This window comes from Oncorhynchus kisutch, linkage group LG22 (genome assembly GCF_002021735.2).
Source record: "Oncorhynchus kisutch isolate 150728-3 linkage group LG22, Okis_V2, whole genome shotgun sequence".
Classification (NCBI taxonomy): domain Eukaryota; kingdom Metazoa; phylum Chordata; class Actinopteri; order Salmoniformes; family Salmonidae; genus Oncorhynchus; species Oncorhynchus kisutch.
In genome coordinates this window covers 867,817-1,156,174 of record NC_034195.2, presented here as the reverse complement: position 1 = coordinate 1,156,174, position 288,358 = coordinate 867,817, and the positions used below count along the sequence as shown (strand labels likewise).

General features: G+C 42.0%; 9 protein-coding genes, 1 long non-coding RNA gene and 1 pseudogene across 22 annotated transcripts in view; 9 read left to right on the top strand and 2 right to left on the bottom strand.

Annotated features, from left to right (window-relative positions):
* The window catches only part of LOC109867529 (troponin I, fast skeletal muscle), a 12,405-nt gene extending 8,226 nt beyond the window's left edge, over positions 1 to 4,179 (top strand). Inside the window, exons 2-7 of the mRNA XM_020456728.2 lie at positions 769 to 801; positions 922 to 958; positions 1,809 to 1,937; positions 2,364 to 2,453; positions 2,558 to 2,734; positions 3,494 to 4,179. Coding sequence (XP_020312317.2) covers positions 794 to 801; positions 922 to 958; positions 1,809 to 1,937; positions 2,364 to 2,453; positions 2,558 to 2,734; positions 3,494 to 3,589 — 537 coding nt within the window. The 5' untranslated portion in view covers positions 769 to 793 and the 3' untranslated portion in view covers positions 3,590 to 4,179. The remainder of the gene's footprint in view (positions 1 to 768; positions 802 to 921; positions 959 to 1,808; positions 1,938 to 2,363; positions 2,454 to 2,557; positions 2,735 to 3,493) is intronic.
* A 17,239-nt stretch (positions 4,180 to 21,418) lies between these two features.
* Positions 21,419 to 36,155, top strand: LOC109867533 (troponin I, fast skeletal muscle-like). 4 transcript variants are annotated; one of them, XM_031801124.1, is made up of 7 exons: positions 21,419 to 21,508; positions 27,994 to 28,020; positions 28,459 to 28,501; positions 30,842 to 30,970; positions 31,138 to 31,227; positions 35,506 to 35,682; positions 35,816 to 36,155. In XM_031801124.1, the coding sequence occupies exons 2-7, from the start codon at positions 28,013 to 28,015 to the stop codon at positions 35,909 to 35,911; spliced, it is 543 nt and encodes a 180-aa protein (XP_031656984.1). In that variant the 5' UTR covers positions 21,419 to 21,508; positions 27,994 to 28,012; the 3' UTR covers positions 35,912 to 36,155. The 4 variants fall into 4 exon arrangements, with proteins under 4 accessions (XP_031656984.1, XP_020312320.2, XP_031656985.1 ...); XM_020456731.2 differs by having other exon boundaries at positions 21,445 to 21,508; positions 27,997 to 28,020; XM_031801125.1 differs by lacking the exons at positions 21,419 to 21,508; positions 27,994 to 28,020; positions 28,459 to 28,501 and adding an exon at positions 30,448 to 30,453.
* A 718-nt stretch (positions 36,156 to 36,873) lies between these two features.
* LOC109867528 (troponin I, fast skeletal muscle) lies at positions 36,874 to 58,281 on the top strand. 4 transcript variants are annotated; one of them, XM_031801123.1, is made up of 7 exons: positions 36,874 to 36,909; positions 52,795 to 52,831; positions 54,710 to 54,746; positions 54,906 to 55,034; positions 56,361 to 56,450; positions 56,566 to 56,739; positions 57,938 to 58,281. In XM_031801123.1, the coding sequence occupies exons 2-7, from the start codon at positions 52,824 to 52,826 to the stop codon at positions 58,022 to 58,024; spliced, it is 525 nt and encodes a 174-aa protein (XP_031656983.1). In that variant the 5' UTR covers positions 36,874 to 36,909; positions 52,795 to 52,823; the 3' UTR covers positions 58,025 to 58,281. The 4 variants fall into 4 exon arrangements, with proteins under 4 accessions (XP_031656983.1, XP_020312316.1, XP_020312315.1 ...); XM_020456727.2 differs by lacking the exon at positions 36,874 to 36,909 and adding an exon at positions 38,256 to 38,334; XM_020456726.2 differs by lacking the exon at positions 36,874 to 36,909 and adding an exon at positions 38,348 to 38,484.
* Positions 58,282 to 59,555: 1,274 nt separating this feature from the next.
* LOC109867534 (uncharacterized) lies at positions 59,556 to 66,362 on the top strand. Its single transcript, XR_002251821.2, has 3 exons — positions 59,556 to 59,769; positions 65,642 to 65,678; positions 66,019 to 66,362. It is a non-coding gene; the product is annotated as an uncharacterized LOC109867534 (long non-coding RNA).
* A 17,363-nt stretch (positions 66,363 to 83,725) lies between these two features.
* Positions 83,726 to 91,415, top strand: LOC109867532 (troponin I, fast skeletal muscle-like). The gene is made up of 7 exons (XM_020456730.2): positions 83,726 to 83,823; positions 85,416 to 85,448; positions 86,158 to 86,194; positions 87,424 to 87,549; positions 90,579 to 90,668; positions 90,758 to 90,931; positions 91,093 to 91,415. Exons 2-7 carry the CDS (start codon positions 85,441 to 85,443, stop codon positions 91,171 to 91,173), a joined length of 516 nt encoding a protein of 171 aa, XP_020312319.1. The 5' UTR covers positions 83,726 to 83,823; positions 85,416 to 85,440; the 3' UTR covers positions 91,174 to 91,415.
* A 1,146-nt stretch (positions 91,416 to 92,561) lies between these two features.
* LOC109867530 (troponin I, fast skeletal muscle) lies at positions 92,562 to 97,028 on the top strand. The gene is made up of 7 exons (XM_020456729.2): positions 92,562 to 92,677; positions 94,075 to 94,107; positions 94,261 to 94,297; positions 95,747 to 95,872; positions 96,103 to 96,192; positions 96,279 to 96,452; positions 96,746 to 97,028. The coding sequence occupies exons 2-7, from the start codon at positions 94,100 to 94,102 to the stop codon at positions 96,827 to 96,829; spliced, it is 519 nt and encodes a 172-aa protein (XP_020312318.1). The 5' UTR covers positions 92,562 to 92,677; positions 94,075 to 94,099; the 3' UTR covers positions 96,830 to 97,028.
* Positions 97,029 to 129,521: 32,493 nt separating this feature from the next.
* Positions 129,522 to 197,305, top strand: LOC109867390 (non-muscle caldesmon). 3 transcript variants are annotated; one of them, XM_031801262.1, is made up of 13 exons: positions 129,522 to 129,854; positions 147,531 to 147,683; positions 157,329 to 157,608; positions 157,911 to 158,062; positions 162,666 to 162,918; positions 165,012 to 165,149; positions 169,147 to 169,190; positions 171,499 to 171,580; positions 175,474 to 175,611; positions 183,077 to 183,175; positions 185,195 to 185,278; positions 185,398 to 185,509; positions 195,898 to 197,305. In XM_031801262.1, the coding sequence occupies exons 1-13, from the start codon at positions 129,796 to 129,798 to the stop codon at positions 195,918 to 195,920; spliced, it is 1,617 nt and encodes a 538-aa protein (XP_031657122.1). In that variant the 5' UTR covers positions 129,522 to 129,795; the 3' UTR covers positions 195,921 to 197,305. The 3 variants fall into 3 exon arrangements, with proteins under 3 accessions (XP_031657122.1, XP_020312125.2, XP_031657121.1); XM_020456536.2 differs by having other exon boundaries at positions 129,523 to 129,854; positions 157,329 to 157,776; XM_031801261.1 differs by lacking the exon at positions 183,077 to 183,175 and having other exon boundaries at positions 129,523 to 129,854; positions 157,329 to 157,776.
* LOC116356288 (uncharacterized) lies at positions 187,095 to 188,105 on the top strand (annotated as a pseudogene).
* A 4,604-nt stretch (positions 197,306 to 201,909) lies between the features above and the next one.
* On the top strand, positions 201,910 to 217,420 carry LOC109867296 (troponin T, fast skeletal muscle isoforms). 4 transcript variants are annotated; one of them, XM_020456379.2, is made up of 14 exons: positions 201,910 to 202,008; positions 204,108 to 204,147; positions 204,276 to 204,280; positions 205,693 to 205,851; positions 209,434 to 209,451; positions 210,357 to 210,375; positions 210,906 to 210,945; positions 211,063 to 211,179; positions 212,405 to 212,482; positions 212,582 to 212,695; positions 212,878 to 212,990; positions 213,260 to 213,350; positions 214,014 to 214,054; positions 217,116 to 217,420. In XM_020456379.2, the coding sequence occupies exons 2-14, from the start codon at positions 204,128 to 204,130 to the stop codon at positions 217,147 to 217,149; spliced, it is 849 nt and encodes a 282-aa protein (XP_020311968.1). In that variant the 5' UTR covers positions 201,910 to 202,008; positions 204,108 to 204,127; the 3' UTR covers positions 217,150 to 217,420. The 4 variants fall into 4 exon arrangements, with proteins under 4 accessions (XP_020311968.1, XP_020311969.1, XP_020311971.1 ...); XM_020456380.2 differs by lacking the exon at positions 209,434 to 209,451; XM_020456382.2 differs by lacking the exons at positions 205,693 to 205,851; positions 209,434 to 209,451 and adding an exon at positions 205,078 to 205,089 and having other exon boundaries at positions 201,913 to 202,008.
* A 15,427-nt stretch (positions 217,421 to 232,847) lies between these two features.
* Positions 232,848 to 234,802, bottom strand: myod1 (myogenic differentiation 1). The gene is made up of 3 exons (XM_020456309.1): positions 234,101 to 234,802; positions 233,761 to 233,839; positions 232,848 to 233,556 (listed from the first exon to the last, which is right to left on the bottom strand). Exons 1-3 carry the CDS (start codon positions 234,611 to 234,613, stop codon positions 233,330 to 233,332), a joined length of 819 nt encoding a protein of 272 aa, XP_020311898.1. The 5' UTR covers positions 234,614 to 234,802; the 3' UTR covers positions 232,848 to 233,329.
* A 3,774-nt stretch (positions 234,803 to 238,576) lies between these two features.
* On the bottom strand, positions 238,577 to 254,438 carry LOC109867337 (ferritin, heavy subunit-like). 2 transcript variants are annotated; one of them, XM_020456450.2, is made up of 4 exons: positions 254,181 to 254,438; positions 253,853 to 254,073; positions 252,122 to 252,268; positions 238,577 to 241,595 (listed from the first exon to the last, which is right to left on the bottom strand). In XM_020456450.2, exons 2-4 carry the CDS (start codon positions 254,018 to 254,020, stop codon positions 241,293 to 241,295), a joined length of 618 nt encoding a protein of 205 aa, XP_020312039.1. In that variant the 5' UTR covers positions 254,021 to 254,073; positions 254,181 to 254,438; the 3' UTR covers positions 238,577 to 241,292. The 2 variants fall into 2 exon arrangements, with proteins under 2 accessions (XP_020312039.1, XP_020312038.1); XM_020456449.2 differs by having other exon boundaries at positions 253,853 to 254,401.
* Positions 254,439 to 288,358: the final 33,920 nt, after the last annotated feature.

The following is a 288,358-nucleotide window of genomic DNA, read 5'->3' as shown; positions in this document are numbered from 1 at the left end:
AGAGAGATCCTTGATGAAAACTTGCTCCATAGTGCTCCGGACCTCAGACTGGGGCGAAGGTTCACCTTCCAACAGGACAACAACCAGGACTATGCAGAAGTGGCTTAGGGAGTGGCCCAGCCCGGACTTGAACCCGTTTGAACATCTCTGGAGAGATCTAAAAATAGTTGCGCAGTGACGCTCCCCAGCTGACCTGACAGAGCTTGAGAGGCTCTGCAGAGATGAATGGGAGGAAGTCCCCAAATACAAGTGTGCCAAGCTTGTAGAATCATACCCAAGAAGACTTAAAGGTTGTAATCGCTGCCAAAGGTGCTTCAACAAAGTACTGAGTAAAGGGTATGAATACTTATGTAAATGTGATATTTCTTTTTTTATATATATAAACTAGCAAAAATGTATTTCTCTCAAATTCTGTGCACGAATTTGGTTACATCCCTGTTACTGAGCATTTCTCCTTTGCCAGACTCTTCTATAATCGCTGCCAAAGGTGCTTGAACAAAGTACTGAGTAAAGGGTCTGGATACTTATGTAAATGTGATATTTCAGTTTACATTTCTTATGAATTTGCATAATATTCTTAAAACCTGTTTTTGCTTTGTCATTATGAGATATGTGTAGATTGAAAAAAACTATATAATCAATTTTAAAATAAGGAAGTAACCTAACAAAATGTGGAAAATTAAGGGGTCTGAATACTTTCCAAAGGCACTGTAAATCAATACAAATTTTCCATATCACTATAAATGATTGACCTCTCTTTTTTCACAGGTTGTGAAATTAAAGAAACACCAAGATGTCAGAGTGAGTAACTTAGAACGAACATTGATTATGATCAAACATTTATTATGACGTAAATGACCCAGTCCAAGTTTTCCCTTAACCTTTTTTTAAAAAATCAAACAATATATTATACCTCCACAGGAAAAAGATGTCTTCGAGTCGGAGGCATTACCTGAAGGTAAACATTCTGATGTTATCTGATGTTAATCGTTGTTTCATTATTATTATTATTTTAGTAGAACATGGGAACATGCTTTGAGTTGGGGGTGCTGGTGGGAGGAGAGTGAAAAAAACTCCTTTATCAATAAATTACATTTGCAATTTATAATAAATTGCAAATACAGTTGAGGCGTTTTTTGGGTCTGAAAAAAAGGCATTTTATAAACTAATTCCATGCGATTCTACGTCATTTACATTTTACCAGAATATTTGTTAATTTTTTTTATTTAAAAAAATACTCTGACCGTGACCACGCTCGTGCCTATAGCCTGACAGTGGCAACCAACCATAGAAATATAATCCGTAGATAGCAGTTCCCATTCAAGTCAGGACTGAAAGCCATTGCTAGCTCACCCATGAGTTTAACAGTCAAATTTCCAGGGTTAGAGGTTCCAAAACCCTTCTATGGATTATATGTTTATGGCCACAACGTAATAATCTGTTCCATATTAGGTGTGCATGCTGCCCAAATTGCGGTCTTCTCGACTGTAAATGCTCGTGATTAAACTTAATCCACAGTTATTTTTTGAAGCTTTTGATCTTCTGTGGCTAAATTATGCCCTCTGGTGTAGTATTTTATGTCTGTACAGACAAAGAGTAATACAAATTTAAATAAAAAAACTATACAATTTTGCCCAAATTATTTCAATGTATCAGGGAGTGATGCAGCACCTCCAGCACCCCTGCTTCCTTAAATACAAGGGTTATGCTGGAGAACACATGAAAGCCTGTTTACAAAGAAGTCTACTTGATTCCGGTCGGGCTAGGCTTTTCATAAGTGTAACCTGCATGCTTTTCATTGTCTCCAGAGCTTGATGCTCTCCATTGCTAAAGGCTTACTGGAAGAAGAGGCAAAGGAGAATGAGCAGGAGAGAATAAGATGGATGGAAGAGAACTGCCCTCCCCTGTCCCTACCAGGGGGTACTCAACAGTTAATGGTAAACCAAACAACTCATCTAATAATTACATTATATTCCTCAAGCAGCGGGGGTGGCCGATGCCATCACATCAGACAAACTCCTTGAATGCCCTACTCATTGAAGTTTGCAGATGTGTCAAGAAAATACACTTGGGTTATTGTTTTCAACAGGAAAGATTCAAAAATATCTGGAGTGCATCTTTAATGTGGTATTTCACTCCACAATCAAAGTTTGGTCTAACCCTAAATATATTTGGAGTGGGGTGTGGATGGATGTGCCTTTGTATAAAGATGATTACAACATTTGTTGCTGTATTCAAACGTGTTGAATAACGTTTTCACTATTAGATAATAAAATAAAATAAATATTAGTAGTTGTATTAGTATTATCATTATGATGATGATGCTGATTATTAATGTCTGATATTTGTTGAAATCACCTCAGGAGTTCTTGAAAGAGTTACACCATAAGATTGATGTGATAGATGAGGAGAGATATGATCTGGAGAACAAAGTGAACAAATCCACCAAGGAGGTATGTCGAAATTCACTTTCCCTCACACCTCCTAAAACTTGAAATCCATTCCATCAGTAGAAACAATGTGTTGACAGTTGTTGTTCTCTTCTTCCATTGACCAGATTGAAGATTTGAACATTAAAGTTATTGACTTGAAGGGCAAGTTCAAGAAGCCAACTTTGAGGAAAGTGCGTATGTCTGCTGATGCTATGCTCCAGGCTCTGCTGGGCTCCAAGCACAAGGTGTCCATGGATCTGAGAGCCAACCTGAAACAAGTAAAGAAGGAGGTGAAAGAAGAGGTGTGTAACTGTTCAATAACACAACAGTATATTGTAGAGTTGTCTCATCTCTCAGTTGTCTCATCTCGACTAACTTTGTTCTGGTGCACTTATTCTGAGTCACTGATCATTTTGACAAATCACAATTTCCGAAGTCTTTCGAATTTCAGAAGGGGAGGGGACATTTGGACCATAGACTTGCCGAAAATTGTCTGAGCGTTTCCGTTTAGAGGGGTGGAGACTTAACTTGTCTCATTAGCACATTTTCTAACACGTCTTCCCCCAGAACTCAATCGAGCATCTGACGCAATTACACAAGATTTTAGTTCTGGGTGTCCAAGGTGACCCATTGGGAGACATTGTTATTGTCAAACCTGAGGCCTTGTTATTATGTTCTATTGTAAGAGGTTGGTCTTACTGAAATTAGTTCATAGATAAGCTCAGCAGAGGGTGCCTATGTTAATAAGGCTGATTGATTTTATATAGAGTTGCCCCAAACCACTAAGATATATTAGTGAGATATATTTTTTATCCCCTTACTGTAAGTAGGATTGGGGGAAGGGTCAAGGGTCATCTACAGTAAATCTGTGGTTAAGGGACAACTTCTACTGCAAGCCTTAAAATTGGCCATAGAACTGCTGCCAAACAACTTCTGCTGGAACGATTATGTGACGTGACAAACAAGCCGCCTTATTTGCCTTTACCACGCTATCTCAAGGTTTCATGGACACCATTTAGTGAATTCTAAACCCTGAACCTTTGACTATGTTGCTATTGCAGGATAAGGAACTGCGTAATGTTGGAGACTGGCGTCAGAACATTGAAGACAAGTCTGGCATGGATGGCAGGAAGAAGATGTTTGAGTCCGAGAGTTAAATTTGTCCACATATAGATCCCGATAAGCCAAAGTTATTTGTTAGACCGAATGGGAAACCATTTGTGTGAGCATCTTTAATGGCTGATGCTAGAAATGGCTGATAAGCAACACATAGCTCAGAGTTTGTCATATTTATCACCATGATATAATTTGCACCAGCGTATGTTTCTGTAAAAAAAAAATCAATTTTATTAGTGGAACAGAAAAGTATGACAACATTTTTTTCTGATTGCCAAAGATACACGTCAAATAACACTATTTTACACGTCAAAAAACATTTTAATTTGACACATCAAAAAACACAAGTCTATTATAGAATGTTGTGTGCACTGAATTCGCATGCGCAATCCATTGAAGTCAAGCGCCACCACTATGGTCAGTAGCACTGTCAAAGCTGTAAATAAAAAGAAAAAACTCTGCAAACAGGCACACACACCGGACACGATTGCAATTACAATACCGCGTTTGTAATAAGCCAAAGTTATTTGTTCGACCGAATGGGAAAACGTTTGTGTGATCATATTTCATGGCTGATGCTAGCAATGGAGCATTGGGACAGAAACGTATCAATAAATGCTTTTCAGTTGAATTTCTTGTCCCTGTGTGATCAAGTTTATGTTTGGTTTATGACTTGTCTATGTCTTCTCTACACTCTAAAGCATGCGGGGTTCAAAACAACCCTATTTGGTAACCCAGTGCTGGGTGAATGTAGGACAGAACACACTTTGGGTTATTTTGATCCAGCCAGTTGGGTTGCGTGTTGGGTTGTTAGGATTTCCCAAACAAGGGTTCATTTAACCATCATTTGGGTATTATTTACTTTCATGCCGGGTTTACCTAGCAGCTGGGTCTTTTTATATTAATCCTCATGTTATTTTCAGGAGGCGTGGCTTAGTAGAGGCATGGGTTTCAGACCTTATTGGCCACCCGTGAGAGTACATGTAATTCCTGTTCATCATTTGACCTAAGATCAGGATCAAACTATCAGGATAAAAAATGTTAGCTAGTTAGTCCAACATTCACTCTGACCATAAGGTTCCTGACATGCAACCATCCCAGAGGCAGAGAAGAAAGGATGGTGATCCTGTTGCTTTGAGAGTCCCTGCTGCTTCTGCCTGCCAGCCAGCCACATCCCAAGCAGTTGCACCTGATTCATCCTAGCTAGTCAAAATACAGAATAATATTGCATTGTGTCAACATTGATGACAGTTTCGAAACTGGATGTAGGCCGTCTCCCTACTACATTGACTTTGGTTTTCAATATGACAAAGTCAATCACAAATATCTTTGATGTTATTAGAAACTTCTGGGGGTAGCTAGCTAGCAAGCTTTAGCTTGGTACTTAGCTACTGTAGCTAGAACCAATGCAACCAGCCTGAAAACAATGACCAGATAAACTGCAATCATTTTCCAAATTCTTAGCAATTATTTAGAAATCCATGTCAATAAGTACTAGCTAGGCAGCCACTTTTTGTCCTACTATTGAAAATAACAAACTAAACAAGCTAGCCAGCTGGCCAGGCCTCTTGCTCCAAGCTAATATTTATAAGCAGCTACATTCAGTAGCTATCTTCATCTGGCTAGTGTGGCTTGACTGCACCGGGTCCAACCGTCATCAACCAAATACAGAAACTGTTTTATAAATTACGTTTTTTTTAGATGACGACACCTAGCTAGTGAAACAGATTATGTAATTTTGATTTGTTTTTGGGGGAGAACATTGTTTGCATTCATCAGCTAGTTAACTTTTTTTCTGACCAGCACTGTTCTACAGCCTGGGTAGGTGTGTGTCCAGGGTTGCCAGGTCTTGGAAAAAATAATAGCCTTTTTTCCATAACTTTATTGAACCAATTAAGAAGGAATATCGATGTAACTTATAATGATGTTAGAATCTAAATTTGGTTTTCATAAAAATAAGAATTATTGCAAACTATGACATGAAGTAATACACCATTTTAATATGTTGCAAGAGAAAATATAATTTGCCCTTATTCAACTCGCCAGATAATTTTCCATCAATGGATGTTGATTTAACTAATTTGACTGCTATGATTAAGCAAAAAGATATAGCACGACTTTCAGCCAATCAGCATTCTGGGCTCAAACCCAGTTTATAATCATAAATAAATCTCTTTTGAGAATTCGAATAACTATAGATTAATTCGATAGGAGAGTTTGAGTGATGAAAGTTGGACAGAGTATCTCGAAATTTCCGAGCAGGAAACACTTAGCCTAACATTTGTTTTTTAATATTTTGCCATCTTCTGTCACGTCTACCGGAGCTTGATATCGCCAGTCTACTAAACACCGATCCTGGCAACCCATCATTACACACACCTGGCATTCTTCATTACGCACACCTGCGCCTCATCATTAGACACACCTGGTCTTCATCACTTCCCTGACTACTTCCCCTTTATTTAGGCTCTGTTGTCATCAGTCCGTACAGTGGTTCCTCATTTAAAAGTTGCGAGCTTGCACCGCGAGACTTAGAGGTACCCAGTGTCACGGCTTCATTGCTCCAGACCACCAGAAGGGGGAGTTAGAGCACTCATTATGCATTTGCGTCCCAAGGATTTTATATGACCAATCATATTTATTGGTTCCAATGATGAATTTTGACGCGAGCCACCCTTGCCTTGTGGCGTTCTTCAACAAACATGGCTGACAAAACTTTATGGTGGATCCAGATGTAAGTTGTTATAACGTCATAACAAGTCAAGCAAAAAATGCAGAATTGAGAGGAATACGTTATTTAATGTAGAGAAAAAACATTTGTGCATATTTTTTTGTCAAGGTTAATTTATGAAACTTTATCTGACTAACTAGCATTAGCCAGCTAGCTAGTGTTAGGAGAATGAATGTGTATTTTGTGTTGTTTAATGGGACTCCTGATAAAACCAGGCGGTCGTCTTGTGAAACAGGATGTAATGAATCTAGCTAGCTAAAGTATTTCCTGCAAATTGAATGTACAATTGTGTAAGCTTGCCTTGCAATGCAGTTGAAGTAACATAGCTAGCTAACTATCTACTTGCTTATTGTGTAGAGGCAGGCAGAGATGGAAAAAAAGAACACAGAACAGTTGAATTACCTCTGGTTATGGACACTTTTGCCAGCATTAAAGCTTCCACAGCCTGTTCCTCGGACAGTGAACATGTGGTCATATCTACATTTTCGACCCCTTGGTCAGTTCGCTCTCTGAAATTATAGAAAACAGCTTATTTTTTATAGATATGAAAACATTAACTGAGATATGATCGTTGAATCTAAAGCAGCAGCCATTTTTACGATACGTCAATACAGCACAGTGCTGCTTACCTGAGATGACATCTTCGTAGGTGTCTGCTTTGACTTTCTTTGTGTCGGAAAAAAAGTTGCTTTCAGAACAATTATTTTTGATTGAAAATATAAAAGGTTTTGCTCTCAACAAAAAGACGCAAATGTACCTCCTTAGCATATAACAATTTGCCTGTGAATAACCACACCTTCATACAAACATGCTACTGTATGCAGAATTCTTGACGCACAACCGAAGATGCTGCTCTATCCTGCCAGCATGCCCACAAGCGAGCCACTCAGGAGTAGAATGATGACGCGAGGAAGAGGTAATGGAATGAGATGGGAACAGAAATTTGTTGCAAGTTGGGGAGGAGGGCTAATAGCTGAACAATAGTCTATTCAACCTTTACTAAAGAATAGTCTTATAGCCGAGCTAGGTGTGAAAAATACCCCTCCTATCACAGACCAGATTTGCCTTAATGACCAAGGGGTAGCTTGCTACTCAATGTAATAAAGTAATGACTTTTCAAATAAGTTACATTACACGTTATGTTGGCTGACAATTTGTTAGCTACGCTGTCCTTACGAACCACATAGCATATCATTATAGCAGTATGTACCGGTATGTTAGCCAGCTACCTAACGTTAGTAGTTATACATCAAACTTGCCAGTATATTAACTATAGGCTATCTAACTACCCAACGTTTATTGATTTGATTATTCTCATCATTCTTAGCTTAGCTAAATGATATAGTCGTTGTGCTTTCACAATGGACATTCGGGTGCTTTCGTAAATTCGCTCTGGCTATCTATATGCTGAACAATAGAATGGGTCAAAACGGCTTAAGAACGTTGGCTAAACTGGAACACTAGTGTGAGCCCATAGCAAATTAGTGGAATCGAACGTACGCAGAGCCTGTTTTGACTGGAATGATGCTTAGAATTCCATTTCAAAATGTATCCCTTTTTATTTTACCACTACAATCTGTTCGTCAGACAAAACTGGAGAAAAAAAAACTTGTGTAGAAAGTTAACATCCGCACCTCCATGGTGTTAACTGTACTTATGTCTGTGGAATGAAAAAGTTGGGAAAAAATCAAATCTTAGGACTATTTCTGGTCTAGCGATTGATGACAAACGAGCTCGCTGCCCAGACATACAAAGAGGAGATTCTCCAGTTTTTTTTTATTAGACAATTTCTTTTTTTCTATGACAGCCTAGGAAGAGTGGGTTAACTGCCTTGTTCAGGTGCAGAATGACAGAGTTTTGCCTTGTCAGCTCAGGGATTTGATCTTGCAACCTTTCAATTTCTAGTCCAATGCCCTAACCACTAGGCTACCTGCCTTGTGGTTAGATGGTGCCTGTGTAAAGGTTTTGCTTGCGTCGCTCTCCTTGCCCCAACCTTGTCTCCTCTGCACACATAGACAACTGCCACCCTCGAAGCATTGTTACCCATCGCTCCACAAAAGCCACGGCCCTTGCAGAGCAAGGGGAAAAACGACTTCCAGGTCTCAGAGCAAGTAACGTCACAGATTGAAACGCTATTAGCGCGCACCCCGCTAACTAGCTAGCCATTTCACACCCGACTTGAAAAAAATCTAAATATACACATTGCGAGATATTTTGCGAAATAGACAGACATGCCTATATTTTCCCCATAGGAAACAATGGGAAGACCACAGAGTTCCAATATTATTTTTGTTGTTTACATTTTGTTGTTTACATTTGAACTATTAAACAACATGAGCAGGTCTCATTGCCAACAATAGCGAAGCAGGCATTGTGATGTTGAACAATAAGCTGGGAATAGAACATTCAGAAGGTGAGTTGGTGCCATGGTGATCAACAGAACTAATAGGAGTTGGCAGGGTCTATGCACTAAAATAAGGCCTGGTTTTTTTCGTGATTATTTCTAAATGATGACAAGCAGCTGGGAAATATGGTTGTATTATGAAACTGGGCTCCACGGCGAATGTAGAAAGTAAACATGCGCACCTCGATGGTGTCAATTGTGCTTATGTCTGCCTAATTAAAAAGTAGGGAAAAAATAAAAACATTCAGACTATTTCTGGTCTAGCAATGACAAACGAGCTCGCTGCCCAGACTTACAGAATTACAAAGACGAGATTCTCCTGATTTAAAAGGGTGCCCGTGTAACAGTAATTTGCAAATAAATTCATAAAAAATCCTACAATGTGATTTTCTGGATTTTTTTCCTCATTTTGTCTGTCATAGTTAAAGTGTACCTATGATGGAAATTACAGGCCTCTCTCATCTTTGTAAGTGGGAGAACTTGCACAATTGGTGGCTGACTAAATACTTTTTTGCCCCACTGTATATACTGTATTCTATCCTATTCTACTGTGTCTTAGTCTATGCCGCTCTGACACTGCTCACACAAATATTTATGTATTCTTAATTCCAATCCTTTACTTTAGATTCATGCACCTCATCATTAGGCACATCTGGACTTCACCTTTACAGTTGAAGTTGGAAGTTTACCTACACTTAGGTTGGAGTCATTAAAAATCATTTTTCAACCACTCTACAAATTTCTTGCAAACAAACTATAGTTTTGGCAAGTCGGTTAGGACATCTACTTCGTGCATGACACAAGTAATTCTTCCAACAATTTTTTACAGACAGATTATTTAACTTATAATTCACTGTATCACAATTCCAGTGGGTCAGAGGTTTACATACACTAAGTTGACTGTGCCTTTAAACAGCTTGAAAAAATCCAGAAAATTACATCATGGCTTTAGAAGCTTCTGATAGGCTAATTGACATCAGTTGAGTCAATTGGAGGTGAACCTGTGGATGTATTTCAAGGACTACCTTCAAACTCAGTGCCTCTTTGCTTGATATCATGGGAAAATCAAAAGAAATCAGTCAAGACCTCAGAAAAAAACTGTAGACCTGTAGAACCTAGCAATATGTACATACATACATACATGCATACATACACGCATACACACATACATACATACATACATACATACATACATACATACATACAGGGTACATTTGTAAAAGAGACTTAGGACTTCCGTCTTAAAATAAATATCAACATTTCCCTTTTTCATATGGCATTGGTTCCACACATTGCGGTGATGCAAAATATGCCATTCTATTCTCTTGAAAATACATTTTTATAATGTTTCTTAGGACCTGCAGAAAACAAATTTAATAATAGATTTATTTGTGATTATGTATATTCAATGTATTTATTAAAATAGAAGTCCGCCCACATCAGGCCACCTCAACTCCCACTACTAAACTTGCCGGCATGTATGAATTGGGCTCTAAAAAACACGGCCTTTTTTTTTACAGGTGACATACAGTCAGGTCAGTCTGTAAAGGCTATATGTCAGCTATTATCAACCCCTGTTATTATTTTGGATGTGCGTAAAACAAAAATGTCCATGTAGGGGACAGTATATGTCATGGAAGGAGAAATGCCATAATCCGGTGACATTTGTATTTATAAACATTTAAGTTATTTTCCAACAATTGCCTGTTTTCCGTTTACTTTCATTAAAAAAACACACCCTTAGTACCTTACCCTACTATAACGAAAGCTGGTTCAACAGTAATGCTTCTCGTGTCTCTTGTATCCCGGCCATGCATTAGCCAAGTAGCTTATCCATAACATGTTTCTATTCACAATTCACATAGGCCTACCTACAGTGCTTACTCCATTCGTGTGTATCCATCCCCCATTTCCAAAGTGTGCCTCTTGTCCAGTTAACAAAGACGCGCTCCTACGAACATAGGCTATTCAAATTTGTCGGTCCTACACTCTGAAAATTAGGGGTTCAAACAAGGGTTCTTCAAAGATTCTCAAAGTTCTTTGAAAAACCTTAGGGTTCTTGGCACTGAAAATTGCCCCCAAAAGGTTATTTCGAGAACACCATAGGAGACAGGGTTCAATGAGGAACATCCTTAGTTAGTTTTTTTTTTCAGGAACCTAACTGCCCAGGAGAAACATTTGGATTTGAATTTCAAAGGACAGCAGGAGTAGTCACTTAACTGAAAAAATGTAAAGATCTCCTCAATTTAAGATAAGGTTTGTCAACTGTATGATCTAAATTGATATTGATTTATGATGATAACATCTCTTTTCATAGTTGTACAAATATTTCTAGAGCAGAAATTGGACGCAATTCAATGGTTATCAATCAACAAATATGTACCGGCTTTCATTAGGTGAAGTAGAGGTGGACCAAAAATTAACCCAGGCTACCTAAATATGGTTCCCAATCAGAGACAATGTCTAACACCTGCCTCTGATTGAGAACCATTTCAAGCCAGACATAGAAATAGACAAACAAGACATCCAACATAGAATGCCCACTCAGATCACACCCTGACCAACCAAAACATAGAAACATACAAAGCAAACTATGGTCAGGGTGTGACAAAAGAGGTAAGAATATGTAGGCTATAACAATATGTTGAAGTCTAGCTGTATTGGTGCAGATGACTGAACTGCTCACTTTTGTGTCTGTGTCTGCAGGCATACAGACGAGGAGGCAAACAAAGGTCAATGTCAATTGGTGTTGGTATGTTATGTTATGCAGATCACATTTAGCGTCCTCCTCCCTCACCTCTTCAATGAATATCGCATAGGTCTCTACATTATGGACAAGGAATGCGTATGAAAACAATTATCAAAACAGTTTTTTTCATTCACATTTACTACGAAAACCAAGGTATGAATACTGCCGTGTGCATGTTTTGTTAATCAGCTGTATAATTATTGGACCTCTGAGACTATCACAGTGCAGGTGCATTTATACGGAGACTTGATTACACACAGGTGGATTGTATTTATCATCAGTAGTCATTTAGGTCAACATTGGATCATTCAGAGATCCTCACCCAACTTCTGGAGAGAGTTTGCTGCACTGAAAGTAAAGGGGCTGAATAATTTTGCACGTCCAATTTTTCAGTTTTTGATTTGTTAAAAAAGTTTGAAATATCCAATATATGTCGTTCTACTCCATGATTGTGTCCCACTTGTTGTTGATTCTTCACAAAAAAATACAGTTTTATATCTTTATGTTTGAAGCCTGAAATGTGGCAAAAGGTCGCAAAGTTCAAGGGGGCCGAATACTTTCGCAAGGCACTGTACATGCCAAAATATATACACATGGGACCATAATAAACATTGAAAACTATAATATTGTGTTTTTGTTATGCTTATTGTTAACCCTTTTCAAGGGTTCATCGAAGAACTTATAGGGGATCCCCCACAATTTAAATTTGAAGAACCCCTAAATGAAACCTTTTTCTTTTTAGAGTGTATAACCCCATACAACGGTAGGCCGAGGCTATATCTTGCTTATTGAGAACGTGCCTCACACATACAATTCAATTTCCGGGAGCCTATTTTTTTATGTGACGAGAAGTGCGATGCGTAAAGGCCTATACTCATTGAAACCAATTACAACAATGTTGACTGTCAACACTCCAAACCAGTGCAGGCTGCTGAGGGGAGGACGGCTCGTAATAATGGATGGTATCCACTGATTCCACACCAGCCATTACCACGAGCCTGTCCTCCCTAATTAAGGTGCCACCAACCTCCGGTGCTCCAAACATATTGAGAAAGCACTGCATGTTTGTTTTCTGTTGCTATCACTTGTCACTGTAGCCTATGCTATTTAATAAACTGTATTAGCCTATCAATCCACAATGGAGTAGGACGAGAATATTTCATGCCCCCAGGTGAATTGGAGTTGATGACAACGCAAAGACTGTCAATAACACGTGTGTATCATCATGAACAACATTAGCCTCAGCAACAATAGTGTAATCGGCGGGTTGCTTTCAAAATAAAAGTCCCCACATTGAATCTGATGCAAACAGATACAAATTGTGAAAATGACACGATTGTACTAGATAATGCTAAACAAGGTTGAATTGTTGTTAGATAAATTAAACAAAATAAGATGTTTTGTTAATTGGACCAAATCTTGTTATTGCATTGTGGATGTTTTTGAATTTCGAATTGTATTGGGGGCATACAATCCATAGATTAGGCTGTACATTGCAATAGGAATGTATTTGATGGCGCCTTACTTCGTGTTCTTAGGAAACTATGCAGTATTTAGTTGTTTTAATGTATTATTGCTGTTACCCCAGAAAATCTTATTACATACAGCCGTGAGGAACTATTAGATATAAGAGCAACTTCAACTTACCAACATTACGACCAGGAATACAAATTTCCCGAAGTGGATCCTCTGTTTGGACCACCACCCAGGACAAAGGATCGGATCCCAGTAGGTGACCCTAAACAACGGCGCCACAGAAGGGGCAGACAGAGCGATCTTCTGGTCAGGCTCCGTAGACGGGCACGTCGCTCACCGCTCCCAAGTATACTACTCGCCAATGTCCAGTCTCTTGACAACGAGGTAGACGAAATTTGAGCAAGGGTTGCCTTCCAGAGAGACATCAGAGAATGTATCATTCTCTGTTTCACGGAAACATGGCTCACTCGAGATACGTTATCAGAGTCGGTACAGCCACCCGGTTTCTTCACGCATTGCGCTGATAGAAACAAACAAGGTGTATGCCTTATGATTAACAAGTTGCGGTGTGATCATAACAACATACAGGAACTTAAGCCGTTTTGATCACCTGACCTATAATTCCTTACAATCAAATGCCGACCGCATTATCTACCAAGAGAATTCTCTTCGATTATAATCACAGCCGTGTATATCCCCCCTAAGCAGACACCTCGACGGCCTTGAAAGAACTTCATTGGACTCTATGTAAACTGGAAGCCACATATCCCGAGGCTGCATTTATTGTAGCTGGGGATTTTATCAAGTCTAATCTGAAAACAAGGCTTCCTAAATTTTATCAGCATATTGAACGCGCAACTTGGGATGGCAAAATTCTGATTCATTGCTACTCTCTCTTCTGCGACGCGATGCCCTCCCTTGCCCTCCCTTCGGCAAATCTGACCACGACTCCATTTTGTTGCTCCCAGCCTATAGACAGAAATTTAAACAGGAAACGCCCGTGCTCAGGACTATTCAAGCTGGTCTGACCAATCTGATTCCATGCTTCAAGATTGCTTCGATCACGTGGACTGGGATATGTTCCAGATAGCATCGGACAACAACGTTGATGTATACGCTGATTCGGTGAGCGAGTTCATTAGCAAGTGCATCGGTGATGTTGTACCCACGGTGACTATTAACACTTTCCCCAACCAGAAACCGTGGATTGATGGCAGCATTTGCACCAAACTGAAAGCGCGAACCACTGCTTTTAATCATGGCAAGGTGACCAGAAACATGACCGAATACAAACAGTGTAGCTATTCCCTCTGCAAGGCAATCAAACAAGCTACGCGTCATTATAGAGACAAAGTAGAGTCGCAATTCAACGACTCACACACAAGACGTATGTGTCAGGGTCTACAGTCAATCACGGATTACAAAAAGATGACCAGCCCCGTCGCGAACACCAATGTCTTGCTATCAGACAAACTAAACAACTTCTTTGCTCGCTTTGAGGAAAATGCAGTGCCACTGACACAGCCCGCTACCAAAACCTGTGGGCTCTCCTTCACCACAGCCAACGTGAGTAAAATCAGCTGGCTGGTGTGTTTACAGACATATTCAACCAATCCCTATCCCAATCTGCTGTTCCCACATGCTTCAAGAGAGCCACCATTGTTCCTGTTCCCAAGAAAGCTAAGGTGACTGACTAGCCCTGTAGCACTCACTTCCATCATCATGAATTCTTTGAGAGACTAGTCAATCATCATATCACCTGGATCATATCACCTCCACCCTACCTGACACCCTAGACCCACTCCAGTTTTCTTACCGCCCCAATAGGTCCACAGACCCAGCAATCGCAATCACACTGCACTCTGCCCTAACCCATCTGGACAAGAGGAATACCTAGCATTTAACACCATAGTTCCCTCAACTTTAACCTGGGTCTCGACCCCGCCCTGTGCAACTGGGTCTTGGACTTCCTGACGGCCGCCCCCAGGTGGTGAGGGTAGGAAACAACATCTCCACCCCACTGATCCTCAACACTTGGGCCCCACAAGGGTGCGTTCTCAGCCCTCTCCTGTACTCCCTGTTCAACCATGACTGCATGGCTATGTATGCCTCCAACTCATTCATCAATGAGACGACACTATAGTGGTAGGCTTGGTTACCAACAACAATGAGACGGCCTACAGGGAGGAGGTGAGGGCTCTCGGAGTGTGGTGTCAGGAAAATAACCTCACACTCAACATCAACAAAACAAAGGAGATGATCGTGGACTTCCGGAAACAGCAGAGGGAGCACCCCCTTATCCACATCGACGAGACAGTAGTGGAGAACGTGAAAAGTTTTAAGTTCCTTGGCGTACACATCACGAACAAACTGAAATGGTCCACCCACACAGACAGCATGGTGAAGAAGGTGCATCAGCGCCACTTCAACCTCAGGAGGCTGATGAAATTTAGTTTGTCATCAAATACACTCAAACTTTTACAGATGCACAATCAAGAGCATCCTGTTGGGCTGCATCACCGCCTGGTACGGAAACTGCTCCGCCCACAACCGTAAGGCTCTCCAGAGGGTAGTGAGGTCTGCACAACGCATCAGTGGGGGCAAACAGGAAGGCCAAAAAGATCCTCAAGGACAACAACCACCCAAGCCACTGTCTGTTCACCCCACTATTATCCAGAAGGCGAGGTCAAAAAAAACAAACAGCTTCTATCTCAAGGCCATCAGACTGTTAAACAGCCATCACTAACATTGAGTAACTAACATTCTTTCCTTTACACTTGTGTGTATAAGGTAGTTGTTGTGAAATTGTTAGATAACTTTTACTGCACGGTCGGAACTAAAAGCACAAGCATTTCGCTACACTCGCATTAACATCTGCTTACCATGTCTATGTGACCAATAAAATTGATTTGATTTGACTGGTGAGCTTAATGTTGCTTATTTCACAGCGGTTTCAGTACCGCAATAAGAGCGACGATGCCAATATTTGAGTAAACTCTTCACAGCTGTGTTTTGTGAGTGTCACTGAGTAGGTTGATATACCATTTCCTGGGTGTGCAATCCATAGGTTAGGTTGTACAGTGCATATACAATGGCAAGAAAAAGTATATGAACCCTTTGGAATTACCTGGACTTCTGCATAAATTGGTCATAACTTTTTATCTGACCTTCATCTAAGTCATAACAATGGACAAACACAGTCTGCTTCAACTGTCAGGCCCTGATCTTTTTATTATTTTTATTTCACCTGTATTTAACCTGTAGGCAAGTTGAGAACAAGTTCTCATTTACAACTGCGATCTGGCCAAGATAAAGCAAAGCAGTTCGACACACAACGACACAGAGTTACACATGGAGTAAAACAAACATACAGTCGATAATACAGTATAAACAAGTCTATATACGATGTGAGTAAATGAGGTGAGATAAGGGAGGTAAAGGCAAAAAAAAGGCCATGGTGGCAAAGTAAATACAATATAGCAAGTAAAACACTGGAATGGTAGATTTGCAGTGGAAGAATGTGCTAAGTAGAAATAAAAATAATGGGGTGCAAAGGAGCAAAATAAATAAATAAATACAGTAGGGAAAGAGGTAGTTGTTTGGGCTAAATTATAGGTGGGTAATGTACAGGTGCAGTAATCTGTGAGCTGCTCTGACAGTTGGTGCTTAAAGCTAGTGAGGAAGATAAGTGTTTCCAGTTTCAGAGATTTTTGTAGTTTGTTCCAGTCATTGGCAGCAGAGAACTGGAAGGAGAGGCGGCCAAAGAAATAATTGGTTTTGGGGGTGACCAGAGAGATATACCTGCTGGAGCGCGTGCTACAGGTGGGTGATGCTATGGTGACCAGCGAGCTGAGATAAGGGGGGACTTTACCTAGCAGGGTCTTTTAGATGACATGGAGCCAGTGGGTTTGGCGACGAGTATGAAGCGAGGGCCAGCCAACGAGAGCGTACAGGTCGCAATGGTGGGTAGTATATGGGGCTTTGGTGACAAAACGGATTGCACTGTGATAGACTGCATCCAATTTGTTGAGTAGGGTATTGGAAGCTATTTTGTAAATGACATGGCCGAAGTCGAGGATTGGTAGGATGGTCAGTTTTACAAGGGTATGTTTGGCAGCATGAGTGAAGGATGCTTTGTTGCAAAATAGGAAGCCAATTCTAGATTTAACTTTGGATTGGAGATGTTTGATGTGGGTCTGGAAGGAGAGTTTACAGTCTAACCAGACACCTAGGTATTTGTAGTTGTCCACGTATTCTAAGACAGAGCCGTCCAGAGTAGTGATGTTGGACAGGCGGGCAGGTGCAGGCAGCGATCGGTTGAAGAGCATGCATTTAGCTTTACTTGTATTTAAGAGCAATTGGAGGCCACGGAAGGAGAGTTGTATGGCATTGAAGCTTGCCTGGAGGGTTGTTAACACAGTGTCCAAAGAAGGGCCAGAAGTATACAGAATGGTGTCGTCTGCGTAGAGGTGGATCAGAGACTCACCAGCAGCAATAGCGACATCATTGATGTATACAGAGAAGAGAGTCGGTCCAAGAATTGAACCCTGTGGCACCCCCATAGAGACTGCCAGAGGTCCGGACAGCAGACCCTCCGATTTGACACACTGAACTCTATCAGAGAAGTAGTTGGTGAACCAGGCGAGGCAATCATTTGAGAAACCAAGATTGTCGAGTCTGGCAATGAGGATGTGGTGATTGACATAGTCGAAAGCCTTGGCCAGATCAATGAATACGGCTGCACAGTAATGTTTCTTATCGATGGCGGTTAAGATATCGTTTTTCGGCTTTCGAAGACCTTAGAAAGGCATGGTAGGATAGATATAGGTCTGTAGCAGTTTGGGTCAAGAGTGTCCCCCCCTTTGAAGAGGCGGATGACCGCAGCTGCTTTCCAATCTTTGGGAATCTCAGACGAGACGAAAGAGAGGTTGAACAGGCTAGTAATAGGGGTGGCAACAATTTCGGCAGATAATTTTAAAAAGAAAGGGTCCAGATTGTCTAGTCCGGCTGATTTGTAGGGGTCCAGATTTTGCAGCTCTTTCAGAACATCAGCTGACTGGATTTGGGAGAAGGAGAAATGGGGAAGGCTTGGGCGAGTTGCTGTGGGGGGTGCAGTGCTGTTGACCGGGGTAGGAGTAGCCAGGTGGAAAGCATGGCTAGCCGTAGAAAAATGCTTATTGAAATTCTCAATTATAGTGGATTTATCAGTGGTGACAGTGTTTCCTATCTTCAGTGCAATGGGCAGCTGGGAGGAGGTGTTCTTATTCTCCATGGACTTTACAGTGTCCCAGAACCTTTTTGAGTTAGTGTTGCAGGAAGCAAATTTCTGCTTGAAAAAGCTAGCCTTGGCTTTTCTAACTGCCTGTGTATAATGGTTTCTAGCTTCCCTGAACAGCTGCATATCACGGGGGCTGTTCGATGCTAATGCAGAACGCCATAGGATGTTTTTGTGTTGGTTAAGGGCAGTCAGGTCTGGGGAGAACCAAGGGCTATATCTGTTCCTGGTTCTACATTTCTTGAATGGGGCATGCTTATTTAAGATGGTTAGGAAGGCATTTAAAAAAAATAACCAGGCATCCTCTACTGACGGGATGAGATCAATATCCTTCCAGGATACCCCGGCCAGGTCGATTAGAAAGGTCTGCTCGCTGAAGTGTTTCAGAGAGCGTTTGACTGTGATGAGTGGAGGTCGTTTGACCGCTGACCCATTACGGATGCAGGCAATGAGGCAGTGATCGCTGAGATCTTGGTTGAAGACAGCAGAGGTGTATTTAGAGGGCAAGTTGGTTAGGATGATATCTATGAGGGTGCCTGTGTTTAAGGCTTTGGGGAGGTACCGGGTAGGTTCTTAGCTTAGATTGTAGGATGGCTGGGGTGTTAAGCATGTTCTCCAGTTTAGGTCGCCTAGCATCACGAGCTCTGAAGATAGATGGGGGGCATACAGTTCACATATGGTGTCCAGAGCACAGCTGGGGGCAGAGGGTGGTCTATAGCAGGCGGCAACGGTGAGAGACTTGTTTTTAGAGGTGGAGACCTGGATAGTAGGACAGAACTCTGCAGGGTATCTTCTCAGTAGATTGCAACACCGCCCCCTTTGGCAGTTCTATCTTGTCTGAAAATGTTGTAGTTTGGGATGAAAATTGCAGAATTTTTGGTAGTCTTCCTAAGCCAGGATTCAGACACAGCTAGAACATCCGGGTTGGCAGAGTGTGCTAAAGCAGTGAATAAAAAAAACTTAGGGAGGAGGCTTCTAATGTTAACATGCATGAAACCAAGGCTATTACGGTTACAGAAGTCATCAAAAGAGAGCACCTGGGGAATAGGAGTGGAGCTAGGCACTGCAGGGCCTGGATTCACTTCTACATCGCCAGAGGAACAGAGGAGTAGTAGGATAAGGGTACGGCTAAAAGCAATAAGAATTGGTTGTCTAGAACGTCTGGAACAGAGAGTAAAAGGAGGTTTCTGGGGGTGATAAAATAGCTTCAAGGTATAATGTACAGAAAAAGTTATGGTAGGATGTGAATACAGTGGAGGTAAATCTAGGTATTGAGTGATGATGAGAGAGATATTGTCTCTAGAAACATCATTGAAACCAGGAGATGTCATCACATTTGTGGGTGGTGGAACTAATAGGTTGGATAAGGTATAGTGAGCAGGACTAGAGGCTCTACAGTGAAATAAGCCAATAAGCACTAACCAGAACAGCAATGGACAAGGCTTATTTACATTAAGGAGAGGCATGCTTAGTCGAGTGATCAAAAGGGTCTAGTGAGTAGTGAGGTTGGTTGGGGTCACGGCGATTTAGATAGCTAGCCGGGCCATCGATAGCAAGCTGTCATAGGATGGAAGTCTGTTATTAGCCACCTCGTGCGTTTCAGTCGGTAGGATTAGTGGGGTTCCGTGTGGTAGAGGGGATGGAGGTCTGTTATTAGTCACCTCGTGCGTTTCAGTCGGTAGGATTAGTGGGGTTCCGTGTTGTTGGTGTGCTGTGCCTTTTTTCTCCACACATTGTGTTGTGTGTTCCTTCCAAACAACTCAACTTCAGTTTAATCTGTCCACAGAATATTTTGCCAGAAGCGCTGTGTAATATCTACGTGCTCTTTTGCGAACTTCAGACATGCAGCAATGTTTTTTTTTTGGACAGCAGTTGATTCTTCCATGGTGTCCTCCGTTGAACACCATTCTTGTTTAGTGTTTTACGTATCATAGACTCGTCAACAGAGATGTTAGCATGTTCCAGAGATTTCTGTAAGTCTCTATAGCTGACACTCTAGGATTCTTCTGATCCTCATTGAGCATTCTGCACTGTACTCTTGCAGTAATCTTTGCAGGACGGTCAAGATGAAGATCAAATTTGATGACCAATTTATGCAAAACCCCAGGTAATTCCTAAGGGTTCACATACTTTTTCTTGCCACTGTAAGTATGCCCCCAATGCAATGCCCCCCGTGCAAATTCAACTAACAAATTTAATTTAATTTAATTTATATAACAACACTCCAAGCTTGTGTAGTATTATTTAGTCCATTTTTTCACAATTTCTATTGGTTTGCATGAGTTGTAATGGGGGGCTTTTATTTTGAATTCCATTATTGCTGCTTATGCAAATATTGTTCATGACACACTGGTGTCAATAACTTACAAATCTTGAGACAAATGAATGCAGTATTAAGCCATGGAATGCCATGAGTGGACAAACCCGTGACACACCTCCGACTTGTTTATTGGTCAAAACCCAGCCCTTTTGCACCACTTCCAGCTATTGCACTCATGGTAATGGCTGTGAAAATAGCCTAAATATTGTACATACACCCAGACCTATAGTGCTACTGTGATCGCATAGATTTACCATTGCATTAGGTTTGTTAAAATAGAGTGCTCAATGTGAGAACTGATTAGTATTTAGGTAGTGCTGATTAATGTTTCCAAGTAGCACTCAATATGTTTGCAAGGTTAATTCTTTCATCCATAATGAAAACTTGAGTTTGTAGTAAAATAAATATCCATAAATCATCCTTGAAATCCTTGTCTATCTTACTTTTCTTTCAGTAAGAGATCCGAAAGTGACAGAACTGTCATTAGGTCCTTTGGGCGCCTCAGGAGGCACGGACATCAATCCCAGACACATGACTCCTCCGAGGTATGACCAGTTTAATAGTTTGTCATCCTTTTACAATATACAACATGGATGCCAGACAGTTGCACGTCTGGTGTTCTGAACATACTGCATGTGTGTGAATTACAGCATTCTCTATTACTGTTGATGTGAGTGGCCTTTAAAGTTCTACCCCTCTCTGCTTCTTATGGGTGATGGCATATGCTAAATAAAATATAATGAAATAAGAACAACAATCTTGAAGGACGGGTTATTTATAATGGAGACGCTGGGGAGGGGAGCGAACAGGGAAACACTGTACTGTATTTCATGACCTTGTCAGCCCATTGGTTTGGTCTGTAATCCGCTTCCATAATGAGAATGTAGGATTATAGAGAGTGATCAGAGAATGCAATATATACCTTCTTAACACTTGAGCTGCCTGCAGTCAGTCAGTCAGTTGGACATCCCTTAACAAGCCTGTGCCGCTCTCCTCAGTTCCAAGGTGAGAACCATCCAGTCTGTCTCTGTTCTGTGCTTCTATCTAGTTAGAAACTATCCAGAGGAATAGTGTCTTAATTACTATATAGTAGCATGACGCCTTTGCGCCAACTTATTCATGAGTACTTGTAGTATTATAGTGATATGCCTGTTGGTGGAGGAAAAAAGATTTTAGCGTGTGAAATGCATTTGAATATGTGAAATGTTTGAGAATTGTATTGTGCATTTGAATTGTATTTGAATGTGATTACTCATTTTTTTTATTGGCTATTAACATTGAGTGTTAGAATGTCCAAGAGTGTTAGAATGTTTTGGAAATATTGATTTATTTCCTATAATCATAAATTAAGGTTTTTGGTCGTTGCTTCACATGGTAATGCTCTCTGTCTATTACGTTTTATTCCTATTTAGTCGGCTGAATTGCAATAAAATGATCCATGTTCAAATGACTTAAATATAAATGATCAAATATTGACATCAGTGTTTTAAAGAGGAAACATCAATTTCTTAATTACTTGGTTTATTTCAATACATTTGATATTTCAGTTGTTTTGTGCAGTATTTCTTGATTTATGTTGTTGATGGATCTTGATGTGTAACATTTCAATAGTAGTATTTGTATAAAGAAAAGTTTCTCAGGTTCCAGTAGTGTATTAAATATGTTTTAGTGAGCAGACATCAACTGTATAATTATCCATGGGGTGGTAAATGATTGATATATGGACTGATGACTTGACATGCTGAAAGGGTACACCACCACAAGCCATGAATCTGAAAGTGATCTACAAATGTTTTCCTTCCTGTCAACATATTTTGGAGATAACTAAACAGCCTGTTACAACATTGTAGACATCTCTGATACATCACCTAATTCGCCATCTGAACATACACTGAGTGTACAAAATATTAGGAACACTTTCCTAATATTGAGTTGCGCCCACTTTTGCCCTCAGAACAGCCTCAATTTGTTGGAGGATGGACTTTACAAGGTGTCGAAAGCATTCCACAGGGATGTTGGCCCAAGTTGACTCCAATGATTCCCACAGTTGTGTCAAGTTGTCTAGATGTCCTTTGGGTGGTGGAGCATTTTTGATACACACAGGAAATTGTTGAGTGTGAAAACCCAACAGTGGTGCAGTTCTTGACAAACTCAAACCGGTGCACCTGGCACCTACCACACCCCATTTCAAAGGCACTTAAATAGTTTGGCTTGCCCATTCACCCTCTGAATGGCACACATACACAATCCATGTCTCAAAAATCCTTCTTTAACCTGTCTCCACTCCCTCTACACTGATTGAAGTGGATTTAACAAGTGACATCAATAAGGGATCATAACTTTCACCTGGATTCACCTGGTCAGTCTATGTCATGGAAAGGTGTTCCTAATGTTTAGTACACCCAGTGTATAACCTAATTCACAGTATTGGCTCCACTGCATTTTCAGAGCGGCAAAAACGTCCTGCGTTTTGATTTTCGATATGACCAAAGCACTTGAGTTACTGTACTGGAGTTCATGGGCATAGTGAGGATACGTCTTTGTCAATAGATGACCTCATACCATGGCAAGTTGAACAGCTGACATGTCAGCACACAAGAGTTGCTGTATTGTAAATACCTCTATGCCCGTGTCATTGAGCTTATTGAAGCCGGAGTGATACTATTCCAATTTTAAAAGTACTGTGCAGCTCTGTGAAGTGCCCGCTCTTCTGCAGGTCTGAAATGTACTGTCTAGGACTGTAGTTTTTGAGAACTCTACTCCTTTAAATAGCATTATGAGACATTCATGGCTCTGGTTTATTACACAGTAAACTCATCTCAATTTGAGCACACCATTACCCTCGAAAGAAAAAGAGATGCTTATAAACTTATTTTGACAATACATCTATTCAGTGTATGAAATCATGAAGAGTGGAGACAGTTGAGTTAGTGCACTGAACAGACCTGATAGAGCAGAAGCAGTTATTTTTGGCCTAACGTGGCCTAACGTCTTGGTCATCTAAGGGATGTTCTAGAAGGCACCACCAGCTGTCGTGTTGGCTTACTGTGACCTCTCGGAGACAAGTCTGCCATAAAGTAGAGCCACTTAAGACAAGATCTAGGACCAATTTAGATCTCCTCCACTCAACTCAAGATAACGTTCCCATCTCCGGGGACACCCTGAGCCCAGACCAAAGATTGATTCTGCTGAGTTTAAGGGATTCAGAATGTATTCTAATTACTTGTCTCCATTACAAACCCAAGCAAAGACGTCCATTGTAATTTCTGGCTGCATGGCCCCTGTTGGAATTATGGGAGAGTGGGGACAATTATAAGAAGGGACAGACTCAATAACACAAATTAGAAACAATCTAGAGTGTTGTTATTCGATGTGCTTGAATAAAGTGAAACTGTTTTGTATTGACCTGTCTAACATTCTCAATGTATTCTATATATATACAGACAGTACCAGTCAAACTTTGGACACACCTACTCATTCCAGGGCTTTTCTTCATGCTTACTATTTTCTACATTGTAGAATAATTGTGAAGACATCAAAACTATGAAATAACACATATGGAAACAGAAAGTAACCGTAAGTATTTATCAAATTAAAATATATTTGATATTTTAGATTCTTCAAAGTAGCCACTCTTTTTCCTTGATGACATCTTTGCACACTCTTGGTAATCTCTCAACCAGCTTCATGAGATAGTCACCCGGAATTAATTTCAATTAACAGGTGTGCCTTGGAATGTCTTTCCTTCTTAATGCGTTTGAGCCAATCAGTTGTTTGTGACAAGGTAGGGGTGGTATATAGAAGACAGCCATATTTGGTAAAAGACCAAATCAATATTATGGGAAGAACAGCTAAAATAAGCAAAGAGAAACGTAGCCACCTTTTGTCTTGATGACAGCTTTGCAACCAGCTTCATGAGGAATGCTTTTCCACAGTCTCGAAGGAGTTCCCACATATGCTGAACACATGTTGGCTGCATTTCCTTCACTCTGTGGTTCAACTCATCCCAAACCTTCTCAACTGGGTTGAGATCGGGTGATTGTGGAGGCCAGGTCATCTGATGCAGCACTCGATCAGTCTCCTTCTTGGTCAAATAGCCCTTACACAGTGTGAAGGGGTGTTTTGGGTCATTGTCCTGTTGATACATAAATGATAGTCCCACTAAGCGCAAACCAGATGGGATGGTGTATCACTGCAGAATGCTGTGGTAGACATGCTGGTTAAATGTGCTTTGAATTGTAAATCAATTACTGACAGTGTCACCAGCAAAGTGACACGTTGGGAACCACACATGTGGAGATCGTCCGTTCAACGACTCCGCTGCGTCTCACAAAGACAAAGGAGGTTGGAACCAAAAATCTCAAATTTAGACCAAAGGGCAGATTTCCACCAGTCTAATCTCTATTGCTTGTGTTTCTTGGCCCAAGCAAGTCTCTTGTTCTTATTGGTTGGTGTCCTTTAGGTTGCTTTCCAGCAATTCGACCATGAAGGCCTGATTCGCACTGTCGTCTATGAACAGTTGATGTTGATGTGTCTGTTACTTGAACTCCATGAAGCATTTATTTGGGCTGCAATCTGATGTGCAATTAAGTCTAATGAACTTATCCTCTGCAGCAGAGGTAACTCTGGGTCTTCCTTTCCTGTGGCGGTCCTCATGAGAGCCAGTTTCATCATAGCGCTTGATGGTTTTTGCAACTGCACTTGAAGAAACTTTCAAAGTTCTTGAAATGTTCCGGATTGACTGACCTTCATGTCTTAAAGTAATGATGGGCGTTCGTTTCTCTTTGCTTATTTCAAATCAAATCAAACTTTATTTGTCACATGTGCCGAATGCAAGAAGTGTAGACCTTACCGTGAAATGCTTAATACAACAGGTGTAGACCTTACCGTGAAATGCTGAATACAACAGGTGTAGTAGACCTTACCGTGAAATGCTGAATACAACAGGTGTAGTAGACCTTACAGTGAAATGCTTACTACAACAGGTGTAGTAGACCTTACCGTGAAATGCTGAATACAACAGGTGTAGTAGACCTTACAGTGAAATGCTGAATACAACAGGTGTAGTAGACCTTACCGTGAAATGCTGAATACAACAGGTGTAGTGGACCTCACAGTGAAATGCTGAATACAACAGGTGTAGTAGACCTTACCGTGAAATGCTGAATACAACAGGTGTAGTAGACCTTACAGTGAAATGCTGAATACAACAGGTGTAGTAGACCTTACCGTGAAATGCTGAATACAACAGGTGTAGTAGACCTTACAGTGAAATGCTGAATACAACAGGTGTAGTAGACCTTACCGTGAAATGCTGAATACAACAGGTATAGTAGACCTTACCGTGAAATGCTGAATACAACAGGTGTAGTAGACCTTACAGTGAAATGCTGAATACAACAGGTGTAGTAGACCTTACCGTGAAATGCTGAATACAACAGGTGTAGTAGACCTTACCGTGAAATGCTGAATACAACAGGTGTAGTAGACCTTACCGTGAAATGCTGAATACAACAGGTGTAGTAGACCTCACAGTGAAATGCTGAATACAGCAGGTGTAGTAGACCTTACCGTGAAATGCTGAATACAACAGGTGTATTAGACCTCACAGTGAAATGCTGAATACAACAGGTGTAGTAGACCTTACCGTGAAATGCTGAATACAACAGGTGTAGTAGACCTTACAGTGAAATGCTGAATACAACAGGTGTAGTAGACCTCACAGTGAAATGCTGAATACAACAGGTGTAGTAGACCTTACAGTGAAATGCTGAATACAACAGGTGTAGTAGACCTTACCGTGAAATGTTTACTAACAAGCCCTTAACCAACAATGCAGTTCAAGAAGAGTTAATAAAATATTTACCAAATTAACTAAAGTAATAAAATATATAAAAAGTAACACACTAATATATCAATAAAAAGGCTATATACAGGGGGTACCGGTACCGGGTCAGTGTGAGGAGGTACAGGTTAGAGGTAATTTGTACATGTAGGAAGGGGTGAAGTGACTATGCATAGAAATAACAGCGAGTAACAACAGTGTACAAAACAAATGGAGGGGGGGTCAATGTAATAGTCCAGTCACCATTTGATTAATTGTTCAGTCGTCTTATGGCTTGGCGGTAGAAGCTGTTAAGGAGCATTTTGGTCCTAGACTTGGCGCTCCGGTACCGCTTTCCGTGCTGTAGCAGAGAAAACAGTCCGCTCGTCACGACTGGCTTGGTATGTTTGGACCATGATAGATCGTTGGTGATGTGGAGACCAAGGAACTTGAAACGTTCTACCTGCTCTACTACAGCTCTGTTGATGTTAATGGGGGCCTGTTCCTGTAGTCCACGAACAGCTCCTTTGTCTTGCTCACATTGAGGGAGAGGTTGTTGTCCTGGCACCACACTGCCAGTTCTCTGACCTCCTCCCTATAGGCTGTCTCATCGTTGTCGGTGATCAGGCCTACCAGTGTTGTGTCATCAGCAAACTTAATGATGATGTTGGATTTGTGTTTGTCTACGCAGTCATAGGTGAACAGGGTGTACAGGAGGGGACTAAGTCCACATCCCTGAGAGGCCTAAGTGTTGAGGATCAGCGTGGCAGACATGTTGTTGCCTACTCTTACCACCTGAGGGCGGCCCGTCAGGAAGTCCAGGATCCAGTTGTAGAGGGAGGTGTTTAGTCCTGTGGTCCTTAGCTTAGTGATGAGCTTCGTGGGCACTATGGTGTTGAGTGCTGAGCTGTAGTCAATGAACAGCATTCTCACATAGGTGTTCATTTTGTCCAGGTGGGAAAGGGCAGTGTGGAGTGCGATCTGTTCTTTCCATAATATGGACTTTGTCTTTTACCAAATAGGGCTATCTTCAGTATACCACCCCAGGGCAGCAGGTAGCCTTGTGGTTAGAGTGTTGGACTAGTAACCGAAAGGTTGCAAGATTGGATCCCGAGCTGGCAAGGTAAATATCTGTCCTTCTACCCCTGAACAAGGCAGTTAACCCACTGCTACTTGGCCATGATTGAAAAAAATAATTTGTTCTCAACTGACTTGACTAGCTAAATAAATTGTCACAATACAACTGATTGGCTCAAATGCATTAATAAGAAATTCCACAAATAAACTTTTAAGAAAGCACACATGCTAATTGAAATGTTTCCAGGTGCCTACCTCATGAAGCTGGTTGTGAGAATGCCAAGAGTGTGCAAGCTGTCATCAAGGCAAAGGGTGGCTACTTTGAATAATATTTTTTTGGTTACTACATGATTCCATATGTGTTATTTCCTAGTTTTGATGTATTCAGTAGTATTCTACAATATAGGAAATAGTAAATAATTAAGAACAACCCTGGAATAAGTATGTGTGTCCAAACTTTTGACAGGAACTGTATATAGTTGTATTGTATTGTATAGCTGATGGAGTATATACAAGTATTGTTGGTAAAATGTTGGCTGTTTTAAGTACACATTTCATAATAATTATTGTTTTTCATTTTTTGGAATAGAAGACACCAAACACTTAAGATGGCTGAGTAAGTATATGCCAATTAGTTTGCATGTTGTGTTTCAAAGGGGTCGCTGACTCATTTTTATTCTATCTGGGCTCGTAGTTGATCCCCCAAACCATTGTTTTATATCTTGTTTCCTTACAGAGAAAATTGGTTGTCACATTTTGCCATTGACTACAATGCATTATGAAAATGTGTCTAAAGCAAGTTGGAAAACGGTCTAAACCAACTCATATTAAATCAGAATCCCATTCGGAATAGTCTCTGCACCAAATAAATAAAACATGTGTCCACTGTGACGTAAATCCATGTTTGAATGATGTTTTTTATAGCAACAACAAAAGTATGAACGTATGGACAGTGGAACACTCAGCCCTTCCTTTAATGTGTCCTCAACACATGATTTAATATGAGTTGGTTTGGAGTGTTACTAAACCTGACTTTCTCTCCTTTGTCCAATAGCAAGAAAGGCAATGTGTCCTCAAGCCGTAAGCATACTCTGAAGGTAAGGAATCCCACTCAGCCCTTCCTTTAATGTGTCCTCAAGCCGTAAGCATACTCTGAAGGTAAGGAATCCCACTCAGCCCTTCCTTTAATGTGTCCTCAAGCCGTAAGCATACTCTGAAGGTAAGGAATCCCACTCAGCCCTTCCTTTAATGTGTCCTCAAGCCGTAAGCATACTCTGAAGGTAAGGAATCCCACTCAGCCCTTCCTTTAATGTGTCCTCAAGCCGTAAGCATACTCTGAAGTTAAGGAATCCCACTCAGCCCTTCCTTCAATGTGTCCTCAAGCCGTAAGCATACTCTGAAGGTAAGGAATCCCACTCAGCCCTTCCTTCAATGTGTCCTCAAGCCGTAAGCATACTCTGAAGGTAAGGAATCCCACTCAGCCCTTCCTTCAATGTGTCCTCAAGCCGTAAGCATACTCTGAAGGTAAGGAATCCCACTCAGCCCTTCCTTTAATGTGTCCTCAAGCCGTAAGCATACTCTGAAGGTAAGGAATCCCACTCAGCCCTTCCTTCAATGTGTCCTCAAGCCGTAAGCATACTCTGAAGGTAAGGAATCCCACTCAGCCCTTCCTTCAATGTGTCCTCAAGCCGTAAGCATACTCTGAAGGTAAGGAATCCCACTCAGCCCTTCCTTCAATGTGTCCTCAAGCCGTAAGCATACTCTGAAGGTAAGGAATCCCACTCAGCCCTTCCTTCAATGTGTCCTCAAGCCGTAAGCATACTCTGAAGGTAAGGAATCCCACTCAGCCCTTCCTTCAATGTGTCCTCAAGCCGTAAGCATACTCTGAAGGTAAGGAATCCCACTCAGCCCTTCCTTTAATGTGTCCTCAAGCCGTAAGCATACTCTGAAGGTAAGGAATCCCACTCAGCCCTTCCTTCAATGTGTCCTCAAGCCGTAAGCATACTCTGAAGGTAAGGAATCCCACTCAGCCCTTCCTTCAATGTGTCCTCAAGCCGTAAGCATACTCTGAAGGTAAGGAATCCCACTCAGCCCTTCCTTCAATGTGTCCTCAAGCCGTAAGCATACTCTGAAGGTAAGGAATCCCACTCAGCCCTTCCTTCAATGTGTCCTCAAGCCGTAAGCATACTCTGAAGGTAAGGAATCCCACTCAGCCCTTCCTTCAATGTGTCCTCAAGCCGTAAGCATACTCTGAAGGTAAGGAATCCCACTCAGCCCTTCCTTCAATGTGTCCTCAAGCCGTAAGCATACTCTGAAGGTAAGGAATCCCACTCAGCCCTTCCTTCAATGTGTCCTCAAGCCGTAAGCATACTCTGAAGGTAAGGAATCCCACTCAGCCCTTCCTTTAATGTGTCCTCAAGCCGTAAGCATACTCTGAAGGTAAGGAATCCCACTCAGCCCTTCCTTCAATGTGTCCTCAAGCCGTAAGCATACTCTGAAGGTAAGGAATCCCACTCAGCCCTTCCTTCAATGTGTCCTCAAGCCGTAAGCATACTCTGAAGGACAGGAATCCCACTCAGCCCTTCCTTCAATGTGTCCTCAAGCCGTAAGCATACTCTGAAGGACAGGAATCCCACTCAGCCCTTCCTTCAATGTGTCCTCAAGCCGTAAGCATACTCTGAAGGTAAGGAATCCCACTCAGCCCTTCCTTTAATGTGTCCTCAAGCCGTAAGCATACTCTGAGGGTAAGGAATCCCACTCAGCCCTTCCTTCAATGTGTCCTCAAGCCGTAAGCATACTCTGAAGGTAAGGAATCCCACTCAGCCCTTCCTTCAATGTGTCCTCAAGCCGTAAGCATACTCTGAAGGTAAGGAATCCCACTCAGCCCTTCCTTCAATGTGTCCTCAAGCCGTAAGCATACTCTGAAGGTAAGGAATCCCACTCAGCCCTTCCTTTAATGTGTCCTCAAGCCGTAAGCATACTCTGAAGGTAAGGAATCCCACTCAGCCCTTCCTTCAATGTGTCCTCAAGCCGTAAGCATACTCTGAAGGTAAGGAATCCCACTCAGCCCTTCCTTCAATGTGTCCTCAAGCCGTAAGCATACTCTGAAGGACAGGAATCCCACTCAGCCCTTCCTTCAATGTGTCCTCAAGCCGTAAGCATACTCTGAAGGACAGGAATCCCACTCAGCCCTTCCTTCAATGTGTCCTCAAGCCGTAAGCATACTCTGAAGGTAAGGAATCCCACTCAGCCCTTCCTTTAATGTGTCCTCAAGCCGTAAGCATACTCTGAGGGTAAGGAATCCCACTCAGCCCTTCCTTCAGTGTTTTGTTTTTTATGTAATAAAACGTTTTTATAAAGTAGTAAAACAAAAGGGAGATATTGGTCAATCGTCTTATCAACTGTCAAAATATAAGTTGTCATAAATTTGTCTCCAGAGTTGTATGCTGGCAGTTGCTAAGGATTTGCTCGAAGCTGAAGCATTAGAGAAAGTTAAAGAGCGGGAGAGATACATGGAAGAGAACTGCCCTCCTCTGGAGATGTCCCACTCCAAGGATGATTTGGTGGTATGATATTCAGATATTCACAGATACTATGAAAACATACCTGCTTGATACAGCGTGATGTATGAGCGGTGCTTCTATCAGGTTCAGCTGTACCAAGGAGGTTAATGCATAAAATGAGGTATTATATGCTGGTGGTAACATTTTTCTTTGTTGTATTCTTTCATTAGGACCTTTGCACAAAGATGTACGACAAAATTAATGTGATTGATGAGGAGAGATACAACTTAGAATACAAAGCAGTCATGGTTTGCAATGAGGTAAGCAACCCTCTTTTAATTGATTTATGGTTCAATATAAATATATTTACAGTGCCTTCAAAGTATTCACACCCCAACCAACATTTTAACAGATTAAAATGGATTTAATTGTCATGTTTTGGTCTATGATCTACACATAATACACTGTAATGTCAAAGTGGAAGAAAAATTCTAACAATTTAAAAAATAAATAAACATAAAACACACTAATATATAATTAACATAAGTATACACACATTAGAATCACCTTTGGCAGCAATTACAGCTGTGAGTCTTTCTTTGTAAGTCTCTGAGAGCTTAGCAAACCTGGATTGTACAATATTAGCACATTATTTATTTTTTAATTCTTCAATCTGTATCAAGTTGGTTGTTGATCATTGCTAGACAACCATTTTCAAGTCTTGCCATTTTAAGTCAAACTGTTACTAGGCCATTCAGGAACATTCAAAGTCTTAGTAAGGAACTCAAGTGTTAATTTGTGGTTTAGCTTATTGTCTTGCTGAAAAGTGAATTTGACTGTGTCTGTTGGAAAGGAGACTGAACCAGGTTTTCCTCTAGGGTTTTGCCTCTGGTTTATTTTTTACGTAAAAAAAACTCCTTAGTACTTGCCAATGACAATGATGCAGCCACCACCATGCTTGAAAATATGAAGAGTGGTATTCAATGAGATGTTGTGTTGGACCCCACCTTACAGTGAGGTTAAAAATGATTGACACCCTTGATAAAGATGAGCAATAATGACTGTATAAAATATATCATTAAAATATTGAGCCATATTTTATGCAAAAAAAAAACAAGGAAATGATATAGTTTTATACTAATACAATTGCTCAGAGAAAGAGATATTGTTTAACAAGTAATGTCATTTTTTCTCAAAGGTAGGGTACAAAATTATAAATTAAGTACTCAAAGGTTCAGCATTTGGTCCCATTTGGTCCCATTTTCCTAGCACGCAATGACTACATCAAGTTTGGGACCGTACAATCTTGTTGGATGCATTTTCAGTTCGTTTTCATTGTGTTTCAGATTATTTTGTGCCAAATAGAAATTAATGTTAAATAATGTATTCTGTCATTTTGGAGTCACTTTTATTGTAAATAAGAATATATGTTTCTAAACACTGCTACGATAATGTGGATGCTTCCATGGTTATGGACATTCCTGGATGAATTGTTACTGGTAATGGGGAGAGGTTAGCATGTCTTGGGAGTATGATCTTTGACCAACCTTTCTCACTCATAATTTTTCACGATTCATTGAGGATTATCTGTAATCATGGTAGCATCCACATTAATCATTGAGGATTATCTGTAATCATGGTAGCATCCACATTAATCATTGAGGATTATCTGTAATCATGGTAGCATCCACATTAATCATTGAGGATTATCTGTAATCATGGTAGCATCCACATTAATCATTGAGGATTATCTGTAATCATGGTAGCATCCACATTAATCATTGAGGATGATCTGTAATCATGGTAGCATCCACATTAATCATTGAGGATTATCTGTAATCATGGTAGCATCCACATTAATCATTGAGGATTATCTGTAATCATGGTAGCATCCACATTAATCATTGAGGATTATCTGTAATCATGGTAGCATCCACATTAATCATTGAGGATTATCTGTAATTATGGTAGCATCCACATTAATCATTGAGGATTATCTGTAATCATGGTAGCATCCACATTAATCATTGAGGATTATCTGTAATCATGGTAGCATCCACATTAATCATTGAGGATTATCTGTAATCATGGTAGCATCCACATTAATCATTGAGGATTATCTGTAATCATGGTAGCATCCACATTAATCAAAAAATGTTGAGATACATATTATATTCTAATACAATTAAGGGTTTGGATATATACTGTTATATATTACTGATATATACTGTACCAGTCAAAAGTTTGGACACACCTACTCATTCCAGGGTTTTTCTTTATTTTTACTATTTCTACATTATAGAATAATAGTGAAGACATCATCACTATGTAACAACACATATGGAATCATATAGTCACCAAAAATTCTTCAAAGTAGCCACCCTTTGCCTTGATGACAGCTTAGTGCACTCTTGGTATTCTCTCAACCAGCTTCATGAGGAAGATACCTGGAATGCATTTCAATTAACAGGTGTGCCTTGTTAAGTTAATTTGTGGAATTTCTTTCCTTCTTAATGCGTTTGACCCAATCAGTTGTGTTGTGACAATGTAGGGGTGGTATAAAAACAAGGACATTTCTAAGTGACCACAAACTTTTGAACGGTAGTGTGTGTGTGTGTGTGCGTGTGCGTGTGTGTGTGTGTATATATACAGTATATAAAGTCGGAAGTTTACATACACCTTAGCCAAATACATTTAAACTAATTTTTCACAATTCCTGACATTTAATCCTAGTAAATATTCCCTGTTTTAGGTCAGTTAAGATTGCAATTTTATTTTAAGAATGTGAAAAGTCAGAATAATAGTAGAGAGAATGATTTCAGCTTTTATTACTATCAACACATTCCCAGTGGGTCAGAAGTTTACATACACTCAATTATTATTTGGTAGCATTGCCTTCAAATTGTTTCACTTGGGTCAAACGTTTGGGTAGCCTTCCACAAGCTTCCCACAATAAGTTGGGTGAATTTTGGCCCATTCCTCCTGACAGAGCTGGTGTAACTGAGTCAGGTTTTTAGGCCTCCTTGCTCACACACTCTTTTTCAGTTCTGCCCACACATGTTCTATAGAGGTCTGCCTAAAGTTACAGGTCTGTGTAAGCAGGAATTCCTGCTTGTTTGTAGGTGATCAAATACTTATCTTCCACCATAATTTGCAAATAAATTAATAAAAAATCCTACAATGTGATTTTCTGGATTATTTTTCTCATTTTGTCTGTCATAGTTGAAGTGTACCTATGATGAAAATTACAGGCCTCTCTCATCTTTTTAAGTGGGATAACTTTCACAATTGGTGGCTGACTAAATACTTTTTTGCCCCACTGTATATATGAGTCTACAAAACATTAGGAACACCTTCCTAGTATTGCATCCCCTTTTGCCCTCAAAAAAGTCTCAATTCGTCTGGCCATGGACTCTACAAGGTGTCCTTTGGGTGTTGGACCATCCTTGATACACATAGGAAATTGTTAAGCATGAAAAACCCGCCAGCATTGCAGTTCTTTACACACTCAAACCGGAGCGCCTGGCATCAACTACCATAGCCCGTTCAAAGGCACTTACATTTTTTGTCTTGTCTCTCAAGGCTTGTCTCTCAAGGCTTAAAAATAATTTTTTTGTCCTGTCTCCTCCCCGTCATCTACACTGCTTGAATGTACTGTGTATACTGTATATACAGTAACAGTCAAAAGTTTGGACACACCTACTCATTCAAGGTTTTTTCTTTATTTTGACTATTTCCTACATTGCATAATAATATTAAAGACATCAAAACCATGAAATAACACATGGAATCATGTAGTAATATAAAAAGTGTTAAACAAATCTAATTATGTTTTAGAGTCTTCTAAGTAGCCACCCTTAGCCTAGGCAAGTCAGTTAAGAACAAATTCTTATCTTCAATGACGGCCTAGGAACAGTCGGTTAACTGCCTTGTTAAGGGGCAGAATAAGAGTTTTCCCTTGTCAGCTCAGGGATTTGATCTTGCAACCTTTCATTTACTAGTCCAACGCTCCAACCACCAGCCTTGATGACAACTTTGCACACTCTTGGCATTCTCTCAACCAGCTTCACCTGGAATGCTTTTCCAACAGTTTTGAAGTAGTTCTCACATATGCTGAGCACTTGTTGGCTGCTTTTCCTTCACTCTGTGGGCCAACTCATCCCAAACCATCTTAATTAGGTTGAGGTCGGTTGATTGTGGAGGCCAGACCATCTGATGCAGAACTCCATCTATTTCCTTCTTGGTCAAATAGCCCTTACACAGCCTGGAGGTGTGTTGGGTCATTTTCCTGTTGAAAAATAAATTATAGTTGCACTAAGCTCAAACCAGATGGGATGGTGTATCACTGCAGAAAGCAGTCATCACGACAAATGGTGGCTACTTTGAAGAATCTGAAATATAAAATATATTGGTTACTACATAATTCCATATGTGTTATTTCATAGTTTTGATGTCTGAACTATTATTCTACAATGTAGAAAATAGTGAAAATAAAGACGAACCCTGCAATGAGTAGGTGTGTCCAAACTTTGCATATGTTTCCTCCGTTGAGCCCTCCTGAATCACTGATTTTCCTGTATAAAAATTCCACCCACCAGGTTATAGACCTAAACATAAAAATCGTTGACATGAGGGGCAAGTTCAAGAAGCCAGCCCTGAAGAAAGTGCGTATGTCTGCTGATGCTATGCTCCAGGCTCTGCTGGGCTCCAAGCACAAGGTGACCATGGATCTGAGATCCAACCTAAAACAAGTGAAGAAGGACGAGAAGAAAGAGGTGAGTATCTGTCCATTAGGCTAACACAATATATTACAGATTATTTGCATCGGGAGACATTGTCAATGTTGAATGAACTTTACGCCTTAACATTCCACCCTTCAATGTCTTCTCACCCTTTCTATCATCACAGGATAAGGATTTGCGTGACGTTGGTGACTGGCGTAAGAACATTGACGACAAGGCTGGCATGGACGGCAGGAAGAAGATGTTTCAGGGAGATTCTTAGATCATTGGGATGTGTTTGTGTGATGTGGCTGACTACTGTCCTGTAATGTCTAGCTGTCAACCACATACTGATATGCATTACAACTAATATCATAACTATGTAATACATCTTTGTTTCTTTTGAAGACAGAAAGAAACAGAAGGAAACAGAAACAAGATGTGTGTAATTGTTTGACAGTTGGTTTACTGTAGTAGAGGTAAAAGTGGACAACTTTTCTAATAAATGGCCTTTAAAGGAAATCTTTCTTAATTTGTGTTATTTATATTTTGTCATGCTGATACACTAAGATAACTAAAATGTTATATCTCGGAACCACTATCATGTACTATTACAGTATAGGGTGGACCCTTGGTAATGTTCTACACTAGAGTGCTGAGCTGCCCATCTCTCTTTCAAACATGCAAACCACTGCTATAGTTGATACTCATCTCAATTGAGTCTAAATGGAGCAACATGTAACAAGTTTCTAGAGGTTTTGAAATCAATGCTTTCTGCCATGTTATACAACTGTATTTGGATTGTTTTTCATTTACTGTTGGATTAAGATCACTTCCGAAGACATGTTAAGTCAAATCATGAGGTTTGTTTTAGGCATTTTGCATGTATTTTTAAGAGCTTGAAAAGTTGGGCACAGCTTTTTTCTGTTGCATTCTGTACCCGTTTCTACTTTTTGAGGTCTTTGTAGTTTTTCCCATAGAGATCCTGCTATTCTTCATATTCTAATGCCTAATTATGTTGTTGTTTTTTACCACTAGGGCAACTGAAAATAAGGTGAGTTTCTTTCTTCCTTTTTTCTTCTTTGTTGCATCACAAAGTTATCAAGTATTATATTAGTAGTCCATTGTTGAATTGTTTTAAAAGTAACACATTGACTAAGCAATTTTATGTTTTCAAAATCAGAGTTCAATTGTTTCAAATGATCTTTCCCGTCTACGTTGCCATTTACTGTAATTTCTCAACAGAAACAGTCACTTAAACATCAGATGGAGTCTTCAGTGGTAAGTGTCTATATATTGAGGATATTTATTTATTCTCCAACCATCACGTCTCCCACCATCTCACCATCATCATTTGGGGCGGCAGGTAGCCTAGTGGTTAGAACTTTGAGCCAGTAACCAAAAGGTTGCTAGATCAAATCCCTGAGCTGACGTGGTATAAATCTGTTGTTCTGCCCCTGAACAAGGCAGTTAACACACTGTTCCTAGGCCATCATTGTAAATAAGAATGTGTTCTTAACTGACTTGCCTAGTTAAACAAAGGTTAAATCAATTTTTTAAAATCACATAAATATGTTTTACATTTAGCAGACGCTGTTATCCAGATCGATTTACAGGAGCAATTAGCGTTAACTGCTCAAGGGAAAATCTGTCATTTTTATCTCGCCTAGTCAGCTCGAGGATTCGACCCAACAACTTTGTAGTTACTGGCCCAATGCTCTTAACCGTTAGGGTGCCCGCCACTCTGTCAGTTATGTCAGTTCACATGCATATTATATTCTCAGAAAGAGTTGTTTAATATTAGGCCAATGCTGATCTCTTCATCAAGATGAACTATCCGATCTGCACTGTAATTTTGTAACTCATCAAAGCTTAAATAAATAAGCAATACAACTAGAATAACAATCTTGAAGGGTTGGTTATTTATATGCATGGAGGTTAGATTGAAGGGTTGGTTATTTATATGCATGGAGGTTAGGTTGAAGGGTTGGTTATTTATATGCATGGAGGTTAGGTTGAAGGGTTGGTTATTTATATGCATGGAGGTTAGGTTGAAGGGTTGGTTATTTATATGCATGGAGGTTAGGTTAAAGGGTTGGTTATTTATATGCATGGAGGTTAGGTTGAAGGGTTGGTTATTTATATGCATGGAGGTTAGATTGAAGGGTTGGTTATTTATATGCATGGAGGTTAGGTTGAAGGGTTGGTTATTTATATGCATGGAGGTTAGGTTGAAGGGTTGGTTATTTATATGCATGGAGGTTAGGTTGAAGGGTTGGTTATTTATATGCATGGAGGTTAGATTGAAGGGTTGGTTATTTATATGCATGGAGGTTAGGTTGAAGGGTTGGTTATTTATATGCATGGAGGTTAGATTGAAGGGTTGGTTATTTATATGCATGGAGGTTAGGTTGAAGGGTTGGTTATTTATATGCATGGAGGTTAGGTTGAAGGGTTGGTTATTTATATGCATGGAGGTTAGGTTGAAGGGTTGGTTATTTATATGCATGGAGGTTAGGTTGTGGCTAGAGTTTCAGCAGCTTGCTGAACCATTGGTCTGGAGTGCGACTCCGTTCCAATTTCATAAAGAGAAATGCAGAGTTTTGCTGACCCATCATTGAAACCCATTAAAACCCCCAGAGCATTTCAGTTGCCTGTCCCAGTCCCAAGCGTGCGTCCTGCTTGATCGCCAGCTCTCTCTAATAGGTGAGAACCTCTCACCTGTCTATCCTGACTCTGTCTGCTCTCTGTTCTCGGCTTGGTTAAGCATGACAGGATTTCAGCAACTCTACCAGCTCTCCCGTTCTGGATTAGCACTACTTTTTCTATTTGGAAACTCTTCAATCAGCTGCACACGTGAGATCAGACCATGTGTCTCTCTATGTGCAAAATGATGCTATGATGTTTTTGTTTTTTAATTGAAAGGTGGCATGACTGCAATAGCTATGTATTTTATATTGAGCATGTCCTATTAGTATTCCACATTTACCATGTGTGGAGGGCATTAAGAAGTATTGACCCTAACAAGCAAATTGCTCTTCCTAACAGATGCAGCATTATCCACTACATAAATAATTCAAATGTGTAAGTACGTTTTTGAAAACGTGTCTCCACTTTCCAGCATTTTGGATTTGAGGTACAATGTTTCCTTTGAGGGTATTTTCATAAATATATATTTTATCATTTAGAAATAAAAGCACTTGATGTATCTAGTCCCTCCCAACTGAATACGTAGGTTTTTTAACAAATTCACTTACAGTGTATTAAAGTAGTTAAAAGTTTAGTATTTGGTCCCATATTCCGAGCATGCAATGAAGCTTGTTTCTCTACAACCTTTTTGGATATATTTGCAGTTTGTTTTGGTTGTGTTTCAGATTATGTTTTGCCCAATAGCATTATTGTAAATTAGAATAGAAGATGTTTCTGAACACTTCTATATTAATGTTGATGCTACCATGAATATGGATAATCATGAATAAATAGTTAATAATGATGAGTGAGAAAGTTAAAAGGAACAAAGATTATACCCACCCAAAATACTAACCTGTAACCGTTATCAATAACCAAGAAATGTAGCATGTTTTTAACTTTCTCAATCATCATTATTCATTATTCATGTATGATTATCTGTAATCATGGTAGCATCCACACTAATGTGGAAGTGTTCAGAAACAACTTATATTGCTAAGAGTGACAATAAAAGTTACTCCAAAATGCATTTATTTTGGGCACAACAAAATCCAAAACTCTACCAAACAAGCTTCAAATGCATCCAAAAAGTTTGTAGAGTCACAGGCTTGATGTAGACATTGTGTGCTAGGAATATGACACTATAAGTGAATTTCTCCAAATACTTATGACACCTTCAAATGGGGGGACTAGACATATTCATTTCTATGAAAATAAAAGTTGATATTCTGTACTTTCACCTCAAAAACATATTATCAAAAACCAAAATGCCTGAGTATAGAGCCTAATGAAAGGTGTCATCTTCACTCGCCAAACAAATACGTAGGGGAGTGTATATTATTTACACCTGGAATACATGTAGAAAAATGAAATCAAACAGGGGAAAAAACTGCTGGGTAAAACACGGTGATCTCATTTAATAGGTTTGTTTGAGTTCCATATACTCTGGAATATAGTGTTACATGTATCATATTCTTTCCAATTTTGTGACTGACGTGAGCGGAATCAGATTCCAATTCTGGAGAACATCGCTGTCTGATGAAGTGTAGCTAATTCTTGGGGACATTGCCAGCTATTTGATATATGAACTGTTGATGTGACATTCGGAAACCAGACACAAGCAATTTGTTTAGAAAGCTACAGTGCCTTCAGAAAGTATTCATACCCCTTGACTTTTCCACGTTTTGTTGTGTTACAGCCTGCATTTAAAATGGATTAAATGTAGACTTTGTGTCACTGGCTTACCACACCCATAATGTGAAAGTGGAATTATGTTTTTCATTTTCATATTTTTATTAATTGAAAATAAAAATCTGAAATGTCTTGAGTCATTAAGGATTCAACCACATTGTTGTGGCAAGCCTATATACAGTATGTTCAGAAGTAAAAATGCGCTTATCAAGTCACATAATAAGTTGCATGGACTCACTCTGTGTGAAACCTTAGAGTTTAACATTATTTTTGATTGACTACCTCGTCTCTGTACCCCACACAAACAATTATCTGTAAGGTGCTTTTTTTTATTTTTTTTATTTCACCTTTATTTAACCAGGTAGGCTAGTTGAGAACACCTTTATTTAACCAGGTAGGCTAGTTGAGAACACCTTTATTTAACCAGGTAGGCTAGTTGAGAACACCTTTATTTAACCAGGTAGGCTAGTTGAGAACACCTTTATTTAACCAGGTAGGCTAGTTGAGAACACCTTTATTTAACCAGGTAGGCTAGTTGAGAACACCTTTATTTAACCAGGTAGGCTAGTTGAGAACACCTTTATTTAACCAGGTAGGCTAGTTGAGAACACCTTTATTTAACCAGGTAGGCTAGTTGAGAACACCTTTATTTAACCAGGTAGGCTAGTTGAGAACACCTTTATTTAACCAGGTAGGCTAGTTGAGAACACCTTTATTTAACCAGGTAGGCTAGTTGAGAACACCTTTATTTAACCAGGTAGGCTAGTTGAGAACACCTTTATTTAACCAGGTAGGCTAGTTGAGAACATGTTCTCATTTGCAACTGCGACCTGGCCAAGATAAAGCATAGCAGTGTGAGCAGACAACACAGAGTTACACATGGAGTAAACAATTAACAAGTCAGTCACTCAGTGAATTTCCAACACAGATTTAACCACAAAGACCTGGGAAATGTTCCAAAGCCTTGCAAAGAAGAGCACCTATTGGTAGATGGGTAAAAAAACAAACAGACATTGAATATCCTCTTGAGCATGGTTAAGTTTTTAATTACACTTTGGATGGTGTATCAATACACCCAGTCACTACAAAGATACAGCCGTCCTTCCTAACTCAGTTTCCAGAGGGAAGGAAAGCTCTCAGGGATTTCACCGTGAGGCCAATAGTGACTTTAAAACAGTTAAGGAGTTTAATGGCTGTGATAAGAGAAAACTGAGGATGGATCAACAACATTGAAGTTATTCCACAATACGAACCTAATTGTCAGAGTGAAAAGAAAGAAGCCTCTTCAGAATATTCCAAAACATCCTGTTTGCAATAAGGTACTAAAGTACTAAACATCTAGTCAAATAGCTACCCAGACTATTCACATTACCCTCCCCTCTCCACGCCACTGACACTCTTTGTTGTCATCTATGCATAGTCACTTTAATTAACTCTACCTACATGTACATACTACCTCAACTAACCGGTGCCCCCTCACATTGACCCTGTACGGCACCCCCCTGTATATATAATTAACTCTACCTACATGTACATACTACCTCAACTAACCGGTGCCCCCTCACATTGACTCTGTACCGGCACCCCCCTGTATATATAATTAACTCTACCTACATGTACATACTACCTCAACTAACCGGTGCCCCCTCACATTGACTCTGTACCGGCACCCCCCTGTATATATAATTAACTCTACCTACATGTACATACTACCTCAACTAACCGGTGCCCCCTCACATTGACTCTGTACCGGCACCCCCCTGTATATATAATTAACTCTACCTACATGTACATACTACCTCAACTAACCGGTGCCCCCTCACATTGACTCTGTACCGGCACCCCCCTGTATATATAATTAACTCTACCTACATGTACATACTACCTCAACTAACCGGTGCCCCCTCACATTGACTCTGTACCGGCACCCCCCTGTATATATAATTAACTCTACCTACATGTACATACTACCTCAACTAACCGGTGCCCCCTCACATTGACTCTGTACCGGCACCCCCCTGTATATATAATTAACTCTACCTACATGTACATACTACCTCAACTAACCGGTGCCCCCTCACATTGACTCTGTACGGCACCCCCCTGTATATATAATTAACTCTACCTACATGTACATACTACCTCAACTAACCGGTGCCCCCTCACATTGACTCTGTACCGGCACCCCCCTGTATATATAATTAACTCTACCTACATGTACATACTACCTCAACTAACCGGTGCCCCCTCACATTGACTCTGTACCGGCACCCCCCTGTATATAGGCCCTCGGTCTCAACCTTTAAGTCTTTACCCCCCTGTATATATAATTAACTCTACCTACATGTACATACTACCTCAACTAACCGGTGCCCCCTCACATTGACTCTGTACCGGCACCCCCCTGTATATATAATTAACTCTACCTACATGTACATACTACCTCAACTAACCGGTGCCCCCTCACATTGACTCTGTACCGGCACCCCCCTGTATATATAATTAACTCTACCTACATGTACATACTACCTCAACTAACCGGTGCCCCCTCACATTGACTCTGTACCGGCACCCCCCTGTATATATAATTAACTCTACCTACATGTACATACTACCTCAACTAACCGGTGCCCCCTCACATTGACTCTGTACCGGCACCCCCCTGTATATATAATTAACTCTACCTACATGTACATACTACCTCAACTAACCGGTGCCCCCTCACATTGACTCTATACCGGCACCCCCCTGTATATATAATTAACTCTACCTACATGTACATACTACCTCAACTAACCGGTGCCCCCTCACATTGACTCTGTACCGGCACCCCCCTGTATATATAATTAACTCTACCTACATGTACATACTACCTCAACTAACCGGTGCCCCCTCACATTGACCCTGTACGGCACCCCCCTGTATATATAATTAACTCTACCTACATGTACATACTACCTCAACTAACCGGTGCCCCCTCACATTGACTCTGTACCGGCACCCCCCTGTATATATAATTAACTCTACCTACATGTACATACTACCTCAACTAACCGGTGCCCCCTCACATTGACTCTGTACCGGCACCCCCCTGTATATATAATTAACTCTACCTACATGTACATACTACCTCAACTAACCGGTGCCCCCTCACATTGACTCTGTACCGGTACCCCCCTGTATATATAATTAACTCTACCTACATGTACATACTACCTCAACTAACCGGTGCCCCCTCACATTGACTCTGTACCGGCACCCCCCTGTATATATAATTAACTCTACCTACATGTACATACTACCTCAACTAACCGGTGCCCCCTCACATTGACTCTGTACCGGCACCCCCCTGTATATATAATTAACTCTACCTACATGTACATACTACCTCAACTAACCGGTGCCCCCTCACATTGACTCTGTACCGGCACCCCCCTGTATATATAATTAACTCTACCTACATGTACATACTACCTCAACTAACCGGTGCCCCCTCACATTGACTCTGTACCGGCACCCCCCTGTATATATAATTAACTCTACCTACATGTACATACTACCTCAACTAACCGGTGCCCCCTCACATTGACTCTGTACCGGCACCCCCCTGTATATATAATTAACTCTACCTACATGTACATACTACCTCAACTAACCGGTGCCCCCTCACATTGACTCTGTACCGGCACCCCCCTGTATATATAATTAACTCTACCTACATGTACATACTACCTCAACTAACCGGTGCCCCCTCACATTGACTCTGTACCGGCACCCCCCTGTATATATAATTAACTCTACCTACATGTACATACTACCTCAACTAACCGGTGCCCCCTCACATTGACTCTGTACCGGCACCCCCCTGTATATATAATTAACTCTACCTACATGTACATACTACCTCAACTAACCGGTGCCCCCTCACATTGACTCTGTACCGGCACCCCCCTGTATATATAATTAACTCTACCTACATGTACATACTACCTCAACTAACCGGTGCCCCCTCACATTGACTCTGTACCGGCACCCCCCTGTATATATAATTAACTCTACCTACATGTACATACTACCTCAACTAACCGGTGCCCCCTCACATTGACTCTGTACCGGCACCCCCCTGTATATATAATTAACTCTACCTACATGTACATACTACCTCAACTAACCGGTGCCCCCTCACATTGACTCTGTACCGGCACCCCCCTGTATATATAATTAACTCTACCTACATGTACATACTACCTCAACTAACCGGTGCCCCCTCACATTGACTCTGTACCGGCACCCCCCTGTATATATAATTAACTCTACCTACATGTACATACTACCTCAACTAACCGGTGCCCCCTCACATTGACTCTGTACCGGCACCCCCCTGTATATATAATTAACTCTACCTACATGTACATACTACCTCAACTAACCGGTGCCCCCTCACATTGACTCTATACCGGCACCCCCCTGTATATATAATTAACTCTACCTACATGTACATACTACCTCAACTAACCGGTGCCCCCTCACATTGACTCTGTACCGGCACCCCCCTGTATATATAATTAACTCTACCTACATGTACATACTACCTCAACTAACCGGTGCCCCCTCACATTGACTCTGTACCGGCACCCCCCTGTATATATAATTAACTCTACCTACATGTACATACTACCTCAACTAACCGGTGCCCCCTCACATTGACTCTATACCGGCACCCCCCTGTATATATAATTAACTCTACCTACATGTACATACTACCTCAACTAACCGGTGCCCCCTCACATTGACTCTGTACCGGCACCCCCCTGTATATATAATTAACTCTACCTACATGTACATACTACCTCAACTAACCGGTGCCCCCTCACATTGACTCTATACCGGCACCCCCCTGTATATATAATTAACTCTACCTACATGTACATACTACCTCAACTAACCGGTGCCCCCTCACATTGACTCTGTACCGGCACCCCCCTGTATATATAATTAACTCTACCTACATGTACATACTACCTCAACTAACCGGTGCCCCCTCACATTGACTCTGTACCGGCACCCCCCTGTATATATAATTAACTCTACCTACATGTACATACTACCTCAACTAACCGGTGCCCCCTCACATTGACTCTGTACCGGCACCCCCCTGTATATATAATTAACTCTACCTACATGTACATACTACCTCAACTAACCGGTGCCCCCTCACATTGACTCTGTACCGGCACCCCCCTGTATATATAATTAACTCTACCTACATGTACATACTACCTCAACTAACCGGTGCCCCCTCACATTGACTCTGTACCGGCACCCCCCTGTATATATAATTAACTCTACCTACATGTACATACTACCTCAACTAACCGGTGCCCCCTCACATTGACTCTGTACCGGCACCCCCCTGTATATATAATTAACTCTACCTACATGTACATACTACCTCAACTAACCGGTGCCCCCTCACATTGACTCTATACCGGCACCCCCCTGTATATATAATTAACTCTACCTACATGTACATACTACCTCAACTAACCGGTGCCCCCTCACATTGACTCTGTACCGGCACCCCCCTGTATATATAATTAACTCTACCTACATGTACATACTACCTCAACTAACCGGTGCCCCCTCACATTGACTCTGTACCGGCACCCCCCTGTATATATAATTAACTCTACCTACATGTACATACTACCTCAACTAACCGGTGCCCCCTCACATTGACTCTATACCGGCACCCCCCTGTATATATAATTAACTCTACCTACATGTACATACTACCTCAACTAACCGGTGCCCCCTCACATTGACTCTGTACCGGCACCCCCCTGTATATATAATTAACTCTACCTACATGTACATACTACCTCAACTAACCGGTGCCCCCTCACATTGACTCTATACCGGCACCCCCCTGTATATATAATTAACTCTACCTACATGTACATACTACCTCAACTAACCGGTGCCCCCTCACATTGACTCTGTACCGGCACCCCCCTGTATATATTGTTATTTGTTACTACTCCTCTTTATTTACATTACTTTTATCTCTTATTCTTATCTGTAGAAGAAGAGTGGTACTCAGTGATGTTTTGGATTTGGCCCAAACATAATGCTTTGTATTCAGATTGTATAGTTAATTATTTTCCCCGATTTTTTTTCTTTGTACTTCTATTCAAATGTTATTAGTCGCATGTGTGGAATACAACAGGTATGACCAGGTATAGCCAGAACTATGTCCTATATTTATGGCTATGATAGACAACTTTTGTAATAAGGGAATTTTGCCTGATTCTATCCATAGAGCTTGCATCACTGTCTTGCTTAAAAGTGGAAAGACCCATTAGAATGCTCTTCATTTGAAGTTTGTTGAATTTGAATTATAAAGTGATTACTAAATTGATAGCCAGACGACTAGAGTCCTTATTACACTCGCTTATTAAACCCGACCAAACGGGATTTAAAAAAAAAAGGGTATTTATTGGATACAGTCAGGACTGTTTGATGTTATCGACCACTTAAATGAGTATAAGACTCCTATACTGTTGTCATTAGATGCCGAGAAGGTGTTTGACAGAGTTGAATGCCAAAGCAGCAGCTACTCTTCCTGGTGTCCAGCAAAATTAAGGCAGTTTAAGGAATTTCCTCTTTTCTATTATGCAAAAATGTTATACATTAGCTAATTTCTTGAAATGGGTCAAATCGATGTATACCAGTCCCAGAGCTATGGTCTCCACTAACGGTTTAAGGTCACAACAACTCCCACTGAGTGGGGGCAAGGCTGTCCTCTGTCTCCCCTCCTCCTTCGATGGCTGTAGAACCATTGGCAGAGTCCATACGTTCCAATGAGAGTATCAGAGTTCCCACTATTGCTCATCAGGAACTTAAGCTACAGTATCTTTATACGCAAATAATATGATATTGCATGTTGTTAACCCAATGAACTCTATTCCACATATCTTTGATATTCTTGCCCAATTAGATAAATTCTCTGGCTACAAAGCAAATCTAATGCATGTTTTTTTTTAAATAGCCAGCTATCAGATGATGTGAGTTTAGTCTGATCTTTCTCTTGGGAACCAAATGGATTGAAATATCTGGGAATAAGTGTTACCACAGACATAAATCATCTGTTTAAAGAATATAACACTCCCCTCGTTAGCAAAATGAAAGAAGACCTGATCAGTTTCCCCACTCTCCCAGTGACAATGATTGGATGGATAAACATAACCAGGATGTTTATATGGTGCAACAAAAAAACGCAGAATTAAGTACTCTACTCTGGTCAAACCTGAGTCTATGGGGGTTCTGGGTCTGCCCAATTCAAACTTTACTATTGGTCAGCCCAAACTTGCAATTTGCTGTCCTGGACTTTGGGCAGACTGGACTCGCTATGGGTTCAGATTGAATCTCAATCTAGCTATCCTTTACCTCTGAAGATATTTGTGATAACCGTAAGACCTTCACTATGTACAACGCCTTAATGGCATGGGCAGACTGTAGATAACACTTGGGTATTTCAAACACCTGCTCCTATTTCTTCTAACCCTGAGCTGACCAATGTGTCTCTAAAAGGTCAGCCTTCATAAATGATGCTTTTGGGGTCTTATGAGGCATTTGATGCTGCTGAGGGGAGGACAGCTCATAATAATGTCTCTAACAGAGCGACTGGAATGGCATCAAACCCATGGAAATCATATGTTTGATGTATTTGATACCATTTCACTCATTCCACTCCAGCCATTACCACGAGCCCGTCCTTCCCAATTGTAAGGTGCCACCAGCTTTATACAGTGGCTTCACAATGGGTTCCGCTGGTGCACAGCAATCTTTAAGTCATACCACAGATTCTCAGTTGAACTGAGTTCTGGGCTTTGACTAGGCCATTCCAAGACATTTAAATGTTTCCCCTTAAACCACTCAAGTGTTGCTTTAGCAGTATGCCTAGGGTCATTGTCCTGCTGGAAGGTGAACCTTCGTCCCTCAAGAATTTCCCTGCTTTAGTTCCATCCATCATTCAATTCTTCAATCCTGACCAGTCCCTGCCTATGAAAAACATCCCCACAGCATGCTGCCACCACCATGCTTTACTGTGGTGATTGTGTTCTCGGGTGATGAGAGCTGTTGGGTTTGCGCCAGACACAGTGTTTTCCTTGATGGCCAAAAAGCTAAATTTTAGTCTCATCTGACCAGGGGAGTCACCCACATGCCTTTTGGTGAACACAAAACGTGTTTGTTTATATTTTTCTTTGAGCAATGGCTTTTTGTCTGGCCACTCTTCCATAAAGCCCAGCTCTGTGGAGTGTACGGCTTAAAGTAGTCCTAAGAAAAGATACTCCAATATCCGCTGTGGAGCTTTCTAGCTCCTTCAGGGTAATCTTTGGTGTCTTTGTTGCCTCTCTGATTAATGCCCTTCTTGCCTGGTCTGTGAGTTTTGGTGGGCGGCCCTCTCTTGGCAGGTTTGTTGTGGTGCCATATACTTTAAATTTCATAATAATGGATTTAATGGCTCTGTGGGATGTTCAACGTTTTGGATATTTTTTTATAACCCAACCCTGATCTATACTTGTCCACAAATGTGTCCCTGAACTGTTTGGAGAGCTCTTTGGTCTTCATGGTGCCACTTGCTTGGTGGTGCCCCTTGCATAGTGGTGTTGTAGACTCTGGGGCCTTTCAGAACAAGTGTATATATACTGTGATTGTGTGACAGATCATGTGACATTTAGAATGCACACAGGTGGCCTTTATTTTACTAATTATGTGACTTCTGAAGGTAAGTGGTTGCACCAGATCTTACTTAGGGGCTTCACCGCAAAGGGGGTGAATACATATTCAAGCACCACTTTTCCGTTTGAATTTTTTAAAATATTTTGAAACAAATTATTTTTTACATTTCACCAATTTGGACCATTTTGTATATGCCCATTACATGAAATCCAAATAAAAATCCATTCGAATTACAGGTTGTAATGCAACAACATAGGAGAAAAGCCAAGGGGGATGAATACTTTTGCAAGGCACTGTATGTTAGGAGGTTTGCAGACTTGTTCGATAGTGGGTCTAATACGAATAATTTTTACGAAATCAGTACTGAATATAACATCCCTGGTACAGGTTTTTTCATGTAACTTCAAATTAGAGCTCTTGTCTTTATGTTTGTAAAAGAAGGAAAGGTTGAGATTTCACTTGTCAGAGGTTGAAGAATGAATAGCCGCATATATATCTATCAAAGGAATATTTGCTAAGCTCTATTGTACATGATCCAAACTGGCAAGATTGTGTGGAGAGACGGACCAAGGCACAGCGTGCGCGGAGTTCCACATCTTTATTTGTGTGAAACTTACAAAACAAAAGGAAACAAAAAATGAACCGTAACGTCAGAGGTGCTACATGCACTAACTCAAAACAATAAAGAATAAACGATACGTGATTGTAGAGCTCAGAGGCATCAACACAAAAACAAGATCCCACAACAAATAGGTGGGAAAAGACTGCCTATGTCCCCAATCAGAGACAAAGATAAACAGCTGCCTCTGATTAGGAACCATACCAGGCCAACATTGAAATAAAACACCTAGATAGGAACCCCCCCCCCCTAGTCACACCCCGAACTAACCAAAATAGAGAATAAAAAGGCTCTCTATGGTCAGGGCGTGACACAAACAATGTGAATCCTCCTATGTCCCTCTTCAAAGGGTGTGGGAAAATGACCTCGGCATGGAATTTGATTAGAGGTATGGCTTGAGATCTGTAAAAAGATCCACTACCCACTTACTAGTCCCAATATTAAAGAAACTAACTACAAATTCATCTTAAAGTTGTATTTTACTCCTATTTAGTTAAATCGTATGTTCCCAGACACTTCACCAAATTGCCTGAAATGTAATGCCGAGAAAGGAACTTTTTTGGCAGTGCAATAAACAAATGGATTTCTGGCACTCTATTCATACAGCTACTCAGACAGATTATTTAAATACGGAATGGTACAATCTCCAAGCCTTTACCTTGTTAATTACATGCTTGATTCAGACAAGATAAGGTTGCTGATAACTATTTCTACTTTGCAAAGAAACATATTCTTTTGTGTTGGAAGAATTACATCCCACCAACTGAACATTGACATTTTTGTAACTTCAATGAGGCTTGCAGAAGTGTATGAGTTCCCTAAAAGCCTATGTAAATTGTTGAGATGCAATAACATGGTATACCTTATGCAATAACATGGTATACCTTATGCAATAACATGGTATACCTTATGCAATAACATGGTATACCTTATGCAATAACATGGTATACCTTATGCAATAACATGGTATACCTTATGCAATAATGTGGTATACCTTATGCAATAATGTGGTATACCTTATGCAATAACATGGTATACCTTATGCAATAACATGGTATACCTTATGCAATAACATGGTATACCTTATGCAATAACATGGTATACCTTATGCAATAACATGGTATACCTTATGCAATAACATGGTATACCTTATGCAATAACATGGTATACCTTATGCAATAACATGGTATACCTTATGCAATAACATGGTATACCTTATGCAATAATGTGGTATACCTTATGCAATAACATGGTATACCTTATGCAATAATGTGGTATACTTTATTATAATATGTAATAAATAACTGTAATATTATTGACGAATTGGTGAAAAAATTTGCAGTATGTGAACTTAACATGATGAACAGGAATGACGTTTACTCTCACGGGTGGTCAATAAGATCTATCGGAAAGCCATGCCCTTAATTAAGGACAAATAGCGGGGAACATACACTATAAAAAAAATGCTGGGTTAAAACCAACCCAATTTGGGCTATTTGGTAAACCAGCGCTGGGTAAATATTGGACAGAAATTACCCAAACACGGGTTAATTTAACCATTGGTTGGGTATTTTTTACTTTCATGCTGGGTCAACCTAGCAGCTGGTTTTTTAACGTAATCTTTAGGTTATTTTCAGAGGCGTAGCTTACTAATAGAACAAATCTCTTAAAAAGTGTCAAGCATCCTGAGACCCAGCAAGTACCCCTATATCAAAATGTATCTACATTTATAGTACTTGTTTTGATTAACTCTGAAAATATATTTGTGTTAAAAATTATATCTGCTGCTATCTACTGCTAAGTTGTAATACTAAGGCCTAGATTCAAATCAGATCCAGCATTAAACAGAGACCTAAGACGACAACATAGCAAGGCAGCCACACATGACAACACAGCATGGTAGCAACACAACATAACAACAACATGGTAGCAGCACAAAACATGGTACAAACATTATTGGGCACAGACAACAGCACAAAGGGCAAGAAGGTAGAGACAAAAATATATCACGCAAAGCAGCCACAACTGTCAGTAAGAGTGTCCATGATTGAGTCTTTGAGTGAAGAGATTGAGATAAAACTGTCCAGTTTGACTGTTTGTTGCAGCTCGTTCCAGTTGCTAGCTGTCGCAAACTGAAAAGACAAGCGACCCAGGGATGTTTGTGCTTTGGGGACCATGAACAGAATGAGACTGGCAGAACGGGTGTTGTATGTGGAGGATGAGGGCTGCAGTAGATATCTCAGATAGGGGGGAGTGAGGCCAAAGAGGGTTTTATAAATAAGCATCAACCAGTGGGTCTTGTGACGGATATACAGAGATTACCAGTTTACAGAGGAGTATAGAGTGCAGTGATGTGTCCTATAAGGAGCATTGGTGGCAAATCTGATGGCCGAATGGTAAAGAACATCGAAATGCTCGAGAGCACCCTTACCTGCCGATCTATAAATTATGTCTCTGTAATCTTGCATGGGTAGGATTGTCATCTGAATCAGGTTTAGTTTGTCAGATGGGGTGAAAGAGGAGTTGCTTACGATAGAGGAAACCAAGTCTAGATTTAACTTTAACTTGCACATTTGATATGTGCTGAGAGAAGGTCAGTGTACCATATAGCCATACTCCCAAGTACTTGTATGAGGTGACTACCTCAAGCTCTTACCCTCAGAGGTAGTAATCACACAGGTGGGGAGAGGGGCATTCTTCTTTCTTGTTCAGAACAAGGTTAAGGGTGAGAAAGTTGTTTGGACACTAAGAAAACTTTGTTGTAGAGCATTTAACACAAAATCCTGGGAGGGACCAGCTGAATATAAGACTGTATCATCTGCATATAAATGGATGAGAGAGCTTCCTACTGCCTAAGCTATGTTGTTGATGTAAATTGAGAAGAGCGTGTGGCCTGGGATTGAGTCATGGGGTACTCCCTTGGTGACAGGCAGTGGCTGAGACAGCAGATTTTCTGCAGACTTTATACACTGCACTCTTTGAGAAAGGTAGTTAGCAAAAAGGGTCAAAGACACCAATAATCCTTAGCCGGCCCACACGAATGGAATGGTCTTCAGTATCAAAAGTTTTGGCCAAGTCTATAAAAATAGCAGCACAACTTTTCTTAGAATCAAGAGCAATTGTGACATCATTGAGGACCTTTAAGGCTGGAGTGACACATCCATAACCTGAAGGGAAACCAGATTGCATACCAGAGAGAATACTATAAAACATCAAGAAAGCCAGTCAGTTGATTATTGATGAGTTTTTCCAACACTTTTGATAAACATGTCATTCATTGAAGTCAATTATTTTTGGTCAAAGATTGCTATTGGTATTCAAATGCAATTTGAATAAAGAAAAGGTTGTCAACAGTGCAAAATTATTTGCAATTGAAATGTATATTCTGTGAGTTTTTTACATTGTTGTATTGTTTGCTTCAGACCCCTTTGGAAAGAAACAAGAGTCCAAGATGTCTGAGTAAGTTCCAATGTTTTTATGATATCAGTATACAGTTGTAGTCGGAAATTTACATACACCTTAGCCAAATACATCTAAACTCAGTTTTTCTCAAGTCCTGACATTTAATCCAACTAAAAACCTAAAAATGTCATGTTTTAGGTCAGTTAGGATGGAATAGCAATAGCCTTCATTTCTCAGAACAAGAGTATACTGATACGTTTCAGAAGAAAGTTATTTGTTTCTGACCATTTTGAGCCTGTAATAACCGCTTTATTTTAAGAATGTGAAATGTCAGAAGAATTTTAGAGAATGATTTATTATTATTATTATTATTATTTCAGTTTTTATTTATTTCATCACATTCCCAGTGTGTCAGAAGTATAATACACTCAATTAGTATTTGGTAGCATTGCCTTTAAATTGTTTAACTTGGGTCAAACGGTTTGGGGAGCCTTCCACAAGCTTCCCACAATAAGTTGGGTGAAATTTGACCCATTCCTCCTGACAGAGCTGGTGTAACTGAGTCAGGTTTCTAGGCCTCCTTGCTCGCACACGCTTTTTCAGTTCTGCCCACACATTTTCTAAAGGACTGAGGTCAGGGCTTTGTGAGTCCCTCCTGCAGCAAAGCACCCCCACAAAATGATATGACCACCTCCTGGCTTCACGGTTGGGATGGTGTTCTTCGGCTTACAAGCCTCCCCCTTTTTCCTCCAAACATAATGATGGTCATTTTGGCCAAACAATTCTATTTTTGTTTCATCAGACCAGAGGACATTTCTCCAAAAAGTACAGTCTTTATCCCCATGTGCAGTTGTACACCGTAGTCTGGCTTTTTTAGGTCATTTTTGGAGCATTGGAACTTCCTTGCTGAGTGGCCTTTCAGGTTATGTCGATATAGGACTCATTTTACTGTGGATATAGATACTTTTGAACCTGTTTCCTCCAGCATCTTTACAAGGTCCTTTGCTGTTAATATGCGATTGCTTTGCACAAGGAGACAGAAGTTTCTCCTTCCTGAGCAGTATGAAGGCTGCTTGGTCCCTTGGTGTTTATACTTGTGTACTGTTGTTTGTACCGATGAATGTGGTACCTTCAGGTGTTTGTAAATTGCTCCCAAGGATGAACCAGACTTGTGGAGGTCTACAATTGTTTTTCTTAGATCTTGGCTGATTTCTTTAGATTTCTTTAGATTTTCCCATGACGTCAAGCAAAGAGGCACTGAGTTTGAAGGTAGGCCTTGAAAGACATCCACAGGTACACCTCCAATTGACTCAAATTTTTATTTTACCTTTATTTTACTAGGCAAGTCAGTTAAAAACAAATTCTTATTTTCAATGACGGCCTAGGAATTTAACCTATCAGAAGCCTATCCAAGCTGTTTAAAGGCACATTCAACTTAGTGTACGTGAACTTCTGACCCACTGAAATTGTGATACAGTGAGTTATAAGTGAAATAATATTTTTGTAAACAATTGTTGGAAAAATTACTTGTGTCATGCACAAAGTAGATGTCCTAACTGACTTGCCAAAACTATAGTTTGTTAACAAGAAATGTATGGTGTGGTTGACAAACTAGTTTTAATGACTCAAACCTAAGTGTATGTACATTTTCGACTTCAACTGTATATTTTATGCCCTGTTTGAATTATATTATCATCTTTATATTGGTGTTCATCTGTGTAATATCCTCCAATTAGAGGAGAGATGCTCAATGTGGAAATATAGTATTCACTCTATTATGATATCATCTTCAGGATCTTCAGGATGCCCCATGGAAATAAATTAATGGTTAGAAACTTATCTTGACCTCCCCAGTGCCCCATGTCAAAACATGATGTGTGTCAGAAATGTGTACCTTTCTGGAAAATTCACACATCTTTTCATGAACTATTTTAGGAAAAAAATGTCATCGAGTCGCAAGCATCATCTGAAGGTAAATGGTTACTAGTAACATTGAATTGTTATTTTTGGAATGAAACCTAATCGTGAGAAATATGTTATTTTATTATAATTATAAAAGTCTCTGTGTGTTGTGTATTCCCTGTTTACCATAATCCAGTTGTGTCACTATTCATGCTTCCCTCTCCTCCAGAGCGTGATGCTCCAGATTGCTAAGGACTTGCTGGAGGCAGAGGCCATAGAGGCAGTGGAAGAGAAAAAAAGGTACATGGATGAGAGCTGCCCCGCATTGGACCTGCCTGGGTCATTGGTGGAACTGCAGGTACAGTATCACCAATAGTTGAAATCACCCGTGTTTAACATAGCTTCACAGAGCAGTGCTTAAACAGCCATTCATAACGGTCCAATGCAGGCATAATTTATGGGTAATAATTAAGTACCTTACTGTGATTGTTTTCAAATACAATGGTCAAAAGGAAACAAAAATAGCTTCTTAGCAAAGAGCAATTTCTCAAGCAAGAAGTTTGCGAGAACTGTCTTGGAGTGGTCTGAGTGGGGAGGGGAAAACTGAAAACTAGCTTTCATTGGCAGAGAGATTTGGAACTCTCTTATCGGTCTGTTAATTAATGTAGTATATCAGGCCAAAACTCCATCCCACCAAAACAGGATGAAATGTCATACGGTCTTACACTTAATTAAGGATTAGCCTCTTTTTTTCAAATTTTCGCCTAAAATGACATGAGCTACACACATCTAACTGTGTGTAGCTCAGGCCCTGAAGCAAGGATATACATATTATTGGTACCATTTGAAAGGAAAACCTTTGAAGTTTATGGAAATGTGAAAGGAATGTAGTAGAATATAACACATTAGATCTGGTAAAAGATAATACAAAGAAAAAAACACTGTTCTTTTGTATTTCTTTACACAATCATCTTTGAAATGCAATAGAAAGGCCATAATGTACTATTCCAGCCCAGGTGCAATTTAGATTTTGGGCACTAGATGACATCAGTGTATATGCAAGGTTTTAGACTAATTCAATGAATCATTGCATTTCTGTTAAAAATGTTGTATCAAGACTGCCCAAATGTGCCTAATTTGTTTATTAATAACTTTTCATTTTCAAAATGTTGCACTCTCCTCAAACAATAGCATGGTGTTCCTTCACTGTAATAGCTACTGTAAATTGGACAGTGCAGTTAGATTAACAAGAATTTAAGCTTCCTGCCAATATCAGACATGTCTATGTCCTGGGAAATGTTCTTGTTACTTACAACCTCATGCTAATCGCATTAGCCTACATTAGCTCAACCGTCCGGAGGAGAGGACGCCGATCCCAAAGGAGTTTTAAAGGGAATTATCATAATTTTCACAGTTTTATTCCAACCTCATAGTGTGGAAATATACACTGAGTGTACAAAACATTAGGAACACTTGCTCTTTCCATGACAGACTGACCAGGTGAATGCTAGGATTCCTTATTGATGTCACTTATTAAATCCACTTCAATCAGTGTAGATGAAGTAAATCATGTTTTGACTGCACTGGGCCTTTAAACTGGATTTTCAATCTACACGGTCAGGAAATTCACTGTAACCCTACAGTACAGTTGTTGAAGGTTCCTTTTGTTGATAACCAACTGCAGGAAATGTGCAAGACAATCCATCACCAGCTTGATAAAGTGGATGAGGAGAGATACGACCTTGCAGGCAAAGTGGGCAAGTGTGACAAAGAGGTATTGTCATCCAGTTGAGATCGATTCCATTTGTTGATTTTCTCTCTTGTTTAGATTAAAGACCTGAAGATAAAAGAGCATATCTTGCATTTTTCCTGATCTTCTCTCTTTACAGATTGATGATTTGAGGATTAAAGTGGTTGAGATCCAGGGCATTAAGAAGCCAGCTCTGAAGAAAGTGCGTATGTCTGCTGATGCTATGCTCCAGGCTTTGTTGGGCTCCAAGCACAAGGTGACCATGGATCTGAGATCCAATCTGAAACAAGTGAAGAAGGAAGTCAAAGAGGATGTGAGTAACATGGAGGCATAATAATGTTCAAAAATATACATGTACTATGGATTGATATCAGTGCATAGCCGCCGGAAGATGTTTTGAGTTGGGGGGGTACGTCTATCATCTTATTTGTGTATAATGGCATAGAGTAGAGCAGAGGTGTTTCTAGAATTTTCACACATGGGGACTAAGGAATCCAGACTTTTAGTAAGGTCCATGGAAAATATGGCATTTAAAAAAAATTATTTCATGAAATTCTACATAATTTTACACGTGGAGACGGTACCAGAGTATTTTTTTAATACCACACATATGATCACATGGACATGGTTCTGACACTGACAAACTAAGATCAATTGAAACGACCTAGCCTTGAATGCAACCAATAGCCTTGGCCAGCGAAAAGAGTGGAGACACACAGACTGTACAATATGAGGAGGAATTTATAGTCCTCAAAAGCTTTGACTACCAGTGATGAAGAGACTGAATGCACGCCTCACCAGCGATGGCAGATGTGGTCGTGCCAATAGCCGATCTCTCATAGATACTTTGTAAAACAATGCTGTTCATTCAATATTGCAAAGTTGATAACATATTTAGTAGCTTAATTATAGGTAATATTGTGCAGCCTGACTTCTCTTTTCAGCAGTAGCCGTTTGATTCCCAAACTGTTTTTCCCGTGATTGTATTTCAAAATATTGCGAGAGGATATTTTATCTGCTGTTCACTCAAAAATCAGCTGCTGGATATTTGTGCTGTCCAAATTGTAGCAGGATTCCTGACCGTATGCGCTTGTGATTACACACAATCCACAGCTAAAGAAGCTATTGAGTCTCTCTGGATAAATTATGCTCTCTGGTGTAGTAATTGAATGATTTGATTATATTTCTGTACAGACAGGAGTAGTTCTATAATTTTGGTTAACTGTATTTCATTTATCAGAGGGTGCTGCAGAAACTCCAGCACCCCTACTTCCTGAGGCTATGTATCAGTGCCAATATACAGTACATTACATTTGTAGTCAATCATTTTACTCATATCCAATTATTTTGGCACAAATATCACTTCATATTGACTAATATCATCCTATGTATTTATTTTCCTTTTATAAACCCCTTAAAGCTCAAAATATATAATTTCCTTGACCTAAACAAATAGCTTATAGTCTCTCTTGGCCTGATATCTCTGCTGTAACACCCACTCTCCATTAAAGGACAAAGACACAGTTGGTGACTGGCGTAAGAACATTGACGACAAGGCCGGCATGGACGGCAGGAAGAAGATGTTTGAGGCCGCATAAACGCTATGGCAAGACCATTTCCCCCTGCTTTTCTCTGTGTCTTAATAAATCAGTTGGTAGCCATGGGCGTCTTTTGTGTTGGATATATAAGGTGGTATTGTGGTTAAGTCCCAGGTGGATTTGTATGACCTTGGTATCGATTTCACTGCTTCCTTTTTGTCTGTATACCCCAGACCCAGGTAATCACCTCACAGCAACTTGAACACATTTTGAAAGGCACTTATTGTATATGAAATAAATATTTCAATAACTTACAACTGGAATAAGCAGTTTTATTTTGCTTGCACGTCTTCATAATGTGTGAGATTAAAAAACAAAAATGACTTATGCAGTAGTCTACTTGATTTGGGTAGGATTAGTATACTATTCAATGTTATTCAATAGAAGATAATGGGCATGAAAAGCTAGGTGTAAAAAACAAACGGAATAACTAAAGGACTTTAAACCTAGGACTTGATTTATTGGAACATATCACACACACCAAAAGGCATATTCTCTGTGCATGTACTCTTTTGCTCTCATGTTATGAATATTAATTTCATGAATTAATCATTGCATAACTTTTTAAATAGTATAACAATAAACTATTTATATATATTAACCACAATATGTCAGTGGAACACCTGTTCTCCTTGCCTCCCCTCTCCCATCTCTCTCTCTCTCTCTCTCTGTCAATCTACTGACCTAGTGAACTTGAGGTAATTACGACTCCTATAACTGGTATGTCATATTTTTATTGTGTGAGCATGTTGTGCATTAAAACTGATAGAAACATATTTAAGCTTTAATCAATTGTTGATGTTTTATCAGTACTAACACTAAACTACAACACTCATTTGATATTAGTAATGAAGAATGTACATAGACTAACATGTTATAACACATTTTATGAATGTCTTAATTAACTATTTGTAAACATTTATTACAGTTCATAAGCATTTATAACATGAATGATCATATAGGCCTATACAGTTTTCTAAGCATTTATAACATGAATGATCATATAGGCCTATACAGTTTTCTAAGCATTTATAACATGAATGATCATATAGGCCTATACAGTTTTCTAAGCATTTATAACATGAATGACCATATAGGCCTATACAGTTTTGTAAGCATTTATAACATGAATGACCATATAGGCCTATACAGTTTTGTAAGCATTTATAACATGAATGATCATATAGGCCTATACAGTTTTCTAAGCATTTATAACAAGAATGATCATATAGGCCTATACAGTTTTCTAAGCATTTATAACATGAATGATCATATAGGCCTATACAGTTTTGTAAGCATTTGTAATGGCTTATTCATGAGAGTTATTTTAAAGGGGCAATCTTGGAATCCTAAATGAATTATATGTACCCATTGACTCTTGAAGAATAATACTTATAAATGCCTAATGAGCCTAGTTCAAGTGTCATGCCCCATCAGAACCCAAAATATAAGCTTGCTTTACTCCAATGTTTGTAAACAAAGTACATTTAAATACATGCTATAAAGCTTAATAAAGAGTTATAGAATTTAGGATTGTTCGTTTTTCTCACACAAAAATCAGCATGCATGTGTTGACCAGGGTAGTTGAGTATTCATGATGAAAAACACATGTTTTGTTGTGTCTTGTGACACCATAGGTTAGTGCTGTATCTTGTGACATCTCCGATGCAGTGAGAGCGGGACAGTGGTGGACTAGCATGGATATGATGCCCTCTACTGCCCCACCATAGCTCACACAACTGCAGGTAAGGAAGAAATAAGAAACCTGTTTGTTGGACGATGTAAAAACGAATCAATACATCGACCATCAGTGTAGTACACCTATCTTTACCTTTCACTTACAACAGCTTTGATGTGATTTATTGACAAGTGCCTTGGTTTTATTGTCAATTACAGTGTAGAATTCAGTCTGGGTACATGAACAATTGAGACATCTAATGGAAACAGGATATTTGAGTGAGTGATGTAAGTACTGTTTTGTTCATGGTGCTTTATGAGGTGAAAAGGAAATGGTTGTGTGATGGCATTGTTGAAGCCTACAGGATCATAATTCTGTGTAAGCAATGCGTGACAATATCTTCTATATATAAGCTGATAAACCATAGGGTGCATGATTCACCTGTCTCTACGTCTTGGTGTCTGTCTTGGTCTCTGCCTCTACTTCTTGGTTGCTGCAAGGCCCATTTGCAAAATCGTCCCTGTTACTTTCAAGGTGGCACTTTTCACTGGATATCAAATTTAACCGACTGTGTCTTTAACGGACAGATTCCCTTACAGTTTCACATTAAGCAAACGTTGCATTCCAAGTTTGCGTGTCACTAATACAGAGGAGCCCTTCTCCCCAAATTAGAGGACACCAACAATATCCAATGAAGAGCCGCAGAAATATTTGCCACCACATATTCCAATACATGTGTCGAGTAGGGACCATTACATTTTGGCAGATGATTTTGCCAGACTTTATGCCTTTAGTTGCATGGCTGGGGAATATAGGACTAGGCCTACATGGTTAGCAAGCTAATTCTGGCACCAAATTACCCACAGTAAATAAACAGTATAGATGTGGTCAAAGTATGGATCAGACCCCCTACCTATCCTACCATCAGATCCTGAAGCACCGCCGCAATACATAATAAGTTACAGCGAAGGGTGTCAGCGACTCTAAATAGTAAGATTTACTATTTCCAAGAAGTATAACATCTGTCCCTGTAACGTAAGCCTACTATGACCACATTATTTAGCATTAATTGATTAAAACTCAATCACAACAAGAAAGCTATAGAGGGATATATATATACATGTATATAGAGGGATGAAAGAGAGAGGGATGAAATTGTGACAAGCAGTTGCATCTTGTTTTTTTATTGTTTACGTTACAGAGCAAGACGTGCAAATTGTATTGATACTGTAGTTATCTGGTTGGTCGGTGTGGAGCCTATATTAAGCTTGGGGCCCAGACTGACCCTCATGACACGTGTCACCTCTCATGATGTAGAATAATGCAAGAGCCAACCTTCTCTTGCAGATGTTAGGATATGATGATATTACAGGGCATGACAGGGCAGTATATCAGGCTGACAGGGGGCCGGCAGCGTCATTTTCTGTTACCATAAAGACCGTAGGAAAAAATACCATGTAGAGGGAGGGATAGACAACTGACATCCACTATTAGCATTTAATACAGTGCCTCACTCATCTGCCAGTGGCTTGCCATCCTCTCACAGCTGCTCTTCATTTCTCATCATTGTTTCTCTCATAGGTGAGGATTATAGTGGGATCTGATAGTGCTCCAGCATCCATAATGTGCTCCTGTCTCTTGACTGTTTCGAACCGTGTCTAGTATTGCAGTTGTGTATTAACTGTTGGTTTCTGCATATTGTGAGGTATTAAGATCTCAGTTGAAGTGTGGTGCTTTATGGCTCAGTTCGTAGAGCACAGCGCTTGCAATGATAGGCTTGTGGGTTAAATTCCCAGGGCCAGCCATGCAAAAAAATCTATGCATGCATGACAGCTAAGTTGTTTTTGGTTAAAAGCATCTGTTAAATGGCATACAGTATAATTGTGGAGGTAAATATAGGTCTGTATCCACACCGTAGTTAGTTTTGGATGTAAAATATGTTATTTGTAATGATTCATTATGTGCACCTGATTGACAGATATTAAGGAATTTAAATGATTAATTTATTTTATTTCATTGCTGGACTGTTTTGCGTCACCAAATGTGAATCTAGCTATTCAGGAGGTATAGTTAGCTCAATAGTTTGAGCCATCTAGGTCACTAAGAATAGTTTACTTCGTAGGTAGAATGCATGCATGAAGATGCTCAAGGGAACCTGGATGTTTTACTTCCGCTATGTCTGTGTAATCTTATGCAAAAATGTATTTTCCTGAATACATCGTCTTCTAGATGTCAGGAATGCATAGAAATGAAGTATAAACAATGATCAGAATATGAAACCTTATTATTTCATGAAATAATAAAACAAGTTGCATTTTGTTTGAGTTTTTACATTCTTTACAAAAATAACTGATATTGAACTTTTTGGAACTATTCGCTTATTTTTTTGTGTTGTCATTTCTCCAAACTCTATGTAAATTGTATTTTCGAAACAGTTAGGAGGAAACAACAACAATTTAGGGAAGTTGAAAGAAAAGCAAAAAAATATATATACACTATAAGTAAAAAGTTTTAGAACACCTACTCATTCAAGGGTTTTTCTTTATTTTACTCTTTTCTACATTGTACATGGAATCATGTAGTAACCAAAAAAAGTGCTCAACAAATCAAAATATATTTTATATTTGAGATTCTTCAGATAGTCACCCTTTGCGTTAATGACAGCTTTACACAATCTTGGCATTCTCTTAACCAGCTTCACCTGGAATGCTTTTCCAACAGTCTTGAAGGAGTTCCCACATATGCTGAGCACTTTTTGGCTGCTTTTCCTTCACTCTGCTGTCGAACTCATCCCAAACCATCTCAACTTGGTTGGGGGATTGTGGAGGCCAGGTCATCTTATATGGGGTGGCAGGTAGCCTGGTGGTTAGAGTGTTGGACTAGTAACCGAAAGACTGCAAGATCGAATCCCCGAGCTGACAAGGTACAAATCTGTCGTTCTGCCCCTGAACAAGACAGTTAACCCACTGTTTCTAGGCCATCATTGAAAATAAGAATTTGTTCTTAACTGAACGTCCTCTCACTGTCATCTGCATTTATTGTCAGCAAACATAACATGTGTAAATATTTGTATGAACATAACAAGATTCAACAACTGAGACATAAACTGAACAAGTTCCATAGACATGTGGCTATCAGAAATTGAATAATGTGTCCCTGAACAAAGGGGGGTCAAAATCAAAAGTAACAGTCAGTGTGGCCACCAGCTGCATTAAGTACTGCAGTGCATATCCTCCTCATGGACTACACCAGATTTGCCAGATCTTTCTGTGAGATGTTACCCCACTCTTCCACCAAGGCACCTGCAAGTTCCCGGACATTTCTGGGGGAATGGGCCCTAGCCCTTCTTCTCCGGTCCAACAGGTCCCAGACGTGCTCAATGGGATTGAGATCCGGGCTCTTCGCTGGCCATGGCAGAACACTGACATCCCCCTCTTGCAGAAAATCACGCACAGAACGAACAGAATGGCTGGTGGCACTGTCATGCTGGAGTGTCATGTCAGGATGAGCCTGCAGGAAGAGTACCACATGAGGGAGGAGGATGTCTCTGTAGGATGTCCCTGTAACGGACAGCGCTGAGATTTCCTGCTATGACAACAAGCTCAGTCCGATGATGCTGTGACACACCACCCCAGACCATGATGGACCCTCCACCTCCAAATCGATCCCGCTCCCACTCCAGAGTACAGGACTCGGTGTAACGCTCATTCCTTTGACTATAAACGCTAATCTGACCATCACCTGGTGAGACAAAACCGCGACTCGTCAGTGAAGAGCACTTTTTGCCAGTCCAGGCTGTTCCAGCGACGGTGGGTTTGTGCCCATAGGCGATGTTGTTGCCGGTGATGTCTAGTGAGGACCTGCCTAACAACAGGCCTACAAGCCTTCAGTCCAGCCTCTCTCAGCCTATTGTGGACAGTCTGAGCACTGATGGGGGGATTGTGCATTCCTGGTGTAACTCGGGCAGTTGTTGTTGTCATCCTGTGCCTGTCCCGCAGGTGTGATGTTCGGATGTACCGATCCTGTGCAGGTGTTGTTACACGTGGTATGCCACTGCGAGGACGATCAGCTGTCCGTCCTGTCTCCCTGTAGCGCTGTCTTAGGCATCTCATAGTACGGACATTGCCATTTTTCCCCCTGACCATATCCGCAGTCCTCATGCCTCCTTGCAGCATGCCTAATGAGCAGGGACCCTGGGCATCTTTCGTTTGGTGTTTTTCAGAGTCAGTAGAAAGGCCTCTTTAGTGTCCTAAGTTTTCATAACTGTGACCTTAATTGCCTACTGTCTGTAAGCTGTTAGTGTCTTAACGACCGTTCCACAGGGGCATGTTCATTAATTGAACAAGCATGTTTAAACCCTTTACAATGAAGATCTGTGAAGTTATTTGGATTTTTACTAATTATCTTTGAAAGAGGGTCCTGAAAAAGGGGCGTTTCTTTTTTTGCTGAGTTTACAATGGTATTGAAACCTGGAAGGGACACAATGTTATACTATACACACACGCCTTGCTTTTTAGCATTGAATGTTTTAACCGCAAAACACCAGTCTCAATGTCAACAGTGAAGAGGCGACTCCGGGATGCTGACCTTCTTGGCAGAGTTCCTCTGTCCAGTGTCTGTGTTCTTTTGCCCATTTTAATATTTTCTTTTAAGTTGCCAGTCTGAGATATGGCTTTTTCTTTGCAACTCTTTTTCTTTGCAACTCTGGACAAAAAAAATGCTTTTCTTTAAAAACAAGGACATTTTATAAGTTACCCCAGACTTTTGAACGGTACTGTATATATATGAAGTCTTAACCTTGGTGGCTCCCAGCCAAACTGATCAATCGGGGGAGAAGGGCCTTGGTCAGGGAGGTGACCAAGAACCTGATGGTCATTCTGACAAAGCTTCAGAGTTCTTCTGTGGAGATAGGAGAAGCTTTCAGAAGGACAACCCACCCTGCAGCACTCCAAGAATCAGGCCTTTATGGTAGAGTGACTAAACGGAAGCAACTCCTCCGTAAAAAGCACATGACAGCCCGCTTGGAGTTTGCCAAAAGGTACCTAAAGGACTCTCAGTATATGACAAACAAGATTCTCTGGTCTGATGATGCCTTAATGCCAAGCGTTACTTCTGGAGGAGACCTGGCACTATACCTACGGAGAAGCATGATGCTGGCATCAGCATCATGCTGTGGAGATGTTTTTTAGTGGCAGTGACTGTGAGACTAGTCAGGATCGAGGCAAAGATGAACGGAGCAAAGGACAGAGAGATCCTTGATGAAAACCTGCTCTAGAGCTCTCAGGACCTCAGACTGGGGCGAATGTTCACCTTCCAACAGGACAACGACCCTAAGCACACAGCAAAGACTAAGCAGGTGTGGCTTCGGGTCAAGTCTCTGAATGTCCTTGAGTGGTCCAGCAAGAGACCGGACTTGAACCCGATCAAACATCTCGGCAAAGACCTGAAAATAGCTGTGAAGCAACGCTCCCCATCCAACCTGACAGAGATTGAGAGGATCTGCAGAGAAGAATGGGAGAAACTCCCCAAATAGTCATAGACTATTCTCTCGGCTACCGCATGGCAAGCTAATCAAATGGCTACCCAGACTATTTGCACCCCCCTCCCACGCTGCTGCAACTCTATTATCAATGTATAGCCACTTTAATAACCCCATCTCCATGTACATAATTACCTCAAATACCTCGACACCGGTGCCCAGTACCCCCTGTACAGTATATGACCCTGCTATTGTTATTTACTGCTGCTCCTTAATTCTTTGTTTTTCTTATCTCTTACTTTTTTGGGGGTATTTCCATAAAACTGCTTTGTTGGTTAAGGGCTTGTAAGTAAGCATTTCACTGTAAGGTCTACTCCTGTTGTATTCGGTGCATGTGACAAATTAAATTGGATTTGATTGTCAGATCTATATCATGTCACAATTTGTCTTCATCGCACAGGAAAAAGATGACATCGAGTCGCAGTGGTCATCTGATGGTAAATATACTGATCTAATCCAATTTTCCCCTCCAATATGGAAAGCTGTTTTGTTCTTGCTCTCTTTTTATTTGACTTTTATCTATACAAGTAACTCAATTATTTACAAAAATATGAATGTCAAAAGGCAAGCACAGCAGCGATCGAAGATACAAATATCTTTCCTTATCTAATCAAATAACCATAGAGTAACTATGTTTACAAATGGTAGCACAAGATGGTATCAAGAGAAATACAAACTCACTAAGCCACCTTGTTTCCATTGGTGAGTCACACATGTTTTTGCCTAGTCTTGGTCTGTGTTAGCTGCTCTAACACCCGTTCTCCCCCTGTTCTCTAGAGCTTGATGCTTTTGATTACCCATGACCTGCTGGAGGAAGAAGCAGTCAGGGAAAAGGCAGCGTATATAGAAGATAACTGCTCTGCTCCCGGATATGCCTGGGGGTCTTCATGAGCTGCAGGTGTCGTACCACTCTGACCAATGTATTCTCATTTGATCTGCTTTGAATACCTGACATGTGAAATCACCCATTACAGCCATACAAAATCCTAACTTAATTATCTTCTGTGCTACATATTGATTTTGCAGTATGTATTAAAGCTTATTTTGATTTGCATGGAAACTAAATGAATTGAATGAAAGGAATCGATCTAAAACCTCCTCCTTGGAATCTGTGCAAAAAGCTGAATCCGACCATTGAGAGACACACTGTGTAGACACTGGTGCCACATTGCTTAAAAAGTTGGCCCAGACCATCAACGAGTTTGATGACGACAATATATACACTGCTCAAAAAAATAAAGGGAACACTTAAACAACACATTGTAACTCCAAGTCAATCACACTTCTGTGAAATCAAACTGTCCACTTAGGAAGCAACACTGATTGACAATAACATTCACATGCTGTTGTGCAAATGGAATAGACAACAGGTGGAAATTATAGGCATTTAGCAAGACACCCCCAATAAAGGAGTGGTTATGCAGGTGGGGACCACAGACCACTTCTCAGTTCCTATGCTTCCTGGCTGATGTTTTGGTCACTTTTGAATGCTGGTGGTGCTTTCACTCTAGTGGTAGCATGAGACGGAGTCTACAACCCACACAAGTGGCTCAGGTAGTGCAGCTCATCCAGGATGAGGCAAGGTTTGCTGTCAGCGTAGTGTCCAGAGCATGGAGGCGCTACCAGGAGACAGGCCAGTACATCAGGAGACGTGGAGGAGGCCGTAGGAGGGCAACAACCCAGCAGCAGGACCGCTACCTCCGCCTTTTGCAAGGAGGAGTAGGAGGAGCACTGCCAGAGCCCTGCAAAATTACCTCTAGCAGGCCACAAATGTGCATGTGTCTGCTCAAACGGTCAGGAACAGACTTCATGAGGGTGGTATGAGGGCCCAACGTCCACAGGTGGGGATTGTGCTTACAGCCCAACACCGTGCAGGACGTTTGGCATTTGCCAGAGAACACCAAGATTGGCAAATTCGCCACTGGCGCCCTGTGCTCTTCAAAGATGAAAGCAGGTTCACACTGAGCACATGTGACAGAGTCTGGAGACACCTTGGAGAATGTTCTGCTGCCTGCAACATCCTCCAGCATGACCGGTTTGGTGGTGGGTCAGTCATGGTGTGGGGTGGCATTTCTTTGGGTGGCCGCACAGCCCTCCATGTGCTCGCCAGAGGTAGCCTGACTGCCATTAGGTACCGAGATGAGATCCTCAGACCCCTTGTGAGGCCATATGCTGGTGCGGTTGGCCCTGGGTTCCTCCTAATGCAAGACAATGCTAGACCTCATGTGGCTGGAGTGTGTCAGCAGTTCCTGCAAGAGGAATGCATTGATGCTATGGACAGGCCCGCCCTTTCCCCAGACCTGAATCCAATTGAGCACATCTGGGACATCATGTCTCGCTCCATCCACCAACGCCACGTTGCACCACAGACTGTCCAGGAGTTGGCAGATGCTTTAGTCCAGGTCTGGGAGGAGATCCCTCAGGAGACCATCCGCCACCTCATCAGGAGCATGCCCAGGCATTGTAGGGAAGTCATACAGGCTCGTGGAGGCCACACACACTACAGAGCCTCATTTTGACTTGTTTTAAGGACATTACATCAAAGTTGGATCAGCCTGTAGTGTGGTTTTCCACTTTAATTTTGAGTGTGACTCCAAATCCAGACCTCCATGGGATGATACATTTGATTTCCATTGATCATTTTTGTGTGATTTTGTTGTCAGCACATTCAACTATGTAAAGACAAAAGTATTTAATAAGAATATTTCATTAATTCAGATCCAGGATGTGTTATTTTAGTGTTTCCTTCATTTGTTTGAGCAGTGTATATACTGTACTCGTATATTATATTTAACATTTATTTAACCAGGCAAGTCAACACATTTTTTATTTACAATGATGGCCTACCAAAAAGGCCTCAGGCATGGACAGGGGCTCGGATTCCAATAAAAATGTAGGACAACACATACATCATAACAAGAGAGAACAACACCACATAAACGGAGACCTAATACTACAACACAGCATGGTAGCAACACAACACCACAACAACACGGTAGCAACACAACACCACAACACCACATAAACGGAGACCTAATACTACAACACAGCATGGTAGCAACACAACACGACAACAACATGGTAGCAACACAACATACATCATAACAAGAGAGACACCACAACACCACATAAACGGAGACCTAATACTACAACACAGCATGGTAGCAACACAACACCACAACAACACGGTAGCAACACAACATACATCATAACAAGAGAGACACCACAACACCACATAAACGGAGACCTAATACTACAACACAGCATGGTAGCAACACAACACAACAACAACACGGTAGCAACACAACATACATCATAACAAGAGAGACACCACAACACCACATAAACGGAGACCTAATACTACAACACAGCATGGTAGCAACACAACACGACAACAACATGGTAGCAACACAACATACATCATAACAAGAGAGACACCACAACACCACATAAACGGAGACCTAATACTACAACACAGCATGGTAGCAACACAACACGACAACAACAAGCAAATTTATTTTTATATAGCCCTTCGTACATCAGCTGATATCTCAAAGTGCTGTACAGAAACCCAGCCTAAAACCCCAAACAGCAAGCAATGCAGGTGTAGAAGCACGGTGGCTAGGAAAAACTCTCTAGAAAGGCCAAAACCTAGGAAGAAACCTAGAGAGGAACCAGGCTATGTGGGGTGGCCAGTCCTCTTCTGGCTGTGCCGGGTGGAGATTATAACAGAACATGGCCAAGATGTTGAAATGTTCATAAATGACCAGCATGGTCGTATAATAATAAGGCAGGACAGTTGAAACTGGAGCAGCAGCACGGTCAGGTGGACTGGGGACAGCAAGGAGTCATCATGTCAGGTAGTCCTGGAGCAAGGTCCTAGGGCTCAGGTCCTCCGAGAGAGAGAGAGGAAGAGAGAATTAGAGAACGCACACTTAGATTCACACAGGACACCGAATAGGACAGGAGAAGTACTCCAGATATAACAAACTGACCCTAGCCCCCCGACACATTAACTACTGCAGCATAAATACTGGAGGCTGAGACAGGAGGGGTCAGGAGACACTGTGGCCCCATCCGAGGACAGGAAGGATATAACCCCACCCACTTTGCCAAAGCACAGCCCCCACACCACTAGAGGGATATCTTCAACCACCAACTTACCATCCTGAGACAAGGCTGAGTATAGCCCACAAAGATCTCCGCCATGGCACAACCCAAGGGGGGGCGCCAACCCAGACAGGATGACCACATCAGTGAATCAACCCACTCAGGTGACGCACCCCTTCCAGGGACAGCATGAGAGAGCCCCAGTAAGCCAGTGACCCAGCCCCTGTAATAGGGTTAGAGGCAGAGAATCCCAGTGGGAAGAGGGGAACCGGCCAGGCAGAGACAGCAAGGGCGGTTCGTTGCTCCAGAGCCTTTCCGTTCACCTTCCCACTCCGGGGCCAGACTACACTCAATCATATGACCCACTGAAGAGATAAGTCTTCAGTAAGGACTTAAAGGTTGAGACCGAGTTTGCGTCTCTGACATGGGTAGGCAGACCGTTCCATAAAAATGGAGCTCTATAGGAGAAAGCCATGCCTCCAGCTGTTTGCTTAGAAATTCTAGGGACAATTAGGAGGCCTGCGTCTTGTGACCGTAGTGTACGTGTAGGTTTGTACGGCAGGACCAAATCAGAGAGATAGGTAGGAGCAAGCCCGGGTAATGCTTTGTAGGTTAGCAGTAAAACCTTGAAATCAGCCCTTGCTTTAGCAACACAACACCACAACAACACAGTAGCAACACAACATACATCATAACAAGAGAGACACCACAACACCACATAAACGGAGACCTAATACTACAACACAGCATGGTAGCATCACAACACGACAACAACACGGTAGCAACACAACATACATCATAACAAGAGAGACACCACAACACCACATAAACGGAGACCTAATACTACAACACAGCATGGTAGCAACACAACACGACAACAACACGGTAGCAACACAACATACATCATAACAAGAGAGACACCACAACACCACATAAACGGAGACCTAATACTACAACACAGCATGGTAGCAACACAACACGACAACAACATGGTAGCAGCACAACAAAACATACATCATAACAAGAGAGACACCACAACACCACATAAACAGAGACCTAATACTACAACACAGCATGGTAGCAACACAACACGACAACAACACGGTAGCAACACAACACCACAACACCACATAAACGGAGACCTAATACTACAACACAGCATGGTAGCAACACAACATACATCATAACAAGAGAGACACCACAACACCACATAAACGGAGACCTAATACTACAACACAGCATGGTAGCAACACAACACGACAACAACATGGTAGCAACACAACACGACAACAACATGGTAGCAACACAACACGACAACAACATGGTAGCAACACAACATACATCATAACAAGAGAGACACCACAACACCACATAAACGGAGACCTAATACTACAACACAGCATGGTAGCAACACAACACGACAACAACACGGTAGCAACACAACACCACAACACCACATAAACTGAGACCTAATACTACAACACAGCATGGTAGCAACACAACACGACAACAACATGGTAGCAACACACCACGACAACAACACGGTAGCAACACAACATACATCATAACAAGAGAGACACCACAACACCACATAAACGGAGACCTAATACTACAACACAGCATGGTAGCAACACAACACGACAACAACATGGTAGCAACACAACATACATCATAACAAGAGAGACACCACAACACCACATAAACGGAGACCTAATACTACAACACAGCATGGTAGCAACACAACACCACAACAACACAGTAGCAACACAACATACATCATAACAAGAGAGACACCACAACACCACATAAACGGAGACCTAATACTACAACACAGCATGGTAGCAACACAACACGACAACAACACGGTAGCAACACAACATACATCATAACAAGAGAGACACCACAACACCACATAAACGGAGACCTAATACTACAACACAGCATGATAGCAACACAACACGACAACAACACGGTAGCAACACAACATACATCATAACAAGAGAGACACCACAACACCACATAAACGGAGACCTACTACTACAACACAGCATGGTAGCAACACAACACGACAACAACATGGTAGCAGCACAACAAAACATACATCATAACAAGAGAGACACCACAACACCACATAAACGGAGACCTAATACTACAACACAGCATGGTAGCAACACAACACGACAACAACACGGTAGCAACACAACACCACAACACCACATAAATGGAGACCTAATACTACAACACAGCATGGTAGCAACACAACATACATCATAACAAGAGAGACACCACAACACCACATAAACGGAGACCTAATACTACAACACAGCATGGTAGCAACACAACACGACAACAAATGGTAGCAGCACAACAAAACATACATCATAACAAGAGAGACACCACAACACCACATAAACGGAGACCTAATACTACAACACAGCATGGTAGAAACACAACACGACAACAACATGGTAGCAACACAACACGACAACAACATGGTAGCAACACAACACGACAACAACATGGTAGCAACACAACATACATCATAACAAGAGAGACACCACAACACCACATAAACGGAGACCTAATACTACAACACAGCATGGTAGCAACACAACACGACAACAACACGGTAGCAACACAACACAACAACACCACATAAACGGAGACCTAATACTACAACACAGCATGGTAGCAACACAACACGACAACAACATGGTAGCAACACAACACGACAACAACACGGTAGCAACACAACATACATCATAACAAGAGAGACACCACAACACCACATAAACGGAGACCTAATACTACAACACAGCATGGTAGCAACACAACACGACAACAACATGGTAGCAACACAACACGACAACAACATGGTAGCAACACAACATACATCATAACAAGAGAGACACCACAACACCACATAAACGGAGACCTAATACTACAACACAGCATGGTAGCAACACAACATGACAACAGCATGGTAGCAACACAACAACAAGAGAGACACCACAACACCACATAAACGGAGACATAATACTACAACACAGCATGGTAGCAACACAACACCACAACACCACATAAACGGAGACCTAATACTACAACACAGCATGGTAGCAACACAACACCACAACACCACATAAACGGAGACCTAATACTACAACACAGCATGGTAGCAACACAACACGACAACAACATGGTAGCAACACAACATACATCATAACAAGAGAGACACCACAACACCACATAAACGGAGACCTAATACTACAACACAGCATGGTAGCAACACAACACCACAACAACACGGTAGCAACACAACATACATCATAACAAGAGAGACACCACAACACCACATAAACGGAGACCTAATACTACAACACAGCATGGTAGCAACACAACACGACAACAACATGGTAGCAACACAACATACATCATAACAAGAGAGACACCACAACACCACATAAACGGAGACCTAATACTACAACACAGCATGGTAGCAACACAACACCACAACAACACGGTAGCAACACAACATACATCATAACAAGAGAGACACCACAACACCACATAAACGGAGACCTAATACTACAACACAGCATGGTAGCAACACAACACGACAACAACACGGTAGCAACACAACATACATCATAACAAGAGAGACACCACAACACCACATAAACGGAGACCTAATACTACAACACAGCATGGTAGCAACACAACACGACAACAACATGGTAGCAGCACAACAAAACATACATCATAACAAGAGAGACACCACAACACCACATAAACGGAGACCTAATACTACAACACAGCATGGTAGCAACACAACACAACAACAACACGGTAGCAACACAACACCACAACACCACATAAACGGAGACCTAATACTACAACACAGCATGGTAGCAACACAACATACATCATAACAAGAGAGACACCACAACACCACATAAACGGAGACCTAATACTACAACACAGCATGGTAGCAACACAACACGACAACAACATGGTAGCAGCACAACAAAACATACATCATAACAAGAGAGACACCACAACACCACATAAACGGAGACCTAATACTACAACACAGCATGGTAGCAACACAACACGACAACAACATGGTAGCAACACAACACGACAACAACATGGTAGCAACACAACACGACAACAACATGGTAGCAACACAACATACATCATAACAAGAGAGACACCACAACACCACATAAACGGAGACCTAATACTACAACACAGCATGGTAGCAACACAACACGACAACAACACGGTAGCAACACAACACCACAACACCACATAAACGGAGACCTAATACTACAACACAGCATGGTAGCAACACAACACGACAACAACATGGTAGCAACACAACATACATCATAACAAGAGAGACACCACAACACCACATAAACGGAGACCTAATACTACAACACAGCATGGTAGCAACACAACACCACAACAACACGGTAGCAACACAACATACATCATAACAAGAGAGACACCACAACACCACATAAACGGAGACCTAATACTACAACACAGCATGGTAGCAACACAACACGACAACAACACGGTAGCAACACAACATACATCATAACAAGAGAGACACCACAACACCACATAAACGGAGACCTAATACTACAACACAGCATGGTAGCAACACAACACGACAACAACATGGTAGCAGCACAACAAAACATACATCATAACAAGAGAGACACCACAACACCACATAAACGGAGACCTAATACTACAACACAGCATGGTAGCAACACAACACAACAACAACACGGTAGCAACACAACACCACAACACCACATAAACGGAGACCTAATACTACAACACAGCATGGTAGCAACACAACATACATCATAACAAGAGAGACACCACAACACCACATAAACGGAGACCTAATACTACAACACAGCATGGTAGCAACACAACACGACAACAACATGGTAGCAGCACAACAAAACATACATCATAACAAGAGAGACACCACAACACCACATAAACGGAGACCTAATACTACAACACAGCATGGTAGCAACACAACACGACAACAACATGGTAGCAACACAACACGACAACAACATGGTAGCAACACAACACGACAACAACATGGTAGCAACACAACATACATCATAACAAGAGAGACACCACAACACCACATAAACGGAGACCTAATACTACAACACAGCATGGTAGCAACACAACACGACAACAACACGGTAGCAACACAACACCACAACACCACATAAACGGAGACCTAATACTACAACACAGCATGGTAGCAACACAACACGACAACAACATGGTAGCAACACAACACGACAACAACACGGTAGCAACACAACATACATCATAACAAGAGAGACACCACAACACCACATAAACGGAGACCTAATACTACAACACAGCATGGTAGCAACACAACATGACAACAACATGGTAGCAACACAACACGACAACAACATGGTAGCAACACAACATACATCATAACAAGAGAGACACCACAACACCACATAAACGGAGACCTAATACTACAACACAGCATGGTAGCAACACAACACGACAACAGCATGGTAGCAACACAACATGACAACAGCATGGTAGCAACACAACAACAAGAGAGACACCACAACACCACATAAACGGAGACCTAATACTACAACACAGCATGGTAGCAACACAACACGACAACAACACGGTAGCAACACAACACGACAACAACACGGTAGCAACACAACACCACAACACCACATAAACGGAGACCTAATACTACAACACAGCATGGTAGCAACACAACATGACAACAACATGGTAGCAGCACAACACGACAACAACACGGTAGCAACACAACACCACATAAACGGAGACCTAATACTACAACACAGCATGGTAGCAACACAACATGACAACAACATGGTAGCAACACAACACGACAACAACACGGTAGCAACACAACACCACAACACTACATAAACGGAGACCTAATACTACAACACAGCATGGTAGCAACACAACACGACAACAACATGGTAGCAACACAACATGACAGCAGTGCAACATGGTAGCAGCACAAACATGATACAAACATTATTGGGCAGACAACAGCACAAAGGGCGAAAAGGTAGAGACAACAATACATTACGCGAAGCAGCCACAGGTGTCAGTAAGACTGTTCAGTTTGAGTGGGTTTTTTTTGCAGCTCGCTCCAGTCGCTTGCTGCAGCGAACTGAAAAAAGGAGTGACCCAGGGAGGTGTTTGCTTTGGAGACGTTTAACAGAATGTGACTGGCAGAAAGGGTGTTGTATGTGTAGGATGAGGGCTGCATTAGGTATATCAGATAGGGGGTAGTGAGACCTAAGTTTTATAAATAAGCATCAACCAGTGGGTCTTGCGTTGGTTATACAGAGATGACCAGTTTACAGAGGAGTATACTGTAGAGTAATGTGATGTGTCGTATAAGGAGCATTGGTGGCAAATCTGATGGCAAATGGTAAAGAACATCTAGCTGCTCGAAAGCACCCTTTCCTGCCGATCTATAAATTGCATCTCCATAATCTAGCATGGGTAGGATGGTCATCTGAGTTCATTTAGCAGCTGGGTTGAAAGAGGAGTGATTACGATAGAGGAAAACAAGTCTAATCAAATCAAATCAAATTTATTTTTATATAGCCCTTCGTACATCAGCTGATATCTCAAAGTGCTGTACAGAAACCCAGCCTAAAACCCCAAACAGCAAGCAATGCAGGTGTAGAAGCACGGTGGCTAGGAAAAACTCTCTAGAAAGGCCAAAACCTAGGAAGAAACCTAGAGAGGAACCAGGCTATGTGGGGTGGCCAGTCCTCTTCTGGCTGTGCCGGGTGGAGATTATAACAGAACATGGCCAAGATGTTGAAATGTTCATAAATGACCAGCATGGTCGTATAATAATAAGGCAGGACAGTTGAAACTGGAGCAGCAGCACGGTCAGGTGGACTGGGGACAGCAAGGAGTCATCATGTCAGGTAGTCCTGGAGCAAGGTCCTAGGGCTCAGGTCCTCCGAGAGAGAGAGAGGAAGAGAGAATTAGAGAACGCACACTTAGATTCACACAGGACACCGAATAGGACAGGAGAAGTACTCCAGATATAACAAACTGACCCTAGCCCCCCGACACATTAACTACTGCAGCATAAATACTGGAGGCTGAGACAGGAGGGGTCAGGAGACACTGTGGCCCCATCCGAGGACAGGAAGGATATAACCCCACCCACTTTGCCAAAGCACAGCCCCCACACCACTAGAGGGATATCTTCAACCACCAACTTACCATCCTGAGACAAGGCTGAGTATAGCCCACAAAGATCTCCGCCATGGCACAACCCAAGGGGGGGCGCCAACCCAGACAGGATGACCACATCAGTGAATCAACCCACTCAGGTGACGCACCCCTTCCAGGGACAGCATGAGAGAGCCCCAGTAAGCCAGTGACCCAGCCCCTGTAATAGGGTTAGAGGCAGAGAATCCCAGTGGGAAGAGGGGAACCGGCCAGGCAGAGACAGCAAGGGCGGTTCGTTGCTCCAGAGCCTTTCCGTTCACCTTCCCACTCCGGGGCCAGACTACACTCAATCATATGACCCACTGAAGAGATAAGTCTTCAGTAAGGACTTAAAGGTTGAGACCGAGTTTGCGTCTCTGACATGGGTAGGCAGACCGTTCCATAAAAATGGAGCTCTATAGGAGAAAGCCATGCCTCCAGCTGTTTGCTTAGAAATTCTAGGGACAATTAGGAGGCCTGCGTCTTGTGACCGTAGTGTACGTGTAGGTTTGTACGGCAGGACCAAATCAGAGAGATAGGTAGGAGCAAGCCCGGGTAATGCTTTGTAGGTTAGCAGTAAAACCTTGAAATCAGCCCTTGCTTTGACAGGAAGCCAGTGTAGAGGCTAGCACTGGAGTAATATGATCAATTTTTTTGGTTCTAGTCAGGATTCTAGCAGCCGTATTTAGCACCAACTGAAGTTTATTTAGTGCTTTATCCAGGTAGCCGGAAAGTAGAGCATTGCAGTAGTCTATCCTAGAAGTGACAAAAGCATGGATTAATTTTTCTGCATCATTTTTGGACAGAAAGTTTCTGATTTTTGCAATGTTACGTAGATGGAAAAAAGCTTTCCTTGAAATGGTCTTGATATGTTCTTCAAAAGAGAGATCAGGGTCCAGAGTAACGCCGAGGTCCTTCACAGTTTTATTTGAGACGAATGTACAACCATTAAGATTAATTGTCAGATTCAACAGAAGATCTCTTTGTTTCTTGGGACCTAGAACAAGCAGTTCTAAAAGTAGAAAGTTTGCAGCCATCCACTTCCTTATGTCTGAAACGCATAGCAGTGAAAGTTAACATTATGTTTTCGAATAACATCCCCAAGAGATAAAATATATAGTGAAAACAATAGTGGTCCTAAAACGGAACCTTGAGGAACACCGAAATTTACAGTTGATTTGTCAGAGGACAAACCATTCACAGAGACAAACTGATATCTTTCCGACAGATAAGATCTAAACCAGGCCAGAACTTGTCCGTGTAGACCAATTTGGGTTTCCAATCTCTCCAAAAGAATGTGGTGATCGATGGTATCAAAAGCAGCACTAAGGTCTAGGAGCACGAGGACAGATGCAGAGCCTCGGTCCGATGCCATTCAAATGTCATTTACCACCTTCACAAGTGCCGTCTCAGTGCTATGATGGGGTCTAAAACCAGACTGAAGCATTTCGTATACATTGTTTGTCTTCAGGAAGGCAGTAAGTTGCTGCGCAACAGCCTTTTATAACATTTTTGAGAGGAATGGAAGATTCGATATAGGCCGATAGTTTTTTATATTTTCTGGGTCAAGGTTTGGCTTTTACTGCCACTTTTAGTGAGTTTGGTACACATCCGGTGGATAGAGAGCCATTTATTATGTTCAACATAGGAGGGCCAATCACAGGAAGCAGCTCTTTCAGTAGTTTAGTTGGAATAGGGTCCAGTATGCAGCTTGAAGGTTTAGAGGCCATGATTATTTTCATCATTGTGTCAAGAGATATAGTACTAAAACACTTGAGCGTCTCTCTTGATCCTAGGTCCTGGGAGAGTTGTGCAGACTCAGGACAACTGAGCTTTGAAGGAATACGCAGATTTAAAGAGGAGTCCGTAATTTGCTTTCTAATAATCATAATATTTTCCTCAAAGAAGTTCATGAATTTATCACTGCTAAAGTGAAAGTCATCCTCTCTTGGGGAATGCTGCTTTTTGGTTAGCTTTGCGACAGTATCAAAAAGGAATTTCGGATTGTGCTTATTTTCCTCAATTAAGTTAGAAAAATAGGATGATCGAGCAGCAGTAAGGGCTCTACGGTACTGTCTTTTCAAGCTAGTCGGAAGACTTCCAGTTTGATGTGGCGCCATTTCCGTTCCAATTTTCTGGAAGCTTGCTTCAGAGCTCGGGTATTTTCTGTGTACCAGGGAGCTAGTTTCTTATGAGAAATGTTTTTAGTTTTTATGGGTGCAACTGCATCTAGGGTATTGCGCAAGGTTAAATTGAGTTCCTCAGTTAGGTGGTTAACTGATTTTTGTCCTCTGGCATCCTTGGGTAGACAGAGGGAATCTGGAAGGACATCAAGGAATCTTTGTGTTGTCTGTGAATTTATAGCACGACTTTTGATGTTCCTTGCTTGGGGTTTGAGCAGATTATTTGTTGCAATTGCAAACGTAATAAAATAGTGGTCCGATAGTCCAGGATTATGAGGAAAAACATTAAGATCCACAACATTTATTCCATGGGACAAAACTAGGTCCAGCGTATGACTGTGACAGTGAGTGGGTCCAGAGACATGTTGGACAAAACCCACTGAGTCGATGATGGCTCCGAAAGCCTTTTGGAGTGGGTCTGTGGACTTTTCCATGTGAATATTAAAGTCACCAAAGATTAGAATATTATCTGCTATGACTAAAAGGTCCGATAGGAATTCAGGGAACTCAGTGAGGAACGCTGTATATGGCCCAGGAGGCCTGTAAACAGGAGCTATAAAAAGTGATTGAGTAGGCTGCATAGATTTCATGACTAGAAGCTCAAAAGACGAAAACGTCATTTATTTTTTTGTAAATTGAAATTTGCTATCGTAAATGTTAGCAACACCTCCGCCTTTGCGGGATGCACGGGGGATATGGTCACTAGTGTAGCCAGGAGGTGAGGCCTCATTTAACACAGTAAATTCATCAGGCTTAAGCCATGTTTCAGTCAGGCCAATCACATCAAGATTATGGTCAGTGATTAGTTCATTGACTATAATTGCCTTTGAAGTAAGGGATCTAACATTAAGTAGCCCTATATTGAGATGTGAGGTATCATGATCTCTTTCAATAATGACAGGAATGGAGGTGGTCTTTATCCTAGTGAGATTGCTAAAGCGAACACCGCCATGTTTAGTTTTGCCCAACCTAGGTCGAGGCACAGACACGGTCTCAATGGTGATAGTTGAGCTGACTACACTGACTGTGCTAGTGGCAGACTCCACTATGCTGGCAGGCTGCTGCCTGGCCTGCACCCTATTTCATTGTGGAGCTAGAGGAGTTAGAGCCCTGTCTATGTTGGTAGATAAGATGAGAGCACCCCTCCAGCTAGGATGGAGTCCGTCACTCCTCAGCAGGTCAGGCTTGATTGAACCTTAGCCGGCAGATTGGATATTTGTTGAGAGCAGGACAGTGTACTGTCTAGCCACACTCCCACGTACTTGTATGAGGTGACTACCTCAAGATTTAAACCCTCAGAGTGAATAATCACAATGGTGGGTAGAGGGTAATTATTTTTACTGAACCACATGACCTTTGTTTTGTGGGTGTTCAAAATAATGTTAAGGACAGAGAAAAACAACTGAACACTGCGAATGCTTTGTTGTAGAACCTTTAACACAAAATCCGGGAATAGGCCAGCTGAGTATAAGACTGTATCATTTGCATATAAATGGAAAGGAGAGCTTCCAAACACCCAGATGCTTTCTTGGGGTCAAGATTAAGGAAAGCCTTTAGCACCTCGGACTCAGTGACCGACTGCAGGGAGAAACTGTGTACCAGGGCAGGGGAAAAATAGGGAGGAGCATTGGGGCTAGTTGCATTAGAAGGGCTGAGAAATGAGGAAATATTGGACGGGCAAGGAGGCATGGCTGAGTCAAATAGGAATCCTGACTTAATGAAGTGGTGATTAAAGAGCTCAGGCATGTGCTTCTTGTCAGTAACAACCACATCATCAACATTAAGGGACACGGGCAGCTGTGAGGAGGAGGGTGTGTTTTCCAGGTCTTTCACCGTTTTCCAGAACTTCTTGGGATTAGACCCACAGGGAGAGGACTGCTCCTTAAAGTAACTAACTTTGGCCTTCCGGATCGCCTGAGTGCGATTATTTATCATTTTTCTGAACGACAGCCAGTCAGCCTGACTATTTGTGTGCCGAGCCTTTTGTCAAATGGTGTTCTTGAGGTGGAGGAACTCTGCCAGATCACGGTCACACCAGGGGCTGAACAATTTTTTTATTCTAATTTTCTTTATGGGGAGTGTTCTAGCTTCTGGTCCTGAGTAACAGGCACTTTACTTTGGGCACGTCATTCATCCGAACTTCCGAACACTGCCCCCTAGCCCTAAGAGGTTTAACAAATGTAAAAAAAGAAGGTCCAAGCGTCTTCGACAGAGGGGATCAAGCTGATTCTATACCAATTTAAAGAGGCCAGGTCATGAAGGAAGGCTTGCTCATTAAAGTGTTTTAGCAATGACAAATCAGGACAGGTTGTTTAACTGAGAAACCATTACGAGCACAGGCTGTAAAACAGTGGTCACTCAGGTCATTGCAGAAAACACCAAACTAATATCAGGATTATTTGTGAGGATAACATCAAGAAGAGTAGACTTTTCTGGGTGTTTGGAGATACAATGGGACTGTTAATACTCTGAGAAAGATTTAGGGAGTCCTATTGCTTTAGGACTTGTTCAGTTGGTTTAACCATGTCCCAGTTTAGGTCACCTAGCAGGACAAACTCAGACTTAGTGTTAGAGGAGAAGAGAGAGCTTAGGGCAGGTAGGGTATAGGCCGGTGCTGATGGTAGGGTATAGGCCGGTGCTGATGGTAGGGTATAGGCCGGTGCTGATGGTAGGGTATAGGCCGGTGCTGATGGTAGGGTATAGGCCGGTGCTGATGGTAGGGTATAGGCCGGTGCTGATGGTAGGGTATAGGCCGGTGCTGATGGTAGGGTATAGGCCGGTGCTGATGGTGGAAGATAACATCCAGCAACAGTCAACAAAGGTAGGGTATAGGCCGGTGCTGATGGTGGAAGATAACATCCAGCAACAGTCAACAAAGAGCTATTTGAATGCTTAATTATTCATGCTTAAAACCAGCAAATCAAATTGTTTGAGTGACAGACTTGGTGACAGAGCACTCAAGGTGTTGGTAAAGATGGCCACTTCACCAGCTTTGGAAGATCTGTCGAACAAGGTTATAATCAAAAAGGTTAACATCAGTATTCAAAACACTCTTTCTTAACCACGTCTCAGTAATGACCAACACATCTGGATTGTAGCTGTGAACCCACATTTTCAATTGATACATTTTAAGACAGATATAACACAGAGGCAAAAGTGAATAAGGCAGACAAAGAGGTACAGTAGATTGTATTCCATATTGTCCTCACTCTGGAAACAAATACCGCCGGTCTTGACAATATCTAAGATTTGACTGAGTTACAGTTTGTTTTTATACAATCTGTCAATTTAAATAAATTAGTGGGACAACTGATATAATATAAGTTTTGCGAGTCAGAAGGTAAAGGGTTCTTCTACATAGAATAGTGTAGGAAATCCCAAGACATAGTGTCTATAATACTGCAATAAGCTCGAATAGTTGCTATCACAAACTCCAAACCCAGCACAAGTGTCACTGACTAGTTGAATATTAATTTCCCACTCAGCAAACCATTTATGTACTTATATTTATGTACATATACAATCATTTGGCTGAACTTGTCAACTGTCTATGTCAAATTGTTTTGTGTTCTAATTGTAGCCCTGGTTCTCCTGAAAATAAAATGGTAAAACCCTTCATTGTGAGGCTAAACATAAGGGTTAGACATGCATATAAAAGGCAACTAAATGAAATGGCCATTTTTGCTGGCGTCTCAGGGTTGATAGGGTTGCACCGACGTCACTCGGTTGTGTCACGCCATCGTTAAGAATGTTTTCAAGACACTCTCAGCCATAGTGACTCCAGAAAAGGAGTGACGCACAGTCATTCATAATAGGGGCCATTGATTGTTTTAAAGCATAGTCGCCTGGAAATACGATGACATTGCTAAAAAGCAGGCAAAACATTAGTAGGAAACAACTTTGTCATCATTATGATGTCATCAAATTTACTTTAGTGATAAAGTAATTATCTATCAATTAATCTGCTATTAACAGCAGATTACATGCACCTAAGTGTTAAAAGAAACCTGCTTGCCACCGAAAACCCACAATAAAAAACCAGCAGTTGATCTCGTGTGTCAAGCGAATTTGATACCAGACAGCTGCATCGAGGTTCTTTAACTCAATCACGATTAGCATGATTTAGTTAAACATTTTAGATGTTAATTCATATTTAAAAATATTATTTACATTTTATTAAACATTTAATCATTTAATTAATGAACTAATTAATTAATTAATTAAACAAAATCCACAAGATGTCATTGAGCACCTGTTCTCCTTGCCTCTTCTCTTCTCCCTCCCTCCCTCCCTTCTCCTCTCTCTCTCTCTCTCTCTCAATCTCTCGCTCTTTCTCCCCACCTCCGATCCCATCTCACCTTTGAGCAACCTTTGAGCAACAGAGGGCTGTTTGCTTGCCCACTTCTTTCTTAGGAATTTGTCATTATTTGTAGATATTTAATTTGCAGGCATTGCAGTGAATATTAAGTTAGTGCACTGCAATGAGGAACTCTGCAATGAGGAACTCTAGCCCTGCAAAACAGTGGCAGGGTGTCCACTTTGTTATCGTTTGAACTGCAGATTGCCCCTTCAACAATTGCTTTCTGATTTTATCATCATTCAACCAAAATAGTTCGAAGAATATATCAATGTTGTCCCTTGCTTAACCGGGTTTACCTATCCATGTTGTCAGTGCTCATCTGGGATGGCTTTGTTTATCCCTTCCAACACTGTAGGAACGGAAGCCAAGTGGCAGCTCAGGTTTTGGGAGACATTTTGCATGAAGGGAAATTTATGATATGAGTTGGAGGAAAGGGTTGGTGGTATTTCAGGAGCTCGCAGTTCCATTGGCCTAAGTAGTGTCCACCACCATAAGAAGGTACTGGATTTCTGCTGATTCATCACTAGTCTACATATAAACCCTGTTTCATTTGTTCTTGGCCTGTGACTCCCCTTCTTCACCAGAGTGTGTCCTGTCCTCCTCTTCTCATAGGTGAGAACATCTCTTTTCCTCTGATCTTTATTACACGGAAAATGAAGTCTGGATGTGTCTTATTGATAAATAACGCAACACAAAGTCACACAGTGGGTCGTAGGTTTACCTGTTAATTAAGACTGTGTAGACTGTGATGATAAGGTGACTTCATGGCTACATTTACAGATAGCATCTGGAAATGATCACACTAAGTGACGTCTGTCACAAGATCACTACGTTTTACCTGACAGTACAGGTGAATACATTGAGGTAAATATATCATAATTTCCTCCTGACAGCCAGTGGATAATATGAGAGACAAATTAGCCTGTCTAGACAGAATGATGTGGCCCATGGGGGGGAAGGCTCCTGTTCACAGGCTTTACTCTTGCATGGAAGGCGGTTGAAGACGTTGACTTAGCTATACACATACCAAAGAGTTGAGTTTCTGTTTGCTTTTGGTGGTATTTAACACTTCTCTCTTTGAGTGATTTATGTTGCTCCAATATTCAATGTGAATAACTGTTATGGGTAACAACATGGGATCTGTGATGGAGATCTATAACTTAGATTATAACTAGTGTGCGATAACTAGGTTACAGCAGACAGTGTTTACTGAACGGGGCTTTGGGGCCATTGGTTCGTGGCCAGTTCCTCTTGGGTGACAGCTAAGAACTGGGTGTGGGGTTGATGCCAAGGGTCGTGGGGTTGATTGCCGTTGGGGCACCTATACCAAAAGTGTATGCATTCATGACTGTAAGTTGTTTTGGATAAAAGCTAAATGGAATATATTATTATTATATTAAAGTATCATTCTCTTGAAGTACGGAAGCTCTACAGTTATGACATGTCTATCTTGCGTTAGAAGGTAACAGCTAAAATAAACTTTTGCTCGCCGTGTATGATCCTATTTGACAGATTGGAAAAGGATGTGTTTGCAAAGAGTTTTTATTCACTATTTCTCTGTTTGCCGAAGTATAATAGTACCATGTATTTCATCAATTGATATGACTGCATCTGAGCCTATTTGAACTGAACGTGTCATTGATTAAAAACGAGGGAAAACAGAGAAGTTCTTAATAAATGAAGACAAACAAAAGTAGATCCTATTCTTAACATTGATATTCATTGTTGCAGTGTGGTTAAATAACAGTGTCTTACCACATTTGAGGCCTTCTGATGACCACACTGAATTTGATTGAAAGGACTTTTCAAAGAGATACCGATAGGGTTCGCTGAGGACGCAAGTTGCATTGATATGAGTGATACCCAAGATGTTCTCAGGGTTGAGCAGGACCATGACGCCTGCTGAGGTTTTGTCTATTAATGACATCAATAAAATGACAGCCCATGAATGTCATGGGTGACTCCAGTCTCCAGCTGTCCAAATGTAGCCTGATCATAATTGCTCCAAAAGGTCTTATCGGTAAAAAGGATCAGGTTTCCCCTCCCTTCCTTGAAGAGTCCAGATTGTTCCATTAGCAGCCAGTGTTCATTAATCAATCTTGAGCTGGATAAAATAGCCTTTGCTAACTTTAGGCAGATAGCACCCTGCAGTGCACACTATTGCTAAAAACATTTCTCTTGCCTGTTGTGTCTTTTTGTGACAGGGTCTGAAGCACACATTCCGCCATCATGTCTGAGTAAGTAACCATTACCTTGTTGTTTGCTACCATTTGGTGTTAGAAAGTGATGGAGTTGTTATACCAAAACAAAAAGGCAGACAGGCAGACAGAAAACAAACAGCAAACCCTAACCCTCAAATTGACCAATTGCTAGTATGTCTAAACCATACCCTAATATGGGCAAATATACACATGTATAATACGTGAAACTTAATATTTACTTATGTTTTGATTGCATAGCAATACGTAATTCCTGTCATGTTTTTGTATTTCTGTGTTTGGCCTGGTATGGTTCCCAATCAGAGGCAGCTGTTTATCGTTGTCTCTGATTGAGAACCATACTTAGGCAGCCTGTTTTCCCTCTATGATTTGTGGGTAGTCATTTTCTGTTTTGTGTTTTTGTTGCACCTTACAGAACTGTTCATTTGTCGGTTTGTTGTTTTTGTACAGTATTCATCTTTATTAAAATTATAATTAATATGTACCACGCTGCACTTTGGTCCTCTTCTCCTGACGACAATCGTTACAATTCCACTAATGATACCACATTGCTCCTAAACTCCCTAGAAACCTTTGGGTTTGCCTCTTTCTTTGTTCAACAACAATGTGAGAAAAGTTAAAGTAAATGAGACATTTATGACCTTTCTATTCTATGCAGCATGCCATAGAATATCATTGATACAACCCTTGGTCAGCGTATTGACCAGTTATGTCCCTAACCCTACAGGAAAAGAATGACCTCGAGCCGTAAGCATCATCTGAAGGTAAACCAACACATTTCATTGCGACAACTTTCTACTGTGCCTTCAAAGAATTCACACCACTTGACTTTTTCCACATTATGTTGTGTTAGTCTGAAATTAATCGTTTTTGTCACTGGCCTACACACAATACCCCATAATGTCAGAGAGGAATTATGTTTTTTGACATTTTTGCAAATGAATTAAACATGAAAAGCTGAAATGTTTTGAGTCATTAAGTATTCAACCCCTTTGTTATGAAAAGCTTATATAAGGTCATGAGTAAAAATTTGTTTAACAAGTCGCCAGTAAGTTGCATGGACTTTGTGTGCAATAATAGTGTTTAACGTTATTTTTGAATGACTACCTCATCGCTGTACCCCAGACATACAATTATCTGTAAGGCCCCTCAGTCGACAAGTGAATTTCAAACACAGATTCAACCACAAAGATCAGAGAGGTTTTCATCGTTAAATACTGGGGTGTTTTTCATGTTTAAAAAAAATTACGGAATGGAGCTAAGCACAGGCACATTTCTAGAGGAGAAACTGGTTGAGTCTGCTTTCCACTAGACACTGGGAGATGAATTCCCCTTTCAGCAGAACAATAACCTAAAACACAAGGCCAAATCTAAACTGGTGTTGGTTACGAAGAAGACAGTGAATGTTCCTGTGGCCAGTTGTGACTTAAATCTACTTGAAAATCTATGGCAAGACCTGAAAATGGTTGTCTGGCAATGATCAACAACCAATGTGACAGAGCTTGAAGAATTTTGAAAATAATAATATGTAAATGTTGAACAATCCAGATGTGGAAAGACTGACAGCTGTAATAGCTGTCAAACGTGCTTCTGCAAAGTACTGACTCAGGGGTGTGAATACTTATGTAAATGAGCTATTTCTGTATTTAATATTCAATCCATTTGAAAACATTTCTAAAAACATGTTTTTAATTTGTCATTGTGGGGTATTGTGTATAGATATATCAGGGAAATGTTGAATTCAGGCTGTAACACAAAAAAACTTGGAATAAGTCAAGGGGTATAAATACTTTCTGAAGGCACTGTAAGTATTCTTATGGTGTGCTCGGTGAGTTTGGTGGCAAAATTGCATTTTGTCGATGGGTATGCTTTAAAGCAGTATTTGGCTCTAGGTATGACAATGTACAGATGTATCTCTTTGTCCTCCACAATCTTTAAGCATCCAATACAAGCTACTGTGTCATAAATGTCACTATATGTCTTTGTCATCCAGAGCTTGATGCTCCAGATTGCAGCCAATTTGATTGAAGAGGAGAAAAAGGAGATTAAGGAGGAGAAAGCCAATTTCATGGCTAAGATCCCCGCCCTGGATTTGTCTGGAGATCAAGCGGCGCTGGTGGTAGGATACCAGTCATTCATTCCTTTACAAGTTCCACAAAGCTACTCTAATCTATTCAATATATCACAATGTACACTGAGTGTAAAAAAAAACATTAGGAACACCTGCTCTTTCCATGACTGAACAGATGAGTCCAGGTGAAAGCGTTGGTCCCTTATTGATGTCACTTGTTAAATCCACTTCAATCAGTGTAGATGACAGGGAGGAGACAGGTTAAAGAAGGATTTTTTAAAGCCTTGAGACAATTGAGACATGGGTTGTGTATGTGTGCCTTTTCAGAGGGTGAATGGGCAAGACAAAATATTTAAGTGCCTTTGAACTGGGTACGGTAGTAGGTGCCAGGCGCACTGGTTTGAGTGTTTTAAGAACTGGAACACTGCTGGGTTTTTAATGGTCAAAAGGTTTCCCGTGTGTATCAAGAAGGGTCCTCCACACAAAGGACATCAAAACAAATCAAATCAAATGTTATTTGTTAGATGCGCCAAATACAACAACCTTACCGTGAAATGCTTATAAGCCCTTAACCAACAATGCAGTTCAAGAAATAGAGTTAATAAAATATTTACTAAATAAACTAAAGCAACATAAAAAGTTGAAAAAAGTAACACAATAAATGTACATAACAATAACAAGGCTTTATACAGGGGGTACCAGTACCAAGTCAAAGTGCGGGGGTACAGGTTAGTCCAGGTCATTTGTAAAGTGACTATGCATAGATAATAAACAGCGAGTACCAGCAGTTGGGGGGGGGGGGGGTCAGTGTAAATAGTCTGGGTAGCCATTTGAGTAGTTGTTCAGCAGTCTTATGGCTTGGGGGTAGAAGATGTTAAGGAGCCTTTTGGTTGAAGACTCCATTAACGCTTGTCGTGCGATAGAAGAGAGAACAGTCTATGACTTGGGTGACTGAAGTCATTGACAATTTTTTAAGCCTTCCTCTGACACTGCCGAGTATATAGGTCCTGGATGGCAGGAAGCTTGGCCCCCAGTGATGTACTGGGATGTACGCACTACCCTCTGTAGCGCCTTACGGTTAGATGCCGAGCAGTTACCATACCAGGTGGTGATGCAACTGGGCAGGATGCTCTTGATGGTGCAGCTGTAGAACTTTTTGAGGCCAAATCTTGTTTATTTTGTCCAGGTGGGAAAGGGCAGCGTCCTGGTTGAGTACATGTCCTGGTAATCCATCTGGCCCCACGGGTTTGTGAATGTTGACCTGTTTAAAGGTCATGCTCACATCGGCTACGGAGAGCGGAACAGCTGGTGCTATCATGCATGCCTCAGTGTTGCTTGCCTCGAAGCGAGCTTAAAGTGTTTTTAGCTCGTCTGGTAGGCTCGCGTCACTTGGCAGTTCGCTGCTAGGTTTCCCTTTGTAGTCCGTAATAGTTTTCAAGCCCTGCCACATCCGACGAGTGTCAGAGCTGGTGTAGTAGGATTCCAGCTTAGTCCTGCATTGATGCTTTGCCTGTTTGACGGTTCGTCTGAGGGCATAGCGAGATTTCTTATAAGTGTCAGGATTAGTGTCCCACTCCTTGAAAGCGGCAGCTCTAGCCTTTAGCTCCATGCGGATGTTGCCTGTAATCCATGGCTTCTGGTTGGGATATGTACATACGGTCACTGTGGTGGTGATGTCGTCGATGCACTTATTGATGAAGCCGATGACTGAGGTGGTATACTCCTCAATGCCATTGGACATATTCCAGTCTGTGCTAGCAAAAAAAGTATTGTAGCATCTGCATCATCTGACCACATCCGTATTGAGCGAGTCACTGGTTTTTGCTTGTAAGCAGGAATCAGGAGGATATATTTATGGTCAATTTGCCAAAATGAAGGGCGAGGGAAGCTTTGTATGCATCTCTGTGTGTGGAGTAAAGGTGGCCTAGAGTTTTTCCTCTGGTTGCACATGTGACATGCTGTTAGAAATAAGGTAAAACAGATTTAAGTTTGCATTAAAGTCCCCGGCACTAGGTGTGCCGCTTCTGGATGAGCATTTTCCTGTTTGCTTATGGCCTTATACAGCTCGTTGAGTGAGGTCTTAGTGCCGGCATCGGTTTGAGGTGGTAAATAGACAGCTAAAAATAAGATAGTGTGTTCTACAGCTTATCATGAGGTATTCTACCTCAGGCAAGCAATACCTTGGGACTTCTTTAACATTAGACATCGCCAGCAGTTTTTGACAAATAGACACACACCCCCGCCCCTCGTCTCACCAGACGTAGCTGCACTGTCCTGCCGAAACACAGAGAAGTCAGCCAGCTCTATATTATCCGTGTCGTCGTTCAGCCAAGTCTCGATGAAACATAAGCTATTACAGTTTTGTCCTGTTGGTAGGATAGTCTTAATCGTAGATTGTCCCGTTTGTTTTCCAATGATTGCACGTTGGCCAATAACACAGAGGGTAGTGGTGGTTTACCTACTTGTCTGCAAATTCTTACAAGGCACCCTGTCCTCCTCACCCTTTTGATGATGGGGATTTGGGGGATTTGGGGCTTGTTTTGACAAAGCAGTATATCCTCCGCGTCGGTCTCATTAAAGACAAAATCTTCATCCAGTTCGAGTTGACTAATCTCTGTTCTTCTGTCCAGAAGCTCTTTTTGGTCATAAGAGACGGTAGCAGCAAAATTATTTACAAAATGAGTAACAAACAATGATAAAAAACAAACAAAATAGCACAGTTGGTTAGGAACCCGTAATATGGCAGCCATCCCCTCCGGCGCCCACTTGACACAACTGTGGGAAGCATTGGAGTCAACATGTACCATCATCCATCTGGAACGCTTTCTACACCTTTTGGAGTCCGTGCCCCAACGAATTGAGGCTGTTCTGAATGCAAAAAAAGGTGGTGCAACTCAATATTAGGAAGGTTCCTAATATTTTGTACACTCAGTGTAAGGCAAAGCCTTTATCAGCTCTCTCTCTAGATAGTTGTTGAATGCAGAAAGTTGTTAATTTCACAGACTTTAGATGCTGGTGCCACACTGGTGCTCTGGAGCCTTTTACAAATCATCTGTAATGTGTTTGTGTGCCAACAGGAAATGCTCAAAAAGTTGTCCCAGACCATCGACAAGGTTGATGAGGAAAGATATGACGCAGAAGCAAAAGTGAAGAAGACAGAAAAAGAGGTGCAGTACATTGCATTCCATATTGTCCTCATCCTGAAAACATATACCCCTGGAAAAGTAATATTTCTCCTGACTTTCTCACTTCCCAGATTGAGGACTTGAAGATGAAAGTTATTGAGGTTCAGGGCATTAAGAAGCCAGCCCTGAAGAAAGTGCGTATGTCTGCTGATGCTATGCTTGCAGCTCTGCTGGGCACCAAGCACAAGGCTTCCATGGATTTCAGAGCCAACTTGAAAGAAGTGAAGAAGGAGGTCAAAGAGGAGGTGGGTATTTGTGTGGAATCTTACAGAGCAGAGAATCACAGCACTGTAGGAGTTGGCAACATTTGTCCTACGTTTTCAGAGCTTTGATGAAAAGATCAGTTACATGTGTTTCATATTTTATCCTCAAACACTGAAAAAGTCATAAACTTTGTGTCATGCAGGAGGAAGTCGGTGACTGGCGTAAGAACGTTGATGAACAGGCTGGCATGGATGGCAGGAAGAAGAAGTTTGAGTCCACATAAATTATTGAATTAGTTTTGGTGTTCAAAAACACGGAGGCTACTGAGTGATTCATTTATCTTTGTCATTATTTTGAGGCACTGTTAGAGAGTTAGAGTATAGCATCTGATAAGCACATATACTAACTGTAAACTGTCATTGAATTGTAACATATTTTCCAAATGTATAGGCTTATCGGAAATATATTCAACTGCCAAACTGCAGTAATTAAATAAATGTCAGCAACATGGTGAAATGATAGACATTTCGTGGTCCTGTATTGTGTTCAATTTGGTTACCCCTTTCAGATTTGGTCCTTCAATGCTTTTGGATGTAAGATGTTCTGAAGTGTGGTTGCAAAAAAGTTGCCTTGCTTCTAATTTCAGGAATCTTCCAATCAGGATTTCTGGAACACCTAGAGATTTTGGCAAAGTTACCAGCATTTTGCAACCCTATTCTGGAGAAGCCTAGATCAGCTTGGGTCAAGGATATCCAAATACTATATAAACAAATCTGAATTATAAACCACAAGATGTCAGTATAGTAGAACATTCTTTCTCTTTCTTATGACCCTTCCTCTTTTTTTCATTCCCTCTACCCCACTCTCTCCTCTTTCTCAGACTGATTCCTCTTTGACCAACAAACAAGCATGCCATCTTTGACAAACATTCATCAAACATCCTCCCCATAACCTTTCAAATTGAAGGTATGGCAATGGATAAAGGGAGGAAAGTTAAGGAGTTTTGAACAAACAAAAGGCAAAATGCACTTGTAACCAAGTGTAATGTGTAACCAAGCAGAATAATAAGTAGAGTAGCATTTCAGTTATGTGTTATTCATTATTTTGTTTATCTACATTTGTTATATGGGGGCCTGCTTAAGCACTCAATTTATTAGATTGTGTTCTGTCTTTAAGACAATAAATTAATGTACAACTTTTGAAAATCTATTAAGATTGTAAAGTAGTTTTCTGGAATTGATAGTATGATTCCCTTGTTTAATCACATTACTATGATTCACTTGTTTAATTAGATTCCAACTTCAATTCATAGAGATTTTAGAAATAACATTTTTATACAGTATTGATTACACATTTAGGCATCCAAAAGGAACTTAAAGTCCATTTTTTCCAATACTTACATTTGTTATCCATGTTGCCCGTGAATATCATAGACATAGAATAACTTCACTCATATCTATAATTACTTTCCCAATCGCTCCCATACTGTACTGTAATTCTATATTCACAAGCCAGAGCAACATACATGGATTTTCTTGGAAGACATCTTGAAGGAAATAATATGAGGTGAACAGGGTTGAGCAGAGTGTATTTCAGGAGCTCGATGTTCCATTGGTCTGACACGGAAACCACTTCCATAAAGAGGACCCAGTGCTTCTGCTGATGTATCATCCGACACCATAAATACCGTGTTTCATGTTTCACTGCCTGTTGCTTGCCACTGTGCTAGTCTTCCCTTCTTCCTCCAGGTGTGTCCTGTCCTCTTCCTCTTCCTCTTCCTTTCATAGGTGAGAATCTCTATTTTCCTGTCTTCCTATCACACTCTTTGTGTGTAGCATCACTGGGATTAAAAGCACAAAGAAATAGAAAGAGACTAAAAAGCCTCCCGACAGATGTCAATCTTAGCTGTCAAACACACTCGTTACACATTGCTGTATTACTGTACATCACCTTATGGATCATTACAAATTGAACATATGGAACAGACGTATTCACCTGGCAATACAGGTGTTTTACACGTCTGGTTTTCCCTCTGACAGCCAGACGTGATACTGATAGAACATTTCAGTTGTCTTGACAGAATGATGTGAGCCATGGCCTCTGTGTTTTGTATTCAGATGTATAGAGGTCGATAGAAGATTGTGAAACTATTGGCTAGGTGTCTGGTTAGGGGTGATACTCTTGCATTCAAAGCTGGTAAATACATTTAACCTATATCCAGAAAGTTGCTATGTGTTTATTTGAGGAGTTGGATGGGGTAACAGCTTCGTGAAACTGAATAATAGACAGCATGCCGTGTCATGTTAATTGCTATGTATGTGTAATGTGAAACAAGAAGAGAAAGGTAAAATAGTTGTGTTTCATGAGCGATCTTTCATCAGCCTTGGCTTGCTAAATTGTATACTTGACTTAATTCGATGATTGGAAATGTAAATAATTGATTTGATTAGATTATGAATGAATGAATGGGAAAGTAAAGTGTCAGATGTTCTCAGTTGACAAACATGGTCCAATGAATTAGTTAAATCCCTTTAGCCTATCTTTCTAATTAACTTAGAGCTCAGTCATGTAGCTGGATCCAGACGATGGAATTGGATGAGGGCTCATCTCCACATCAAAACCTTTTTTGAGTATTGAAAATGTTTGAATGAACTTTTAACTGAGACTTGTTGTAATCGTAGGGAGGGAAAATAGCAAACCAATATATTAGTTGATTAAATCTGACTATCTTCATTCAACACCAACACATCTGTCTGCAGAATGAAGAAGATGCTGTTGAAGATGCTGTTGATTTATGTGATTAGGAAGGCTTTTCTGATACATGCCACCGCGGCAGGTTCATAAATCGTGTGTCTTTGAAGGCAGCAGCAGTTAAAGTCTGTTAAAGTCACTTGGCCAAACTAGGTTCGTAGTAGAAACATTATCCCTTTTCAGAGCTAGAGTCTGGAGTGATTATGAGCGAGCTAAAACTGGACCGATAGAGTCAGGTGTCATCTCTGACTTTTTTAATGGTTGATGGTTGTTAGCATGTGAAACCCTATTCAATCTTCAGCTAAATATCACAGCGTGATCTTTAGACCAGACTTGTCTCTCGCTTTTGAACTTACTGCACCCTAATGATATTATAGAAAGGTTTTTATCATAAATATTAAAACAAGTCTTCTTTCTTCTGTCTTCTACTCAGGGTGTGAAGCACAACAACAGCCAAGATGTCGGAGTAAGTCTTGGCACATTTTTTTTTATTCAATAAAAGTTGCATTCCAGACTTTCAGCCTGACACAAAACATGTCTGATCCAGCCATAAATTCTCTCAGTAATGCAAATGCCGCTTATATCCCTAACAACATGTCAAATCCACCTTTCTTCATAGAAAAAAGATGACGTCGAGTCGCAGGCATCATCTGAAGGTAAACGAATACAATGAATTGTGGTCTATTGTCTGAAAGAATCATCACAGGCACACCAATACTCAGCACTTGAGTAGATTAGTTTGGCTTTCACACGACTGGTTTAAAAACTTTTCACCTCTTTAATACTTTATATAACTTTTTTTTTTAGCCCTGTTTGGTATACAATTGGTAGTTACAGTCTTGTCCCATCGATGCAACTCCCGTACGGGAGAAGTGTAGGTCGAGAGCCGTCCTCCGAAACACAACCCAGCCAAGCCGCACTGCTTCTTGACACAATGCCCGCTTAACCCGGGAAGCCAGCCGTACCAATGTGTCGGTGGAAACACCGTACACGTGGCGACCATGTCAGCGTGCAATGTGTCCGACCCGCCACAGGAGTCGCTAGTGTGCAATGGGACAAGAGCATCCCTGCCGGCCAAGCCCTCCCCTATCCCGGATGATGCTGGGCCAATTGTGCCCCACCCCATGGGTCTCCCGGTCGCGGCCGGATGCAACAGAGCCTGGTTTCGAAACAGGATCTCTAGTGGCACAGCCAGCACCGTGATGCAGTGCCTTAGACCACTTCCCCACTTGGGAGGCCCCTCTTTAATACTTTAAAGGGGAAATCTGCACTTCAAACAATAACACAGTGAACACCTCACCACTGTTTTGGTAAAAAGCTAAGGGATGGACCCGCATGGCTTACTTAGTTGGTAGAGCATGGCGCTTGCAACTCCAGGGTTGTGAATCCCACGGGGGACCGGAACAAAAAAAGAAAAGTACAACAATTTATGCACTTACTGTAAGTCGCTCTAGGTAAGAGCATCTACTAAGTTACTAAAACGTGTGGTTTTTCCATAAATAAAACAATGTGGTTTGGGCCTGGAGATATGTAACCACTCTCAAATTCATAGACAGAGCTATGGGTTCAAGGACCATTCATGAAGCCCAGAAGAAGCGAGAGGGATAACCTGTCTTCTCTAGCAGGTGGTGTTTTATCATTTTTTTTTCCGCTCACCAAGTGATTCGTTGAGAAAGTGTTGAATTTGGTTAACAAAACTGTAATGGCTTATTTTCTATGTGTGGCTTATTTGATCGAATAGAAGTTTCACAATGATACGACTGTTAAGACTGTTAAGACTGATACGACTGTTAGGAGTGTTTTGATATATGTAGGACAACTGATCATCTCAGCAACTTTGAGATAAAAAAAAACACTTTATATCAGAGTTGTGCTTGGTCACCAATAGTTACCACAGCATATTGATGGTTTAACAAGAGACACACTGGAGATAATCTAGTGGCCAAAATGCATTGTAAAAGGCCCAATGGGTATACAGTATATTATTGATTTAAAAGTCCAAACATGTATGTAGCAATCAAAGATTTCCACTTTAAGTCACATTTTGTTCACCAATACTATGTTGTAGACTGGATTTGGCCATACTGTGTTTCTTTGTTCTCCAGAGCTTGGTGCTCCAGATAGCATTTGAGTTGATTGAAGTCGAGAAAAAGGAGGCTGAGCAGGTGAAAAAAAATTTCATGGCTGAGATCCCTGGCCTGGATTTGTCTGGAGATCAAGCGACGCTGATGGTACGATACTAGTCATTCATTCGTTTACACAAGCTTTGCACATCTAGTCCAATGTTCTAGGCCTGCAGTGTACCATTGGTGGTTCTTGTAATAAGCAATGTGTATTTGCATACAAAGTACACAGACTCCAATTCCTTCACTCTAAATAACTGTTGCCTGGAGAGACTGATTCCTTCAGGAGAAGATAGTTTGTGTTACAAATTCTATGACGTGTGTTTGTGTACCAACAGGAAATGCTCAAAAAGATGGCCCATACCATTGACAAGGTTGATGAGGACAGATATGATGCAGAAGCAAAAGTGATGAAGGCTGACAAAGAGGTAGAATGCATTGTATCTTGTATCTTTCCTCATATTGAAACATATATTGCAAATCTAATCTTTCTCCTGACTTTCTCACTTCCCAGATTGAGGACTTGAAGATGAAAGTGATTGAGATCCAGGGCATGAAGAAGCCAGCCCTGAAGAAAGTGCGTATGTCTGCTGATGCTATGCTCCAGGCTCTGCTGGGCACCAAGCACAAGGCTTCCATGGATTTCAGAGCGAACTTGAAAGAAGTGAAGAAGGAGGTCAAAGAGGAGGTGGGTATTTGTGTGGAAACCTGCAAAGCAGAAAGTACTGTGTACCGAATCTGTACTGAGCTTTGATTGTCCAATGTGGCTCAGTTGGTAGAGCATGGTACTTGCAACACCAGGGTTGTGGGTTTGATTCCCACGGGGGCCCGTATAAATCTATGCACTCATTACTGTAAGTCACTCTGGATGAGAGCGTCTGCTAAATGACTAAATCCTTTTTTTACATGAAAGGATCAGTTGATAGTATATCCTCAATATGTCTTTTACATATCATCTATCACAAACTTTCTGTCATGCAGGCAGCGGATGCAGTCGGTGACTGGCGTAAGAACGTTGATGAACAGGCTGGCATGGACGGCAGGATGAAGAAGTTTCAGGGTTAAACACAGCTGTATTTTGTCGGTACATAGATGGATTTATATGACCTTGTTGTTAGGAATCCCTGCAGGAAGAGGATCTTTGATCCGAAATGCTGTTATTTTTTTTATACTGTAGCTGTTCAACTATTCGACACTATGGTCTTTCTCTCTCTGTCTCGCTCTCTTCGCCAAATAAAACAATAAAACATGTTTAAAAAGCTTGTGAAAGTTTTTGTCATCCGTTTGCATATATTTCGATCTGGAAAATGGACCTGTACAGTGGCTAAATCCAATACAATAAATATCATTGAGATTTAGCAAAGTATTATATACAAAATATATATTGTTTGATTGATAGTCTTTTATTTAAAAATAATAATAATTGAGATACAACAACAAACACACAACCCTGGATTGAACAACCAATTATTATTCAGTAAATAGCCAACCTCATTTTTCATCCAGATTAGGAAATTGTTGTGGATGTAATCTGAAGTTCGTAATAATACTGTTCTTAACATCTATTGTGCTAACAGTTTTAGCCATATACATATACAGTATATGGAGAGTTAGGTCAATGTGTTTAAATGTTCAGATAGCACAACTTTATCATCCATAGCGGTTGCTAAGGGACACTTAACGCCTCTGTGTTGTGCTGTTTATTTCGAATCGTTTTTAAAACCTGTGAAGATGTCCAGTGAAAGCAGATATGCAATTTGTTGACACAGTAAAGACTTGGATACACCAACTTTTCAAGAATAAAGTTCAAAATTGGTGCTAACACAGACGTTCTAAAACCTGGCCTACCTCTCTATGTACAGTGCCTTGGGAAAGTTTTCAGACCTCTTGACTTTCTCCACATTTTGTTACGTTACAGCCTTATTCTAAAATTGATTAAATAAATAAGTAGAGGTTGACCGATTATGATTTTTCAACGCCGATACCGATTATTGGAGGACCAAAACAGCCGATACCGATTAATCGGCTGGTTATTAATTTGTAATTAGGACAATTACAACAATACTTAATGAACACTTATTGTAACTTAATATAATACATCAATAACATCTATTTAACCTCAAGTAAATAATGAAACGTTTTCAATTTGGTTTAAATAATGCAAAAACAAAGTGTTGGAGAAGAAAGCAAAAGTGCAATATGTGCTATGTAAGAAAGCTAACGTATAAGTTCCTTGCTCAGAACATGAGAACATATGAAAGCTGGTGGTTCCTTTTAACATGAGTCTTCAATATTCCCAGGTAAGAAGTTTTAGGTTGTAGTTATTATAGGAATTATAGGACTATTTCCCTCTATACCATTTGTATTTCATTAACCTTTGACTATTAGATGTTCTTATAGGCACTTTAGTATTGCCAGTGTAACAGTATAGCTTCCGTCCCTCTCGCTCCTCCCTGGGCTCGAACCAGCAACACAATGACAACAGCCACCATCGAAGCAGCGTTACCCATGCAGAGCAAGGGAAACAACCACCCCAAGGCTCAGAGTGAGTGACGTTTGAAACGCTATTAGTGCGTGCTAACTAGCTAGCCATTTCACTTCGGTTACACCAGCCTCATCTCGGGAGTTGATAGGCTTGAAGTCATAAACAGCGCAATGCTTGACGCACAACAAAGAGCTGCAGGCAAAACGCACAAAAGTGTTGTTTGAATGAATGTTTACGCGCCTGCTTATGCCTACCACTGTCAGATACTTAGATACTTGTATGCTTGTATGCTCAGTCAGATTATATCCAACACAGGACACGCTAGATAATATCTAGTAATATCATCAACCATGTGTAGTTAACTAGTGATTATGATTGATTGTTTTTAATAAGATAAGTTCAATGCTAGCTAGCAACTTACCTTGGCTTACTGCATTCGCGTATCAGGCAATCTCCTTGTGGAGTGCAGAGAGAGAGAGGCAGGTCGTTATTGCATTGGACTAGTTAACTGTAAGGTTGCAAGATTGGATCCCCTGAGCTGACAAGGTGAAAATCTGTCAAATCTGTCATCCCCTGAAACGAGGCAGTTAACCCACCATTCCTAGGCCGTCCTGGAAAATAAGAATGTGTTCTTAACTGACTTTCCTAGTTAGATTCTGTTTATTATTTATTTTATTTAACCAGGTAGGCTAGTTGAGAACAAGTTCTCATTTGCAACTGCGACCTGGCCAAGATAAAGCATAGCAGTGTGAACAGACAACACAGAGTTACACATGGAGTAAACAATTAACAAGTCAATAACACAGTAGAAAAAAATGGGGAGTCTATATACATCGTGTGCAAAACGCATGATTAATCGGTCAACCTCTATAAATAAGGCGTAAATAGGTTTTTAGAAACAGAAATCCATATTTACATAAGTATGCAGACCCTTTGCTATTAAACTCGAACATGAGCTCAGATGAATCCTGGGGTGGGTACTGTCACGCCCTGACCTTAGTATTCTTTGTTTTCTTTGTTATTATGGTTAGGTCAGGGTGTGACATAGGTGATGTATGTGTTTTAGGCTTGTCTAGGGGTTTTGTATGTTTATGGGGGTGTTTCCTGTCTAGGTGTTTTTGGTTGCCTAGATTGGTTCTCAATTAGAGGCAGCTGTCTATCGTTGTCTCTGATTTGGAACCATATTTAGGCAGCCATATTCTGTGGGTATTTGGTGGGTGATTGTTCCTGTTTCCAGTGTTCCAGTGTTAGTGTTCACGTTACGGGACTGTTTCGTCTTCGTTCCTTTTTGTCGGTTTGTTGTTTTGTTCGGTGTTTAGAGTATTCACATTAAATATGGATTATATTCACGCTGCATCTTGGTCCTCCTCTCTTTCACCCGAAGACAATCGTTACACATTGATCATCCTTGAGATGTTTCTACAGCGGAGTGGAGTCCGCCTGTGGTAAATTCAATTGATTGGACATGATTTAGAAAGGCACACACCTGTCTATATAAGGTCCCACAGTTGACAGTGCATGTCAGAGCAAAAACCAAACCATGACGTCGAAGGAATTGTCCGTAGATCGGGTACAGGATTGTGTCGAGGCACAGATCTGAGGAAGGGTACCAAAACATGTCCACAGCAGTGACGGTCACCAAGAACACAGTGGCCTCCATCATTCTTAAATGTAAGAAGATTGGAACCACCAAGACTCTTCCTAGAGTTGGCCACCCGGCCAAACTGAGCAATCGGGGGAGAAGGGCCTTGGTTAGGGAAGTGACCAAGAACCCGATGGTCACTCTGACAGAGTTCTAGAGTTCCTAGGTGGAGATGGGAGAACCTTCCAGAAGGACAACCATCCGTGCAGCACTACACCAATTAGGCCATTATGGTAGAGTGGCCAGACGGAAGTCACTCCTCAGTAAAAGGCACATGACTGCCCACTTGGAGTTAGCCAAAAGACACCTAAAGACTCTCAGACCATGAGAAGCAAGATTCTCTGGCCTGATGAAACCAAGATTGAACTCTTTGGCCTGAATGCTAAACATCACATCTGGAGGAAACCTGGCACCATCCCTACGGTGAAGCATGGTGGTGGCAGCATCATGCTGTGGGGATGTTTGTCAGTGGCAGGGACTGGAAGACTAGTCAGGATCGCGGCAAAGATGAACGGAGCAAAGGACAGAGAGATCCTTGATGAAAACCTGTTCCGGAGCAATCGGGAGCTCAGACTGCGGCGAAGGTTCACCTTCGAACAGGGCAACGACCCTAAGCACACAGCCAAGATAATGCAGTCTCTGAATGTTCATGAATGGCCCAGTCAGAACCCGGACTTGAACCCTATGGAACATCTCTGGAGACACCTGAATATACCATTAAGCAACGCTCCCCATTCAACCTGACAGAGCTTTAGAGGATCTGCCGAGAAGAATGGGAGAAACTCCCCAAATACAGGTGTGCCAAGCTTGTAGCGTCATACCCAGGAACACTTGAGGCTGTAATCGCTGCTAAAGGTGCTTCAACAAAGTACAGAGTCTGACTACTTATGTAAATGTTATATTTCATTTTTTCTGTATTTAATAAATTAGCAACATTTTCTAAAAACCTGTTTTTGCTTTGCCATTATGGGGTCTTTGTAGATTGACGAGGGAAAAATCTGTAACCTAACAAACTGGAAAAGTCAAGGGGTCTGAATACTTTCCAAAGTCACTGTATATGGCTATGGTTTAAGCTAATGGAAAGTGATTGGTCACAGATACCTTAAAAAAAGATAGGGGTGTGTATCTCCTTCGCATAGCGTTGATCAGGCTGTTAATTGAGGCCTGTGGAATGTTGTCCCACAACTGAGTATGCAGGCCATGGAATAACTAGTACATTTTCAGCTTCAAGGAATTGTGTACCTTTTGACAAAAAAGTGAGAAAATCAGAAAGAGGGCAAATACTTTTTCACGGCACTGTATATAAACTGATATATATACTTTTGACTTGTACTGTATATATATATATATATATATATATACTGTATATATATACTGTATACATAGTGTAAAAAAAACATTTACAAGCTATATTACACACACACACATATACACAGTACAAGTAAAAAGTTTGGACATGCCTACTCATTCAAGGGTTTTCCTTTATTTGGACTATTTTCTAATAGTGAAATAACACATACGGAATCACGTAGTAGCCAAAAAAGTGTTCTGCAATGTGAAAATAGTAAAAATAAAGAAAAATCCTTGAATGAGTAGGTGTGTCCAAACTTTTGACTGGTACTGTATTTATGTGTGTGTGTGTGTGTGTGTATGTTTAATATAGCTTGTAAATGTTTTTGTCATGTAAATATCATTGCCAGTTAGGCCCAAATTGCCATGGGGCTTCTGCCAGTGAAGCATTGCACTCAACGAGTTAATGCTTATCTTCCCAGAAGAGTACACTACAAAGCAGGATCAATGAGTTAGCCAGCTAACCAGACAAATGTTGATTTTTTTTTTGGTTCATTAAGATTGCTAAACATAGGAACTTTAATTTTGGTTGTTCTAGACCATGACCATTTCATGACCATTTCAAGCTTATCTTTTACAAAACAAAAAAGTTATTTTATATTCAGGCACCTTGATCCTGCTTTGTATTATAGTCCTCTGATGAGTCCCTAAATCACCATAACCGTGAGTCTGTAAGGTTCTGTGATAGATCCAGCAGCCCTACTGTAGGCTGTTATTTGTGTTATGCATAGCTTACACTACATATACAAAAGTATGTGGACGCCCTTTCCAATTAGGGGATTCAGCTATTTCAGCCACACCCGTCGCAGACAGGTGTATAACATCAAGCACACAGTTATACAATCTTGATAGACAAACATTGGCAGTAGAATAGCCTTACTGAAGAACTCAGTGATTTTCAATGTGGCACCATCATAGAAACACACTTAAACATCTGGCAGTCTGATGGTTGAATCTGCAAAGAAGACTTCCCAGAAGAGTGGAGGCTGTTGTAGAAGCAAAGAGGGCCGCAACTCCAGATTAATGTCCATGATTTTGGAATGAGATGTTCAACGAGCAGGTGTCCACATACTTTTGGTCATGTAGTGTATATTTAGATCTGGAAATTGGACCTGCGCAGTGTAGATATCCAATCCAATAAATATGACTTAGGCTTTGCCAAATTCCTCTATTCTCGTCTCATCTGACCATAGCACCCGGTTCCAATCCAAGTGCCAATGCAGTTTAGCAAACTCCAGGCAAAGCAAACTCCACATTTGTTTGTTTTTATGGCAACCCTTCCAAATAGCCAATTGAAATGGAGATGGTGTATAATTGTAGATTTGGAGTTCGGTAATTCACCAACTGTGGCCCATCTTCCTCACTGTGCATGGAGACAAGATACACTTAGATCCTCTATTAGACAGGTATACCACTGTTCCAGGAGTTGTAAAAGTCTAAAGTTTTCCCTAACCGTGGTAAGTGGTATATTTGGGTTTATTCTTTTTTTGTACCAATTGCCTGATTTATGAAAGTCAAAAGCCCTTTATCTCTTTTCATTTGTGAGCTCTTTGCCTTTTACCATGGTGACGACTGACAAATCAAACAAAATATTTTTCTCAGAGCAATTGCAATAGTATAAAATAATTTTCTCATTTTTTGGAGCATTCAATGAAGCTCTGTATGTATATATTTTGTACAGTATTTTTTGCTCATCTATTTCAAGGGTGCCAATAATTTGGCAGGTGTCTCTATACAAGCACATGTATTGTATAGACATTGCTAGATAAACCTTTGCAGTATAATATTTAACCACAAATATTATCTGTTGAACACACAGATTTACTCAGATGTGCCCATCTGAGCACCTAACTACCCATTCACGCTCAATATTCAGATGCTTAGCCTATTCAGTTTCGATATCAAACCTCCAGGCAGCGAGCTCCTCCCAATGGCATACCGATACCTTTGCAGTCCATCTACGGTCACGATGGCCTGTATTTAATGGCCCCCCTCAGCTCCCTGGGCCAGCAGTTAAACCTGGGCTGGGCATCTTAGGTTACCTCCAAGAAGCTCAAATGCAGTCCTGAGACTGGAGGACTGGCTAAGTATATCCCCTGACCCGGGTTCAGATTGCAAGATGATGCCATAGTGCTGTATTTGGAGCATCTGACTCCACCAAGGCACATCATTTATAAAATACACGATATTCAGGAGAGTCCTTGGTGGAGATTTACTGTCAGTGGTCTCCTGTGAATTAAACGCGTGTAAATGGTTAACTTTTGTTATTGACCAAATACTTATTTTCCACCATAATTTGCAAATAAATTCATAAAAAATCCTACAATGTGATTTTCTCTGTCATTTTCTCTGTCATTTTCTCTGTCATTTTCTCTGTCATAGTTGAAGTGTACATATAATGAAAATTACAGGCCTCTCCCATCTTTTTAAGTGGGAGAACTTGCACAATTGGTGGCTGACTAAATACTTTTTTGCCCCACTGTAATTGTGTCATTCTGTGCTTTATACGCAACGTTATATTCCATTTCGTTGCAACTCGAGTGATACAGTATCTCTGAATCCATTCTACATGTACCTGCCAAAATAAAGGAAACACTTGAGTAAATGAAGGATAGAAAGTATATATATATACGCAACATGTAAAGTGTTGGTCCCATGTTTCATGAGCTGAAATAAAAGATCCCAGAAATGTTCGATATGCACAACAAGCATATTTCTTTAAAATGTTGTGCACAAATTTGTTTACACCCCGGTTATTGTGCATTTCTCCTTTGCTAAAATATTCCATCCACCTGACGGGTGTGGCATATCAAAAGGATGATTAAAAAGCATGATCAATACACAGGTGCACCTTGTGGTGGGAACTATACAAGCGCACTGCAAAATTTGCAGGTTTGTAACACACCGTGAATTGCTCAATTTTTTTTCAAGGTATCTGTGCCCAACATATGCATATATCAATTTCCAGTCATATAAAATCCATAGGTTAGGGCCTAATGCATGTATTTCAATTGACAGACTTACTTATATGAACTGTAGCTCAGTAAAATCTTTGATATTGTTGCATGTAACTTTGTTCAATATGTTTTGAAAGCATGGGCTGCTTCCACACATGAAGACAGCTGTAGATGCTATACCAAGGCACGTTGAAGCTGTTCTGTCTGCTCGGGGTGGCCCAACGCCATATTAAGATGCTTTGTGTTGGTGTTCCCTTCATTTTGTCAGTTACATGAAGCAGCAGGCTGAAAATGGAACAGCTGGAGAGGGGAAACGGCTCTAGTCACACAAAAGGGATATAACATTCCGGATTAATTAGGAAGGACAATATTTCATGTGTACAAACCTAAAGACCTGCATCACTATACTGAGAGCTTTGCCATTTCTAAAAGGATGCATTTGTGTGTTTTTGGAGACTTTTTTTTCAGGGCCCCCATACTACATTTTTACATTTGACATATTAGTAATTTAGCAGACACTCTCATCCAGAGCATGAATGAATGTAAAGCTGCGTATCATCTGTGTAGCAGTGAAAATCAATGCTGTGCTTTCTGGTAACACTGCAAAAGGGTAACATATGTAAACTAAGCAGTACCGGACCAAAAATCTAACCTTGTGGAATGCCAAGTGTCACACCCTGATCTATTTCACCTGTCTTGTGCTTGTCTCCACCCCCTCCAGGTGTCACGCATTTTCCCCATTATCCCCTGTGTATTTATACTTGTGTTTTCTGTTTGTCTGTTGCCAGATCGCCTTGTTTCGTCAAGCCTACCAGCATTTTTTTCCCATACTCCCGTTTCTCGTTAGTTCCTGTTTTCTAGTTCTCCTGGTTTTTGTCCATTCTGCCTGCCCAGACCCTGAGCTTGCCTGACGTTCTGTACCTCTTGACACTGCCCTGCATTACTGACTCATGCCTGCCCTGACCCTGAGCCTACCTGCCGTTCTGTACCTTATGGACTCTGCCCTGGATTACTGACCTCTGCCTGCCCTTGACCTGTCGTTTGCCTGCCCCCTGATTTGTAATTAAACATTTGTTATTTCGAACTTTCTGCATCTGGGTCTTTTCCTGCGGTCTGATAACATGTGATATGTATTTTCTCTGAGTTATGTTCACCAAGGGTGACAAAAAACTCTTGACTGGTTAAATAGGTCCTACACCAATTTAGAACTAGACTGGAGAGGCCAACCCGCTGGCTGACCTTGGTCATCAATTGGTGCTGGTGATAAGAAGCGTGGTTTGGCTGGTCATGTTTTGGAGGACGCATGAGCCTGTTGGGCAGTTGCAGCGATGAGACAAGATCAAAATTGGAGGTCAAATAAAAATAAAAACATTTACAGTAGCTGCTTCAAAAACTATTTCTCTAGAAGTTTGCTTAAGAATGGAAGGTTGGAGATTGGCCGAAAATTGCTAAGAGCTGAAGAACCTAGATTACTTTTCTTCAGAAGGGGTTTCACAGTAGAGGTTTTTAGTGCAGTGTTGAAGGTTCCTGTGAATATGGAGTGATTAACAATAGCTTGCACTTCTTAAGATATACAATTAAAAACTGTTTTGAAGAAGTTGGTGGGGATAGGAGAAGGCAGGTAGAAGGCTTAAGTTGAGATATCCCTTTCCTGAGCATGTCACAGTGCCTTTGCTTGATAGGCTAGGGCACGTATCATCAAATCATCTTGCTTGACTGTTACCCAGCCTAATGTTTGTTATATTATCTCTGAAATATGCCACAAACTCATCACATTTAAATGTGGAGGAAAGTTCACATAGTTTTGAAGGAGTAGGATTTATCAATCCATCAATGGTCGAGAAGAGCACTCTCAAATGATTCTGATTGTTAGTAATCAAGTTAGAAAAATGAGCCTGTCCGGCATTTCTAATTGCCTTGTTATACAGTGCCTTCTGAAAGTATTCAGACCTCTTGACTTTTTCACATTTTGTTAGGTTACAGCCTTATTCTGGAATTGATTGAACCAATTTTTTCTCATCAACTACACACAATACCCCATAATGACAAAGCAACAGCAGGTTTGTGGACATTTTTGCAAATTTATGAGAAAAATAAACGAAAATATCCCATTTACATAAGTAGACAGACCCTTTACTCAGTACTTTGTTGAAGCACATTTGGCAGCAATTACAGCCTTGAGTCTTCTTGGGTGTGACGCTATAAGTTTGGCACACCTTCATTTGGGTAGTTTCTCCCATTCTTCTCTGCAGATCCTCTAAAGCTCTATCAGGTTGGATGGGGAGCTGCAGAGATATTTTCAAGTCTCTCCAGAGATGTTCGATCGGGTTCAAATCCGGGCTCTGGCGGGCCGCTCATGGACATTCAGAGACTTGTACCGAAGCCACTCCTGCGTAGTCTTGGCTGTGTTCTTAGGGTTATTGTCCTGTTAGAAGGTGACTGTTCGCCCCAGTCTGAGGTCCTGAGCGCTCTGGAGCTGGTCTTCATCAAGGATCTCTCTGTACTTTACTCTGTTCATCTTTGACTCAATCCTAACTAGTCTCTCAGTCCCTGCCGCTGAAAAACACCCACGCAGCGTGATGCTGCCACCTCCACGCTTCACCGTAGGGCTGGTGCCAGGTTTCCCCCAGATGTGACACATGGCATTCAGGCCAAAGAGTTCAATCTTGGTTTCATCAGACCAGAGAATATGTATATATATATATTTTAAATGTAATCCATTTGAAAATAAGGCTAATTGAGCAAATGTGGAAAAAGTCAACGGATCTGAATACTTTCTGAAGGACTGTATTTGCCAAGTTGCTCATAATGGACCTGCAACTTTCACTTTCTCCACTTCCGCTCTGCCTTTCTGCAATTTCTCTTTCATTTATTTGTTTCCTCACATACATGAAGGGAACGATTTGGCATTTCCCATATAATTTACGAGGAACTCCATGTGGAAAATGTACGGTTCCTTACTAGACGTCCGTTATTAAAATAGGCCAATGGCCCCGGGTCATGCACCAGGGTCCACTCTTCCGGGATGTCAACAAATGAAGTCTCTTGGACATTTGGTTTCCGTTTTATCATTTTTTTTGTGTGTAATTTTTACGTTGTTCAGAAAAATTCCACCAGATGGCAACTGGCTGCTTATTGCAAATGGACAAAAAACATGTGCTCAGTGTGAACCTGCTTTCATCTGTGAAGAGCACAGGGCGCCAGTGGCGAAGTTGCCAATCTTGGTGTTCTCTGGCAAATGCCAAACGTCCTGGACGGTGTTGGGCTCTAAACACAACCCCCACCTGTGGACGTCGGGCCCTCATAACCAGCCTCATGGAGTCTGTTTCTGACCGTTTGAGCAGACACATGCACATTTGTGGCCTGCTAGAGGTCATTTTTCAGGGCTCTGGCAGTGCTCCTCCTGCTCCTCCTTGCACAAAGGCGGAGGAAGCGGTCCTGCTGCTGGGTTCTTGCCCTCCTACGGCCTCCTCCACGTCTCCTGATGTACTGGCCTGTCTCCTGGTAGAGCCTCCATGCTCTGGACACTACGCTGACAGACACAGCAAACCTTGCCACATCTCGCATTGATGTGCCATCCTGGATGAGCTGCACTACCTGAGCCACTTGTGTGGGTTGTAGACTCCGTCTCATGCTACCACTAGAGTGAAAGCACCGGCAGCATTCAAAAGTGACCAAAACATCAGCCAGGAAGCATAGGAACTGAGAAGTGGTCTGTGGTCCCCACCTGCAGAACCACTCCTTTATTGGGGGTGTCTTGCTAAATGCCAATAATTTCCACCTGTTGTCTATTCCATTTGCACAACAGCATGTGAAATGTATTGTCAATCAGTGTTGCTTCCTAACTGGACAGTTTGATTTCACAGAAGTGTGATTGACTTGGAGTTACATTGTGTTGTTTAAGTGTTCCCTTTATTGTTTTGAGCAGTGTACATGTTCTAGAGCTTAAGTCGATAGTGCACAGTGAGTTATGTGGTACTAGAAGGTTCTCAGGCTGAGAAACAGCCTCGTCCATTTGCATTGACTTCAATTCATTTTGATCATTGCGAAAATGACGACATTTAGAAAAGTCCCAGAATCACAAGATGGATTGAAACCGCCTCGGCCCATAGAGACAGACCCTAAAGTTTCTGTCCGATAACTCATTCAGCAACGACTGAAAAAAGTGACGCCCGGAAAAAATGAATATTATGCACTAATTAAGGTTGCTGCTCGGGCTTCGAATGATCTATCGAGCTGAGACTCGGGATTCGGGGTCGCCTCAGCTAGGCTTACACATCATGTCAGACCTGGACCCACAACTAGAATCTAACTACGCGTTTTACATTTTTATTATGGTTAAAACAGAAGGTGCTGTGAATTTTGGGCCTGCTCTGAAATATGTGATAGTTGTCTTCTAAATGTGTTGGACAAAGTGTGTTTGGTGTCAGTATGTATCAGTTTGGTGTCAGAATGATATCTTATTGACTGATGGACGCTGACTTGATGACTGTCCATTTGCAATAAGTTTAAACAGTGATGAACCATCACCAAATTGACATGCTGAAATCAACACCAACGAGCGATGGAGAGGAATCACTATCACTGCCCGGCCATCCCGAGTTCAACAGGCCAGTCAATTGGGCATTTCTGCGGTACATTAGAGCATGTCAAATTTGTGATGGTAAATGCCCATTGTAAGACATTGCAAATGGACAGTACATTTGCAATGTTTTTAATGAGGGATTTACCATCACCAAATGGACAGGCTGAAATCAACCGCAACGAGCGATAGAGAGGAACCACTATCATTGCCCGGCATCCCGAGTTCAACCGTCCAGTCAATTGGGCATTTCTGCAGTATATTAGAACCTGTCAAATTCGTGATGGTAAATGCCTATTGTAAGACATTGCAAATGGACAGTTGTGCACCTGGCAATCTGAACTGGTTACCAGTAACACATTTTTTTTAATGTTTTTTTTATAAATGTCTTTAGGGGAGTGCAAAGGGTCCATGGTCATTGCACCAAATTGCACCAAATTCTTACTTCCTATGACTTCCTATGATCAAACATGACAACTATACCTTCTAGGTTGATTCAGGGCTTAATATAGTGATATATCATTTGGTCAGTATAAATGCCATTTGGACATTTCTTAAAACTTTTGGACATGGTTTACTGACTTTTGGGTTCGGAAGCCGACTTCCTATGATCATATATGGCAAATGGACATAACATACTGATTTGGTACTTTCAATGTTTATGAATGGCATTTGGACATTTATTACAGTATGTATTATTGACGGAAAAAAATCTAAAGAATTTCGAAAAACAGACCAAAAAGCACTTTTTTTTGTTTTTAAAATGTAGATTTTTTTTTTGATTTTCAAAATTTCACACTTAGGTCTTCACTTCGTGACCATTTGTCATATGACAGTCTACCATGGAGCGCGCTCGCCATCTTTGGGATTTTTGGGGTGTGACACTTGGCATTTGCCATGTTCCACATGCCATATGGTTTGGATGAACTGCCGTCCATTTGAGTGGTATTTGCGATTGTGTATATGGTTCGGCAAGAAGTTGCCATTCAATTTTGTCCATTTCATGGGGTCTTCCCTCACTTATCCAAGGGGCTCTCCATTTGAATGTGGCCTTTTGCTACTTTACTGGAGCTATGCCATGTGGTTTCACTTAATTTGCTATTAACATTATCAATTAAATCATCACAAAGGGATGGCAGAATAGGTAATGGAGTATTGTTCAATCAAATCTGTAGCAACTTCAGAGGTAAGATAGCGTTTCTTAATAATGTGTTCAATATTACCCTGCACTATTGGCAACCAGGTAATAAAATATACACAGTGGTGATTAAATAAAGCAACATCAACAAAAGAGGATATGTCTATAGAAATCCCCTTGGCAATAACCAGGTCCAGAATTTGGCCGCGGTTATGGTAGACCAAGAACATTTTGGATAAAGTCCATAGAGCTCAAAAGATTCAGAAATGTAATGGCCTTGGAGTCAGTCTCTTCGTCAACATGTCTGGTCTAGCGATGGTGGGTTTGTGCCCATAGGCGACGTCACCTATCTGGTGAGGACCTGCCTTATAACAGGCAGGCCTACAAGCCCTCAGTCCAGCCTCTCTCAGCCGATTGCAAACAGTCTGAGCACTGATGGAGGGATTGTGCATTCCTGGTGTAACTTGGGCAGTTGTTGGTGCCATCCTGTACCTATCCCGTAGGTGTGATGTTCGGAAGTACCGATCCTGTGCAGGTGTTGTTACACGTTGTATGCCACTGCGAGGATGATCAGCTGTCTGTCCTGTCTCCATGTAGCGCTGTCTAAGGCGTCTCACAGTATGGACATTGTAATTTATTGCCCTGGCCACATCTGCAGTCCTCATGCCTCATTGCAGCACGCCTAAGGCACGTTCACACAGATGATCAGGGACCCTGAGTATCTTAGTTCCTGTGTTTTTCAGTCAGTAGAAAGGCCTCTTTAGTGTCCTAAGTTTTCATAACTGTGACCTTAATTGCCTACAGTCTGTAAGCTGTTAGTGTCTTAATGACTGTTCCACAGGTGCATGTTCATTAATTGTTTATGGTTCATTGAACAAGCATGGGAAACTGTGTTTAAACCCTTTACAGTGAAGATCTGTGAAGTTGTTTGGATTTGTAAAAAAATTCTTTGAAAGACAGGGTCCTGAAAAGGGCCGTTTCATTTTTTGCTGAGTTTCGTTTTTCCCTTTGCTGTCACAAAGGCGGTCGCTAAAATATTTTGCTTGCAATGTTTGTCACCCCATCAAAATTTCCCATGTCCTAGTGAGTCTTTTGAGAACATTTGAAATGAAAGGTACACCACATTTAAAGGCTTTAGATAAATGCACCGAAAACCGTATTGAAAATTATTTTGGGATTGTTATCAGCGGTTGAAATAGTCATGTTTTCATTTGGCCTTGGTTCAACTCTAGTAGGGATATTCCTTAACATAGTTAAGTTGATCATCATTTGGCTGCTGATCCTCTGTCTCCACCCCTAAATGAAGGATGTTTTTGTTCTTATTTGAGAGGGGCAAAAGGAGAAATTGAGTGGAGGGCTGTTTATTTAAGCTTTATCAGTTAAGAACTAATCTTTATTTTCAATGCCGGCCTAGTTGTTATTCAGAGTGTTAAGACCCTTTTAATGTTACAACTTGGATGTATGACAGATTGCATCCATAAATAAGAAATTACATTTATAGATGAAAAATATTGCCCTTACTGGCATATCCAGTCTGCAGCCAAGCATGTGTTGATATTCTGTCAGTGATGTCATGACTCTGTGTTCTGGCTTATTTCAAACGCAGGTCAGTCAGCCGTAGAAACAGAGCGAGCATTCACAAGATTGCATTTATTACTGTATGTGCAATGGCAGCCTTTAAAATAATCGCTGTTTTTTGGTCCCATGTGTTTCAGTTGGTAGAGCATGGCACTTACAACACCAGGGTTGTGGGTTCAATTCCCCCGGGGGACCAGTACAGAAATGCATGTACTCACTACTGTAAGTTGCTCTGCTTAATGACTAAAATGTAACACAAGAAAATGCATGAGGGGAATCTAGACCAATCCTTTCTTCATCAACACACATGTAGACCAGATATACAGAATCAAGTGAACATATGGAAACAAGTCCTCTTTGTTTTCCTCATCATGATCGTAATTTCACTGATCTGAATATGCTTCTGACAGAAGCAAAGACAAAAACAGACACTATTGCCAACTTGTACAGTAAAGTTGGCAGAGATTTGGGGTTGAACGTGTGTCCGTTTTCTTGACCTTTATTCAGAGAGAACTGAAATGTCTTTATGATACCAATGGTCGACATGGCGCAATAGGGCCTTTTATTTTATTTTTGATCATCCAATGATACCCTCTGACACTCAGTCACTGTTTTAACCCCTCTACTGCTGTACCAAGCTCACAGTACAGTTACAGTATATGAATGGTTACTCTATACCCCCAACCAGAGTCTCTATCAGAGCCCTTTACGGGTCAGCCATTACCACCAATGATGAATGTTAACTACAACTGTATTAGCAATTGAGTCATTTTCTGGTTGTGCGGAAAGTAGGCAAATGATGCAGATCACAATGCCCCCAGGACCCAGGCCTGCCATAGCAGGGATATGAGGTCATACTGCAGGCAGACTGCTCTAATGGCCCAGAGTAACCCAGCTGAGACCAGGCTCTTCCTGTCAGGACTGTTTGGATGTTGAGCCCTTACCTTTGGCCTGTGGAATGGTCCAAGTCCCGATGAAGTCGGGCTGCTGCTCTGTTTGAAAGGCTAGCAGTTGGGTTCCAAATGGCACCCTGTCCCTTATATAGTGCACTACTTTTGACAAGAGTCCTACGAGCCCTGGTCAAGAGTAGTGCACTATATAGGGAATAGGGTGCCATTTGGGACATAGGGCTAAAGGATCCTCTGTTCACAGACAAAAGCCTATCTTCTAGGCACAGACACATGCATACAAGCACACGATAACGTATGCTCTATACACACACGTACACATGGATTTTGTGTAGTAGATATGTGATAGTAGAGTAGGGGCCTGATGGCATTCACTTAATATGTTGTGAAAAATGTTGTGAATGTATGGTAATGTTTAAAAAAATGGATAACTGCCTTAATTTTGCTGGACCCCAGGAAGAATATCTGCTGCCTAGGCACCAGCTAATAGGAATCCATAATAAATAGGCCACACACCACCCTATCTGAGTTATCTCCTGCAGCCCTCATCCTCCACGTACAACACCCGTTCTGCCAGTCACATTCTGTTAAAGGTCCCCAAAGCACACACATCCCTGGGTCGCTCTTCTTTTCAGTTTGTTGCAGCTGACTGGAGCGAGCTGCAACTAACATTCAAACTGTCACGTTCTGACCTTAGTTCCTTTGTTTTGTCTTTGTGTTAGTATGGTCAGGAAGTGAGTTTGGGGTGGGTAGTCTATGTTCGTTTTTCTTTGTTGTATTTCTGTGTTTGGCCTGGTATGGTTCTCAATCAGAGGCAGGTGTCGATCGTTGTCTCTGATTGAGAATCATACTTAGTTAGCCTGTTTTCCCTCTATGGTTCTCAATCAGAGGTAGGTGTCGATCGTTGTCTCTGATTGAGAACCATACTTAGGTAGCCTGTTTTACCCCTGTTAGTTGTGGGTAGTTGTTGTCTCTGATTGAGAATCATACTTAGTTAGCCTGTTTTCCCTCTATGGTTCTCAATCAGAGGCAGGTGTCGATCGTTGTCTCTGATTGAGAACCATACTTAGGTAGCCTGTTTTACCCCTGTTAGTTGTGGGTAGTTGTTGTCTCTGATTGAGAATCATACTTAGTTAGCCTGTTTTCCCTCTATGGTTCTCAATCAGAGGCAGGTGTCGTTCGTTGTCTCTGATTGAGAACCATACTTAGTTAGCCTGTTTTCCCTCTATGGTTCTCAATCAGAGGCAGGTGTCGTTCGTTGTCTCTGATTGAGAACCATACTTAGTTAGCCTGTTTTCCCTCTATGGTTCTCAATCAGAGGCAGGTGTCGTTCGTTGTCTCTGATTGAGAACCATACTTAGTTAGCCTGTTTTCCCTCTATGGTTCTCAATCAGAGGCAGGTGTCGTTCGTTGTCTCTGATTGAGAACCATACTTAGTTAGCCTGTTTTCCCTCTATGGTTCTCAATCAGAGGCAGGTGTCGTTCGTTGTCTCTGATTGAGAACCATACTTAGTTAGCCTGTTTTCCCTCTATGGTTCTCAATCAGAGGCAGGTGTCGTTCGTTGTCTCTGATTGAGAACCATACTTAGGTAGCCTGTTTTCCCCCATTTTAGTGGTGGGTGATTATTTTCTGTTTGGTGTTTTCTGCACCTTACAGGACTGTTTCGTTTTTTCGTTTATTCACGTTGTTATTTTGTATTTCAGTGTTCAGTAAATAAAACATAATGAACACGTACCACGCTGCGCATTGGTCCGATATTTCATACTCGACGTCAGACGACGAAGATAACCGTTAACTGGACAGTTTTATCTCAATCTCTTCATTCAAAGACTCAATCATGGACACTCTTACTGACAGTTTTTTTTTTGTCTGTGCCCAACAACGTTTGTACCCTGTTTTGTGCGCTACCCTGTTGTGTTCTACCATGTTGTTGTCATGTTATGTAGTTTTGTGTTGTCTCTCTTGTCGTGATATCTGTTTGTCCTACATTTTTATTTAATTTATTTTTAATCCCAACACCCATCCCTGCAGGAGGGCTTTTGCCTTTTGGTAGGCCTGTTGTTTTAAATAAGAATTTGTTCTTAACTGACTTTAAATAAAGGTTAAATAAATCAAATAAAATACATAAAGGAAGAAGAACCAGAGTTCTCTGCTGCAGACGATAATTTCATTAAAGTTACCAGCCACAGAAATTGCAGCTCAAATAAATGCTTCACAAAGTTCAAGTAACAGACACATCACAACATCAACTGTTCAGGGGAGACTGTGAATCAGGCCTTCATGGTCTAATTGCTGCAAAGAAACCACTACTAAAGGACACCAATAATAAGAAGAGACATACTTGGGCCAAGAAACACAAGCAATGGACATTAGACAGGTGGAAATCTGTCCTTTGGTGTGTTGAGTTAAAATTTTTGATTTTTGCTTTAGCCTTAGTGACTTTGTGAGACGCAGAGTAGGTGAATGGATGATTTCTGCATGTGTGGTTTCCACCGTGAAGCACGGAGGAGGAGCTGTGATGGTGTGTGGGTGCCTTACTGGTGACATTGCCGGTGAAGTATTTAGAATGTAAGGCACACTTAACCAGCATGTCTACCACTTCATTCGGCCACGATAAACCATCCCATCTGGTTAACGCATAGTGGGACTATCATTTGTTTTTCAACAGGACAATGAACCAACACTCCTCCAGGCTATTTGGGCTATGAGGGCTATTTGCCCAAGAAGGAGAGTGATGGAGTGCTGCATCAGATGACCTGGCCCCCACAATCACCCAACCTCAACCCAATTGAGATGATTTGGGATGAGTTGGACCGCAGAGTGAATGAAAAGCAGCGAACCAGTAATCAGCATATATGACAATTCCTCCAAGACTGTTGGAAAAGCATTCCAGGTGAAGCTGGTTGAGAGCATGCAAAGAGTGTGCAAAGCTGTCAAGGCAAAGGGTAGATACTTTGAATAATCAGAAATATAAAATATATGTTGATTTGTTTAACACTTTTATGGTTACTACATGATTCCACATGTGTTATCTCATAGTTGTAATGTCTTCACTATTATTCTACAATGTAGAAAAACCATTGAATGAGTAGGTGTGTCCAGACTTTTGACTGGTACTGTATGTACTTGTACTAACTAACTAACTAACTAACTAACTAACTAACTAACTAACTAACTAACTAACTAACCACAAATACAGCGTTTCAGTCACAGACAATCATTATTCATGTTAACTTAAAAACAAGAGAAATGTGATTTACATTTTGTTGCTGTGACTATTCCCCCCCCCCCCCCAACCACGCCATAGTGTCCCAGTGTTTCCCATAGTTTTACTACAGTTATTCACCTCACTAAACCAGTCCTGGGAAAGGTCTGTAGGGGGCATGTTTGCTCTGTTTAACGTCAGCTTGTTTGAGTAGATGACTACTACATTAGCTGGCACAAATGACTGAAGCTGTGCAGCCTCTTGGTGACTCTGACTTAACTGCTATTAAACAACTGATCGAGCAAAACATAGACTCTTGACCATAGGTTTTAATTCAGAGAGGTACGTTCATCCAAATGACTTATATAAATTAACAAGGTGGAACATGTATCACAGATCAAAGAGCAATCCATCTTTTGAAAGGTTTTTATCAAGAGTTCTTCACAGTTACTAGGGAAAAATGTAATTCTTCATCAATATTTTTGGGCTGTTACTGCGGGTGTTTTCTGGTATTTCCCTATTGTCCTAATATTATGGTCAATAGTATAATCAACCACACCGTCTTGACCCTGGCTCGTCTAATGTCACAATGCCGTGAAATATTGCTCCCCAATTGGTCCCATAAAGGAAATGCCTAATAAGTGTCCCATGTGGTAAAGTCATTTATGGTCATTATGTGTCCATCCCACTGAGGTCATTGTAAAAGTTAAGAGAGTGCTGTTGGATTTAGTGACCGACCAAAATCTCATTATGTTTTTCTCTCTATTCATGTTGAGTCTAAGTCCCCATATGTTTTCATTTTGTGCAGATTTTAACCTATTGTAAGCTAAGATGTAGTTTCAGCTTCCCCTTGACTTGGCAGGATAATTGCAGCTTGAATATCAGTGTCACTGCACACACACACGCACACGCACATGCACACGCACGTTAGAGCTGGATTGATGAAGATGTGTTTCTCATTCAATTCCATCTTGCATCTAATATACCGTAATCGTGCTTCCATGGCCAGAGAGTTAATTGTGTCACGTTTAACATTTTGAAGGGTCTTGAACGTAGCTCAGCGAGCAACACTTACTTACTGTATGTTTATTATGCCATTCAATAGGGGAGAGATGTAAGTTAGCTGTGTTTCAAAACTGTCCTGTCCCCTCTACTCTACCCCTGTTTGAGTAAGTACAGTTAGGTTTAATCAAGCTGTGGGGGAGCACTGGTCATCTGGTGCATACCACTGGCACCTCTCCCTTAGGCTCAATGCCCACATTCGCCCGGCACGGGCGGAGCGCAGGCATAGGGCGAACTGCACCCTTCCCAGCGCCCCGGAGACACAGCACGCGGAGCCAGCGCAGGATACCCTGGGCCAAAACGGCGCACCGGAGACCAAACACGCTGAGCTGGCACAACACGCCCTGTCTGGATGCCCACTCTCGCATGGCACTTGAGGGGGGCTGGCCTATAGCGCTCCGGGCTATGAGCGCGCACTGGTGACACCGTGAGCTTCATCGCAATACATGGTGCCTGACCAGTACTACGCCTCTCCCGGTAAGCACAGGGAGTTGGCTCAGGTCTATCGCCTGACTCGCCAATCTCCCCGTTTGCCTCCCCAAAAAACATTTTTGGGGCTGCCTCTCGTGCCTGTTGCACTGCCTTACCTCATATCGCCGCCTCTCAGCTTTAGCTGCCTCCAGTTCTTCTTTGGGGTGGCGATATTCCCCAGCTTTTGCCCAGGGCCCCTTGCTGTCCAATATCTCCTCCCATGTCCATTTCTCCAGATATCGCTGCCTCTCATTACCACGCTGCTTGATCCTTTCTTGGTGTGTAGTTCTGTAACGATTGTCATCAGGAGAAGGAGAAGAGGACCAAGGTGCAGCGTGGTAAGTATTCGTAATACTTCTAATAAATACGAATACTTGAACAAAACATGACAAACGAACAGTTCTGCAAAGTGCAATGCACACAAAACAGAAAACAACTACCCACAACCCATAGTGGGAAAACAGGCTGCCTAAGTATGGTTGACAGCTGCCTCTGATTGGGAACCATACCAGGCCAAACACATAGAAATCTAACACACAGAACAAAACATAGAATGCCCACCCCCACCAAACAAAAATAGATACATAAAAAAGGAACTAAGGTCAGGATGTGACATCTGTAAACAATTGTTGGAAAAATGACTTATGTCACAAGTAGATGACTCCAACCTAAGTGTATGTAAACTTCCAACTTCAACTGTATCATTCTAATTGAATGCCCAGTTCTCCTTTTCATTTGGCATTAAATATTTACACTCCCTGTATTTTAAACATGTGTTGTATATATCTGAATGTCTACCATCCATTTGATGCTACAGAGCCCTATGTAGTTTATATAAATATATTCTGTGAATCCATAAAAGCAGACACATTTAAAATATTGATTGAAAGTATCCATATTTATTTTATGGTCCTTTATCTGGCTTTGGTACACTGGCAATGGTGTTTGGCATGGTGGACTGTGGAAGCAGAGTGCTTGTGGCGAATGGTCTCATCCAGTCTGCAGTACAGTGCGGTGCTAGATAAGACTGTCAGAAGTGGTGTAGAGCTCGTAGGCCTTAATCACCAACTGTTTGGACCTCTTGCAGAAGATTTGCTGGTACTGCAAATCTCCTGGAAAGACATGATTGTGGTGTTACCATTTTACACTTTTTGTGGAAGGGATGTAGGGAAACACGCTTTTGTTGGTGAAGGTGTCAACCGATTGTGTGTGTGTTTAGAGACAGACTGTATTCTTTAGGGACAATGAGGGACATTGGGAGCTGCTTTTTAGAGGAAAGATCAGTCATCAAAGTCAATGCAGGTGCTTCTACACCTGCATTGACAGTGCTCAGCCTGTCTGCAATAGGCTGAGAGAGGCTGGACTGAGGGCTTGTAGGCCTGATGTAAGGCAGGTTCTCACCAGACATCACCGGCAACAACGTCGCTTATGGGCACAAACCCACCATCACTGGACCAGACTGGACTGGCAAAAAGTGCTCTTCACTGCCGAGTCGCAGTTGTGTCTCACCAGGGGTGATGGTTGGATTCGCGTTTATTGTCGAAGGAAGGAAGCGTTACACCGAGGCCTGTACTCTGGATCGGGATCGATTTGGAGGTGGAGGGTTCGTCATGGTCTTGGGCGGTGTGTCCCAGCATCATCGGACTGAGCTTGTTGTCATTGCAGGCAATCTCAACGCTGTGCGTTACAGCGAAGACATCCTCCTCCCTCATGTGGTACACTTCCTGAAGGCTCATCCTGACATGACCCTCCAGCATGACAATACCACCAGCTGTACTGCTTGTTCTCTGTATGATTTCCTGCAGGACAGGAATGTCAGTGTTCTGCCATGGCCAGCGAAGAGCCTGGATCTCAATCCCATTGAGCACATCTGGGACCTTTTGGATTGGAGGGTGAGGGCTAGGTAGCTTAGTGGGTAGAGTGTTGGACTAATAACCGAAGGTTTGCCAGTTCAAATCCCCAAGCTGCCAAAGTACCAATCTGTTGTTCTGAACAAGGCAGTTAACCCACTGTTCCTAAGCCATCATTGGAAATAACAATTTCTTCTTAGTTAACTTGCCTAGTTAAATAAAGTTTTTTTTTTTTTTATCCCCCCAGAAATGTCTGGGAACTTGCAGGTGCCTTGGTGGAAGAGTGGGGTAACATCTCACAGCAAGAACTAGCAAATCTGGTGCAGTCCACGAGGAGGAGATCCACTGCAGTACCTAACACAGCTGGTGGCCACACCAGATACTGACTTTTGATTTTGACCCCCCCCCCTTTCTTCAGGGACACATTATTCAATTTCTGTTAGTCACATGTCTGTGGAACTTGTTCAGTTTATGCCTTAGTTGTTGAATCTTGTTATGTTCATACGAATATTTACACATTTTAAGTTTGCTGACAAAAAACACAGTTGACAGTGAGAGGACGTTTCTTTGGATTTACTAAAGCGTTAGTTTCAGTTTGTTGACTATAATGTTAATGTATTTTGCTGGGTGACTTTCACTTTTACCAATTTTGACCAACTAGGGTGAATGATGCGTCTTGCCATAGAGATCCAGCATGAACAAAACTACACTGATTGGCCCCATCTTCAAAAAATATATAATGTGCCTGACTGTCATGAAACATTAAGCAACTCCCCAGGGAATTATTAACTTTTTCAGTCTCATTTAGCTTTTACCTCATATAATGACTTCCATGAAATTGATTTAAAAAATAAGCCTGGTTCATTCTAAGGTAATACAGAAGCTAGTGTAAGCTTAAGAGCTCCTGTCTAGCGATGGTTCAGATAAACATCAGCATTTATTTACAGCAAGCACATTTATGTGAGGATGCATAAATCATTTTGTTTAGCTAGCTTGCTTGCTAACATTACCTAGCTGTGTAGCCTTAGGGCTCCCAAGTGGTGCAGCAGTCTAAGGCACTGCATCTCAGTGCAAGAGGCATCTCTGCAGTCCCTGGTTCAAATCCAGGCTGCATGACATCTGGCTATGATTGGGAGTCCCATAGGGTGGTGCACAATTGGCCCAGTGTCATCTGGGTTTGGCTGGAGTACACCTTCATTGTAAATAAGAATTTATTCTTAACTAGTTAAAATAAATAGCAACATTATAACATGAATGACACTGTATTATATCATTACTTGTACTTCCATATTTGTATGTGAGGAGTAAATGTTCAATATTGATGTTAACCCTTCTTGATCATGAAGCATTTTGTTAGTTAGCTAGCCGGAAACAAATGATTGCATTGGACATCCTAGAGTGTGCGGCTTGTCCTGTTCTTTTTAGTTAGCTAGCTGCTTAGTAGAAGTTAGCTGTGTATTGCCAGCTAATATAATGTGTAAAATAAACCCTTTAATAGTCTACACTTGTGTATTGTTGCATTATTCAAGAGTGTAATAGGTTTTAGAAGAAAAGTTGCTTGGATTGTTAAGTAATGATAGAATTCACTCGATGAACACCTCAACCCAATTGATATACAGTATATGGCTCGGGCTTACACCTTTATAATTGGGAAGTTGTATTAAGCCCATCAGATTAGAGGTTTACCTGCCAGGACAGTACTCTATCTTGTCAAGTAGTAATCTCCACTGTGTGAGGTCCTGGCTGCCTGCATGGATGCTGTAATAAAGAGATTGTGTTTCTACAGGGAAACCAGCATTTAATTGAAGAGATGATTAGATTAGTGCATCTGCGATTTGAACCCTTCCAGTTTATGTACAGATATGCTCATGTTTCCACAAAAAAAAAAAAAAATGTCACATGGATATTTGTAATTAAATCTACATTGTGTCCAAATGTAAGATGGATATGTGCAGATTTCAATTGAGAGAAACTCAGAGGGTTAGGACATTTCCCCTTTGAAATGTATTCCTCACTTGGTTTTGTGAGTGTCTGGGGAGATTCCAGTGCTACAGAAGTGTTATAGCCCAGGGCATTCTGGAAAATTCAGAAAAGACAGGGAATGAGTTCATGTTCAGTTACTGTAATGTTTGTGTTCAGGGGTCATGACATGGTTGATTCTCCCTCTCTTTTCTGCCAAGGTGTTAGAATTGGCCCCTGAGGCCAGAGGGGTCTGTGTGTGTCTGTATATGTGCATGCGTATTTGTGGCCCTTATCCCCGGTTATACTTTTCTCTCATGGATCTTTCACTTGCAAAAAACCCACTATCCCCAAAATATTCTTACATGATTGATATGGGAAAGTTCAGTTTTAAAATTCATCATGACATATGCTCAGCCTCAGTTTCTATTACCTCAAGCATTCATTTTTAGGGGTTCAATGCTCAACTCATAAATTCACTCCAATTCTGCCCATTCATTATTTTTCATGTTGCCACTGCACTGATTATAATAGTCAGACGTTCTCAGGGGGAGGGAGTGATTAAAGAGATTGATTTTTCTTCTTGAAAATACTGCCTTTTCGAAGGTACCCAAATCATTTTCATGGTACTTTAGAGGTTATTGAGTTGTTATTCAAAATGTTGTCTCAAACCCCTCCACAAATCAACAAACCTATCGCAAATAGGGATTTGGTTAGGCCCTAAATCACTGTCTGAGCCTTACCGAAAAGTGATTTAGGCCGGGATTCAACAATTTAGGCCAGGTGTCTTCTACACCTGCATTGCTTGCTGTTTGGGGTTTTAGGCTGGGTTTCTGTACAGCACTTTGAGATATCAGCTGATGTACGAAGGGCTATATAAATAAATTTGATTTGATTTGATTTGATTTGTCGACAATGCAGATTTTATAGGCAAGGTTACCGCGTTCGCAGAGATTACATTCACAGTAGAATTGACAGTGAAATGCTTACTTACGAGCCCATTCCCAGCAGAGTTCAAAAGTAAGACAAATATTTGCTAAATCAAAAAGTCAATAGTAACACAATAAAAACACATGTGGGTAAAAGTGTAATGCCCGGGGTGTAGTGGAGGAAGAAGTCAGGCGCAGGAAACAGAGAATTCAGGGTAGCGATACTTTTAATTCACCACACCGGTGAAACCGACGCCAACCCAAACAAATGCCCCAAAACACGGGGAACTAAACAGTCCAGAAAATACACACATACACGGACAACCGTGACCTACAGTCGTGCACAGATGTACACAGAGAATAATTCTGCACACCCAGCAGGCGGGCCAGCTGGATAATAAAGCCCCACCAATAAACCTAACTAAACACAGGTGTAACTAATAAACAGACAAGGGGGAAAAAAGGATCAGTGGCAGCTAGTAGGCCGGTGACGACGACCGCCGAGCACCACCCAAACAGGAAGGGGAGCCACCTTCAGTAGGAGTCGTGACAGACTAGGCAATCAGGATATATAATATACAGAGTAGCAGCAGAGTATGTAAGTTGGGTCTATGTGTGCGCGTGCATATGTGAGGTGTCAATAAGCATGGGTGTGTGTGTTTTGTGTGTGTGTGAGCGTATTTGGTGTACAGTATGTGTGTGTTTGTGAATGTGTTGGAGTACTGTATGTGTAAGTGTGTGGATTTCTCTGAGCCTACCCAACGAGCATATGTTAATTTCCTTTGTTATCTTCAAGTTTCATCTTACCCCTTTCTAAACCTCAATTGACCTCATTGCCACCTACTTTTGATCACTTGAACAAGAAATGTGTGCCAAACCATGCCCGCCAACACCCCTTAGCTTCCTGAACCTGTTTTAATGTACCTGTACCTCAGGTAAAATAGTCTGCCATTTCAAGCGAGGACTTAGGAAACACATCTGAATCCAAAATACTATAACTTGTATAAGAATGCTTTGTATCAAAACAGCTCATAGCTCATACTTTCCTTTCTTTGTGGATTTGTGTGAGAACTTGACTAAAGCCATGTATAAAGCTCATCCCTCAGGAGAGCTATTTGTTCTGTGGTTATCTCCTTTCCTCTGAGCTGGAGGAGTCATATAGCTGCATGCCTGTGGAGTCAGCATGGGGGAGGCAGAGAGGATCTATAATGAGTGGGAGGGAGGGAGGTGATGAGTAGAGCTTGGATATTTGAGGGAGGAGAGGGAAACACATTCCAGGTCACAGGTCAGCACTCAGCTCCTGAGATGGGAGGATTTAGTTCTCCTGGTCCAAAACACAACCTTTCCTTTCTCTGAGATGGAATGAGAGGCAGTGTGAGGGACTGAGGGAAAGGGAAGGATGGTACTTCCCAACTTACACATTTCGTTACTTGGAAGTTGTGGGAATGTGTGTTTTTGGTTTCATATTGTTTCAGAGAACGGAGAACTACGTTTCCTTACATGTGATTTTAAATAACACTGCTAGCTTATTTTGGGTTATCTTTTTTTAACTCCAAACACAGATAGGACACATATAGGGAAATGAATTTGATTATGCATTAATAATCATCCCCCTAGAGTCTGTTAAACCGGTGCGTCAATATAATTAAATGTTTAAAAAAATCCCCATCAAAATCTGTCCGTTTTTTGCATGGGCTGCATCTTAATACACCTCATCCGCCAATGGCTGCCTTCCGCATCTGCTGTGGAAGGTGGCCGAGCTACAGCTGTGTTTGTCAGACCATTAGATCCCAAAAATCGGCTTTAGTGTCCAAGCGGTTTGGCCTACAAAACTAATATGACCACCCTACGGAAAGATGAGAATCTCGCGATGGTGGTCTCCGTTTTGCTCTACACATCCCATTCCTCTGAAATTGATGTGCCAACTTTTGGTTGTAGCATCCAAATCATTTAAACTCAAATCAAAGTGTATTTGTCACGTGCGCCGAATACAACAGGTGTAAACCTTACAGTGAAATGCTTACTTACGAGTCCCTAATCAACAGTGCGCCGAATACAACAGGTGTAAACCTTACAGTGAAATGCTTACTTACGAGTCCCTAATCAACAGTGCGCCGAATACAACAGGTGTAGACCTTACAGTGAAATGCTTACTTACGAGTCCCTAATCAACAGTGCGCCGAATACAACAGGTGTAGACCTTACAGTGAAATGCTTACTTACGAGTCCCTAATCAACAGTGCGCCGAATACAACAGGTGTAAACCTTACAGTGAAATGCTTACTTACGAGTCCCTAATCAACAGTGCGCCGAATACAACAGGTGTAAACCTTACAGTGAAATGCTTACTTACGAGTCCCTAATCAACAGTCCCCCGAATACAACAGGTGTAAACCTTACAGTGAAATGCTTACTTACGAGTCCCTAATCAACAGTGCGGCGAATACAACAGGTGTAAACCTTACAGTGAAATGCTTACTTACGAGTCCCTAATCAACAGTCCCCCGAATACAACAGGTGTAAACCTTACAGTGAAATGCTTACTTACGAGTCCCTAATCAACAGTGCGACGAATACAACAAGTGTAAACCTTACAGTGAAATGCTTACTTACGAGTCCCTAATCAACAGTCCCCCGAATACAACAGGTGTAAACCTTACAGTGAAATGCTTACTTACGAGTCCCTAATCAACAGTCCCCCGAATACAACAGGTGTAGACCTTACAGTGAAATGCTTACTTACGAGTCCCTAATCAACAGTGCGCCGAATACAACAAGTGTAAACCTTACAGTGAAATGCTTACTTACGAGTCCCTAATCAACAGTGCGCCGAATACAACAGGTGTAAACCTTACAGTGAAATGCTTACTTACGAGTCCCTAACCAACAGTGCCCCGAATACAACAGGTGTAGACCTTACAGTGAAATGCTTACTTACGAGTCCCTAATCAACAGTGCCCCGAATACAACAGGTGTAGACCTTACAGTGAAATGCTTACTTACGAGTCCCTAATCAACAGTGCCCCGAATACAACAGGTGTAAACCTTACAGTGAAATGCTTACTTACGAGTCCCTAACCAACAGTGCCCCGAATACAACAGGTGTAAACCTTACAGTGAAATGCTTACTTACGAGTCCCTAACCAACAGTGCCCCGAATACAACAGGTGTAGACCTTACAGTGAAATGCTTACTTACGAGCCCCTAACCAACAGTGCGCCGAATACAACAGGTGTAGACCTTACAGTGAAATGCTTACTTACGAGTCCCTAACCAACAATGCGATTTTTAAGTAAAAAATAAGTATTAGGTAAATAATAAAGAAATAAAAGTAAAGAAGTAAAGAAATATAAACAACAGTAAAAAGAAAAATAACAGTAGTGAGGCTACATACATTAGCGAGGCTATAACAGTAGCGAAGCTATATACAGGCACAAGTTAGTCTGGTTAATTGAGGTAGTATATACATGTAGGTAAGGTTAAAGTGACTATGAATATATGATAAACAGAGAGTAGCAGTAGCATAAAAGAACGTTTGGAGGGTAGTGTGATTTGATTAGACTCCTGTATAATATTTGTCCATTATTCTTGTCAAACTTCTTCAACCTCTGTCAAATTGGTTGTCCTGCAATACTTAGTTTGAAGTGAGACTCTATATGGCATGACGCTGTATTTCATTTAAAGTCAGACACCTTTGCTCATTCAGAACACATACATAAATGCCTTGTATCGTATTATGCTGTGCTATAAGGTCAGACACCTTTGGTCATTCATAACACATACATAAATGCCTTGTAACATATTACGCTGTGCTTACTATAAGGTCAGACACCTTTGGTCATTCATAACACATACATAAATGCCTTGTAACATATTACGCTGTGCTTACTATAAGGTCAGACACCTTTGCTCATTCAGAACACATACATAAATGCCTTGTATCGTATTATGCTGTGCTATAAGGTCAGACACCTTTGGTCATTCATAACACATACATAAATGCCTTGTAACATATTACGCTGTGCTTACTATAAGGTCAGACACCTTTGGTCATTCATAACACATACATAAATGCCTTGTAACATATTACGCTGTGCTTACTATAAGGTCAGACACCTTTGCTCATTCAGAACACATACATAAATGCCTTGTAACATATTACGCTGTGCTTACTATAAGGTCAGACACCTTTGCTCATTCATAACACATACATAAATGCCTTGTATCGTATTATGCTGTGCTATAAGGTCAGACACCTTTGCTCATTCATAACACATACATAAATGCCTTGTATCGTATTATGCTGTACTATAAGGTCAGACACCTTTGGTCATTCAGAACACATACATAAATGCGTAATGATGTAAACACAAACGTATTAACCATTAGGGAATTATCACTAGCAGCTGAAACAAATAAACATTAGAGACATGTTTAAATCATACATTTCCTTTTATTTGTAAAGTTTCAAGTAACCAGCAATGCAATTACACCACCGTTCAAAGGTTTGGAGTCACTTAGAAATGTCCTTGTTTTTGAAAGCACATTTCTTGTCCATTAAAAGAACATCAAATTGATCAGAAATACAGTGTGGACATTGTTAAGGTGGAGAATGACTATTGTAGCTGGAAACGGCAGATGTTTTTTGGAATATCTACATAGGCGTACAGCGGCCCATTATCCAATGGCATGTTGTGTTAGCTAATCCAAGTTTATCATTTTAAAAGGCTAATTGATCGTCAGGAAACCCTTTTACAATTATGTCAGCACAGCTGAAAATTGTTGTCCTGATTAAAGAGGCAAGAAAATTGGCCTTCTTTAGACTAGTTGAGTATCTGGAGCATCAGCATTTATGGGTTCGATTACAGTGCACAACTGAGCAAGAGGACAAGTACATTGGAGTGTCTAGTTTGAGAAACAGGTCCTCAACAGGCATCTTCATTAAATAGTACCCGCAAATCACCAGTCTCAACGTCAACAGTGAAGAGGTGACTCTGGGATGCTAATTAGATATCCAATTTTGTTGTTAAAAAAGTGTGAAGAAACTGTGATGAACCAGAAAGAAATGACAGTGTTATAAATGCTTTGTGAAGCCTCAATTGAATATGATTTATAATGCCTTTATTAAGCAGTGCTTATGCCACCCTCTACATAGCATGTATGTCATATTTTATTTTGTGGGTTATGTCACACAGCAATGTCTCTTAAAAGCTCTTGATATACTGTTATAGACGGTTTATGAAGCCTTCATAAGCTGAATGCCATTTAAAGCAGGAACACATTTCAACAACAACAACAAAAACCACTCTGTGTGTATATGGTGAGAACTATACAGGCTGTAACACAACTAAAACCACTCTGTGTGTATATGGTGAGAACTATACAGGCTGTAACACAACTAAAACCACTCTGTGTGTATATGGTGAGAACTTTTTAAATATTTGATCCATTTTGAATACAGGCTGTAACACAACAAAATATGGATTATGTCAACGGGTATGAATACTTTCTGAACAGTGTTTTTTCTGAAGGGTTCCATTTAAAAATAAGGCATAAAGGCCTGTTCCTAGACCAGTTAACCCACTGTTCCTAGACCAGTTAACCCACTGTTCCTAGACCAGTTAACCCACTGTTCCTAGGCCAGTTAACCCACTGTTCCTAGACCAGTTAACCCACTGTTCCTAGACCAGTTAACCCACTGTTCCTAGACCAGTTAACCCACAGTTCCTAGACCAGTTAACCCACAGTTCCTAGACCAGTTAACCCACTGTTCCTAGACCAGTTAACCCACTGTTCCTAGGCCAGTTAACCCACTGTTCCTAGACCAGTTAACCCACTGTTCCTAGGCCAGTTAACCCACTGTTCCTAGGCCATCATTGAAAATAAGAATTTGTTCTTAACTGACTTGCGTAGTTAAATAAAGATAAAATAAAATATTGGATTCACATCAAGCCAAAATCTATATTAAAGAATAGGCCAACATCAAAACAACCTTCATTTAAAGTGCATTTAAAAGTATGATTTGATTCGATTTAATCTCATTCTTTCATTTAGACATTTGGTTGAGGTGGAGACGTGAATCCAACATGTTAATGATTCACTTGAAGATTACATTTGAAATCAACCAACGCTTGAAACCCTAGGCCTTTATGCAATTCAACATATCAATTATTCATTTGTAGACAAACTGGAATTCAAGCCAGACTAAGTCAGTGGCACAAAAGATACATCTCCTTCAAATGTTGATATTTTGTATTTATTAGGGATCCCCCTACTCTTCCCGGGGTCCGAACACACCAGGGCACTTCCATTACACGCAAAACCAAAAAGATTAAACAATATATCATATAACACCGCTACACTACTACATATCCACAACACAAAATGCAAGATCAACAATATTAAAATGTACTTGTGTGTAGAGTTTGGTTGCATTGACAATGACACACAATTCAATATCACTGTTGCTCTACAGTAAACAGTAAATGGTTCTGTACTCCAGCACATTGAAATAATGCAATGATTCGGTGGTAAAAGTGCAGACTGTCAGCTTTAATTTGAGGGTCTTTTAATCAGCTTTAATCATCTTTAGGGTCAGGTTTAATTTCAGGGGTCATCCATATCAGGAGAACCATTTAGAAATTACAGCAGTTTATGTATGTACGCTCTTAGAAAAAAAAGGTTCCAAAATGATTCTTTGGCCCATAGGAGAACCCTTTGTAACAGTAGTTATTCAACCTTTGAATGAGAAACACAACCATGGCCACATTTTGAGGATATTGTAACTATATGTAATCATAGAACGTGTGCATTTTAACATGCAAAGGCCGGTAAATCTGTGGAGGTCTTCACATTGCTATAGTAATCTGGAACAGCCTTGATCACTTGCACTATTTACTTTTAATGTCATCTCAACTGCAATCCAGGTCATTTGGTTGTGCTATTAGATGAAGCACATTGATAATACATATATCTGACATTGTATTCCCATTTGAAATCTGTTGTGCTTTTAGATGGCTGAAAGCATAGTGATAAAACATTGGGAATTCCACAAACTTCTGGCTGTCTTTCTGAATGTGTGCATAAAGGATGAAATCCCATTGATCAACGTCTCAACCAAATATTACCCAAATTTCCACATTGAAATGACATGGTGCGCCCAGTAGGCCTTCTCCAAATTCCACATGACTTATATATACGTATATTTGTCATGTGATGAACACAATGTGTTCAATAACAGTGTTTTTACTACTTTATGATTGGCAAATAAAACCTACTCTATATTGCTATTGATTATTAGTCATTCCAGGACCATTAAGTTGTTTGTTTGTGTCCAAACAGTTATATCTTTATTGTTTTTCTTAATCTGATCTAATCTGAGTGAAACTTGAGATCTGGGGAGTGCATAGGCTGGGCAACAGACAGAGAGACGGGGGGAGTTAGGGGTCTGGATTAGAGAAGTCTGGGTTATCGTTTTACACCTCCCCCGGGGAAAGCCACATGACCCTGCAGAAGGGAGGTAAAAAGATGTTGGGCCACGTTCTGAGCACTCAATGAGAACCACATGTGGGAAAGAGGGAGAGGAGGAGGAGGGGAGGTGGGCAGTGACTAAAGCCTGTCTCTGTGAGAGGAAAGAGAGTGCTGCTCTGAACGCTCCTCACATTTTCAGCAGGCTGCGCAGGGGACAGGATCTAAGAGAACAGGAATTCCTGTGTGTGTGTTTCTGTGTCTGTGTGTGTGTGTCCGAGAGTGAATGAGTGGAAAAGGAGTACATAAATCTGTCTTATAGAAACATCCATGCTGGCCATTGGACTCAGGACTGGAAGATACAGAGAGGTTATTCTGAGGAAGAAGAGGAGCTACACTGTCACATATTTTATCTGATTAAAAGGGGAAGAAGAGGAGAAAGGAGACATGTCACGTGCAATCCCGAGAAGAAACTCCAGCAAGCAAGGTTTGCAGAACCTCTTGAAGTGAGTAAAAATATGAATACAGTTTTTGGAGTACAAATAGATTGAATAGAGAAAGAGAGTATGCTGTTTATCTGAAGGGAAGAGCTAGAGAAAATGATAAAGAAAAGGTATGCTAGACTCTCGTAAATTGAGTCATAGTGCTATATTATTTTACAGGCAGCATGCTAGAGTAAATTGAGTTGTAGCTCCAGCCCCTTTCTCAAGCTCTTTGTCTTGTGGACACAAGGCAGCAATCAGGTTAATCGTTACTGTGACTGAGGCACAGGTACTGTGTGGCCTAAACAGCACACAACTCAAACACACGAAGCAGCTGGAAAATTCAAGACAAAATGCTGTATACTAATCTAGGAATGGTCTTCAATTACAGCTGAGTTGGTGTTCTATGTATGGACGTGAGTCAGAACCTGTCCTCATTTAACTCAGAACAGCCTTTCTTCGCTGAGGAAAACTGCTGCATTAATTTGTCTAAAATCCATATTTCACAAAATAAATACACTGAACTGTTTGATATACTGCATAATATCATCCATATGTTAACCATGTGTCCATATATCCCCAGTTCTGGCTAGCCTCTCCTTAGTAAACATGTTTGTCTGATTGGGCACCAGAGGGAAGGATCAGTGTACTGTACTGTAGATGTGGGTCAGAGATCAGAGATCAGACCACACAGCAGCATACACAAAGCGTCTCCGAATAGGAGTGCTGATCAAGGATCAGTTTTGCCTTTTAAATCACGTGTCTTTTAAATCATAATGATTAAGAGGGGGGACCTGATCCTAAATCAGCACTCTTATTCTAAGACGCTTTATAAATACAGGCCCTGGGCTTTCTCCTGCTGCTCTGATTACAGGAAGGGTTATTCAATGACCATTGCCCTGGGTCTTATCACCGTTGACACAACCTGGACAGGCACTGAAGCAGAGCGCCACTCTGTCACCAGAGACAGACCTTTTCATCAGCCCTCCTGACTGGGTTGTTTGTTGTTCCTTCAGGAGGCTTGGAGGGTGGTGGAAGAGAGAGGGAGAGATAAGTAGAGAGAGAGAGAGAGGGGTGTGGAGAGAGGGAAGAAAAGAGAGATAAAGAGAAAGATTATGAGAGAGGTGCCCAAAGGCTTTCTCTTCTGACTATAGCTGAGGGAAATTCAGTCAGTGACCTGTGTCAGAAGTGACGGGTGACATGGGCAGCGCGATTGTGAAAGAGGCTGCTTATGGGTGGTGGCATGTTAGGTCTTTTTCCTTCTTTTTTTCATTCCTCCAGCGTTGCTCTATGGGAGAAAGCAGGTAGTGAAAGAACAGTGTAGGTGCTCTGTAAACTCTCGAAATGAAGAGGGGTAGAGCATGGCACTTGCAATGCTAGGGTTGTAGTTTGATTCCCAAGGGGGACCAGTACGAAACAAGTCTGCATAAGAGCATCTGCTAAATGACTGTAAATGGACATAACATGAGACATGAAAATAACATTGATTCCATCTAAAGAGAACCAATACAGTCCCATTAACGAACAGTCTTATTTACGTCTTCAATGAAAATACAATCCTTTTGTTTTGATTGTGTAATCAGAGTTTTCCAGTTTTGTCAATGGGAGAGGAGAGGCAGGCTTGAGGATTTCAGGTGGAGCAGAGCAGGTGTGGTTTGTCAAACAGCTGAGAGTTGAGGCTTAGGCTGCTCCGAGGGTGTGGAATACAAGATACATTTTTGTGGGTATTTTTTCAGGGCTGCCAAAAACTCTCTTTTCTCGCACACTTGTCTCTCACACACTTGTCCCTTTGAAATGCTCTGCCAGTTGCTTTGACATGCCAATGAGAAGGCTGTTTATCTTTAGGCACGGTGTTAAAGATGTGATTAACATCCAATGATAACATGTTTCAAACTGGTGTCGTCCCTTTTTAATGAACCTGATTATGGCTGTGTGTGTGTGTGTGTGTGTGTGTGTGTGTGTGTGTGTGTGTGTGTGTGTGTGTGTGTGTGTGTGTGTGTGTGTGTGTGTGTGTGTGTGTGTGTGTGTGTGTGTGTGTGTGTGTGTGTGTGTGTGTGTGAGTGTGTGTGAGTGTGTGTGTGTGTGTGTTTGTGTGAGTGTGTGTGTGTGTGTGTGTGTGTGTGTGTGTGTGTGTGTGTGTGTGTGTGTGTGTGTGTGTGTGTGTGTGTGTGTGTGTGTGTGTGTGTGTGTGTGTGTGTGTGATACCTTTTCCTAGCCTTCTTGTTTACTCTGATGTTACCATTTCTGAGTTAGGATGTTTTTACACATATCATACTGTAGACATAATTCTACAAAATGTATGAGGTGAGGTGCCACTGGGCACAGATGTCAGTTCAAGTTTTAATTTACATTTGAGTTGTCAACTAATGTGAATTCAACATGAAATCAAACATTTGAAACATGTCATTGTATTTAGGTTTAAAGTTCCCAAAATGCCTTTACATTGATGACATTCTGCAAATCCATTCAATTGATTCAATGTCATAAAATGTTCGTTTTTGTTGAAATCATATGGAAACAACGTTGGTTCAGCTAGTTTGTGTCCAGTGGGATATCGCTTAAATTAACTGTCCAGTGTTCCCAGATTACTATGAAATATGACCTATAATTACATGCAATATGAGTGAAATGGTTCTCCTTCCAAAAAGTGTTAATTATGTTAAAAATAAGATTTTCCAAGTTGTAATGGTGTGGGCGTAACCCAACAACAGAATAGTGTGGGCGTATACCGTTCAGTAGACCCGCTGATTGGCCAGCTCATCCTCTTCAGATGTATGACATCATATTCTATGAGTGAATAGCAAGCATTTTCTAAATGGTCTGTTTGAGAAAAGTTTGAGGTGGGGTTTTTTGAAGTGTTTTTTTCTCCAATTTATGCTTTGACCACAAATGTGAGTATAAGATGAGTCAGCAACATTATTTGGGTATGAGTTAACAGAACATTAACTTTTAAAAGTGAGGGCAGTGGTGGAAAAAGTACACAATTGTCATACTTGAGTAAAAGTACAAAGTAAAAGTAAATGCTATACATCAAATTCCATATTTTAAGCAAACCAGATGCCAGACAGAGACACATTCCCATACTCAGAGGCAGTAGGGATGACAATGCATTATATTGATAGGAACATATTGCTGTCCTGCCTGAGCATTTGAAATGTAGTACTTTCGGGTGTAGGGGACAATTTCTGGGAGTAAAAAGTACATATTTTCTTTAGGAATGTAGTGGAGAAAAAAGTAAAAGTATAAATAATAAAGTAAAATAGATATACTCTCCCCAAAAAATGACTTAAGTAGTACTTTAAGTATTTTACTTGTGTACATTACACCACTGAGTGAGGGAACCGTTAGGAGGGGAGTAGAATGCTCTTCAACCAATGTGTTTAGGGAACAGTCATAAACACTACAGTCAGGCCAGGGAGTGCATCAGAGCTGTGTCCCAAGAAACAGTTGGGCTAATCCTCAGTGCAGATGGTGCCACTCTGGGACAGTGGAGAGAGATGGATGACATCAGCTTCAGACAGACACTCCTCCATCCCATCCCTTCCTTAGAAAGTGTCTGATTATGCCAAACCTCTCATCCGCTTGTCTAAAGGCTCTGTTGCCTCAGATATACTATCAAGTGAGTCCCATCCCATCATTAGAAGGTGTCTGACAAACCCTTGTAGTCTTTTGGAAGTGTTTTTGTATTTATTATTTTTTTTACAGATTTTCACCCCCACAATGAAAGTATGGTTTTCAGTTTGTTCATGAACCCTCATCATCTTGTCTAAATGTTATGTTGTCTCAGATTTACTATCAAGTGAGAAAGAGATATTGATGTTAGAAGCCAAACAAACTCAAAGTTTAGTCTTATTATTGGTTTTAAAAAAAGCACTTACACTAAGCAATGAAACAATCTCAGAAAAATCACTTGACATAAGTGTAGCTTGGCTTGTGTCATAGAGATTTTTCTGAGATTGTTTCCATTTTGTTCTGTTTGTTTTTGTCGGTATTGCCGCTCTTTGAGGTACCAGATGAGGTGATTGTTTCCATTTTGTTCTGTTTGTTTTTGTCGGTATTGACATGCCGCTCTTTGAGGTACCAGATGAGGCCTCTAAACACGTTTTATCTCATGTTGTAACATTTGAATGGGTCAAGAAAGGCATGTCTGTTTTGAATGAAGTCAGAGAGAGACAGAGAGAGTGAGGGCGCCTCCTCTGATAGATACATAAACTATCTAATCCCACACGGTGAGATAAGATGATATGCAAATAGTTTCACCAGAGCTGCTCATTGGACAGCTTTATCGTGGTATTCCATGCAGTTGAGAAATTACGTTCAGGAGGTTTTTCTTTATTTTTACAATTTTCCACATTGTAGAATAATAGTGAAGACATCAAGACTTTGAAATAGCACATATGGAATCATATAGTAACCAAAAAAGTGTTAAACAAATCAAAATATATTTTAGATTCTTCAAAGTAACCACCCTTTGCCTTGATGACAGCTTTGCATTCTCTCAACCACTTTATAAAAACATATATATTTCACCTTTATTTAACCAGGTTCTCATTTACAACTGCCACCTGGCCATGATAAAACAAAGCAGTGCGACAAAAACAACAGCAGAGTTACACATAAAAAAAACTAAGGTAGGTAGGCAATAAATAGGCCATAGAGGCAAAATAATTACAATTTAGCATTGACACTGGAGTGAGACGTGCAGAGGATGATGTTCAAGTAGAGATACTGGGGTGCAAAAGAGCAAGAGGGTAAGTAATAATATGGGATGAGGTAGTTGGGTGGGCTATTTAAAGATTGGCTGTGTACAGGTACAGTGATCGGTAAGCTGCTCTGACAGCTGATGCTTAAAGTTAGAGAGGGATATATAAAGGCCCCAGCTTCAGAGGTTTTTGCAATTCGTTGACCAGTGCAATATACCTGCTGGAGCGCATGCTGCAAGTGGGTGTTACTATGGTGACCAGTGAGCTGAGATAAGGCGGGGCTTTACCTCGCAAAGATTGTAGATGACATTATAGACGACCTGTATATATATGACTACATCCAGTAGTCTATCACAGTAGTCACCTGGAATGAGGTAGTCACCTGGAATGAGGTAGTCACCTGGAATGTTTTTCCAACAGTCTTGAAGGAGTTCCCACATATGCTGCTGCGCACTTGTTAGCTGTTTTTCCTTCACTCTGCAGTCCAACTCATCCCAAACCATCTTAATTGTGTTGAGGTCTGGTAATTGTAGAGCATCTGTAGGTCATCTGATGCAGCACTCCATCACTCCCCTTCTTGGTAAAATAGCCCTTACAGAGCCTGTAGGTGTGTTTGTTCATTGTCCTGCTGAAAACAAATGATAGTCCCACTAAGTGCAAACCAAATGGGATGGCCTATCGCTGCAGAATTCTGTGGTAGCCATGCTGGTTGTGTGCCTTGAATTGTAAATATTCACAAAAAGTGTCACCAGCAAAGCACTCCCACACCATCACACCTCCGCCTCCAGGCTTCATGGTGGGAACCACACATGCGAAGATCATCCTTTCACCTACTCTGCATCTCTCACAAAGACACGGCAGTTGGAACCAAAAATCTCACATTTTGGACTCATCAGGCCAAAGGACAGATTTCCGCCAGTCAAATATCCATTGCTTGTGTTTCTTGGCCCAAGCAAGTCTCTTCTTCTTATTGGTGTCCTGTAGTAGTGGTTTCTTTGCCGCAATTCAACCATGAAGGCCTGATTCACACAGTCTCTGAACAGTTGATGTTGAGATGTGTCTTTTACTTGAACTCTGTAAAGCATATATTTGGACTGTAATTTCTGAGGCTGGTAACTCTAATGAACGTATCCTCTGCAGCAGAGGTAACTCTTGGTCTTCCTTTCCTGTGGCGGTCCTCATGAGAATCAGTTTCATCACAGCGCTTGGTGGCTTTTGTGACTGCACTTGAAGAAACTTTCAAAGTTCTTGAATTGTTCCCTGATTGACTGACCTTCATGTCTTAAAGTAATGATGTTGTTTCTCTTTTCTTATTTGAGCTGTTCTTGCCATCATATGGACTTGGTCTTTTACCAAATAGAGCTATCTTCTGTACACCACCCCTAACTTGTCACAGCACAACTTAATGTCTCAAATTCATTAACACTTTTTTTTGGTTATTACATGATTCCATATGTGTTATTGTTTTGATGTTGATACAATGTAGAAAATAGTCAAAAAGAAAAAACCATTGAATGAGTAGGTGTTCTAAAACCATTGAATGAGTAGGTGTTCTAAAACCATTGAATGAGTAGGTGTTCTAAAACCATTGAATGAGTAGGGGTTCTAAAACCATTGAATGAGTAGGTGTTCTAAAACCATTGAATGAGTAGGTGTTCTAAAACCATTGAATGAGTAGGTGTTCTAAAACCATTGAATGAGTAGGTGTTCTAAAACCATTGAATGAGTAGGTGTTCTAAAACCATTGAATGAGTAGGGGTTCTAAAACCATTGAATGAGTAGGTGTTCTAAAACCATTGAATGAGTAGGGGTTCTAAAACCATTGAATGAGTAGGTGTTCTAAAACCTTTGAATGAGTAGGTGTTCTAAAACCATTGAATGAGTAGGTGTTCTAAAACCATTGAATGAGTAGGGGTTCTAAAACCATTGAATGAGTAGGTGTTCTAAAACCATTGAATGAGTAGGTGTTCTAAAACCATTGAATGAGTAGGTGTTCTAAAACCTTTGAATGTGTTGTGCACTTGAGTGAGGACCCAAAAGCGATTTAACAAAAACAGAGTCCTTTAATGTAGAAAATGGCAAAATAGACAACCCTCAGAGAGGGCGACAAATGAAACAGAAAGTCCTTCTGATATTTACTAAAGAGTCCCCTTCTTAGCAGCAGAGGAGAATAGCTGGGTTGCGGCGACAGACTGCTGGTCTCTCTGGGTAGGCGCGGGTCGTAGCGGACAGAGGTACCTGATCACACGTAGCATCAGAAGAACAGGCAGATTCCAACAGGATGGGACAAGGGTGAAGCAAACAAGACGATAGTTTGGTTCTGGCATGAGAAACTCAAACGAGAATCTGACAAGGAAAGAAGCAGGAACAGAGAGAGAAATAGAGACCTAATCAGAGGGAAAAAGGGAACAGGTGGGAAAAGGGTGAACGAGGTAGTTAGAGGAGATGAGGAACAGCTGGAGGAGGAGAGAAAGAGAAGGTAGCCTAATACGACCAGCAGAGGGAGACAGAGTGAAGAGAAAGAACAGGAACAAGACATAATATGACATGACATGACAGAATGAGTAGGTGTTCTAAAACCATTGAATGAGTAGGTGTTCTAAAACCATTGAATGAGTAGGTGTTCTAACTAAAACCATTGAATGAGTAGGTGTTCTAAAACCATTGAATGAGTAGGTGTTCTAAAACCATTGAATGAGTAGGTCCGTCCAAACTTTTGACCAAATAAGAATACGAACAAAGTAAATGACATTATAATAGAATAAACATTTGAGCATAAGTATTATACAGGAACACACCATTTAAAATACAATATTTACACGAATATTGGGGAAGGGGGGATGGGGGCAAATGTATCAATTGAGCAGTATAAGAAGAGTCTGGTAGCAACAGTTGTGATGTCTGCTAAGGTGAGGAGTATCAGAGCAGGTGGTCAGTCCAGTTCAAGTGTTCAGTAGTCTTATGGCTTGTAGATAGGAACTGTCTCTGAGCATCTTGGTATGAGACCTCATGCTCCGTCACCGTTTGTCCGACGATAAGGGAGAGAACAGCTTGTGGCTGGGGTGTGTGGGGTCCTTGTTTATGCTGCCCCGGGGTGGCATGCCGAATTTCTTCAGCCGCCTTAGAAAGTAGAGACACTGTTGCACCCTCTTGACAAGAGTGGTGGTGTTGTTGGCTCATGACAAGTCCTTGGTGATGTGGATGCCAAGGAACTTGAAACTTGTGACTCTCTCTACTACAGTCCCATTGATATGGATTGGGGCATGTTCCCTCCTCTGCTTCCTGAAGTCAACAATCAACTGCTTTGTTTTGATGACGTTGAAGAAGAGTTTGTTGTCCTGACACCACAATGCCAGTAAACTTACCTCCTCCCTGTAGGCTGACTCGTCGTTTGGTTATCATGCCTACAACCGTGGTGTCATCAGAAAACTTGATGATGGAGTTGTGGTCATGCAAAGGCACGCAGACATGGGTGAACAGGGAGTACAGCAGAGGACTGAGGACATACCCCTGGGGGGCTCTGATGTTAGTCGTCAGTGTGGAGGAGGTGTTGTTGCCATTTCTCAAGGCCTATGGTCTGCCCGTCAGGGAGTCTAGGGTCCAATTGCAGAGGGTGGTGTCCAGACCCAGGGCTCTGAGCTTGGTGTCAAGCTTGGAGGGAACAAAAGTGTTGAATGCTGAACAGCAGTCAATGAACAGCATTCTCACATAGGTTTTCCTCTTGTCCAGATGTGTTAAAAGCCGTGTGAATAGCGATGGAAATGGCATATTCCGTGTATTTACTGGAGAGGTAGGATTGGAGTGGGTCTAGTGTGGCTGGCATCCTGGCATCAATGTGGGCCATGACCAGCCTCTCAAAGCACTTCATGATGAATGAGGTGAGCGCGACGGGGCTCTAGTCATTTGGGCATGTAACCTTGTTTTTCTTAGACACCGGGATTATGGCGGTCTCCTTAAAGCAGGTGGGGACTACAGCCTGGGACAGGGACAGGTTGAATATGTTCAAGAAGATGACTGCAAAGAAGACGCCCGCCAGCTAGTCAGCACACACTCTGAGGACACAACCAGGGATGCCAACTGGGCCAGCGGCTTTTGAGAGTTTTCCTCACATCAGCCTTGGAGAGTGAAAGCAGCTGGTTGTCCAGTGCAGCGAGAGTCTCCCTGGATGGATTGGTATTTTCTGCCTCGAAGCTAGCGTAGAATGTGTTAAGCTCGTCTGGGAAGGAGGCTTCGGTGGGCACCTCACAGCTGGATTTTCCTTTGTAGTCTATGATAGTCTGTTGACCTTGCCACATGTAACGTGAGTCTGAGTTGTCGAACATCAATTCAAGTTTGAGTCTGTATTGTCTTTTTGCACCCCTAATGGATTTGCGGTGCTCGGACCTGCTTGCCTATTTTGCGTTGCGCACCACCGAGTCATCTGGGTTCCCAGATGTAGTAAATTAGCTGAGCTCCTCTCATTTCGTAACTTGCTCAACCACTTCTTGGAAAATGAATCTCTTCAGTATCGTCAACAACATGGTATTGTGACTAGCTGATGTAATGTCCTCCACAAAGTAACTGATCTAACTTGTTTCATGACAACCATGAGATCATCATGGAAAGGTTTCCCAGCACCCCCCCCCCCCCCCCCCTCAGTGTCTGTCTGTCTTTTATCAGGGGATGTATAATAATGTAATAATGTAATAATACAGCAAGTAAACAACATAACTTATTTCGTTAAACATGTGCTATTAACCTTTCTAATTTACGCTAATAACGACTTTGTTTGTGAAATGCTTACTTTGTTACCTACTTTGCATCTGTAGTCAAGTATTACTTTACTACTTACAATGGTCAAGCAAGCGGTGTGTTTATGTACAAATTCTACACAACAGCAGGAATATATGTTCCTGTCCTCTTCTGATCTCTGTGGTATCTGGGTGGCCAGTCTGGTTCTTTAACAGCCAGGTGTCAAACCTAACATGGGAGTCAGAAATTAGGGAATGAATTACCAGAGGGGTTCACATTTTTTGCCACATCATCATTCCAACACCCTCAGTGCACCTGAAAGCTTTATTGTTGGGGTAGATCATGTCCTTAACTTCCAGAGGGAAAAAGACTCAGGCTGCCAATGTTTCGGCCTGTACTTTGCCAACCAAATACATTATCATGAAACATTGTAATTGCTTGTGATCCCCTGGCTGCTGTTAGGTTAGTTTTAGATTGCCAAACTTACCCATCTCTGAACCTCCAGTCTGAAACCCAGGAGTGGCCTTCATCTCTGTGGATTAAGGTTGTTGGTGGCCTATGCTCCAGGAGGAGTTAAAGCTCTCTGGCAGTTCCGGTTACGGGGTCTAGTTAATAGGTAATCAACTAGCTGCTCTGTTATCCAGACCCCGCATGTAGGGACTTGTACAATACTTGAACATGACTATTGAACTTGACATTCATGCCGTTTTAATGAATTCTTCTAACATATCATACTAAAACACGGGATCAGAAGTGGCTCGAAAGCCATGCACTTGTTATTTTTGTAGCTAAGTACAGTATAGGCTTAGTTACATTCCATAGTCAAAGAAACACTGTTGTCTAATGCTAAATACACTACAGCATAGTGATCACCTTGTTGTTAGCCGGCTAGCTAGCATCACCACTTACCTCGTTGACTGAAGGCAAAGAGATCTCCTATTCCATCGCCGTGGCAGTAAACAATCAATCTCCAAAACCTAAAAAACAAATGTTTTACCTTTATTTTCCAAGGTTAGTCTCATTGAGATTAACAATCTATTTTACAAGAGAGACCTGACCACAAATGTTGCATACACATTTACAACATAAAAAACATAGCAATACAGTTTATAAAACATCAATTTACTGAACAGCAAGATGGTTTGGGAAAGTGTGGCGCAACTAGGGGTCCAAACATTCACAGGCCACCACTTAATTTTCCACCATAGTGTTTAACCTAGCTTCAAACTAATTTAAAGCATTTTCATCTGACAGAGTTGAGTCTGGACAATACCAAAGGCAGACTGCAGTTCTTCAAAGGCCTCATTCAGTAATGAAGCACAACAACTGTGTCATTAGCTTAAAATTAGCATTTGACACAATTCTATCAACAATATTAATATAGATATAGGGGTGGCAGGTAGCCTAGTGGTTAGAGTGTTGAGCCAGTAAGCAAAAGTTTCCTGGATCAAATTCCTGAGCTGACAAGATAAAAATGTGTTGTTCTACATCTAACAAGGCAGTTAACCCACTGTTCCCTGGCAGGCCGTCATTGTAAATAAGAATTTGTTCTTAACTGACTTGCCTAGTTAAAAACGATTTAAAAAATAAATAATTAACAACATTCGTCCAAGAACAGAGCCCTATTGCACTCCTTTCTGGATAGTTAACATAACAGATGACTTGACATCAAACTGGACACACCGAAATGCATTCCTGCAATGCAAGTTGGATGAATACCTTCTCGACCCCTTGGAGTCGGAAACGCTGACTCAAGCTCCTGTTTGTTGTCTCCGTGGTGCCTGAGGTATAGCAACGCAAGCAGCACAAGTTACTGGCTCAAAGCCATTTTACCAGTTGCTGATGATATCCTGATTGTAGGCTACAGTGGCACAACGAACAAGCAGAATGCAACGAAGTTGTGAAGCTTCTAGCACTGATGGAGCACTGCCGACTGTCACGCTGGTGTAAAGGATTTGGAGACAGGCGCAGGAATACACAATAGAAGTTTTTAATATACCCAACACAAACACGTATACAAAACACTGGGCTGTACCCAAACAAAAGAGCGAGGGTAAACCTTGTTGAACGATACGGGACGATAACCGTACTACAAAATATATAAAGCATGCAGCATAACAGCTTCACCAACTCATAGGTACTCACACCAACAATGGACATGGGAACAATAACCGACAAAGACAGAGGGAAGAGAGGGAACATATACAGTGCCTTGCGAAAGTATTCGTCCCCCTTGAACTTTGCGACCTTTTGCCACATTTCAGGCTTCAAACATAAAGATATAAAACTGTATTTTTTTGTGAAGAATCAACAACAAGTGGGACACAATCATGAAGTGGAACGACATTTATTGGATATTTAAAACTTTTTTAACAAATCAAAAATGTGTCTTTCAGTGCAGCAAACTCTCTCCAGAAGTTCAGTGAGGATCTCTGAATTATCCAATGTTGACCTAAATGACTAATGATGATAAATACAATCCACCTGTGTGTAATCAAGTCTCCGTATAAATGTACCTGCACTGTGATAGTCTCAGAGGTCCGTTAAAAGCGCAGAGAGCATTATGAAGAACAAGGAACACACCAGGCAGGTCTGAGATACTGTTGTGAAGAAGTTTAATGCCGGATTTGGATACAAAAAGATTTCCCAAGCTTTAAACATCCCAAGGAGCACTGTGCAAGCGATAATGTTGAAATGGAAGGAGTATCAGAACACTGCAAATCTACCAAGACCTGGCCGTCCCTCTAAACTTTCAGCTCATACAAGGAGAAGACTGATCAGAGATGCAGCCAAGAGGCCCATGATCACTCTGGATTAACTGCAGAGATCTACAGCTGAGGTGGGAGACTCTGTCCATAGGACAACAATCAGTCTATATTGCACAAATCTGGCCTTTATGGAAGAGTGGCAAGAAGAAAGCCATTTCTTAAAGATATCCATAAAAAGTGTCGTTTAAAGTTTGCCACAAGCCACCTGGGAGACACACCAAACATGTGGAAGAAGGTGCTATGGTCAGATGAAACCAAAATTGAACTTTTTGGCCACAATGCAAAACGTTATGTTTGGCGTAAAAGCAACACAGCTCATCACCCTGAACACACCATCCCCACTGTCAAACATGGTGGTGGCAGCATCATGGTTTGGGCCTGCTTTTCTTCAGCAGGGACAGGGAAGATGGTTAAAATTGATGGGAAGATGGATGGAGCCAAATACAGGACCATTCTGGAAGAAAACCTGATGGAGTCTACAAAAGACCTGAGACTGGGATGGAGATTTGTCTTCCAACAAGACAATGATCCAAAACATAAAGCAAAATCTACAATGGAATGGTTCAAAAATAAACATATCCAGGTGTTAGAATGGCCAAGTCAAAGTCCAGACCTGAATCCAATCGAGAATCTGTGGAAAGAACTGAAAACTGCTGTTCACAAATGCTCTCCATCCAACCTCACTGAGCTCGAGCTGTTTTGCAAAAAATTTCAGTCTCTCGATGTGCAAAACTGATAGAGACATACCCCAAGCAACTTACAGCTGTAATCGCAGCAAAAGGTGGCGCTACAAAGTATTAACTTAAGGGGGCTGAATAATTTTGCATGCCCAATTTTTCAGTTTTTGATTTGTTAAAAAAGTTTGAAATATCCAATAAATGTCATTCCACTTCATGATTGTGTCCCACTTGTTGTTGATTCTTCACAAAAAAATTGAGTTTTATATCTTTGTTTGAAGCCTGAAATGTGGCAAAAGGTCGCAAAGTTCAAGGGGGGCCGAATACTTTCGCAAGGCGAAAAACCCTAGAAAGCCAGTGACGTAGACCTCCGGATCTGGTGAACAGAATGAGGATCAGTACCGGGGGGGGGGGGGGATCCGTGACACTGACCAGTTAAGGTGCGCCTTGGCCTTCTAGAAACTATAATTCAAAGTGAAAGACACTTCTATTGCCACATCCTCTCAGCCAAAGGCCTGCAGCCGGACAAAGAGAAAGTAAGAGTGATCCTCGTTATGCCAAACCCGACTGATGCAAAAGGAGAGCAGCATCTTATCAGCTTTACAAACTATCTCTCAAAGTTCATGCCAACCCTGTCAGCAGTCTGTGAGCCTCTATGACGACTGCTATCCAAACACGAGGCTGCGGTGCAGGAGATTAACTTCTCTAGGGTAGGGGGCAGTATTTTGACATCCGGATGAAAAGCATGCCCAAAGTAAACGGCCTGTTACTCAGGTCCAGAAGCTATATGCATATCCAAGCTAGGATATCTTCTTGAGTGTAGGGGGCAGGATTTTCGGTTTTGGCTAAAAAACGTACCCAATTGAAACTGCCTATTTCTCAGGCCCAGAAACTAGAATATGCATATAATTGTCCGATTAGGATAGAAAACACTCTAAAGTTTCCAAAACTGTCAAAATCTTGTCTGGGTGTATAACAGAACTGATATTGCAGGCGAAAACCTGAGGAAAATCCAACAAGGAAGTGCTGTTTTTCCTGAAAGCTCTCTGTACCATTGGATGCCTTGCCTCCATTTAAAGGGATATCAACCAGATTCATTTTCCTCAAGGTGTCAACAGTTTTATTTTCAGGCTTTTATTTGATTATTTATATGAAATATGAGGGAGAAAGATCACATTGTTGACATCTAGTGGAAGGCATAGGAACTGTAAATGGATCACATTGTGTCAGTGGATAGCTGGGTGTTCGCAGAGTTTTGCTTGCCCAACAGAGTGGGGCAGCCATTGTGTCTCCCACTCCTATTGAAAAAGCTACAGTCCCGGTTGATATATTATCGAGTATATATTTTAAAGATTAACCTATGTTCGTTTAAAGATGAACTTATTGTTAAACCAACCACAGTGTCATAATTATAAAATGCTTTTCGGCAAACGCAAACCTAGCCCAGAACATAGCTTGCCCAGAACATAGCCCAGTTGACAAATTATTTCAAACAGTAACCAGCCAAGCAGAAGCGTTACAAAACTCAGAAATAGAGATAAAATAGAGATACAATTAATCCCTTACCTTTGATCATCTTCATATGGTGGCAATCAGAAGACATTCATTTACTCAATAAATGTTCCTTTTGTTCGATGAAGTCTCTTTATATCCAAAAATCTCTGTTTTGTTAGCGCGTTTTCTTCAGTACAGGCTCAAACTCAGTCAAAACAATCAGACAAAAAAAATCCAAATTGTATCAGTATAGTTCATAGAAACATGTCAAACGATGTTTATATTCAATCCTCAGGTTGTTTTTTAGCCTAAATGATCTATAATATTTCAACCTGACAATAACGCCGTCAATATAAAAGGTAATCAAGCAATGCACATGCGCCTGAAAAAACACTGCGTCACGTTAGGGTCCACTCGTTCAGACTGGTCTTACTCCCTCATTTATAAGAATACAAGCCTGAAACGATTTCTAAAGACTGTTGACATCTAGTGGAAGGCATAGGAACTGTAAATGGATACTGTAATGGCATTGAATAGAAAACTACAAAACCAAAAAGAAAACTACTTCCTGAATGGATTTTTCTCAGGTCTTCTATATCAGTTCTGTATACTCACAGACACAATTTTAACAGTTTTGGAAACTTTAGAGTGTTTTCTATGCAAATCTACCAGTTATATGCATATCATATCTTCTGGGCCCAAGTAGCAGGCCGTTTAATTTGGGCATGCTTTTCATCCAAAATGTCGAATGCTGCCCCCTACCCTAGAGAGGTTAAGAACATAATGTTGTGTTGTTACGTTTGCACTTTCTATTGAAAATGATGATGTTAAGGGAACACATAGAAACTGTTCCTGGATCTGGTTGGGAAGGGTGGGGGCGATGACGTCAAAGTTGGCCCAACTTTTCTGCTGACAGAAAGAGTTTGGAAGAATGGCTGCCCTGTGAGTTCTGCTTTACATAGAGACATAATTTGAACGGTTTTAGAAGCTTTAGAGTGTTTTCTATTCAATAATAATTATTATATGCATATATTAGCAATTTTGGACAGATTTTATGTCAGTTTACTATGGGCACACAATTCATCCAAAGGGGGCAGTATTCTGCCCTAGCCCTAACTTAAGGGATATAGTTGATAGGTAATCAGCTAGCTGTTCTGTTATCCAGACCCTGCATGTAGGGACTTGTACAATACTTGAACATGGCTTTTGAACATGACATTTGTGTCTCTTTATTCATTAATCTAACATATCATACTGAAACCGTTCCCACTCCAGGAACTCTGCTAATCACACTCACCTGTGACACACTGACCCACCCATCTGCTCTGGAGAGGCATTTGCCTGTTTGTCTTCAGTTTTGTGTGGCGACAGGAGTGGCATGCTCAGGCTTGCTCTGGTGTGAATTTACAAAGGGGCAAAAACCGCCCCAAAAACATTCCCTCAACAGTCTCACTGTCGGAGTCTGTCTCCTTGGCCCTGCGGCTGTTGCTTTTGAACGTTATTCAGAGGAAGTTGAGCTTAGACATTGATACAATTGTCAGGAAAGGCAACATAAGCCCCAATGTAAACCAGATTCGGTAAACCATATTCTTTGGAGTGTCTTTTCTCACTACTGAGTTGATGGAAATAAAGCTATTGCAGATCGGTTACAGATCTAAAAGATGGAGTGACTTAGATTAGGTTTAAACGAGAACAGATTCTTTCTTTGTCAGAGAATGACAAAGACAGAAAGGCCATCTATAATCCAGACACCAAAAGATTAATTACATCATCATCTGAGTCAGACGTTTGACTTGTGCCAAGAATGAGATAATCCCATAATGCTGATTAAAGGAAAAATAATAAGAGGTTATAAAAGTTAAGTCAGAGAGCCTTGGTCCTGAAACCTCCACTACTACCATACCAACTGGCTGTGCTTGCGTCCTTGTCTCCACAATGGTTGTGTTCAAAAATAATTGTAGACAAACTCACACAAATTATATTTTACCTCATAACTGATGTGTCAAATGTGCTATACTATGAAATCGCCTCTGTGAAATCTTGAAATATCTTCCTGATTCACAACTCAGTGGTTTTGGGCACTTGGTCATGTCATTCTCCCCTGGCCTCTCTCTCTCCTACCTATTCACGCTGACCATAACTGCTACGCGAATGGAAAACAGGAAAGAAAGAAAGTGCCTGAAGGCAAAGGGAGGAGAGGGGAATGAGGGAACGAATCTGATGCTATTGCTTGTAACTGAAAATTACTAATGGGTGGTGGGGGGGCTGATTTTACAGACCATCCGACCTACATGGCTCTTTATAGGGGGTGTTGTAAAATGGAGAGTCACTGAAACAGATGGGTTGATGGTCTCAGGTGGTGGTAACAACACACACACACACACACACACACACACACACACACACACACACACACACACACACACACACACACACACACACACACACAGGACCTGGGGTCTGGGACACATTAGGGCCCTATTAGTGACCTGAGCCTGCCTTAATTGATCCAGAAGCCAAATTGTTGTGCGTGCTGTCATCTGACACCCTGACACACAGATGGAACCTATTAACCACCAGTCCTCCTGCATTCACCCTCAGGCAAATACAAATGTATGTTTGTGTGTGTGTGTTTTGTGTGCATGCGTGTGTGTGTGTGTGTTTGTGTGTGTGTGTATTGACCCTGAGGCTAATACCATGGTCCCTTCGCTACACAACAGAGACATACAGCACAACAGACACGTCCATACGTGCTGTAGTATCTGCTCATCATAATCACAGAAAAATAGATGGCATGCACTTCCAGGCAATGTCTAAATCAGCGAGAGTGAACTTTAAACCCATTTTGCGTCCCATGGGGAGTTTGGTTTGTTCTGCCGTGGAGAAAGGGGAATAGACTGTTGTGATAAAATGTAAACAAAAGGACAGCCACATGTGTGTGTGTTTACTGGTGCTGGGATGCTGTAGTGGGTGAGAGAATCTCATCTGTGGCGAGCTGAACTCTGGGCTTAGCGGAGGGCTTAGGCATTGTTTTAAAAACATCTTCTTTGGAGAGCCCAGGCCGAGCCCAGGATGATGACTCAGAGAATCCATGTCAGCTATAAATATAACGCTCAAAGACAGACGGGGCTAAAAACAGTTCCTTATTTAGGTTCTAAAGCTACAGTCTGTGATTTTGAAAGCTGTTCAATGGTCATTTCCATTATTTATTACATTTGTTCCCTAGTCCCATATCTCAGAAGTATACCGAAACAAGTGGCAAGGACCCATTGTTTTTCAAATCTCAGACTATAGCTTTAAACAATGCATCTCTCCGGCTCTCCACAGAATCACCACCCAAAGGAGCGTTGAGGATGCAGAGGAGGTGGAGCGAGAGCATCGGCGGAGGGCCCGGGAGTCCTTCCGCAGTATGGGCAGCAGCAGCACCTCGGACCCTGGAGGCCTTTCACTAGACAATGTGGTCCTGGCTGAGGAAGGCCTGTAAGTACCCAAATACAGTCTTAGGAAAAAAAGGTGCTCTCTAGAACCTTAAAGGGTTCCTTGGCAGTACCCATAAAAGAACCCTTTGAAGAACTCTATTTGATTCCAGGTAGAACGCTTTTGGTTCCAGGTAGAACCCTTTTGTGTTCCATGTAGAACCCTTTCCACAGAGGGTTCTACAAGAACCTGGAGCCAAAAAGGGTTCTCCTATAGCGACAGCCGAGGAACTCTTTTGGAACTCTTTTTTTCTAAGAGTGTACTTTACTTTGACTCATCCAAGTTGATAATGGAGTTATTGAACCTATAGTAGATCAGTCATTTGAGATTACTCATTTCCTGTCCCAAACATTACTCATTCCCCCGCTCAGTCATGTCCCATCTCTCAAATCTAAACCACAGTGTCTCTATTACCTTATGTTTTGGATTGTACTGATGCAATGATTTATATTAAGGGGTGTTTGTCAGACTTCCCAGCTGTGGATGCCTCAGTCTATCATATCATGGGAGTGCTACTGGGACGGTTAGTTCCCCCTGCTTGCCATACATTCAGTTGTTTATGGATCTGCTCCACAATCCTGAGGATGCGTGGTTACAACAAATAAATATTTCCTTTGGGAAAAGCCATTAATCTCCACATCTCCTCTTAATCCCTCTCTCTCTCTCCTCTCTCTACCCCAGTCACTCTTCCTCCCTCTCTCTAACTCTCTCTCTCTCCCCTACTTGTTCATTCTCTCTTTTTTTCTCTCTCTCTCTTCCGCACTCATTCCTTCAATCTTTCCGAGTGAAGAAGAACACACAGCTGCCTTCCCATTACAGCATCTCAGAAGAATGTTAACTACAAAGTGTCTTGAAAAATGACTACTATGTCATGGCCCTTATCATAACTGCTACTTTTAATCTCACAGATGTAATTACAGACTGTCTCTCCAACACCTTCTTCAAGTGGGGAGAAGAGAGAGTAAAACAGCTGATCATGTCAATGGTTCCAAGTTTCTAAACCTTTCTATACCGGGTTACTTTAACTCTACCTATGTTAACATATTACCTCAATTACCTCGACTAACCGGTGCCCCCACACATTGACTCTGTGCTGGTACCCCCTGTATATAGCCTCGCTATTGCTATTGTTATTTTACAGCTGCTGTTTAATTATTTGTAACTTTTTGTTTCTATAATATATATATTTTTTCATCTATTTTTTTACTTAAAACGTTTTTCTTCTTAACTTCTTAAAGCATTGTTGGTTAAGAGCTTGTAAGTAAGCATTTCACTGTAAGGTCTACTACACCTGTTGTATTCGCATGTGGGATACAATTTGATTTGATTTGATTGAGTGAATGACTTGACGGGTAATTGTTGCTTGATCATAAAACAGACATTCGAAAATGTCAAAATTTTCTAGCACTCACTGTTCTCTTTCAGTTATTCATTTTGATATTTTACTCTGGCATTCACAAGAATCTCTAAGTAGCTCGAAGAACCAATCAAACACTTATGTCAGAGACAAACAGGTTGAGTGGCGAATGAGGGAGCCCCACCCCTCTTACTAAAGAGCCACTCTCCCGCCCTCTGATCATTCTCACCTTTCTTCCTCACAGAAGAGTTCTACTCTAGCTCTCCTCAACATTACTTGATCTGTTTTCCTGTTTAACTGTTAACAGGTTTGCCGTTGAGGTTAAGCCGCCGAACGCAGGTTTTTCCGTCTTTTGTGGTGGGTGACTTTACCGAAAGGAACGCTTTGGCTTCCGTAAGAATTAGCCCATGGTGGGAAAAGTACCCAATTGTCATACTTGAGTAAAAAAAAGATATCTTAATATAAAATGACTCAAGTAGAAGTTAAAGTCACCCAGTAAAACACTACTTGAGTAAAAGCCTAAAGTTATTTGGTTTTAAAAATACTTAAGTATCCAAAGTAAATGTTATTGCTAAAATATACTTAATTATCAAAGGTTAAAGTATAAATCATTTAAAATTCCTTAAGCAAACCAGACAGCAAGATTTTCATGTTTTTTTTAAATTTACAGATAGCCAGGGGAACACTCTAACACTCAGACATAATTTACAAACAAAGCATATGTGTTTAGTGAGTCCACCAGATCAGAGGCAGTAGGGATGACCAGAGATGTTCTCTGTTTAGTGAGTCCACCAGATCAGAGGCAGTAGGGATGACCAGAGATGTTCTCTGTTTAGTGAGTCCTCCAGATCAGAGACAGTAGGGATGACCAGAGATGTTCTCTTGATAAGTTTATGCATTGGACAATTTTCCTGTCCTGCTAATTTCTTCAGGAATATAGTGGAGTAAAAGTTGTCAAACATATAAATAGTAAAGTACAGAAAACCAAAAAACGACTTAGGTCGTGCTTTAAAGAATTATTACTTAAGCACTTTACACCCCTGGAATTAGGTCTATTCTTCTTCCTTTTTGTCCTGTGATAGCTAGCATCACACTAGCTGCGAAGACTTGGCTATCCTACCGACTAGCTTTTCTACATGGAAGGGAAAAATTACTAGTGAGCTCTCTCATTTAGCTCAACCCACTACCGTGCCACGTTGATTAGATCTACCTCCCTAGCTTTACTGCTTATAGGTCGAAAGCAATGCATTTGTTTGTCTCAAAATCAACATAGTGCTAGCTTCCTTTGGCTAACTTTGTGTTAACTAGCTAGGCTACTAGCCCATGATGCAAACACTAGCTACACTCACGTTGTTAAAAGATTAGCTAGGCTTCTATCACAAGTGGCGAACACTAGTTACTTTTCTGGAGGGTAGTTGAACGCTTGGCCCAAGATGAGAGGGAAAGGGAAGGGGATGGGGCATGACCTCCAGGCAGCAGATGAGGAAGAGGATGAAAGGGCACATGCCGCTACCTCTAGTCCCTCTTCGCCCTTAGCGTGGCAACGGTGGCGGATAACAGATATTCGCTCATTGAATGTCTGCACTCTAAAAAATGCTTGACCCAACTGCTGGGTTGCAGGCGTTGCATCACTTAGTTGGGTTGTTTTATTTAAAAAACTGCCTGGGTTATTGATACTGGGTGCAGGGCCAGATCAGAAAACTGGAGTCGCAGTTAGGTAGGGGTGAGGACTTCAAATCGTTATTTTTAACCACCCATGAAAGTAAATGTCTCAGCCAGTTGAAATTATGAATCAGAATCATTTCTATGGATATATACAAAGAACTATCAATAGAAAACAGGTTAAAAAAAATAGAGTTGGAACTCTTTCCTGCTTCAGTTTGAAGTGATCGTGTTAGCTGTGTTGTTGGCTAGCATCTCTGAACAACATTGTCCTGACGAGAGAGCACATTTTCTATACTAGGTGAAATTGTGCATCATTATATATGTATTCAAATAAATGTCACTAGAAATGTGGGGCAAAAAATACGTCAAAATTGAATTTGTAGTATTTAAGCTTAACATGATGAACAGGAATGACATTTACTCCAACCAAATAAATCAAATCAAATGTCACATGCGCCGAATACAACTGGTGTAGACTTTGCCATGAAATGCGTTCTTACGAATCCTTCCCAACGATGCAGAGATTAAAAATAAAACAAATAACATAGTAGCACGTGGAATAAAACGAAATACACAAGAATGGAGCTATATACAGGGAGTATCCGTACCAGAGGTATGAACTGTTTGAGGTAGATACGTTCATGAAGGTAGGGTAAAGTAACTAGGCATCAGGATAAAAAATAACATGAGTTATGAGTAGCTACATGAGAAGCAGCAGCAAATGATGAGTGTAAAAGTGTGTGTGTGTGAGTGTGCATGTGTGTGTGTAATGTGTGTGTGTGTGCATATGTAGTGTACGTGAATGTGTGTGGGTTTTGTGCGGGAGTGACAATGCAGGGTATGTGAGTTAGTGTGTATATGGTGTGTATATATAGTCTAGTGAGTGTGTATATGGTGTGTATATATAGTCTAGTGAGTGTGTATATGGTGTGTATATAGTCTAGTGAGTGTGCGTTGGCTCAGTGCAAGATAAGAGTCAGTGCAGATAGATAATGATTGGCCAATAATGTCAAGGACATGGAAGAGCTGGGCCTCAAATCAAAATCAAATAAATAGACAATGAATAACGATAATTTGGCTGTATATATGGGGTACGGGTACAAGTCAATGTGTAGGTGTATGAGGTAATTGAGGAAGATGTGTACATATAGATAGGTGTAAAGTGACTAGGCAACGGCATAGATAATAAACAGTTGCAGCACCCTATGTGAGGAGTCAAAATAGTTAGTGTTAAAAGGGTCAATGCAGATAGTCCGGGTAGCTATTTGGTACTTAGTATTCTCATGGCTTGGGGGTAGAAGCTATTCAGTGTCTTGTTGGTTTCGGACTTGGTGCATCGGTACCCCTTGCCGTGTAGTAGCAGAGAGAACCGTCTATGATATATAGGGTGGCTGGAGTTTTGACAATTGTTAGGGCTTTCCTCTGACACTATTTCCTCTATTCCTCTGGTATAGAGGTCCTGGATTATGATGTACTGTGAAGGTAGAAGGCTTATCTCTCATCTTGGTAGCCCCTCGATGGCAAGGCAAGCTCTGGATAGTGGAGATCATTCTTCTGTTGTATGATAAGCCTTGGCAACTCCCGTTATGCAGGGATCTGCTGACCCAAGCGATCAGAGAGAGTTTTCCCCCTTAACCAGATGCCATATCCCTCTGGGCTTGGCCCATGAGAGGTTCAATCTGGATGTGACAGGCTTGCCTCCCGGAGTCATTGAGACTATCCAGAGTGTTAGGGCTCCTTCTGTTCCCTCACTGTATGGAAACAAATGGTGTGACCAAAAACAGATCGTTCCTAACCTGGTGGGTAGGAGCTTTGGGCCAGTAACTGAAAGGATGCTGGATCGAATCCCTGAGCTGACAAGGTAAAAATCTGTCGTTCTGAGCAAGGCAGTTAGTTGCTAATGTCGATTAAGCAGCCCCCCACAGTTCTCTGATTCAGAGGGTTTGGGTTAAATGCGGAAGACACATTTCTGTTGAATGCATTCAGATGTACAACTGACTAGGTTCCTCCTTTCCCTGTGCTCTCTAACTGAGGTTTTAGGCTTCCTGCAGGACCTTTGAAACTGGGGGAAGGCTGTCTTTCCAGCCACTATCTCGGCCTGTCATATAGGCTTAAACAAGGACAAGGTGGGAAAACAGTTCAACATTCTTGACTGCAGTTTGCCCTGGGATTTAACCTTGTTGCCCAACTTCGTCTTTTTACCTAAGGTCAGCTACAATTACAATTGCCTCACTTTCTAGCTTGTGGCTTTCCACCTGCTGCCTTTCCCTTCTACAGAAGAGGAGCGGCTCCTCCGTTTGTGTCCAGTACGCGCACTGCGCATTTGCTTGGATAGGACAAGAGCAATGCCAAGAGCGACCAACCCTTGTGTTTTGGGCAACTCCCTGCAAGGGGAGGCCCCTCTCTCGTCAACGGTTGTCACATTGGATTGTGGAAACTATTATATTGGCCAATAATAGCAGCTACAGGAGGGCCTGAGGGCTCACTCCAACAGAGGTATGGCTATCTCTTGGGCATTGTTCAAGGGCATCTCCTTAAAGGAGGTTTGTGATGTGGCTTGTTTGGCATCCACTTATACTTTTATGAGGTTCTACCGACTAGACATAACTGCACCTTCATTGGCACATACTGCCCTCAGTGTCGGGGCCTCTGAGGGTTTATTTTGTGAGACTGCCTGGATTCGTAGAGTATGTGCTATACAGGAGTTGGCCATATCCCACTGTGAGGTATTGAAACAAATATTTGAAAGAGAACGTAAAGTTACTTGCGTAACCCTGGTTCTTTGATATATGAGTGAGATATTTCACCATATTCTCCTACTTGCAAGAGTGTGAAGAAGTTTTGCATGCTTGGGAAGGAACACAGTGTGGGAGAGTGGCTCTTTAGTATGAGGGGAGGGGCTCCCTCATTCACCACCTGATCTGCCTGTCTCCAACAGACGTGTATTATTGGTTCTTGGAGCTAGTTAGAGATTCTGGCGAATCCCAATGTGAGATACAGTATCTCACTCATAATATCAGAGAACCAGGGTTACACAAGTAACCTTAACCGGACCGCACACACGCCATCACGCGCATGTTGATTTGTCCCCCCACACCAGACGCAATCAGGACACGTAGGTTGAAATATAAAAAACTCTGAACCAACTATATTAATTTGGGGACAGGTCAAAAAGCATTAAACATTTATGGCAATTTAGCTAGTTTGCTTGTTGTTGCTAGCTAATTTGTCCTGTGATATAAACATTGGTATGTTATTTTACTTGAAATGAAAAAGGTCCTCTACTACGACAATTAATCCACAGATAAAAGGGTAAAGGTTTGTTTTCTAGTAATCTCTCCTCCTTCAGGCTTCTTCTTCTTCTTTGGTCTTTATATGGTGGTTGGCAACCAAATTTAAGGTGCATTACCTCAACGTACTAGACTGGAGTGTGTACCGCAGTTCATCTTTCAATCACCCACGTGGGTATATGCTCCTAAAAACCAATGAGGAGATGACACGTGGGTATATTCGGGGCGGCAGGTAGCCTATTGTTTTGAGCATTGGACCAGTAACCGAAAGGTTGCTGGATCAAATTCCTGAGCTGACAAGGTAAAAATATTTTCGTTCTGCCTCTGAACAAGGCAGTTAAACCACTGTTCCTAGGCCGTCATGGCAAATACGATTTTTTTCTTAACTGAACCAATGAGGAGATGGGAGAGGCAGGACTTGTCGAACGTCACAAATAGAGCTAAGTTCTATTTTAGCGCCTGGCTACACAGACGCGCGAGAGCAGTGTGGGTGCAATGATTAAATAACATGTATGTGTGCATTTATTTTGCAATGCTCGCGCACACTACGCGTGCGGTCTGGGTAGCATGTAAATGTCCTCTTTGTCCCCAAGGGTCATAATAGTTCAGAGAGATCAAACTTCAAGACAACTGTCAAGATTCGTTTGGGGTTTGCTGTTATTCAATCTTTGTGTCGTTGACACTCACGTGCTGCTCTCTCAACAACGTAATTACCAGCCCAGATTCAGACCTGCTTCCTTTCTCGTTGTTTTCAGAGTATCATGACATGTCAGAGCCATTGCATAAACATTCCTCTCCAACCGGTGCCTGTAGCTTTTATAGGGCAGTGTCTTTGGTGCCAGAACGTACCACTTCATAACATCTAAACAACATCTACATGACTAAACACCTGACAAATCACACCACCACAATTACTGCCCATTATTTCTGATAATATATATAACCTGCCATCTGGAACCATCAATTTACTTTAGTAGCTAACCTGTTTAATCAACATTGGAATGCCTGATGGGAGCATTCCATTCAGCCAGCTCCTGTGAAGATGAAACATACTTTTATTACAGGGCTGTTTTAATGAATGGGGGATAGAGAGAATAAAGAAGTAGGGAGAGGGAGAGGGAGAAAGAGGTGCGCAGCTAATCTGTTAATCACTCTTTCTGGTAATTGATAGAAGGTTCATGGAGTCGTTCAGCCAGATGCAGATGTTATGGACTAACCCGGGGAGGCCCCTGTGAAGTTTACACAATTAAATATAACTACTAAATGTCTTGTGGTCGTGTTGTATGAAAAGCAACACAGTATTGGTCTAGAGGCAAGTATCGTGCCGTGACTGCAGTAACGTTATAAGAAAAAAAATCAACACATTGTTAGTCTAGACTCTAGAGGTAGATATCGTGAGGTGACTGCTGTCTTTTTGTAACTAACATAAGAAAAACCCAGTGTTTATTCAGCAGGTGTTATGGTGAGGACAAAATGGCTGTGTGGTGATGAAAGGGTAGTTAACATATCTTCTGTTGCGTCTGGACCACAGCCATGTCAATATTGAGCAACCTGGGGGAACACGAGGACAGTGCTGCCTTGTGTACTTGAAAAAAATGGATCTTCAAAAATGTAGGACATCTGGATTTTTGAGCTTTTCCACCATTTCAATACTTTGAAACAAATGACTAGCTCACAAAATAAAATGCTGATATGTACATTTATACTGATTGCATAGCGTTCTTGCCCTGTCAATTGGTTGTCAAAGAGGAGATGACGGTAAAATTCACAGCCTTATCCACTTTTATCACCATTTAGGCTCCCCACCCACTGCCTATCCACCATGGCCCCCACATGATTGCCTACCATGGCCTTCACATTGGGCTCCGCCTCTCTCCCTGCAGTTAGTCTAAACCCTTGTTTACACTGGCTCTTAAGCGCTCATTACAGAAATCACTTCATTTAATGTCGGTTGGCGGAAGGTAGCGGCTCTCGACTCCCAGGTGCCAGTTCATTTGTCCAGCTGTGTTGTCTCTGGGTCCCCGCAGGGCTTGTTGTCCTCATAGGCCCCTTGTCTGTTTGACTCTCTATCCCCTGGTATCACCATTCAGATTAGCCTCTGTACTAAAATAACCCAGGGCTGATTCAGTGTTCAGCTGTAGCAATCTCAGTTATTGTCATCACTCCTCTCCCAACCCATGTGTGAGTGTGTGTGTGTGTGGTGGGGGGATTCACCACACACACACACACTTGGCTTGGGATAGGAGTGATGAGGTGTGGGTGGAAATAAAAACACACCACACCACATATTAGCCTGTGGCACCGGCTGTAGAGGAGGAATAACACCAGAGTCTACAGAGGGCTGTTCCAGCTGTTTTCCTGCATTGTGTGTTTGATCTGGTCCTGTTGGTGTTAATTGATGGGCTCAGCAGCTCCAGTCCGCATTTACACCTCTCATCCTGCTATCCATCCCCAGCACTCGCTAGGCCGCTGGGAGACAGCTTTGTAAGCTGTGTGTGGGCCACGGACGCTCTCACTGACACTGTAGTTGACATGTTGAGCCTTTACTGTAGAAGCCATGTTTGCCACATACTACAGAACACATTTGGCACTTTGGGATGTTTCACGCCAACCAAAACATCTCACTGGGGGTCATATTACAAAGCTGTAGTCCTCTCTCCACCATCTGACTCGGTTTAGCTTTAAAAGGATCGTAATAAGTAGTCCTATTACCTTAATGATTGGATTTACATGCACTTATTCAAAGGAAATTGAACATTATGGCCATAATGGTTAGTTTTATCCAGATTTGTTCTTCCTTGACACATTCTTTAAGGGCTTCCTGACATTGTCGAGGGTTGTAAATGATTACAATGTTTTCAGGGTCAGTTAGGCAATCCTTGCACCTATATATATATATATATATATATATATATATTTATTTTACTAGGCAAGTCAGTTAAGAACAAATTCATTTTTTCAATGACAGCCTAGGAACAGTGGGTTAACTGCCTTGTTCAGGGGCAGAATGACAGATTTTTACCTTGTCAGCTCAGGGATTCAATCTTGCAACCTTTCTGGTTATTAGACCAACGCTCTAACCACTAGGCTACCTGCCGCCCTTCAGAGGCCTTTCATGTTATAAACTGTATCGAGCTAAATCTACTTCCCTCTCAGACCAGAGGTGAGTTTCCCAAAACATTCGTAGCACTAACATCCTTTTTTCGTCCATTGCCTACCAACGGACTTATAAAAGGTTAGGTCACCATTCAGATGAACATCATTAGCTATTCTTGGTTGAGTTCTCAAAAACTTTGTGGCACTAAGATCGTTTTATCTCTCCTCTTTGTGTCCCAGGTATGAGAGTGATCTGAAGCCTAGCAGCAGCTCTCCTTCTATGGAGGAGGACGAGGGCTTCAGTGACTGGACCCAGCGGTTGGAGAGACGCCGGCAGCAGGCCCAGCGCATGGAGGAGCTCAGTCAGGCTCCAGAGGAGCAGGACCAGAGGCCCCTGAACGGTGCCGCAAAGGCCCCCACACCACATAGCCTCTCTGCCTCAGCCACTCCCACCACATCCACCTCTCGTCTGCAGAGACAACACAAGGCAGAAGCGGAGGATGAGGAAGAGAAGAAGTTGGTAAGAATGGAAAGTGAGAGGAAAAGGAGGGAGCGAGAGGAGGTGGTGAGAGAAGAGAGGGTGCAAAAGGAGAGGGAGAGAGAAGAGGAGGGAGCGAAACAGAGGCAGGAGAAGATGAGGGTGCTCAAGAAGAGAGAGGAGGACCAAAGACCAGATGCTAAGGAGATGGTATTCTTGTGCATTATTTGTAATTATATGCTAATATGTGATTAATTAAGAACATTTACAAATTAGAATATGATTATTAAAAAATGGCTGTCCTTAAAGTAGTCAACCATGTAAATGTTTAATGTTCTTCCCAGTTCCAGTTGAAGGAGAAGAGAAAAGATGTGAAGGTCTCCTACACATCCCAAGTCGTCCAGCAGACAGAGGCAAAGCATGCTAACACCAACGGAGACACAGCTGGGGAGGAAATTACTTCATATATGGCCAAAACCAAATTAAGAGCTCCCAGGTAAATCAGGGTGTATTGTGGTATATGGATATGTATCACTAGATATGTTTCCACATTCAATTACATGGCAAGAAAATCACATGGCAATTCACATTGGGACAGATACAGATATAAGGAACGTCGCCTTTCCTATGCGCTTACTGTACCTTATGCAGGTACGTAACGGGCACTGCATGTGTGGTTTTCACTCAGCAGGGTTTTTCAGGAAATAAAAATTTGGTGTACTTTTATTTCAAAAAATTTCGACAGACCCAATAGAATATATGGAGAAAAATGGTTCAGAATATTAGGGATCAATAAAAGAAAACCATGTGAAAGCACACATATTCTCTAATTTTCAGCATCATTTGGTAGATTTAAAAATACTGATCTTGTATACAGGGCATTTGGAGAGTATTAGACACCTTTTCTACATTTTGTTACGTTACAGCCTTATTCTAAAATGAATGAAATACAACATTTTATTCATCAATCTACACACAATACCCAGTAACGACAAAGCGAGAGAAAAACCCACAGGAATACCTTATTTACATAATTATTCAGACCCTTTACTTTGAGACTCTAAATTGAGCTAAGGTGCATCCCTTTTACATTGATCCTTGATATGTTTCTGCAACTTAATTGGAGTCCACCTGTGGTAAATTCAATTGATTGGACATGGTTTGGAAAGGCACACACCTGTCTGTATATGGTCCCATAGTTGACAGTGCATGTCAAAGCAAAAAGTTCAAGGAATTGTCCATGAAACTCCTAGACAGGATTGTGTCGAGGCACAGATCTGGGGAAGGAGGCCCCAAGAACATAGTGGCCTCCATAATTCTTAAATGGAAGAAGTTTGGAACCACCAAGACAATTGCTCGAGCTGGCCGCCCGGCCAAACTGAGCAATTGGGGGAGAAGGGCCTTGGTCAGGAAGTTGACCAAGAACCCGATGGTCACTCTGACAGAACTCCAGAGCTCCTCTGTGGAGATGGGAGAACCTTCCTGAAGAACCAACCATTTCTGCAGCACTCCATCAATCAGGCCTTTATGGTATAGTCAGTAAAACGCACATGACAGCCCACTTGGAGTTGGCCAAAAGGCACCTAAAGGACTCTCAGACCATGAGAAACAAGATTCTCTAGTCTGACCTGAATGCCAAGCTTCACGTCTGGAGGAAACCTGGCACCATCCCTATGGTGAAGCATGGTGGTGGCAGCATAATGCTGTGGGGATGTTTTTCAGTGGCGGGTACTGGGAGACTAGTCAGGATCGAGGGAAAGATGAACGGAGCAAAGTACAGACAGATTCTTGATGAAAACCTGCTCCAGAGTGCTCACGACATGAGACTGTAGCGAAGGTTCACCTTCCAACTGGACAACGACCCTAAGCACACAGCCAAGACAATGCAGGAGTGACTTTGGGACAAGTCTCTGAATGTCCTTGAGTGGCCCAGCCAGAGACTGGACTTGAACCCGATCAATCAGGTGCTTCTACACCTGCATTGCTTGCTGTTTGGGGTTTTAGGCTGGGTTTCTGTACAGCACTTTGAGATATCAGCTGATGTACGAAGGGCTATATAAATACATTTGATTTGATTTGAATCATCTCTGGAGAGACCTGGAAATAGATGTGCAGTGATGCCCCCCATGCAACCTGACAGAGCTTGAGAGAATCTGGGAATGGGAAAAACTCCCCAAATACAGGTGTGCCAAGCTTGTTGCATCATACCCAAGAAGACTTGAGGTTGCAATTGTTGCCAAAGGTGCTTAATCAAAGTGCATGCTTAGTCCCCTTCTGTACCCCCTGTATTTCATGTTCACCCACAACTGTGTGGCCAAGCACGACTCCAACACCATCGGTTAAGTTTGCTGACTGACAACGATGAGATAGCCTGTAGGGTGGATGTCAGAGACCTGGCAGTGTGGTGCCAGAACAACAACCTCTCCCTCAACGTGAGCAAGACAAAGAGGATGATTGTGGACTACAGGAAAAGGAGGGCCTAACACTCCCCAATTCCTATCGACGGGGCTGCAGTGGAGCGGGTCGAGAGTTTCAAGTTCCTTGGTGTCCACATCACCAGCAAACTATAATGGTCCAAACACACCAAGAAAGTTGTGAAGAGGGCATGACAAAGCCTTTTCCCCCTCAGGAGACTGAAATGATTTGGCATGGGTCTTGGTGCGCTACAGGGGTAGTGCATTCTTCCCAGTACATCACTGGGGCCAGGCTTCCTGACATCCATGACCCATATTCTAGGCAGTGTCAGAGGAAGACCCCAAAAAATCTCAAAGACTCCAGTCTCCAAACTCAAAGACAGTTCTCTCTGCTACCGCACGGCAAGTGCGGCACTGGAGCGCCAAGTCTAGATCCAAAAGGCTCCCTAACAGCTTCTACCCCCAAGCCATAAAACTGCTGAAAAATGTATCAAATGGTCACCCAGGCTATTTGCATTGACTCCCCCCCCCCTTTGTTAATACACTTTACCCATACCTACATGTACAAATTACCGCGGCTAACTTGTAACCCCGCACATTGACTCAGTACTGGTACCCGCTGTATAAACAGTTGAAGTTGGAAGTTTACATACACCTTAGCCAAATACATTTGAATTCAGTTTTTCACAATTCCTGAATTTTAATCCAAGAAAAGATTCCCTGTTTTAGGTAAATTAGGATCACCACTTTGTTTGAAGAATGTGAAATGTCAGAATAATAGAGAGAATAATAGAGAGAATGATTTATTTCAGCTTTATTTCAGTTAGTATTTGGTAGCATTGCCGTTAAATTGTTTAACTTGGGTCAAACGTTTCGGGTAGCCTTCCACAAGCTTCCCACAATAAGTTGGGTGAATTTGGGCCCATTCCTCCTGAAAGAGCTGGTGTAACTGAGTCAGGTTAGTAGGCCTCGCACACGCTTTTTCAGTTCTGCCCACAAATGTTCTATGGGATTGAGGTCAGGGCTTTGTGATGGCCACTCCAATACCTTGACTTTGTTGTCCTTAAGCCATTTTGCCACAACTTTAGAAGTATGCTTGGGGTCATTGTCCATTTTCCTGCCTCATGATCTACTTTGTGAAGTGCACCAGTCCCTCCTGCAGCAAAGCACCCCCACAACATGCTGCCTCTACCGTGCTTCACGGTAGGGATGGTGTTCTTCAGCTTGCATGGCCCCCCCCCCTTTTTCTTCCAAACATAACAATGGTCATTATGGCCAAACAGTAATATTTTTGTTTAATCAGACCAGAGGACTTTTCTCCAAAAAGTATGATCATTATCCCCATTTACAGTTGCAAACCGTAGTCTGGCTTTTTTTATGGCAGTTTTGGAGCAATGACTTCTTCCTTGATGAGCTGCCTTTCAGGTTATGTCAATATAGGACTCGTTTTACTGTGGATATAGATACTTTTGTACCTGTTTCCAACCAACATCTTCACAGGGTCCTTTGCTGTTGTTCTGGGATTGATTTGCACTTTTCACACCAAAGTACTTTCATCTCTAGGAGACAGAACGCGTCTCCTTCCTGAGCAGTATGATGGCTGCGTGTTCCCATGGTGTTTATACTTAAGTACTATTGTTTGTACAGATGAACGTGGTACCTTCAGGCATTTGGAAATTGCTCCCAAGGATGAACCAGACTTGTGTAGGTCTACCATTTTTTTCTGAGGTCTTGGCTGATTTCTTTTGACTTTCCCATGATGTCAAGCAAAGTGGCACTGGGTTTGAAGGTAGGCCTTGAAATAAATTCCACAGGTACACCTCCAATTGACTCAAATGATGTCAATTAGCCTATCAGAAGCTTCTAAAGTCATTACATATTTTTCTGGAATTTTCAAAAACTTTTTAGGGGCACAGTCAACTTAGTGTATGTAAACTTTTGACCCACTGTAATTGTGATACAGTGAATTATAAGTGAAATAATCTGTCTGTAAACAATTGTTGGAAAAAATGACTTGTGTCATGCACAAAGTAGATGTCCCCAACCAACTTGCCAAAACTATAGTTTGTTAACAGGAAATTTGTGGAGTGGTTGAAAACAAGTTTAATTTACTCCAACCTAAGTGTATGTAAACCTCCGTAGTCTCATTGTTGTTATTTTATTGTGTTATTTTTCATTTATTTTTTCATTTAGTTTATATTCTAAATATTTTCTTAAATCTATTTTCTTAAAACTGCCTTGTTGGTTAAGCGCGTGTCAGTAAACATTTCATGGTAAAAAGACCTGTTGTATTCTGCATATCTGACTAAAAACATTTCATGGTAAAAAGACCTGTTGTATTCTGCATATCTGACTAAAAACATTTCATGGTAAAAAGACCTGTTGTATTCTGCATATCTGACTAAAAAACATTTGATTTCATTTCATTTGAATGAAGGGTCTGAATACTTATGTAAATGTTATACTTCAGTTTTCTTCATATATATACAGAAGCACATAGCTTGGGTCTCCAAATTTAACAAATAGTAACAACGTCAGGTCGGAATTCCCCCCCCGAAGTGACTCCTAGACACATTCTAAACCATTAGGAGACAGAGATATTTCTTGAAATATTATACTTGCCCCTCTATGTATGCTCCTTTTTTCCTCCAGCCGTCCTTCAATCTCTCTCTCCATCTCTCCCAGGGCTGTGGTACAAGTGGCAGGGGTCGAGGCTGAGGAGGAGGCGGAGGCCATCTTAGAGGCCAAGCTGGTGAAGATCCGGCGTAGCCAAGCAGAGAAGGAGAACCAGGAGCTTGAGCAGCTCAGACACAAGCAGGCTGAGGCCGAGCAGGATCTGGAGGAGCTGAAGAGGAGGAGGGAGGAGAGACGCCAGGTCAGGGAGGGGGAGGAGCGCAGGAGCAGGGAGGAGGAGCAGCAGCGCCTGGCCAAGGAGGAGGTGATGGTCAACTGCAGTGTACAGTACATACGTAATGTGTAGCCTATGGCATTAAGAAACACAAACAGAAAGAGATGAAACTTAATATCTTACAAATCAGCTGGTGGTGTAGTGGTAAGCCTAAGTAAGCACAGTTTACCCACCTTTTTTGGGGGAGTTTACTCACCTTTTCTGGAAAAATGCATTGAAAGTATAGGGAGAGTGACTTTTTTCACTGCGACCACGGTCAGTTTAACCACCTACAGTATTATTATTTTTTTACCACTTAAATGCATATAAGGATGGGTATTCCAAGTCTTTTCGGGAAGCCAGAACATTTGACTCGGTTTAAAGAGCCGTTCATTTGGATCCCAATGGCTCTTCCATTTGGCCAAGCTTGGCGCGTCATACCCAAGAAGGCTCATGGCTGTAATCACTGCCAAAGGTGCTTCAACAAAAGTACTGAATAAAGGGTCTGAATACTTATGTAAATGTGATATTTCAGTTTTGAATTATTTTAGAAATTTGCCAAAACTTCTGAAAACCTGTTTTTGCTTTGTCGTTATGGGGTATAGCGTGTTTATTGACGAGGAAAAATAAAACAATTTCATTCATTTTAGAATAAGGATGTAACGTAACAAAATGTGGAAAAAGTCAAGGGGTCAGAATTCTTCCCGAATGCACTGTATATCTCCTAGATTTAGGACAAACACCTATTTTTTATGATTTATTTTGTTGACTGTCGTTTTTGCCATTTTTTGATTTGTTATTTAATGCGTTTCTCTGGGCTATACTAGTAAAGGCCAAATTCAATATTTTATCAAGTATTTTTTTTTTATAAGGTCAAAGGTTTGGACACACCTCATCATCATTCCAGGGTTTTTCTTCCTTTGTACTATTTTCTATATTGCAGAATAATAGTGAAGACATCAAAACTATGAAATAACTTATGTGGAATCATGTAGTAAGCAAAAAAGTGTTAAACAAATCAAAATCTATTTTATATTTGAGATTCTTCAAAGTAGCCACCCTTTGACTTGATGACAGCTTTCCACACTCTTGGCTTTCTCTCAACCAGCTTCATGAGGAATGCTTTTCCAACAGTCTTGAAGGGGTTCACATATATATGCTGAGCACTTGTTGGCTGCTTTTCCTTCACTCTGCAGTCTAACTCATCTAAAACTATCTCAATTGGGTTAATGTTGGGTGATTGTGGAGGCCAGGTCATCTGATGCAGCACTACATCACTCTCCTTTGTCAACAATTAGCAATGGAGACATGGTGACAGTTTCCTTCCTGTCCTGCAGCTCAGTTCAGAAGGACGACTGTGTTTTTGATGTGTCTGGGTGGTTAAATACATAATCCACCACATTATTCGAGTTGGTGTGAGGTTTTTAAATCATGTGAAGCTGTGAAATGTGAAGCTATTAGGGAAATCTAAAGTCAACCCAAATTTACCACGGATATTACAATTGGGTCACGTGCAGCTGCACTCAGAATTGATTATTACTTGCGTGCTGCCAGCTGAGAGCTTGTGGCCAGGATTGAAACAAACCAAACCTTAATTTATGTTGTGATGCAGTCACGACCACAAGTCTCACAAAATGTTGTTTTGTGTTACATTTAATTACCAAAATTATCCTATTTATACTTTGCAGTCAATTTTGACAGTATGATAAACGTTTCTGACTCATATCGATGCCACATTGGCTGTTTTCTAAATGAGAAGTTGTTTTTTAGAGTTTGTTGCTCTTTAAAAATTGACACATGAAAAAATAGCACATTTCTAATGTAAAGCCTAACAGTTGGTTCAAAATAACTTTTAGATGACAAAATTATTAAATTGCCTGCCAATTTATTTATTAAATGTTTTTATGCACTGCAAAAATGAGCACGGACCTGAATGAGGCTCTCTCACATTACCTGTTGTTCCTGCAGTGGAAATATCCTTCAGATAATGTTTTTCTAAGTTATCTGCAGATAATTGTTGTCTGGAGCTCAAGAAGCTGTACTAGCAGCCTGCGAATCAGTGAGGCAAATGAACCACTCTTTCACCGATGTGATTCGGTTCCTGACGTTCACCAAAAAGATCCATTGTGTGTCTTCCTGTACAGGAAGAAAAGAGGAGGATGAAGGAGGACATAGAGAGGAGGAGGATGGAGGCAGCAGAGAGGATGAAGAGCCTCAGTACCTCCAGTGTGGACGGAGATGAGTTGTTTAGCCCGCTCAATCCTAAAGGCTCCATCTACAAGGTAGCTATTGTTTCTGTTCTATTTATACCTCAGGTTTGTAATTATTGCCCATGGTCATATATGACAAGCACCTCTTGTTTGATGTGGCAGTGAGTTTTTGAGATCATGGATAATGATAATGCTACCTTTGGTTTTCTGTATAAAATAAAGTGCTCAATATTTCTATATTGTTTTACTACAACAACAAAAAATAACTCAAATCCCACTTTATACCATCTTTACAGCTATTTTGTTTAGTTTCAATCACGTAAGTTGCATGGGAGTGTTATAAATGTCAGCATTTTCCACAGCACATGTAGTGCAGCAGGTCACACACATTCATCTATGGGTTTGCTGTGATGTGTGGGTTTGCTGAGACGTGTGTGAGACGTGTGCAACTTTTAGTTAGCTCTGACAGCATGCCTTTATGTACAAATTGGATACCTCCATTGACTGAAAAGTCAGAGACCATAATACAGGTGAAGTTGGAAGTTTACATACACTAAGGTTGGAGACATTAAAATTCATTTTTCAACCACTCCACAAATGTCTTGTTAACAAACTATAGTTTTGGCAAGTTGGTTAGGTCATCTACCTTGTGCATGACACAAGTAATTTTTCCAACAATTGTTTACAGACAGATTATTTCACTTATAATTCCCTGTATCACAATTCCAGTGGGTCAGAAGTTTATGTACACTAAGTTCACTGTGCCTTTAAACAGCTTGGAAAATTCCAGAAAATGTCATGGCTTTAGAAGCTTCTGATAGGCTAATTGAAATCATTTGAGTCAATTGGTGTGGGTGTGAGTCAATTGGTGTAGGTGTGGATGTATTTCAAGGCCTACCTTCAAACTCAGTGTCTCTTTCCTTGACATCGTGGGAAAATCAAAAGAAATCACCCAAGACCTCAGAAAGGAAATGGTAGTCTTCCACAAGTCTGTACAAACAATAGTACTTAAGTATAAACACCATGGGACCACGCAGCCGTCATACCGCTCAGGAAGGAGACGCATTCTGTCTCCTAGAGATTAATGTCATTTTTGGAGAAAAGTGCAAATCAATCCCAGAACAACAGCAAAGGATCTTGTGAAGATGCTGGAGGAAACAGGTACAAAAGTATCTATATCCACAGTAAAACGAGTCCTATATTGACATAACCTGAAAGGCCACTCAGCAAGGAAGAAGCCACTGGTCCAAAACCGCTATAAAAAAGCCAGACTATGGTTTGCAACTGCACATGGGGACAAAGTTCATACTTTTTGGAGAAAAGTCCTCTGGTCTGATGAAACAAAAATGTAACTGTTTGGCCATAATGACCATTGTTATGTTTGGAGGAAAAAGGGAGAGGCTTGCAACCCGAAGAACACCATCCCAACCGTGAAGCATGGGGATGGCAGCATCATGTTGTGGGGGTGCTTTTCTGCAGGAGGGACTGGTGCACTTCACAAAATAGATGGCAGCATGAGGCAGGAAAATTATGTGGATATATATTGAAGCAACATCTCAAGACATCAGTCAGGAAGTTAAAGCTTGGTCGCAAATGGGTCTTCCAAATGGACAATGACCCCAAGCGTACATCCAAAGTTGTGGCAAAATGGCTTAAGGACAACAAAGTCAAGGTTTTGGAGTGGCCATCACAAAGTCCTGACCTCAACACAATAGAAAATGTGTGGGCAGAACTGAAAAAGCGTGTGCGAGCAAGAAGGCCTACTAACCTGACTCAGTTACACCAGCTCTGTCAGGAGGAATGGGGCAAACTTCACCCAACTTATTGTGGGAAGCTTGTGGAAGGCTACCCAAAATGTTTGACCCAAGTTAAACAATTTAACGGCAATGCTACCAAATACTAATTGAGTGTATGTAAACTTCTGACCTACTGCGAATGTGATGATAGAAATAAAAGCTGAAATAGAGTGGGGCAAAAAAAGTATTTAGTCAGCCACCAATTGTGCAAGTTCTCCCACTTAAAAGATCAGAGAGGCCTGTAATTTTCATCATAGGTACACTTCAACTATGACAGACAAAATGAGAAAATAATTATTATAAAAAGTTATCAGTATAAAAGACACCTGTCCACAACCTCAAACAGTCACACTCCAAACTCCACTATGGACAAGACCAAAGAGCTGTCAAAGGACCACAGAAACAAAATTGTAGACCTGCACCAGGCTGGGAAGACTGAATCTGCAATAGGTAAGCAGCTTGGTTTGAAGAAATCAACTGTGGGAGCAATTATTAGGAAATGGAAGACATACAAGACCACTGATAATCTCCCTCGATCTGGGGCTCCACGCAAGACCTCACCCCGTGGGGTCAAAATGATCACAAGATCCCAGAACCACACGGGGGGACCTAATGAATGACCTGCAGAGAGCTGGGACCAAAGTAACAAAGCCTACCATCAGTAACACACTACGCCACCAGGGACTCAAATCCTTATTTTCCACCATAATTTGCATATAAATTCATTAAAAATCCTACAATGTGATTTTCTGGATTTTTTCTCATTTTGTCTGTCATAGTTGAAGTGTACCTATGATGAAAATTACAGGCCTCTCTCATCTTTTTAAGTGGGAGAACTTGCACAATTGGTGGCTGACTAAATACTTTTTTGCCCCACTGTAAATCCTTCTCTCTACTATTATTCTGACATTTCACATTCCTAAAACAAAGTGGTGATCCTAACTGACATAAAACAGGGAATATTTACTCGGATTAAATGTCAGGAATTATGAAAAACTGAATTTAAATGTATTTGACTAAGGTGGTTGTAAACTTCTGACTTCAACTGTATGTCACTGTATTTCAGCCCAAGTCCAAATGGTAGCTGTGACAGCCTTTGTTTACACTGGTCTGTGGTATTGTCCGTAACTCCTTTCACCTTGCTCTGCTTAAAAAGTAGGGTATTAAGTAATACAGGTAGTTGTCAGTATTGTAGATAGTGCTTCCATGGGTTCATTTGTTTGGATTCAGACGTTTGCACGGCATGGCATGTTGTGAAGCGTTGTGTAGTGTAAAATGTTCTTGTTTGTTGTCAGTTGATTAGACTTGTCAGATCACACAGGGATTGAAATTCACTCAGATCTTGATTTACAAGCCTGGCTCATTCCATTCCATTATTACTGTTATTACTATTAAAGATGCATCTATTTATCTCTCATGAATTCACTTCTTGTATTAACACTAATGAAGACAAACTCTGTCACCTTCTACAAAAGGGCAAGTTCAGCTACTATAACTTTTATTTCCTGCCTTCTGTTTCTAAGCTGACTTTCCTCTCTGGGTACAGGGTTGCTATGTTGGTGCCCTTGCCTACATCCTTAGTGCAGTCATGAGCATCCATCTGCCTGTGTGTGTAATTTCAGAGAGAGAATGATGAGAGTTTAACAGCAGAAAATACATTATTGGTGAGTTGGTGTCAACATGCTGTGCTCTTTGCTTCAGGTCCAGGGCTGAACAGTGAACAGTAACATAAGGGAACCTTTTGTGTGGGAAGAACCAGAGCTTGGTGCTGGATACGTTGAAGTATGACCTCTTTGGCAAGCAATGGTAGAGGACAGGACATTATGACCCTGGCTCAAACTAGAACTCCTCTGATACAAATGTATTCGTATTTTACTATGATTCAGTCTGTAATGCATTAATTATTGCATTATTATACACAGATTCAAGATAAGTAATGGGTTTCGAGATGGAAGTCTTCCCACACCCTGATTGCATTATAATTATGCCTGCAGTAAACTGTGGACTGGGGCAGAGTTAGTTTAAATCTGTCTTTGATGATACGAACTGACACAGATACAGGCGGATGGAAACGGTTGAGAAAGACCAGCAGAAGATTTCTCTGTTTGACTTGGAAGAGATATTTGCTGCGTCAGGCCAAATACAGGGCTGTGATTATCATCAAATTGATCATGATAATCCCGGTCTGACAATTCTAGAAGTCACGGAGCACTTCAACTGTTATATTCTAATTACAAAACAATAACCTTTAACATCACCCTCATGTTTTTCAGATCACAGAAAGAACAGAATCCTTGAACCGGTCCCTAAAGAAAAGGTGAATATCATACAAGTATACAAGGCTTTTTCACAATGAGTAACACGAAGCAAACAAACAAATTCCACAGCCCCGGTTGTTCCACTTGTACTCTCAAATACCTTCCCTCACTAATGCTTCGTTGTATCTTGAGGTTGACCAAAGTACTACTGGGCCCCTCGGCGGATGCCTGGATGGAGAGCTGCTATCTGAGACAGAACAGCAGCTATGCTGGCTAAATGGCTGGTGTGTAAATGTAAACATAGACAAAGAGGGCCAGTGGTGACCTCCAAATCTCTCTCAGTGCATCACCTTTGTCAGCCTGGATGATTTATGGCTTGGTTAACTCTGACCAGATGTGAGGGCTGGAGCCTGGGCTTGCTGGGTTCTCTCTGGTGGCTGGTGAGCTATAGCTCTGGACTGTGGGACGGCTCCATGCAGTCTGACTGCAGTAAGTAATCAGTGGTAAAGAGCTCTCAGCAGCTAGAGTAGAAGAGACCAGGCCAGAGTTTAATTCATATTAATACTGTGACTGAAAATAGGGTGTGATAACAACTTTATAGGGTGTGCACCCACATTACCCAGAATGCCCTGTGGTGAGGAAATTGAACTTCCTTAAGTTCTAAAATACACTTTACTAAGACATTTACGATTATTCATATTCTGAATCATTCAGTGGAGTTCTTTCTCGAACATTTCATTAACAGTTTATCCCAAAAAAGTAGGATTTCTTCATCTAATACATCCCATAATAAGCACTGAGCTCTGTTGACAGAGTGGTTCAGCTTTCTCGCAGCAACATTGAGGATTTTACATGTTGTGGTGGTCATCTTCAAAGGGAGATTAGCATAACACGAGCTGAATTAAATGTAAAAGGCTTTGAAAATAAAAAAGCTTGCTCAGAGCTCAGTGCTCTGTTTAGGTTTCACAGTGATAAGCTTGCTTTTGTGAGAAGTCTTTGAAAAAGAACAGGCATTTTGCATTAATATGAAAAGCGTATACTAAAATATGAAAATACTACATGTAATGTCTCAAAAATTGATATCTATCTCACCTCTACATTGTTTTACATCCTGCGGATTCGAGAAGAAATATGACGAGTTCAACGGGAAAGTGAGCCTGTCAGTTAGTTCATTCTCGCACAGCAAACTGCCTAGCTGAAGTGATGCTGTGCAATTTCCCTTATTTTTGCCCACTTTTTCCCTCTGGCCTCCATTGACTGTCACATTAACATTGGCCATCCTAAAAGGTTAAAAACTCCAATAACTTAAGACCGGATTATGATAGAGTCATGAGGTTAGACCATTGGCTTCCTTAGAGGATTATCTACACAATTAACATGTGTTTAAAACATTTTTTTTACCCATTGGTCAAAATATGTTTTTTTTTGGACACCGTAAACTTTATCTTCCAGGTGATTTCCAGGTTTGAAATCTGAGGAATTGAGTGTGATATAATGTTTAAGTCTAGGCAGGTTTTTTTATGACAGAGGGAAGGATCACTGTGTGTTAGTCCTTTGATGTGGGTGTTCCACTCCCTTGTTGATGTGTGTAAAAACACTGTAAGACCGAATCAAATCTTTCCGGAGAAGAATACGGTTGACAGACAGCTTTCTTCACCCCTTCACTTTTAACAGCCTCGACTCATGCAGATAGAAAACATGACATCATTCAGAAAACCCCATTTCAACGTCTTTGCAGAACAAAACACCCTCCAAATAAAGATTTGTGCACGTTTATGAAGTTCAAATAATCCTACCATGCCTGTGAAGAAGCTATGTAATCCTCAAACTAACCAGCCATATCAGGCTAATGACTCACACATGCCTTTCACGGGTGCTCTCTTTTAAAAAATAAACAGTTTTGAGGCCATGTTGAAATGCAGGAAATAGGGTCAGTATTTCCAGATTTGTCCCACACGGTTTGTTTTCCTGTTTAGTGTATATGTCTTAGATTAGGACTCTTGTGTAGTGGGGTTTAGGCAACTGGCAGCGTGTGTGTGTGTGTGTCTGGATGTGTGTGTGTGAAGGGGGCCTTTGCACTGGGTCCCACTGTGGTCAGTGAGCTTCATACTGGGCCTGAAAGACAGTCTTGACAGAAGCTGTAAGAGATCCCACCCACTCTCTAATGGCAGTGTAGATTCAAGTGGCTCATTTTACCAAGGGGGGTGTATCATAACAATGTGGAAAAGGGATATTTCACTCTGGGGGGGGGGGGGGGTGATCCCCGTTCACTTGCGGGCCTATAGCCAGTCAGATGAGATCTTTAACATGTATTATTTTTTTCCCACAAACATTTTCACTGACCGAGTGTCTTTGTTTTGGATACAGCAACAGCTTCAAGAAGACACAGCCCCCTGTTCTCCTCGCCAAGATCGATGACAGGCTGGAGCAGTACACCCACGCCATTGAGGTTAGCTCCCACCTGGTAGCTCCCCCCTTCTTCCCTCTCTCTCTCCCTTCCTCCCGACAGACAGAGGCCCCATTGATGAAGGCTGTGTGATGAATGCTTTCATCTGGTGACTATTCAGCCAGACTTCTCTGTCCCCTTCTCTTCCTCTCTAAAGGTGACGCGCTGCGTCAGTCTCACACACACAAAGTTACTGTATATACTGTAGTTAAACCTCAGCCTCAGCCTCACAGTCCGTCAAACCACCTCTACTCTATCATATGGGAGAGGATTGATGGGCACTTGAGGATAGGCTTAGCTTGCTTTCTCATCTCTGTGGTGCCGGAGTCATACTATAAGTACGGTTGAAGTCGGAAGTTTACATACACCTTAGCCAAATACATGTAAACTCAGTTTTTCACAACTCCTGACATTTAATCCTAATAAAAATTCCCTGTCTTAGGTCTGTTAGGATCACCACTTTATTTTAAGAATGTGAAATGTCAGAATAATAGAAGAGAGATTTATTTATTTCAGCTTTTATTTCTTTCATCACACTTCCAGTAGGTCAAAAGTCTACATACACTCAATTAGTATTTGGTAGCATTGCCGTTAAACAATTTAACTTAGGTCAAACATTTCGGGTAGCCTTCCAAAAGCTTCCCACAATAAGTTGGGTGAATTTTGGCCCATTCATCCTGACAGAGCTGGTGTAACTGAGTCAGGTTTGGAGGCCTCCTTGCTTGTGCACACTTTTTAAGTTCTGCCCACAAATGTTCCATAGGATTGAGGTCAGGGCTTTGTGATGGCCACTCCGTTACCTTGAATTTGCTGTCCTTAAGCCATTTTGCCACAGCTTTGGAAGTATGCTTGTGGTCATTATTCATTTGGAAGACCCAGTTGCGACCAAGCTTTAACTTCCTGACTGATGTCTTGAGATGTTGCTTCACTATATCCACATAATTTTCCTCCCTCATGATGCCATCTATTTTGTGAAGTGCACCAGTCCCTCCTGCGTCAAAGCACCCCCACAACATGATGCTGCCACCCCCGTGCTTCATGGTTGGGATGGTGTTCTTCAGCTTGCAAGCATCCCCCTTTTTCCTCCAAACATAACGATGGTCATTATGGCCAAACAGTTACATTTTTGTTTCATCAGACCAGAGGACATTTCTGCAAAAAGTACGATCATTGTCCCATGGTGCAGTTGCAAACCGTAATCTGTCTTTTTTTTTGGCAGTATTGGAGCAGTGGCTTCTTCCTTGCTAAGCGGCCTTTCAGGTTATGTCGATATAGAACTCGTTTTACTGTGGATATAGATACTTTTGTACCTGTTTCCTCAAGGATCTTGACAAGGTCCTTTGCTGTTGTTCTGGGATTGATTTGCACTATTTTCCATTTTTTCTGAGGTCTTGGCTAATTTCTTTAGATTTTCCCATGATGTCAAGCAAAGAAGCACTGAGTTTGAAGGTAGGCCTTGAAATACATCCACAGGTACACCTCCAATTCACTCAAATTATGTCAATTAGCCTATCAGAAGCCATGACATCATTTTCTAGAATGTTCCGAGCTGTTTAAAGGCACAGTCAATTTAGTGTGTGTAATCTTCTGACCCACTGGAATTGTGATACAGTGAATTATAAGTGAAATAATCTGTCTGTAAACAATTGTTGGAAAAATTACTTGTGTGATGCACAAAGTAGATGTCCTAACCGACTTGCCAAAACTACAGATTGTTAATTAACAAGACATTTGTGAAGTGTTTGAAAAACGAGTTTTAATGACTCCAACCTAAGTGTATGTAAATTTCGACTTCTACTGGAGTAGAGTGTGTGTGTGAGTGAATAAGTGTTAGGGGCCCTCTTACTCTTTTCCCGTGAGGGCAATATTTCACAAGACACTATTGCATCATCCGATTACTACCATGCCTTGTTAACCTTTTTCTAAAGACGAGATACAGTTTATTTGGAATTATTCAGACCCCTAGATTTTTTTCGTTACGTTACAGCCTTATTAAAAAAAACTCATCAATCTACACACACACTCCATAATGACAAAGCGGAAAACAACACATAAAACATTTAAAACAGAAATATCTTATTTACATAAGTATTTAGACCCTTTGCTATGAGATTCGAAATTGAGCTCAGGTGCATCCTGTTTCCATTGATCATCCTTGAGACGTTTCCTCAACTTGATTGGAGTCCACCTGTGGTAAATTCAATTGATTGGACATGATTTGGAAAGGCACACACCTGTCTATATAAGGTCCCAGCGTTGACAGTGCATGTCAGAGCAACAATCAATCAATGAAGTTGAAGGAATTGTCCGTAGAGCTCAGAGACCGGATTGTGTCGAGGCACTGACCTGTGGAAGGGTACCAAAACATTTCTGCAGCATTGAGGTTCTCCAAATATACAGTGGCTGTCACGACTTCTACCGAGGGTAACTCCTCTACCCTGTACCGAGGGTAACTCCTTTACCCTGTACCGAGGGTAACTCCTCTACCCTGTTCGGGCGGTGCTCGGCGTTGCCGGTTTACTAGCCGCCACCGATCCCTTTTTCCTTTTCTGTTTGTTTTGTCTGTGATTCTTTTCACACCTGGTTTCATTTGCGTTTATTTCTGTGTGTATATAGGGTACCTATTGCCTGCCTTAGTTTGTGCGGGATTAGACTTGTATGTATTGCGCTCAATTGTATTTTGATGTTTGTTGTTTTCACGGTTACGGACGTGTATGTAAGTGTCGGAAACTGTGTTTGTTCCTCCGTGCGTTTGCACGAGTTCTGAGTATCGAGAGTGTAGTTTTGTGCCATTTTTGTATTGGTGGACTATATGATTAAAAACACTTCTCAGACATCCCTGCTCTCCTGTGCCTGACTCCTACACCTCTCACCGAGACGCACATTATCACAGTGGCCTCCATCATTCTTAAATGGAAGAAGTTTGGAACCACCAAGACTCTTCCTAGAGCTGCCCGCCAGGCCAAACTGAGCAATTGGGGGTAGAAGAACCTGATGGTCACTCTGACAGAGCCCCAGGGTTCCTCTGTGGAGATGGGAGAACCTTCCAGAAGGACAACCATCTCTGCAGCGCTCCACCAATCAGGCCTTTATGGTAGAGTGGCCAGACGGAAGCCACTCCTCAGTAAAAGGCATGTGACAGCTCGCTTGGAGTTTGCCAAAAAGGCACCTAAAGACTCTCAGATCATGAGAAACAAGATTCACCAGTCGGATGAAACCAAGATTTAACTCTTTGGCCTGATTTGAACTATTTGTCCTGGAGGAAACCTGGCACCACCCCTATGGTGAAGCATGGTGGTAGCAGCATGATGCTGTGGGGATGTTTTTCAGCGGCAGGGACTGGGAGACTAGTCAGGACCGAGGGAAAAATGAACGGAGCAAAGTACAGAGAAGTCCGTGATGAAAACCTGCTCCCGAGAGCTCAGGACCTCAGACTGAGGAGGTTCACCTTCCAAAAGGATAACGACCCTAAGCACACAGCCAAGACAACGCAGGAGTGGTTTCGGGACAAGTCTATGAACGTCCTTGAGTGGCCCAGCCAGATCCCGGACTTAAATTGACGATTTAATACATTTTAGAATAAGGCTGTAAAATCTGGATTAAAAAAATACATTGCCTTTAAATTTCAATCATGCTATAACGCTGAACTTCAGTAATACAGATTGAATGTTACTCATGTTACTCATTATGTCTAACTATGTTATATTGTTTTCATTATTATTATTCATTTTTACTTGCTGTGCTTCATTTTCATACTATCTAATTTCCCCCTAATCAGACTTGATAAATATCAGTGAACAAGCTTGATACATTTTTCTTTTTGATCTAGAGTTCTGTTATTTCTATGCAAATTCCATGCAATTGGAAGGTAAAGTATATCACATTATGTTGTGCAGTACTCCCAGGAGGCCAAGGCAGCCAAACAGGGCCTGATGGACATCCCCATGTCACCTGAGGCAGTGTCCTCCAAGAAGCACTTGTTTGAGGCTGGAGAGGCTTGGAACCAGAGCCCGTCCAAAGGCACACCATCCAAGGCAAGGAAACACCAACTTGACATTACATACTGTACACATGAACAAATATAGTCAAAGGCCAATTTATTTCTCACCATCGCTAATGACATTATACATCCACCAACATAAATAGACCCTTATCAGTGTTTCCCCCAGGATTTTTTTCAGCAGCAGTGGCAAAGTTAGCGTAGGGGGCGGAGCATTGTAGTGGGTGTGGCCAATGCTGTTTTCCAACATTTCTAGAGACCACCTTGATTGTTCGTCCTCAAAGATGATCTTATTTAAAAATATATAGCTCCATTATCTTTTCTACATACATTACATCTGTTGTTAGTCATTTAAGTTTACACTGAAAACGTTTAACCATCCCGAAAATTATATATACTGAACAAAAATGTAAACGCAACATGCAACAATTTCAAAGATTTTACTGAGTTACAGTTCATATGAAGAAATTAGATCATTTAAAAATGCATTCATTATGCCCTAATCTATGGATTTCACATGACTGGGAATACATTCATTATGCCCTAATCTATGGATTTCACATGACTGGGAACACATTCATTAGGCCCTAATCTATGGATTTCACATGACTGGGAATACATTCATTAGGCCCTAATCTATGGATTTCACATGACTGGGAATACATTCATTAGGCCCTAATCTATGGATTTCACATGACTGGGAATACATTCATTAGGCCCTAATCTATGGATTTCACATGACTGGGAATACATTCATTAGGCCCTAATCTATGGATTTCACATGACTGGGAATACATTCATTAGGCCCTAATCTATGGATTTCACATGACTGGGAATACATACATTAGGCCCTAATCTATGGATTTCACATGACTGGGAATACAGATATGCATCTGTTGGTCACATATACCTTAAAAAAGAAAGGTAGGGGAGTGGATCAGAAAACCAGTCTGTATCTGCTGTAACCACCATTTGCGTCGTGCAGCGCAACACTTCTTCTTCTCAGAGAGTTGATCAGACTGTTGATTGTGGCTTGTCAAATGTTGTCCCGCTCCTCTTCAATGGCTGCTGCTGGATATTGGTGGGAATTGGAACTTGCTGTCATACACGTCGATCCAGAGCATCCCAAACAAGCTCAATGGGTGGCATGTGTGGTGAGTATACAGGACGTGGAAGAACTGGGACATTTACAGCTTCCAGGAATTGTGTACAGCTCCTTGCAACATCGGGCCGTGCATTATCATGCTGAAACATGAGGTGATGACTGCAGATGCATGGCACGACAATGGGCCTCAGGATTTCGTCACAATATCTCTGTGGTTTCAAATTGCCATCGATAAAATGCATTTGTATTCGTTCATATGCCACACCTGTCAAGTGGATGGATTCTCAGGATGTACGAACAGGATGTAAACACATTTTTGTAAAAAGTTTGAGAGAAGAAGAGAAGAGAAGCTTTTGTGCTCATGGAACATTTTGGGGATTTTCATTTCAGCTCAAGGAATCAATACTTTACATATTGTGCCGACAGTCATGCAACTTAGCAATATTTTATATATTTGTGTGTTATTTCTTACATTATCAAATCAAATTTGCCAAATACAACAGTGAAATGCTTACTTACGAGCCCCTAAACAACAATGCAGTTTAAAGAATAAGAATAAGAAATATAAGTAACAAGTAATTAAAGAGCAGCAGTAAAATAACAATAGCGAGACTATATCAAATCAAATCAAATGTATTTATATAGCCCTTCATACATCAGCTGATATCTCAAAGTGCTGTACAGAAACCCAGCCTAAAACCCCAAACAGCAAGCAATGCAGGTGTAGAAGCACGGTGGCTAGGAAAAAACTCCCTAGAAAGGCCAAAACCTAGGAAGAAACCTAGAGAGGAACCAGGCTATGTGGGGTGGCCAGTCCTCTTCTGGCTGTGCCGGGTGGAGATTATAACAGAACATATAATAACAGAACATGGCCAAGATGTTCAAATGTTCATAAATTACCAGCATGGTCAAATAATAATAAGGCAGAACAGTTGAAACTGGAGCAGCAGCACTGCCAGGTGAACTGGGGAGAGCAAGGAGTCATCATGTCAGGTAGTCCTGGGGCATGGTCCTAGGGCTCAGGTCCTCCGAGAGAGAGAAAGAAAGAGAGAAAGAGAGAATTAGAGAGAGGACACTTAAATTCACACAGGACACCGAATAGGACAGGAGAAGTACTCCAGATATAACAAACTGACCCTAGCCCTCCGACACATAAACTACTGCAGCATAAATACTGGAGGCTGAGACAGGAGGGGTCAGGAGACACTGTGGCCCCATCCGAGGACACCCCCGGACAGGGCCAAACAGGAAGGATATAACCCCACCCACTTTGCCAAAGCACAGCCCCCACACCACTAGAGGGATATCTTCAACCACCAACTTACCATCCTGAGACAAGGCCGAGTATAGCCCACAAAGATCTCCGCCACGGCACAACCCAGGGGGGGGGGGGGGCGCCAACCCAGACAGGAAGATCACATCAGTGACTCAACCCACTCAAGTGACGCACCCCTCCTAGGGACGGTATGACTCAGCACCTGTAATAGGGTTAGAGGCAGAGAATCCCAGTGGAAAAAGGGGAACCGGCCAGGCAGAGACAGCAAGGGCGGTTCGTTGCTCCAGAGCCTTTCCGTTCACCTTCCCACTCCTGGGCCAGACTACACTCAATCATATGACCCACTGAAGAGATGGGTCTTCAGTAATGACTTAAAGGTTGAGACCGAGGGCCTATATACAGGGGGGTACCGGCACAGAGTCAATGTGCGGGGGCACTGGTTAATTGAGGTAATATGTACATGGAGGTAGAGTTATTAAAGTGACTATGCATAGATGGGAACAACAGAGAGTAGCAGTGGTGTAAAAGGGGGGAGGGGGTGGGGGGCAATGCAAAAAGTTGGGTAGCCATTTGATTAGATGTTCAGGAGTCTTATGGCGTGGGGGTAGAAGCTTTTTAGAAGCCTCTTGGACCTAGACTTGCCGCTCAGGTACCGCTTGCCGTGCGGTAGCAGAGAGAACAGTATATGACTAGGGTGGCAGTCTCCTGAGGGGGAAGCGGTATTGTCGTACCCTTTTCCACCTGTCTTGGTGTGTTAGGACATTGATAAATCCTTAGGTTTTGTCGCGCCCTGTTCACGACCACCTTGGTGTGCTTGGACCATGTTAGTTTGTTGCTGATGGGGACACCAAGGAACTTGTAGCTCTCAACCTGCTCCACTGCAGCCCCGTCAATGAGAATGGGGGCGTGCTCAGTCCTCTTTTTCCTGTAGTCCACAATCATCTCCTTTGTCTTGATCACGTTGGGGGAGAGGTCGTTGTCCTGGCACCACACGGCCGGGCCTCTGACCTCCTCCCTCTAGGCTGTCTCATCGTTGTCGGTGATCAGGCCTACCACTGTTGTGTCATCTGCAAACTTAATGATGGTGTTGGAGACGTGCATGGCCATGCAATCATGAGTGAACAGGGAGTACAGGAGGGGACTAAGCACGCACCACTGAGGGGCCCCTGTGTTGAGGATCAGCATGGCGGATGTGTTGTTACTTACCCTTACCACCTGGGGGCGGCCCTTCAGGAAGTTCAGGATCCAGTTGCAGAGGGAGGTGTTTAGTCCCAGGGTCCTTAGCTTATTGATGAGCTTATTGATGAGCTTTGAGGGCACTATGGTGTTGAACAATGAATTGCATTCTCACATAGGTGTTCCTTTTGTCCAGGTGGGAAAGGGAAGTGTGGAGGGCAATAGCGATTGCATCATCTGTGGATCTGTTGGGCTGGTATGCCAATTGGAGTGGGTCTAGGGTTTCTGGGATAATGGTGTTGATGTGAAGCCATGACCAGCCTTTCTAAGCACTTCATGGCTAGAGATGTGAGTGCTATGGGTCGGTAGTCATTTAGGCAGGTTACCTTAGTGTTCTGCTTAAAACATGTTGGTATTACAGACTCGGACAGGGAGAGGTTGAAAATGTCAGTGAAGACACTTGCCAGTTGGTCAGCGCATGCTCGCAGTATACGTCCTGGTAATCCATCTGGCCCCGCGGCCTTGTGAATGTTGACCTGTTTAAAAGTCTTACTCACATCGGCTGCGGAGAGCGTGATGACACAGTCTTCCGGAAAAGCTGGTGCTCTCATGCATGTTTCAGTGTAATTTGCCTCGAAGCGAGCATAGAAGTAGTTTAGCTCGTCTGGTAGGCTTGTGTCACTGGGCAGCTTTCTGCAGTGCTTCCCTTTGTAGTCTGTAATGGTTTGCAAGCCGTGCCAAATCCGACGAGCTTCAGTGCCGGTGTAGTACGATTCGATCTTCGTCCTGTATTGACACTTTGCCTGTTAGATGATTCATCTGAGGGCATAGCGGGATTTTTTACAAGCTTCCGGGTCCCGCTCCTTGAAAGCGGCAGCTCTAGCCTTTAGCTCAGTGCGGATTTTGCCTGTAATCCATGGCTTTTGGTTGGGGTATGTACGTATGATCACTGTGGGGACGATGTCATCGATGCACTTATTGATGAATCCAATGACTGATGAGGTGTACTCCTCAATGTCATTGGAGGAATCCCAGAACATATTCCTGTCTGTGATAGCAAAACAGTCCTGTAGCTTAGCATCTGCTTCATCTGACCACTTTTTTATTGATCTAGTCACTGTTGCTTCCTGCTTAATTTTAGCTTGTAAGCAGGAATCAGGAGGATCGAATTACAGTCAGATTTGCCAAATCGATGGCGAGGGAGATCTTTGTATAATTCTCTGTGTGTGGAACAAAGGTGGTGCATTCTCTGTGTGTGGAACAAAGGTGGTGCATTCTCTGTGTGTGGAACAAAGGTGGTGTATTCCCTCTGTTTGCACATTTAACACGCTGATAGAAATTTGGTAAAAACTGATTTAATTTTCCCTGCATTAAAGTCCCCGGCTACTAGGAGCTCCACCTCTGGGTGACCATTTTCTTGTTTGCTTATGGTGGAATACAGCTCATTCAATGCTGTCTTATAGTGCCAGCCTCAGTATGTGGTGGTATATAAACAGCTATGAAAAATACAGATGAAAACTCTAGGTAGATAGTGTGGTCTACATCTTATCATGAGATACTCTTCCTCAGGTGAGCAATAGCTCGAGACTTTCTTAGATATCATGCACCACCTGTTATTTACACAAAAAAAACAAAGTCCGCCGCCCCTTTCTTACCAGACACCGCTGTTTTCTCCTGCCAGTACATTTTTTAACCAGCCAGCTGATAGTGTCGTTGTTCAGCCACGAATCCGTAAAGGATAAGATATTACAGGTTTGAATGTGGTAGTTTAATCTTCCGCGTAGGTCATCTATTTTATAATGCAACGTGGAAAAAGTCAAGGTGTCAAGGGGTCTGAACTTATGGAATTATGTAGTAACCAAATAAGTGTTAAACAAATCAAACCTTTTGTTATATTTGAGATTCTTCAAAGTAGCGACTCTTTGCCTTGATGACAGCTTTGCACACTCTTGGCATTCTCTCAACCAGCTTCACCTGGAATGCTTTTCCAACAGTCTTGAAGGAGTTCCCACATATGCTGAGAACTTGTTGGCTGCTTTTCTTTCACTCTGCGGTCCAACTTATCCGATTGTGGAGGCAATGTCATCTGATGCAGCACTCCATCACTCTCCTTCTTGGTCAAAATAGCCTTGACACAGCCTGGAGGAGTGTTGCGTCATTGTCCTTTTGAAAAACAAATTATAGTTCCACTAAGCGCAAACCAGATGGGATGGCGTATCACTGCAGAATGCTGTGGTAGACATGCTGGTTAAGTGTGCCTTGAATTCTAAATAAATCACTGACAGTGTCACCAGCAAAGCACCATCACACCTCCTCCTCCATGCTTCATGTTGGGAAACACACATGCGGAGATCATCCGTTCACCTACTCTTCATCTCACAAAGGCACCGTGGTTGGAACCAAAAAATCTCATCTCAAGAATCTCAAGACTCATCAGACCCAAGGACAGATTTCCACCTCTCTAATGTCCATTGCTTGTGTTTCTTGGCCCAAGCAAATCTCTTCTTATTATTGGTGTCCTTTAGTAGTGTTTTTTTGCAGCAATTATACCATGAAGGCCTGATTCATGCAGTCTACGCTGAACAGTTGATGTTGAGATGTGTCTCTGACATGAACTCTGTGAAGCATTTATTTTGGCTGCAATTTCTGTTAACTCTAATGAACTTATACAGCAGAGGTAGCTCTGGGTCTTCCTTTCCTGTGGCGGTCCTCATGAGAGCCAGTTTCATCATAGCTCTTGATGGTTTTGTGACTGCACTTAAAGAAACTTTCAAAGTTCTTGAAATGTTGCGGATTGACTGACCTTCATGTTTTAAAGTAATGATAGACTGTCGTTTCTCTTTGCTTATTTGAGCAGTTCTTGGCATAACATAGACTTGGTATTTTACCAAATAGGGCTCTCTTCTGTATACCACACCTACCTTGTCACAACACAGCTGATCAGCTCAAATACATTAAGTATTAAATACATCAATTCCCCAAATTAACTTTTAACAAGGCACACATGGTAATTGAAATGAATTCCAGGTGACTTCCTAACTAAGCTGGTTGAGAGAATGCCAAGAGTGTGCAAAGCTGTCATCGAGGCAAACTTTGAAGAATCTCAAATATAAAATATATTTTGATTTGTTTAACACTTTTTTTGGTTACCATATGATTCCATATGTGTTATTTCATACTTGTGATTTCTTCACTATTATTCTACACTGTGGAAAATCGTAAAAATAAAGAAAAACCCTTGAATAAGTAGGTGTGTCCAAACTTTTGACTGGTACTGTATAGATATAAAGTGGAGTGGCGGCAACAATTTAGCAGCAGTGCTTATGGATACAAAACATGCTCTTTTACATACAGTAGCTGCCTTGAGTTATACTGTAGACTAGAGACACAGACATACCTAGCTAGCGCTTTCAAAATACATTTTCACACTGTGCAGATGTCTAAATATGTCAGTCCTAATGCTTCTCTCCATGCTATTGTATGGGTGTGATCTCACACCTCTGTTTATAGTCCTCCCACCCCACCCCAGGCCATAGCCCCTGACCCTCCCTGATGTGTTTCATTACTGCATCTCATTCGTCGTGTGCAGGCCAAGGTTCTTTGAGGTATCCGGAAAAGGCATGGCAACTTGACCCGGGGCGAGTGGAATAACAAACACCCTGTGAGCCACGGCGGTAGGGATCAGAGGCGCTTAAGGCTGTAGTTTATTTTTACTCTCTACCACAAATGTGTGGTTTCCCCCAGCCCCTCTCTCCTTTACCTCAGAGGTATTCAATAGTATGTAGTAGTAGCTTTTAGCCTGCCCACCCAAAACCAAACCTATTGTGTGTGCTGGACAGCTACATTTATGTGTCACTGTCACAAGACACTATCGAATACATAATGAATGGAAGTGTCTTGTTGAACGCCTGAGTTGACGTATGTCTGTGTGTGTGTCAGCAGAATGCTGAGGGTCTGAAGGTGGGTGTGGCAGACCTGATCACCCAGTGGGTGAAGGGGAACCCAGATGGCACAAGCAGGAACTCGCCCCTGAGACCAGCTGTAAGTTTATCTCAGAACAGAGCTATGTACAGTATATATGGGTATACATTTACTGTATATGGCTCTGCATTTCACCAGTCTCCACCTGAGTAATCCTGGTTAACCCAGAACTAAAGTCTTGCATAGCTAGTTGGTCAGCTTCTTGATTAAGTTCTGGTTCCATAAGTGTTAAGAGAGGCGATGAAGAGATGCTAGAACAAGGAATGGAACCAGAACAAGGAGCTCCAACCTCTCTCTCTCTGCAAGTTACGGACAAGTTTATGGGCCAAATGTCTTCTCCCTTTCTGAAAATCAAGATGCCAACACCTGCGAAATCATGATTTGTCTAAATAACCTGAGACGAAAAACCCAAGCACCGGAATTAATGCTTAGCTATCAGTGCCCATAGTATAAAGAGATCTATAAAGAGATATATGGTACCATTTATGTTTATGTATTCTGCTCACAAGAGATTACCTGTGGAATATACACTACCACAAACGGCTTCCCTGTCACTATTCTCTAGCACTGGCATCCCCTTTACATAGGTGGCTTAAGGTTGGACACTGTTGTATGATGACACACGGGGTGTCGCATCCCCTTTACAGAGGTGGCTTAAGGTTGGACACTGTTGTATGATGACACACGGGGTGTCGCATCCCCTTTACAGAGGTGGCTTAAGGTTGGACACTGTTGTATGATGACACACGGGGTGTCGCATCCCCTTTACAGAGGTGGCTTAAGGTTGGACACTGTTGTATGATGACACACGGGGTGTCGCATCCCCTTTACAGAGGTGGCTTAAGGTTGGACACTGTTGTATGATGACACACGGGGTGTCGCATCCCCTTTACAGAGGTGGCTTAAGGTTGGACACTGTTGTATGATGACACACGGGGTGTCGCATCCCCTTTACAGAGGTGGCTTAAGGTTGGACACTGTTGTATGATGACACACGGGGTGTCGCATCCCCTTTACAGAGGTGGCTTAAGGTTGGACACTGTTGTATGATGACACACGGGGTGTCGCATCCCCTTTACAGAGGTGGCTTAAGGTTGGACACTGTTGTATGATGACACACGGGGTGTCGCATCCCCTTTACAGAGGTGGCTTAAGGTTGGACACTGTTGTATGATGACACACGGGGTGTCGCATCCCCTTTACAGAGGTGGCTTAAGGTTGGACACTGTTGTATGATGACACACGGGGTGTCGCATCCCCTTTACAGAGGTGGCTTAAGGTTGGACACTGTTGTATGATGACACACGGGGTGTCGCATCCCCTTTACAGAGGTGGCTTAAGGTTGGACACTGTTGTATGATGACACACGGGGTGTCGCATCCCCTTTACAGAGGTGGCTTAAGGTTGGACACTGTTGTATGATGACACACGGGGTGTCGCATCCCCTTTACAGAGGTGGCTTAAGGTTGGACACTGTTGTATGATGACACACGGGGTGTCGCATCCCCTTTACAGAGGTGGCTTAAGGTTGGACACTGTTGTATGATGACACACGGGGTGTCGCATCCCCTTTACAGAGGTGGCTTAAGGTTGGACACTGTTGTATGATGACACACGGGGTGTCGCATCCCCTTTACAGAGGTGGCTTAAGGTTGGACACTGTTGTATGATGACACACGGGGTGTAGCATCCCCTTTACAGAGACTGAATCCTTTTCATTCAAATACAGCATTAGTGAAACATTAATCTACTTCCTTTACTTTCCTTCCTCAGTCTTCTCATTTCAACTCTCTTCATGTCCTTCCCTTCTCAAGGTAACTGCCCCTTTCGCTTTCATTCCCTCTCAGTTTCCTTCTGAACTCTTCCACACGTAAGTGTTTGCAGTACAGCTGTGTACAGGCATGCGGAGAATCAGAGGAGCGTTTGTGCAGTGAGCTTCATCCAAGGCTGCCCCCTTCTGGTGTGTAATTCTGTTGTGGCGGCTCAGAACCAAAGCCAAGAGGATTGCTTGTCTTGCATGGCTGACAAAATCATTTGATATACAGCTGAGTTTCTGTTTTGGTGCTGTTCATTCCCCAGGATGTAAAAGCTGGTGACGTGATGCAGAAAAAGAACATGTGGGAGATCATTGGAGAAACATCCCCTGGGAGATTAGGGGCAAAGGTGAGCACACTCACTCGCTCGCAGACATACACATACAGTATTTGGATATTCTGTGACAAACTCAGTGTATTTACTGTGGCAAATGATTTCTGTTCTAAATCAGTCCCTATGCTTTTCAGGGCAATCCATCTGGTAAAAGGTACAAATTTGTGATGACTGCTCATGGCAAGTATGCGAAGATCCCTGTTGATGATGATGAATATATGGATGAATACACCAATGGAAAAGCAGGTGCGATGACTGGGTCTATACAATAATCATACACTTTAAAACATTACTGTAATTACCATCCAATAATAACTCATATTTTCTTAGGCAAAAAACACCTTTTTATTCTGCTGGTCCTACAGATAAAAACCAACAATTATTGACAAAATACCAGCTACAATTCAATAATATTTATTTTATCAAACACCAAAAGGGCAATAGCTTTGCCCTTGACCTTGCTGTGACCATTATCTTCACTACAGAATACATTTTCTCTATTTCATTCTGTAGTTCAAGATGAACTTTCTATGTCAAACATAAACCAAAATCAGCATTTTCCTATTCAAGTTTTTTTTTTTTCTTTTATCAAAAATATATAGAAAATAACATTTACTGTGCACTTATACAGATAAACATCAGATTGCAAAACGGTTGAACATCACTCTGTCAATAGGAGATAATGTTCTTAATCTTTTTATATAGTCCATGCATGAAACACAAACGTAAAGCATCAATAACAAGCTGACGAACCTAGAGAACCTTAAGGTCAAATGTCACTCTCAGCTCTTGACTCTTCTGGGTACCTCGTTTGAAAGCTGCATATTTGAAAACTCTGTGAAACATGCTAAATTTAACTTTCACGTTAATCCTGCATTGATGTCAATTGGGAAATTTGTGGATCTCAAATTAGGAATCTGCCCTAAGTACTTACTGTATACATTTTTCTTCGCATTTATCATCACTTGCCTCCATATCCCACAAGGCCTCCCGCTGACCCCTCATCCATCCATGCCAAAGGTCAAACACTTCCTTCATATAGTTTCCTCATCCCCCAGGAGTTAGCAACCCAAGATCTCAAATAACACTCTCAATGACCTGTACACCTAAAAAGGAAGATGGCAAAGCTGGCATTAGCATATGTAGTGTCATCAAACATTCTAACTTCTAAGAAGCGCCTGAATATCTAAAGTGTATTTGAAAAACGTACGGAAATAGCACCATTTGGAGAAATATACACTCCTTCTACTTTCATCCTCTCTTCCTTTTTCATCCTTATTTGGTTACATTACTCTGAATCCCCTGGAGTCAGATTTCTTCCGATAACCAAATCCTGCATCAATATACTGTTCAGTCTAGTTTTCAGTAGGTGGTGTGCCTAAATGCATTACACTACAGTCTCAGGACCACATTTGAAAAAAAGATGTGTGGGGGTCTGCAAAAGTCATTCATTCTCCTATCATGGTTTAACAGTGGACAAAAAAGAAGCTCTGAGATTTACTTAATCTTTGTACATTTTAATCTCACGAGATGTCTGAATTCCTTTAAGACAAAAATATATTTTTCCTTCTGCTCTGATTTTCAAGGTAATATTTTCATACTGTCAGAGAAAGAGACATTCAGACACATCCGTAACGTAGTCAGATGTCAAGTTCAGACCACATTCCCTAAGAGACCGTCTTAAATATTGTACCCTGTGTCAAGCAGAGAGACTATTACACAGGACCTGTACATTATGACTACTATGTCTACACCTGTACACAAAACATTTAACAGAAATGTTCTTCTGTTTCATCTTTACCAGTCCAAAGAGACATGGTTTAAGGACAGGTGAACCCTCTAGCTGTTCTGTTAAAGTCTTTTGGTTCCTCATCTTTATTTTTACGCCCTATGAGACCCATCTCAAACACTGTCGAAATTTTTGTAAGTGGCCTTGATGCAGCCTCTCTTAGCCTTTTGGCATCAAACTTTGGGCTGAAAAGGAGGACAGGCAGACGATGGGCGAAGGATGGAATTTCTTTTGGTGCATCCTTTGGCTGCTCTTTTTTCTCCTCCTCACTTTTGCTAGCTTCAATCACCTGCATAATCTTCTCTTTAGAGGAGAACATATCAAAGAGAAGAGAATCCCACTTCTTTGCTGCCTTGGGAGGATCGTCAGCCGTTACAGCTGCCACCATGTCTTTAAATGACACCGTTTCATCCGTTTTCGCTTCACCTCCCTCCTGCTCAGTTCCCTTTGCGGTGTCTTTCATAGGATTTGATTCTGGGAACGTAGGTTCTTCTTCCACCACCATATGCTTCTTGAGCCGTGACCAACCACTGAGTTTAGACTTCATCATGCCCTTTGGCTTTTGGATCACTTTAAGAAGGGGTGCAGCTGCTGGGAAAGAGTCTTTTCCCTCTTCCTTCTCTGTTGATGGTGTGGATGGAGCTGACACCACCTTTTCAGGTTGGGCTTCTTGGTTATCCTTTGGCTTAGCCGGAGACTGAACAGCCACCGAAGGCTTCTCAGGAGCTGAGGTCTTTCCAAGTGGAGAAGAAGTAGTCGGCTTTGTCCCTGCTGGTTTAGACTCAGAGGTTGCTTTGGTGGGCGTTTTAGGCTCTGGTGATTCCTTTAACACTTCTTGTTGTACCCTGGCTTTAGCCACAGGAGATTCTGTTTTTGAGACAGGAGGTATTGTCTTGCTGGCATCTTTGTTTGCAGCAGAAGGCACAGGGTGTTGGGTTTCTGTGGTGGGTGTCTTTGGTTTTGGGATGACTCCATAAGTTGGGGTTTTAACCTCTGGTTTCTTAGTCTCGGGTGTTGGAGATTTAGCCCATGGTCTTGTGTTGGCCACAGTTTTAACCTTTGGTGTTTCTGAAACAGGAGTTGCCATTTTGCTGGTTACAGCTATGGATAAGCTTGGTTCTGAGACATCTTCAGCTTGTGTAACAACAATTATTGGAAGCAGAAGCTTATCTGCTGGAGTCGTGGATATTATGGACTCATTTAAAGGGATTTTTTCTTTGAAGGATGCTTCCTGGTTGGACACCATGGGCAAAGGAAGTGTTTTTACAAGTAACTCTTGGGTAGGTATGTTAGATGCTTCCAACCCTTGCGTTGTGGTTTTAGATTCCTCTAGAGCATGCGTCTTAGACCTGGATATGCCAAATGAAGGTGAGACACGTTGGATTCCACCATGGGCAACATATGCAGCAGGAGTCAACCCATAATATGTATGGCTTGATTTAGGGGCCACATATGTTGGTGTATTGGGCCTTTGAAATCCAATGGATGATACCCCAGCTGTGGGAGTCTTTGGTCTTTGATAACCTGCTGGTGGTTGTGGTCTTTGATACCCAACTACTGGTGTTGTTGACCTTTGATACCCGATTGTTGGAGTCATTGGTTTAGGCTCTTCATTCGAGGGTGTCTTGGGAATTTGATATCCATATGATGGTGCAGTAGGCTTTGGTGTCTCATTGGTTGGAGTCTTGGGCCTTCGATACCCATCTGAGGGTGCTGTAGATTTTGATGTGTCTTTGGTTGGAGTCTTGGGTCTTTGGTACCCATATGAGGGTTCTGTAGGCTCTAGTGTTTTTTTTGTTGGAGTCTTGGGTCTTTGATAGGAGGGTGCAGTAGGCTTTAGTGTGATAATTGTTGGAGTATTGGGTCTTTGGTACCCATATGAGGGTGCTGTAGGCTTTAGTGTTTCTTTGGTTAGAGTCTTGGGTCTTTGATATGAGGGTTCTGTAGGAGTTGGTGTGACATTTGTTGGGGTCTTTGGTCTTTGATAGCCTAATGAAGCTGTAGAGGTCTTTGGTCTGGTAGACTCAACTATTAGAGCTTTTTGTCGAGGAGCCTCTGGTTTTAAAGTGTTTTCAGGAGGTGATTTAGGTGTAGGAGTCTCTGTCACTTCCCCATTTGGAGTTCTTGCACCCTGACTAGTTGATGGTGATTTTGAAGGCTCAGACATTGGCAGATTTTGAGAACCAGACAAAGATGGATTGGCAGAATTAGAACCAGGTGTTGGTGTTTTAGATCTATGTGCATCTATAGTAATGGGTGAGACAGCAAATAAAAGTGGGTTGGGTCTTGATATTTCAATAACAGGTGTTTTGGCACGGGACACACGATATGAGGGTGTCTTAGGTCGACCTAAATTAGTTCTTGGTGTTAAAAAGTCATGAGTTGGCGTTTTAGCTCTTTTCACTTCAGATGTAGGCGTTACACTCCTTTGGATTTCAGGTCTGGACGTTAAACCTCTTTTTACCCCAGATGTAGGTGTTGCACTCCTTTTGACTTCAGGTGTCGGTGTTAAACTTCTTTTGATTTCCGATGTCGGCGTTGTACCTTGATTCATTTTAGACGTTGCAACTCTTTTGATTTCTGATGTCGAAGTTAAATTGCTTTTCACTTCAGATGCCGGTGTTGCACTCCTTCTGATTTCAGCTGTTGGTGTTATTACCCTTCTGATGTCTGATGTGGGTGTTCTACTCCGAGGTAATGTGTCTGCAGTAAATGTCTTTCCAGTGTAATCATGCAGGGGGGACTTAGATGCAGTATATACCCGAATTTGACGGACATCAAACATCGGTTTGGGTGCTTTTAGTGTAGCTTCGGTAGCTTTAAACCGTGGACTTGGACTTTTGCGGTGTATTACTACTGGGGCTAGTCGCAGAGTAGGTTGTGTGGCAGCAGAAGTGACTGTGACAAGAGCAACTGGAGCAGGGACTGGAGGAGCAATTTGAGCAGCAGTTGTGATTGTCACTTCAGGCACAGAGGAAGTTGGCACAGGAGTTGTGGGTGCCACTGCATGTGAGACTGGCCCTGGAATGGGTGATGGGGCTGTTGGCGTAAATGTGTAGAGTGGGGCCACATGCTGGGGGAAGGTGGGTCCTGGAGCAGCATATGGCTTTGGGGAGAACCTTGTTGTACCACCAAAAGTGGCTCCTTGTTGTTGCGGGTAAGGGGATGGCACATGCCGATAGGCTGGCCTGACAGCGAATCTAGGGTGCTGTGTGTAGAAGGGTGCCTCTGGGGTTTTAGGAGGGGTTGAGTGATCACTGTGTTCCAAGTCAGGGCTTGCTTCATTCACAGGGGAGAGGTTTGAGCGGAAAGGGATCGGTGTCTTTGCCGTTTCAGGGGAAGCTTTTTTCTTGATTTTTTTCTCTGTTTTCTTGAGTAGTTTCTGGAGTCTAACATTTTCCTTGCCAGGCTTGGGCAGTAGAGCTGGAGGGTACTGCTGGGACAGCAGGCCTGGTTCAGTGACATTGCTATAACTGGCAGCCATGAGCAGTTTAACCCCCTGAAAAGAATATAAGACAGTGTGAGGAATATTTCTTTGGTTATCAATGATACGGTATTGTGTTAGAAGAAAAGGGGAAGTTTACAATCAATTCAACCCTCCTTAGAGATGCTCTCCACCCCCAAATTCAACGTATCCTGAGAGCTGCTCTCCACCCCCAAATTCAACGTATCCTTAGAGCTGCTCTCCACTCCCAAATTCAACAGCCCCTTAGAGCTGCTCTCTACCCCCATCTCGACCCATGGTATACACACTTAGAAAAAAATTTGCTAAATAGAACCATATAGGATTCTTCATTTTGCGTAGGGTTCTACCTAGAACCCTCTGTGATGGGTTCTTCCTAGAACCTTTTATAAATGGTTCTATGAAGAACCCTTTTATTATCTTAAGATCCTTCCTAAAACCGTCTATGAAGTGTTCTACCAAGAACCCTTATCTTCTTCCTAGAACCCTCTGAACGGTTACACCAGCCATATTAGTATTTACAATACATAACACATACCATAATGCCTTTCTTTGAGGGCCACAGTGGTGGTGTTATAAAACAATTATTTATTTATAAAAAATGTTGGGCCTTACTGCCATTAGCCCATACAAACGCATTGAGTAACAGATTCACTACATGAAACAAAAGATAGTCCCCCCCAAAAAATCTAAAGGAAGTTTGTTCTGAAGTGTTTGTCCTATATCTGAGCGATATACAGTGCCTTGCAAAAGTATTCACCCCCTTGGCGTTTTTCCTATGTTGTTGCATTACAACCTGTAATTTAAATGGATTTTTATTTGGATTTCATGTAATGGACATACACAAAATAGTCCCAAATAGTCCAATAGTCCAAATTGGTGAAGTGAAATGAAAAATGTACTTGTTTAAAAAAGAAATTAAAAGAACAAAGAAATAAGAAAAAGTGTTGTGTGAAGTGAAATTAAATAAATTACTTGTTTCAAAAAAATTCTCCCTCCCCAAAAATTATGGAAAATTGGTGTGTGCATATGTATTCACCCCCTTTGCTATGAAGCCCCTAAATAAGATCTGGTGCAAGCAATTACCTTCAGAAGTCACACAATTAATTAAATAAAGTCCACCTGTGTGCAATCTAAGTGTCACATGATCTGTCAGATGATCTCAGTATATATACACCTGTTCTGAATGGCCCCAGAGTCTGCAACACCACTAAGCAAGAAGCTCTCCAAACAGGTCAGGGACAAAGTTGTGGAGAAATACAGATCAGGGTTGGGTTATAAAAAAATATCAGAAACTTTGAACATCCCTCGGAGCACCATTAAATTAATTATAAAAAAATGGAAAGAATATGGCACCACAACAAACCTGCCAAGAGAGAGCCGCCCACCAAAACTCACGGACCAAGCAAGGAGGGCATTAATCAGAGAGGCAACAAAGAGACCACAGATAACCCTGAAGGAGCTGCAAAGCTCCACAGCGGAGATTGGAGTACCTTTCCATAGGACCACTTTATGCCGTACACTCCACAGAGCTGGGCTTGACGGAAGAGTGGCCAGAAAAAAGCCATTGATTAAAGAAAAAAATAAGCAAACACGTTTGGTGTTCACCAAAAGGCATGTGGGAGACTCCCCAAACATATGGAAGAAGGTACGCTGTTCAGATGAGACTAAAATTTAGCTTTTTGGCAATCAAGAAAAATGCTATGTCTGGCACAAACCCAACACCTCTCATCACCCCAAGAAAAGCATTCTTGTCATCGGCAGGGACTGGGAAACTGCTCAGATTTGAAGGATTGATGGATGGCGCTAAATACAGGGAAATTATTGAGGGGAACCTGTTTCAGTCTTCCAGAGATTTGAGACTGGGACGGTGGTTCACCTTCCAGCAGGACAATGATCCTAAGCATACTGCTAAAGCAACACTCGAGTGGTTTAAGGGGAAACATTTAAATGTTTTGGAATGGCCTCGTCAAAGCTCAGACCTCAATCCAATGGAGAATCTGTGGTATGACTTATAGATTGCTGTACACCAGCAGGAACCCTTCCAACTTGAAGGAGCTGGAGCAGTTTTGCCTTGAATGGGCAGAAATCCCAGTGGCTAGATGTGCCAAGCTTATAAAGACATACCCCAAGAGACTTGCAGCTATAATTTCTGCAAAATGTGGCCCTACAATGTATTGACTTTGGGGGGTGAATAGTTATGCACGCTAAAGTTTTCAGTTTTTTTGTCTTATTTCTTGTTTGTTTCACACATTTTTTTTTCATTTTGCATCTTCAAAATGGTAGGCATGTCAAATGATAAAAAAACTAAATTATATTTAAGGCAACAAAATAGGAGAAATGCGAAGGGGGGTGAATACTTTCGTATGGCACTGTAAAAAAGATCAGGAAACATTTGTTATATATTTTTTTAACATGTTTTTAACCCCCTGTTTTTGGCACTAAACACCCAACATGTACATGTTCGTGAGAGTCTCACCTTTGCACATAGTAGTGTGTAGCCCATACTGTTCATATGCTACAGACAGAAGTTGGCAGATCAACTGTACCAACTTCAGACAAGTCCCAAGACGCTTGTGGGCAAAACGGAGTCATAGAGCAAAACTGAGAACACCATGTTCCATAGAGTGGTCATAATATACTGAACAAAAATATAAACGCAATATGTAAATTGTTGGTCCCATGTTTCATGATAAAAGATCCCAAAAATGATTTGTAATTTTTTTTGGCACAAATGAGTTTACATTCCTGTTAGTGAGAATTTCTCCTTTGCCAAGATAATCCATCCATCTGACAGGTGTGGTATATCAAAAACTAATTAAACAGCATGATCATTACACAGGTGCACCTTCTGCTGGGGACAATAAAAGGCCACTTTAAAATGTGCAGTTTTGTCACACAACACAATGCCACAGATGTCTAAAGCTTTAAGGAAGAGTGCCATTGGCATGCTGACTGCAGGAATGTCCACCAGAGCTGTTGGCAGAGATTTTAATGTTAATTTCTCTACCATAAGCCGCCTCCAACGTTGTTTTAGAGAATTTGGCTGTCCATCCAACCGGCCTCACGCAGACCACGTGTAACCACGCCAGCCCAGGACTTCCACATCCAGCTTCTTCCCCTGCAGGATTGTCTGAGACCAGACAACTGATGAAACAAGAATTTCTGTCTGTAATAAATCCCTTTCGTGGGGAAAAACGAATTATGATTGGCTGGGCCTGGCTACCCTGTGGGTGGGCCTAGCTCCCAAGTGGGTGACCCTATGCCCACCTAGGCCCACCCATGGTTGCTCCCCTGCACGGTCATATGAAATCCATAGATTAGGGCCTAATGAAATTATTTCAATTGACTGATTTCCTGAAGTGAAATGTAACTCGGTAAAATTGTTGAAATTATTGCATGTTAAGTTTATATTTTTGTTCAGTATAGTTTGTAGGCCAAACCATTTGGAAACTACAGATGATTTTCTTGTCTCATGGTCTGACAAAACACCACTCTAGCTCTGTCACCTTTCACCGCAGATGCAGAAGTGCGACATAGTCGGATGTGGTGGATTGCGATTGGATCTCTAGCTTAAACTGACACATTTTTATGGGAATTTTTTTATTATGCTAATTACATTTCCACGGGTGCGGACATCGACCAGAGTTGTTTTTAATGACTTGCAACCCCCTTTCAGAATGACTGCCAGGGTAGGGAAAATGTATATATGAGACTACCTAAACCATCTAAACTGTAACAACCATCTCAGTAACAAGTGCAATAATTCTGGCTACTAACAGATTGGATTAGTTTAGAAAAACCTATGTTATTTATCTTTATGTGGCATAAGATCAGTCAATAATTGTACATGCAATAACACAGATAGTTAGGCAAACAATTCTAAAAATCGACCTGCTGTAGAGCATGCTGAAAAATATGATAATAATGGGCATGGTTTTGAGTGTTTTACTCAGCATAGAGTAAAAATAACACAATGACACTCCAACACACCAACACATGGGGTTATTTTACATCACTGAGTGTTAATTTACCTCTTTACAGAATTAGGGCTCTATTCAATCTGCGTTGTGGAAGTTCAGCATATTGAAATTTAAAGGCAATGTTCCCGCTTTAGAGGAGACTGCATTCACCGTAAATGCTGCATATCGGCCGGCTGCGACACAGCCCGGGATCAAACCCGGATCTGCAGTGACGCCTCTAGCATTGCGATGTAGTGCCTTAGACCACTGTGCCACTCGGGAGGCCTCAGGAAGAGTCTGGGTGATTCCAAACGTCTTCCAATTAAGAATGATGGAGGCCACTGTGTTCTTAGGGACCTTTAATACTGCAGATTTTTTTTGTTACCCTCCCCCAGATCTGTGCCTCGACACAACCCTGTCTCTGAGCTCTACGGACATTTCCTTCAACCTCGTGGCTTGTTTTTTTCTCTGACATGCACTATCAACTGTGGGGCCTTATATAGACAGGTGTGTGCCTTTCCAAATCATGTCCGTTCAATTGAATTTAACACAGGTGGACTCCAATAACGTTGCAGAAACATCTCAAGGATGATCAATGGAAACAGGATGCACCTGAGCTCAATTTCGAGTCTCATAGTAAAGGGTCTGAATACTTATGTAAATAAGGTATTTCAGTTTATTTTATTTTATTGATTTAGCAAACATTTCTAAAACCCTGTTTTTGCTTTGTCATTATGGGGTATTGTGTGTTGATTGATGAGGGGGAAAAATAATGTAATCCATTTTAGAATAAGGCTTTAACGTAACAAAATGTGGAAAAAGTCAACGTGTCTGAATACTTTCCGAAGGCATTGTAGGTACAGTTTAAACCATTTTTTAAAACTCTACAGGGTTCAGGTTTAAACACTGAGGTAAACACTAACGCTCAAGTCACTACAGAAAGAAAGAAAAATACAATAAAAAGCATTTTCAAATTCAGAAGGGTTCTATGTCGAACCTTGCCTTCCAAAGAACCTTCAGAAGGGTTCTATGTCGAACCTTGCCTTCCAAAGAACCTTCAGAAGGGTTCTATGTTGAACCTTGCCTTCCAAAGAACCTTCAGAAGGGTTCTATGTCGAACCTTGCCTTCCAAAGAACCTTCAGAAGGGTTCTATGTCGAACCTTGCCTTCCAAAGAACCTTCAGAAGGGTTCTATGTCGAACCTTGCCTTCCAAAGAACCTTCAGAAGGGTTCTATGTCGAACCTTGCCTTCCAAAGAACCTTCGTCTTCCAAACCCTGGTCCCTCTGCAAATAATTATTTTGGAACCCTTTTTTTCTAAGAGTGTATATCAGTGGCTGACTTATTCATTGACCATCAAAAACACAATCGACACACCATTGGTAAACAAACATCTGAAAACGTTTTTATTTCTTTTTCAGAACTACCCCATGGTGAATATTGAAAAACATGTGTTGGTGGCAATGACTTTCTTCTCAAGACGGTATGAACTTCAACAACACCGTTTGCTTGTCAGCCAAGCCTGTGATGATATCCTGAAGTAGCATACCTTTATACCTTTCCTACCACCTTTAGTAGGTCATTTTAGAGAACTTTTAAAAATGGTTAGCTTTGTTTTGTGTGCCTGTATATTCAGTTTGTACAAAGCAATGAGAACTCCCCAATTCCATTTAATCTCCAGACATGTACAAAACATCTGCTGTTTCCGTGACATAGACTGACCAGATGAATCCAGGTGAAAGCTATGACCCCTTATTGATGTCACTTGTTTAAGCCACTTCCATGGGTGTAGATTAAGGGGAGGAGACACATTTAAAAAAATGATTTTTAAGCCTTAAGACAATTTAGACATGTATTGTGTGTGTGCCATTCACGCACCAGTTTGTGTCAAGAACTGCAACGTTCCTGTGTTTTTAACGCTCGACAGTTTCTGGTGTGTATCAAGAATGGTCCACCACCCAAAGGACATCCAGCCAATTTAACACAACTGTGGGCAGCATTGGAGTCAACATGGACCAGCATCCCTGTGGAACGCTTTTGACACCTTGTAGAGTCCATGCCCCGACAAATTGAGAAAGTTCTGAGGGCAAAAGTGTGTGTTTGGGGAGGGATTAATATTAGGAAGGTGTCCTTAATGTTTTGTACACTCGGTCTATATTTGGTTACTTGTCAAAAGTATATGCCACATATGTTTATGTATATACAGTATGAATGTTTGTTTTTTACTCAATGGTTTTTTCTTTCTTTCTTTGCCATTGAAAAGTATTAGGTGAATGCATTTACAGTACATGTATGTTGGAAATTATGCAGAAAGGAACATAAAACCCAAGCTTAGAATATGAAATGGTAACTCATTTTGTGTCATATTTCCAGGTTTGGGAAGTTTAGTCACTGAGCCCGTTATTTGTAATATCATGTTTAAAAAATGTGTTTTTCTTCTGGCATTTATTTGAGCACAGCCATTATCCAGACATCAGCATGAATAAGGTGTTAAACACTAGGCTACAATGGCTTTTAAGCGATTCATCTCTTTTTTTTCATGCATAAAATTCTGCATTGAAATGCCAAATTGTTTTTTGGTAACTGAATAACCTGGTAAGAGAACATTGCTTGTCTGTCGTATTATTTCCACTTTATTTCACACACACTAACATTTCATCCTGCAATTTAACCATGATTCTGTTTCCAGTGATGCACACTGGGGTTTTTCACATCCTTACTTATGCTACTAATGTGACAATATTGTGATTTCTGCTTTTTTTGTGTTAAAACTTTCTTTACCTTAAACCTATTTGTTTCTGGCATGAAATAAAGCATTTTATACGATAATGTTTGGTTTTTGGTTGGTAGCATTTTGTTCAGTCATTTTACGCAGCTAGACAACTGCCATTTGCAGAGGATAAAGAGGCGTAGTGAGTGGAAAGCGAAGGAGGGCAGTCAAGTTTAACACTCCCTGCAATTAAGGCCTCACAGCTGATACTGGAAGGTTCCTTGGCCTAATTTTAGGCAGTGAGTAGAGAGGAGGGCAGCTGATCACCTGCTCCCTTCTATAGATGCTCAGTCATGTCCTGTACAGGCAGGGTGCATCACTTTCACTCGACAGGGACAGTAAATCAATGGCCGAGAAAATACCTGAGGGGCTGCTTATGCATATCAGATAGAACCTAAGAGCATATATTGGTCTAATTACTGTACTGTACATAACAACAAGGCAAAGTAATGTGTGAAGACACTGACACTTGTGCCTGTGGATTTACTGTACAAATGACCAATAAAGATCAAATATACCAAAAACTATGTTGCTGGTATATTACATGTTTTTATATTCTGTATTACTGTGACACTATGAGGTCTGGGCAGTTAGATACTGTTACTGTGACAGTGTGAGGTCTGACTGGCAGCCATACTTGGCCTGCAACCTAGAGGTCCAAGTATTGATTGAGAGTGAAAGTGAATGTTGAGCATTTGACCCCCGTGATGTCACTTGTGGTCATGGCCATTTGAGTAGGTCAGAGTTTTTTTATGCACAGTAAACAAATGATATAATTGGAAGATCTTGACCCGTATCTTTTTTAAACCTTGATGGCTGTAAACCTTTTAAAGTTCAGACCTTGATAGCTGTATTTAGATTGAAAAGGAATGTCATAAGCCTACAAGTCAGGATATCATATTTATCTCCCACAACCTTCTGTCTTGTTTAATAATGGAAATTGCATGTAAAATGGCACATCAAATACCTTTTTTACTTAAATCTTTTTTTTATGTAGGTTTGTATGATTTAGACCAGGGACACTAAACTACTATTTGAGAAGGTACGGTCACACAAATGTCCTAGGTGGCAAAGGTCCGGATGGATATTGTCTATTATTGGTGTATTAAGAAAAAAAACTGCTCACAACCCATGTGAACCCAAACTGTTAAAACTGTTTACAACCCTCTCGTTGATCATAGACCAATCAATGCCCAATTTCAACTTCCTGCTAATCATGCCAAGAATATAAGATATGCATATTATTCATAGATTTTGATAGAAAACACTCTGAAGTTTCTAAAACTGTTTGAATCATATCTGTGAGTATAACAGAACTTATGTAGCAGGCAAAACACAGAGGACTAACTGTTCAGATTTTCTTTTTGCCAAGGGATATTTCTTAGGAACCTGTTTTCAGTTCCTACCGCTTCCACTGGATGTCACCAGTCTTTGGAATTTGGTTGAGGTTATTCCTTTGTGCAATGAAGAAGTAGGCCAACTAGGAACTGGGTACACTTTTGTGTGTTGCGCAAGATGTGAAAAGTGGCGCTGGTTTGTTTTCATTCCTGTATTGAACACAGATTGCCCGTCTACAATTTGATCGATTATTAACGTTTAAAAATACCTAAAGTTGTATTACAAAAGTAGTTTGAAATATTTTGGCAAAGTTTATAGGCAACTTTTGAAATATTTTGTAGTGACGTCGCATTTTTTGTAAGCTGTTTTTTTCTGGATCAAACGCGCTTTAGAAATGGACATTTTGGATATATATGGACGGAATTAATCAAACAAAAGGACCTTTTGTGATGTTTATGGGACATATTGGAGTGCCAACAAAAGAAGCTTGTCAAAGGTAATGCATGTTTTATATTTTATTTCAGCGTTTTGTGTAGCGCCTGCAGGGTTGAAATATGCTAACTCCTTTGTTTACTGCTGGTGCAGATGGTGCAGGCTATCAGATAATAGCACAACGAGTGTAGCTTTAATTGAGTATCTTACATGTATGATTTAATGAAATTTTGAATTTTATAGTATTTAATTTGATTCTGGTGCTCTGCATTTTCCCTGGCAATTGGCCAGTTGAGACATTTACGTCCCGCCTATCCCTAACTAGTTTTAAAGCTCATTTGCTGTAATTATACCTATTTTGCCATGGGGCGGAGAGAAAAGTGTGCAGTTTTAAAGCACATTTCCTGCAATTCTACACGTCTTGACATGTCGAGGCCCCTGGGCACATAACATGGCCATGATAACTACAAGATTTAGATAGCTGGTTAGCCTAGCTGGTTAGCCTAGCTGGTTAGCCTAGCTGGTTAGCCTAGCTGGTTAGCCTAGCTGGTTAGCCTAGCTGGTTAGCCTAGCTGGTTAGCCTAGCTTACCTACCTAGCTACCATGGGCTAGTAATTGATCTACTCTATATTTTTGGCATGTTAGAAATAGCTCTCTATGGTCTGTCAGTGAATGACATGACAAGAGGAAAACTGATTATGCACTACCAAATTTCGAAATTGCACCGTGTGCATTCCACTACCACAACTTTCAGCAGCATTAAGTTGAAAGCCCGACTGAGTTCAAGTCAGTACACGCGGTCCATGTTCCGGATCCGGACCGCGGTCCACCAGTTGAATATGGCTGTTTGAGGCCTCTGCTAGTAGTCAAACTCAAATGTAGGCCACTTCTGATCATGTTTTAAAGGGGCCACTCTGCTACAGTAACAGAGACTGGACCTGCCTCCTGATACATGAGAGGAGGTCATCCTTTTATGGCTCTGGTAGGTTAGGCTTTTGGAGCACCTCCAAGATGCAAGTTCAAAAGAGGAAAGGGTAATAATAGCCATGCATCATACAATGGCTTTTGGGTGTCCACCTGAGGTAGGAAGAAAAATCTCCCATCCCCTAAAAACATGCACGTGCATTTAGTTTATGATCACATGATCAGTAAAGCTATAAAACAAATACAACAGCATTGAGCTTACCAGGTAATGCTTACTACAGTTGACAAACACGCCCGGACAGGGGAGTCCCCTTACATTTGAAAAAGCAAAAACATTTACAAATTCAACTTAAAACACTGTACCAGCTTGTACTTCAACAATAAACATTCTACCACCCTGTGTGTTATTTGTTCATAGGTTAACATATACAAGTAGTGTAGGAGTATCAGAACATAAACCATTATTGTTTTAACCATGATGCTATCTCGTTCCAGTTATGACTCCTGGAATGCAACACCCGAAATACAAAGCTTTAACATTGCATCGAAAATCCCTTTGCTCTTTGAAGACATGTCAAATAGTTTGAGCCATAATGGGGCTACAGTATACAGTACAGCCTCCTGGGGGCTCTCTTCAACAGCTCTAACACCTGTCTCAGTGCTCTACCACCCAGCCAATAGCATAAACACATTACTACGAGCTGTCGAAAAGAAATTGTAGTGTATTTACCTGTGTGACTGCTGCTTGGGGGTCCGCCGGCTGCTGCCTGCTTGTCCCAGCCCGGAGTGTCAGAGCGGAAGGCTCATGTTGAGCGCAACTATACCCCCTTCCTACAAATGGAAGGGCCAGTCTCCATGGCAGTCCAAAAATAAAATCTGAGCCCTAAGCTCAGAATGTGCTCCGTCGTGACAGCGCGCTAACTGCGACCGTCAGCCAGTCAGGGGGTGGCCATAGCACCTTAGATATCACCACCCCTCGCTGCGGTGACCAGATCCTCCTCTCTGAAAAATACTCTTTCAGAGTGGCGCCCCCTGCAGGAAAGCATGAGCCAGCTCAGCTCAAGAAGCTTTTCTCTGCCAATTCGACCGAAATGTTAACCAATCACAGCTCCAACCAGGGCACAGCATAGTCCGCCTAATAAATCAGTCCAATCAGGCACCCATAACACAGTTAAAGAGGGAAATTCATGATATCGCATATCTGTAAGGGTCTTAATGAAGCTAGAAAAATGAGAAACATTCTCAGTATGACAGTTAGTTCTTAGAGCCCTGGGCCCGTATCCACAAAACCTCTCAGGGTATGAGTGCTGATCTAGGATCAGTTTCATATCATAATAAATAAGATTATATGGACAGGTGGGGACCTGATCCTAGATCATCTCTCCTACTCTGAGACACTTTGTGGATACGGGCCCTGGTGAGAATCTAATTCACGCAAATACAAGACACAGCCACAGTAATCTTCCCATTATAGAATACTTCATAAATAGGCTATAATGGGAAGATTACTATGGCTGTGTCTTGTATTTGCGTGAATTAGACCCACTGGTCAGTCCAAATACTATTTTAAAGCTGCTGAAGACCCTGAAAGTTGATTCAGCAAATAATGTAAAGTGTTGAAATAGTACAGACTGTCCACAGATCCTGTCCTCGTTTGACCAGGCCATTGACATACATTATATTTATGTACAGTATCAATCTGATCTCCCACTCCTCTGGGAAAGGAACAAGTCTACCATCTGATTGCCTCGACTGACGTTCCTCTTGGGTTAATTTTGCTTGCCTAATGTGATGGCAAATATAGCAACAGGGGCGTTGGCTGTCCCTCTCCAAACTTGAGCCTCCCTCCCTACCCCACAATTTATCCATTTCCTTATTAAGTGCCGGGTGTAAGACGTCAATACATCCCCATTGGGGCCTCGCCTCCGACGCTTCCTTGTCCAATAGCGACCTTCCTTGGATCAAGTGTCACTATAACAGAAGGACATAATCAGGGTTGTAATTCTGCAGAACCTTACAGCCAGTCTCGGCCACCAGGGAGCTCACTTCTTCTTTCCGCTATTCTGAGGTAAGAGAGAGAGAGTGAGAATGGTTGGAAGGAAGAGAGAGTGAGTGGAACAAGAGAAGGAGTGAGTGAGTGAGTGAGTGAGTGAGTGAGTGAGTGAGTGAGTGAGTGAGTGAGTGAGTGAGTGAGTGAGTGAGTGAGTGAGTGAGTGAGTGAGTTAGATAGATAGACTGATAAAGAGCTTCAGATCAAGTGCACCGTTAAGAGCTCAGGGCCCCCCTAGCTGTCTCCTTTCAAGAACAGCTGAATCCACACGTGCAAAACCACTGCCACTGTGTTGGAACACTCAGGCTTTAAAGCAGTCGGCTGCTCCATAGTAATGTTGAGGTCAAGGGTGAAAGGACCCACCAGGGGGATAGGGACAGGTGAAGGGAACATACAGGTTTCTACATAAGCTTCTAGCTTAACTTGATCAAGATTGTGGGTGTCTCTTTGTGCAAGAATATAATTCTTGAAAGCCACTTGGCATGTAAAATGAAGTGTCAACATTTTGTGTCAAGAAATGCTGGTATATGTGTGAACGTCTGTTCTTGTTGTTCTTGTTAGATTAAGCGCTAAAAGTGACTTGGGTGCTACAAGGTTTCTGGGGGTGAGGCCTGGCTCCAACAGGCTGTCGCAAGTCTGGGATTTCAAAATGGTCCAAGCTATGTTGTGGAGCTGATCCCATGGTTTAAATCAAAATGGAGGCTAAGATGAGGGAATCTTAGAGATATACTCCATGTTACCTCAATGATAGGATTGAGAACAGTCTTGTTAGCACTATACTGGTCTTTTGTGATGTGGTTAACAGATAGCTGGACACATATCTAGTGGACAGAAATGTTTGCGTGTTGTACGTCACAGCAAAGTCAGTGATAGTTTAATAGAGAGAAAGGTGTGACATTCTGTTATTCTGGAGACCTGTGAACTAGGAGAACGTGGTGGCACGTTGAACCTTCCACACTTATAGGCTAAACACATAGACACTCTACTAATGTTACAGGGCCCATTGAGCAATAGCCTGATTTGTGAAATCAAACCAGAAATCTATAGCTATGATAATATGATTGCAATTTCAAGAATCAACCTTTGACTTTCAGTCTTTCGCATTGTCAAACAGTTTCATGTTCTTTCATTATTCCCTATGTTCCCGTTTTTATTTTTTATCTTTAACAAGTTAATACGACATAATAGAATCATGGAAAAGTGGCTGAAATGCCCATGAGAGGGAGATGTCCACATAAGGAAATGAAATGGGAATTACTGACACTATTCCAAGAGAAAGAACCTGATCTGTGCTTTGGAAATCAGATCCTGGACCCATTTCTTAAAGACATTTGCAGCTGTCTGTTTAGGAATAGTTGTAATGTGTGAGTAGGCCTCTAGGGTGGCCCAGTTATAGAAGTTATGCTTTACAAATGCAAAGGTGAAGTGTTTTGTGAACATCCTTGTAATGCACGCTAATCAGTTCAAAATGTGTAACTTTGGGGATTTGTCTGACAAGATAACATTAAGTTGCAAAACAAACTAAATCAGAAGCAAAAGGTCAGCCATGGCTTACTAAATTGGTCTAGAAGGGACCGAAGAGTTAGATCGTCATGTTTCTAAAGATGCATGTATTCTAGCACCTATGTTGAGGCATGGAATTTGACCAAGATATTAAGTTAACTTGAAGACCTTAGATTTTGACCTTCTCATTGACCTGTGGTCTCATGGAACATGGGAAGGGAGGGGGGGGGGGTAAAAAGAAAAAGGCCATGAATATTTGCATGGGTACCTTCTCATTTATTGTCTGAGAAGCAGAATTGGCAGCGTGTTGAATTACAGTATATTTTCCTAACACTAATTTGAAGACAGGTATAAAAATGTGCAGATTTAGAGCTTGGTAGATTCAAAAGCAAACCCTTTACAAATTCAGCTAATTTTTCTGTACTACAATTTATTCAAAAATGTCAGCAAAATGTTCCTCCATTAGGGTTGGGTTCTGGTAATGGGAGAAGACATTTTACAGTCTGGCATCGATCATAACCCCATGCTATAAATAATGCTAGTGACTTGAGTGTTGCCTCCTTGGCGTCTGAGTGAAAGTGTCTCTCTTTCTTCCCTTGTACCTCGTACCTCAGGTGCAAAGTCCACTGTCACCATGTCTGACACAGAGGAAGTGTAAGTAGTTCCAGCATTATTTTGCATCCTCATTGTTACCTCATCCAGATTTCATTTTGGTGAGTTGTTTTTGACTGCCTGACTAAACTTGCAATATCTTTTTCTATCCTTTTTCTATCCTTTCACAGCGAGGGTAAGTTACATTATTACTATGTTATTGCTCTGTATAATTATTGTATCTTTCCATGATCATAGTCATTTTAAATGGGTAATTGTTCAATCGTATGCTGAAACATTCTGTATGTTTTGTTAACCAATGCCTAACTGATTTCAATCCTCAATGTAGAATAGTTAAACGCAATGGAGAAACCTGGCTGGACTCCTTAGGTTTCAAGTTGTGTTCAAAACTGCCCTCTGTAGCACAACATGTAGAGAAAGCCATGACTTAGTCATGACTTATCGATGAATGGTTTCAGGGGCCAATGTTGATAACAGGCCATTGACTAAATTGAGCATGATGCATTTAAATGAATTAACACATTCCTTTAAATGATTTTCTAAATGTCAGAGCACATCCATCCACTCGTCTGTTAGCAACAGGTCCCTGCAACTCTCTAGACCTTTTACAGTTATACATACTGTCCTCCTAGTTTGTACACATTCTGACTGAGTAAAAATGCATATCTCCTCTTTATGGAGGGCTATAAATCAATCCTATTAAACTATCAGGCCTTGAAATGTTTTGTCTGCTCAAAAGTCTTCCCAAGAGACCTGATTTAACAGCACTTTGTGAACTGCCAATTGATCAGCTATGGAGGACTGTATTGTGTATGCATACAACTGATCCCTACTGTACCCATATTTACAGTGTATAATATATATAGTAAATATTATATTATATACTGATATATTGGATGCAGACGGATTCTTTTGGTAACACTATTGTTTTACTCCTTTCTTTCTCCGAAATTGTTGTTTATATCCGTGGAGGCGAGGGAGAAGGTAAAAAACAATGACGCGCAGACAATGAAAATGTTCATGTCATCTAATTTGTCAGCTGTGTCGCTCTTGATCCTCAGTGTGCTTGAGGATGTGTGTTCAACTCATTGGATCTTCATGTAGCTCATAGCATGTTGGATACTGCTAATGCTACCACTTCACCTCACTTCATCAGACTTTCACTTGAACATACAATATGGTCATTGCGGAAAAGATTTACCTACAGAGTAAGAAACTACAGGCTCATGTCAGACTAGATATACCAAATTAGAAGATACCTCGTCGGCAAACAAACCTTCGTAATTGGCAGAAGTGTTTGTAAAGTAGAAAAGTAGCAAGGTTAATTTCAGGTCCCTGTATGTAGGAAACATCAACACATTGTCCAATATTGCCTCTATAGATCTATTCATTGAACCCTGAACTCTTTCTCCTGCTTGCTATTTTCTCTGCCTCATATAGTTCATGGTTACGCCCATGAACTCATCTCCTCTTTTAACCTCCATATCGCTCTTCTGTTCTAAATAACTCACCATCTTTCTCATGCTTCCATTCATTAACCTCTCCATTCACCTTCCTCTCCCTGGTTACTCACTGCATGTTGTGTAGCCATAGCAGAAGAAGTAGTTGAAGAGGTAGTTGAAGAGGTAGTAGAAGAAGAAGTGGTAGAGGAAGAGGTAGAAGTGGCCCCAGAGGCAGCCCCAGAACCAGAGGCAGAGCCTGAGCCAGAGCCCGAGCCAGAGGCAGAGCCTGAGCCAGAGGCTGAAGGTATGTTGGCATGGGGTATTCTATCATCCTTTGAGATGCAGCAGTGCGCTCCACCTGTTACAGCCAGACAGACCTATGACTAATATAGCTAGGGATGTGTTCCAATGTCCATAGTAGCATACCCCTTAGAATCCAATACATTGGACATGTTTTATTATAAGTGGTATGCTAGTGTCGATAATGGGATACATATCCCTAGTGTACTTTCTTGTTCTACATTTACTTGAATGTAGTACCTTCCCTTCATAGCTGGCCAAGACAATGGATGCATGCACTGTATTATTAGTTGTATGTTATTAGCTATATGTTCTCATTTAGAATGTGTTATAAATATGCCCATTTCCCTGTTCCGTTCCCGCTGCTTTTAGGCCTAGGACAAATTGCTTCCTCATTGCTACACAAAAAATGCTGGATTAAAATCAACCTAACAACCAGCGCTGGGTAAATATTGGACAGAACACACAATGGGTTATTTTGACCCGAGCCAGTTGGGTTGCGTGAATAACCCAACATGTTGGCTTGTGGTTATCCAAAACAAGGGTTCATTTTACCGTCAATTGGGTATTTTTTAAAACTTTCACGCTGGGGTGACTTAGCAGCTGTGTCTTATTGTATGTAATCCTTAACTTATTTTCAGGAGGTGTGGCTTATTATGGCTGTGAATATTCAGACAGCCCTTATTGGTCACCCGTGAGAGTACATCTCATTCCTGTTCATCGTGTCAATGTTCAACCTTAACATGTGTTAACTATACAACAGAACAGATCCAACAGGAATAACTTTTACTCTCATGGTTGGCATAAAAAAGCTGTAAGCCACGCCCCTACTGAAGTACGCTTCTAAACCCTTCTGACCCACTGGGTCATACAGTGCCTTCAGAAAGTATACACACCACTCAACTTTTTCCAGATTTGGTTGTGTTACTGCCTGAATTTATAATGGACTAAATTTAGATTTTTTTGTCACTGGCCTAGACACAATATCCCATCATTCAAAGTGTAATTGTGTTTTTCCCAAAAAATTCTAAAGTCATAAAAAATGAAAAGCTGAAATGTTAATTAGTATTCAACCCCTTTGTTAGGGCAAGCCTAAATACGTTCAGGAGTAACAATTTGCTTAACAAGTCGCATAATATGGACTCACTCTGTGTGCAATAATAGTGTTTAACATTATTTTTGAGTGACTACCTCATCTCTGTACCCCACACATACAATTATCTGTAAGGTCCCTCAGTCAAGCAGTGGTTTTCAAACACAGATTCAACTACAAAGACCAAGGAGGTTTTCCAATGGCTTGCAAAGAAGTGTATCTATTGGTAAATGGGTAAACATTTAAAAAAGCATACATTGGTTATCCTTTTGAGCATGGTGAAGAGGTTAATTATACTTTGGATGGTGTATCAATACACCCAGCCACTACAAAGATAAAGACGTCCTTGCTATTTCAGTTGCCGGAGAGGAAGGAAACCGTTCAGGGATTTCACCATGAGGTCAATGATGACTAAAATAGTTACAGTGTTTAATGGCAGTGATAGGAGAAGACTGAGGATGGATCAACAACATTGTAGTTACTCCACAATACTAACCTAATTGACAGAGTGAAAAGAAGGAAGCCAGTACAGAATAAATGTTATCCAAAACAGGCATACAGTTTGCACTAAATTAATACTGCAAAATATGTAGCAAAGCAATTATCTTTTTGCCCTGAATGCAAAGTTATTTGTTTGGGACAAATCCAATCCAACCCATTACCGAGTAGCACTATCCATATTTTCAAGCATAGTTGTAGCTGCATCATGTTTTGGGTATGCTTATAATCGTTAAGGACTGAGGAGTTTTTCAGGATAAAAAGAAACGGGACGGAGCTAAGCACAGGCAAAATCCTAGAGGAAAACCTGGTTCAGTCTGCTTTCCACCAGACACTGGAAGATTAATTCAGCAGGACAATAAACTAAAACACAAGGTCAAATCTACAATGGAGTTGTTTTCCCAAGAAGACAGTGAATGTTTCTGAATTTACATCAAGTTAATTCATTTTGAATTCAGGCTGTAAAATGTGGAATAAGTCACAGGGTTTGAATACTTTCTGAAGGCATAGTCTCTCAATAACCCAGCACCAATAACTCAGAAACAACAATCCAACCTTGCTCTTTTTAAAGAAAACATCAAAACTAAATGGCCAAATGCCTGCAACCAAGCAGTTGGGTCAACCAAACAACCCAGCATTTTTTTAGTATATAGAATACAATTATATATAAGCATTAGACTTTCAACTATAAGCTATAATAAGTCAACATCAGTGTATCAAAATATAGTGGATATCTTGCACTCTTTATTCCCACTACTCTAAAAGGAGCAAAAACACCTCTGTGCTTCTACTATGAGCCTGAAAAGGCATAATCCTGATTACACTGTAGATGCACTCTGAACATGTGTTTGTTGTGACAGTCCCTTCTTAAAGTTAGAATCCGTAGTTGCTACATTTTTTGGAGGTATAAATTAATGATATACACTGAGTGTACAAAACATTAAGAACACCTGCTCTTTCCATTACAGACTGACCAGGTGAATCCAGGTGAAAGCTATGGTCTCTTATTGATGTCACTTGTTAAATCCACTTCAATTTGTGTAGATAAAAGGGAGGAGACAGGTTAAAGAAGGATTTCTAAGCCTTGAAACAATTGAGACATGGATTGTGTATGTGTGCCATTCAGAGGGTGAATGGGCAAGAGAGAATATTTAAGTGCCTTTGAAAGGGGTATGGTAGTAGGTGCCAGATGCACCGGTTTGTGTCAAGAACTGCAAGGCTGCTGGGTTTTTCACTCTCAACACTTTCCCGTGTATATCAAGAATGGTCCACCACCCAAAGGACATCCAGCCAACTTGACACAACTGTGGGAAGCATTGGAATCAACATGGGCCAGCATTGGAATCAACATGGGCCAGCATCCCTGTGGAACGCTTTTGACGACAAAAGGTGTTCCTTATTTTTTGTATACTCAGTGTATACCCATTGATTCTTGAAGAATATAACTTATAAATGCCTCATGAGCTGAGGTCGACTGTTGTACCTCATCAGAACCCCCAAATATTAGCTTGTTTTACTCCAATGTGTGTAAACAATGTAAAGAGAGGGTATAGCTTCAAAACATGGTTAAAACTGTCATTTTTATACCATGGATGGTCATTCGTTGCATCAATAGCACTGTCTATGAATCTGAGAGTGGTTACATTTCTCCAGGGCCATCCCTCAGCTTTTACCGAAACAGAGGCTGGGTGGCGCTTTGTTTTAGTTTCGACTAAGGATTCTAGTTTTAAACTGAACGATACTTTGAGGCGCTTTTGTGTGAGACACGTTTACAAATTCATTATTGTACTTCCACAAACTGCTGAAGTGTCACGCACAAGTAAATCGTAGTGCTTAGCCCAACAAAAGTATCATTTCCATTTGAAATATTAAAATGAGATGACGCAAATGCCGAAGCTTAGGTAGAGTCTGCAGCCTATGGCTTACTAGTCAGCCCATGTTGCCATTGCTAACGCTGTTTATTTTGCTTTCATTTTCATTGCTTGCTGCATGCAGAGGTCGTTGAAGAGGAAGGTATGTTGATTAAAGATGAGTTATCTGTGTCACGCTGGTTGGTATATAGGAATGCGTATGTATATATTGTCCATGTCCCAGGTCTGAGGTCTCGCTGTATTGGGGGAATGTCTGCTCTGTCATAACTGTTTGTCAGATCTAGAAATACTGTGAAATTGGCTGACTGGTAGGACAAAGAAAAACAACACATCAGTTAATCAAATCCAATTTTTTAAATGGTGTATTTTGGGAAAGAAATAAGAAAAAGGATGGAAGAATATGAAATGCTAACATTTGCTTAACCGCGCAGTGACCTCACTGTTCAACCCTCCCTGCTATGCCCACTCACGATTAGCACGGCATGTACCATAACAAGAGAAAGAACATGCTCTTCTAACAATGAAATCTGTGTTGTCTTGCTTGTGAAAATGGTGTGCGGGTCAAACGACAAAACATGACACAGTTAGAACGTTTCTCTTTTAAAGTTAAACACTTTGTCTTTCAGCAGCAATATTTTTCATTCGAATATTTTCCTGTAATATAAGTAGACGTCAATTGTTCTGAAATAAGATCACACTTTAGAAATAAATCAAGCACACATAACACATGTCCACATTCTTCAATTGTGTGTGCAAAGCTTTTTATGTCATATCTGAGATTTGGATTTTTCTTTTGGTGGTTATTTCTCTGCTGATTTTCATAGCACTAACAAACATCCACCCCCTCAAATTGAAAGCCAGGCATTTTTGGAATATCTACCGCAGATTTTTTTTTCTCTCCATTTAATGTAGAAACAAATCAAATATTCATTCAAGTAATGCCTGAATCTTTTTTTGCCTGGTAATTACTCATTTGCTTTATGCTGATTTGTACATATCTAACCCAATAACATGTACTTGTCCTCCTCTTCATTTCTTAATATACAGCCCAAAAGCCACAGTTCAAGTAAGTCATCATTTCATGTAACCCCTCATTTGTTGGTACACATTTCTAGATGTGTATGATTACTACACAGAAATGGCTGCCTTCATATTTCCATTTCCATTTCAATCTCTCATAAAACAAAATACTACATTCTTAACTGTGGTAGTCAAAACCTTCAGCTGCCTTATTCTATATAGGCCTAACGCACCAAATATGCATTTTTCTTTCTTTTTTTTTGATATATATTTTGTTATTATTTCATTGTCCTTATTTCAGGTCAACATCACATCAATTTGTAAACATGTAGATATATTTCATTACAAACAAGATGATATAAAACATAACAAAAGCAAACAGAAAACCAAACAGTGACAGTAAAACATTTAAAATTAAAAAATATATAAATTCAATTTCAATCTGCTGTCTTACAGTGTTGCATTACCCCTAACATTATACATTTTTTGTTACGTGCGTAAAAAAATAAACGTTATTTATTTTTTATTATTTTACTACCCATAGATTCACTGTATTTGTATATTGACACTTCTCAGGGTACCAAAGATTCCTGATGGCGATAAAGTGGACTTTGACGTAAGTAGCTCTGCGCACATCATGACCATCTGGAGACAGCTGGCCGGATAATACCAGGGCTAATGTCAGAGTTGACGACATGTACTGAACACATGACTCTACTTCCTAACCTTACAGGACATTCAGAAAAAGCGTCAGAACAAGGATCTTGTTGAGCTGCAGGCCCTGATAGATGCTCACTTTGAGCACAGAAAGAAGGAGGAGGAAGAGCTCATCGCCCTCAAAGAAAGAATTGTGAGTAAGAATGAGTAAATGGCATCACTCTGCATACACATGGGTCAAATTTGAAAATGAATACAAGGTCGTAAATAAAATCAAGGTTTTCTTATTGGACAAGGTAGTTCACTCCTGCTTGCTTACATTTAGTTCCTGGTGAATACAACCATTACAAAATGATAAGACACTGCAGTGCCCACTGGTGACCAAAGGTAATGCAACCATTACAAAATGATAAGACACTGCAATGCACACTGGTGACCAAAGGTAATACAACCATGACAAAATGATAAGACACTGCAGTGCCCACTGGTGACCAAAGGTAATGCAACCATTACAAAATGATAAGACACTGCAATGCACACTGGTGACCAAAGGTAATACAACCATTACAAAATGATAAGACACTGCAATGCCCACTGGTGACCAAAGGTAATGCAACCATTACAAAATGATAAGACACTGCAATGCCCACTGGTGACCAAAGGTAATACAACCATGACAAAATGATAAGACACTGCAGTGCCCACTGGTGACCAAAGGTAATGCAACCATTACAAAATGATAAGACACTGCAATGCCCACTGGTGACCAAAGGTAATGCAACCATTACAAAATGATAAGACACTGCAATGCCCACTGGTGACCAAAGGTAATACAACCATGACAAAATGATAAGACACTGCAGTGCCCACTGGTGACCAAAGGTAATGCAACCATTACAAAATGATAAGACACTGCAATGCACACTGGTGACCAAAGGTAATACAACCATTACAAAATGATAAGACACTGCAATGCCCACTGGTGACCAAAGGTAATACAACCATTACAAAATGATAAGACACTGCAATGCCCACTGGTGACCAAAGGTAATACAACCATGACAAAATGATAAGACACTGCAGTGCCCACTGGTGACCAAAGGTAATGCAACCATTACAAAATGATAAGACACTGCAATGCCCACTGGTGACCAAAGGTAATACAACCATGACAAAATGATAAGACACTGCAGTGCCCACTGGTGACCAAAGGTAATGCAACCATTACAAAATGATAAGACACTGCAATGCACACTGGTGACCAAAGGTAATACAACCATTACAAAATGATAAGACACTGCAATGCCCACTGGTGACCAAAGGTAATACAACCATTACAAAATGATAAGACACTGCAATGCCCACTGGTGACCAAAGGTAATACAACCAACCATGTGTATCTGTGTGTCCGTCTGCAGGAGAAGCGTAGGGCTGAGAGGGCCGAGCAGAACAGGATCCGTAGCGAGAAGGAGAAGGAGCGCGCGGCGAGGCGTGAGGTTTGTGTCCTCCGCCAGCTCCACCATCGACCCCTCCCGGCGTTCTGTCAACATGGGACCGACAACTACAACACACTGACTCTGTGATCTCTAATACAGGAGGAGAGGCTGAAGAGGGAGGAGGCAGATGCCAAGAAGAAGGCTGATGAGGACGCAAAGAAGAAGTCTGCCCTGTCCAGCATGGGCTCCAACTACAGCAGCCATCTGCAGAAGGTGACCTAGCGACCAGCCAGTCGTCACAGACCCATAACGTTATGAATAGAAAAAAATGTCACTTGTATACAACATGTCATTCAAAAGGAAAAAACAACAGAAAAACTAAACAATGAGTTGTGTGTTTACATGTGTGACCAATGGACTTGCCCCTTGTAACCACTGCCATTCACTTGTAACAGGCTGACTCAAAGAGAGGTGGGAAGAAGGAAACTGAGAGAGAGAAGAAGAAGAAGATCCTGGCAGGCAGACGCAAGGCCCTGAACATCGACCATCTGAATGAAGAGAAACTGAAGTAAGAAGCCTTTCAAGTAACAGGCTTGGGCTTTATGTACAGTACGGTGTGTGTGGTGGTTTGTTTTGGCGAGGAGAATCAGGCCTACAGCAGGAAAAGTCAGGTACAAGTACAATAGCTTTTGCAACTGTCTCTCGTTATCTGAAATTGAATGCACTTTAAGAACAACCTTCAGCCAATCAGAATCAAGTATTCAACCTCATGGTGTAAACATGGAATCTCCACAGAGAGTTTGAACTCACAGAGTCATCATGCTTGCTCTGCTCTAGGGAGAAGGCAAAGGAGCTGCATGAATGGATGCAGACACTGGAGTCTGAGAAGTTTGACCACATCGAGAGGCTGAAGAGGCAGAAGTATGAGGTATGTATCCGATGTCCTGGTTAAAGAAAAGAGAAATATACTATAAGTTATCCCAGAATCCACCATACATACATACATACATACATACATACATACATACATACATACATACATACATACATACATACATACATACATTACATACATACATACATACATACATACATACATACATACATACATACATACATACATACATACATACATACATACATACATACATACATACATACATACAGCAATATGCACATCTGAAAGAATTGTGAACTGTTGAAGTTATGATATATTTTAAAGACACATTAAATTAAATGACGTAATCTTTTAATTTGACTCTAATCAAGAGCTCAGCTGATAATATGACTGGCTCCGTTCTTAGAGCATATGCCTTAGTACACGGCCGCATTCCCCCGTGGCAGTATGGAAGGTACTGTTATTGACCGCGACCTGATAAAACGCTCAGTCACCACATGATCAGTTTTTTTCCTTAGGTTTTTACAGACATGGGTCATATAAGATATTTTTTAGATACCCTGGAAAATTCCAAGTCTTACCCGAGTAAAATCAAGGGTGACAGCGGGCCACCAAGTCTCACCATCCGCTTGGTGGCCTCAGCCACACGGCCTCTCAGATATGAACACAACTCTGCTTTGATATCTCCTCCAGGTCACAACCCTGCGTAAGAGAGTGGAGGAGCTGAGTAAATTGTAAGTAGAGCTGGACAGTTATCACAGCTCAGGGGGGCTCTGCCGCTCCACTGCGGTGCATGGTCTGAAACTTAATGAGAAAGTTGCATGTGAAACTTAACACAGAGGCGACTGAAACAGAGCAGACGGTTCCACGGTGGGTCGAGAAGACAAGAGAAGACACCAAATTAAATCTGAATGAATATTGATTATATTCCACTCATTCGGGTTGAACATGTTACAGACAGGTTATGACACATGGCATACTGTACCATGTCCTTCCGAAACATTCCAGAGGTATTAGAGTGTGTCTATGTGCAAGCACAATAGACTGAGACCCAATCATAGACCCATAGGGAACTGCTGAGCTAAAAGCCAGTCACTAGTCAATTCTGAAGAAATGGTGTGATTCACAGGTAAGTGATTCTGTCTGGATGTCATTCCCACTGAAAGAAAGTGACAGAAACTCAGTAGTGGTAGTGTCTGGCTAATCGTTTCTAACATGTCCTCCTCCCCTCAACTCTCTATCTTTGGCATTTTGGGAAGTCAATACTGACACACACACGCAGTCAGTCAGTCAGTCTGTCTCCTGTAAAATGCGCTGTTAAATGTGTCATTTCCAGGTCATCACTCCCAGGAACCGCATTGACATGTTACAGAAACACCCCTATATCTTTCTGCCAAAACTGTTCAGGACAGTTTATGTCAGTTTATGGCTGAAAACATTACAGTTTAGAATCCACCAATGAGATGAAATGCTATTGAGTTCATCTCTCCATTCACTATCTGACAGAAGAAACCAGTTTGCTATAGAACAAGATTGACATTCATGTTACTGTATTGGCAAACATAGCCAGCCATTCATTCTGAATTTGCTATGACATTACTTATTTAGCACTCTTGGCCCTTTGGACATAAAAACTCTTATACCTTTGGCAAAACACATATACAGTAGACACTGACAATCCAAATAACAAAGGATGTAGACCTACAACCAGGTTCAACAAAGAAAGCCAAGTTCTCGTGCATCACGTTGCTGAGCTGTAATGTAAGTCTCAAACCTTATTTTTTGGAATATACAGAGCATTTGAAATCTATTCAGACCCCTTGACTTTTTCACCATTTTGTTAGGTTACAGCCTTATTCTAAAATGTATTAAATAGTTCACACAATATCCCATAATGGCAAAGAAAAAACACGTTTTTTATTAAGAATGAAACACTGAAATATTGCATTTACATTTAGTACTCAGACCCTTTTTACTAGGTTGAAGCACCGTTGACAGCGATTAGTCTTCTTGGGTATGACGCTACAAGCTTGGCACACTTGTATTTTGGGAGTTTCTCCCATTCTTCTCTGCAGATCGTCTCAAGCTCTGTCAGGTTGGATGACGAGCGTCGCTGCACAGCTACTTTGAGGTCTCTCCAGAGATGTTCGATCGGGTTCAAGTCCGGGCTCTGGCTGGGCCACTCAAGGACATTCAGAGACTTGTCCCGAAGCCACTCCTGCATTGTCTGGGCTGTGTGCTTAGTGTCATTGTACTGTTGGAAGATAAACCCCAGTCTGAGGTCCTGAGTGCTCTAGAGCAAGTTTTCATCAAGAATCTCTCTGTACTTTTCTCCGTTCGATCCTGACTAGTCTCCCAGTCCCTGCCGCTGAAAAACATCCCCACAGCATGATGCTGCCACCACAGTGTTTCACCGTAGGGATGGTGCCAGGTTTCCTCCAGACGTGACGCTTGGCATTCAGGCCAAAGAGTTAAATCTTGGTTTCATTAGAACAGAGAATCTTGTTACTCATGATCTGAGAGTCTTTAGGTGTCATTTGGCAAACTCCGAGCGGGCTGTCATGTGCCTTTTACTGAGGAGTGGCTCCAGTCTGGCCACTCTACCATAAAGGCCTGATTGGTGGAGTGCTGCAGAGATGGTTGTCCTTCTGGAAGGTTCTCCGATCTCCACAGAGGAACTCTGGGGTTCTGTTAAAGAGACCATCAGGTTCTTGGTCACCTCCCTGACCAAGGCCCTTCTAACCCCTATTGCTCTGTTTGCCCGGGCGGCCAGCTCTAGGAAGAGTCTTGGTGGTTGTAAACTTCTTCCATTTAAGAATGATGGAGGCCGATGTGTTCTTGGGGATCTTCAATGCTGCAGATATATATTTATTGGTACCCTTCCCCAGATCTGTGACTCGACACAATCCTGTCTCGGAGCTCTAGAGGGTCTGAATACTTATGTAAAAGAGGTATTTCTGTTTTAGATTTTGTATAGATTTTCGCTTTGTCATTATGGGGTATTGTGTGTAGCTTGATGAGGAAAACATTTATTTAATACATTTTCAAATAAGGCTGTAAAGTAACAAAATATGGAAATAGTCAAGGGATCGGAATAATTTCCAAATGTACTGTATAAGACTCTGGTTCTCTTTAATTCATGTGTTTACGTTGTGGGTATTGTCACTGTCAAATGTTTCAAAAGCAAAGAAAATATATGAAAGCATCAAATCTGAGGTAACTTTACATTTCTTCATTGTGAAGTCCAATTACTAAATAGTGTGCTTTCAACGTTGAGCTTTGGACTGCTGTTTCTTTGCTCTCTCAGTGTCGCATTCTAATTTCTCGAAGCTATCATGTGTTTTACTGCCACCATGGACCGGCTGTTAGCCTGATAGCCATAGGATGCGAAAAGAGATCATTTCCTACATAAGGACAGAAAATACTCCATGAATCCTCACGAGCACAGTGGGATAGAACACACGGGTCAGTGAGAGAATCATGTTATATTTCCTTTGCTTTCATTCATTCCATCATCACCTCCATTCCATGGTAAGTGCTGCATGGTGTGTCGAAAAGGATAAGCATGACAACTCCATGACTTGTTTTGAGTGGTCTTTTGTGATTGATGATTGTTAGTTAGACCAATATTAGGACAGCATAACTCACACATTTGCATCCATATCTAAAGTAATTTGGAAGTAAATTCAGTAACTTAAAGTCAATGTAAGCCTTTATTTATAGATGAACATGTGCATTGATTGTCTTTTCATGGGATGTCTCACTCTGTTTCTCTGTCTTTGTGACGTTTTACAGCTCCAAGAAGGGTAAAACGGTCCGCAGAAAGTAAACGGTCCCGTTCTGCTGCTTGGAGCCCAGACTGCCACCGTACTACCGGACACGAGCATAATGCAGCAACAACAACACACACTTACGCTAAGATCATGGCTCGGACACGACTAACACTATGTCTTAATGTTTGCATATTCACAAAAGATGTGCTACAGTCTACAGACGTAGAACGGAGCCATTAGCTGCTGTTGTAGGAATTATCCCTCACGCTCTCTCTCCCTGGACTGTTTGGTTCTCAGTATTTTTGTAAATAAAGTGTGACTCTTCAACCTTGTCTGTAGATCTGTTATTAACCAAACCCTCCTTCTTGCACTGTAATTTTGAAGCAATTTGTTCATATGAATAATTATATCCACTCTAATAAGAGGCATAATGTTGTTGTGTTTGCAAAAATAGACCAAGATTAGCTTGTGAAAAATGTAAGCATTTGAATTGCCATCACAATTAGATTGAGTTAGATTGTAACCTAGACTGAAATGTTCTGATGTGCAACAGACAGTAACGTAATTGGTTCTCTACAGTAGCGTAGCACAGCCTTTCCAAACCTTTTCCGTTGCGGAGGACAACCAAATCACTATCAAAATCTCTAGGACCACCATTTGTGCCACGCCTGCTCCTGCTCTCTCTCCCTGGCCCTCGAGGGTGCCAGGCTGCCCAGCCTCATGTACTCCTGCCACCATCATTACGCACACCTGCTTCCCTCGTCACGCACATCAGCGACTCATTGCACTCACCTGGACTCAATCACTTATGTATGTTATTTCCTCCCCTATATCTGTCTGTTCCCCAGCTCTATTCCCCACTTCAGCTTTAATATGTCTTTGTATTACCCGGTTCTGACGCTGTTCCTGTCCTGTTCCATGTCTGTGCTAAATTAAATGTTAAACTCTCCGTACCTCCATCTCATCATCAGCGTTGGTTCTTACAATTTGCAGAATGCCATAATATTTTTAAGGCACGTGCAGTCTTTCTAATTTTATTTTTAAAAGAAGTCAAAAAAATGTTAGCATTTATTTTCCTTAGCCTCCTATCGCCCTTGAAATGTTCAGTCTGATCATGTGGACGTTAGGAAACTAATTTGAAGATATTGATGTAATAAACAGCCCTAATTAGCTGATAGGATGGTCTAGAGTACACACCCTTACCCAGATGAACAGTCATTGGTCTATTGTAATCTAATCACATTGTGACGTCATGATGTGAGCCAAAAATTCCATCTGGCCTGAACAGGCTGAAATGCCAGCATAAGTTTTTCAAACAGCTGTTATGGCCTAAACTCACCAAAGGCGAGTATGTGAGGCGTTTGTGATTTATTTTAGAATGCATTGTTTTGAATTATAATGACCCAACTGAAGCCAGGGGTGGGGGGTTGTCCGCTTTGACGCCTCGCTCAATTAGAATGTCTCTATTTTTGCATTTTTTTTTGCTGGCGATATAGTCACACAAAACAATAAAAATGTTTTCATTATTCACTTTTTTCTAGCTCATTTGCATGCTAAATTAGATCTTATGGAAACACAACATCACTAAAAGCAAAGATGATTGAAGATATGGACTATCCTGCTAGCATACAGTCGCTACTCTGCCTGATCCATCCTTTACACCAGCCTTGCTCTGCTTTCTCCGCACGCCCGCTTCTGGTGAAAAGGACATTATCATCATTTTCTGTTATGTGTTATTTCAATTTCAATCTAATTTCGTTATTATTTATCTCATAGTGTGGAAATATCTCCTTTTTTTTTAAAGCACTGCACTTTTCCACATAAAATATCTTGGCAGTCAAATTTAGTACATTTCAGCCGTGAATGAAACAAATTAAATGCGTATTATTATGATTATAAACAAATTGCTTTGTGAAAAGTAATGTAAAATCGCATACCATACCATCAGGCCTAATACTCCCAACTGTTATTATTTTTGTGAGAAACATTTTTTTAATAAATCTCGGTAACACTTTATTTGGATAGTCAATCTGTAGATGCTCTATCAGTTACATTTCAACTAACTATCTACTAAACCTAACTCTGGCCCTAACCCTAACCTCAACCCTTATCCTAACCCTAAACTTAACCCTAACTCTAGCCCTAACCCTAACCTCAACCCTTATCCTAACCCTAAACTTAACCCTAACCCTAGCCCTATAACCTAACTTTAACCCTTATTCTAAACCTAAGCCTAACCCGTAACCTTAGCAAGCATTTGCTTGTCAATAGATAGTTTGTTATTAGTAGTATGACTATCTGTAGAACTGGACTATCCGAACTATCCAAATAATGTGTGATCGAAATCTTTACAAAAATCGTATATATATTTTTTAATAACCGCAGACCTCCTGCAGTAGGCCAGACAACAGGTTGGAAACCACTGGCCTAGCCTATGTCAATACTATGAAGTGACAAAGCACAACAGAAGGTAGCAATGCATGTGTCCACAGACCTAGCTGCCCAGTTTACCAGGTGTAATACATCACGTGTCTTCTTGAAAAATCTGTATTTTGGAGGGAACATGGCTGCCTACAGGGCGGAGGATCAAATCTAGGCTATAGACCAGTACAAGAATCAGCAAACTGAACTGAACAAATAACTTTGAAGTAGCCACAGTCATTGAAAGTGGTAGGTCTTTGTGTAGTCTATCTATTCTTTCGAGTAGGCCTAGTCTCTCACTGTCGTTGTAGTTATTTTTTCTAGAATTTAATCTAATTGAATCTAATTTTAAATCTAGAATTTAATCTAATGTCATCTAGAATCAGCTTCCTATTTCGCAACAAAGCCTCCTTCACTCATGCTGCCAAACATACCTTCGTAAAACTGACTATCCTACCGATCCTTGACTTCGGCGATGTCATCTACAAAATAGCCTCCAACACTCTACTCAGCAAACTGGATGTAGTCTATCACAGTGCCATCCGTTTTTTCACCAAAGCCCCATATACTACCCACCACTGTGACCTGTATGCTCTCATTGGCTGGCCCTCACTACATATTCATCGCCAAACCCACTGGCTCCAGGTCATCTATAAGTCTTTGCTAGGTAAAGCCCCACCTCAGCTCACTGGTCAGCAACACCCCCGTAGCACACGCTCCAGTAGGTATATTTCACTGGTCATCCCCAAAGCCAACACTTACTTTGGCTGCCTTTCCTTCTAGTTCTCTGCTGCCAATGATTGGAACGAATTGCAAAAATCACTGAAGCTGGAGGCTTATATCTCTCTCTCTAACTTTAAGCATCAGCTGTCAGAGCAGCTTACCGATCAATGTACCTGTACACAGCCAATCTGTAAATAGCACACCCAACGACCTCATCCCCATATTATTACTTACCCTCTTGCTCTTTTGCACACCAGTATCTCTACTTGCACATCATCATCTGCACATCTATCACTCCAGTGTTAATGGAAAAGTGTAATTATTTCACCTTTATGGCCTATTTATTGCCTACCTCCCTACTGTTCTACATTTGCAGACACTGTACATAGAATTTCCAATTAGTTATTTGACTGTACGTTTGTTTATGTGTAACTCTGTGTTGTTGTATGTGTCTCACTGCTTTGCTTTATCTTGGCCAGGTTGCAGTTGTAAATGAGAACTTGTTCTAAACTGGCCTACCTGGTTAAATAATATACGTATATATATATTTTTTTTAAAGTAGGCCAGTGGTTCCCAAACTAGGGGTCGTGACCTCATGTGGGGTTTGCCTGATATGAAAACAATAACCATATATAAACGTCTTGTATCTCAAAATCATTGTTGTGGTGTTAACCTTAAAAATCCAAATGAACATTTTTTAAATCTGAAAGATACAATTCAACCAGAGAGCTTCCTGTATAATGGGAAAAGGCCACACAGGACCGTTGCACTTGAATCATTCCCATGATGAATGGCTAGGCCTGCTATGCTATGAAACCACACACTTTTACAGAGACTTAGATATTCCCAGCCACAATTGATTTGGTGAAAACAATGTGTGGGGAGGCACAGAAACTCACATCAATATCTTTGTCAGATAACACTGTTAAACAAATCATTTATGCTATTGCTAGCAATCAAGAGGAAACTCTGACTGAACATCTTAAACTCCTCAGCTTATGCTCTCCAAATGGACATTAGCTGTGAGGGCCCAGATGCCCATGCATTGACTTTTGTTTGTGGCTGCAACCTGGTCTCCGAGCATTTCGTATTATTCTGTATGAGACACTCCCTTAGTATGATGATATTCAAACTCGCAACCTTTGGGTTGCTAGACATTAGTGTTATACACCAACCCATCCACCACGACCAACCACTCCGCTTTCGTTTTTGCCTTAAGTAACCATCTGTCTTATTTAACCATAACAAACGTAACATATCCAAACTATATGGAGTGTCTCAGATTTACGTACAGAATAATATGAAATGCTCTGAGACCAGGTTGGCTATACATGTAGAGAGACGCTATTTACGGAGACAAATTGTTCTGTCTCACGATTCACGAGCATGAAACGGCACAGGGATGTTCAGTGTGCTGCGTAGCTATATCTATGGCGGGATGGCGAGCATTCCTCTGCACTCTAGTTATGAATGTGTCCTCCTCTGGCATATAGACGCTTTGTATGATACACTGAGAGCAACTGGCGGCAAAAGAGCTGAGCACAGAACTCTGAGACATACTGCAACAGGTAACTTTGATTGTAAACTACATCAAACCACATCCACTGCGCGCACGCTTGTTCACAATACAATGTGGAGAATATGGGATCAGAGCATGACAAAGTTATATTTGACACCGAGGCTTGGTGATTGTGGAGGGGGAGTGTTGTAAAGATTTTGCACTTTGAGAAAGGAACTGTTGTCATTCACAATGGATGTAAAAAAACAGACTTAGTTGACTTTCTGGGTGGGGGATGGAACGACAGGGCCCTTATCGACCACTACCGCTGCAGCCTGTGCGAGGATGTCCGTTGGGAGTTGGCCTGCAGGGATACCACCCTCACCTTCGACCAACTGGTGGACCTGTCCATTCGGTTGGATAACCTGCTGGTCACCCACGGACGTCCAGAGAGGGCTCTGTGGATTCCCCCTCCCAGCACCACCACCACGCCTATGGAGCTGGGAGGTGCTGCGCTTAGGGAGGCCGGAGGAGGGGCCTTCACGCATACCATCTGTGGCCGCAGAGGTCACACTGCCGGGTTGGTTCCTCTAGGGGACGAGGCAGCAGGCAGGGCACTCTGGCGTCGCCCCAGGTGAGCCTGCACCACTCTCATCCAGAGCCCTCTATTGTACACCTGTTTGTGCATGTTTACTTTCCTGAGTTTTTCCCGCATTCCCAGCATAAGGTGCTCGTCGATTCAGGCGCAGCTGGGAATTTTATCGATGGAGCATTCGCCCATAGTTTAGGGATCCCTATTGTTCCAGTGGTTAGGCCTTTCCCAGTTGACGATCTGGACAGTCGACCATTAGGGTCCGGGTTGATTAGGGAGGCTACCATTCCCCTGGGCATTGTGACGCAGGGGGTCATAAGGAGAGAATCAGTCTCTTCCTCATTGACTCTCCTGCGTTTCCCATGGTAATAGGCATTCCCTGGTTAGCTCGTCATGACCCCACCATTTCATGGCAACAGAGGGCTCTCACGTGGTGGTCGCGAGAGTGCTCAGGCAGGTGTTCAGGGGTTTCTGTCACAACTACGGTGGAAAGTCCAGACCAAGTCTCCACCGTGCGCATTCCCCCCGAATATGCCGATTTGGCTCTCGCCTTCTCCAAAAAGAAGGCGACTCAATTACCACCCCATCGACAGGAGGATAAATCTCCTGGTAGACGCCGCACTTCCCAGGAGTCACGTGTATCCCCTGTCACAGGCGGAGACAGTGGCTATGGAAACATATGTCTCCGAATCCCTGCATCAGGGGTACATTCGGTCCTCCACTTCACCCGCCTCCTCAAGTTTCTTTTTTGTGAAGAAGGAGGGAGGTCTGCACCCGTGTATTGACTACCGAGGCCTAAATCAGATCACTGTGAGGTACAGTTACCCACTACCTCTTATCGCCACTGCGATTGAGTCAATGCACGGGGCGTGCTTCTTCACCAAACTAGATCTCAGGAGCGCTTACAACCTGGTGCATATCTGAGAGGGAGACGAGTGGAAGACAGCGTTCAGTACGAACTCAGTGCATTATGAGTACCTCTTCATGCCGTACGGGTTGATCAAATCTAAATCAAATGTATTTATATAGCCCTACGTACATCAGCTGATATCTCAAAGTGCTGTACAGAAACCCAGCCTAAAACCCCAAACAGCAAGCAATGCAGGTGTTGAAGCACGTTGGCTAGGAAAAACTCCCTAGAAAGGCCAAAACCTAGGAAGAAACCAGGCTATGAGGGGTGGCCAGTCCTCTTCTGGCTGTGCCGGGTGGAGATTATAACAGAACATGGCCAAGATGTTCAAATGTTCATAAATTATAAGCATGGTCAAATAATAGGTCTGGGACAGGTAGCACGTCCGGTGAACAGGTCAGGATTCGATAGCCGCAGGCAGAACAGTTGAAACTGGAGCAGCAGCACAGCCAGGTGGACTGGGGACAGCAAGGAGTCATCATGCCAGGTAGTCCTGAGGCATGGTCCTAGGGCTCAGGTCCTCTGAGAGAAAGAAAGAAAGAGAGAAAGAGAGAGAGAATTAGAGAGAGCCTACTTAAATTCACACAGGACACCGGATAAGACAGGAGAAGTACTCCAGATATAACAAACTGACCCTAGCCCCCCGACACAAACTACTGCAGCATAAATACTGGAGACTGAGACAGGAGGGGTCAGGAGACACTGTGGCCTCATCCGATGATACCCCCGGACAGGGCCAAACAGGAAGGATATAACCCCACCCACCTTACCAAAGCACAGCCCCCACACCACTAGAGGGATATCTTCAACCACCAACTTACCATCCTGAGACAAGGCCGAGTATAGGCCACAAAGATCTCCACCACGGCACAACCCAAGGGGGGGCGCTAACACTGATGAATGCTCCATCAGTCTTCCAAGCCTTTGTAGACAAGATTTTCAGGGACCTGCATGGGCAGGGTGTAGTGGTGTATATTGATGACATTCTGATATACTCCACTACACGCGCCAAGCATATGTCCCTGATGGGCAGGGTGCTTGGTCGACTGTTGGAGCATGACCTGTACGTCAAGGCTGAGAAATTCCTGTTCTTCCAACAGTACATCTCCTTCCTAGGGTACCACATTTCCACCTCGGGGGTGGAGATGGAATGTGACCACATTTCAGCCGTGCGTAATTGGCAGACTCCCACCACGGTAAAGGAAGTGCAGCGGTTTCAAGGGTTTGTCTATTACTACTGGAGGTTTATCCAGGGTCTTGGTCAGGTGGCTGCTCCCATTACCTCACTGCTGAAGGGGTGCCCGGTACGTTTGCAGTAGTCGGCTGAGGCGGACAGGGCTTTTGGCCACCTGAGGGCTCTGTTTACCTCGGCTGGCCCATCCGGATCCCTCTTTGGCATTCATAGTGGAGGTGGACACGTCCGAGGCTGGGATAGGAGCCGTTCTCTCTCAGCGCTCGGGTACGCCACCGAAGCTCCGTCCCTGTGCCTTCTTCTCGAGGAAGCTCAACCCGGCGGAGGGAAACTATGACGTGGGGGACCGGGAGCTGTTGGCTGTCATCAAGGCTCTGAAGGTGTGGAGACATTGGCTTGAGGCTAAACACCCTTTTCTCATTTGGACTAACCACTGCAATCTGGAGTGCATCCGGGCAGCGAGGAGACTGAACCCTCGCCAGGCAAGTTGGGCCATGTTTTTCACCCGTGTTGTTTCCACCCTTTCGTACAGACCAGGTTCCCAGAACTTGAAGGCAGACACACTGCCCCGGCTGTATGATACAGAGGAGCGGCCCATGGATCCCACCCCCATACTCCCGGCCTCCTGCCTGGTGGTACTGGTAGCGTGGGAGCTGGACGCGAACCTTGAGCAAACGTCACGTGCAGAGCCCGCTCCCCTCCAGTGTCCCACTGTACGTTCCATCTGCTGTCCGTGACCGGCTGATCTATTGGGCCCACACGTCACCTTCCTCTGGTCATCCAGGCATCAGTCGGACGGTGCGCTGTCTGAGTGGGAAGTACTTGTGGCCAGGACGTGAGGGTTTATGTTTCCTCTTGCTCGGTGTGTGTGCAGTTTAAGGCTCCTAGGCACCTGCCCAGAGGTAAGTTACACCCCTTAGCCATTCCACAATGGCCATGGTTGCACCTGTCGATCGATTTCCTCACCGATCTCCCCCAATCACAGGGAAACACCACGATCTTGGTTGTTGTAGATCGTTTCTCTAAGTCCTGCCGTCTCCTTCCTCTGTCCAGTCTCCCTACGGCCCTACAGACTGCGGCCTTGTTTACCCACGTCTTCCGGCACTACGGGGTGCATGAGGATATAGTGTCTGATCGGGGTCCCCAGTTCACTTCGAGGGTCTGGAGGGGGTTCATGGAACGTCTGGGGGCCTCGATCAGCCTTACCTCGGGTTTTCACCCTGAGAGTAATGGGCAGGTGGAGAAAGTTAACCCAGATGTGGGTAGGTTTCTGCGGTCTTATTGCCAGGACCGGCCAGGGGAGTGGGCGGCATTCGTGCCTTGGGCAGAGATGGCCCAGAGCTCGCTTCGCCACTCCTCCACTAACCTCTAACCGCCGCCCATGTTCACCTTCAGCGCACCGTGCTGCGCCAGAAAGCCAGTGCAGACCGTCACCGCAGTGAGGCCCCGGTGTTCGCACCGGGGGACCGGGTCTGGCTCTCGACCCGAAACCTGCCCCTCCGCCTGCCCTGCCGGAAGCAGGGGCCATGGTTTGTGGGGCCGTTCAAAGTCCTGAGGAGACTGAATGAGGTGTGTTACAGGTTACAGCTCCACCCCGATTACCATATTAACCCCTCGTTCCATGTGTCTCTCCTCAGGCCAGTGGTTGCTGGTCCGTTCGCTCCATACTGTATTCGAGGCATCGGGCAAGGGGCCGTCAGTACCTTGTGGAGTGGGAGGGGTACGGTCCGGAGGAGAGATCCTGGGTTCCGGTGGAGGACGTGTTGAACCCTTCAATGCTGCAGGAGTTCCACCGTCTCCGTCCTGACCGCTTTGCACCTCGCCCTCAGGGTCGTCCCCGAGGCACGTAGCGCGTCAAGGTGGGCGTAATGTCACGACTTCCGCCAAAGTCTTTTCCTCTCCTTGTTCGGGCGGCGTTTGACGGTCGACGTCACTCGTTTTCTAGCCATCGCCGATCCACCTTTCATTTTTCCATTTGTCTTGTCTTGTTTTCCTACACACCTGGTTTCAATTCCTTCAGTATTAGACGTGTATATAACCCTCTGTTCCCCCCATGTCTGTGTGTGGAATTATGTCAACCCATATTGTGTTTAGTATTCTTACTGCCATGTGTTTTGTTCGCCGAAATAAAAGGCTCCTTTGGCTACCCAACATCTGCTCTCCTGCGCCTGACTCCGATACAGCCAGTTACGCATACCTAACAGATAATTGTGTCTATCTTTTTGACTGGTGAGAAGGTGTACATTGTAACATCTCAAATTGTTCATCAACAACTGGTTCATCAACCACTAACAGTTCAGTAAGCAATGTCCCTTGATACCATATGACACTCATGTGTATACTAATTGTTCTATTGCATTTCTGCTACTTCTGTGATTGATAGAATATCTGTATCATCAAATGAACAAACATGCTTATATTGAGGACATTTGTGCCTAAGTGTGAACAGCAGGAGAGTCTGTCCTCTTGACTCATCAAGATAAACATGGTTATTTTTCCAATTGAAGTAGATATTGTAATTTCACATCTTCCGCTGCAGGAAACAGTCTAGAACAAACCCTTGTTGTAGCCTTTAGAGGGCTAACGGAAGGACTTATAGTTGTGATCCGCGGTAGACTGTTCATTAACATTGTTCAACATTTTGGATGTTAATTTAATATTTGGTCTGCTGCCTTGTTATATACTGCAGGAACCTGATGCAACATTTAAGTGGTAAAGGAGGTTAGTGATGTTTATATATTTAATGTGTCTTCAGCTTCTGTATCAACCAGTGCTGTATTTTCTGATTTAGGTGGAGGATAGTCATACATGGTGGCGTTGATGGGTACAGCCGGCTCATTGTTTCTCCGTGCTGTCTCCAGATATGGCGTTCCCTCCAGAGTTAGGACGGACCATGGAGCTCGCTTCGCCACTCCTCCACTAACCTCTAACCGCCGTGCTGTCTCCAGATATGGCGTTCCCTCCAGAGTTAGGACGGACCATGGAGGAGAAAACAACACTGTCTGCTGGTTGGATGTAATACATCTTGAAAATATTTTTTTTTAAATAGAGCTACATGCATCCTTAAAACGTCTTCTTGACCTACACATTGATTACATTCTATAGTGAGTGATGTATGCGGCTACATTTTTTTTCTGTTAATTATTTTCAGAACGCAGTCACATTATGTTGGAAAGCTTTTTTGCTTTCTCCATGTTTTCTAAATGTATAAGTCTTTAAATGACCTTTTACAGACTACTTCTACAAACGAGGCTACACTTGTGGCAGCCCCCATTCCTGTGGCCCCCCATCTTCTGCACAACTTCTTGTGGCAGCCCCCCTCCACCTATACCACTTCCTGTGGACTCCCACCGGCCAATCAACCTGGCCGTGCTGCTGCTCCAGTTTCAACTGTTCTGCCTTCTTATTATTCGAACATGCTGATCATTTATGAACATTTGAACATCTTGGCCATGTTCTGTTTTAATCTCCACCCGGCACAGCCAGAAGAGGACTGGCCACCCCACATATGCTCTCTCTAATTCTCTCTTTTTTCTCTCTCTCTCTCGGCGGACCTGAGCCCTAGGACCATGCCCAAGGACTACCTGACATGATGACTCCTTGCTGTCCCCAGTCCATCTGACTGTGCTGCTGCTCCAGTTTCAACTGTTCTGCCTTATTATTATTATACGACCATAGTGGTCATTTATGAACATTTGAACATCTTGGCCATGTTCTGTTATAATCTCCACCCGGGCACAGCCAGAAGAGGATTGGCCACCCCACATAGCCTGGTTCCTCTCTAGGTTTCTTCCTAGGTTTTGGCCTTTCTAGGGAGTTTTTCCTAGCCACCGTGCTTCTACACCTGCATTGCTTGCTGTTTGGGGTTTTAGGCTGGGTTTCTGTACAGCACTTTGAGATATCAGCTGATGTACGAAGGGCTATATAAATTGATTTGATTTGATTTGATCCAACATTCACTGAGGCTTATCGTCCACCTTCACCAGACTCTTCTGTTGATGTTGGTGATGACAATAAGCAAATCATCCCTGTATATAATTAAATGTCTTGTTATTACAGATGAATTGTGGGAAGTATCTGAGCTTTGTTATTTTGAATGTTTCTTTTTTTAATGTTGACCTCCAAACACTGCTGAAGTTAATGAGATGCCAACCAAATTAACGTGATGAGGGACAATGTTTATGATTGTGCAATGACAGGCTTTAAGAGAGCCCGCTTTAATCCGGAGGCAAAAATAGACATGGTTTTTAGGGACGCTGACGGAAAAGGGGCAGCTGATGAGGGTGGACCCCTCAAGAGAATTTCTCCGGCTGTTAATGAGTGCCATCCATTCCTCTGCAATATTTGAGGGACCTGTTTGGCAAAAATGCCTTTCTTGCAACGCTCAAGGCGAGTTACACTTTTACACCAACAAAGACACGTTTGTTTATGGCAATATACAGTGGGGAGAACAAGTATTTGATACACTGCCGATTTTGCAGGTTTTCCTACTTACAAATCATGTAGAGGTCTGTAATTTGTATCATAGGTACACTTCAACTGTGAGAGACAGAATCTAAAACAAAAAAACACATCAACAACAGTCACCCACGAAGCATCATTACCCATCACTCCACAAAAGCCGCAGCCCTTGCAAGGGGAACCACTACTTCAAGTAGTGATGTCACCGATTGAAACGCTATTTAGCTAACTAAGCTAGCCGTTTCACATCCGTTACACTAAGCACTGCTGATCCTGGTGCTAGATTAATGTTAGCTGAATTTTATAGCCAGTGATGAGAAACAGATCATTCCACTGTGAACTAGCTGATAAACTTTATGATTCAGTAACAACAATTTTCAAAGACAAAACCGTTACCTTGTAAAGGTGTTCATAATCTGCTTGCAATGCAGTGGGAAAGGATGTTCCTTCAAACTGTGAAATCTGGTTGAAAGGAGGAGCTAGGGAAATTGGCTAGTAAAATTAGCATATTAAAGAATGCGTTAAATTCGCTTGTGTATGTGTATATTTAGCCGCTGTTGGCATTAATGTGCAGGACCACTTGTAGACGTTTATTTAGCACATGTTGGACCACCTCCACGCACATTTGCACGCGCGCACACGTTAATTTAACGCATGCACCTGTTTACTTTACACACGTAGCATTAAAAAGATTGCGTTTGACCACGTGCCTTAAGACCCAAACCGCGTTCCATAGAATACCCTGCCATTTTCCTCTGAGCATTAATGTCGCGTCCAAGACAACTGGGAACTCAGAGAAACTGGGAAAATAGTTTTGAACAGTAATCCAACTCGGAATTCAAACTCAGTGACTCGGGCCTCTTTCTAGAGCTCCGACTTTCCGATCTGAAGATCCTTGACGTCATGATTTGACCTCATATTTTTCCTAGTTCCCAGTTGCAGTGGTGAAAAAAGTACTACATTGTCATACTGAAATAAAAAGATATTTGAACAGAAAATTACTCAAATAAAAGGGAAAGTCACCCAGTAAAATATTACTTGATTAAAAATCTAAAAGTATTTTGTTTTAAATATACTTAACTATCAAAAGTAAATGTCATTGCTAAATACTTAAGTATCAAAAGTAAAAGTATTTTCACATTCCTTATATTAAGCAAACCCGATGGCACAAATTTCTTGTTTTTTAAATGTAAGGATAGCCAGGGGCACACTCCAACACTCAGACATAATTTACAAAGGAAGCATTTGTGTTTAGTTAGTCCAACAAATCAGAGGCAGTCGGGATGACCAGGGATGTTCTCTCTTGATAAGAGAATTTGACCATTTCTGTCCTGCTAAGCATTCAAAAAGTAGCGAATAATTTTGGGTGTCAGGGAAAATGTATGGGGTAAAACATAACATTATTTTCCTTCAAAATGGAGCGAAGTAAAAGTATAAAAAAATATATGTCTGTATTTAAATACAGACATTTTAGGTAGAGATTACTCACCGCCACATGTCGAAGGGGCTTGGCTCAGACAGCCAATACCTTCCAGCCCATGCTCGATTAGGTTACATCCAATGGTTTAAAGCCTGCATTGCTGATGTTACTATTTATTGGCCATTGAGCAGTGGTGGAAAAAGTATCCAATTGTCATACTTGAGTAAAAGTAAAGATACCTTAATAGAAAATGACTGAAGTAAAAGTGAAAGTCACCCAGTAAAGTAATAATTGAGTAAAATATAAGGGTATTTGGTTTAAAATATACTAAAGAATCAAAAGTAAATGTAATTGCTAAAATATACTTAAGTATTAAAAGTAAATATCAGAGGCAGTACTAGGGTTGTTCTCGTGGTAAGTGCGTGAATTGGACCCTTTTCCTGTCCTGTCAAGCATTCAAAATGTAATGAGCACTTTTGGGTATCAGGGAAAATGTATGGAGTAAAAAGCACGTTATTTTCATTAGGAATGTACTTTAAAGAAAATGCTTTACTTATTTTTATTTGATCTTTAGCTCACCTAATATCATTTAAAAGTATGCATGAATGTGTCTGTAATATAATTCACGTGACAAAAACGAATGTAGACGTTAATATATTAATATCTGTTGCTTCAAAAATTCCGGGCTTCTGCAACTGCAGTACACAATGTGAACTCATGATGACGCTGTTGCTCTCTCAATGTTCAAGGGATATTTTCGGTCCTGACGGTGGATCTACTGTACTCATAGAAATAGAATTACTAATAATAATACTATTGGTAGCAACTCACTTTGCACACTTGTCAGCTAAAAAAGAGACTCATTGTCCCTTTCACTTCTGTTCAAGATGTTTACTCTCGTTCACTTTTGGACAAGACAACAAATAAAGGCAAAAACAACTATGTTCACACAGCTCATAATCCTTTTCCATCAAATGATATTTATCCTAATTGGCTATAGTGTTAGAAATATAGACCATATCGGGCCCAATGTTGTTTTTGCTTTGTGGACTGATTTATATTTGTAAAGTTAAATGTCAGACACAGAAAAACATGCATGTGTTAAAATAGTTTTTTTAGGCTATAGACTAGGCATATAGTGTCTGTCTATTTATTTTTGTGAATTGCAAAAGTGAAACCCCTTGTGATAATTATAAATGGTGTGTTACTGCTATACACAATTTTGTTTTAATGAAACATGCTACAGTTGGAGTTGCATAGTAATAAGTATTCGGCCCTGAGTTGATAGGCCTAATATCGCTTAAATTAACCTCTCTTATATAAATAAGGTTTTAGACAGATTATTTTATGGCAACAGTTCATGTCTTATTGGTAAGTAATTTGGGTCATTAGATGTGTTTCATTTAGGCCATAGCCTATCAGTTTATGTATTTATTCATTTGACATTTTGCAGTATCAAATCTCTTGAGATGCACCATCTCGTTTTCAAGTATCCGAATAAAAAATAACAATAATAACAATAATAACAATAATAATACAAACCTACATTAACAGTATAAACCAAAGTTTTACAATTACTACTAGTCCTACTAATAAAAACTACTGCTACATCTACTAATACGACTAATAAAACGAAATACCTATAATATATATATATATATATACATCTTCACATGCAGATGTTTTTATTAGTTAAATGCACTGTGTAATGCCCTGATTTCTATAGGTACATTGTTCCAGTCAGTTTTTACATTTTATTTTGGTATGTAACTAGGCAAGTCAGTTAAGGACAAATTATTATTTACAATGACCGCCTACACCGGCCAAACGCGGACGACGCTGAGCCAATTGTGCACCGCCCTATGGGACTCCCAATCACCGCCGGTTGTGATAAAGCCCTTGGTGTCTGTAGTGACGCCTCTAGCACTGAGATGCAGTGCCTTAGACCTCTGCGCCACTTGGGAGCCCAGTTGGGCCTTTGTATCTGAAAGATCTTACTAAAACCTCAAGATGTACCCTTGGAATGTGTAATTGCTGCTGTTGTGGAAAGGAGTAGTGTGTATCTTGTAGAGTTAGGTGTTTTTTAATATATAGGCCGACAGGGATTTTTTTTAATAAATCTGCTCCAATGCAGTTGTCTTCCGCTTGGGAGAAACATGAATACTTTAGAAACTATAATCTTTCCAGCATAGTTAATGCGTTGAGACGTTACATATGATAGGCCTATGACATGGAGTAAGTATAAAAAATAATTTATGTCTGATCATATGCTATTGTGTCCTCTATTTCGTTTTTATTTTGCAATCAAATGGATGTGAATTATTATTTTTTATTTTATTATTATGTGGATCCAGTATACATCGCGAGAAATTATCAAATGTACAATAGGCCTAATATTATGTGCTTAATACAGTATAATATGCTTCAGCATTTTGAAGATATTTTAGAATTTCAATACGTCATTATAATCTTTGTTCCTCAGGTTAAAAACGCATTCAGTTATCTTGGCAACGCAATAGAGTAAATGATGAATCATGTTTTGTATAAATAGCCATAGTCATTTATTTATAATAACATCGAACGACTTTCACAAATTTTAAGATGTATAAATATAAAGTTAAACATTTCTCACAACAAACCAACCACGCGCCCCTGAATATAAACAGGCAACATTAAATACATTAAAAACCTTTTTTTTTCGTTTCACCTCTTATTTACACATAGACCTATACAAAAATGGTCCTCTATTGTCATAAACAATTAAAATGGCAAGGGAAAGAAAGTGGTCAAATATTTCATATACGATTACATGTACATAAATAAATCGGTAAATTATTTCTTATAAAACGTGACCCATGGGATGCCAATGATTGAATTTCAAAGAATTTAAAACGTTCTATTAACGACTGGAAAGGCAACTTTGCCATCATATTCTTATAGTACAGCCACATTCTGCAACCCTGTCCGTTCGTTGTTTTCTTCATTTACATGAATGTAGCCATATACTATCACTGTCTTTTCATAGCACTTGGTAGATGGGGTCATGGGAGGGCTGTGGGCACTTGGTCGGCGACGGCACGGTTGCCCCTGTCTCGCTCAGGATAGATCCCTCTTGGGGAGAGCAGGGGCTACCCTCCTGAACTGATAACATAGTGCACGCGGACGTGTCTGTTGAGATTCTCTCCACGATGCTGGATAGACAATCCAAGCTGGAGATGACTGCGTTCTTTTTGCTTCTGGCATCAGCTGTAGTAACAAAGGTGAACAATACATCAGAGACAACAATGAACTAGTAGCATTGTCTAAATGTCAAATGCTGTCTGTCTTGAGTCTTGAACTTTGGGCTACAGAAGAAGAGCTGCTGCTGAATAAAACGTTATTTTAAAACCGTATAATAAAGGTCTGGGCCTATAACAAGTCACAATAATATACAACTAAATAGAAACGTACCATTTGGAGTCTCCGCAAAATAAGAGCTTTCATAGCTGCTTCGTCTTGCGGACGTGCACGTCGGGGCATTATAGTCCATCTGGATAAAAAAAAAAGATGACATTATTAAGAATTCGAGCAATACAATATCACATATTGTGTTCTGTCAACTTGTGGAATGATATGTCAAACCAAAGACCTACAAATCAACATATCATACTATAGACCTCAATCCAAAATAATATATACAAATAAAATGGAATAGGTCTACTAAATGTATGTATACATTTTATGTAATAAAGAACGATCGAAATCCAGTGGACATGCCCATAGACACTGAGGTCAAGATGCACCAACTCACCATTCCATCAGAGCAGTTGGACCGTGGGCTGGATGCGTCAGAGTCCCCGTTGTAGTGCTCCAGCGAAGGGTAGTAGTTTTCGCCGTCCTGGCCCCTGAGCAGAGACTGCAGAGACTCGATGTAGCTGATGGCATTTCTCAGGATCTCCACCTTTGGAAGCCTCTGATTGGGGTTGTTCGACGTACATCTCTTCAGGTTCTCGAAGGCGTCGTTGACCTTGCCCAGTCTCCTCCTCTCCCGCATGGTAGCAGCCTTCCTCCGGTCAGTGTTCGTGGTTTTCCTCTTGCAGGCTTTGCATGCCCAGAGGAGGCACCTACCGGCTTGGTGATGCCCGCTTGGGGCCCTGATGTGCTCGTCTTCGTTATGATGATGGTCGTCTGGCTTGAGGAGACCAACATGAACTAACCGGGGGTCCATGTCTTCGAAAAAATGCATGTCGCTGGTGTTGAAGCACGGGTCGTCATAAAAGTCATCAGCAGAGGTGATAGGGAACGAAATATCCGACAACTCCATCTCTATCTCAGTGTCAAATGCCAAGACCAACTTTGTAACAATTGTTCTCCTGGCTCTGTATTTTTACAAACGTTCTAGGTTACCAGAAACTTTGAGCAAAAAAGTAAAAGTATCCTTAAAATTATGGTTAGGTTTTAGTGTAGGAATGTGGTTAATAACTTTCCCCAACCTCTATCCTAATGCACCCTGCAAACTGTTGCTGATGCTGTGGATCGAACAAGCTTTTATCCTTGGTGTTAGAGTTAGGGGCGTGCTCTGCATTTCTGACAGCCCCCTTGATTGGCCAATGATCGCGCGGAATGGGTGCATAGGGAGGGGTTTACAACTTCACGCTAATTAGTGAACAATTTCTCATAACTGTCCCTATAATAACATAGAGATCGAGGCCTATTATTCGTTTGAAAACAGTCATACTGATATTTTAAAAAGCTCTGATACTAGAGAAAAATAAATCACAGCAATCAATTCACTTTTCATTCGTTTTTCATAAATATAATTTACAGATTACATTTTTATATTTTGGTGCTTAGTTGTATTATTGGTATGATTCTATCTGGTCCTATTACTAGAATGTTATGCTGTTGCTGAAGTTCCTTCTGGAATAAATAAAATCGGCTAATTCTATTATATTCCCTTTCATATAGCCATAACCTGTCTAAATATATCATTCTATTATGCACAAGTTTCTCTAATGTCCCTATAGCCTATTGGCTCAAATGTTACAACAATTTGTTTCTAAGAGTTTCTGAACACAAGTTGGCCTAATGATATCAGCAGTTATTCTCTTGCACACACTATTACTTTCGGCAGTGGCAGTTAGCCTATAGCGGTTGCAGCATTAGGCAAGTAGCCAAAATGTTGATAGTTTGAATACCCAAGCCAACAAAAATTAATAAATACATATGTTGATGTGCCCTTGAGCAAGGCACTTAACCCTAATAGCTCCAGGGCTGCTGTTGATAATGGCTGACCCTGGTCGTGACCCCACTATCCAAGGATGTCTCATGTGGAGTTCGGATATTAGATATATTTTTTTAATTCAGGTGTGAAACAGGACAAATATAAGCATCCACCAATTTATTATTCTAATCTATAGCCCTCAGATATATTCATTATCCAATGTGCATGCTGCTTTAGAATTAATCAGGCACACAATGTACTTTTCTAAATACAAAATGCTCTCTTGGCTGTAAATGCTGCTGCTATCTAAAGTGTATATTTTTTTAGGCAGGTCTATTGGAGAATATGAGGCCACTATACGCCTACTTCTTGAAAACCGGACAATATTATGTTATAGGTGAGAATCACTAGATGGCGATAGTGAGTTGACTAAAGCAGTGTTGGCAACCCATGCAAAACTCCTCCAAATATCAAATCAAATCAAATTGTATTGGTCACATGCATCTATTTAGCAAATGTTATGTGCGGGTGTAGTGAAATACTTATGTTCCTAGCTCCAAAAGTGCAGTAGTATCTAAAAATGATTCACAACAATACAGACACATCTAAAAGTAAAATAATAGAATTAAGAAATATATAAATATATAAGAACATATAAACATGGTATATTCAGTTGAAGTCGGGAGTTTACATACACCTTAGCCAAATACATTTAAACTCAGTTTTTCACAATTCCTGACATTTCATCCTAGAAAAAATTCCCTGTCTGAGGTCAGTTAGGATCACCAATTTATTTTAAGAATGTGAAATGTCAGAATAATAGGAGAGAGAATTATTAATTTCCGCTTTTATTTCAATCATCACATTCGCAGTGGGTCAGAAGTTTACATACACTCAATTAGTATTTGGTAGCATTGCCTTTAAATAGTTTCACTTGGGTCAAACGTTTTGGGTAGCCTTCCACCACCAGCTTTCCACAATAGGTTGGGTGAATTTTGGCCCGTTCCTCCTGACAGAGCTGGTGTAACTGAGTCAGGTTTGTAGGCCTCCTTGCTCGCACACACTTTTTCAGTTCTGCCCACAAATTGTCTATGGGATTGAGGTCAGGGCATTGTGATGGCCACTCTAATACCTTGACTTTGTTGTCCTTAAGCCAATTTGCAACAACTTTGGAAGTATGCTTGGGGTCATTGTCCATTTGCAAGACCCATTTGTGACCAAGATTTAACTTCCTGATGTCTTGAGATGTTGCTTCAATATATCCACATCATTTTCCTGCCTCATGACGCCATCTATTTTGTGAAGTGCACCAGTCCCTCCTGCAGCAAAGCACCCCTACAACATGATGCTGCCACCCCCGGGCTTCACAGTTGGGATGGTGTTCTTCGGCTAGCAAGCATCCCCCTTTTTCCTCCAAACATAACGATGGTCATTATGGCCAAACAGTTCTATTTTTGTTTCATCAGACCAGAGGACATTTCTCCAAAAAGTACGATATTTGTCCCCATGTGCTGTTGCAAACCGGAGTCTGGCTTTTCATTGCTGTTTTAGAGCAGTGGCTTCTTCCTTGCGAAGCAGCCTTTCAGATTATGTCGATATAGGACTTGTTTTACTGTGGATATAAGATATTTTGTACCTGTTTCCTCCAGCATCTACACAAGATCCTTTGCTGTTGTTCTGGGATTGATTTACACTTTTCACACAAAGTACGTTCATCTCTAGGAGACAGAACGCTTCTTCTTCCTGAGCGGTATGACGGCTGCGTGGTCCCATGGTGTTTATACTTGCGTACTATTGTTTGTACAGATGAACGTGGTACCTTCAGGCATTTGGAAATTGCTCCCAACGATGAACCAGACTTGTGGAGGTCTACAATTTTTATTCTTAGGACTTGGATGATTTATTTTGATTTTCCCATGATGTCAAGCAAAGAGGCACTGAGTTTGAAGGTAGGCCTTGAAATACATCCACAGCTACACCTTCAATTGACTCAAATAATGTCAATTAGCCTATCAGAAGCTTCTAAAGTCATAACATAATTTTCTGGAATTTTCCAAGCTGTTTAAAGGCACAGTCAACTTAGTGTATGTAAACTACTGTCTCACTGGAATTGGGATTCAGTGAATTATAAGTGAAATAATCTGTAAACAATTGTTGGAAAAATTACTTGTATCATGCACAAAGTAGATGTCCTAACCGACTTGCCAAAACTATAGATCGTTAACAAGAAATGTATGGATTGGTTGAAAAACGATTTTTAATGACTCCAACCTAAGTGTATGTAAACTTCCGACTTCAACTGTACATATGAGATGAGTAAAGAAGTATGTAAACATTATTCAAACATTACTAAAGTGACTCGTGTTCCATTATTAAAGTGGCCAGTGATTGCAAGTCTATGTATATAGGGCAGCAGCATCTATGGTGCAGGGTTGAGTAACCGGGTGGTAGCCAGCTAGTGATGGCTATTTAACAGTCTGATGGCCTTCAGATAGAAGCTGTTTTTCAGTCTCTCGGTCCCAGCTTTGATGCAGTTGTACTGACCTCGCCTTCTGGATGATAGAGGGGTGAACAGGCCACAGCTCGGGTGGTTGACGTCCTTGATTAACAATTTCAGATTGTCAGTGATGTGTATACCGAGGACTTTGAAGCTTTCCACCTTCTCCACTGCGGTAACATCGATGTGGATAGGGGAATGCTCCCTCTGCTGTTTCCTGAAGTCCACGATCATCTCCTTTGAGTGATAGATTATTTTCCTGGCACCACTCTCCCAGGGCCCTCACCTCCTCCCCGTATGCTGTCTTGTCATTATTGGTAATCAGGCCTACTACTGTTGTGTCGTCTACAAACTTGATGATTGAGTTGGAGTTGTGCATGGCCACGCAGTCCTGGGTGAACAGGGAGTACTGGAGGGGGCTGAGCACCCACCCTTGTGGGGCCCCTGTGTTGAGGATCAGCGAATCAATAAGAATCTTTTGACAAATCAGGACACTGAAGTCACTATGAACACAAATATTACTTGAAAGTGTTAAATCAAGCACCATAGAGAAAAAGAGACCGTTCAGAAATTTATCAAAAACTTTATTTTGAAAGGTAGATATATTGTTGTAACATTGTACTGTATGTGATGAAGAGGGACAGTGTATATTTGATCTGTATAGTAGGTAAAGGCAATAGGTTTTGTAGAAACATAAAGTGTACAGATGAGACCAATCCCAAACAATATCCCATTATACATCAACCCATAATTTCTTATGAGAGTGACCTCTTTGTAAAATACTGAATACAGAAATACCATTATAAGCCATATAACATAGCGAGGTGTGTCAATCCAGATATTAACAGTATTTCAAGTACTTTGCCTTCAGCTTTGATTGTCACATTGTTATCTCTCAATTCATGCAACACCACATTATGACAACATGTCTCAACTTTGCTCATGGAATACATACAGTGCCTTCGGGAAGAATTCAGACCCCTTGACTTTTTCCACATTTGTCATTTTACAGCCTTACTCTAAAATGGATTAAATACAAATATTTCCTCAGCAATCTACACAAAACACCCCATAATGAGTGAACACAAGTTTTTAGAAATGTTTTCAAATTGAATCCACTAAAAAAACAGTATTCAGACCCTTTGCTATGGGACTCAAAATTGAGCTCAGGTGCATCCAGTTTCTATTGATCAACCTTGAGATGTTTCTACAACTTGATTGAAGTCCACCTGTGGTAAATTCAACTGATTGGACATGATTTCTATATGAGGTCCCACAGTTGATAGTGCATGTCAGAGCAACAATCAATCAATGAAGTTGAAGGAATTGTCCGTAGAGCTCAGAGACCGGATTGTGTTGAGGCACAGACCTGTGGAAGGGTACCAAAACATTTCTGCAGCATTGAGGGTCTCCAAAAATACAGTGGCTGTCACGACTTCTACCGAGGGTAACTCCTCTACCCTGTACCGAGGGTAACTCCTCTACCCTGTACCGAGGGTAACTCCTCTACCCTGTACCGAGGGTAACTCCTCCACCCTGTTCGGGCGGTGCTCGGCGTTGCCGGTTTACTAGCCGCCACCGATCCCTTTTTCCTTTTCTGTTTGTTTTGTCTGTGATTCTTTTCACACCTGGTTTCATTTGCGTTTATTTCTGTGTGTCAGAGCAAAAACCAAGCCATGACGTCGAAGGAATTGTCCGTAGATCCGGGACAGGATTGTGTCGAGGCACAGATCTGAGGAAGGGTACCAAAACATTTCTGCAGCATTGAAGGTCCCCAAGAACACAGAGGCCTCCATCATTCTTAAATGTAAGAAGTTTGGAACCACCAAGACTCTTCCTAGAGCTGGCCGCCCGGCCAAACTGAGCAATCTGAGGATAAGGGTCTTGGTTATGGAGGTGACTAAGAACCCGATGGTCACTCTGACAGAGCTCTAGAGCTCCTCTATGGGGATGGGAGAACCTTCCAGAAGGACAACCATCTCTGCAGCACTTTATGGTAGAGTGACCAGACGGAAGCCACTCCTCAGTAAAAAGCATGACAGCCCGCTTGGAGTTTGCCAAAAAGGCACCTAAAGACTCTCAGATCATGAGAAACAAGATTCTCTGGCCTGATGAAACCAAGATTTAGCTCTTTGACCTGAATGCCAAGTGTCACATCTGGAGGAAACCTGGAACCATCCCTATTGTGAAGCCTGGTGGTGGCAGCATCATGCTTTGGGGATGTTTTTCAGAGGGAGGGTCTGGGAGACTAGTCAGGATCTAGGCAAAGATGAAGAGAGCAAAGTACATAGGAATCCTTCATGAAAACCTGCTCCAGAGTGCTCAGGACCTCAGACTGGGGTGAAGATTCACCTTCCAACAGGACAATGACCCTAAGCACACAGCCAAGAGAATGCAGGAGTTGCTTCAGCACAAGTCTCTGAATGTCCTTGAGTGGCCCAGCCAGAGCCAGGACTTTAACCCGATCGAACATCTCTGGAGAGAACTGAAAATAGCTGTGCAGCAAAGCTCCCCATGCAACCTGATAGAGCTTGAGAGGATCGTCAGAGAAGAAATGGAGAAACTACCCAAATATAGCTGTGCTAAGCTTTTAGCGTCATACCCAAGAAGAGTCGAGGCTGAAATCGTTGCCAAATGTGCTTAAACAAAGTACTGAGCAAAGGGTCTGAATACTTATGTAAATGTGATCTGTTTTTTATTTTGAATAAATTAGCAAACATTTCAAAAAAACTGTTTTTGCTTTGTCATTATCGTGTATTATGTGTAGATTGAGGGGGAAAACGATGTAATACATTTTAGAATAAGGCTGTAACCTAACAAAATGTTGAAAAAGTCAAGGGGTCTGAATACTTTCCAAAGGCACTGAACATGATACAATGAGGCTGTGTCCTTTTAAATGCCCAAATCTAGTGCATAATATATGTATTCATTCTTTTTATTCTGGATTCAAGATGTTGCCCTCTCTCGAACACACCAAACATTTAAACAAATTGTGCAGAAATGCAAACAGGAATTAAGAAGAAGTGCTACAGCTTGGTTCCAAATAAACCTAGTTGTAACTAAGCCATACGCCTCAAATGATTCCCCTTGTTTTTTCAGTTTCAATCATTTCTATTGAGGAGCTAGCAAGTTATGTAGGAATAGGGAGTGTCTTCTACAATACATTGGCCTTACAGACAAGCTATAATACAATATAGGTGGCCATAAAATACTGACAGGAGAGGCTTGTTTTGAGAGTCGAACTCGCAAAGTAGTTTTCTTTAATATAAACTACTGAGTGATTTATCTACTGGAGACGTTGGTCAACTCCTCCTGCAGCTGGTCGATGAGGTACTCCCCGAAGCCCCCCGAGCGGTCGCTGGTGCAGCCCACCCTACGTGCGTTGGTCAGCAGGTCTCCCAGCAGTTTGACACGGGGCACCAGCGGCCCCAGGAAGCGGCTCTTGATCACACTGGCGGAGTGCGGGTCGCTGTGCTCCTTGGACAACTGGCTGAGCTCCACCATCACGGCCATCTCCTCCTTCCACTGGCCCAGCATCAGCTCCAGGGCTGGGATCACGGCATACACCTCCTCACAGCCAGGCCTCTGGGTGAGAAAGACAGCACACACACACACACACACACACACACACAAAGACCGCCATTAGAATGGATAAAACGTCTGCTAAATAACCTAAATGTTACATAGACAGCATTGAAGGATAACTTGAAGGATAACTATTTTTTTTCTTGTAACAGTACTCTAAAATCGTTCCACCATTTCCTAAAATTCTAATAGTTTGCCTAATTTCAGTTTGTGACAAAACAAGCAATGCCCAGTGTAGATAATAATTTTACCATCTAAACCGCTGTGAAATATATTTAAATAACAACAAATATTGTATTTTCAGTTGTTTGAAGCTGGTGTACAAAACCGAAAGTAAAAGATGCAAAAACGAAACTTAAGAACGGGAAGCATAGAAATAGAGAACTTTGAACAGATCTACTGTTTCTGTTTCTGTTGCTTTTAATGAGAATGAACTTTGAACAGATCTACTGTTTCTGTTGCTGTTAATGAGAATGAACTTTGAACAGATCTACTGTTTCTGTTTCTGTTGCTTTTAATGAGAATGAACTTTGAACAGATCTACTGTTTCTGTTTCTGTTGCTTTTAATGAGAATGACAGATGTACAGTGCCTTGTAAAAGTATTCACCCCCTTGGCATTTTTCCTATTTTGTTGCATTACAACCTGTAATTTAAATGGATGTTTATTTGGATTTCATATATTGGACATACACAAAATAGTCCAAATTGGTGAAGTGAAAAAAATGTACTTGTTTTAAAAAAATCTACAAAAAAGAAAAAAAAGAAAAGTTGTGCATGCATATGTATTCACCTCCTTTGCTACAAAGACCCTAAATAAAATCTGGTGCAACCAATTACCTTCATAAATCACATAATTAGTTAAATAAAGTCCAACTGTGTGCTATCTAAGTGTCACATGATCTGTCACATGATCTCAGTATATATACACACACCTGTTCTGAAAGGCCCTAGAGTCTGCAACACCACCAAGCAAGCAGCACCACCAAGCAAGCGGCACCATGAAGACCAAGGAGCTCTCCACATAGGTCAGGGACAAAGTTGTGCAGAAGTACAGATCAGGGTTGGGTTATAAAAATAAAAAAAATCTGAAACTTTGAACATCCCACAGAGCCATTAAATCCATTATTAAAAAATTGAAAGAATATGGCAACACAACAAACCTGCCAAGAGAGGGCCGCCCACCAAAACTCATGGACCAGGTAAGGAGGGCATTAATCAGAGAGGCAACAAAGAGACCAAAGATAACCCTTAAGGAGCTGCAAAGCCCCACAGCGGAGATTGGAGTATCTGTCCATAGGACCACTTTAAGCCATACACTCCACAGAGCTGGGCTTTACAGAAGAGTGGCCAGAAAAAAACATTGCTTAAAGAAAAAAATAAGCAAACACGTTTGGTGTTCGCCAAAAGGCATGTGGGAGACTCCCCAAACATAAGGAAGAAGGTACTCTGGTCAGATGAGACAAAAATGTAGCTTTTTGGCCATCAAGGAAGACGCCAAACCCAACACCTCTTATCACCCCAAGAATACCATCTCCACAGTGAAGCATGGTGGTGGCAGCATCATGCTGCGGGGGATGTTTTTCCATCAGCAGGAACTGGGAAACTTGCCAGAATTGAAGGAATGATGGATGTCGCTAAATACAGGGGAATTCTTGAGGGAAATCTGTTTCAGTCTTCCAGAGATTTGAGACTGTGACAGAGGTTCACCTTCCAGCAGGACAATGACCCTAAGCATACTGCTAAAGCTACACTCGAGGGGTTTAAAACCTGTTAAGCCTACCCCCTACTTTTTCGAACATTCAGTTAAAAATCGCGCAACATTTCAGCGTCCTGCTACTCATGCCAGGAATATAGTATATGATTAGTATGTGTGGATAGAAAACACTCTCACGTTTCTAAAACTGGTTAAATCACGGCTGTGACTATAACAGAGCGTGTGTTTCATCGAAAAGCGCAAGAAAAACTGATCACTGAAAACTGGAAAAAATATCAGTGCGCCACTTGCATGTATTATCTATGGGAGACCAAATTAAATGGGGCTGAGATTGCAAGTCCTACAGCTTCCACACGATGTTGCCAGTCTTGTCAATTGCCTGGATTTTTGTTTCTTGGTCAAACGAAGAAGAGAGACCACTTTCCATCCGGTCTCCGACAGGAAGTTTTGGAAGAGAGATTTCGGAACATGATTTGAAGACGTGGAGCTATTGAATACACATCGCCCCGTGATCAATTTGATAGATTATTAACGTTTACTAATACCTAAAGTTGGATTACAAAAGTATTTCGAAGTGTTTTGTGAAAGTTTATCGTCGACTTTTTTTATTTAAAAAAATGACGTAGCGTTTTGAAACAGTTTTTTTCTGAATCACACAGTTTCCATAGATGGATATTTTGGGTATATATGGACTGATTTAATCTAAAAAAAGACCCAATAGTGATGTTTATGGGACATATAGGAGTGCCAACAAAGAAGATCGTCAAAGGTAATGAAAGTTTTATATTTTATTTCTGCTATTTGTGTAGCGCCGGCTAAGCTAATTATTTTGTTTACGTCGCATTCAGGTATTTCGGGGTGTTGCATGCTATCAGATAATAGCTTCTCATGCTTTCGCCGAAAAGCATTTTAATAATCTGACTTGTTTGCTAGATTCACAACGAGTGTAGCTTTAATTCAGTACCCTGCATGTGTGTTTTAATGAACGTTTGAGTTTTAACGAGTGCTATTAGCATTTAGCGTAGCGCATTTGCATTTCCTGATGGCTGGGTGGGACGCAGACGTCTCAGGGGACGCTAAGAGGTTTTAAGGGGAAATATTTAAATGTCTTGGAATGGCCTAGTCAAATCCCAGACCTCAATCCAATTGAGAATCTGTGGTATGACTTATAGATTGCTGTACACCAGCAGAACCAACTTGAAGGAGCTGGAGCAGTTTTGCCTTGAATGGGAAAACATCCCAGTGGCTAGATGTGCCAAGCTTAGAGACATACCCCAAGAGATTTGCAGCTGTAATTGCTACAAAATGTGGCTCTGCAAAGTATTGACTTTGGGGGGGTGAATAGTTATGCACTCTCAAGTTCTGTTTTTTTGTCTTATTTCTTGTTTGTTTCACAATAAAAAAAACATTATGCATCTTTAAAGTGGTATGCATGTTGTGTAAATCAAATTATACAAACCCCCCCCAAAAAATCTATTTTAATTCCAGGTTGTAAGGCAACAAAATAGGAAAAATGCCAAGGGGGGTGAATACTTTCGCAAGCAACTGTATAACTCACATTCTTTATGTGAATTTGGTCAGGTCGCCCAATTTAATAGTTTCTTAAAATCTGAAAACACTACATCCCTCCTATTTTAGCTATAATCTTTATGAAAATGAATCTGTCCAAACTGTTAAAAAAATATATGTAAAAAAATAAGAGGGAAAAAAAATGGCCTTTACTGACAAGTTTTTTTCCAAACTTCAACCAAAGTCATCTATTATTGCAGAATTGAATACACATTTTAATATTAGAACTGGCAAATAGACTTGTTCAGGACATATCATTTGCCCTCACTGATCAAATGGATAACAAGGTGTTCCAAATTGCTGATGATGGACACCTTAGCAGTCCCACACACAGGTTCTATTTTACATGACTCGTAAAACTAGAGGAGGCAGAAAGAAAAACTAAAGTGGCAACGTCACCCCGTACATCTGGAAACACAATTAATGCACTGTCCTTCCGCCTGCGCATTAATCTCCCCAATTTTCCGGAACTCTGGGGAAATGTACACCCTGGCAGGCATTAGGCCTGAGCCCCAGGCAAAGCCCCAAGGTTAGGGTTTAACCCCCCCCATCCCCCTTGGCCTCAGATTTCCCTAACCTGTCCAGTCCACTCACAACCCCTTATTTCTAGCCCCAAGGGGCCCCAACACCAACCAAAACACCATCTCTGAAAGGTATGTAGCAGATCCTATAGGTATTACGTTGCAACACAAGGACTTTAGGAATAATTAACGTAAACTCACCCCATTCCGTACAAATGTGCATAACCGCGACATTCAAACGAGACTGCAATGAAAACGAATGGGACTGTAAAAGATGTGTTGGCATCAAAATTCAGGGTGTGAACTACGTTTCAAGTCAGTGTTGATTAACATGGTAATACTAACAGTATTGGAGAAAATATTTTAAAAAGCTGACCCCTCTGACGCTGTACGTTACATCGTGATCATCACTAGTAACGTACAGAGCGCATTTGCAACTCATTTTGTGCCATACAGCCTCTTTCCATCAGGGGTAGCCCTTCTCTCACAGATTAAAATCATGCTTAACCATATACACTTGTAAGACAACTTCCTTATTTTTGTCTAAATTAATATAATTATTGCTAATATTAAACTAATATTTCTTGACTAGGGTGCCAGTTGCATTTTTTCCCCACGTCATTACTGCAAGCCATCGTGACACTCAAAAGCCAGCACAGCTGCAGCTCACTTGTGAGGCTAATGTTAGCGCAGCCTTAAATCCCTCTTCAAATTTGACACAAACCTTCAAACAGGTATATGATGAGACATTACATAAACTTTGTTTTATTTACATTTTAAAGTTGATTAGTTGGACAAATCGGGTGAAAAAACCCGTTTCTTCACACAACATATTTCCCTCTTTCAAGATCACTTCGTAGCCTTCGCTTCCCACCCAACATTTTTTTTAAAGACCCGAAGGAGCTCATTGCCTTCTTGAATTATGTAGAGATGGGCATCATGAAGGTTTCGTCATTCATTTTGTTGTAAAGCACAATTTCTCCCCTTCCCATTGGTATTGATATTACAGTTGATCTGGAAGTATTACGTTTTTTGGGCGCAAAAATAAGGTAAATTGTACGGACCAAGGCGATGTACAAAAGTGAGTGAGTTTACGTTAAGGTTGCCGTTAATCTTGACAGGCAGCGTGCCATTAATTGTTAGATGTCAGACACACTGAGAAAACTGACGGCCAATAGGTTGCACAATAGGAGGCCGTTCCTTCTCTTGAAAAAACACAATACGTACCTGCTACGTACCGACCTGGTACCGAAGAACCTTCCATTTCTACTTGGCTGTGAGTCAATCAGAAAGCAATTTTCCAGGTGTAATCCGCAGCCTTTTCATCAGAATTGTTCTAACTAAAACAAGGCTGCATTATACTTTTTTTCCTATAGCAAGTCTTTACATATTTTACATATAGCTTGAGTTTGATAATGTGCACTTGCTCATTAGCTAGCTAGCTAACGTTAGCTTGCTAACTGAGCCAGGCAGTCACACACACTTCATATGAAATGAATGGGGTGGTATGTAGCACAATGCACACAAAACTAAATGCTTTACCAAGCTAGCTATCTAGCAATTCTCCATTATCCCATACGGTCAGTGCCAGTTCGCTTGCTAGCTAACATTTGTTAAACAGTTAGCACAACATAGCTTGCTAGCTGCTCCACTGACTCTCAGAAGCTAACAGGCAGCCTGCTTAATTAAAAAATGAATCCATTGTGATTGAATTATAATGTTGCTAGTTATGTAGTTGTGGCCATCTGGCTAGCTAGCAACAACATTAGCACAGATAGAACAATGATACAGATATTTCACTAGATGTATAAATGTCATGCAGCTGCTTGGTGTTTCCACTCACTACCAAATATGGTGCTGAGAGGAAGTCCGTTGCGCCCGGCAATGGGAAAAAATGGAACGAGATGGATTTTGGCCGACATTCTGCAAATGTTCTCAATACAGTTTTCAGTTCCCAAAACTAGAATATGTTACGAACAGAGAGGACTAAGTTTTGTCAACTTTACTATTTGCTGAAATGGACAAAAATGGCGTTGTTTAGAAGGAGTGCACAGGCGAATTGAGTTACTGCACACTTGCAATTCTCTGCGTAGGCGTTCCCTAAAGGAAACAGGCAAAATACATGCCAGGACGCACCAATAGGCTCTTGCTAGCTCATGGTTGGCTCTGCTCTGCTCTGCCCCCCCCCCCCTCATTTGTTCCCATTGGAATTGAGCTTGCTAGCTACCTAACCGTAGTTATCTACAACAGGCACAAGCCAAACATATCTTAAGAAAGGGACTGCCAACTTGTGTTCTGGAGTTGAGTTGAGCTGTGCTATGTGAACAACAAAAAGTTGACTGCAGACACTTTCGGCAGAGCTACTAAGAACAGTATCCTTGGTGTGTCTGATGCTTTATACCATTCATATACTGTATAGTTGCATGTAGCATTAGTGCAGAGTAAGGACTTGTAGATCCTGATCTATGTATTTGCTCAGAGTTACTACAGTAATTGTATCACACTTATTTGTGATATCATGTTCATACTAGGGCTGTCAAATGATAAAAACATTGAGTTAATCACAGGATTTGTCATGATTAATCGCAAATTTAGAATTTGCGAAAATTGAGCTGTAAATTAAGATTGTTTTTATACAAAAATCATTACAAGAAAATTAACATCTTTATTTTGTCCAACAGTCATCAAAATCAGGTAGATTGATGAAGCACAGAGCTACTAAGAACAGTATCCTTGGTGTGTCTGATGCTTTATATTTAATTTATTATGTATTTTGGATATTTTCTGTATTTTTTTAATGCTTTCAAGCAATGTGCAAAATTCACGAAGAAATTGATGCACAGAAATTAGTTCATAAACTCAGCAACAACAAAATAACGTCCCTTTTTCAGGACCCTGTCTTTCAAAGATCATTTGTAAAAATCCAGATAACTTTACAGATCTTCATTTTAAAGGGTTTAAACACTGTTTCCCATGCTTGTTCAATGAACCATAAACAATTAATGAACATGCACCTGTGGAACGGTCGTTAAGACACTAACAGCTTACAGACGGTAGGCAATTAAGGTCACAGTTATGAAAACTTTGCACATTAAATAGGCCTTTCTACTGACTCTGAAAAAAACAAAAGAAAGATGCCCAGGGTCCCTGCTCATCTGCGTGAACGTGCCTTAAGCATGCTGCAAGGAGGCATGAGAACTGCAGATGTGTCCAGGGCAATAAATGGCAATGTCCTTACTGTGAGATGCCTAAGACAGCGATACAGGGAGACAGGACGGACAGCTGTTCGTGCTTGCAGTGGCAAAACACATGTAACAACACCTGCACTGGATTGGTACAACCGAACATCACAGCTGCGGGACAGGTACAGGATGGCACCAGCCACTGCCGAGTTACACCAGGAACGCGCAATTGGACAGAGCTTGTTGTCATTGCAGGCAATCTCAATGCTGTGTGTTACAGGGAAGACATCCTCCTCCCTCATGTGGTACCCTTTCTGCAGGCTCATTCTGACATGTCCCTCCAGCATGACAATGCCACCAGCCATACTGCTCGTTCTGTGCGTGATTTCCTGCAAGACAGGAATGTCCGTGTTCTGCCATGACCAGCGAAGAGCCCGTATCTCAATCCCATTGAGCACATCTGGGACCTGTTGGCTCGGAGGGTGAGGGCTAGGGCCATTCCCCCAGAAATGTCCGGGAACTTGCAGGTGCCTTGGTGGAAGAGTGGGGTAACATCTCAAATCAAATCAAAGTTTATTTGTCACGCGCGCCAAATACAACAGGTGTAGACCTTACAGTGAAATGCTTACTTACAGGCTCTAACCAATAGTGCAAAAAATGTATTAGGTGAACAATAGGTAAGTAAAGAAATAAAACGGTAAAAAGACAGTGAAAAATAACAGTACTGAGGCTATATACAGTCGTGAGGCTATAGAAGTAGCGAGGCTAGTCAGGCTGGCGGGTGGTGGGACACAATGCAGATAGTCCAGTTAGCCAATGTGCAGGAGCACTGGTTGGTCGGGCCAATTGATGTAGTATGTACATGAATGTATAGTTAAAGTGACTATGCATGTATGATAAACAGAGTAGCAGCAGCGTAAAAGAGGGGGCGGGGGGGGGCACACAATACAAATAGTCTGGGTAGCCATTTGATTACCTGTTCAGGAGTCTTATGGCTTGGGGGTAAAAACTGTTGAGGAGCCATTTTGTCCTAGACTTAGCACTTGTGTACGGCTTGAAATGCGGTAGTAGAGAGAACAGTCTATGACTGGGGTGGCTGGGCTCTTTGACAATTTTTAGGGCCATTCTCTGACACCGCCTGGTGTAGAAGTCCTGGATGGCAGGCAACTTAGCCCCAGTGATGTACTGGGCTGTACGCACTACCCTCTGTAGTGTCTTGTGGTCAGAAGCTGAGCAATTGCCATACCAGGCAGTGATGCAACCAGCTCCTTGATGGTGCAGCTGGAGAACTTTTTGAGGATCTGAGGACCCAGGCCAAATCTTTTCAGTCTCCTGAGGGGGAAAAGGCATTGTCGTGCCCTCTTCACTTCTGTCTTGGAGTGTTTGGATCATGATAGTTTGTTGGTGATGTGGACACCAAGGAACTTGAAGCTCTCAACCTGCTCCACTACAGCCCCGTTGATGAGAATGGGGCGTGCTCGGTCCTCCTTTTCCTGTAGTCCACGATCATCTCCTTTGTCTTGATCACGTTGAGGGAGAGGTTGTTGTCCAGGCACCATACTGCCAGGTCTCTGACCTCCTCCCTATAGGCTATCTCATCGTTGTCGGTGATCAGGTCTACCACCGTAGTGTCGTCAGCAAACTTAATGATGGTGTTGGAGTCGTGCTTGGCCACGCAGTCATGGGTGAACAGGGAGTACAGGAGGGGACTAAGCACATACCCCTGGGGGGCCCCCGTGTTGATTATCAGCGTGGCAGATGTGTTGTTGCTTACCCTTACCACCTGGGGGCGGCCCGTCAGCAAGTCCAGAATCCAGTTGCAGAGCGAGGTGTTAAGTCCCAGGGTCCTTAGCTTAGTGATGAACTTTGAAGGCACTATGGTGTTGAACATGGAGCTGTAGTCAATGATCAGCATTCTCACATAGGTGTTATGATTCATCACAAAACCGGAAGCAACATCCGGTGAAGTAGACAAAACAAATATTGTATGTATAACAAACATTTTCACCCACAACATGCTCAATGAAGTTAATGTTTGACAGTTTAGTAAGCAACTACTGATTTAGAACCACAGCAAGTCAGCACCCAGAAACAGGAGCACTGCCTACTATTCCAGCACTATTTCAACTTAAACATCCTCAAATCAACTAGATTATACCGTATATGCTTTGTCTAATACAGTGAAAACAAACTTAAAAGATAGCAAAAACAATTCAGTCCAATCAACATTAAATAAATATCATGTGGCTCTCCATGGTACTGATTTCTGTGTGCGTGCGCAATTAGAAAAACATGTTTTTGACCCTACTTGTAGAGTAGATGAACACCAATGCCATCCATCTCTAATTCATGTTGGCAAAACAGTCTATGACTGTCATACAGTAGTACACACGCTTGTAGTTTTTGATGTCCTAGACTAAGCTAGCTGGCTAAAATGCTTGCTAGCCTAACTTCCTTTCATGGGCAACAATGAACCAGCTAAGTTAGCAAGTTCCTTGGTGTCCACATCACTAACGTTCTATCATGGTCCAAACACGCCAACACAGTCGTGAAGGGGGCACGACAACTCCCCCTGAAAAGATTTGGCATGGGCCTTCAGATCCTCAAAAAGTTCTACAGCTGCACCATTGAGAGCATCTTTACTGGCTGCATCACCGATTGGTATGGCACCTGCTTGGCATCTGACCGCAAGGCACTACAGAGGCTAGTGCCTACGGCCCAGTACATCACTGGGGCCGAGCTCACTGTCATCCAGGACCTCTATACAAGGCGGGACCAGAGGAAGGCCCTAAAAATTGTCAAAGGGTCCAGCCACCCAAGTCATAGTGTTCTCTCTGCTACTTCACAGCAATGTCCTATACTAGGCTAGCTAGCTAAAAGTCTTGCTAGTCTAACTTCCTCGCATGGGCAACAATGAACCAGCCAAGTTAGCTAGCTAGTTCATGTGAGCCCACTACATCTAGGCTACATGTTGAACTTCAAAAATCAGCTGATTATCAGTTGCTGTCAAACACACATGGACCTGAAGCGGACTCTCTTCCCCAATATTGTGCAGCGAATTCTACTAGATGAAATTCAAAAATGATTCAGAGGGGTTGGGTTAAATGTGGAAGACATCTCAGTTGAATGCATTCAGTTGTACAACTGACTGGGTATCACCATTTCCCTTTCCATGCCCTGCTTCAGGGTCATCCCTAAGTTACCACAGACACAGTCATAAACTCTGCCTCTTTCTACCATTTTATTATTAAAATCTGATTCTCCACCCTAACCTCAACTCTCACCACATTGCTAAACTTATGCCTAACCTTAAATTGAGACCAAAAAGCTTATTTCTTTCCCAATATCATTTTGACTTTGTGGCTGGGGAAACTAGTGGAAACCCTGCTTTAGTGCCTAGAGTTAGGAACCCATCCCCTCTCCGCTGGCAGTGGGCACACCGAATTAGAATATGTAGAATGGGCGTCTCCATTCGGGTCAACTATGCTATAATGGGTGTACTGGAGGTTCATTCTATTTCTATGAGTGGGCAGCTTTACCTGGATGTCTTTACTGCAGTACTGTCCCCCTCTGTCTGACAGGTAGTCCATCATGGCCTCAGCCTTCGCCTGCTCGTTCACAGACTGCTCATGGAAGAACGCTGCCACTCTTGGCAAGGCAATGTCATCCTGCTCAAATATCTTGGCCTGGAAGAGTCAATACAGAGTAACTCAGGTAAGAGTGATCCACGTACAAATAGGTTATAGTATATTGCTGTATTGGATACAACTTTATTTATATTGTGACTCTCATAGGCTACTTGGTAAACGTAATCAACTCATGATGTCCATTTGTTTTCCTCTCTCCATCCTCTTTCTCTCTTCCCCCATGTTTCTCCATCTTCCCTCCACCTCCCGTCTCCTCTCCTACTCCCCTATCTCCCCTCCTACTCCCCCGTCTCCCCTCCTACTCCCCTGTCTCCCCTCCTACTCCCCTGTCTCTCCATCTCCCCTCCTACTCCCCTGTCTCTCCTCCTACTCCCCCGTCTCCCCTCCTACTCCCCTGTCTCCCCTCCTACTCCCCCGTCTCCCCTCCTACTCCCCCGTCTCCCCTCCTACTCCCCTGTCTCCCCTCCTACTCCCCTGTCTCCCCTCCTACTCCCCTGTCTCCCCTCCTACTCCCCTGTCTCCCCTCCTACTCCCCCGTCTCCCCTCCTACTCCCCCGTCTCCCCTCCTACTCCCCCGTCTCCCCTCCTACTCCCCTGTCTCTCCATCTCCCCTCCTACTCCCCTGTCTCTCCTCCTACTCCCCCGTCTCCCCTCCTACTCCCCCGTCTCCCCTCCTACTCCCCCGTCTCTCCTCCTACTCCCCCGTCTCCCCTCCTACTCCCCCGTCTCCCCTCCTACTCCCCCGTCTCTCCTCCTACTCCCCCGTCTCTCCTCCTACTCCCCCGTCTCCCCTCCTACTCCCCCGTCTCCCCTCCTACTCCCCTGTCTCCCCTCCTACTCCCCTGTCTCCCCTCCTACTCCCCTGTCTCTCCTCCTACTCCCCTGTCTCTCCTCCTACTCCCCCGTCTCCCCTCCTACTCCCCCGTCTCCCCTCCTACTCCCCCGTCTCCCCTCCTACTCCCCCGTCTCCCCTCCTACTCCCCCGTCTCCCCTCCTACTCCCCCGTCTCCCCTCCTACTCCCCCGTCTCCCCTCCTACTCCCCCGTCTCCCCTCCTACTCCCCCGTCTCCCCTCCTACTCCCCCGTCTCCCCTCCTACTCCCCCGTCTCTCCTCCTACTCCCCTGTCTCTCCTCCTACTCCCCTGTCTCCCCTCCTACTCCCCTGTCTCCCCTCCTACTCCCCTGTCTCCCCTCCTACTCCCCTGTCTCCCCTCCTACTCCCCTGTCTCCCCTCCTACTCCCCCGTCTCTCCTCCTACTCCCCCGTCTCCCCTCCTACTCCCCTGTCTCTCCGTCTCCCCTCCTACTCCCCTGTCTCCCCTCCTACTCCCCCGTCTCCCCGCCTACTCCCCCGTCTCTCCTCCTACTCCCCTGTCTCTCCATCTCCCCTCCTACTCCCCCGTCTCCCCTCCTACTCCCCCGTCTCCCCTCCTACTCCCCTGTCTCTCCATCTCCCCTCCTACTCCCCTGTCTCCCCTCCTACTCCCCCGTCTCCCCTCCTACTCCCCTGTCTCTCCATCTCCCCTCCTACTCCCGTCTCTCCATCTCAATTTACCCTGATAGAATTTCGTAAACAAGTAACTTGCAGTTGCAGCCTATTGCTAGATGGTCGGGTCGCCCTTACCAGTGCATCAAGTATGTAAGCGACCTCCATAATCAATGTAGATACTCCGCACAAACTCTCCTCAACGACCGCTGGGAGATTCTGTTTCACTCTGCTCCCGAGAAAAGCTCGGTGAGTTTTACAGTTAGGCAGGTTGGTCTTCAATCTTTTGCCGCTTGGTTCAGCCATGTTCAAAAAGTCCCGACTGTGGTTAGATTGTAACAACAACCGTTGTTGCGCAACTGCGATAAAGTAGATCGTTAACGTTACTGATTTCGATTGAACGACACACTTTTTGATTGCATGTGTAATACTTAATTAATAGATCCTAATATAAAGAACTACTTACACAATAAGTGTTGTATACAGTCTTTGGTTGCGGGAGTGTAGGACAATAGAAACGGAGAAATCGTTTCCCGTTCAGCTTCTCAAGTTCATCCGGTGCGTTGAACGACACACCACCCTATATCAAAGTGAGAGCGACGTCAATAGCGAATAGTAGCCTACAATCAAACAACGACGAGTGAACATTGTTAGAAAGGGAGCATGTCAGCAAGAACAGTGGCTAATGCATGAACATGAATTGTAGCTTAAGCCTACTGTGATCATACTATCGAAATCCTTCATTTTGATTCAAGGGATGGGATGTTGGTCAGTGCTTCACAATTGGGTGTTGGAAAATAATGTATGCTCGTCACAATAGAATAGAATAGAACAGAATAGAGAATAAAATAGTACAATGTGCATTGAACAGAATCACTTGCTTAGGGATACTTCACCCAAATTACAAAATGGCATTATTGGATTCCTTAACCTGTAATTCTATTGACCATGTATGACAGAAATCCATGCTTTGGTTAAGTTTCCTGGCACTGTTTCCTAATGTCATGGTACCTACAGTTGAAGTTGGAAGTTTACATACACCTTAGCCAACTACATTTAAACTCCGTTTGTCACAATTCCTGACATTTTAATCCTAGTAAAAATTCCCTGTCTTAGGTCAGTTAGGATCACCACTGATTTATTTCAGCTTTGATTTCTTTCATCACATTCCCAGTGGGTCAGGAGTTTACATACACTCAATTAGTATTTGGTAGCATTGCCTTTACATTGTTTAACTTGGGTCAAACGTTTCGGGTAGCCTTCCACAAGCTTCCCACAATAAGTTGGGTGAATTTTGGCCCATTCCTCCAGACAGAGCTGGTGTAAGTGAGTCAGGTTTGTAGGCCTCCTAGGCCTCCTATCTCGTACACGCTTTTTCGGTTCTGCCCACAAATTCTCTATGGGATTGAGGTCAGGGCTTTGTGATGGCAACTCCAATACCTTGACTTTGTTGTCCTTAAAAGCCATTTTGCTACAACTTTGGAAGTATGCTTAGGGTCATTTGTCCATTTGGAAGACCCATTTGTGACCGCTTTAACTTCCTGACTGATGTCTTGAGATGTTGCTTCAATATATGCACAATTTTCCTTTCTCAGTATGCCATCTATTTTGTGAAGTGCACCAGTCCCTACTGCAGCAAAGCACCCCCACAACATGATGCTGGCACCTGGGCTTCACAGTTGGGATGGTGTTCTTCGGGCTTGCAATCATCCCCCTTTTTCCTCCAAACATAACGATGGTCATTATGGCCAAACAGTTCTATTTTTGTTTCATCAGACCAGAGGACATTTCTCCAAAAAGTACAATCTTTGTCCCCATGTGCAGTTGCAAGCCGTGTTTGAACTTGCGTACTATTGTTTGTACAGATGAACGTGGTACCTTCAGGCATTTGGAAATTGCTCCCAAGGATGAACCAGACTTGTGGAGGTCTACACATTTTTTCTGAGGTCTTGGCTGATTTATTTTGATTTCCCCATGATGTCAAAGCAAAGAGGCACTGAGTTTGAAGGTAGGCCTTGAAATACATCCACAGGTACCTCTAATTGACTCAAATTATGCAATTAGCCTATCAGAAGCTTCTAAAGCCATGACATAATTTTCTGGAATTTTCAAGCTGTTTAAAGGCACAGTCAACTTAGTGTATGGAAACTTCTGACCCACTGGAATTGTGATACAGTGAATTTTAAGTGAAATAATCTGTCTGTAAACAATTGTTGGAAAAATTACTTGTGTCATGCACAAGGTAGATGTCCTTACCAACTTGCCAAAACTATAGTTTCTTAACAAGAAATGTGTGGAATGGTTGAAAAACAAGTTTTAATGACTCCAACCTAAGTGTATGTAAACTTCTGACTTCAACTGTATATTATCATTTTTCGTGCATATTATCCAAATTATTCCAAATAACTGACTTTGTTGAGCTACACAGTCAACTTCAGATACTTTAGGATGCTTTGGACATGATGTGCAGTTTTTTTTATAGGTACCATGACTTGCATGGGATTTGTGCCACTAATGCTAAAACATTAGAAAACAGTGCCAGGTAAACTAAACCAAAGCGTGTCATCATGCCTTGTCCATAGACTGCTTATGGTGTAAGGAAACCAATATGTTATTTTGTAATTTGAGAGAACTATCCCTTTAAATGAATAAATGACAGGTAGCCTTTTCTTAACAGACAAATAGTCAAAAACATCAATGTAAATGTTTTGTTTTAAGTGCTGTGTCGTTCCTGGATTTTATGACAGTGGTAGAAGCAACTCATAATCAGCCAGTTGTGCCAGGACCCTACCCCCTGGACACTGGCCAAATGTAAATTTGATCCCCAAACTATTTGCATTACGCTTTCGTGTATGTTGATCCACAAGTGGTGACTGTGACTGCATTCATATCTTCCATGTTACAGAGATGATTTTTCATCTGGAAGGAAGAACTTCACCTTGTGAAGAGGTGGATCTTCACCCCTGCCCCTCTCCTCTCTTCTACCCCATCTCCCTCATTTCCTTTCCTTCCCCTCCTCTTCTCTCCTCTCTACCCCTCTTCACCCCTCCTCCTCCTCTCCTTCCCCCATCTCGTGTTTCAGCAGCGCCCCGTGCCACCGCTGCCTCTCACAGATGAGTGACTTGTGGGGCTAGTCGCTCCTCGGGGACCTGCTCGGTCAGTAGGGAAGAAAGAGGAACACCCAGTCTCAGGGCTGGTTTGAGGTCAACAGGACCATGACCCCTATGGCCCACAAACACACAGATAATCACCACGGCTGGACTTAAGTGTAACAAATTACAGCCACGCTCCAGGAAAGAGACAAGAGACTGTCCCAAATGGCCTCCTATTCCTCCTATGTACTGCACTATACTTTTGACCATTCCCCATAGGGGTCTGGTTAAAAGTAGAGCACTATATATGGAATAGGGTGCCATTTGGACATACAGTCTCCAAGGCCTCCAGGAAATACTTTGAATCAGTGTAAATGATGTCAATCTGAAAGAATAGAATGATTTTGATTCAAGGGTACAATACGCTTTACAATATGTGCTGATATACTAAAAAACAAAAAGGAATTGTTTAATTTACGTGTTTTAACTACTGCATTAATCGTTCCTATGGCGATGTTCTATTGTTACAGACCCCGCTGGGGATTGTCCTTTGACCTACATCCTGGCAGGGTCCCCCACCCCTCTTTGTCACTGTTTATTTGGTCTGCTCACACACTGGTTTGGAGCGCAGCTGTTGACAGACACTCAAGAGCACTATGTGGACACTTGTGTCATTATTCATGTCCAGCTGAACTCTGTGTACAAACACAGGGCCATACTAAAAAACAATGACACGTCCCATACCTCACCAGATTTACTGTATCCAATAACTATTTTACCATTCATATACATCATCTAATTTGTCATCTGTAGGTTCATCTCTGCTTACTCTAACTTTACTGTTTCTTATCGATCGCTTTAAGTTGGTTACTCTAACCTCAAAGTAGTGTTACAGAAAGACTAATACTCTACATATTTTCCAATGCAGATTGTGTGGGGGCACACACACACACTACATGGCCAAAGGTATGTGGACACCTGCTCATCAAGCATCTCATTCCAAAATCATGGGCATTAATATGGAGTCCCCCTTTGCTGCTATAACAGCCTCCACTCTGGGAAGGCTTTCCACTATATGTTGTAACTCAGGGGTCCAGCCCGAACCATGAAAAACAACCCCAGACCATTATTCCTCCTCCACCAAACTTTACAGTTGGCACTATGCATTAGGGCAGGTAGCCTTCTCCTGGCGACCGCCAAACCCAGATTCGGCCATCGGACTGCCAGATGGTGAAACATGACGCATCACTCCGGAGAACACATTTCCACTACTCCAGTCCAATGGCGGTGAGCTTTACACCACTCCAGCTGACACTTGGCATTGCACATGGTGATCTTAGGCTTGTGTGCGGCTGCTTGGCCATGGAAACCCATTTCATGAAGCTCCCATCTAACAGTTATTGTGCTGACGTTGCTTCCATAGGCAGTTTGGAACTCAGTAGTGAGTGTTGCAACCTAGGACAGACAATTTTGTTTCCACTTCACAATAACTGCACTTTGCTGTTGACAGGGGCAACTCTAGCAGGGCAGAATGTGACAAACTGACTTGTTGGAAAGGGGGATACTAGTCAGTTGTACAACTGAATGCCTTCAACTGAAATGTGTCTTCCGCATTTAACCCAACCCCTCTGAATCAGAGACGTGCAGGGGGTTGCCTTAATTGACACCCAGGGAATAGTGGGTTAACTGCCTTGCTCAGGGACAGAATGACAGATTGTGACCTTGTCAGCTCGGGGAGTTGATCCAGCAACCTTTCGGTTACTGGCCCAATGCATGCCCAATGCTCTAAACACTAGGCTACCGGGAAGGTGGCATCCTATGACTTTGCCATGTTGCAAGTCACTGAGCTCTTCAGTACAGGCCATTCTACTGCCAATTTTTGTCTATGGAGATTGCATGGTGGTGTGCTCGATTTTATACACCTGTCAGCAATGGGTGTGGCTGAAATAGGCAAATCCACTCATTTAAAGGGGTGTCCACATACTTTTGACCATGTAGTGTACATCCCCGCTCACACACATTGTCGTACAACAAACACTATAAACACAGTCAGGACAGGAGTGCTGACCTAGTGTTTGGCTAGACTGACAGGCGGGTGTCTGTCCTCACACCTGTTGCCTGCCATAAAGACTGCTGGGCGGGTTACCCTGTTGGGCCACCACTACAACAGCAGCATTGTGCCTAGGAAGCCCTGACCACAGATTGCATTACACATAGATTACCATTTAAACTGCAGTCAGGGCAACCAACCCGATCCCACTCACCTTGGACAATGGTGGTGTGGGAAGGGGGGCACACACACACACACACACACACACACACACACACATGGGGCATAGCCCTGGACATAAGAGCCCAGGTGTCCTGGGTGTGCTGCAGCAGCATGGGGATTACCTCCTGAAATCTACAATTTATAGAGGTGCCATCCAGGAGCCACTCTATGTTATGTTTGTCTTAGTTAACCTCTGCTCTAAAGTCTGGTAGTCTGGCAATGGAGAGGGTCTAGTGATGTAGTTGCCTGGCTTTCCCTCGGATTGACAGGATTGGCCATAATACTTATTGTCTGGGATGGCGCAGTGTGGCTAGACAACTCCCTCCCCCTTCATTAAGTTATCCAAACAGCCCAGAGCAGAGCTGGCCTGGACTGACTGACTGAACACTGTGTCTTGGCCTAACGCGTGTGTGTAATGCTTGTCATCTTGTATTGCTGAACAGAGGTTGGCAATATGATATAACCCTCTTATCACTTTTGTTTATAGCAAGTGGAATAAGCACTACATTAAAACTGTCTGAAGTTTATGAAAATGGCTGTGCTTTTTTTTGTCTTCATAATGAAAGTAACAGCAACAAATCGTGATATGTTTTGCCATATAACTATAATTGTAGGTTATATGATCATACATTTTGATATGTTTTCTAGTCCTGCTCGATCACTGTTGCCAGTGGACTATTTATATTTTCCATTGAACTTTTACTGTATTTATTCAGGGGACCATGGTCTCATTTATAATGGTACCCCGATTAAAAACATTTTCGCAATCAAGAAAAATGAACGTTCAAAAATAACAAGATGAATCAAAAGTTACATTTACAAACAAAAACAATTGAACAAATAAACCATCACAAGCAATCAAAAAAACTGCAAACCTCAATAAATTAATGTAACACCAGAGTCCTAAACTGCCCTAGTGCCACCAGGGAATCAAGATGCAAGGAATTGTGCAGGTTATTCCATAAATTGGGGGCACTAAAACTAAAGGAGGATTTACCTACTTTAGTCCAGACCAGAGGGGTCTCGAGTTAACCAACCCTGTGAGCAGGTTTTGTGGCTCATTATTTTATACTTTCGCAAACAAAGTTAGGCAAGTTGGAAGCTTGTGTAGTAGAGCTTTGAAAACGAAAAGGGAGTAATGAAGTGATCTACGGGACTTCAATGAGGATCAGCCAACTTTTCCATACAGGATGCAGTGGTGAGTATTAAACTGTCACCTGTGATAAAGCGTAAGATGCCATGGTAGACGGCATCCAAAGTTTTCAGAGTAGTGGCTGCTGCAATCGGGTAAATGGTGTCATCATAGTCAAGAACTGGCAGGAAAGTTGACACTACAATCTGCTTCCTGCTATTTAGGCAGAGGCAAGACATATTTCTTTAAAAGAAGCCCACTTTAAATCTGAATATTAGATATTTATAGGTGGGAACCTGATCGATGTGAGAACCATCCAATTAATGAATATGTAGTCCACCTTAAACAGTTTTTGCGAGAATTAGAGAACAACATGCATTTATTTAGTCTTGCCCGGATTAAGTACAAAGCTTTATGTAAGGCAACAAGGTCAGATTGCAGCTCTAACACAGCCTGGTCAATAGTTCGAATCAAATTTATTTATATAGCCCTTCGTACATCAGCTGATATCTCAAAGTGCTGTACAGAAACCCAGCCTAAAATCCCAAACAGCAAGCAATGCAGGTGTTGAAGCACGGGGCAATGCAGGTGTAGAATAGTTGGGGCAATGGCAATGGCAATGGCAATGGCAAACAGTGTTGTCTGCATACAGATAAATATTACAAGTTTTAACAGATATACCAATATTATTTATATAAACAAGTAAAGAGGACAGGTCCTAATACTGACCCCTGTGGCACACCTTTTGTAATATCCAGGAAAAGACATTCAATCAAACATTTTGTCCTGTCAGACAGATAATTCTCAAACTGAGAAGCCTGATCCAGACCTATTTCAGTCAACCTTTGAGTGAGAATGTGACGTTCCTACAGTGTTGAAGGCCTTGGTCTATAAATAAGGCAGCACAATGATTTTTTAGCTCTAAGCAATTTAGCGCATAATCTAAAACAAGTGTAGCAGCTGAAACGGTGTTCACGTCTGAAACCAGATTGGTGCACATTAAGAATAGAGTGAGAAGTTTAAACTTTCTGGCGCAGGGGTCCCGCTAGCGACCCACCTCGGCAACATCTGGTGAAATTTCAGAGCGCCAAATTCAAAATGCAGAAAACGTAATATTAAACCTTTATGATAATACAAGTGTCACACATGATTCTTTAGCTTAGAATCTTGGCAATCTAACCGCATCGTCGGATTTCAAAAATACTTTACGGCGAAAGCACAGCATTCGATTATCTGAGGTCAGCGCCCCCACAACAGCACATTATCCAAACAAGCACAGGCGTCACAAAATCCCAAATAGCAATAAAAAAAGATCTTCCTCTGATCGCAATCGCAAGAGTCCCAGGAACACAATGAATGGTCGCTTTGTTTGATAAATTCCTTTCTTTATATCCCAAATAGTCCTTTTAGTAGGCGTCCTTGAGTTCAGTAATCCACCCGTTCAGAATGCAGACATAGGAGTTACAAAAAGTTACAAGTAAAGTTTAACCAAACCAATCAAACAATGTTTCTAATTCATTATTAGGTACTGTAATATCTAAATAAACGATCATATTTCATACGGAGCAAACTATTTTCAATAGGAAAGGAAAAGAACGCAACGCACTCCCTCGGTCACGCGCGCAATGAGACTAGTTTTGCCATAGGACTTCCTGAGTATGAACAACTGTTCCTCGTTGGTTTTTCAGAATACAAGCCTGAAAACATGTATAAAGATGGTTGACATCTAGTGGAAGTAATAAGAACTGCAATTTGGTTTCAATAGCTTAAGCTTGGAATTGGATGGCAGATCAACAAAATAAAAAATTGGGCCTCGGGCCAAATCAGTTCTGTTATACTCACAGACATAATTTTAACAGCTTTAGAAACATTAGTGTGTTTTCTATCCAAAACTACCATGCATATGCATATCCTAGCTTCTGGGTCTAAGTAACAGGCAGTTTACTTTGGACACCTCAGTCTTCCAAAATTCTGAATACTGCCCCCTATCCCTAACAAGTTTAAAAAGTTATTGGCTGAGAGTTGGCTAGGGATTCAAAAACGTTAGAAAGGCAAAATAATTTAGAAATTGAATGGTAGTTATCTAAGTCAGAAAGATCTCCTCTAACAAGGGGGAGGATGTGCCACTTTCCAGATCTTAGGGATAACACCAGAAACAATTGTCAAGAAAAAAATAAAGGTAAATAGTTCTGCAATAAGTGGGGCAGAGAGCTGTAGTAAGAAGGGATCAAGTGAATCAGTCCCTATGGATTTTTTTGTATATCAATCTTTAGCAAAGCACTTCGTACACCATAGACATGGTTGAAATTAAAGAAATTAAAATAGAGTATGTGAGTCTGTTAGTGCATCATTCTCTGTAATCTGTTCTGAGGTGACTAAAGTACTCCCTCTAGTGGAATTTGATGCATTTTCAGAGAGTATCCTTTCAAACAGGTGGCTAGCAAACTTATTATTAAAAGTACCACAAATGTCCATTTAGTCTAGTATGGGTCTAGAGGCTGCCAAAACCAGCTGGGGCAAATAGGGGGTGGAGTTTTGTTTCAAAGATTTGACTACGTTCCTAAAAGTTGCTGGATTACCACCAATCTCTGACACACAATTTTTTGCTTTCCAAACCAGAGATAGAAATCTATTTCTCAAATGTCCAAAGGACTGCCAATCAGATGTAGAATCAGTCAGTCTAGCCTTAGCCCAAGCTAAATGTATTTCTCAAATGTCCAAAGGACTGCCAATCAGACGTAGAATCAGTCAGTCTAGCCTTAGCCCAAGCTAAATTGATTTCCTACAATTTATCAGACAATGCGAACCAAGGATTACATCTGTCTTTTACACTTTGCCTTTTGAATGGCAGTTTATCTGCAACAGAGTTATACAGGGAAATAAAATAATTAACGGCCTGATCCGAGTCAGTGATAGTTGATGCAACCCACCAGTCACTCAACCGGAGTTTAGACTAAATATGTTGCTCATTAAAATTCCCAAAATGTCTCTTATAATAATGCATGAGTTAGATTTAAGTAGCTTAACATCTCTTATGCAGGCAATGGGACAATGGTCACTGAACTCATTAGAGAAATGCCATTGTCTCTAAACTTATGAGGGGCATTAGTTAGAATAATTTCTAAAAGAGTCAATTTTTCAGTGTGTTTAAAATTGGGGGGAGTTTATTTAGTTATCAGATTAGTTAGATTTAGCTCAGTACACATTTTTCAGCCTATCAGATACTGCCATCAACCAATCCAGATTAAGATCACCCACTATTTATAATTCGGATTTAGCATAGTTATACAGCAGGTCAGACAAGTTATACAGCAGGTCAGACAATTTGCTAAGAGCACATTAAGTGGCCGAGGGAGGGCGATGTTGTTGTTGATCCACAGTGTCATGGAGAATAAGGGTCTAATAGCCCAGGTTCAGTGCATTAGCCAATAATTTATACATATACTAGACGACAAACAGGGGGCACTGTTTTGAAGCCACCACGCCTCCATCTTGGCACTCCCCCAGCGTTGTAAAAAACATATTTTGGAAGCTATAGAAATGCATTTATTAAATGTTTATTCTATTACAGGCACCTTCATGCATACTTTAAATTATATTATGTGAGCTAAACATTACATTTTTAAATGACAGAAAACAGTATATACAAACAGTTTCCTTAAAGTTTAATAAAAATATATGTTACTGTCCCCATGACAACAAAACAATTCTTCAAATACATTACATTTTGTGCTTGAATCAGCTTATTGAAATATTGTAGAATTCCATTCATTCCTATGGAGGACTGCTTCTTCTGGGGAGTGCCAATATGGTCGACTGGTGGCTTCAAAGCCTCTCATTGGCCAATACGCAGCATCAGCAATCCAGGGTTTATACTCATCATCAACGCCAGCCCCTTTGCCGAAATTTAGTATTTCAATTTCTATTCCTGTCTCTCATTACAAGACTCAAAATATAACAATGGTCAAGCACTTGCCTCATACCTGAGGTGTACTGTAGTTCCAGTGCAGTTTTCAGAATAAGACAGCAAAGCTATGGCAAGTCTATTGAACTATTTTGTCATACATTGCTCTTTCTCTACCTACCATATTATGAAAGTTAGAACGCCTTGAAGGCCTGGTCCCATATCTGTTTCTAATGTCTAAACACCTACAGTCATTGGCAAGACAGCCCAAACAGATCTGAGACCAGGCTATGGCTGGACATGTTGCCATGTTTCATTTACTGAGCACATTGGTAAGGCAGAGAGAGAGGTGGCTCACTAGCTACAGTATGTTAAGGTGGGCAGTACACATCTGGGAAACAGATAAAGAAGGCATGTTTTTTACCAGGGCCAGCAGCTGTCTAATAACCATATTATGCATCATAATCAACAGCCCTCCCCTCATCTCAGGTCACTTCTCTGCTAATTGATGCCTGTAGATGGAAGGGAGACAGAGACAAGGTAAATACAATTAATGATCATGAAACACAGGAAATCTGAGCTTTTTGTTGGAGCCCTTATTTCATTGCAGGTACCTGATACCAGTACCTGCCTCGAACAGGCTGTTGTTATGTGCACTTTAACTGTTTTTGCAGAGTAGTCTTCAAACTTTCATGAGGCTTTTGTAGTTTTTGCTGGTTGAGGTTGTCAGTTCGACTGACACGACCGACACATTCCACTCAGTCTTGAAAAATGTTGTTGCTCAACATATGGTAAGGAGATAGGCCTATGGAGGGGTGCAAAGAGCCTAGTGGGACGCCGGACGGATGGCTTTGTGCCAGACACTATGATTACCCAGAAAGCCCCTGGAATGCTCTCCCCTCATTAGGGAGACAGATATAGCCCAGTGTGGTGTTTTTGGTCCTGTGAGGGTAATGAAGGGTAATGAAAGCAAGGAAGCACCGAACATACTGTAGCTAGAGAGCACCCTCCCACTCTCTGCATGAATTAAACTGTAATGAATGATAATGATGCAGAGTTACATTTAGGGTGGTTTAGTGACATGGTGGTTATTTTTAGTGGAAAAATCTACGGAGCAGGTAAAGACAGACCCCCAGGACTGGACATAGTGTATTTATCGCGTTTCAGGAGAAGACCCAGATGCAGACTGTGTCAAAGTAACAAACGTTTATTACTAGAACAGGGGGCAGGCAAAACGACAGGTCAAGGGCAGCCAGAGGTCAGTATTCCAGATCAGAGTCCTTAAGGTACAGAACGACAGGCAGACTCAGGGTCAGGGCAAGCAGAATGGTCCAAATTGGGAAAACTAGAAGACAGGAACTAGAAAAAGACAGGAGCAAGGGGAAAATGCTGGTAGGCTTGACAAACAAAACGCACTGGCAACAGACAAACAGGGACCACAGGTATAAATACACTGGGGATAATGGGGAAGATGGGCGACACCTGGAGGGGAGTGGAGACAAGCACAAAGACAGGTGAAACAGATCAGGGTGTGACAGTATGTATTTATGTGTATCACTTGATGTCTCTCACTCCAGTGTCTCACTTCAGTTTTGTAGAGAGATGTTTACAGCAGATAACGGACATAGGTGATCAAAGGAGACATATCAAGAACCCTGCCTTAGCCATTTGTTTTAATGATATGCGTTATCATCACTTGATGAGGTCTGTAGTAAGCTGTAGTGTGTTGGGCTTTTATTTGGCAGACCCTCTCGGTAGATGAAGTTTCATCTCTCTCTGTGTCTCTGTCACACACACATTCAGTGGATAGTGATGATGACCTAGGTGTCATGTGTAAAGGTTATCAGATGGCCTGTGTGTACCAGTGATTTATTAGGTGTTCTCCATCCACACCCTTCATCACTGGTACATCAGTGTACTGTTGCAGTCATATCTGCCACAGCATGATGGCCGAACACGTCACCATTCACATCAACGGGGCTGTAGTGGAGCGGGTCGAGAGTTTCAAGTTCCTCGGTGTCCACATCACCAACAAACTATCATGATCCAAGCACACTAAGACAGTCGTGAAGAGCGCACGACAACATCTTTCCCCCTCAGGAGACTGAAAAGATTTGGCATGGGTCCCCAGATCCTCAAAAAGTTCTACAGCTGCACCATCGAGAGCATTGGTTGCATTACCGCCTGGTATGGCAACTGCTCGGGATCCGACCACAAGGCACTACAGAGGGTAGTACGTGCGGCCCACTACATCACTGGTGCCAAGCTTCCTGCCATCCAAGGCGGTGCCAGAGGAAGGCCCCAAAAATTGTCAAAGCTCTAGCCACCCAAGTCATAGACTGTTCTCTCTGCTACCGTATGGCAAACAGTACTGGAGCGCCAAGTCTAGGTCCAAAAGGCTCCTTAACAACATCTACCCCCAAACCATAAGACTGCTGAAAAATTAATCAAATGGCCACCTGGACTATTTACATTGACCCCCTCCCTGCTTTGTTTTTACACTGCTGCTACTCTCTGTTTATTATCTATGCATAGCCACTTTACCCCTACCTACATGTACAAATGACCTCGACTAACCTGTACCCCCGCACATTGACTCAGTATCGGTACCCCCTGGTATATGACCTCGTCTAACCTGTACCCCCGCACATTGACTCAGTATCGGTACCCCCTGGTATATGACCTCGTCTAACCTGTACCCCCGCACATTGACTCAGTATCGGTACCCCCTGGTATATGACCTCGACTAACCGTTACCCCCGCACATTGACTCAGTATCGGTACCCCCTGGTATATGACCTCGACTAACCTGTACCCCCGCACATTGACTCAGTATCGGTACCCCCTGGTATATGACCTCGACTAACCTGTACCCCCGCACATTGACTCAGTATCGGTACCCCCTGGTATATGACCTCGTCTAACCTGTACCCCCGCACATTGACTCAGTATCGGTACCCCCTGGTATATGACCTCGACTAACCGTTACCCCCGCACATTGACTCAGTATCGGTACCCCCTGGTATATGACCTCGACTAACCGTTACCCCCGCACATTGACTCAGTATCGGTACCCCCTGGTATATGACCTCGACTAACCTGTACCCCCGCACATTGACTCAGTATCGGTACCCCCTGGTATATGACCTCGTCTAACCTGTACCCCCGCACATTGACTCAGTATCGGTACCCCCTGGTATATGACCTCGTCATTGTTATTTTCCTGTGTTACTTTTTCTATTCTTTTTTGCTTATTTAGTAGTACATATTTTCTTAACTCTATTTCTTGAACTGCATTTCACGGTAAGGTCTACTACCCCTGTTATATTCAGCACGTGTGACAAATAAAATGTGATTTGATTTGATGATGAGGACTTCGGGCATTTATCAACCAGGGGTGACTTTTCCAGAAACACAAAGATCATCTTTAGCATTAAGATCAATGTGAGACCATGGCCTACCAATGGACTTACTATGAATGAATTGTGAATTCACCCACCTCTACTGTGACTTGAGACTTATAGACACAATTTGTGTGGAACACATCAATGACTTGATTTGTCCTATAGAGGAAATGTGTCTTTTCAGCTGACGCTCAGCAAGGACATGAATACGTCTTGTGAGACAACATGGGGTATTGGGATAATTCGCTGTGTCCTGGCGAGTGTCAGGTATAAGAGTGGAGTCAGAAGGTGGTCATCTAGCCTTTTAAAGGGCAGTGTAACTCTATGAGATACTGGGGTGAAACCAAACCCTGCTTAAGAGCTCCACTCTCAGTGGTGAGCGGCTGTCTCTCTGGACTCTGGGCACTGTCTGAACACCCAGCGTGTGTGTGTGTGTGTTCTGCTGTCACTGGGGTGTCTCATGCTGCACCCCCTGTAAACACTTTCTTTGAAGAGGAGCCCCTCTGAAAATAACATGTTACGAGAGCACACCTTTTGCAGCAGTAGCCCACCCAGACATGACCTCCAGAGGCTGCTACTATCTAGCTGTGTGTGTGTGTGTGTGTGTGTGTGTGTGTGTGTGTGTGTGTGTGTGTGTGTGTGTGTGTGTGTGTGTGTGTGTGTGTGTGTGTGTGTGTGGGTGTGTGTGTGTGTGTGTGTGTGCGTGCATACGGGTGTGTGCGTGCGCATGGGTGTATGCGTACATGCGTGCGGGTGGATGTGTGTGTGCTCGAAGTTCATGACATGGATAGATGAACACACCAAACATTCACTCAGAACTCATTCTCTATTGGTAGTGACTGACTGATCAATCCTAATGTGAGTCATATTACCCTGCATCTTAGGGACAGAGCCATGTAAAATAATTGTGTGTGATGATAAGCCAGACTCCCTATGTGGTCCTACCTATGCTAACCCCTTAACACAAGAGTCAGGGTGAGAGTGCGCTGAGAGTTGGGAAACAAGTTCAGGGAATGAGTGTTTTAATAAAATAAATGTAACATAATACTAAACAAGATCAACACACAGACATGAAACTGAAACAGAAACAATAGTGCCTGGGGAAGGAACCAAAGGGAGGGACAAATATAGGGAAGGCAATCAAGGAGGTGATGGAGTCCAGGTGAGTCTGATGACGTGCAGGTGCGCGTAACGATGGTGAAAGGTGTGTGCCATAACGAGCAGCCTGGTGACCTAGAGGCCAGAGAGGGAGCACATGTGACACCAACAACCACAACCGTCAACACGATGTGTGGGTCAACATTCCCAACGTCATGTGTCAGTTGGATAACACTCCATGTTTCAGAAATTTTATGAATCCATTATCGAAACAGGAGCTTCATCTAACCATGAGAAACTCCTGATTATTGTTGTCATGCTATTATTATACAATAAAATTAATTCACACCATTTTCACGCCATGCAAACTATTATGGACTACAAAGGGAAACCGAGCTGCAAGCTGCCCTGTGACGCAAGCCTATCAGACAGGCTAAATACCTTTTATGCTCGCTTCGAGGCAAGCAACACTCAAGCATGCATGAGAGCACCCGCTGTTCCGGACAACTGTGTGATCACACTTTCCGTTGCTGATGTAATCAAGACCTTTAAACAGGTCAACATTCACAAGGCCGCGGGGCCAGACGGATTACCAGGACATGTATTCACAGCATGCGCGGACCAAAAAATGGTCAAAGACTCCAGTCACCCATGTCATAGACTATTCACTCTGCTACCGCACGGCAAACGGTACCGGAGCACCAAGTCTAAGTCCAAAAGGCTCCTTAAGTGGAGCTTCTACCCCCAAGCCATACGACTGCTGAACAATTAATCAACTGGCCACCTGGACTATTTGCATTGACACCCCTCCCCCCTTTGTTTTTATACTGCTGCTACTCACTGTTTATTATCTAAGCATAGTCACTTTACCCCTACCTACATGTACAAATTACCTCAACTAACGTACCCCCGCACATTTGGTAGGCCATCATTGTAAATAAGAATTTGTTCATAACTGACTTGCCTAGTTAAATAAAGGCTAAATAATACAATTAAAATAACATTGTCTCGGAACCGGTATATAGCCTCATTATTGTTATTATTTTTTTTTTTTAAACTTTGGTTTATTTAGTAAATATTTTCTTAAAACTGCATTGTTGGTTAAGGGCTTGTAAGTAAGCATTTCACAGTAAGGTCTACACCTGTATTCGTCGCATTGGACAAATACAATTTTATTCGATTTGATTTAGCAGATACTTTTATCCTAAGCGTGCATACCTTTTACGTATGGGTGGACACGGGAATCGAACCCACAATCCATTATTGACACAGCTATACTCTTTTTCCATCTTTTCGATACGTCTCTGATGATTCCAGTCTCAATTCTTCAATCTTTGATTTATTTGCAGCCTCAACTTTACATTAATCAAGCATGCCCAACGACCATCCATGTTGAACAACCCATTGGAAACCATCCGGTCCATTGGTCCCTCCCGGCCAACAGGGTTCCCTTCCCAACAGAGGTGGCTCTCGTCAAGCAGAGCCCTGTCCCCAACAGTGAGCAGAACGACAGACCTCAGCTAAGATCACAGCAGCACAATATTTTCCTAAGATGCTCTAGTGTTTGATCTTCTTGTGTCGCCGCTCTCCCACAGCAGGGCTAGGGTAGCAGAGGAACACACTGGCAGGGCTCTCATGGGGAACACACACAGAGCAGAGACACACCGGCAAGACAAGAGGCACCCGGAGCCTCATCGGGCCGACAGGGCCAGGAGGTGAGAACTGCAAGGACAAAGACCCCTAACCCTAGAGCCAAATATAGCACAAGAGATAAAAAGGTTCGGCCCAAGCTGGCGGCTACTAAAAACATATCTCTGAGGTGGTGGTGGTAGTTAAAGTCTCCTGTTTGTCTCACTCCTTGCTTTCTTTGTCTGTCCTGGTGGTCCACTCCACTTTGCTTCATTTTGTTTTACATGCAAATGGTGAAGGCATCCAATAGGTTTGTTTTTTCAGTCCTAAGAAATCACCTGCCTGTACCAACACATAAGTGGGTTCCATTTGACACAAATGTTCTTGTTCTTGTTAATATTGTGGAAAAGAGGCACATGGGATAACATTCCATGAACTCTTCCCTTTTACTGCGGAGATTCATTCTGTCCATCGTATGCCATCAGAGTCAGAGTTATGACATAATGGTGTAGAGAAGTAATTGACACAGAATAGCAAACATGTGACTTCATTTGACCACAGCCGAACTGCACCGTCAGTGTGCTAACGTAGTGGTTATCAAGAAAGAGGGGTTGGTGGAGGAGATGTTGATTGTTCTTGGTTGTAGCAATTAGTGTTGGTAGCAAACACCTCTTATGTTTTCCTTTGGCTATTTAGAGGTATGTCAAATCCAATCAAATCCAATTTTATTAGTCACATGCGCCGAATACAACAGGTGTAGTAGACCTTACAGTGAAATGCTTACTGACGAGCTCCTAACCGACAGTGCAGTTTCAAAAAATCCGGTTAAGAATGAGAGATAAAAGTAACAAGTATGCGTGGAGACTCGTGGAAGTTGGTAGTTTAGTGAGGGCAGCAGACTGTCACACCCTGATCTGTTTCACCTGTCTTTGTGCTTGACTCATCTCCACCCTGATCTGTTTCATCTGTCTTTGTGCTTGTCTCCAACCCTCTCCAGGTTTCGCCCATCTTCCCCACTATCCCCAGTGTATTTCAAATCAAATCCAATTGTATTTGTCACATGCGCCGAATACAACAGGTGTAGTAGACCTTACAGTGAAATGCTGAATACAACAGGTGTAGTAGACCTTACAGTGAAATGCTGAATACAACAGGTGTAGTAGACCTCACAGTGAAATGCTGAATACAACAGGTGTAGTAGACCTTACAGTGAAATGCTGAATACAACAGGTGTAGTAGACCTTACAGTGAAATGCTGAATACAACAGGTGTAGTAGACCTTACAGTGAAATGCTGAATACAACAGGTGTAGTAGACCTCACAGTGAAATGCTGAATACAACAGGTGTAGTAGACCTCACAGTGAAATGCTGAATACAACAGGTGTAGTAGACCTTACAGTGAAATGCTGAATACAACAGGTGTAGTAGACCTTACAGTGAAATGCTGAATACAACAGGTGTAGTAGACCTCACAGTGAAATGCTGAATACAACAGGTGTAGTAGACCTCACAGTGAAATGCTGAATACAACAGGTGTAGACCTTACAGTGAAATGCTGAATACAACAGGTGTAGTAGACCTTACAGTGAAATGCTGAATACAACAGGTGTAGACCTTACAGTGAAATGCTGAATACAACAGGTGTAGTAGACCTCACAGTGAAATGCTGAATACAACAGGTGTAGTAGACCTTACAGTGAAATGCTGAATACAACAGGTGTAGACCTTACAGTGAAATGCTGAATACAACAGGTGTAGACCTTACAGTGAAATGCTGAATACAACAGGTGTAGACCTTACAGTGAAATGCTTACTTACAAGCCCTTAACCAACAATGCAGCTTTAAGAAAAATACATTTTTTTTTTTTTTTTTTAAGTAACAAATAATTAAAGAGCAGCAGTAAAATAACAATAGCGAGGATATATACAGGGGGTACCGGTACAGAGTCAATGTGGAGGCTATATACAGGGGGTACCGGTACAGAGTCAATGTGGAGGCTATATACAGGGGGTACCGGTACAGAGTCAATGTGGAGGCTATATACAGGGGGTACCGGTACAGAGTCAATGTGGAGGCTATATACAGGGGGTACCGGTACAGAGTCAATGTGGAGGCTATATACAGGGGGTACCGGTACAGAGTCAATGTGGAGGCTATATACAGGAGGTACCGGTACAGAGTCAATGTGGAGGCTATATACAGGGGGTACCGGTACAGAGTCAATGTGGAGGCTATATACAGGGGGTACCGGTACAGAGTCAATGTGGAGGCTATATACAGGGGGTACCGGTACAGAGTCAATGTGGAGGCTATATACAGGGGGTACCGGTACAGAGTCAATGTGGAGGCTATATACAGGGGGTACCGGTACAGAGTCAATGTGGAGGCTATATACAGGAGGTACCGGTACAGAGTCAATGTGGAGGCTATATACAGGGGGTACCGGTACAGAGTCAATGTGGAGGCTATATACAGGGGGTACCGGTACAGAGTCAATGTGGAGGCTATATACAGGGGGTACCGGTACAGAGTCAATGTGGAGGCTATATACAGGGGGTACCGGTACAGAGTCAATGTGGAGGCTATATACAGGGGGTACCGGTACAGAGTCAATGTGGAGGCTATATACAGGGGGTACCGGTACAGAGTCAATGTGGAGGCTATATACAGGGGTACCGGTACAGAGTCAATGTGGAGGCTATATACAGGGGGTACCGGTACAGAGTCAATGTGGAGGCTATATACAGGAGGTACCGGTACAGAGTCAATGTGGAGGCTATATACAGGGGTACCGGTACAGAGTCAATGTGGAGGCTATATACAGGGGGTACCGGTACAGAGTCAATGTGGAGGCTATATACAGGGGGTACCGGTACAGAGTCAATGTGGAGGCTATATACAGGGGGTACCGGTACAGAGTCAATGTGGAGGCTATATACAGGGGGTACCGGTACAGAGTCAATGTGGAGGCTATATACAGGAGGTACCGGTACAGAGTCAATGTGGAGGCTATATACAGGGGGTACCGGTACAGAGTCAATGTGGAGGCTATATACAGGGGGTACCGGTACAGAGTCAATGTGGAGGCTATATACAGGGGGTACCGGTACAGAGTCAATGTGGAGGCTATATACAGGGGGTACCGGTACAGAGTCAATGTGGAGGCTATATACAGGGGGTACCGGTACAGAGTCAATGTGGAGGCTATATACAGGGGGTACCGGTACAGAGTCAATGTGGAGGCTATATACAGGAGGTACCGGTACAGAGTCAATGTGGAGGCTATATACAGGGGGTACCGGTACAGAGTCAATGTGGAGGCTATATACAGGGGGTACCGGTACAGAGTCAATGTGGAGGCTATATACAGGGGGTACCGGTACAGAGTCAATGTGCAGGATATATACAGGGGGTACCAGTACAGAGTCAATGTGGAGGATATATACAGGGGGTACCGGTACAGAGTCAATGTGGAGGATATATACAGGGGGTACCAGTACAGAGTCAATGTGCAGGGGCACCGGTTAGTCAAAAATATAACAATAAATGTAACAGTAATTAAAGAGCAGCAGTAAAACAACAATAGAGAGGATATATACAGGGGGTACCGGTACAGAGTCAATGTGGAGGCTATATACAGGGGGTACCGGTACAGAGTCAATGTGCAGGGGCACCGGTTAGTCAAGGTAATTGAGGTAATATGTACATGTAGTTTGAGTTATTAAAGTGACTATGCATAGATAATAACAGAGCGTAGCAGCAGCGTAAAAGAGGGGGGTGGGTGCAATGCAAACAGTTGGGTAGCCATTTGATTAGATGTTCATGAGTCTTATTGCTTGGAGGTAGAAGCTGTTTAGAAGCTGTACCTCTTTCCGTGTGGTAGCAGAGAGAACAGTCTATGACCAGGGTGGCTGGAGTCTTTGATCATTTTTAGGGCCTTCCTTTGACACCGCCTGGTATAGAGGTCCTGGATGGCAGGAAACTTGGCGCCAGTGATATACTGGGCCATACTCACTACCCTCTGTAGTACCTTGCAGTCGGAGACCTAGCAGTTGCCATACCAGGCAGTGAATGTAACCAGTGAAGCAACCATGCTCTCGATGGTGCAGCTGTATAACCTTTTGAGGATCTGAGGACCAATACCAAATCTTTCCAGTCTCCTGAGGGGAAGAAGTTTTGTTGTGCCCTCTTCATGACTGTCTTGGTATGTTTGGATCATGTTAGTTTGTTGGTGATGTGGACGCCAAGGAACTTGAAGCTCTCAACATGCTCCACTACAGCCCCGTCGATGAGAATGGGCGAGTGCTCGGTCCTCCTTTTCCTGTAGTCCACAATCATCTCCTTTGTCTTGATCACATTGAGGGAGAGGTTGTTGTCCTGGCACCATACTGCCAGGTCTCTGACCTCCTCCCTATAGGTTGTATCCTCGTTGTCGGTGATCAGGCCTACCGCTGTTGTGTCATCGGCATTCTTAATGATGGTGTTGGAGCCTACCAGGGTGTTTTCCGTGCTCCTGTTTTTCCTAATCTCTGTTTTTAGCCCTCCCGGTTCCGACCTGTTCTGCCTGCCCTGACACTGATCCCGCCTGCCTGACCATTCAGCCTTCCCTGACCTCGAGCCTGCCTGCCCCCTTGTACCTTTCAGACTCTGACCTGGTTAATGAACTTCTGCCTGTCCTCGACCTGCCTATTGCCTGCCCCTTGTATTTTAATAAATATCAGAGACTCGAACCATCTGCCTCCTGTCTGCATCTGGGTCTTGCCCTGTGTCATTATACAGACCTCAAAGATCTGGTCAGAAAAAGCGTGTAGTTGGTGTGTGTGTCAATGGCTTTCATATTAGGATGAACATGTGTTATGCACACTGCATCTTGTAGTGAAGTAAGACACCTAGAGTTGTTTATGAACTTCCATTTGAAAAAAAAAGAATCCCTATTCCGTCATGGAAACCTAAACCACATCTTTTTACCTCTGCATTCCTCCAGTTGCTGCTTTAGCCATTTCTTTCCCTCTTTTCTCTCAATTACTACCCAAAGTTCCTAATAGTAATATCAAGCGTGGCTGTGACAAAAGCAGTGGAATGCCCTTGCTGTCGACAGTAAAAAGCTCTACCTTGGAGTAACAGTGTAATTGTAGCACCCTGGCTATAAACACAGGGTGCATGGGCCCCTGTAACTCCCGAGGATTGGGTTACCTGGACGACCAGGACGAATTCTACATCCTGTCTATCTCTACGGGCGTCAGGACAGAACAGAGGCTAGATTTGTTTGCAACCAAAGAGAGTAATGTTATTTGGGCTACACTCAACCACACAAAAATGTTGTGACTCTATTACAGACATATTTTAGCGATATTACACAACACATCACTAAGATATCTCTTAATCATGCATTGGTGCTGAAAAAATGCCATCTGACAATATCCACAGCACACATGTAGCACATGCTTGTATACAGTGATCATATTCCCTGGAATAGCCACTGATCATGGTTCTGTATATTCTCAATTGCTCAGTACACTGTTTTACTGTTTGTGAAAAGAATGGAAATATGAGAAGAGTTGAGATCATTATTCTTCCTCAGAAAAAAAATCACATTCTTGAGGTCTTTCCCCCAGGCAAACTTAACTGAAGCAACTCCTCTCTCTCTCTCTCTCTCTCTCTCTCTCTCTCTCTCACTCACACTCACACTCACACTCACACATTCAGATGGCCTGTGTGTACCAGTGATATATTAGGTGTTCTCCATCCACACCCTTCATCACTGGTACGTCAGTGAACTGTTGCAGTCATATCTGCCACAGCATGATGAGGACTTCGGGCATTTATCAACCAGGGGTGACTTCGGGCATAAGATCAATGTGAGACCATGGCCTACCAATGGACTTACTATGAATGAATTGTGAATTCACCCACCTCTACTGTGACTTGAGACTTATAGACACAATTTGTGTGGAACACATCATTGACTTGATTTCTCTCTCTCCCTCTCTCTGTCTCTCTCTGTCTCTCTCTGTCTCTCCTTTGTTTTTAGGCTGCCATTAGTGCAGTCTTTGGCATGCATGTTCAACATTATGGACTATGTCCCAATCAGCACCTGCCCAAGCTGCCAAATCTCCCTCAGCCCGCAGCAGTCAAACAACAGTCTTTAAGTAGCAGTAGCCTGAAACTCTCCACATAAAAGTGAACACTGGACTTTTAAAAGCACTAGTGGTACTCAAAGAGGGGAAATACGAACCATTGTTTTTTCAAAACAAAATTACGGATGAAGAAAGAGAATGGAAATGATGTGATTAGATCCCAGTGTTCTCTGACTGGGAACATTCAACAGAAGACAGGGAAGAGGTGTGTGTGTGTGTGTGTGTGTGTGTGTGTGTGTGTGTGTGTGTGTGTGTGTGTGTGTGTGTGTGTGTGTGTGTGTGTGTGTGTGTGTGTGTGTGTGTGTGTGTGTGTGTGTGTGTGTGTGTGTGTGTGTGAGCGTGTGAGTGCGGGTGTGCGCGTTTGCGTGCGCGTGTGTGTGAGAGAGAGAGTGAGAACAGGGCCCTGTTTGGGGTGCAGTCATAAAGGAGGAAGTCAGGGGCCCTTGGCTGACCCACGGCTCCCCATGACAGCCCCATTTGGCCCTTGTCACGCTCTCTACATTTCTCATGGAGGGCCACACGGAAGTCTTCATCAGGCCTCATCATACACAGGGACTTCCCAGAGCTCCAGTGATTCCCAATGCTTAGAGCTAGGCTTGACTCTGTCCCCTCTTTTACTATCCCTTCACCAAAGCCTACACTTAAACCCATCTCCCCCCTGACAAGGATCAAATGTAGCCATGATACAGAGAGAGGTGTGAGCTCTCTCTCGTCTGCAGTGGGCATTTCATGCCAGTGTCAGGTGTGGCTGTGGAGATGTAGCCAGCAAGCCAGGGTTAGTGTATATTCCCTTGTGTTTCACCCTGTAATCGGCCAGTGAGACGCTTCGGAAAAACCCACCGGCTGAGCTTTTTCCCTTCTCCAGGCGGATTTAGAGAACCCCCAGTAAAATAATCCTGGATCCCACAGTGATAGTGATGTGAAACATTAAAATGTTGGCTCTAAGTCCCGGAGGCGCCGTCCTGCCCCGCTCCACACTTAGCGTGGGCACACCGCCAGGGCGGCCGGGCGGGTGTGGGGGGGGTCTCTATTGTTACCAACCATGGAACAAAGGGGACATGCCTACCCTGAGAGAGCGAGAGAGAGGGAGAGGGAGAGAGGACTGGATCACTGTGGGGTACTCATGATGAAAGAGACGTAGGAGCTGTGGACGGGAGTAACCTCATTCACTCTCATTATTATTATCCTCATCTTCCTCCTCATTATCATCACTATTTCATTCATCATCGTCATCATCACTATAATCACCATTGTGATCATCCAGTATGAATGGCTGCATTAGGCCGCATTAACGTCCCGTCCCCTCTACTATAAAACAATTGGGCTTATGGTTGTATGTGTGGGTCAGTTGTGTGTCTCCCTGAAAGGGGTGGAGCGGAGAGGGTGGAGGGGATACTGTTAGGGTTAGGGTCTGTCTGTGCGGTATGGAGAGGAGCTGGGTGGTGTTGACAGTGGAGGTGTTGACAGTGGAAGTAGTCCTCAGAGGGCCCTGTCAAACGTGTCCATGCCCAATCCCATCGCCACGCTGCTTTCACATGCCCCATTAACATGTGTGATCACCCCACTCTGCTCTCTGTCTGGGGTCTGCTCTCTGTCTGGGGTCTGCTCTCTTTCTGGGGTCTGCTCTCTGTCTGGGGTCTGCTCTCTGTCTGGGGTCTGCTCTCTTTCTGGGGTCTGCGCTCTGTCTGGGGTCTGCTCTCTGTCTGGGGTCTGCTCTCTGTCTGGGGTCTGCTCTCTGTCTGGGGTCTGCTCTCTGTCTGGGGTCTGCTCTCTGTCTGAGGTCTGCTCTCTTTCTGGGACTATTGCTAAAGAAGCTAAAGAAGTATGCTTTGTGTTAACTTTTGGATGCACAGAATTACTGTGAAGAAAATACTGTACTACAAACACACATTTAAAAGATACGCATGTTAACAGGTGGATGTTGGAAAACAATGGGTACTCCTATTTAAAACCCACAATGGGTTTCGCAGCTCTGGATAGCCTTGTCATGCTGAGTAAACACTGTTAGACCTTCCAGTGGATATCATGTTTAATATCGACCTGCAGAAGTGCACGTTCATAGCACCTAGGGGGCTTAGTAAGCCAGACCTCAGACCAGGCCAAAGGGAACCTGAGTGACTGTGAATAATCGACCCACACCCAGGTGTGTTTAGTCTGGGTGGCAGGCTGGGCTAGGCAGGGTCGTAAATATGGCTGCTTGAAGAGGTTTATGTTTACCATTCTGTTGTCCCGTCGTATAAATGCACCAGTCATCTTCAACTGTTGGAACTTGATTAGGTAAAGCTAACTGCCATTTTTTTCATTATCCTGAGCAATCGCTTTCGCTTGTAATATACAGTGGGGCAAAAAAGTATTTAGTCAGCCACCAATTGTGCAAGTTCTCCCACTTAAAAAGATGAGACAGGCCTGTAATTTTCATCATAGGTACACTTCAACTATGACAGACAAAATGAGAAGAAAAAAATCCAGAAAATCACATTGTAGAATTTTTAATGAATTTATTTGCAAATTATGGTGGAAAATAAGTATTTGGTCACAAACAAGCAAGATTTCTGGCTCTCACAGACCTGTAACTTCTTCTTTAAGAGGCTCCTCTGTCCTCCACTCGTTACCTGTATTAATGGCACCTGTTTGAACTTGTTATCAGTATAAAAGACACCTGTCCACAACCTCAAACAGTCACACTCCAAACTCCACTATGGCCAAGACCAAAGACCTGTCAAAGGACACCAGAAACAAAATTGTAGACCTGCACTAGGCTGGGAAGACTGAATCTGCAATAGGTAAGCAGCTTGGTTTGTAGAAATCAACTGTGGGAGCAATTATTAGGAAATGGAAGACATACAAGACCACTGATAATCTCCCTCGATCTGGGGCTCCACGCAAGATCTCACCCCGTGGGGTCAAAATGATCACAAGAACGGTGAGCAAAAATCCCAGAACCACACGGGGGGACCTAGTGAATGACCTGCAGAGAGCTGGGACCAAAGTAACAAAGCCTACCATCAGTAACACACTACGCCGTCAGGGACTCAAATCCTGCAGTGCCAGACGTGTCCCCTTGCTTAAGCCAGTACATGTCCAGGCCCGTCTGAAGTTTGCTAAAGAGCATTTGGATGATCCAGAAGAAGATTGGGAGAATGAAACCAAAATATAACTTTTTGGTAAAAACTCAACTCGTCGTGTTTGGAGGACAAAGAATGCTGAGTTGATTCCAAAGAACACCATACCTACTGTGAAGCATGGGGGTGGAAATATCATGCTTTGGGGCTGTTTTTCTGCAATGGGACCAGGACGACTAATCCGTGTAAAGGAAAGAATGAATGGGGCCATGTATCGTGAGATTTTAAGTGAAAACCTCCTTCCATCAGCAAGGGCATTGAAGATGAAACGTTGCTGGGTCTTTCAGCATGACAATGATCCCAAACACACCGCCCGGGCAACAAAGGAGTGGCTTGGTAAGAAGCATTTCAAGGTCCTGGAGTGGCCTAGCCAGTCTCCAGATCTCAACCCCATAGAAAATCTTTGGGGGGAGTTGAAAGTCTGTGTTGCCCAGCAACAGCCCCAAAACATCACTGCTCTAGAGGAGATCTGCATGGAGAAATGGGACAAAATACCAGCAACAGTGTGTGAAAACCTTGTGAAGACATACAGAAAACGTTTGACCTCTGTCATTGCCAACAAAGGGTATATAACAAAGTATTGAGCTAAACTTTTGTTAATGACCAAATACTTATTTTCCACCATAATTTACAAATAAATTCATTTAAAAAATCCTACTATGTGATTTTCAGTTTTTTTCTTCTCCTTTTGTCTGTCATAGTCGAAGTGTACCTATGATGAAAATTACAGGCCTCTCTCATCTTTTTAAGTGGGAGAACTTGCACAATACCTTTTTGCCCCACTGTATATATGTTTTTTGCCGCAAGTACAGTATCTCAGATTTGTAATGTTGTTTTGAAAAAAGTATATTATTTTGTCCTGAGTGTGGTTTGTAGTGTGAATTGAATATATATACTTAGCAGACTTTTTCAAAATTATTATCATGCCTTTTTTTATTTCTTATGTTGCATTGCATCTCAGTCAAAACCGCCTCATTGTCTTCTCCCTACTGAACCAACACTCTAAGAGCCCCTTTTCAAGTCTTATTTTCCCCTGAAACCACACAGGACGGATCTACCACATTTAGTCTGACCTATGGAAACAACACATCCAGGTCACCTCCAGTGTGGTAGCATGGCAGACTCGTTTTAAGCTGTGAGATCTTAGTCTGTGGCTTCTTCCCAGTGACAGCAGTACCCGTCAGAAGTGGAGGGACAGAGGAGCGAAGAGGGCATGTACTGACATGCTGTTCTCGCATTGGTGTTAATCATACTGACTGTCCCCACCCTGGCTATTCACACCAGGGGGCAGGGGGTAGCGGGTTAGAAAGGGGGGGGGGGGGTTAGGGGAGTTATAGTCGTGGACTTGGTTTCCAGATGAGCTTGGGGATTTCCCTCTCTCGCTTTCTGTTGTATGTTGTTAGTTCAGCTTGAAGTGCTGACACAGCGCCACCTTGTTTTACCGTGTTTACACTGCTGTGGTATATACTGAGGGTCCAAAACATTAGAAACTATTTGGAGTTGCACCCTTCTTTGCCCTCAGAACAGCCTCAATTTGTGGATTCTACAAGGTGTCGAAAGCATTCCGCATGGGCCTGTAAACATTTACAATGAATAGAAAAATCACAGTAATCACAAGAATGTCTTCTGATCCAAGTCTACGTTGAGGCCGCAGGGAGCAAGGGTCTTTAAATTAAAGATCCAGGCAGCCTCTCGTTTTAACAATAAATTGTCAAGGTCACCCCCTCTCCAAGGAAGGGTGACGTAATTGTTGCCGATATAACATAGGGAGGAAATGTGGTTCACTTCCAAAAAGTAGTCCGCATTACTGGGTTTGTCAACTTTTTGCACCTAATGGTGCTATGATGCTCTGAGATTCGTACTTTTAATTTGTGATTCCTTTTACCCACATCATTCTTACCACGAGGACAAGTTAAAAGATAAATAACTGCCTTAGTGGAGCACGTGATAACATCTTTGACCATTCTTGGTACACACAGGAAACTGTTGGGCATGAAAAACCCAGCTCTTGACACACTCAAACCGGTTCGCCTGGCACCTACTACCAAACCCCATTCAAGGCACTTTTATCTTGCCCATTCACCCTCTGAATGGCACACATACACAATCCATGTCTCAAAGGTTAAAAATCCTTCATTAACCCGTCTCCTCCCCTTCATCTACACTGATTGAAGTGGACTTAACAGGTGACATCAATAAGGGATCATAGTTTTCACCTGGACTCACCTGGTCAGTCTGTGTCATAGAAAGAGCAGGTTTTGTATTCATTCGGATTAGCTTATATTTTTCTTTGGAAGGATTCTCTCAATGATCTACCGTCAATATTCAGTGACTGTTCACACAATAGATGATCCTTTTCACCACAACAAAACAAATACAACAACATGCCCCTGGGGTGAACAATGGAGATGTTTCACCTTTAAATCAAATGTTATTTGTCACATACACATGGTTAGCAGATGTTAATGCTAGTGTAGCGAAATGCTTGTGCTTCTAGTTCTGACAGTGCAGTAATATCTAACAAGTAATCTAACAATTCCCCAACAAACAGAGAATGTTACAATCTGTGGTGGTGTCTCTCTGGATGGCAACCCTTGCTTGAATTTGGTCTACTTTGTTGTCAAGAGACTGGACATTGTCTAGTAGTATACTCGGGAGCGATGTGAGATGTGCACGTCTATGGAGCCTGGCCAGGTGGCCTCTTCGTCTGATCCTTCTTTCGGAGTCGTTGTTTTGGATCGCCTACTGGAATCGTCTTCGGGAAAGTCGTATTCCTGTTCGTCATGTTGGTAAGTTGACGTTACTCTTATATTCAATCATTCTTCCCGGCTGTATGTAATAAGACTTAAGATTTCCTGGGGTAACAATGTAAGAAATAATACATACAAAAACGAAATACTGCATATTGTCCTAAAAACCCGAAGCAAGACGACCATCTCTGTTGGCGCCATGCTACACAGATCTCAGCTTTAAACTGCTGCCGGGCATGTACATGAAAGACCAAACTGACCACCCTATGGAACTAAAACCTGCAAAAAGGTTCCATCTTGGCCCTATATATTCTGTGATGGGTTATTGTAATCCCACTCCTCATTAGGACACGTCATAACTCTGATTTTAAGTGAGGTAAGACATCCCTGTGCACATTCATCTCAATTGGAAGGTAGAGAGGCCCAACCGTTACTCTGGCCACGAGAGACAAATTGATAAGTATAAATCATTTTTTGATTATGTTTTGTCTGTGATTTTTCAGGGGCTTTTACTTCACTAACAGGTGGAGTGTTATCCGAGAGGTACGGGCAGTGGGGGGGGGGTCTGAAATTGGCACTAGCCACCCCTAAATTACATGTTTGCTTCCTGTACCCCGACCTCCAGGTCCCACAACTGCATTGTATTTTGTGTGACTAAGAGCTGTTATCACGCTGCGCCGTCAAACTGCAACACAGGTTCTGTTATCAGGGCTCTGTTCAGGAGGATGTTAACGTTACAGAAACGTTCAGACAGAAATGCATTTTGCAGAACAGATGTGTGCATAGTGTCAGCTCTATTCATACATGCAAAGCTGTCATCAAGGCGAAGGCCACTTTGAAGAATATATCAAATATAAAGTCTATTTTGATTGGTTTGACACTTGTTTGGTTGCTACATGATTCCATATGTGTTACTTCATAGTTTAGATGTCTTCACTATTATTCTACAATGTAGAAAATAGTCAAAACAAACAAAAAACCTGGAATGAGTAGGTGTCCGAACTTTAGACTGTTACAGTATATATATGTTTTACAGTTTTGTACTTCCTGTCATGTATTTGTGCGTTTTATGTGGACGAGGAGTTTCTGTATGTGCAGTAGCTAATGGGGAACCTAATCAACTCAAATTAGGATCTCAATGAACCTGCATATATACAGTAATAGGATCAGCATTGAATTAAAACACACCATTAGACCAGAGCCCTCCTCTCTAGATACCGGAGCCTAGTCCTTTCATCAACATGTCTCTTCCCCCGGCTCCCCATTTTAAGGGAAGAAACTGAGACTATGTATTATTTTATTATGGGGGGGGAGGGTCCCAGCAGAGGGGTCCCAGCAGAGGGGTCCCAGCAGAAGGTCCCAACAGAGGGGTCCCAACAGAGGGGTCCCAACAGAGGGGTCCCAGCAGAGGGGTCCCAGCAGAGGGTCCCAACAGTGTCTGTGGAATTGAAGTATTTAGTTGAGGGGTTATTTTGGACCCATCTCTGATAGACCTGTGGCTGACATCCCAAAGCATCATCACACATAACTAAACCAAAGCAGTAAATTAAATCAAGACAATATCTTTGTGAAACAAATGTGAAATGTAAACCCTCAGAAAAATGTGCTGGCTAGTATAAAAACAGTATTGTCCCTGAGATTTGCTCCCCTCTGTTGCACTGTTGCCTAAGACAATACACTACTAGAACTGGGTCACTTCACATTTGTCCAAGGTCCTTTCCTGACGCCAACTATGGTTTATGGTTTATGATTTATACGTGTGTTAAGGGGATAGTTGGCATTGGTCTCTTAAGGAGAACCTGGGGTTGGGGTCACATTAGGTACAGCCTGTCAGCTGGTGAAGATCAAAGGATGACAGTTGAGAGAAAGAACATTTGAAGTTCTCTGTAATAATATGACCCGTTTAAAAAGAAAGAGAATAATATCAACATGACTTATCAATTCTTGTCCAATTTCTTTTAAATTTACATCATTTTGGCTGCTTTTCCTTCACTCTGCAGTACAACTTATCCCAAAACATCTAAATTGGGTTGAGGTTGGGTGATTGTGGAGGCCAGGTCATCTGATGCAGCGCTCCATCACTCTCCTTCATGGTCCTTCATGGTCAAATAGCCCTTACACAGCCTGGAGGTGTTTTGGATCATTGTCCTGTTGAGAAAAAAAAAGATAGTCCCACTAAGCGCAAACCAGATGGGATGGCGTATCACTGCAGAATGCTGTGGTAGCCATGCTGGTTAAGTGTGCCTTGAATTCTAAATAAATCACTGACAATGTCAATAGCAAAGCACCCCCACACCTCCTCCTCCATGCTTCACGGTGGGAACCACACATGTGGAAATCATCCGTTCACCTACTCTGCATCTCGCAAAGACACGACGGTTGGAACCAAACATTTCAAATTCGGACTCATCACACCAAAGGACAAATTTCCAACTGTCTAATGTCTAACTCGTGTTTCTTGACCCAAGCAAGTCTCTTCTTCTTATTGGTGTTTTTTGTTGTTGTTCGACCATGAAGGCCTGATTCACACATCCTCCTTTGAACAGTTCGATGTTGAGATGTGTCTGTTACTTGAACTCTGTGAAGCATTTATTTTGGCTGCAATCTGAGGTGCAGTTAACGTTAATGAACTTATCGTCTGCAGCAGAGGTAACTCTGGGTCTTCCTTTCCTGTGGCGGTCCTCATGAGAGCCAGTTTCATCATAGTGCTTGATGGTTTTTGCGACTGCACTTGAAGAACCTTTGAAAGTTCTTGAAACTTTTTCTGTATTGACTGACCTAATTTTCTTAAAGTAAGGATGGACTGTCATTTGTCTTTGCGTATTTGAGCTGTTCTTGCCATAAATGGACTTACCAAATAGAGCTATCTGTAAGGGATTTCTTCCATTGACGGAGAGGCGGAACAAAGCGCAGCGTGGTTATTTTGATTCATGTTTTAATAAACCACTTCACATGAACAAACTAACCAACTAACAAAAACAAGAACCGTGAAAACCCAAAACAGCCCTATCTGGTGCAAAACACAGAGACAGGAACAATCACCCACCAACACACAGTGACACCCAGGCTACCTAAGTATGATTCTCAATCAGAGACAACTAATGACACCTGCCTCTGATTGAGAACCATACTAGGCCGAAACATAGAAAACCCCAAATCATAGAAAAACAAACAGACTGCCCACCCAACTCACGCCCTGACCATACTAAATAATGACAAAACAAAGGAAATAAAGGTAAACACAACTGATTGACTCAAACGCATTAAGAAGAAAATAAATTCCACAAAATTTTAACAAGGCACACATGTTAATTGAAATGCATTGCAGGTGACTACCTCATGAATCTGGTTGAGAGAATGCCAAGAGTGTGCAAAGCTGTCATCAAGGCAAAGGGTGGTTACTTTGAAGAATCTCAAATCTCAAATATATTTTGATTTGTTTGACACTTTTTTTGGTTACTACATTTTACAATGTAGAAAATAGTAAACATAAAGAAAACCCCTGGAATGAGTAGGTGTGTCCAAACTGTTACTGTATATATCCCAGTCTTCTTCTAGAACAGATTAATCCATGAACCCTGTTACCTTCAGCAGCCATCCTCCCCCTAACCCCCAACACAATAGCCCATCAGATCACCCTCTCTTTCTTTAAGTGCTCTTAGGTTTGTGACATTACCCAGCCTTCAGACTAATTAACCAGACTTTCCCCAGCCAGGTCATTCATCCAAGTCCTCTCAGCCTCCTAACCCACAACAATACTGCCCCAAAAATGGCCAAGCTTTCAACAGAGGACCTGCCCTTGGCTCTGAGTGCCTTGGCTGTAAGAGGAGTAAAATACACTGGCACTTGATGAAAAGTCAGTTTGAAAAAGTCAGCCCAGAACATGAGTCCTATTTTGAAGACGTACCCTTCTAGCACTTTGAGAGCTGTCAAAGAAAAGTTACATTCACAGTATAGGGGAACATGTTCTAAATAGGTCCCAAGGGCATACTCTGAAGTGATGAATTCCAAACTGGAACCACCAAGGGGGTTCAGACCCCTATTGTGGGGAGACCCAGGGGGGTAGGAGTGTGAGCAACAGAAAACAGGTTCTCTAGGGGTGGAGGGGGAGCTGTAACCCAATCATCATTGAATGTTTCACCAGCCACACAGCAAGTCACAATTGTTTGGGAAATAGTATAGCTAAGTGTCCAACTGCTAACTATATGGTCAGTATCAGTGGTCTGGTTTCTCTCCCATTTCATCTTACAGACTTTGTCCAACCAAAGTCACTCACTTTGAGATAGCTAGGTCAAATCCAAATCTATATTCATAGCACACAATATGATAACCTCAATTCAGCCAACTAAGATATTGAAGAGGTTACTTGGATCTGAGTTCTGACTAGCCATCACCACTATTCTACATAAGTAAAATGGTCTCACCAGTATTGTTATGTTTGTTCCTTGTACAATGACAAACCAGGGCGTAGGTTTAACTACTTTTAATGAACAGATACTTCAACTAGCCTTGTGTAGCCATCAAGGCATACTTCAACTCCCACACCCTCGCATAGCTTGCTGGATAACGTAGTGTTAATGTTATTAACACATAACAACACAAGTATCTCCTAGAGACCAGTTCATGGTCATCTCCATGCCTACAGTATGTGTGTTTCAGTTGGTTAGAGATGGTGGAGGCAATGTGAGATAACCTGGCTTCAGGTTACCCGTCCTTCCAGACTCTCAGGCTCAGTTCAACACTACCGTCCAGAAGACTGATTAGGCCGGGGTAAAGCATGATAACTGCGACTTCAGATAAGACTCAAGGTTTAACTAGAGAAAGCTACACAACTTCAGGGGAAAATCATATGAGCAGAGAGCTGGCACCTGGCATGGCACCAAACCCTAAACGGAAGAGCTTTCCCAGCAACCCCTGCTCTATATACCCAGAGCAATAGCATTTGGTATCAAAATAAATCAAATCAAATTTTATTTTATTTGTCACATACACATGGTTAGCAGATGTTAATGCGAGTGTAGCGAAATGCTTGTGCTTCTAGTTCCGACCATGCAGTAATATCTAACAAGTAATCTAACCTAACAATTTCACAACAACTACCTTACACACACAAGTGTAAAGGTATGAATAAGAATAGGTACATAAAAATATATGAATGAGTGATTGCCGAACGGCATAGGCAAGATGCAGTAGATGGTATAGAGTACAGTATATACATATGAGATGAGTAATATAGGGTATGTAAACATTATATAAAGTGGCATTGTTTAAAGTGGCTAGTGATACATTTATTACATACACTTTTCCATTATTAAAGTGGCTAGAGTTGAGTCAGTATGTTGGCAGCAGCCCATCAATGTTAGTGATTGCTGTTTCACAGTCTGATGGCCTTGAGAGAGAAGCTGCTTTTCAGTCTCTCGGTCCCCGCTTTGATGCACCTGTACTGACCTTGCCTTCTGGATGATAGCGGGGTGAACAGACAGTGGCTCGGGTGGTGGTTGTCCTTGATGATCTTTATGGCCTTCCTGTGACATCGGATGGTGAAGGTGTCATGGAGGGCAGGTAGTTTGTGCCCGGTGATGCGATGTGCAGACCTCACTACCCTCTGGAGATCCTTACGGTTGTGGGCGGAGAAGTTGCCGTACCAGGTGGTGATACAGCCCGACAGGATGCTCTCGATTGTGTATCTGTAAAATTTTGTCCGAGTTTTTGGTGACAAGCCAAATTTCGTCAGCCTCCTGAGGTTGAAGAGGCGCTGCTACGCCTTCTTCACCACGCTGTCTGTGTGTGTGGACCATTTCAGTTTGTCCGTGATGTGTACGCCGAGGAACTTAAAACTTTCCACCCTCTCCACTACTGTGGATAGGGGGCTGCTCCATCTGCTGTTTCCTGAAGTCCACGATCCTCTCCTTTGTTTTGTTGACATTGAGTGTGAGGTTATTTTCCTGACACCACACTCCGAGGACCCTCACCTCCTCCCTGTAGGCCATCTCATCATTGTTGGTAATCAAGCCTACCACTGTAGTGTCGTCTGCAAATTTGATGATTTAGTTGGAGGCGTGCGTGGCCACGCAGTCATGGGTGAACAGGGAATACTGGAGA

Coding starts and splice junctions, on each gene's coding strand:
- LOC109867533 (XM_031801124.1), top strand. Junction 28,502..30,841: donor GCCGTAAGCATACTCTGAAG/GTAAGGAATCCC, acceptor ATTTGTCTCCAG/AGTTGTATGCTGGCAGTTGC. Junction 30,971..31,137: donor ACTCCAAGGATGATTTGGTG/GTATGATATTCA, acceptor TTCTTTCATTAG/GACCTTTGCACAAAGATGTA.
- LOC109867528 (XM_020456726.2), top strand. CDS start 38,397: ATGACAGGATTTCAGCAACTCTACCAGCTCTCCCGTTCTGGATTAGCA. Junction 52,832..54,709: donor CAAGAGTCCAAGATGTCTGA/GTAAGTTCCAAT, acceptor GAACTATTTTAG/GAAAAAAATGTCATCGAGTC. Junction 55,035..56,360: donor GGTCATTGGTGGAACTGCAG/GTACAGTATCAC, acceptor AACCAACTGCAG/GAAATGTGCAAGACAATCCA.
- LOC109867532 (XM_020456730.2), top strand. Junction 86,195..87,423: donor GCCGTAAGCATCATCTGAAG/GTAAACCAACAC, acceptor TTTGTCATCCAG/AGCTTGATGCTCCAGATTGC. Junction 87,550..90,578: donor GAGATCAAGCGGCGCTGGTG/GTAGGATACCAG, acceptor GTGTGCCAACAG/GAAATGCTCAAAAAGTTGTC.
- LOC109867530 (XM_020456729.2), top strand. Junction 94,298..95,746: donor GTCGCAGGCATCATCTGAAG/GTAAACGAATAC, acceptor TTTGTTCTCCAG/AGCTTGGTGCTCCAGATAGC. Junction 96,193..96,278: donor TGATGAAGGCTGACAAAGAG/GTAGAATGCATT, acceptor CTCACTTCCCAG/ATTGAGGACTTGAAGATGAA.
- LOC109867390 (XM_020456536.2), top strand. CDS start 129,796: ATGTCACGTGCAATCCCGAGAAGAAACTCCAGCAAGCAAGGTTTGCAG. Junction 162,919..165,011: donor AGCGCCTGGCCAAGGAGGAG/GTGATGGTCAAC, acceptor CTTCCTGTACAG/GAAGAAAAGAGGAGGATGAA. Junction 165,150..169,146: donor CTAAAGGCTCCATCTACAAG/GTAGCTATTGTT, acceptor CATGTTTTTCAG/ATCACAGAAAGAACAGAATC.
- LOC109867296 (XM_020456379.2), top strand. CDS start 204,128: ATGTCTGACACAGAGGAAGT. Junction 212,696..212,877: donor ACAGCAGCCATCTGCAGAAG/GTGACCTAGCGA, acceptor CACTTGTAACAG/GCTGACTCAAAGAGAGGTGG. Junction 212,991..213,259: donor CTGAATGAAGAGAAACTGAA/GTAAGAAGCCTT, acceptor GCTCTGCTCTAG/GGAGAAGGCAAAGGAGCTGC.
- myod1 (XM_020456309.1), bottom strand. CDS start 234,613: ATGGAGTTGTCGGATATTTCGTTCCCTATCACCTCTGCTGATGACTTT. Junction 233,840..234,100: donor CCAACTGCTCTGATGGAATG/GTGAGTTGGTGC, acceptor TTTTTTATCCAG/ATGGACTATAATGCCCCGAC. Junction 233,557..233,760: donor TTTTGCGGAGACTCCAAATG/GTACGTTTCTAT, acceptor TTGTTACTACAG/CTGATGCCAGAAGCAAAAAG.
- LOC109867337 (XM_020456450.2), bottom strand. CDS start 254,020: ATGGCTGAACCAAGCGGCAAAAGATTGAAGACCAACCTGCCTAACTGT. Junction 252,269..253,852: donor CTTACATACTTGATGCACTG/GTAAGGGCGACC, acceptor TGACTCTTCCAG/GCCAAGATATTTGAGCAGGA. Junction 241,596..252,121: donor ACTGCAGTAAAGACATCCAG/GTAAAGCTGCCC, acceptor TTTCTCACCCAG/AGGCCTGGCTGTGAGGAGGT.